The sequence below is a fragment of the Phocoena phocoena genome, chromosome 12 (genome assembly GCF_963924675.1).
Source record: "Phocoena phocoena chromosome 12, mPhoPho1.1, whole genome shotgun sequence".
NCBI classification, from domain to species: domain Eukaryota; kingdom Metazoa; phylum Chordata; class Mammalia; order Artiodactyla; family Phocoenidae; genus Phocoena; species Phocoena phocoena.
In genome coordinates this window covers 78,647,822-78,910,163 of record NC_089230.1, presented here as the reverse complement: position 1 = coordinate 78,910,163, position 262,342 = coordinate 78,647,822, and the positions used below count along the sequence as shown (strand labels likewise).

The following is a 262,342-nucleotide window of genomic DNA, read 5'->3' as shown; positions in this document are numbered from 1 at the left end:
TTTGGTTATGCTACATGTCCAAAAGAGGAGGGCAAGTGAGTTCTGTTCCCCAGTTACTCAGCCGGCCAGACTGATAAAGCTCTAGGTTGATACAAACTTCCACAGCCGCTACAGGGTAGGAAGGAAGCCTGGTGAGCAGCACGTGGACCCAAAGCTTCCCCCAAGAAGGGGCACATCACTTCCACTCACAGTGCCCTGGCTCAAACCAGCTAGGAGACACTTCTAGTTTCAATAGGAACAAAGTTCACTCTTAACCATATTTCTAGAAAGGAATATTTTTAGCAGCTTATGTGACTACCACACTACTAATGGGCATTCCCTTTGTTTCCATGAGCATGCAACCAATATATTTCCCTGTTTTTATTTTTAATACACTGGTAGTTTTAGCTCTTTGGAATAGATTCCCAGGGATTGCTGGATCAAAGAGCCCAGGTATTTTTATAAATATTATCTACTTATTTCCTAAAAGAATGTAAGAATTTATATTTCCTCCAGCAATTTATTAAAATACAGTTTTTTTCCTGCATCCCCAGCAGCAATAGGTATTATTGCTCTTTTTAATTTTGCAAGTCTTGTGCATATAAATCTGCTTTCATTATTACTTTGATTTGCATTTCCCTGAGCTCTAGTTTAAATGTGAGCATTTATTTTCATGAAAGCTGTGCTTATCATTTGTCCATTTTTCCATTGGATTAGTAGTTGTCTTTTTTCTATTAATGTTTAAACCTTCTGCATATTACATTGTCATCTGTGTTATAAGTGTATCTTTTCATAACCTATTATTTGTAGACCTTGCTCACATATTTTTCATATCAACATTTGTATGTATTTTCTGAGTTTTCAATCTTAGTTAAGAAGCTCCTTCTCGACTCATGATAGTACATACAGTCACATGTTTCTCGCAAGATTTTTTGAACATTTAAGTAATGAAACTGAAACATTTCTGTGTATGGCAAAAGATATGAATGTTATATTCTTAAATGCATATTCTTCAAAATAGCCATTTGTGCCAACATCATTTATTAATCTTTTTTGGCATTAAAATGAATTTCCGGGCTTCCCTGGTGGCGCAGTGGTTGAGAGTCCGCCTGCCGATGCAGGGGACGCGGGTTCGTGCCCCGGTCCGGGAGGATCCCTACATGCCGCGGAGCGGCTGGGCCCGTGACCCATGGCCGCTGGGCCTGCGCGTCCGGAGCCTGTGCTCCGCAACGGGAGAGGCCACAACAGTGAGAGGCCCGCGTACCACAAAAAAAAAAAAAAAAAAAGAATTTCCATCTTTGTCATAGATTAAATTGCTATAACACTAATATTTATTTCTGAAATTTCAATTCTTTTCTTTAAGTGTTCTCATTACTTCATTAATACCTAATAACTATAAGACACAGTGAAAGCTGTACCCAAAGAAAGTTTATAGACTTAAACACTTTCATTATGAAACAAACCATGAAAAATAAGGATATTAAAACATGTTAGAAATTAGGAACCGAACAATAAAATGACATTTTTTCAAAAAACTAAGGAAGAGGAAATTAAGGAAAATGAAAATTAATGGACTAGAGCTTCCTCCATCACACTACTGTACCCTGGCACACGGATCTGGATTTTTTGAAAAGATAATAAATTAGGTAAACTCTGAGCCTGATCAAGGTAAAAGGAGAAAATGAAAAAAGGAAAAAGGAGCCATGTCGCAGATACAGAAAGAGACTTTAACGTGTAATTCTATGACCACAATTTGAAAGCTTGAAGGAAACGGGTGAAATCTTAACGAGTTAGAAGATATCAGAACGGGTTCAAGAAATAGACAACTTGGGGCTTCCCTGGTGGCGCAGTGGTTGAGAGTCCACCTGCTGATGCAGAGGACACGGGTTCGTGCCCCGGTCCGGGAGGATCTCACGTGCCGCAGAGCGGCTGGGCCCGTGAGCCATGGCCGCTGAGCCTGCGCGTCTGGAGCCTGTGCTCCGCAATGGGAGAGGCCACAACGGTGAGAGGCCCGCGTACCATAAAAAAAAAAGAAAAAGAAATAGACAACTTGATTATGTTATGTACACATAGAAGACATCGGCAAGGCATTACAGAGCTACCGTTATAATGCACAAATACCTTATCAATTCTTGGATTTGAACATTTAAACAGGTAAACCTGGGTTATTTAAACTATTCCAGGCCATTACAATGGGTGAAAATCTCCCAACTCATTTATGAAGCCAGCATACCTTTAATAAAAAATTCTAGTGAAGATAGTGTTAAAAAGGAAAACTAAGGAAGTATGTAATTTGTGGTTCAAGACTGACAAAATCTGAATAAAATATTGGTCATCAGAATCCATTGATAACAAGCGATGCCCTGTGACCAAGTTCAAGGATGTTCAATATTAGAAAATATATCTTTTTTTTTTTTTTTGCGGTACGCGGGCCTCTCACTGCTGGGGCCTCTCCCGTTGCAGAGCATAGGCTCCGGACGCGCAGGCTCAGCGGCCATGGCTCACGGGCCCAGCCGCTCCGTGACATGTGGGATCCTCCCGGATCGAGGCACGAACCCGTGTCCCCTGCATCGGCAGGTGGACTCTCAACCACTGCGCCACCAGGGAAGCCCCAACTTAATTGTTATGTCAAAGATTAAAGGGGGAAATTTATATGATTATATTAAAAATTCAGTCATTCGTAACACAATCTTTACATGAGAATAGAGAAATCTGTTAAAATATAGGCTATAAATTCCTAGTAACAAATGATATATTAAATGGTGAAACACTTAAAACCAATTAAATTGATATTGAGACCTAGATAGTCTCTTATACTTTTCAACGTTATTTTTGCACTTAAAACAGATATACGAAGACAAGAAAATGAAATAAACGGTATAAATCTTGGAAATAAGAGACGAATATTTTTTGTTGAGTAGGTGATTATATAACTGGCAAATTTAGGAAACCTATTTTAAAAAAGAAAATCTGGTACATTGCCTGGATAAATACACAATGAGAACCTAGAAAAGAAATTTGGGGGAAAATTATTCACAGTTATGACCAAGAACTAGAAAATACTTAGGAATAAATTTAAGAAGAAAAGCATATAACCTGAATGAGAAAACTGCACGATTCCATCAATGGCCATCGAATAAGAGCTGCAGGAATGGAAAACACAGATAAGCATGTTCTCAGACGGGAAGGTATTACACTGTAAAAACGTCAGTTCTCTCCTAATAGTGTATAACTATAATTCAATTTTATATAATACCAGTAGTGTTGTTTTAGACTTAAAATCTCAAAGCTTCTATAAAAAGAAAAATGCCTGAGAGAAGCCAGGAAAAGAGGTTTCAGACTGTATGACAATATCACTATAAAAAAGTTAACATGGAATCTGGGGAGGAAGATAGAATAAAATGAGTTGTGTTCAGAGAAACAGACTGAAGCAGAGGAAGACAGAAGAGACTACCTGCAAAACAGATTGTCGTACTGAGTGAAGTAAGTCAGACAGAGAAAGACAAACATCTTACGATATTGCTTATATGTAGAATCTAAAAAAAGGGTACAAATGAACTTACCTGCAAAACAGAAATAGGCTCACAGATATAGGAAACAAACTTATGGTTACCAGTGGGGAAAGAGGGAAGGGACAAATTGGGAGATTGGGACTGACATATACACACTGCAATATATAAAATAAGTAAGTAATAAGGGCCTACTATACAGCATACTCTAATGGTCTATATGGGAAAAGAATCTAAAGAGAAGGTGGACCTATGTATATGTAATGTAACTGATTCACTTTGCTGTACCCACCTGAAAGTAACACAACATTGTAAATCAACTATACTCCAATAAAAATTTTAAAAATACATATATGTGTTTCAAATCATCACCTTGTACACTTTAAACTTACACAATGTTAAAAAAAAAAAAAAAAGAAGAGAGAAACACCAACAATACACAAAGGGTTGCAAATACTGAAGTGAGCCAGTCATCCAATTGTTCATTGTTGTCACCCCTCCACCTGCTGTTCATTTAGGTTGTGGCCTGCTGCTGTCACCAGCAGTGTTTGAAGTGCTAATTAGCATATTATAATAACAGTCCTTTAGTTGTTTTTACCCTTAAATCAATAGAGGCTTGTCTATAAATAGGATAACCACAGGACTCCTGGGAGAAATTGTTCTCTAGACACAGCACTACTCATGATTTCTTCCAGTTGCCAAGTAACCTACAAAGCCCAGGGTAAGACTAGATTCATGAACTAGAGACTCCATCCCTTATGGGACAGGCAATGGCTGTCAGACTTTTCCTTTCTTTGCCAGGCTTTTTGACAGTGCAGTGCCATCACTGATAAATGTATTCTAGATTTTGCCCAGTTCCGTATACACTCCCTCTGCTCTCCCCTTTGCCTGCCGCCTGCCTTTCTCACACATACACAACTGAAAAGTTTCAGGAGGAAATCATTCTTTCTTTTTATTTATCTATTTGTTTATTTTTGGCTGCGTTGGGTCTTCGTTGCTATGCGCGGGCTTTCTCTAGTTGTGGTGTGCGGGCTTCTCATTGCGGTGGCTTCCCTTATTATGGAGCACAGGCTCTAGGCACGTGGGCTCAGTAGCTGTGGCTCGCAGGCTCTAGAGAGAAGGCTCAGCAGTTGTGGCGCACGGGCTTAGCTGCTCCGCGGCATGTGGAATCTTCCCGGACCAGGGATCAAACCCGTGTGCCCTGCATTGGCAGACGGATTCTTAACCACTGCGCCACCAGGAAAGTCCTAGAAACAATTCTTATACTTTGTAAAGAGATGCATTCTGATATTTTCTGTTTTATTCTTTTTGAAAATGCTCCTTAAAAGCCACTACATTGATATTATCATCAACAGTTTGAATAACACCAAGGTTTTAACCTTATGTGCTTCAAAAGATTTAAATACACAAGAGTAAAATTTTGTCTAGTGACAACTACATATATCCTCGTTGCATAAATTATGAAAACTAATTTTAAATTCTCAAATTTTGGTTTAAAAAATGTATCACTTATTTGAAGATGATATTGAACTTTGGAATTTGGGGAGTATATATTGAGGCAGACTGTTTTCTAATTCTTTTTATTATAATTGTTATTGGCATGATCATATTATTTTGGTATGACCAATACATTTCTCTACAGACTTTTTATTTTTTGAATGGGCAAAATATGCAAGGAATTTAATAAAATGTGAATGACAGGGACTTCTCTGGTGGTGCAGTGGTTAGGAGTCCGCCTGTCAATGCAGGGGACACGGGTTTGATCCCACATGCCGCAGAGCAACTAAGCCTGTGCGCCACAACTACTGAGCCCGTGTGCTGCAACTACTGAAGCCCATGTGCCTAGAGCCCGTGCTCCACAACAAGAGAAGCCACCGCAGGAAGAAGTCCTCACACTGCAACGAAGAGTAGCCCCCACTCACCACAACTAGAGAAAGCCCGCGTGCAGCAAGGAAAACCCAACGCAGCCAAAATAAATAACAAACAAATAAATAAATGAATCTTTAAAAAAATGTGAATGACAAACATGAAAAGATTTTCAACCTTATTAGTAATCAGAGAATACAAATTTAAACCACAATGATATTGGCAGATCAGTCTGACATATTTCTGGCAGTAATATAGAAAAAAGGGATCCTTATGTCTTTCTTGTATGAGTATATATTAAAACAACCACTTGGGTAAACAATTTTGCATTTTCTAGGAAACCTGAATATTTACCTAATCTAGGAAGCAGCAATTCTGCTCCCAGATTTACACTCTAGAAAAAATTTTATATAGAAATGGACTTGGAAACATGTAAACCATATTTGTAACAGCAATATTCATAATAGCACAGACAGGGAAAAGCCCAAATGTCCATTGAGAGTGGAATGGATAAATAAATTATGGTTCATTCATACAAAGTTATTTTACACAACAGTGAAAATGAATTCCATCCACATGTAACAACATGGGTGAATCTTGAAAACAATATTGTGAGCTGAAAACAAGTATCAGAAGAATTTATAGTGTAAGATACTATTGAGTTCATGTTCAAGAACACTCAAGCTAAAAATTATATTGTGTAGAGATGCATCCATATGAAAACATAAAAAATCACAGAAGTCAGAAAATAGTAAACTAGAAATCCAGGTTAGTAGAAGTCTCTTGGGGGGAAAGTGGAAGTTGTGATTGCAGAGGGATACACAAGGTACAGACATTTATTTTAAAATATCTGAAAGCAAAATTTAAAATTTTGATTGTACCCAGAAACGACCTTAGACATTTTTCATGAATTTGCTTGAGTTAATTAACTTAGCCTGGTTACCTTCACATTATTAATAAATACGCAAATATAATATATATTTCATCTCAGGAATACATACTATTTCTTTGGAAAGACATAAGTTTTCTCACAGCAATTTTTAAAAAAAGACTCCTCCTATTCAAGAATCATGCCATTTATTTCAGTCTGACTCTTCTAAGAGAAGGTAAAAATTCAGAAAACTAAAATAATACTGAAAATGTCTCAGAGTATTTTTTCTTTTTTAAAAGATATAAGCTCTATTTTAAATATTACAAACTTACAGAAAAAGTACACAGATCATGAATGAATGAATGAATGAATGTATAACTCAAAGAATTATCACCCAGTGAAGCCACCTGTGCAACCACCACCCACCCAGGTAAAAAACAGAACATTACCAGCATCGCAGAAGCATTCCACACGCCTCTTCTTAAACTACCAACCCTTTTTAATGTATCATTTTGAATAACTAATAAGTACAATAGATTAGGTTATTTAGGTTATTAGATTATTGTTCAGCAAACATTCACTACCTACACATCCATGTTAAGACCATTCATCCTACCCCACTGATGCTAGACTTGGTCATCTGATCTTCTTCATCTAATGGAACGGGGGCAGAAGTAGCAGTGTGCCAATTCTGAACCTAGGCTTTAGGAAATATAGCAGGTTTCTGACTTCTGACACAAGGAGAACGTCCCTCCAGGTAGCCACTGTCCTTTCATCTTGACCCCCAGAATGAGACACATAGAACAGACCTGAATATACTAGCAGCCTGAATTAGAATTGTCCCAGGGGACCTACACACTTGCCAGAGAGAAAAATGAATGCTTTTTGTTATATGCCATTAAGATTTTATCGGTTACGCAGCAAAGGCTGACTGATATAATAATCATTTGTTAAACTCAAAAAAGCATAAGTGAATGAACACAGGTTATTACTCTGTGAATCCATTTAAGGCTGTGTTCACTTCCAACGTACGTTTATTATTAACTGTAGGATAATATTTAACTCTGACACATATTTAATTAGATACTTCCTGGTCAGAGATTACTTGATACTTCTTTGATCTGTTTCAAGATACTACTATTTTTAAGGCAAGAAAACCAGCCACTACCAATCTTTTCATTTCTTTAACAAACATTGTGGGCTTCCCTGGTGGCTCAGCGAAGAGAATCGGCCTGCCAATGCAGGGGACACGGGTTCGAGCCCTGGTCTGGGAAGATCCCACATGCCGCGGAGTAACTAGGCCCGTGAGCCACAACTACTGAGCCTGCGCGTCTGGAGCTTGTGCTCCGCAACAAGAGAGGCCGCGATAGTGAGAGGCCCGCGCACCGCGATGAAGAGTGGCCCCCCCGCTCACCGCAACTAGAAAAAGCCCTCGCACAGAAACGAAGACGCAACACAGCCAAAAAGAAGCTTTCATTTAAAACAAACAAACATTGTTTTCCAAATAATACTGTGTGTCACTGATTTGTCTAAATAGCACTCCCACACCCAGTCTTTTAAAAAAATATTATATACGTAGCAATTTTTGTATTACATAGTATCAACTTTGAATATTTTATTTGTAACCTTGAAAGAAGATACAATTTATTTTCATTTTTATATTTTTTTGTAAGATAGCAGCAACACGATGTGTAATCATCTGAATTTGAAGGAGAGTTGGTAAAAATAAAAATAAGTATTGTAACAACTCAATAAATATTGAATTATGTGTGGAATAGTGCTTTAAGTTTCAAGTACTAGAACGCTTCTCTTCTATAACACAGTTCTAAAATGTTTTTAAAATATTCATTTCTGAGGGATTTCTACTGTCAAAAGACTATGGACCAAAGCTCAAGGGCATTCAGCTCAGTTCCATTCCACAAACATTTCCTCAGTGCATGCCTCTTATGTCCCAGCCAGCTCTAGATGTCCAAAGACAGGTAGGAGCTCTGTGATCTCACAGACTTGTAAATAAAACATCCTATATTATTAGGAAGTGTGCTAATGTGGAGACCCGCACAGCATATTCCAGTGGACATTAAATTCAACCTGAGGGCTGAAACATATTTATGAGATTAACATCCAAATAAGGATCAATAAGGCACTGAAAATGATTAACTTGTAATCAAATTGGGATTAATATGTAAAAATACAATCTTGAAGATTTTAAACTACATTACTTTTTTGGTGTATTTTTCTGGACTATTTATGTAGGCTGTGGGGAACTGACCTTTCTGAATTGTGTCACTGAATACTTTAACAAATGTATATTTACGGTTTCCTTTTGCAAAATTTAATTCAAGGCTTGCTTTTATATTTTCTCACACCTTCTTTAATCTGTACATTTTGTTTTTATAATTAAATAATATCCATAAATCCAACTGTAATCATTTATTCATAATATGCAACAGAAATAGATAAATCAACTACTTTTCTCATTATATTCCTGGAAGTTGTATAGCTCTAGCAGGAAGACTTCTCTAGAATGGGAAAATTTTTAGAAGTCATCTGTTTTATATACATTTTTATGGATTTTTTTAACATTTAGATTTCAGCAAAACTGTACCTAAAAGAAATTCCATAACTGACTTATACTAATTTCTAAATTTAATACAAAGCTAATTTCAAATAAATTTTAGCATTGGTTTTATTTTTAAAGATTTACGTTTTTCTTGCTCAAATATATTTCAAACTTTTCTAGCATGTAACAAGTTCAAGATTATATGGGAATGTATTCTTACATTTATTACTGTTTACATGATCTATAATTTGGATTGGTATTATGCTGTTTGCAAACCTTTTAGTTTGCAAAATGCTTTCATTTTTGTATTATCTTATTTCATCCTTTCGCTGAGGAGGAGGTATCATTATCATTGCTAGTTTATTGATAAGTAAATTGAGTCTCAGTAAGATTAACTGTCTTTACAGGTCACAGGCCTGGACCCTGGCTCCTCTTCATGTTATTCACCTCGTGTTACGTAAGTTTTAATATAAAACTGCACCTCCAGAATGGCCTTCACTCATTAAAAAAAAAAATTTCTACAAGTTGGTTAGGTTACATTTGACCCAATGAAGTCTGGAAAAAAACAAAAATCAACTCTCCTCTGTCTTTCTTCAAATGACCCGACTCGAGCTGGAGATCACAGGATATGGGAAATTAGATGACATATTATTTTTAAGACGTTTGACAGTTCATTAAAGTGTTTGAGGTGATGATCTTTGGTTAGACTTACGCTATGGTTTCAGTTTTAATTATAATGCCACTATGACAATTCAGGAAAAACTAGCTGGAAGTTTCAATGAGAGAAAAACTATAGTTACAGAAATTTCTGGGAGCTAGAATGATGAAATGTGTGTTGATCTGGTTAAGGAACTTTTTTTTTAAAGCATCTATTAATAGATGACACTTCAGCTTTACTTCTTGCCCTTTATATAGAAACTATTTCTAAAATATATTAGCCTACTTTCTTTCTAGAGAGTAAGTTCAGGAATGATGTTTAAAACATCATTTAATTTTTTTAAACAAATGGTCTATGCTTTGGTAGTGATTACATTAAGTATTAGTTTTTCCTGATAAAGTATGGGAGATACGGATGTTGGCAGTGTCTGAGGATGGGCTAAAATATACCCTAAGGAAAAAAATCATAAGACTATCTTTTCAGAGACCTGCTTATTCTTTGTACTTTATTTCCCTATAAATTCCAGATGATTACCATTAGTGCAAACTTGCTAATAACTAAAGAAATGATCAAAACTTCTTTTAGAAGCTATAATGTAAATATCTCATTTATTCATTAAATAAACACTTGAACACCTACTCATTCCTCTTTTGTAAGATGGGGATAATGACAGAATTTTCTGTATCAATTTCTTGTTGGGTTCTTTGTTGAAGGCAATAGAAATAAACTCTGGCTAACTTATCCAGAAAAAGAATGTACTGGAAGAAAATCACATAGCTCACAGAATCCCCAGGGATGGTGAACTCAGTGCGTAAAATGGGCAGGACTATCACTGTTGGCACTGTCACAACCAGAACCTGGTCACCACAATGATCCACACCACTGGGGATTATCTCTGCATCTTTGCATCGCCTTATGCAGATTCCAAGTTTCAGGTGAGGGCATCCAATTGACTTAACCTGGGTCCCATGCCATGACTACACCCTAGTTGCCAGAGAGTAGGGAGAAGGACTTTGGCCAAACTGTGAAGTGGGCCCTGTTCCCACCAAGACTCAAAATTAAGGATTCTCCACAAATAGGATGGGAGTTCAGAAATTAGGCAGGCAAAAAGCTGGTGCTCATTGTAATGACCTCACAGGGCTGTGAAGGTTTAGTGGGATGACCTGCGGCACAGTGCTGGCACGCAGGAGGCACTCGATCAGTTTCGGCATTATTATTATTAATCCAATGAGGTGGGCAATGTGCTAATCTCTAGGGATAGAAAAGCAATAGGGCACAATTTCTCATCAAAAAGCTCAACATTCTGGAGAGCTGTTTCAGTGAGAAACAAATATAAAAACATAATTATAATACCAGTTAATAAGTGCTACTGTATAGGTACCTATGGAGTGGGTGCTCTGGAAAACAGGGAAAAGAAAAACCAATTCTGCCAGAGTCAGGACAGAGAAAATAGTCAGACTGAGTTCTCAATATTGAGAGGAGCATCATGAAAGGGCTTGGCATGTTTGAATTCCTAGGAGGAGGGTGGGCTCAGGATTGTGAAGGATTCTGTACACCATCTAAATGAGTTTTAACTGATCTGAAAGTCACCAGGGCTTGGTGAAGGGGATGACATAGTCAGATCTGGGGGTGGGGTAACACTTTAAAGGACGAGAGTGAGCAAAGGCAATGTCAAGAGTTCAGATAAGGGAAGATGATGGCCTGTTCTCAGGGAAGATGGAGAGTAAGACAACAGCTTTAGAAATAATGAATGACCTAGAATGAACTGCATTCAGTACCTCCACCACTAGGGGTGAGAAAGGGAAGGAGTCCTGGGTAACTTAAAAGACCACAACTTTTTGAGATGAGTGGATGGTAATGCCACGATTGTAATAGACTCGCTTGTCAAGGGAATCATTTGAAGCAGCTGGGAGAGGAAAGAGAATGAGTTCCTGTGTGGGTTTCAGCCTGCCTTACTTTAGGAGTTGGCAACAAAGATGCAAGCTGAAGCTATTAAAATGGGTATCAGCCAGGGAAGGTGGAGAGAGACTTTAAATACCCACGATATTGACCCCTGTAAAAATGAAGGAACCAGATCACGAAATTTTTCATATGATTTCTGAGGGAGCTCTTGGAGCCCCCATCTATGATAGGAGGTCCGTGGATCTCAGTTTAGGAATCCATGGGCTAGTACAAGGAGACTGGGGGAAGAGTCTTACAAATATTTAGTGGGTGAGAGCAAAGTTGAAAAGCTTACAAACATAAATACGGAATAAATTGTTAAGATGAGTTTCGGCAGCAGATATGATACAGTTATATCCACCATGCTTAATGACATGTATGCAGTTTCCTAGAGTTGTCTATTCTCTTGCTGTTTGTTCATCCATTGATACCACTTATTCGATAATAACAATAATGGTAGGCACTGTTCAAATGAGATGTGAAAGCCACCATGCTTGGCACTAGGGACACAAAGACAAACAAGTCCCCTACCCTGCCCTCAGGGAGCTTACAGTCCAGGTGGGAGGTACCTGTAAGTACACTAAAATAGAGATAGTGAGATAAGTGTTGGAAGACATACGTGCAATGGGTGCTAAGAGAGAGATGGGAAAGCGCACCAAATTGCACCTAAGGTTTGGAATAAGGGGGTTAGGGAAAACTTCTTGGAGGGGACCAATAGGCTTTGTTCTGAAGGATTAATTGGACTTAGCCTGGCAACACTCCAATGTAATAAATAGCACAGCTGTCTGTTCTGGAGAGCAAGCACTTCAGAATGGCTTGAAGGTAAAGTACAAGAAATGGAAAACGGCAGTGGGTGGAAGTGAAACTGGACAGGTAAGCAGGGCTAAGACCAGTGGTCTAAAATGCCAGTGATTCCTGAGAGGTAACACTGTGTGAGGAAGCCTGGTTTAGGACAGCTTTATGGAGTTTAGAATGGTGATGAACTGGGGAACAATGAAAAGGCATTCAAATTCAATGAAAAGAAAAAAACAAAAGAGATCTCCACGTGCTAGCCAAACAAAAACAGCTGAAGGATCATATAAGACATCTTCAGGAGTTTGGACTTTATACTAAAGATAGTGGAGTGCCACTGTAAGAGTTTAAAGAGAGGAGTACATAATCAGGCTTTCATTTTATAAAATATAAATCTGATGGTATTGTAGACACTGGATTAGGAGGGGACAAGATTGCAGCCTGGGAAATTGGCTAGGCGGCTATAGCGGTATGCGAGACATGAAATGATGATGGCCTGAAGCAAGACAGTAGTTGCTATGAAGAACTGGATACATCAGACAGATGGGGAGCTAGAAGCAGAGTCTCAGTAATGAATTGGAAGTGGAGGAAGAAGGAGAGAGAGAGAAAAAAATCACAGGTCGTTGCTCACAATAAGCTGTATGGGCTTCTATTGGTCTGACCAAGCCGTTTAATCTTAAATCCAAAATGAAGTCAAAGCAGTGAATTGAAATCCTCTCCTCGTTCTTATAATATTTTTCCGATCCGGTTTGAAATCTAGTTTTATATACTTAAGATTTACCTCCCGGTAATCTGGAATTACGTTTCTGAGATTGCTGTAAATTATTTCCTTTCTTGGTTTCTCTTCCTCTTTTTTACTTCCCTACTTTATTCTTAATATTTTGTTTTAACTGTCTGATAAAATACTTCATCATAACTTAGCTTTTCCTCCGAGAGAACTGTGGAACATCTGAATAACTGAAACTTGTCCCCTATCAGAATCTTGTAGATTTCCTGAAGTTTTCCCGTTGCTGCTTGGAATGTTTCCGGGGTAATGTTCTCAGGGTAATTTTCCTGTGTAGGTGCGCCTAGCTTTTTTCAGCGGAGACTTTTAGCATTTCTAGTCAATCACCATTTCATTTTCTTAAGAGAAGCTTCTTTTTGTCGTAAAGGCAGTATATGTTTTCATATTTCATTTTCAAATATGACTCACAGGTATGTCCCTTATAAAAACAGTAAAACTTAAATGACAGAAGATCTGAGCTCTAATCAGTATACACGGCGGCGGCGTGACGGCCGAAGAAATGCCAAATTTCCCGCTCAGACCCGCCCACCCCCCCTCCCACCCCCCCACCCCCCCACCCCCCTCCCACCCCCCCACCCCCCGCTCCCACAGGCGGAACAGCAAGTTTGCTTCACAGGGAGGTTACTACCCTCCTAAGGCAGCCCAACGCGGGGCGACCGGGGCTGCAGGCGAAGTCGCCTACTCCCTCCCTCCGCAACGACGCCTCCTCGTCCCGCCCGCCCTCCCCACCTCTCGGGGTCGTCGCCCCCTGCCCGAACAACACTCCCCCTCCCGGAACGGATTCCCGTGGCGGCCGGACTGCACGCTGCCCGCACGCAGTCCACGGGGGTGCGCTGCAGGCGCCTGGAGCAATAACCCCCGCGAAGGAGGCCGTTTCGCGGGGGGCCAGGAACGAGGGCTGTGGGCCAGGCCCGGGACGGCCCCTCCCCGCGCCGCCGCTCGCCCTCCAGGTCCCGGAGGCTGGGCGCCGCGGGTCGGCGCAAGGACTGACGGAGCGGCCCCGCGCCGAGCGCCCCCTCCCGGCGCGCCCGCGCCCGCGCCCCGCCCGCCGGCCCGCGGCGCCCCCGCCCCTTCGGGCGCTCCGTAGCCGTGACGTGCGCGCGGCGGGGCTCGGGACTCGGCGGGTTGCCGGCCGGCGGGCGGAGACGGATCCGGGATCTGTCCGAGCAGGAAGCGAGCCGGAGACCGGTCACCGCCGCCGCCCCGTCCCGGTGCCGGTCCGTGTCGTCGCCCTCTCTCCTCGCCCTCCACATCCCTCCCTCATCCCCCCCCCCACCCCGCCTAACCGGCGACAGGTAGCCCCGCCGCCGCGCACCTGCCCTCGCGTTCGCACCGGTGAGTGCCCCGGGACGCCCGCGGTGGGGCGTCGGCGCCGGGGCCCCGCTTCCCGGAGCCTCGCTCCCCCAGCCTGGCCTTGCTTCGGGGCCTCCTCTCGCCGCCCGGGGCAGACGAGCCGGCTCGGTTCATCTCCCGGGGACGCCGGGGGTGAAGCAGATGATGAGTGGGCCCGGCCGGCGGCGGCTCCCGGTAGCGCAGGGGTGGGTCTCATTTCCACAGGACAATGAGAGTCTTCTTTCAAGAGTCTGTTACCACCAGGATGCCTTCGGGTATCTTCTCTGGCTTCCAGGTAGAAGCTGAGCCCTCAGGTGTCCAGCTCTGACCTGGACGCCCCGTGATAGTTTTCTCTTTCGTAAACAGGCTTAAAATTCAGTGCAGGAATAGTGCTTTTTGTTCTGGGATGTGAGGATCAGCTGCTGTCCCAATTAGTTTAATCTTGTAGGAGCCCAGGTTGGGACTGTATAAAGCTGTATTTTTAGTCTTTAGTTGGTCAAGTATTTTGAGTACGTTAATTTATATATCTGCTACCGAACAAGAGATTTTTACATTTTTTAATTCCCAAAACTCTTTAAAACGATTAAAATGCTCAAACTCTGGGGTAAGAAAATAATTTGATAGGGTTATTACTAGAACATCCGTGTCAGAATTATTTCCATACAGGTTTAGAAAACGTGTTACATTTTATCTGGGGTGAAGTTTGTAGTGGAGGAATGCTTAAATCCTAATCTACAGATCTAAGGAGCTAGGAACACTGCCCCAATTTAATAGGCTGCTGTACGTGGTAGATAAAAGTTTTCCTTGTTATGCTCTGGCGGTGTAGATGCAGTATAGCTAAATGTCGTCAGGGTTTGAGAGTTTAAAAGATTAATATTCTTAAGATTTAGCTGAGCACTGTTCACACCATAAAATGTGAATCTTGAACTTGGGCTGGTAATATGGTACAAAGGTTGACAGCAAAAGGACATTTCTGTACAAATTAACTAAGATGTCTTGGGTTGTGGTTTGCATTGGAAATTGTTTAGTGAAAAAATTACCTTGGTGTCTTTTACTATTAATTTTAGAAACACCACAAATTGGTCTATAGCCAGAGCTTGAAACAAAGCAGCCTTTTAAAATAACTCATTGACTTTTAAATATCCACCTCATTTAGAGTATTTTCAGTTGTGCAGAATTACTTGCATAGCAGTAAACAGAAGTTACTTTAGTCTTATTCAGGTTTGCCTGTTGCATTTGTATGTTCTGTGTGACATGCTATTTAATTGTTGGCTTTTTAAGTTACATTTTAGTTTTCAAAAACTAATTTTAAAAGGGAGTAATGGAAGTGATAAGCAACTTTAAGAAAAGATTATGATTAAAAACTCACTATGTATGTAATATTTAAAAGTATATATAATATACATGTATTCTTCATTAGTGCCTGGAAACATGGACAAGAAAAATATAATAAGCTATTGCAATATTTAATGTACATTCATGCAAGGTCTTAAAAATATCATAAATCATAACCCATGGAACTCATCTGAAATGGATTTTTTTCTCTGTTTACGTTTGTGTGATCAGGTTTTAAAATAACAGTGGCCAGGAAATCTGAGAGGAGCGGAAGGCTCTTTTTTCATCCTGATGTGACTTTGCCTGGAGACTGTGGTGTGTTATGTAGCCCATTGTTTAGACAACGGGCTGTCTCAGGGTTCTAAAAATACAACTAAAATTTTTTAAAAAATTTGACTCTGTGAGGTTTGAATAAATATAAGCACCCCAGACATAAAAAAAAAAAACAACTGATTTTCAGTCTGCTGATAATTGAATCCCCGTGTCTGTTATGTAAAATGTCAGTTTTATGAAGATGTTTAACCTTTGTGAATTTTTTAGTTTCTATATATTAAAACATTTTAAGTAAAAGATTGAAAAATGTATGACAAGTGTAATAAATCTCATACAGTTTAATTTTGATCCTTACAATGAGACATTTGGTAGTAATGTGACTGGCCCTTTAGTAGGATAAGATCGTCACCCATTTATTAGGCATCTGCCATAATCAGAACACTAACTGAGGAACTTGATCTGCAAAATAATTTTCAAGGTTGCTGGTCTTGTCCTTTTTACACATGAGGAAATTTAGGCTCAGAGAATTGAATATTTGCTCAAGGTCATGACGTCATGTAGCTCCAGGGAGAGTCTGGATTCACACCCAAGTCTTCTGACCATAAAACCTCAGTCCTTTCCACCAGAGCAGGTTGCCTTAATCTCAGTGCAATTGGTAGACTATTCTGGTAAACCTGCAGAACTGGTATTGTGTTAAAGAATGTAACTGGAGGTTTGAACAAGGTACAGAGGAGTGACATTAAGAAAGGCCAGGAATGGGGCTCAGAACTAATTTTGAATTCTGTGTCTGTTTCTTCATTCTTAAGTAGACAGCCTTGAACAGTGATATGATGTTGCTTTATCATTTCTGGGGTAAATTCCGGAATATTATACATACTGTGCACTTTTAATTTTGATGGGCTGTAGGAACTAGAATTAGGCTGTAATGTAACACTGGTTTTCATTGTAGCTAAAGTGAATAATATAATGTACCTGGTTAGGGTAGAACTTAAAAATGAGATAGGTTATTGCCTGTAAATGCAGTAGCTGCCTTTTAAATGTTACGTAATTAACTGTGTAACACTAAGGGGAAAAATGGTTTTCAGATTATGATTAAATTGTGACCTGTTAGGTCAGGACAGTTTTTTTTTTTTAATGTCCTGTGTTTATTTCAGGAATGTCCCTTGAGCTGTAATAGACACAAAGTACAGAGTGAGCACACAAAGTCCATCTTTTGTAGCAAATGAGGAGTCATTTCAGCGGTAGAATGTAGTTGGGTAAATGAACAGAAAATTGGTAGGAAGGCTGAGTTGGGTGACTTCTGTTACGGGTGTGTCTTTGTTTTGAACTATTAGGAAGGATACTCATATTCAACTGTAAATACAAAACCATCATCCAAGGGCTTAATGTAAATTATTAATGGATGATCTGTAACACATCTGCTTTCTTGTGTGTGTGTGTGTGTGTGTGTAGATAATCAAGAACTAACTAAAGTTAAATAAGCTTAATTCTGTTTTTGAGGCATTATATAATGTTCAGAGGAACCAGGATGTTCTACATTTAAAACAGTTATGCTTTTATTTGACAGATTTAGTGGACTGTTAATAATCTTAAAATATAAGTATATCGTCCTACTTATGGTTTTCAAAAATAAGCTTTCTTTTCTCATTGAGTAGTGTAAGAATGACATAGTGGTTTGAGAAATGACCACAAGTCCAGCAAAAGTTCTCCCTGTGAGTACTGAAGTATGGGAAGTAAAACCAGAAGAACAGATCTAGCATCTTTAGAAACCTTGCTAGTGTTGAAGAGAGGGGAAGTCCTTTTCTATGTATAAAACCTGTCTCTTCCAGTGAAACCAAAATACTGAAGCGCATTCCTTAGGTGATATTCACATGCCTGCTGAGTAATGTGGACAAAGCAAGGTGGTGCTCCTGGCAAAACCACAGGCATCTTTTATGCACCTTACATCACTTGGCATTTTATTTGAAGGTAACCTGCTGCTTAAGCTTTACAAGTTAAGGTATTACGTATCACAGAATTTAAAAAATTTCTGTTATATGTGGATGAGCATCTTTTTCAACAAATATTTATCGATGGTTCATTGTGTTTAAAGTATAGCTGCTGATGGGAACTGGTTCTTCCCTGTTGTGGCAGATCTTTGGATCTAGGAAATAGGAGGAGTGGGACAGATGTGAAAAGAAAGATAAACAGAAGCATCCATTTAAAACCTGAAGCTGTTTATGGCAGAAGTTAACACCCTACGTGAATGACGCTTTGCTCTTTTGGAAATCGTTTTATGTACATTTGGTCCTAGAACAACTTGATGAAGTAGATGTGGTAAATCTGTTCTTAATCTGCACAATGAGAAAATGGAGACAAAAAAATAAGTACTTTGTTCAAGGTCACATGTGAGGCTGCTTAGAAGCATCACTGAGAATGGAACTGCTATCTGTGTGTTCCCATAGAGTCCTCCCTCCCCCAGGTCTCTAACTCCTAGATTTAATAAGGGTTAACCTCTCAGCAGTGACTTATTTTATGGATTTAATTCAGATGGTTCAGGCAATTCTGAATAGTCAGGATAGCTAAAGTGATAATTATTAAATACGTAGTTACACTTTTTTCTTCTTTTTTTTTTACCGTAAGGTAGAAGATGAGCATGATGTAGTATTATGGAACTACTTTAACATTTTTAATAGATTAATGGAGTCGAGGTTGGTAATTAACTTTTCTAGTAGCAGTGTTTTTAAGGGAAAGCCAACAATTAGTTTTAAAAAAGGAGAAAAATATTCTGGAGGAATTTTGAAAATAAGTTTTATTATTTGGCACATTGATATTGATCTGATTATTCTTGGTTTTGTAAAGACTCGCTAATGAGCTAAGGTGTGTCTCTGTTGGTACCTTTATGCCTTCATTCATTTCACAGATATTTGAGTGTCTGTCATGGGCCAGGCACTGTTCTGAGTGCCGACGATAAGGTGATAAAACCAATCCTTGTACTGAGTGACATTTTGTTGTTGTTTTGAATTAAGTTAATTATAGACTCATCATTCTAGTATGTGATTAACAGGGCTGACCCTAAAGTTGGGAAATAGTTGTCAAAGTGGTACAATTTGAGGGCTACTAAAAGCCTCATTTGCTCTAAAATATTCTACTCCTGGCCTTTAGTCCACTGAGTTACAGCACTGTTACCAGTTGCTTCCTGATAAATAAGAATATGTTCCACCTTTTATCACAGTTTCAGGAAATAAGGCTGAGAGAAAGTAAATGGGACCCAGGACTGATATGTTGGCTTTCGTAAGAGAGTGGGTTGGCAAAGTATAATTTTAGTAGCTGCTGTTGTTTATTGAGCTCTTGCTGTGTGTCAGGTACTATGTCAAGCAAGTACTTTATGTACATTAGTTGTTAATCACTATGTCGGACTTCCCTGGTGGCACAGTGGTTAAGAATCCGCCTGCCAGTGCAGGGGACACGGGTTCGAGCCCTGGTCAGGGAAGATCCCACATGCCGCGGAGCAACTGAGCCTGTGCGCCACAACTACTGAGCCTGCGCTCTAGAGCCCGCAAGCCACAACTACTGAACCTGCAAGCCACAACTACTGAGCCCACGCACCTAGAGCCCGTGCTCCGCAACAAGAGAAGCCACCACAATGAGAAGCCCGTGCACCGCAACGAAGAGTAGCCCGCGTGCAGCAACGAAGACCCAACGCAGCCAAAAATAAATAAATAGAAGACATTAAAAAAAAATCACTAAGTCACTTCAGTGCACTTGGCATTAAGACTCTCGTGTCTTAGGAGAGAGAGGCACAGGGATGTTAAACTCGCTCAAGCTCCCAGCCAGTACTCGGTGGAGCTGGGATTGGATCCCTTGTCGTCCTTAGCATGTGGTTGTAGATACTCATGTGGAAAGAGTGCGGGTAGACTTGCGACGTGCCACCAGTATGTCATGGCACACCATGTAGGTGGAAGGGCTTGGTGAGCGAGGGATGGGTGCAGTGGGAGTTGGGGGAGTGGGGCGTTATTGCTTGCCCAACTGCTGGCCCCTCAGGCTTAGCCTCTGTATTCCAGCCCCCAGGTTCCAGAGTTGCATTTGTGCGTAAGTGCTTGCTTGTCCGCCTCCAGGGTAAGAGGACAGGCAGAGGTGAGGGGATCCTGGTTTTGCCACTTATTACCTGGGTCAGATTACTTAGCTTCTCTGGGCTTCAGTTAGTAAAATGGGGGCTACAATATTACTTACCTGGTGTGGTTCTTGAGAGGACTGGATTAGACACTAATACATGGAAAGCACATATCACACTGGCACATAGCTAGTGTCCATTATTATTGTTACTGTTTTGGCTGTTTTTTCTTTTCCATGTTTAATGTGGAATGTTCATCCAAAAGGAAAAAAGCTGTGTATTGGAGATTTGGGTGAAATCTTGAAGTTGACCAGTTTCAAGTAGTTCTGAAATTTAGGTGCGTACCAAGAATTATCTGGGGAACTAGTAAAAACACGTCAGAGAGGTGTGGGTGGGGCATGGGCAGTAGCATTTTAACAAGTTTCTCAGTTGATTTATTTGTGTACCAACATTTGAGAACCACTGGTTGAAAGCTTTTCTTCATCCTCTGCTTTGGGAGGGTGTCGGCAATAACAGCAAAAAAGTTGCTCGGATTAACCAGGCAGTATATGGTAAAAGGAAGTGAAATATCGGTTACCAGAATCTCTTCATTGATTTTCTTTCTTCTTTTGAGCTTATTTGGAGCTCATAGCATTTATCTTGAGATGACAATGCAGTGTTAAATTTCACACCTAAATTTAATTGTAGTGAGTATTTCAGCTTATTAGCCAGCTTCATTTGAAAGTGAGCTACTTATATTTAATTTTTAAACGACTATACAAATAGCAGTAACATATAAGTAATGCTCGTTTAGATCTTAAGACCTTTTTGAACTATTTGGTTGCACTGGGTCTTAGTTGTGGCAGGCGGGCTCCTTAGTTGTGGCACGCAGGCTCCTTAGTTGTGGCATGCGAACTCTTGGTTGTGGCATGCATGGGGGATCTAGTTCCCCGACCAGAGATAGAACCCGGGCCCCCTGCATTGGGAGTGCAGAGTCTTATCCACTGTGCCACCAGGGAAGTCCCCTTTTTAATTGGATTTCTTTAGATAATGTTACTGTTTTGAATAACTAGACTTGGTCTTGTTAGCCACAGCAGGCGAGGTCCCAGCAGGAAAGAGATTTCATCCCGGATGGTGCAGATGAAGAGACTGCAGGGGCAGGGAGCAAGCACGGGGTGGTGAAGCACCCAGGGAATAGCAATGGTGAGAAGCCCTTAACTCTCCGGAGGTCGCGGGAGCAGAGAGCTGGCCTTGAGGAGGCTGGGTGGGGCTGAGGCTTTGAGGCGGCCCAGCGGGGAGGGGGGAAGTTCCCTGGCTGGTGACTTTGCTAGAAGGCAGCTGGGGAGCCTAGGTTAGCCTAGCTCTGGGCCGGCTCATCCTCCCAGGGCAGGGGCAGAGCAGAACAGGGGTGGAGGTGCCGTGGAGCAAGTGGAGGATAACTCGGGCATCGATTGGAACCTCTTTGGGAATTTGTAGCATTGCCTTGGTGCATTTTAAATCGCTTGTAGCATTGTGATGTATCTGCAAAGTGCTTGAGACTACCTTTTTTTTTTTTGTGGTATGCGGGCCTCTCACTGTTGTGGCCTCTCCCGTTGCGGAGCACAGGCTCCGGACGCGCAGGCTCAGCGGCCATGGCTCACGGGCCCAGCCGCTCCGCGGCATGTGGGATCTTCCCGGACCGAGGCACGAACCCGTGTCCGCTGCATCGGCAGGCGGACTCTCAACCACTGCGCCACCAGGGAAGCCCTCACTTTCTCATTTAATCAAACAGTTATTTCAGGAAATTTGATGATCCATGTAACCCGATGAAAAACATAATCTAGGTCGGTTAACATAAAGCACTTTTGTTAATATGTTGTTATGCCTTAATGAGGTTTTCTGAAATTTTCTTCATCAGGTAGTCTTGTTTTGATAGAATAAATATTTTTCATTAAAAATAGCTTTTAATAGTTAAGTTTAAAATATTTTGGCAAGAAAAGTCCCTTGCCCCTTGCCTTCTGGAAATTATACTTCCCGTTCACCTGGACTCGAGCACAAGAACACCAGGACACAGTTCATAGAAGTTGGACTCTTATGACATAATTGTTCTTCCTCCCCAAGTCCTTTTAAAGACGCATTAAATTCCTGTATAAATCTGTCGCAGTTTGCTGTTATTCAGCTGTCTTCTGCTAATGCCAGTTTTACCTAGTTAATCTGATATCTGGCTAAAAGTCTAAGTCCATGCTCTTCAGTTTGGATAGATTCCTGAGGATTACTAAAGAAAAACATTTCTCTCCTTAAAGAGATGGTATGAAGGTCCCTAGTGTCTGAGCATTACTCCCCCCAAAACAAGTAGAATAGTTGATATGTCTTCTCTTGAGGGTTCCGGGGGAAAAAGAGTCCAAGATTAAGCAGCAGCTAGACTGGGTCTTGTTCACAGTTTCCAGAAAAGGAGAGCAAATTAATCAATAGCCAGCACCTGGCTATGAGACTTGACCATACAAGTAAAGGCTACATGTAAATGTTATATTTGGGTTTTGTTTTGTTTTGTTTTGTTTTGTTTTTTGGAACAAATAAGTTTCTCAGCTTGTCTTTTAGAGTATGGTGGAAAACAGAAAAAGGTTTGGAATAAGCAAAATAGCTCCTATGCTTGGAAATCATACATTTAGATTTTATTTTTCTGTAAGTGGGCCTTTTTCTTTCTTTAAAAGGGGAGAGTTCAAACTTTTGTGGAATCTTCTGAAAACATATCGTTTATTTCGATTTGATGCTGATAGAATTAGTATCCCGCAGGAAAGAATTGAGGCTGTCGGTTTTTCCTTGTTATGCTCTTTGAATTTCCCTGATTTGAGGATTGAGTTCTTCCAGAGAGAACTTTTCTCTGGTTCCTTGTTATTTTTTTTCTAAAATTAGATGAAACAGCTGTGTTTTGGTTTGTGGGCAAGATCTGCTGTCTGTTATCCTTTTGGTATTTTGCAGAAGAACTAAGTATACATGTGTATGTGTTTTGAAGAGGAATGAATTAGTTTCTCTGCTTTTCTGGTCTATCATTATTGAGTTGAAGATGAGAACAGCAAGACGGTTTATGTATCTGTTGTGCTTGAGGGGAGGGGAGGAGAACTGAATGAATTTGAACATATGACCAGATTCACTTCAGATGTTTTAGAAGCCAGAGAAAAAAAGCTCAGTCAGAATTTTGTATTTTCTAGAGACAGATTCTACTGATAAGTTTGTTTTTTTGAAGGGGGATGCAGCATAAATTAGGAATTTATAAACTAGTTTAATTTGGTGATTTTAATGAGTTATTAGCAAAAATGGAGATAGTCTTACGGCTGCACACAAGAATGCTAGTGTGTCAGAAGGTGGTCTATTATTTATTAAAAGTGTGCTTCTGGAACTGGTCCAGAATCTCATGCACTTTGGTCCTATTCTGTACGATTCTGTTTGGCAGCAACATTGACCTAGATTATTTTCGGGACGTACAGACACCTGAGTACATCAGCAAGCTTGAACAGTGGAAGGTGGCCATATATTATGACGATGTTTTGAAGGAGTGACCCCAAGTGACCCTAGAACAGTACAGTTCTAATAGTTCTTGAGGGCCAGTGATAGGCCACCACTTTGGGTACTCTACAGTCCTGGTCTCAATTCTAATGGTGACCCGTGTGGTGGCTTTTCTTACCCCATTTTGCAGCTGAGAGAACTGAGGTCTAAGTAACTCGCTGAGGTGACACAAGTAGTGAGAGGCAGGGCTGAGAGGACATTCAGGTGGCCTGGATCCAGAGCTTTTGCCCGATTTAGAATTTTAGGTTACCTTTTTCTGTGTGTTCTTTTAAAGAGTCAACAGACCCTTCAGGATTAAGCTGTTCTTCCTTCTCTGTCTAAATAAGGGTGGCAACACCTTGACGCTCGGGCAGTAGTTGCCTGATTTCAAGTTCAGGGCGCATAGGTCCTCTGCAACACCCTTGGGTGTTCCCACCCGCTGGTTCTTGCTGTTCAGAGGGCTCCAGCCTCTCCTAGGACTGATGAGAGGGGGACTTTGTGGACAGGTGGAGTCTAAACCATTCTGGATGCGTTTTAAACCCCTGAACAACTACCCCTTTTACTTACATCATCAATTTGCTTTAAACAAATGTATTGCTGTAAAGTTTTGTGTAAATTAAATAAATAACTAAATTATATATGTATTTATTATCCTTGGAAAGCTGCTTGTTTAAAGGATCCCGACAGTGACTTCTTTTGTAAAGGGAAGAATCTTTTTGTAAGACAAATGATTGTTTTCTAGATTATACTAACAAGTATGGCTCTTTCCCATATTACCTTTGCATACACATGGGTTTGGCTAAACACACATTTCATATAAATATGCCTAAATTAAGTGTGACTTCATATTGTGCTTGGTACTGTTAATAAACAGGGATTGGATAATGGTTTTCTTTTTTTAAAACATGCTGTTTGTTGAATTTGTACGAAAATGTACTATAGTAGGCTTATCTCGACTGAGAATAATGTTCCTTTAAGAGGTAGATTGAGGTTCTATATATAGCACAACAGTAAATTCTTTTTGTGTCATAAAATTTATCAGGTAAATGTTAATGTTCTGTTTAAATGCTAAAATTGGTGTTTTACGAGTCTGAAATACATTCTCTGAAAATAACAGGCAAAGTTTAGAGTGAGAGTTTTTTAAAAAAATTGTTATGGTTGAAAGGCAGACAAGCTGTTGTTTGGAAAACATAATTTTCATGTAGCCCTGGGTGAAATATTTATTTCCTGTACCTAATACCTTGCTAATGAGGCTGTGAACCCAGTTCCATTGTAATCTGTGTTCTGTCCCTGAACACTCAACAGAGACTACTCTGTAACCTCCTGATTAATAGATCCAGTGGCCTCATTTAGATCATTATGCTTTTCCAACCTCTTCGGCTACTGAGCAACTAATCTTCCTTGAATTCTTTCTTCTGAGTGCCTGTGGTCATACACTTCGCAGGTCTCCAGTTTTTCCTGTTTGGTTTTTACTGCGTGATTTTGTCGGCCCGTGTCTTTACTGTTCATGTCTCATAAAATCCTGTGCGTGGCACTTTGCTCTACTTGCTCTGTTCTTATTTCTGATAATTATATCAGCTCCATGCTTCTGACTCTTATGCAGAATTCCCCCCAGATTTCTTTTTTTTTTTTTTAAAATTAATTTATTTTCGGCTGCGTTGGGTCTTCGTGGCTGCGTGTGGGCTTTCTCTAGTTGCGGTGAGCAGGGGCTACTGTTTGTCGTGGTGCGTGGGCTTCTCATTGCGGTGGCTTTTTTTGTTGCGGAGCATGGGCTCTAGGCACGTGGGCTTCAGTAGTTGTGGTGCATGGGCTCAGTAGTTGTGGCACGCGGGCTCTAGAACGCAGGCTCAGTAGTTGTGGTGCAGGGGCTCAGTAGTTGTGGCTCGTGGGCTTCGTTGCTCCGCGGCATGTGGGATCTTCCCGGACCAGGGCTCGAACCCGTGTCCCCTGCATTGGCAGGCGGATTCTTAATCACTGTGCCATCAAGGAAGCCCAATTCCCCCCAAATTTCTTTCTGTATAATCTTGACCAGCATTTCCAAATTGATGCTCCATAGACATCTTAAAATTTCACATACTTCCTTCAGAGCCCTCCTCGCAGAAACTGCCTCTCCTCCTGTTTCCCTTATGATGCCCTCATTACCCTAATTGTTCATGCTCAGAACTTTTACTCACGTTTTCCCGTTTCACTTGTCATATTCTGTCAGTTGCCAAACCCTGTTCCGCTTCCGGAAGGTTGGCCGTCACTTTCCTCCCCCTCTGACCGAGTGCTGGCCTCACTCCTTTTTCTCTCATACGTAGTTCCCTATGTTTGGCCCTTTCCCTCAGTGTACAGTCTGTCCTTTGCATTGCCGTTAGAGTTCTATTTCAAAGTAGAAATCTGATTGTAATAATCCCTTGCTCAGTAAGAATCCCTGTTAGCCCTTTATTAATACATTGGATGGTCCAGACTTTCACTGTGGGATCTGAAACCCTTTGAGGCCTGATCTCTTGCCCCACATTTCCACCTCAGTACTCGTCACACTTCTGCCATTGTCCTGTGCTCTGGCCCCATCGACCTGTTCTGCAGACATGTCCCCGTTCTCCCACCTCCTTACTCTCGTTCAAACAGGCCTTTGTCTGGAATACTCTCCTTTAGTCAGGCTTACCCATCTCTCAGGACCTGCTTGAATTAAATCTTTCAGAGTCGCTTTCCCCAGTTTACCGTTTGGAGGTACACCTGTATTATAGTATTCATCACCAGTTATGTAATATATGTGTATCTTCTTTCATTCCCCACTACTCATCCTAGATCATGAATGACTGGAGAGTATATGCACTGCCAGCAAATGATTTGGTGAAGTTTTATGTAGATCAGCAGATGTCAGAGGTCTTCGGACTTCTTTACACTCTTAATTATTGAGGACTCTGTAAAGATTTTGCTTATCTGCTTGGTTATACCTATTGATATTTACTGTATTAGACACTTTAAAAATATTTAGTCTATTTAAAGATAATAATATATGCATTTTAACAGAAATGACATATTTTATGGAACATAGTTACTTTCCAAAACAACGAGTGAAAAGAGTGCCACTATTTTACGCTTGTGTAAAACTCCTTCATGTCTGACTTAATAGAAGATAGCTGGGTCGTCATATCTGCTCATGAATTCCGTTTGTTGCATTATTTTTTTTTGGTTGAACTGTGTATGAAGAAAATCTTCCCTCACGTGGATATCTCATTGGGAAAGGAGATACTAACTTGACCTTTTCAGTTAATTGTGTGTATATTCTTCAATCCTTCACCACCACTAACCAAGTGGTGATTTCTTAAAGTTCCAAAGTGGAATTTTAAGCCATATCAGTGAATTTTCTATACCCTGTTACATTAAAATCCATTGTCCAGTTTTGCACTTTGAATGGATCTTTTACCCACGTGTGATTTTATAATATGGTGTAATGGTCACTGGGAACATACTGTTCCACTGAGTTATGCACATCTTCGAAATATATGTAACATATTTTGAGCTCATCAGAAAAGTCTTTTAAGTATTTAAGCTTAAACAGTATAAGCTGTTGTACGTTCAAGGTGGCAGATGTGGGTTTTCCCAGATTCTGCTTTCACTTGAATCTTATCATTGTCAACAAGTACTGTCAGTTGCTTTCCTTGATGTGACAGCCTTCACTCAAAAAACAAACAAGGGGGGTGGGAGGGAGGGAGACTCGCAAGAGGGAAGAGATATGGGAACATATGTATATGTATAACTGATTCACTTGGTTATAAAGCAGAAACTAACACACCATTGTAAAGCAATTATACCCCAATAAAGATGTTAAAAAAAAAAACAAAACCAAAAAACAAACAAAACCTTGTTTGCCAAAAACTCAAGCTTGAATAACCAAGGTTTGTTAGTCATTCTTTGCAGTGAAAATAGTGTTTCATGAAAAAGAGTCAGTTCCTGAAGGTTACAGCTCGAACACTCCCGGAAATGTTTTCCTTGGGGCAACATCATACCTTGTTTTACAGTGGAAGTAGTTTATGCACAATCCCCTTTTTGTCATATAGAGTATTAAAAAGATGTGTATTTGAGGATCAAAATGTAATAAAACCAATACATTTTACTGCTTCATCAGAGGTATTCTTTTTCTTATTGAAGTATAGTTGACTTACAATGTTGTGTTAATTACTGCTGTACAGCAAAGAGATGCAGTTACACACATACACACACACACACACACACACACATATATATATATATATATATATATATACACACACACACACACACACACACAGTCTTTTTTTAATACTCTTTTCCAGTACGGTTTATCACAGGATATTGAATAGAGTTCCCTGCGCTCTACAATAGGACCTTGTTGTTTATCCATCCCATATATAATCATTTGCATCTGCTCATCGCACACTCCCAATCCATCCCTCCCCCACCCCCCCTTCCCCTTGGCAACCACCAGTCTGTTCTCTGTGTACATGATTCTGTTTCATCGATAAGTTCATTTGCGTCATATTTTAGATTCCACATATAAGTGATATCATATGGTGTTTGTCTTTCTCTGTCTGACTTACTTCACTAAGTATGATCATCTCTAGTTGCACATCAGAGGTATTCTTACGTGAGGCAGCATCCTTTTGACTGTGACAGCAGCGACCACTGCTACAATTTGGTGCCCCTGCCTTGATCTTAGCTAAAGTGGTAGAAGTTTTACCCATCATTGGTTCTGCATTATTAGGGCAAATGTCTTAGTATTACTTTCAAAACAGTTTTGACCTTGTTGACTCTCTGCAGGGGTCTCAGGGATCTCCGGAGGCTCATTGGCCACACTTGGAGAACTTCTGGTCTAGATCATCGTCCACTGGAGTTGTGTGTTCAGGTTTTCTGTAGACCAGACCTAGAGCCTGGACAGTTAGAATTAGACATTACCCCCCAGTTAATTTAATTCCAATTCCTTATCAAGAAGTTGAGGAAGCCGAGGTTTTGAGAGGTTAAGAGACTTGCTAAGGTCATACAGCCAAATTAGTGGCAGAACTAAAAAGATAATTCCTCTTAATTCAGGAACACCTCTTAATTCAGAATTCATGTTTTCTCTCAGTATTGTGCAGTTTGAAAATTTAGAGGTAATTTCAGAGCTATTTTGTATAAAGCTATGGCTAGAAAATAAGCATTTCTTTTTAAGCTACAGTATGGGTACTGTCCGATAGAATTCTTAGGGGATAGATTTTTGAACTTTGTGACCCAGAACTCTGGGATCAGATTGCATCTATTTTTTTCACCTCTTTTTTTTCATCTAGTTGACTATGAAATTGCTTGCTGTGATCAGACGGAAGATTACGTGAGAAATTGAGATAATTCAGCAATTAGTGTATAATCGTTTCTAAGAAAAAACTCAGTTATTTACCGTGGTAAAAATCAATATCATCAGTTTGACATTTGAGAGAGCAGGATATGATTATATAGAAAATTGAAAAGTAATTGAGCATCTTTTGGAGAATATTTTATTTTTTAATAAATCTTTATTGGAGGATAATTGAATACTGTGTTAGTTTCTGTTGCACGACAAAGCGAATCAGCCATATGCATACACGTGTCCCCATATCCCCTCCCTCTTGCGTCTCCCTCCCACCCTCCCTATCCCACCCTTCTGGGTGGACACAAAGCACCGAGCTGATCTCCCTGTGCTATGCGGCTGCTTCCCACCAGCTATCTGTTTTACATTCGGTGGTGTATATATGTCGATGCTACACTGGAGTTCCTAGGCTATTGGGTAGAGCTGGGTCTCGGTGCTGAGACGAGTAACTGCGTGAGACCTCGCTCTGATGAATATTCCCTGGAGTCTGAGGTTCTCTGTTAGTCCAGTGGTTCAGACTCAGAGCTCACACTGCAGGAGCTTCAGGCCCGACCCCGGGCTCGTGAACCAAGTTCCTGTAAGCCACCGGTTCACTTTGGGGTTCCTCCCGTCTCCTTGGGCATCAGAGTCCCCTACCAGCGGCTGGCAGGCGCCCTAGTTGTGGGGAGAGGCTAACTCCGCATCTTTTCACACCGCCATCTTGACTCTGCCTCCTTGGAGAGTATTTCTTTTAAAAATCATTTTATTGTGGAAAGTTTTAAGCGTATTCAGAAAAGAAGAGCATGTGAACCCCTATGTACCATCACCCAGATTCAGCAGTTAACAACTCATGGCTAATCTTATTTTACTTAAAAAAAAAAAAAAAAGTCTAATTATTCCCCCTCCCCCTGCATTATTTTGAATCAAATTCCAGATATCATTTAATTCATCATCTATAAGCATTTCAGTTTGTAGGAGAGAGTACTTCCTAAAACTTGTAATTAGGGGGCTTGGTATCTAAAATAAGTTTGAATTAACCTCTCAGAGGTCTTTTCTAGCCTAACCAACAAAGCCGGAAACACACAAAGACCTCCTCTTTATACCCTGTCATCATCTCCTTGTTCTTTTGCCTTATTTCTCTTTCCCTTACTATACAAATTTCTACTAGCTGTTTCTGTTTTTCCTCTGTTCACTCTTTTATTCACTGCAGTATCATTTCTGCTTCAACTACTGCACACTGAAACTGCTCCGACAGTGCCAGTGCCCTTCCCATTTTCACATCCATTAGCTTATTTTCAGTTATCAGCCTCTTCTGAACCACTTGACGATGCTGACAGCCTCCTCTCGTTCAGACTTCTTTCTCCTTTGGTAAAGTCCTCTCTCCCAGGGTGCTTGCTACCTTTCTGTCTACTTTCCCACATCGTTCCTTTCTCCCCTATTCTTCCTTTAAAATGTCAGGTTTCTGGCCTCAGTCTTGTTTCTCTTTTACTTATGTTAGTGATTCTCTATTCTGTCAGACTTGGGACCCCTTTTTCAAAACAATTGTTTTGTAATACCCCATTTACTACACTGAAATTAAACAATCTACACATACATGTGTATGCATACCTATATACATGTATAATTAAGAATATAGTGATGTAACATGAAAGAAGTAATTATTATTTGTATCTATCACAAATGTAATATATTAATAAACAATATAATATACATAGAACTTAAATATATATTTTTATATTAATTAGGTATTGATGCACGTATTTCAGTATGTGAAAGCTTAGGTGCTCTTATACTGTAAGGCAGAACAAAGTAAGCGGTCTTTAGCCTCCGTATGTAAAATAGTCATGAATGCGACTACTGTAGAGGTATGTTATATTGGAGACTCAAATACCACGATCAGCATTGCTCTGTAACATGGTTTTCTCTGAACTAATAAACATCTTTTGATAAGGACCCAAATAAAAGTCTTCTCTCAATTTATGTGATATTTTATTTCTGGAAAACTCAGTATATATTAAAACAGTGCAAAAATATTTTAGATTTGATTCTGGGCTCTACTATCTTCTCTAAGTTTGCTATGTATTTTGCCTTCTATATATCATTAATGGCATCAGAATAATTTGAAGTAAAATGTAAAAAGCTCTTTATACCCTTTCCACAGGAGCCATATCAGTTTGAACTGTCCTTTTAGACACTTGTTTTGGCTGCATTAATTTTATTGGCTCATCTTCTTTAATTCATTCTTGAATGATATATAACTGTCTTCAAGTGAGACACTGAGACTTTTAAATTGAGTAGAAAATACAAATAGTGAAATTATAAAAACATTCTGATGTAAATTAGAAAATATGAGAGTTGTAAATAGTATATATGTAGTCCTTCCTTCCTTCCTTCCTTCCTTGAGCCTGCTTCTTCCATCATTCAGATTTACAATTAAAAAAAAATTTTTTTTTTATTTAGCTGCGTCGGGTCTTAGTTGTGGCACGTGGGATCTTCGCTGTGGCACGCGGGCTCTTCATTGCTGCATGCGGGCTTTTCTAGTTGCAGTGTGCGGGCTTCTTTCTAGTTGTAGTGCGTGGGCTCCGGAGAGCACGGGCTCTTCGTTGCAGCATGTGGGCTCTCTAGTTGTGGTGCATGGGCTTACTTCCCCTGCGGCACGTGGGATCTTAGTTCCCTGACCAGGGATCGAACCTGCATCCCCTGCGTTGGAAGGCGGATTCTTAACCACTGGACCACCAGGGAAGTCTCTGTGGTTCTTTTTAAAAATAGCACATGATTCACAGATTCCACTCAAATTAATAGCAGTTCATTGCACTTAATAATGAATTTATTGAGGACTTTTTAAAAGGCCTTATCTGTTGCAAAATAACTTTTTATATATACTTTTAGAATATTAAGGTGCCAATAATCTGCCCTATTTTGGATCTGAATTTAAATACAAGAATTTTTCTTTGTTTTACAAGAGAGATTTGCCCCAGATGTAGATAATCTTTTTTTTTTTTTTTTTTACCTTCATGGGGATTGGGAGTCTGAGAATGCAGAAAGGTTAGAAGTAAATTATTGCCATAAAATATGTTGTTTTGCCATAAAGAGATACTAGAGAGAGAGATTGTCTTAAAGATACATAAAGAGATTCCTATTTGAAAAGATGGCCAGAAATAATGTTATCATGTTTATTATTATAGAGTTAAGTATCTGTTGTGCTCTATTTAGTATTTGAACTTCTAAACTACTCCTTTTTATATACGCTTAGTTTTATAGACATTTTCCCATGATTTTATTTGTGTAATTGAAAGCTAGATGTGTTTTAATTGATTTATCTTTCCTGATTTTTTTGATGTCAAATTGACAGTTTAGCTGAACCTTGACAGATAAAAATATAAAGAATCTTAGTGTTGTAAACAACGGTAGTGTAGATGGCTTTGCCCAAGAAATGTATAGAAATATAGACTTACAAGATACGCATATAAGTTAGCAATGCTTTTCCTTACAAAAGGTTTCTTTGAAAAAGGATTCTGCAAAGTGCCCTTTTACTGGCTTCTGCTAAGGTGTGTATATATATTCCAAGAAATTGATTAATGAACAAAAGGGAAAGAAATGAATGAATGTATGTTTTAATTTGATACGTTTATCTGTAACTGTTCCTCATCAAAGCTCCAGTATTTACATTTGGACACCAGATGCTAAATGTTTTCTCTGTGAATAAAATTTAAGGGGAAAAAAAAAGCAATCAGAGGTACAACCTGAACATTAAAAATTCCCCTGAACTTGTATAAGACAGTATGAAAATTTCCCCTTATTCCTCTCTGCAATATAAATGAGAATTGGGGGTGAATTTCCAAATAATTATTGTATCAACATGAAAGTGATTGAATTTCCATTTGTTTCTGTTAGAAATGAAAGAATAAATTGTATGGTTGTTCTCAAAATCCTGATGCCTGAGCCACAGCCTCGCCCCATTAAATCCCAGATCCCGGAGGGTGAGACCTAGGTGTCAGTACTTTTCCAAAGGTCCCCAGGTGACTACAATGTGCTGTTCAATTGTTTCTCTTTTTTATGTTGAATCTGTGTAAATAAAACTTCCTGTCAAAGACTGAAGAAACTCTTGGTGACCAAAGTGTTTTAAAAATTCAGTTTTTATACACTAATTAATAAAATGTTCAGTGTCTCGTGGAGGACTTAAAAAATGGAGCACATTCTATGTTGAGACTTAAGAATTGTTGAAAATTATTAAAATGGTGTACTTGTTAGTCATTACAAAATTTGGAAGTAGATGTTAATTCTTTCGAATCTAGTATTGTGTTTCCTGGCAGACCATATTTAAACCACTCTAAACAGGTCATTCACGGTTTTATCTTTAAGAGCTCCTGAGACAAAGTTTCCGTCACCTCTTTTTGTCTCTGATTCTTCGTGAAGATTCTTCATGTCTAACCTAAATCACTCTATTTTTATATTTTACCTTCTGGAGATGTAGGCCATTTGATCGTTGGTGTGTGTGTGTGTGTGTGTGTGTGTGTGTGTGTGTGTGTGTGTGTGTGTACAGACACATACAGCTACATAAACACATTTTTAATCCTTATCATTCATATACTTGAAGACTGATATTACTATTTTTTTAGTCTAAATAGCCTAAGTTAGGTAAAGTTTCTTCATACCAATTAGAAAATTCTCCATTTTGACTACTATTTTAGGTTTTAATGTAAAGGAAACATTTTACACTAGAAATCATTGTTTTTACTAATCTTGCTGATAAAGAGAAGGCAATAGTGAGGAAATGACTAAAACCAGTTCCGAAACAGTGTGGAGCCCCCAGATTCTGGAAGGGCTGGGAGCACACAGTATCACGAGCACATGTGGAGGAATCAGCTCTGAGAAGAGTGGGGACGTGTTCAGGTGTGGATGAAGTTACAGATGTATTTTCGGCTGGAGAGGCAGAGTATTGAGGGATTTTATGCCTTATTGCATAAAACAGGGAGACATTAGGTCATCACAGGTTTTCACAGGGTGGAGGTACTATTGGGGCCTTATTGAAACGCTTAAGTTTGGAGATGGTATGTGAACTGTGTCAGTGATCTTGTAATTTTAGTAAACATACAGATAACTAAAGCAGGTTGTTCAATTGCCTTGTTCAGAGATTTGGATTTTAATTATATTTACTTGACTTTGCAGAAAACATTTAAATTGATTCTGTGAGGTTAGAAAGTGACTATACATTTATGTATATGTGTCTCTTAAAAACAGACTAAATAGTTGTCATAATTATGACATAGAATCTGTAAAAAGTAAAATAATACCGTTGGTGCAAATACTGTGCTAGTGATGGTGGTGAAAGGGGAGAGTGAAAGAGAGTCTTAGCAACTTGAAATTTCATATTCTGGGAGAGGAGGATGTTTACGTATGGAGGGTCTTATAAACACTTGATCGAATTTGCCCAAATTTATATAAAGTTATGCCTAGTCCTCCAGTTATAATAAGTAGTAAATAAGAATTGAAATGTTTTGCTTATTATTAACCCTAAACTTCACAACTGAACCATTGTGGAGAACTAGGGTTCAGAATAAGAGCCACATATGTGGAGAAAATTTTAGGGGACTGGAATTGATTAAGTTGAAAAAAAGACTGAGGTGATTCAGGTATGTCTTCAAAGACAGAAGACAGTGATCACTCATCAATCAGCATTTTTTAGTGAAGACAGAGGAAAGCTTGATCTTCAGTTGCATTATGAGGGATTTAGACCAGCTTGTTCATTGATTCATGTAAAGTCACCTGTCTGCCTACTATGTAGAGGCACTATGCCAAGTTCTAGAGATGCGTTTCTGATCAACATAGGCACGATCTTACCATCGTTAAGCTTGTGTTTTGGCAGGGAGACAGACGTTAAACACCTGTTTATCCTATGGCTGGCTGGGCTTGAATGGACCAGCTCTGTGGGTGCTGTGAGAGCACTTGATGGGGAGGAAGAACGGTGCAAGGTGGTGCTGAAACATTAGGATGGTTGTAGAATACCTTGTGGACTAATCAGTCCTCTTTTAAGCTCCCCTCCTCCTATGAAATTAACTCATCATTGGTTCATTGTGCAGAATCCACATAACCAAAATGAAGTGAAGAAGAATCTTTGATCTTTCTACCATGTAGAGACAATCACTATTGTTGGCATTTTGGTGGATGATATTTTAGTTTTTTTTTTGTGTGTGTGTATGTGTGTGCCTATATATATATATATATATTTTGGCTGCGTTGGGTCTTCATTGCTGCGCGTGGGCTTTCTCTAGTTGCAGCAAGCGGGGGCTATTTGTTGCAGCATGCGGGCTTGTCCTTGTGGTGGCTTCTCTCGTTGTGGAGCACGGGATCTAGGCACGCGGGCTTCAGTAGTTGTGGCGCATGGACTCAGTAGTTGTGACTCGTGGGCTCTAGAGCGCAGGCTCAGTAGTTGCGGCGCACAGGCTTAGTTGCTCCGCGGCATGTGGGATCTTCCCAGACCAGGGTTCGAACCCGTGTCCCCTGCATTGGCAGGCGGATTCTTAACCACTGCTCCGCCAGGAAGCCCAGTTCTTTACAAAAATGAAATTAAAGTAACCCCTACACCCTTTTCGGAAGGACTTAAAAGTTAAATGCATTTTCATTTCCATAAGGTGATTTGGGAAACTTCATTTCTATACCTGGAATTTATAATTCTTGGGTTCTCTGACTCCTGTTGCTGTATAAAGAAAAGTAACTACCCTTAGATACCAAAGTGCCGTAATACTTTGCTATGGCCCCACTTAATAACTACTTGATAACTTAAGTGGATGAGTGTCCATTTATAGCCCAAGGCAAGTATGTTCTTATTGAGGTGTTGTATGTTTGTTTGTATGTTTGGTGTTTTAATTTTTATATAACAAAATGGTTGTGAATTTTGTATTTATTTTTCTAAGAATATTATTTAAAAGCATGATAATGCCATATTTTTGTACCAACTAGGATTAATGAATTTATATTAATTATAGCCCTGTACAAAGTTAAAGAATTGTTAATTTCCTTCCTGTAATCCAATAGTTTGAATAAACTTACCTTTTATTTTTGACATATTCTTTTTATATATTTGTGTGACTTTCTGCTACCAAATTGCTGATATACCTTTACACTTTATGGATCTTTTTTTGCCAGTAGTAGAAAATGAATGTAATGTTTTATGTTGCTGTTGAGATCTTTAAATATTGAAATATACTGAAGCAGCATGGGTGTTTTTAGTTTTCTCCCTTTTAAAAAATGGCTTCTTAAGTAATGATTAGAATTTTACAGTGTATTTTAGAGAGTTTTCCACTTAGCTTTTTTTTTTTTTTTGGCCGCGCCTCAGGGCTTGCAGGATCTTAGTTCCCGGACCAGGGACTGAACTGGCGCCCTTGGCAGTGAAAGCGTGGAGCCCTAACCACTGGACCACCAGGGAATTCCCTCCCCTTAGCTTTCAATGTCACCCCTTCCCTGATTTTTGTGAGGTGGCGCTTAAAACCTTGGGGGATGATTTAGCTGTAAAGTGTGCAAGATTATGCTTTGATATTATCACTTATGCATTGTAAAAAAGATGCTGTTTTTGCAATCCTTAGTTCTGTCCCAAGAGACCAGTGTGCTCTTTCCAGTAAATATGATCCTTCTAGGACTTGGAGTTCGTGGTTGCTGGGTTGCCAGTGGTCAGGCTAGAGGCTGCACAGTTACTGGACTGAGCAAATTCCTGTCTGGCTATTAGCAGGCACGGAAGAATGCCTGCAGGTCAGCTCCGGGTTGGGAGTGCGAACAGAAGGTGCTGCCTTGGCTCCTGGCCTGGGGGGGCTGGGCTGGCGTCTGTCCCTGGATACTTTGAATGAGACACGTTGGCAACTGTCCAGATTGGAAATATACCTTCTCAGGTTCCAGGCCTACCTTGGCTCATCTGCGGGCAGTATGGGGATGGCAGCAGCCAGTGGACGCCTGGCTCTGCCCGAGCTCAGTCTCCTGCCTTGAGAGCTGTGTTGCTTATCTGCGGACAGTCTGGGAGCAGCTTGCCAAATACAGGTCAGGGGGTGCATGTGACCTGAAAAAGCGTCCTCTCCTCTTCCAGTTAGGCCGTTCAAGGCTTCAGCCTTATTTGGTTGTTATTTGTTAATGTTATTTTGTTACTGGTTAACAGTTTTGATGTTTAGCTATACGTTTGTTTGAGGGAATGTGGCTTGTGTCAGAAATTCGTAGTGCCACCCTTATAGACCTGTGGAAAGTGGCTTTTTGGTTTTTGTTTTTTTTGCGGTATGCGGGCCTCTCACTGCTGTGGCCTCTCTCGTTGCGTAGCACAGGCCTCCAGACGCGCAGGCTCAGCGGCCATGGCTCACGGTCCCAGCCGCTCCGCGGCACGTGGAATCTTCCCGGACCAGGGCACGAACCCGGTGTCCCCTGCATTGGCAGGCGGACTCTCAACCACTGCGCCATTAGGGAAGACCGAAAGTGGCTTTTTAATGGAGTTAACTCATGCGTTCCTGGGAACAGTAATTAGTGATACTTACAAGTAGTTTGAATCCTGACATGTAGAGCACATTGGAGTTTTGTTTTATTTTCCTGGAATGTGTAGCGCATCACTGCTTTAAGATTTCATTCTGCTCATCTTTTAATACTCTGTTCAAGATGGGTCTCCTTTGTCCTGGTCCTTGTCCTTCACTGTCCCTATACCCCTGGCAATTCTTTGAGCACTTTGTGTTGCTCTACAACACAGTTTGCCTGTCTTTCTTCTTCGGTAGGTTGTGAACACGCTGATTTTATTCTTGTGTGTTTAGGGCCTAGTACTTGGCCCCGTTGTAATATAGATGCTCAATAACTGTTATTCAGTGAATAAGTGAATCACAAACTTGAACTGTGAATATACTGTCTACTTCTTTTAAAAAGTTTTTTCTCCAAATATAAATTCTAGGTCATCTCATCAACATAAAACCTCTCAGAGGAGTTAGATTAGGATAGTCAAGGGGTTAATGAGCCCAGGTACCTAGAATATTGCTTACAAAGAAGCCCTGAAACTGGTAGCAATGGTAATAAAGGACTTTTTAAGGAAGATGAAACTAGAGCTGAAAGAACCCTTTCTTTAATAATTAGGGAGGATGATGTGATACGGGATACACTGGGGAGACAAGATCTGCTTGTTTGCATAACTGTTAGGGTTCGACCAATCATTTTGAAAAATTAGAAAGCTAAATTTCTTTATTTGTGTATTCCCCTTTTTGACCTCCATCCTGAAGTTTTGTGTACTACTCTTCCCAGCCTGAACAAGTCGAGCCGTGGAAGAAAGACTGTTAAACTTGTTAACCCATACACACTTGTAGCACCAATTAGAGTTTTCATATAATTTATGATGTTTTTCGATGAAAGTTACTTTAAAGATAACTTTTTTTCTGATTATAAAAGTGGTAGCTATCCAGAAAATTTGAAAACTGTGAAATGTCTAAAGGAAAAAAGAAAAATCATTTATAATGCCATCACCTAGAAACAATAGGTATTCCTATTTTAATATATATTTAAAAAACATTATTAATTAAATTCTTATTGTGAAATCAGAGAAGTGTTATGCTCTACTTTCTTTTTTCCTAATTAACTGTAATTTATCTGGAATTTATTTTGGAGCATGGTTGAAAACTTATTTTAAAATTACAATATTTAATCATCTTTCTTTTATCACTAAGAAAAATCTGATCTTTTGGATCGTTATTGGGGAAATTTTATTTTTTAATTCCTCCACATTCCTTTTTTTTTGCCACACCACGCGGCATGCGGGATCTTAGTTCCCCAACCAGGGATTGAACCCGTGCCCTCCAGAGTGCAAGCTTGGAGTCTTAACCACTGGACCATCAGGGAAGTCCCACTTCCTCCATATTCTTTATTAAAGCCCCATAAAAATTTTTTGAGTAATATCTTTTACACTGTGTTCATTTTAATCAACTAATAAGTGATCTACCACAACAGATCAAAACAGTACAGTTGGAGTCCATATTCCCCTGGCCACTACCTGGTCTCCATCTGGAAACTAAGCATTGTTTTCATTTTGGTGTGTATACATTTGTATCTTTTACTGTTATTTACGGCTTTAGGCTTGTAGAGGTATGTCATTTCGTATGTGTGTCTTGACCTAGGAATACTCTGCGAAATGTTCTGCAGCTTCGTTTTTTCATGTAAGGACAGGCCTTAGGTGGCCATGTTGAAAGGTTAAGATCTACTTTACTGCTTTTGATTGTACATGGTTTTCCGTAGTCCAGGTATTGCATAGCTGTTCAACCATTTTCTTTCTTGCTAGACACTTAGATTGTTTGCAGTTTTTCCCTCTTATTTACTGGTGCTACAATAAATAGCCTTGGGGTGTCCTAGGAAGTGCTGGTTCAGAGAATTTACCACTCTGTGGTCTCACTAACAGAACAACTCGATGTTATTGGATTTTAATTTTTAATCACTGGGATGAGTGACAAAAGTATCTCGTTGTTTAATTATATATTATAATATTTTTCTTAAGGGGAAATATCAGAATGTAATGGTAAAGATGGAAAAAAATATGGTTTTCTGGTACAAGTCTTTACAGAGGCATGGCTGGCTGTTTGAAATAGAGACTTTGTGTTTAAAAAGTAAAAAAAAATTGTTTTGAATTTGTGTATAAAGAAGCACTTAATCCCTCCCCCCAATTCATTTTAGTTAACTCTGTTTTCATTTCACTCAAGCTGTAACACAGGGAGAAAAGTATTCTTTGCTTTTCAATTTCTAGAATCAGATTTTTTAAAGTCTAAGACCTTGGAAAACATTCGCAAACTTGACAAAATGCAGCTTGTTTAATAAAATATGGAACCAAGGTACCATATCATATTCTGATTTAGAGGAATGGAGAAATAAGAATACATTTTAGTAGTTTGGAAAAGTGGCAAGTAATGGATTATTATTAGAATTCAGATATTGTACTCAAGAGTGTAGCATTTGCAGCGTTAAATTTATTTAAGTATTTTGTACGTGTTTCAGTGATTTTTGGTTAGTACTGGCATGATCTATATGATAAGTTAACTGAAACAAATATGAGTATGGTATTAAAAGGACCTGATCATAAACTACGCAGCTAAGTTTGTAAATAGTTCCCTCTGACGTAAATTTCACTTTTGTTAGTGCTTTTCTATCTCCATTTCGATTAAGTTACTTATTGTGGTCAAAGTCTAAAGCACCTTACAAATACTGTACAATATATTTTCTTCTGTATCTTATGGTTTCTTGAGAATTGAGCAGAAATGAATTGTTTTGTTTAATTCTTTTTAAGGTAGTTTTATATGTCTTATATTGATTTAATGAAAATAAGTAACAGGAAATCTCTGCCTACACTTTTCTTATTTCCGGGTGTGAAAAAAAATGCTTTAAAAGTGAATCAGAATATAAGGTAATCACTCCCCTAACTGTTTTTACAGCTGTTTAGCTTTGTTAATTAAATCCTTTTTTTAAATTTAATTTTTATTTTATATTGGAGTATAGTTGATTTAGTTGTGTTAGTTTCAGGTGTACAGCAGTAACTTTGTTAAATTCTTATCAAAAATGCTTTTTAAAAAAGATAAACACTTTTAAAGACAGTATGTTTAAATGTTTTAATTCACAAAGTTGCCTTCCATTTGTGATACTTTATTGTAATGTGTCACTTTTACTTCAGGAACTATATGTTGAGTTTGTCAACGTTTCTGGGTAATGGCAAAAATCACTTTTAAAGTAGGACACTTCAAATATGTGATGTTAAAATTCTCCTTAAGCATACTACCACTTTTTTTCTCTTTACAGAGACAAGGTAGGGTATGTGCTAGATTTGCAGTTCTGTAGAAATGAACTAGTAATGGTACACATCTGCTTCCTTGGAAACTTTAATCTTAGCATCTGACACTATTGTTTGTACAGATTCTAACCTAACATACAGCCTTGTTGAGTCATTTGGATTGAAGAGGGCATTGGCTACATATCTCTTTGATCAACAAATATTTAATAATTTCCTATACACGGTATACTGTATTAAGGGCTGGCAGTATATGAATAGGCAGGACGTGGAGAGAGAACTCTAAAGAGAGATTAAAATTTAACAGCAAAGTACAAAGCAAAACAGAAACTAATGTTATTCTCTGTAAAGTTGAAAGCAGGTATAGAAGAAGGAATACCAAATTCTGAGGATTATGGTGCAAGCCTTCAGGGAGGAGAGATTTGCTTGATTTTTTTTTTTTTTTTTTTTTTTTTTGCGGTACACGGGCCTCTCACTGTTGTGGCCTCTCCCGTTGCGGAGCACAGGCTCTGGACGTGCAGGCTCAGCGCCATGGCTCACGGGCCCAGCCGCTCCGCGGCATGTGGGATCTTCCCGGACCGGGGCACGAACCCGTGTCCCCTGCATTGACAGGCGGACTCTCAATCACTGCGCCACCAGGGAAGCGCGATTTGCTTGATTTTTGAAGCAGTGAGTAGAAATGCAGTACGTGAAGGATAGGGGAGAGGCCTTTCTGGCAGGAGGGAGTGCAAATTGTGTGCCTGGAAGGGTGACTTTTTCAGGGTGTTTGGGGCACAGAATATATGCGACGTGCAGAAGCTGCCCGGGGAGAAATTGACCCGGTCTGGCTGGTGAGAGGGAGGCCACCCGGGCGCCTTCGTCTCCAGAATGGAGTCAACACATCTAGCTGTGCTGGGCGATAACTCAGCTTCCCAGGTTTGCAGGTCTGCATGTGCTTCTTCTTGTGTCACTTGGAGAAACTGTTTCTCTTCGAGATAAGATAAGACAAAGGCTTGGGAGGGTGGGGACGTCACCGAAACCGCACAGGAACAGGTGACCAGCTGTGCTGGAGTTCAGAGCGAGACTAATTATTCTGAGTAACCTTACTCCAAATATTAAAGGGAGGCGAGCCTTACAAAGTGCAGGGCGGATGATGGAGATCACTTCACAGTGGGTTTCACAGTTCTCCGGCTTTAAGGGAATTTTCATAAGCACATTTCCTTTGCCTTTAGAGCTGAGTTTGTGCTGGGCATTTTGCTGGAAGTTAGAGACAGGTTGAAATACAATTAATATTCATTAATTACCTTAATTCGTATCAGTTTAAAATAGCTTTATGTTGTGGTTTTATTTTGGTTTCTGTCTCTTCCTTGCCCTTTTGTTCAAGATGATGGTATCTTACTGCTGCTTCTTGCACAAAATCTTGTTGTTGATCTTTTCTCTATAGCTGGTTAAAAAGAAAAGTGGAAAGATGACTTGTGATTTATCATTTATATATGGTGATGATTCCAAATCTCTAACGTCCCCTTGCCTGCCGTTCATTGAGTTTGGCGTGCTGAGTTGCTGTTTTCCTAACCAGCGTGTCGCCCTGGTTGTTCACCTTTCATCCTTGCTCTGATACCCCATCCCTAGATTCATGTTTCCTTTCTCTTCTTTCCTTTTTCCCTTTTCAGCCTGTTTTCCATCTGTCCTTGTTTCCTTGCCCTATATCTATTATTTCTGTGCTATCTCTTAAGCTGAAAACAGATTCTCTATTTGTCTGATCAGGGGTTCTGGCTGTCTTCATGAAACTCTCCCAAAGTGTACTTGCTGCAAATTTAGCTTTTCACAAAAAGACGAGCCATTCTTCTGAGGGCTTTTTAGTCTCTCTTTCCTCAAAGTGCCTCTAGTTTTCCCCCAAAGCTTTAGTTTTGCCTGCTGTCATAAGGTCTTGTTTTGATTTCAGATGAGAAATACTGCATGGATTACATGATTGGGTGCACTGAACCGGTAACCCCACTTGTGAAATTAGGACATCTAAATAGCCTTGGTAAACTGGGCTTTCAGCACTCCTCCCTCTGTCTCTTCCTGTATTTTGGTGGAGCTCTTTGTTTTTTTTTTCTTTAACATCTTTATTGGAGTATAATTGCTTTACAATGTTGTGTTAGTTTTTGCTGTATAACAAAGTGAATCAACCCCTCCCTCTTGCGTCTCCCTCCCACCCTCCCTATCCCACCCCTCTAGGTGGTCACAAAGCACCGAGCTGATCTCCCTGTGCTATGCGGCTGCTTCCCACTAGCTATCTATTTTACATTTGGTAGTGTATATATGTCCATGCCACTCTCTCACTTCGTCCCAGCTCACCCTTCCCCATCCCCGTGTCCTCAAGTCCACTCTCTACATCTGTTTCTTTATTCCAGTCCTGCCCCTAGGTTCCTGAGAACCTTTTTTTTTTTTTTTTTTCAGATTCCATATATATGTTAGCATACGGTATTTGTTTTTCTCTTTCTGACTTACTTCACTCTGTATGACCGACTATAGGTCCATCCACCTCACTACAAATAACTCAATTTCGTTTCTTTTTATGGTGGAGTAATAATCCACTGTTTATATGTGCCACATCTTCTTTATCCATTCATCTGTTGATGGACACTTAGGTTGCTTCCATGTCCTGGCTCTTGTAAATAGTGCTGCAATGAACATTGTGGTACATGACTCTTTTTGAATTATGGTTTTCTCAGGGTATATGCCCAGTAGTGAGATTGCTGGGTCATATGGTAATTCTATTTTTAGTTTTTTAAGGAACCTCCATACTGTTCTCCATAGTGGCTGTACCAATTTTACATTCCCACCAACAGTGCAAAAGGGTTTCCTTTTCTCCACACCCTCTCCAGCATTTATTGTTTCTAGATTTTTTGATGATGGCCATGCTGACTGGTGTGAGATGATACCTCATTGTAGTTTTGATTTGCATTTCTCTAATGATTAGTGATGTTGAGCATCCTTTCATGTGTTTGATGGCAATCTGTATATCTTCTTTGGAGAAATGTCTATTTAGGTCTTCTGCCCATTTCTGGATTGGGTTGTTTGTTTTTTGGTTATTGAGCTGCATGAGCTGCTTGTATATTTTGGAGATTAATCTTTTGTCAGTTGCTTCATTTGCAAATATTTTCTCCCCTTCTGAGGGTTGTCTTTTCCTCTTGTTTATGGTTTCCTTTGCTGTGCAAAAGCTTTGAAGTTTCATTAGGTCCCCATTTGTTTATTTTTGTTTTTATTTCCATTTCTCTAGGAGGTGGGTCAAAAGGGATCTTGCAGTGATTTGTGTCATAGAGTGTTCTGCCTAGGTCTTTGTTTTAATAATGAAAGATTTTACAGAGGGGGTAGTTTCCACCTCTGAGATGGCATTTGATATCTCTTTTGCTATTGCCATTGTAGCCATCGTCTTTGCCTCAGTAGTACTGGCACGTGCTGTAATCAGAAGAGGCTTTGGGCTGTGTCAAGAGGTCAGTAAAATCAATTATTTTGACGACAACAGCAAGGCTCCTCTACCAACGTCTAGGATCCACCCATCTGTGGTCATTTTTATTATCATTTAGTGTTCGCTAGCAGTTTTGAGAGAGTTAGAAATTTATCATCTAGATTGGAACACAGTTTCATGAACTTTACTTACATTTGTGAATCTTCTAAGTGGGGGAGAGCAAAAAGGCGGGCTGTGTTTAAGGGCGGAGTCAGATTTCTGCCGTAAGGTGAAGGGCTGGGCGGGAGAAGTTCAAATATGGTTCCTGTTCATCACAGTTTGCCTTCAGTAGGACCGTGGTGGAAGGACCTTTTGTACGATGGATTAAGAGATCCTGAAGGGGCGAAGGGGCGACTTTATCTGAACGGTTGGGAGGGAAGTTTGAAATAACTAGTATTGGGCACAGAGAATGTAGGTGAAGTTGAAAGCCAGAATTAGGAGTGTAATAAAATCGGGCTGGGGAAAACCAACAGACCACAGGGTGTGGCAGTAAGGAACAGAGCAGAGTGAAAGAGAAGTTTGTTCTTTTAAGGAGGCAAAGAAAAAGAAGAGGATGGAGCAGAGGAATAAAGTACCAGCCTGCTTGAGATGGAAGAGTGCTTCTGTGGTTTGAAACCATTATAGAAAAAGGGAAAGCCACTTGCTGTTTAATTTGTTAATCCTTGGAACTGGTAGAAGAGGCACAAGTGTAACTATGTAGGAGTCCCTTTGTAATTCGTTATGTATGAGTACTCAGTGCATACTTCTCCAAATATGCGTTTGTCGTACGTATAACATTTTTCATTAAGTAAATGTAAATTTTCGTTTATTTATCTAGTAGTTTACCCAGTGGCTATCTTTTTCAGGGCCAACCATGTGGTTTTCCCAAGTTGGAACCCAAGGTTTGGAACCTTTCTCATATTGAAGAAGAAGGAACCTTTCTCATATTGAAGAAGGTTCCAAACCTTTCCCAAGGTTTGGAACCTTTCTCATATTGAAGAAGAAAGTCATAGCAGCATATACTGCCATAAGAAATACTGGAAGTTCTGCTAAAGTGCCTTCTTTGGGGGAAAATAGTATTGTGTAGTCATTAAGATCACAAATTCTTAATTTGTCAGATTTACACATCTGTTTCTTCGTGGTTAATTTTTCCCCCTATTTAAAGTTCTTCCCTATTGTGGGGTCATGAAGATAATCTCCCGTAGAAACTTCCAGAAGCCTTATTGTTTGCTTTGCACATGTAGATTTTATAATTCACCTGTGTATAATTTTTGTGTGTGATGTAAGTCTCAAATTTCATTTTTTCCCAAACGTATTCCAGTTTTTCTAGTAGCATTTATTGAAAAGTTAGTCTTTCCCCTGCATTGCTACTATTACTCTGTATTGCTACTTTTGTCGTTAAGTACGTGTTCATTATATTTCATGTGTGTATGAGTCTTTGTTGTGTTCCATTGGTCAATTTGTCTGTTCATGCACCATTATCACACTGTCTCATTGTAGCTTTGTAGTAAATCTCACCTTTCCATCTAGTTCTTCCTTGAGGATATCTTGGCTGTTCTTGGCCTTCACATTTCTGTATAAATTCTAGAATCAGCTTGTGGAGTTTTTTTAAATAAATAAATAATTTGTGTTTGGCTGCATTGGGTCTTTGTTGCTGCATGTGGGCTTTTCTCTAGTTGCGGCGAGTGGGGGATACTCTTCGTTGCGGTGCGTGGGCTTCTCATTGAGGTGTCTTCTCTTGTTGCGGAGCACGGCGTCTAGGCATGTGGGCTCTAGAGCAAAGGCTCAGTAGTTGTGGTGCACAGGCTTAGTTGCTCTGCAAGCATGTGGGATCTTCCCGGACCAGGGCTCGAACCCGTGTCTCCTGCATTGGCAGGTGGATTCTTAACCACTGCGCCACCAGGGCAGTCCCTCAGCTTGTAGAGTTCTAAAAAAAAAAGATCTGTTGGAATTGTAATTCGGATGCATTGAACCTACAGGTCACTTTGAAGAGAACTGACGTCTAGTGTATTGAGTCTTCTCATCTAAGATCATAGTGGGTTGCTTAATTTATTTAGGTCTTTGTTAATTTCTCGTAATGATATTTTAGAGTTTTCTATGTAGTAGTCTTACTTATATGTTTTTTTTTTTAGCTTTAACTTTGCTCTTATCTCAGACTTTCAGAAAAGTTTTAAGAACAGTACTCTACAAAAACTCCTGCATACCCTCTACCGAGATTCCCTACATGAACACATTAGCACATTTTCCTTATTGCCCTCATCATGCTTACAGACTTAAACCTGTTCCTTTACCCCTAAACACTCCAGTGTGTGTTTCCTAATAACCAAATGTTATTTAAAATTTTCAGATCATAATCAGAGCTCATGCACAGCAAAAGTAAATCCCAGATCATGCATTATGTTTGGTTGTCAAGCTGCTTTAGTTTCCTGTCACCTGTGACAGTTTCTCATCTTTCTTTGTTTCATGACCTTGAAATTTTTGAACAATTCAAGCTAGTTATTTTGTATAAAGGTTCTCAGTTTGAGTTTGTCTAATGTTTCCTCATGGTGAGATTTAAGCTGTATGTAGATTTTCGGCAGAAGTACCACAGAAGGGGTATGATGTACTGAGCAGAACTTTGATCATTTGGTTAAGGTGGTGTCTGCCACTTTACATGTAAAGATATTGTGTTCTGCTTTGTAATTAAGTGTCTTTGGGGAGATGCATGTATTTTTAAATTAGATTTATTCTTAGGTATTTGATATTGTTTGGTGCTATGGTAAATGATATCTTTAAAAATTTTTATTTTTAAACTATTACAGTGTATAAAAACGTAATTCATTCAGTACATTGATCTTATATTCCACACGTTTACTAAACTCACTTATTGTAATTTATCTGTAGATTTGAAAAATATTTTCTTTGTATACAATCAGGTCTGTAAATAAGAGTTTTATTGCTTCCTTTCCAATCCTGCTATCTTTTGCTTTTCCTTGCCTTACTGAACCTACTAAGACCTCAGCTGAAATGTTGAACAGAAGTGCTGGTAGCAGGTTTCCTTACATAATGTCTGTTTTTAAAGGAGAAGCTTTCTGTGCTTAACTCGTAAATATCATTTTTCTTTTTTCATAGATTGTTAGATCAAATTAAGGAATTTACCTTTTTTTCTGAGGGTCTTTTTAAAAAAAATGACAACTGGCTGTTGAATTTTACTGAATGTTTGTAGTGTTAATGAATCCTAATAATTGATTTTAAGAAAAAATTCAAGTTTATGGAGGTATAGTTTACATACAATAAAATTCACTCTTTTTAAGAGTACAGTTTGAGGTTTAAAATAGTTCCGTTTCCCACCGAAGGTCCTTCATTCCCCGTTTTTGTCAGTCCCGTTGCCCCTCGTCAGCTCCTGATCCCCTCCCCAATCTGATTTCTGTTACTTTAGATTAGTTTTGCCTGTTCTGGCATTTCAGGTAAGTGGAATCTTACACTATATATTCCTGGTGTCTTGTGTCTTTCACTTAGCATAATTCATGTTGTTGTGTCTATCAGCACCTCAGTCCTATTTACTGCTGAGTAGTTTTCCATTATATGGATTTTTGTTTATGTGCTCATCTGTTGATGGAAGTTGTAATTGTTTCCCGTTTGGGGCAGTTACAAAAAAAAAAAAAAAGCTGCTGTAAATATTTGGATATAATTTTTTGTGTGGATCTCTCTTTTGGGTAAATTTCTAGGGTAGTAGGATTTCAGATTGTATGGTAAACAATATATGAGAGTGTCAATTGTTCTGCATCCTTGGTAACACTTGGTAGTGTCAGTTTTTAAAATTTTAGCCTTTCTAGTGGATGTGTAGTATTATCTTATTGGGGTTTTAAGGTGCATTTCTGTGATGATTACATTGTTGAACATTATTTCCTGTGCTTCTTTGCCATCCATTATAATTTTGAGTATCTTTTCATAGATTGATTTTTTAAATGTTAAAACAAAGTTGCATTCTTGGAATAAACTAAGTATGGTTGTGGTATATTGTACCTTTTACTTATTACTAGATTTGGTTGGCTGGTATTTGTTTAGGATTTTTGTATCTATGTTTTGTAAATTTTATTACCAAGGTTACTCTACCCTCAGGATGAATTGTGGAATTCTTTGCAGGATGGCTGTATAAAATATGCGTCAGTTTAATTCCTTGACTATTTTCTTTTGAGAAAATATTGGGTAAATAAAGTATATAAGAAAAGTTGAACTATGTTCATGTTTTGTCACATAAACATGTAGGACTAAAAATTTGCTTCTGATGCCAATTTAAATATTTCTGGAGTATCCAGGGTACAGTTAGTTCTTCAAGTTATGTATGGTGCACTCTAAACTCCTCTGTGTATGCAACATTTATAGAAGGTTTATTGTGTCCTTGGGTTGAGGGCTTGAGGGCTTGAGGATACACAGTCAAACGCCCCCATCGTCAGTTACTTCAGTTTAGGGGGAAGAGCTTAAGCACACACTAGTAATAACATTTTCTCATGCTCTATTTGGAAAATTGCATGCGGGGTGAAGTGGGACCAAAGACGAGAAAGAGTGGTGGGAGGAGATTGGACTGAGGCAGGAGAAGCTTCAGAGAAAGGTGATGCCAGAGCTTTGGTTGTGAAATGATTTTGTCAGAGGAAGCCATTTGAGCAAAGGCTTGGGGATCGGCTCAACCTGGAGTACTTGGGTTGAAAATGGCTGGAGGAAGGAGATGAGAGAAAGTAGTTACCCAAAGAAATAAGCATTTGCCATGCTATTAAACAAATGAAAACAATTAAGGTAATGTGATAGTCCTTCATATGCAGTGTATACTTCAACTAAAAACAATAACGAGAGTTCATCTGTACGTTATGCGAGGTACAGCTGGTGAGCTGAGGGAAGATGCAGGAATGTCTGCAGGCTCACTTGCTATCCAGATGACTGGTTCAGGTCGCCAGTCTCACTGTGCGCTATGCCTTTCAAATTTGTGCCAGGCTCTGCAGTCCATTGCCAGGTTTCACTGAATCTAAATTCTGTCCTAATAGCCATCAATTCTAAGGCGCACAATTATTTTATGTACTTCTGAAAGAGAAAAAATAACACTGCCAATTAAGTCATGACACACCATTGATTGCTAAATGCATCTTAGTTCTAAACGTGTTAGCACGTGTAAAAGGTACATATTAGAATTGTGGAGATATGTGGTGTTTTGTTTAATCCTCACAATAACAGTATTGGTAGGTATCACCCCCTTATAAATCACTATGTCATGTTTTTTCAGAGTAGCTGTTATTGGGTATTCAAACCTGTGGTTTTGACTCCTCAAATGCTGAATTACACAGTACTATAATTTAGTTAATTGCCCTTTATTATTAAACATTTAGCTTATTTCTAAGAGTTTTCTTTTTCTCTTCCTTGTCATTTTTCCTTGTTTTTTTTTTTTAAGTACCACTTCAGAGAATATCTCTGTAGCTAAGCTTCTGATTATTTTAAGTATAGATGGCTAGAAGTAAGAAAAGTCTAAACATTCTTAAGACTCAATATACGCATATAGCCATGTTACTTTTCAAAACTGTAATACCAGTTTATATTTTTCACAACAATGCTTGAAGATGTAAGTTCCACCATAACTCCTTTGGCGTTGGTTATTACAATAAACTTTTTTTCTAATTCTGTAGGCAAGAACGTTACCTCATTTTCATTTGCATTCTTTGGATTATTAGATTGAAGACTTGTTCACGTTAATTTTTATAGGAGTTTATCATTGATGTGTAAGTTTCTGGAATTTTTTTGTTGTTATAAGTAAATTATAAAGTACAGATGTAATTATGCAGCCATCATGACATTTTTAATTACTAGATTTATTTTTCCCCTACAGTAGCATAATAGCCAGATTTTTAACTTTAAAAACTAATTGGTGTAGTTAGAAAAATTTTGGAGTCCTGTTGAATTTCTTATTTTGATCTGTGGCTCAATTGTGAATTTTTCTAGGTAAGATTTCATATTTAGAAGAATTAATGAACTTAATATGTATAATGTTTATGATCCTGTTAATGGTGGGATAAAATTGCTGTGAAACCTGATTAAGTCTCTGAAAAAATTTTAAATTGTAATGGTATATGTTTAAAATGTAAGAAGATGTGCTGTACTAGGTGGTAAAAAAAATTTTGGCCACTTAAGTAATAACACAAAGATTCTGTTAAAATCTTTCCCTCTTGATTTTATTTCATTAGTAAAAGTACTTCATCAAGGAGACTGATTTTTCAGCTGATATAAGAATGAAAAAAAATATTTTTCACCTTGATCTTTTATAAGGATCTGTTTGAATACTTGTGAAGTAGAAGCATTTGGGTTGAACGTTTAAAAAGATTTCTCTTGAGCCACACTACCTGCTATTTCTAAATGGCTTTCAGCAGTATATATTGAAGTGCATACTTGAATCCTTTTTAGGGAACAAAAAATTGATTATTAAGTAATATATATTAAATTGCAGACTTTTCTTGTGGCATAATATTTCTATCAGTGGGCTCTGATAGAAATCGATTATTGAAAGAAAGTTGAAGGGTTGGCACAGTTTAATGGGAAGCAAATGGATGGACAAAGGGGAGCCTTGTCCAGTGCTCTTTGTTAGGCGGCTATGGATGAGTCACTTAACTTTGCTCTGTCTTTGTTTTTGTATTTGGAAATTAACACAGTAACACAGGTCATTGATTGTTCATATTGTAGAAACAGTTAAATTCTGATATTCTGCTGAAGAGTTGGTCCACCAGTCACTATGGTTATTTGGTTCTTAGTTTTGGGTTAAGATGAATTTATTTCATGGCTTGATCCAATCTAGCATGTTTTAAATGATTTTGCTCTCTTGATGTTAATGGGGTACCTTGGATGATGATATGGGCTATCAGTATCTTGTTAACAAGGTAAGAGTAGATTATTCTCTAGAAGGTAGGTTGGACTGTATAATTATTTTTACAGAGTTAAAAAAGGAGAATTTGTGCCAGAGAAATTAAGATCCCAAACGTGTATTTTTGTCATGCCAAAAAATAACTACAGTGTTTTCTCTCAAGCTTTTTCAGAGTGGTAGAGCTTCTCTGAAGCTTCCTGAATCTTTCTACATCTGTTTCATCCAGCTGTTGAATCTTAGAATGTAGCATTTGAGAATACTGAAATAAAGCAAAAATGCAAAAGTTGTAGGACTTTTATGGGACTGGTACCATGTGGTGGGTCCAGTAAGTGAAGAATGATGGGCGGGAGTTCTGCTAGCTTTGGGTACTTACATTTTTCCTTTATTGTGCTTTTTCATTTATTGTATACATTTGAGTATTTCTGTTAACATTTCTGTGAAACTTATTTTCTTTTCATGATTTTAAAATTGAAAAGATACTGTATGATTTTACTCTACCCTGGAATTAAGCCTCTTTCCCCTTAGGGAACACATTCCCAGTTTTACAATGACAGTGAGAATACAAGTCAGCAAGACCACAATTCACTTACCTGAAATGCATTTAATGGCAGACTTTAAAAAATTAAGTTAAAAAACTCTTAAATAATGAATAATTGTGTTAATAAAGTATTGGGGCTTTTTAAAAAAACAATGATTAACATTTCAGATGTTGTGAAATTGTCAGATTAATAGGCTTTGCTTTGTGAAACATTCCCGATTGCAATGATGAAAATCATTAGCAGTGAGTTATTCTATAAAAATATTTTGTTTGTTAAACATGAATTTCTTGTTTGCATACATTTATCTCTTCTTTCTCTCCTGAGACTTCATTAAAATGATAGCACAGGAATAAAAAAAAAAGGTAGAAGTCTGTGGCAAAGAGATCAGAAGGAGGTAGTAGCAGATGAGGAATTTCAGCAAATTGGGATAAAGGAATATTATCTGACTTAGTTAACTAGAGGGATCTGTATTCTAAGTTCTTTCAGAGAAGAAAACCAACACGAGCAGATCAGACCAAACTGAAGGCTCCCTGCAAGGCTTCGGGTTTGGGGGTTTCAGTTAGTACAGAAGCTGAGGCTGAAGACTTGGCAGAAAACCGGGGGGCTTGACTGAAAGGCTGTGTGTGAAGAGGTGAGGCCCCCGGTTCCGTGACTGTTTTGCCAGAGACCAGAGGCCTTGTTTTCTGGAAAATGGCCCTTTACCAGAGTAAGATGAACAGATACTACCAGTGGGAACACGCCCACAGAAAGGCTGAGTGCTGCCCGGGTACTTGAGAATGAAGACTGCCTGCCGGGTGATGGTCTCGCTCTACAGAACTCCTGGTCAGCTTTTACATGCCTTGTAAATGTGAATGGAAAACGAATGTGTTGAGGAAAGCCTTCCCATGAAAGAGAAAGAGCAGAAACAATAGGAAAAAAAAAACCAACAAGAAGGAAACAAAAACAGTGGAGGGAAATTAGAAATGTGATTGTAGAAGTAGAAATTTCAACAGTAGGATTAGAAAGTCGAGTGGGGACATTTCCAAGCAGGTGGAATAAGGAGGTAAAGGAACGCATGATAGAAACGAGGAGTATTTGAGCAAACTCGGGAGCAGCATCAAGGTACAGAGCTGGCAGGATGAGGACAAGTTTAGATCCTTGATGCTTGCAGTTCAGAGGGGAGAAGAAAGAGGAGATAAGGGGATGGGGCATCTGAAAGGCAGAACAGTTGTGGATGCTAATTGTTACACCTTTAAAATCCTGAAGAAAAATGACTTTCATCCTGGAATTCAGTGTGTGCGTGTGTGTGTGTGTGTGTGTGCGAGCACACATTGTCTATCACTAGGTATGAAGGTGGACGTGAAAGGACTCCAGCGTGTACCCAGGAGGGAGGGTGAAGGGAGCCCGGGATGATGCTGGGTAGCGGGTCCAGCGGGCAGCTGGGCACGGGGGAGACGGGAGGGCAGGGCCCTGTGATGGTTATATAAGCCTTTTAAAATAGTATATTCGGCTTAAAAAAAAACCCCGTTCTTTTATCACTTTAATAAAAAAGTTAACATAAAGTGCATCTTCCTGAAGTGCTGTCAGTATTGAATAGGACTGTGAGACTGTAATTCACACCACTTTAAGTGAACAACTAAACGGAAGGAAAAAAAGCAGAGTGAAATCAGGGTGAGAAGCAGTTCTTTTCCTCATGAAGAGTACTCAGTAGTTCTATTGGATTCTATTCTAGGACAGTAATTCTTGTGAACTGAGACTAAATTGTAGCTGAGTTGAATTTTAATTGTTGAATAATTACTGTGTAATTATGTCCACAAGATGCATGCGATTATAAAAATAGTAACTGAATTCAAGAACTACTCTGACTTAAAGTTTTTGGACTCAGTTGACCGCAGTAACTAGGGACTTGACAAATCAAGTTGATACTGTAAAAACTCAAGATTGAATTTTGGTGTAGGTGGAAAGCAGCAGCTTTAAAGGAAACCATTCATAGCTATGTTGGAGTAAAGGCAAAATGCCCAAAGTGCAGTGGAGGAGAGGGTTTTCACTGGGAGATCTAATGAAGAAACAAAACAGCTTGCTTACTTTTAACTCTGTTTAGGAAAACTGAAGCCCTTTAACCCTGTAAGTAGCATTTCTTTGAGATGATGTCATGTTTTATGAGCTGGGAAGCTGCACGAATCTTTGGATCATATAATCACTATTTTACATTTTAGAGTGATTATTTTTGTTTGTGAAAAGTTAACTATCACATGCCTTGACAAAACCACTGTAGTTTCGTAACACACTTTGTATAAGGGATCACAGTAACATATAAATTGTGTTTGTCTCAAGTCATGCTCTGAAAAATCAAAAATCCAGGTAGATTTTTCCACTCAGAGAAATCCCAGTTATAGTGTTTGATTTATTTGGCCATGTATACTTTTTTTAAGTCAAAATCTACCTTTTAAAAAAATACTAACTTTCACCTAAACTCTGCCAACTGGTAAATCTTTGTGTTTTTATCCATGTTTTGAGAATCTATTGTGTTACCCTATTTCCTTAATTTTATTTATCCAGAACATTTGTGGGAAATGCTAAGTTGGATGGCCAGCAACGAATATATCTGATTGGAGGGGTATGTACAGTCCAACAGATTGTAACAATCAGTTTTCATTTAATTTTGTTTGAAACACCTAGTTGGTTACTAACCCTGTTCCCTCTGTCTGTTCATGCATTCACTAATTATTTACTGCTATCTGGTTTCTGTCCCGTTTTGTCATTCTCTCTGACACTGCCCTAATTGGATGTTTTTTTCCTCATTGTGTTGGATTCTCACACACAGTCTTTTCTACCAGAACACCGTGATCTTTCTAATATGCAAATCTAATTAGATGGCTCTCCGTTGCCTGTGGAATAAAGAATCAGAGTTAAGGCCCTTTATGCTTTGGCATGGATCTGCCTTTCTATCTTCTTTTTCCTTCTTCTCCTTTTCTATACACCCTCCAGCTTCAGTTTTGCATTTTTGAATTTCTCCTTTTGTTCTTTCATTGGTCTGGAATGCTCTTCCCTGATTCTCTATTTGTTGAAATCTTTGGACCTTCGAGACCCAGCTTACATCACTCTCTCTCTCCAAAGTCGAGGCCCCCTTGGTTTGACATCAGTCAGGTAGCCAGAGTCATCCTGTCTTAATGTTCCCATAAAAGAGTATTTTACTTTGGTCTCTTATTTGTGTAGGACAGCATGGCCAGGGAAGGACAAAGGTGTTTGTAGATGGGAGAGGGACAAAGATGATAGATCCAGGAGAAGCAACGTGAACATCATGAATGTCATCAGTGTTTGAAATGTTCAAATTAAGATTTCAGAAGAGTCTGAGCCCTAGGCAGTTACTAAGGCAGGCAAATGTAGACTTGTTTATAAAGCAAGAAAATCCTTGCTTTGGTTTATTCCCCTAATTTACTTACTAACACGTAAGGTCTGTGTAGCTTGGGGTTAGAATCTTCATCTCGAGGAATTAAGGTAGCCACTGTGTTTTGATTTTTGCCTGTTTTGGGGGCCTACGTTAGTGTCCTCGGATGGGGAAAAGGTGAGGAAAGAGAAGGTGGTGTAGACTAACCGTACCTACTTTAGGGCACTTAAGGGCAGTGTTGCGGGGCTGGATTTCTGACCACCCTTCCCCGCCTCCGCATTTGGATACCTGGGATGTTATCACTTTAGTTACTTTCCCCTGACCCTGCCGTGAAATAATTAGTTTGAATTCTTTACATGGCAATGGGAGATAACTTTGTAATTTGGGGAGTTGTTATTTGTACCCGTGTTTCGTTTTTAAGAAAAAAATGAGCTTTTGTTTATTGTTCAGGATGAGAACTACTCGTTTTCTTTTTTCTGGTGCTATGCCTGACACATAATAGGAGTTCAGTAAATTCAGTAGAATGTGTTTGTAATCAGGCCACTTCACGATTCGAAGGCCCCTTCAGACTCACTCGGGAGCTGTGTGATGTTAAGCGCTGAAGAGATGACATTTTGTAGGAAGCCATGTTTTTAACGTCTTTATACAGCCTCATCATCCGGTGGCTACCTCGCATAGTTAACGTTTAGGATAAGCATGGTTCCGCGCGTTATGAAAGTGAGACGAAGTGGAACTAGCTGAGTCACTCCGTGTTTTCTCTGGGCGCGGTTTCGGCATGGATTTGTCAGAGACTTAACATCTCAGTGCTCTGATGGTTGCCTGTCCTACTAGTGGTTGGTAGTCGAGAAAGAGAAATGGTTCCTGAAGTCCGTAAATAGTTTCCAGTTTGTCCTTCCAAAGCTGGTGAGATTCCTGTTAGGAGATATTATCGAACAGCATGGTTGACTCGTAGGCTCACACCTAGAAATCCTCGGATACTTGGTTGAGGACTAATTTTGTGAAAAAGATTTACTGATTCTCTTACACTTGCTGGCTTGCTTTTTTTTTTTTTTTTTTTTTAAACTCAAGTGTCTAAGGCATATTTACTCTATGACTTTAATTAAAAGTTAGAAACAGAATTCCTGCCCTGTTGAAAAACTGCTTTCTGTAAGCCTTTGTGGTCGTTAGGAACATTCTGTCGTGACCCAGCTCGGTCAGTAACGAGCTCACCTGCGTCAAAGGATGCTTCCTATTCCCATGGCCTGTGGAGCGGTGGGAGTGCCTTGCTCACAGTGACATTAACCACCTTCTTCCTGGATTCTTGTTTGCTTCCTGTTGAGTCACGTGAGACGTGTGACATCAGCCCTTAACTTTAACCAAAGAAAATTGAGAATGAGCGTGAGGCCGAACAAGATGTGAACGGGTCAACACACAATTCAGAAACACATCTCATGAGGTGTGTTCCCTGATGAATCAGGAGGGGCAGGGACCTGGGAGCTGCTGAAAAGGTGCTGAGGCTCCCGTCTCAAGGGCCCTCAGGCACAAGTGGATCTCCTTAGTCTGTCTTCAGTACTTCAGGAAGCCTGGTGGCAGGTTTATATTTGCTGTGATGGAACTGGTCACTGAAGTGTCCCGTTTCTTTGTTTTTGGTTTCTCATCTCACCGCAGTAACACTAGCTATTTTTATAGGTGGCAGGACCGTAGAATTAGTCCGTTTAACAGATACCTGTTTTGTGCCAAGCATTGTTCTGGGCATCTGGGTTCATAGCAGTGAATAAAATGAAGTCCCTGGACTGAAGAAGCTTATATTCTAAATAACTAAAACACATAGTAAGTTTGCCAGATGTTAGTAGCAAGGCTGGGGAGAGCGTTAAGTTGTGCTGGTTTCGGGGGGATGGGCGGGCTTTCTGTTTTCGGGAAGCTGATGCAGGAAGCCTCCCTGAGAAGGTGACAGTGGAGCCAGGTCCCGAAGAAGGTACGGAGAAAACTGTCTTGCAGGCAGAGGGATTGCATCGGTAAATACCAGAGGCCTGAAACACAGGCGTGCCTAGCGCGTTTAAAGAACAGCACGGAGACCATCGCGAATGAAGTAAAGTGAGGGGGCGCTGGCGGGGCGGCATCAGAGGGGTTGGGCCGGGGAGAGCGTCTGTGAAGGGTCTGCGGGCCCCCGGGAAGCCGTGGGCTTTTATGTGAGTGAGGAGGGCGGCAGTGGCTTAGGTTGTGCCAGGGTCAGATTGACGGCTGTACCGGCCCTGACTGCGCGGACCAAGGCGGAGCAAGGGAGGGCAGCCAGAAGCCGCTGTGGGATCTTGGTGAGGGACGGGCAGTGCGGCCGACGGTTGGGTTCCCTGGTCGGGCCTCTTCAGGTTCTGGAGAGAATTTGAAGGTGGCGCCAAGAGGATTTGCTGAAGGACTGGATGCAGCCCGGGAGAGGGAGAGGAGGCTGGAGGATGACTTCACAGGTGTTGACGCGTACAAGCGTGAGGATGAAGTTGTCGTTGGATGAGAAGGGGGGAACCAAGCGAGGAAGGCGCAGGAAGGGGAGCTTGGGGGCCGTCGCCGCCTCCTGAAGAGTGGAGCGGAGCATTCCCTGAGCTCGAGGCAGCTGCAGTTCAGGCCAGGGGAGTCAGCTGTGGGCAGCACCCGCATGTGGGTCGCGCTTAAAGCCGTAGGACTGGATGCGACAAGACCAGGTGGAGAGAAGGCCCGGGGATTGATCCCCCAAGAGTTTCTGATGGTGAAAAGATCAGGGGAATGCAGCCAGGGGAGCTGAGGCGATCCAGGGAACAGACCGGAAGAGTGAGGGATCCTGAGGTCCCTGGAGGAGCTGCTTCAGGGCAGAGCCCTCAGCTCTTGTCAGCTGAGGCTGCTTACTTGAGGAAGCCGGGGACTGAGACCCGCTCACATGACTTAGCAGTGGGGAGGAGGTCGCCGGAGGCCCTGAAGGGTGGGGATGCAGGCCCCGTAGGCGTGGGTTCAAGAGAGGACAAGAAGGGAGGAAATGGAGGCAGTGAGTGGGAAAGTAGTCCACCGGTGAGGAGGGGAAGTGGGTGACGAGAGGAAGGGGGAGGGAAAGAAGCAGAGATGGATGTTGCTGGAGCGCTGTCTTTGCGTGGCCCGAGGGGGTAGGATCTGGGGGGTAAATACAGGGATTGGTCTTAGGTATGAGGAAGGCCCGCTTGGCCTCAGAAATAAACAGGGGAGCAGAATACATGGACACACGTACAGACTGGTAAGTTGTGGTGATGAAAGCTCGAGGAGTACTTGGTTACTTTAAAAAGTGAGAAAATTTGAATTTTTACGGATAGTTTGGTAGACAGTTCGGTAGATACAGATAGTTTGGTCGACACTGTCATCAAAGCACGTTGTAGAGTGGGGTTAAATAAATTAAATTTGAAAAGAAATTTGAAAAGACAGTTTGTTTCTCATTTTGTAGACTATCTGAACATTCTTATTGCATATTTTTATTGATAGGTCAGTTCAGAAAGAAACAACAATGTAAAAATATCTCATAACTGCATCAATAAAGTGAGAAATTCCAACAACAGCCTCCAATCCCTTTCGTTATCCCCGATTCTCAGCTGGTCATTTAAATGCAGTATTAACTGGGAGACAGAATTACCCCCACGTATCATCAGGTTTACCTTGCAGCACAGAGCACCCAAGCCAAAAACTTCTAGTTTGTGCTTGCCTGTAATCTACCCATGAAAGAATTTAAATCCAAGTCAAGACTTTACACATAAGAAATAATAAACATTTTAATGTTTATGAAAGAAGTGGTAAGAGGGCTTTCATAAAGCCTTTACAGATCTTTTAACCTTCATTGATTTCTTATGCCATTAAAGCATAGGTTAGGACAGCAGAGCATTATACAGCTGGGGTTTTTTCCAGATCTGGTGACAAATACAAACCGCTGTGTGCACAGGAAGCTTGAAGCAAAGCTGTGCAGGGCAGTGCAGTGCGGTGATGATGAGTTTGGACTCGGGGTCACACAGGATTCATATCTCGCCTCTACACTCATTTCTCAGTTGTCTCTATATGGGCAACTTGCCCAAACTTCCAAACCTCACTTTCAAAACGGGGACGGTAGCTGCCTCCCAGAGCTGTAAACATGAAGCGAGGTAACATGTCGGAGTGTTTTAGTGTGACGCCTGTACATAGCGAAGATCTGTGAAATGTTGTGAATCTGTGGTTTCCTTTGACCACTTGAATGAACTCCATCCCAGCTGTGAGAAGAAAAGTCACTGTGCCTTCAGTCCCTGTTCTGAGTGATATATGTGTGCACATACCCGCACACACAACCCAAGTTAGTACAGTTAAAAACAAAACAAAACCTTAGTCTTATAAATGACGTGAGAACTTCATTGAATATCCTGGATTATATTGGCTCATTTATGAAAGAATGATAGAAATGACAGTGGAGCAGCGCCTTCCACCCTTCCTTTTTAATTAGTGTCTCTCCTGGTTTATTCCTCCTAATCGTAGCATTTGAGAAGTTTGTTGGTTGGTTTGTTTAACGAGTTCCTACCTCAGGAGAACTCTGTGGCCTGAATTGGATTGGACTTGGGACCACCTCTTAAAACGGACCCTGCCGCTCAGAGGTGAAAATATTCACCTCCTGTTTTGGGACATCTTAGGAGAGTTCAAATGCCAGAGATGTCACAGATGTGTTTAAAGGCCCAAGGATTGTTCAAACTTCTTATCACCTTGATTGATGATAGTGTACAGTCTAGACTGGTTTTGATCACACACAGACCTTTGGTTCCTGACAAATTTGAATAACATTGAACTGGGGCCTGCAGTTTGAGCTGCAGAATGTTTCGGTTTGAGCAGAGTAGGGCCATTTTACACAGGCGGGGTCATCCCGGAGAAGAGGCCTTTCTTTGGCTTGAAGACCAACGTGGTTTCTTGAAATCTGATTGCTCTTTTCATTAGCCCCTTATTGGGAGGTTAACATGGTCCCTTGGTGGAGAAAATGAAGAAGTCTTCAGTCTTTTACAAACTCCTCTTTTGAAAGACCAGCAAACTTTTAGATCTAGCACTAATTATCCAGGGAAGGTCTGGATGTAATCATTGGATGATAAATAAAATCTTATCATTAGTCACAGGATGTGGAAAATTTAAATCACCGGGCATAAATTAATATCTTGCTGTGATATTCTGGTATTTTAACATCTGTAAAGGAAATTTTGAGCTTCTGAAGTAAACTGGGATGTTTAGTCTCTGAATAATACAGAACTTTGTTTAGGATGATCTAAGCTGTGGCCAGGTTATCTTGGTATATAGGTTGTCTGCATGTATTATTTGAATTATGTCTAAATTCAAATCTGTTTTGTGATAGTAATTTATGTAGGAGCTTATAGCTTAAATATAGTTATGATTTCTGTAAAACCTATAAGAAAATCATATAACCAGTTCTCATAATTCAGATTATATGTATTTGGAGTAATTGGCCTGATTGTATCAGTTTTCAGATCATCTTATAAAATACCTTAAATATTTAATAACCATATAATAAACTTATTAATGAAATATTTGCCTTATTTTTTATCCTCTTTTTTTGTTAGCTAGTTCATCTTAGCTATACCAGTTAAGCTAGTTAACCGTGGTGTTCTGAGGCTGTTTCGGAAGAGTCAGGTTGTGATGGGCTTAGCTTGAAACACCAGTGGATACATTGGGCTTTCTGAAGTTACATTTGGAAGTACAACATAACCTTTGTAAAAACGGTCACTCATTAGGATCGCTCACTAGGCTGTGATTAGGTCACTCGTTACGCTCTGATGAACTGGACCTAGTACTACCGAAATCTGAAGGAATGTCGTAGCTGGTCTAGACATTGCTCCTTTTGTATGTCTTCCACTAAAAAACATTAGAGCTCTGTATTTTCTTGTCGATATCTAAGCCTAAAAAACAGTAGCTAGCACTTAGTAGGTACTCAGTGAATACACGTTGAAAAAGTGAGTGAATACCAAAATTACTTCTTAATTGAATTCAGGTAGTCAGGTTTTAGAACTTATCTTTAGATGCCTTCTTATTTTATTTCTTTGTCAGGAGTTTGTATTTAGTGGTAGGTATTTCCTCCCCGTTGTTAATGAATATTTATTGCCGATAATATCAAGACGTTCACAATCAATTTTAATATGAATGTGTTGCAGTGAATGTGTAATACCGTATTATGGCAGTTATGTAATTCCCATACTTTATTACTAGCTGAACAAGGTTAACTGGGAAATGTTTTCTAGGAAGGCCTTTTACAAGGTAATTTAGTGACTAAAGGGAAACCTGCTGAAATATTTTTGAGAATTTTGGTGTACAAGTAAGTTCTTAGGGAACTGAAACACTCAATGAAAGATTGTGCTAGGTACACACAAAATGCACCAGCCACTGGCCAACGGTTACCTGGTGCCCAGTTTTCTCACAGCGTCTGGACACCTGGGAAGCTAATAGCCTTCAGGATACACTGATACAGATGAGAGAAGTTGCCAGTTTCAAGCTTGCGTGCCAAAGGTGCACATAACATTCTTTTGATCAACAGGGCCGGGGCCTGGCCAGATGAAAGAGTAGTCCTTTTAAAAGGCAAATTTGATACATCTACACAGCTCCCTTACCCCCAGTTAGAATTTAAGATCCTGGAGGGCAGGGATTTTTGCCAGTTTGGTTTACTGCTCTATTCCAAGTGATTGTTTTCCTGTTGGAAGGCTCCGTGAGGCCAACCCATGTCTTTTTTTTTTTTTTTTTTTTTTCCGGCCTATCATTGTATCTTTAGCAGCTAGCAGTATGTGTTATATACTAGGTGGTCAAATAAATACTAGTTTACAGAATGAATGACTGTGGAAGGCAAGTCTTATAAGGGTTCTTCCTTCCCTGTTTAATGCTTTTTCCTTGCTTTCTTGGTATCTTATGCCAGCTCTTTCAGCTCAATTCTAAATTAACTTTAGCTAGTACTCAATTTCTAATACCCTAGCTAATAAAAACAAGGCATTGTCATCTATCACAATCACAAGTTTCAAAGGGTAATCTTCGAAGGTGATGGCGGCATGGCGGGTGATGGTTCCTATTTGGTGGGCTGTGTCTACACGTTCAGCTCCGGGTACACGGTCCCTTTTGGGATCATCTCTGGAGTTGCCGAGAAAAAAGGACACGGATGTGTATGTATTTGTCACCCTGGCCTCCAGTACGTTTGCCCTCCAGGGAGCCTCTTGGTGATCAGCTTTTCGCTTTTCAACAAAGCCTAAATGAAAGTTCGCATCGTACCTCTGACAGGCTACAGATTGCGTTTCTATCGACTGCTATAGTGCTTACTTTAAAAATATCAGCTGTCAGTTAAATGCTAAAAATGAGATAATTTTCAGTTGATGATAGCGTATTATAGAGCATTCCCTCTCTTCCTGAATAACTTAAGGAATTTCCAGAATTTTAAATTTGCTTAGCCAGCCCCAGAGCTTATCATTTTTTTCTTTTTATTGCTGCAGTGCATATGTAGTCAGCTCTTAATGTGTTTATGGTTTCTAGTACAGTAGCACCTGTTTAACTGCTCTTCCTGTGCAGACCTGCTTCATATGTATGAGTGTTGCTTGTATGGGTTTTCTGAATGCTTTTATGGGGACAAATAGTAATATGTCAAAAGAATTTTCTTTTGTGGAATGAATAAATCAGACTTCATTAATGAAGGGTAATTTATGTTATAAATAATTAGGATTCCAAAACTAATTAAATGAAGCCTTATTTTAAAAGAGGTTTTATTTTCGTGAAAGCCTTGCACTCAGTAGAAGATAATCTTTAATTTAATAGAGGGGGGAGTGAGTGTCTACCAGCTCCTCCAGGTACAAGTTACATCATCGACTCAGAGTTACAGAAAGATAAGTTCAGATCAGAATCTGGGCCAGACTGGCCTAGTCCAGAGGCAGTGGGTGTGTTTGATAGTGGTGTTCACAGTGGCTCTTCTGGGGTCATACTGCTCCAGTTTGAACTGGTAATTTGCCTAAGTGCCGAGTTCTAGATTGGAGATCATTTTCCGTCAGAATTTTAAAGGCATTGCTTTATCGATTTCCTGCTTTCAGTGTTGCTGAAGCCATTTTGATTCATGATCCTTTGGATATGACGCATGTTTTTTCCCCCCTTTTTCTCTCATTTCTCTGAAAATGTGCAGCATCTTCTATTTCTGGTGTTCTGACATGTGACATGTTGTCCTTTTGTCTGTCCTTTTCCAGTTATTGTGTTGAGGACTTAATGGGCATCTTGGCTAGACTCTAGAGAATCATGCCTTTCAGTTCTGGTGAATTGTCTTTGGATATTGGAAAGCTTTCTCCCCTCTGTGTTTTGAAGGGAACAGGATGTCTGTTTTACCTGGTATTTTGATGCTGAATCTTTTTACTTGTCTCATTTTTATATCTGTTTTTCTTCTACTTTTTCTTTTTTTGCCCTCCACTTTCTAACTCTTTTTTTTTTTTTTCTTTCTTGGCTTTCTGAAAAAGATAGTCTCAAATTTATTTTCTGTACCTTCTAGTGAATATTTCATTTCCGCTATCACGTTCTTAGAGAAAAATTATTCTGACACTTGTTAAAATGACAAAGACGCCTTTATTCATGACTATTGCAGTAGGAGTGTATTAGCCTGCTTGGGCTGCCGTAATAAAATACCATAGACTGGGTGGCTTAAACAGCAGACATTTATTTTCTCACAGTTCTGTGGGCTGGAAGTCTGAGATCAGGTGCCAGCATGGTCAGATTCCGGTGAGGACTCTCGTTCTGGGTTTCAGATGGCTGCCGCTCTGTGGGCCGCTCTCGTGGCCTTTCCCTATAGTGTGTGCATTGAGGTAGAGAGATGTCTCTCTTCCTCTTTTGGTAAGGCTACCAATCCTATTGGATTAGGACCCCACCCTTATGATGTCAGTAGCCGTGATTACCTCCTGTCTCCAAATACAGTCACGTGGGCGATTACAGCTTCAACATATGAATGTCTGGGGGGGACACAATTCAGTCCATAGCAGACACATACACTCAGCCTATAACAAAGGGGTGTTACAATAGGGAGAACGAGTGGGCTCCACTTTGAATGCAGCAAAGACAGCTGGGGATTTATAGCCAGTGAGCAGAGTGCAGGGGTCAGCGGATGAAAAAGACTAAGTGGAAACAGCACAGGTAGGGGATGCTTGCTCAACTGACTTAAAGAGATTCTTTTTGAAGGCAGATTAAGGATTTATATACCGAAGGTAGGGGATGAGGAACTTGATAAGATATCAAGGGTGAGAGAATTTCTCTAAACCGGCTTAGCAGGATCCTTGCTGAAACTGGCCTCTGTAGGCCGAACAAGGACAGCACAGACTCGAGGGCCTAGCGGAGGCCTCGTCAAGAAGAGGGCTCAGAGGAGCCTAACTGAAGCTCGGTCAGGAACGGAGTTCTGCCAGCACGTGGCAGTTTCGGTATGCACAGCCTCAGTCGTTCCTGGTGTCTCTCTTTCCGGAGACCCTCAGTCTCCTTCAGAGAATAACCTCTAGGTTTCTGTTGGGGTGATGGTGGGAGGGAGGTGGCGTTTGCCCAGCTGTGTGCCGTGTGTGCGGCTGGCGTTGGGAAGTCTTTTCCTCAGACAGCTTTCCCCTAGTCTCCCTGATGCCAGACTCCTCTTTTCACCCTTGCTTCGGTGGTGTAACGGTGGGTTATCGTTCCTCTTTCCCCATCCCAGATTTGGGGTTTGTCTCTTAGGTTTGCTAAGTCAGTTAGCACACCGGCCGCTCGCTTCCCAGCTTCCAGAATGTCGTTGCTGTCGTCTCCTCTTGGGCTCTCCCCCTCCTTGTGCAATGATGTCTTTAATTTAAAGACTCTTTTTACTGTAGATTTAGGGGTTTGAGGAAGGAGCAGCGTTGGATGTGTAGCTTTAAATCTGGTATCTTAACTGGGGAGCTGCAGCAAGTGTTTCACAATGGGAAAACAATTTAAATAGTTCAAGGAAATTTGATGTTCTTTTCTGACTTTGTGGGTTTTGCTTCACTGTGATTTTTTTCTTCAGATACCTCATGATTTCTAAACGATCCCTCATGACTATTCCATAATTTCCCTTTGTATTTAGAACTATCACAAGACCGTTTACTTGAAATTTAGTGGTGGCTTCGAACAAGGGATATGGGGGACTGTAAGGGAAGAGGTGTCGCTAGCATCTGTTGGGTGCCATTAGAATGGGGATCTCAGTTTTACGTCACTTAATCCTCATAGCAATTCTGTAAGGTAAGTGATATTGTCACTTATGGGTAAGGATAAAGATAATGATCAGGGAGATTAAGTAACTTACTTAAGAGCTAGTCAGACAGTGGTGGAGCTTAATTTCAAGCCTAGGTTTTAAGACCTTTCAAGTCTTTCTAGGAGAGCATCTCCTTTTACTCCTCGCAAGCTGTGTGAACAGTTCATTCAGTCACTCGGTGAAGGTTGGGTAGCCTGCTCCGTGCTGGGCCTTGGCGACACGCGAGGGCTAGGCCATGCCCTGACACAACAGGAATGTCACGATCAGACTTACCTTCAGTAGGATTTCTGGTGATCTGTGCATACTGGCAAGAGTGGGCAGGTGGCTAAGTTAATGACAGGAGTCCTGGTAAAAGGCCATGTTGGTTTTGACCAGGAAGGCAGAGCAGATCCAGGGAAGTGGGTGGATTTGAGATACCCTGTTGGAGGTTAGGGGGCCAACAGGATTAGGGGGTGAGAGGGGTTTGGAAGGAGCGGGAAGAATTGAGCATGACTCTGGGTTTGATTTGAAATGAACGGTGTTGGTGCCTTTAGTGATGCAATGAATGTGGTGGAGCAGAGTAATGATATAATGACAATGTTGCATCTGTTAGATGTCTCCATGAGGAGGTGTCCAGTATGCAGGTTAAACACCTGGGAGCTCAGTGGTGCTGTATAGGCCGGAGGGATCAATTTGGGCATCACTTATATATAGATTCTATTTAAAGCATGGGACAAGATACGATTATTTAGGGAAGGTGTGATATATAGATTCTATTTAAAGCATGGGACTAGATACGATTATTTAGGGAAGGTGTGATATATAGATTCTATTTAAAGCATGGGACTAGATACGATTATTTAGGGAAGGTGTGTGGATGTAGGTGTGTGAAGGTGTGGTAATGCAGCTCTGAAGCAGTGTTACTCATTCACTTCTGTGGAGAACCCTCAGTTAATTTCTCAACCCTGAATGGCACTGAAACCTAGTCGCATTTACTGCGTGGGGACAGCAGAAGCCATCCTGTAGCCATGGCATGGAAGACATTAACTAGCAAGCACGTTGCAGACTTGCCAATAGTTAGCAGTGTTTAGATTGAACTATATACCAGACATCCTTGTCTAACGTGAGAGACTAGGCCTGATGGAACGTCCATGTGGGAAATCCCAGAGCTGAGGACGCCACACAAGAGGCGAGTTACGGCACATGTGTCTTCTTCAAGTGTAGATAAGTAAGGAAAAGTAAGTTCCCGCTGAGGTGCCGAAACTAGGACATCTGGGATCACTGACTGGGTGATTCATTATAACACGTTAGTCTCACAGAATCCAAGCTCATTAAAATTAAATATTTTATATGTTACGGACCCTTTGGGATACTCTCAAAAGACAGAATGGTAAATGTTAGGTCTGAGAATGCCAAGCACGAAAGCAGCTTTCTAGGAATGCTTGAAAAACTAGCCTAGAGTTCAAAATAGGCAAAACCTGGAAACAATATAAACGTTCATGTCCAGGACAGCAGGTAGACACCTGTGCATGTGATTCAGTGGGTTAGTGTACCCAGCAGCTTGGCTGAACGTCAGAACATTTTGTTGAATGAGAGAAGCCATACACAGAAGCATGCGTACTTAATGGTGGGTGCCTCTGGAGGTAGGGATTGACCAGAAGGAGGCACAAGGGAACTTTCTGGTGAGATGGAAATGTTCTGTCTGTTGATTGGGGTGTGTGTTTGAACGGGTATGTCCAGGTATGGAAACTCATCAACTTGTAACCTTAGAATTTGTACATTTCATGGTATGTAAGTTTTATTACCTCAGTAAAAAAATAAGAAGACGACAAAGCAGTATGCCCAGTGGTTCTGTGGGTCTCCCTCTAGGGAGCACAGGGGTGGGGCATCCGTGTAGTCTCAGCTTGTCAGGGAAAGGCTTCCAGAGGAAGTAACCTCTCCTGTGTCTCATTTTTATCCCTCAGGGTCTAAGATAGACTTATTGTTCAAGTCTTAGCCAACTCCACACAATAACGTCTCCTCTTCGGATGACTGTTTAATTTATTGTGCAATCGGGAATACTTCAGGCAGCAAAAAGGAGTGCTAGTATAAGTTACAGTGGGCAAGAGGTAAAAACTGTGACCATTGGCTCTCTCTTTCTGCGCTGCTCAAAGTGTAGCTGGTTCTGACTGCAGTCACCACCGAAGGAAGACGGTGGCAAAGCAGGTGTTCCCGGCGGGTAGAGCAGCCTCTGCTTGGTCCCCCTGTACAGGTGGTACAGGGGTGGGTGCAGCGGGATGGCAGGGGGTGGGGATTACCCCTGCAGGGGTGCTCGTGTGTTTCTAAGAATCGCGATTTACATGTTAACTGAAAAAAAGATTGTTATCTTTTTTCATTTCCAGAGTTACTCACGTTGCTTTGTTCGTTCCTTTGAAACAGGAGATAGTGGATAGCTCCCTTCAGAAATGGAGGACGGGAAGCCCGTTTGGGCGCCGCACCCTACGGATGGATTTCAGATGGGCAATATCGTGGATATTGGCCCTGACAGCTTAACGATTGAACCCTTGAACCAAAAAGGCAAGGTAAGAAGTTTCTCAGAAAGATTTCAGAATTTGATTTGTGTCTTTAGGTATCTCCCTTTTTCAATGAGGTAAGTATTTTTTTAGCACAGTATAGGGGAAAGCAGTTTTCTGGTCAGTGAATCCTACTTTTCTCCTGAGTTGTGTGATTAAATCAGAATGCATACCCTACGGGGAAAATGGTGTCCCATCGTAAAATCAGACAGTAATTTAGTGGGCCTTTCATTAGCATATTCTTAAGAATAAATAGCTATATGACAAAATATAAACAATAACATTTTTAATTCCTTAAGCCATATAACAAAAGTTATGAATATATCTGTGATGTATTCAACATGTTACCAAGTAAAAATATAAAAAGTGAATGGGATTATGTTATGAAATTTTGCTTTTTGTTTTTTAGCTTCCGGATAATTCTTTTTTTAATCTTTTTTAATTGAAGTATAGTTGATTTACAATGTTGTGTTAATTTCTGCTGTACAGCAAAGTGATTCAGGTATACACATATACACACTTTTTAAAATATTCTTTTCCATTATGGTTTATCACAGGATATTGACTGTGGTTCTCTGTGCTGTACAGTAGGACCTTGTTTATTTATTTATTTATTTTAAAGTTTATTTATTTTATTTTTGGCTGCGTTGGGCCTTCGTTGCTGTGCATGGGCTTTCTCTAGTTGCGGCGAGCGGGGGCTACTCTTCATCGTGGTGCGTGGGCTTCTCATTGCAGTGGCTTCTCTTGTTGCGGAGCACGGGCTCTAGGTGCACGGGCTTCAGTAGTTGTGGCTTGCGGGCTCTAGAGAGCGGGCTCAGTAGTTGTGGCGCACGGGCTCAGTTGCTCTGTGGCATTTGGGATCTTCGCGGACCAGGGATCGAACCCATGTCCCCTGCATTGGCAGGCGGATTCTTAACCACTACGCCACCAGGGAAGCCCGGACCTTGTTGTTTATCCATTCTATATATAATAGCTTACATCTGCTGTTAATTATTTTTTAAAAAGCTTTTATATTTACTTAAATTTATTATCATGTGATTGTAGTAAAAATATTTCTATTAAATAAAGATATTTAAGTCTTAAGCATAACCGTCTGTTATTATTTTTGTTGTAATGGTACTTTTTAAAACATAAAAGCATACTTTAATTTTGTACACATGGTGTCTATTTCCTTTTAGGCTTAGACATAGACTAGACAATGTAACAAAATGAAAAGTATGGGGGAAAAGTGACCTGGAGTCTTTTCAGCCTTCATGGGGACTGTAGGGCCTACCTATTTTGTGGGAGAGCTTAACACTTTTCAGTTTAATCAGTGTTCCCCTTAAGCAGGACTTCTGACTAAATTAAATTTGTTGATGTCATTTCTGTTTACTTTAGACTCTGCCAGGGTTCATGAATAATTTATGTTCTACTGATACATGGTTAACTAATGCCATATGACTGCCATCCTTCTGGGAACCTTAGAAAAACAAGGTGGATCTCTCATGAGGTCTGTTCACAGAGAAAACTATTCTGTTACTGTAAACAACCCAGGAACCTAAATGCATAATATATAATGTGCCATGTTAGCGGCGGCCAATTAAAGATACCCTCAGGAAAGAAAAGACAAAGTGTTTCTAGTTTTTCCTCTTATTAACAAGTACCTATTTGTACTTACAATGCAGTACATGTTCTAAAAAAAGAAAGAATTTAAAAAAAGAAACTCAATTATTTTTATTTATTTGAAGCTGTAGGGGAGGAAAAATTTTCCTCTACCCTTTTGGGTCTCTGGCTGGGCCTGAAAATTAAATCGACATAAGACACATCCACAGTAGGAAAGCATACGACTCTTATCAGATTTTTACATGTACACAGCAGCCTTCACAACAGAATGAAGAATTGAAGAAGTGACCAGAGCAGGAAGCTTTTAGACAAAGAAACAATCCATTTGTGAAGAATTGATAAGGCACGGGGGTCTGGGCTAGGGGTGGTAAATTGTAGAGAAGTGGTTAGGAAGGTAAGGGTTACTCTGGCAAGACTAGGTTTGTTTGCACAGATTTCTCTTGGTCTCCATTCCCTCCGCTGGTGATAAGAATGTCTTCTTTCCTCCTGGTAGAGCGAGGGCACCTTGCACGCGGGAGTTTTATCTCCTGCTCTCAGGAATAAAAAGGGTCAGAGTGCCCTTCTTACATCTGTTGTTTCTCAAGGGCCTTTAACTCAAGATAATCAGTATGCCAAAGTAGCATGTTCTGGGGTGACAGAAATTTAGTGAGCCTTTCATTATCTTTCGAAGTCTCCTTTCATTTTTGTTTAACGTATCTTATAAGCACAGTAAATCAAAAGCCCCAAATGAAATGAAAAGTGTATTTCCTAGTTATATTTCGTTATATGTATTCTCTTATATCCATAAGTAACAAAATAATTCAGTTCAGGGATAGAAGAAACTTTATTTACGGGTGTACGCTTTTTTATAGTTTTAAGTATTTTGTGCTTTCAGCTGTGCCTTATTCGTATTAATCAGGTGCCCACACAGAACCAATAAAAACACTTAAAATTCAAATTGTGGCGTCATGAAAACTTTATGGATCGTAGATTATTTATAAACTAAAGTTGAAGCTTCTTTTCACAAAATCTTTTTGAAAGTTAACCAATTCTCAGGGATTTCTTTTCATCTTAATCCCCTCCCTGCCCCCACTTTCTGATCAGGGTCTTAGTAAATTGTGAAGTGTCATAACAGCCGTGTGGTTAAAAAGATCCGTAAGAGAAGCAGTCTTTTGTGTAGATGATTCATGGAGTAGAGATCATCAGTGTTTAAAAATGAAGGAAGTGCGTGAAGCAACGGACAAGTCAAGTGGATCTGTTTGCTGATACAGTAGAAGCATAGAAGAGGGAGTGATGAGCTCTAGTGGGGAACCTGTCTTTGTTGATGGCAGTGCCTTTTAAAGTTTGTCAGCCATGGGCCCGTCATAAGAAATAGATTTGAAATCACATTAGGTATACGTATTATTCATGTGTGTGTACTGACAACAAATAGACTTTACGTGTCAACAAGTATGTGCATCGTGTGTGTGTGTGTGTGTGTATTCAAATGCAACATCCTTACCGTCTGTGATGCATTCTGATATTTTCTAATATCTTTTATTCTGCTAAAAATGCCATCTTGAACCTCTCAGTTGATTTCATGTTCCATATTCGCAGCTGACTGGCCTGCAGGCTAAAGCCCTAAACCCATGGCATTTAAGGGTCTACCTTTCCTTTTCCCTGTCTGTGTTGCTCGTCTTGTCTTTTGTCGACCAGCAGTCTCCCCCTCATTCTCTTGCCCTTATGCTGAGTCTTATGTGTCTTTCTCCTCCTCTTCCAGCCTTCCTCCCAGGGTTTATCAGGTCCTCAGGGAGCCAGGTGGTGCTGGGCTCTGTGTGTCGCCACTCACAGTACTCCTTTTGCCTGGAATGCCGCTCTCCGCAGCTCTGTGCCTATTTAGCAAATATTCATCTCTCAGGAGCGACTGAGGTCACCTCCTTTATGAAAGTTTTCCACAGATGCCCTGTGTCTTCTTCCTCCTCCCATGCAGCAGAGTTTACCGTTGATTACTCTTTGCTTTGAGGAGTGGTATACCTTCTTCGCCTCCCATAACGCTATTGGAGACATTCGTTTACATTTCTCCCCTCCCTGCTAGACTGTAATCTTCTCAAGTGCAGGCGCTATTTTCTTTGTCCATGTTGTCACGGAGCTGGGTGCACTGTGTTTGCTGGGTGGTAGGTGTTTACTGTGATCTCTTGATAGGAGAAAAAGCCTCCTTCCTCTAAGAGAAAACAGTTGCCTTAATGAAACAGATTTCCTCCTTCTCACTGAGTAGGTAGTAGAGGGGAGAAGAAGATGGGGGCTGGTGATCATTTGGGGGGGTGAAAAAGGATCTAGAGAAACAATTTTTTAGACTCATTACAGGCCTTTCAGCCCCAAGATTATTAACCTTCCCATTCTAGGAACTCTGTGTTCTGCACCCCATTTATGGAGCTAACACCTGGGGTCTGGGGAGGCTTTAGCCCCATTGCTGAGGCTGTGAAAGTGGCACGTAGATCTGTGACATTAGCGGTGATTTCTGAACGTGTTTTTCCTGTAGAATCATTGTTATAAATTGTGGATTGTTTTATAGTACCATAATACACTTAATGTACGTTATGGACTAGTTCTGAACTTGTGATTTATCCTTTAAACCTTTCCTCGTTTATTAACGTTAAGAACGTGTGTAGTGGGTTCCAACTAATTAACTTCTAGAGTTTTCAGGGCATAACAGTTTTCTAATTTGGGTGTGACTTTGAATTGAGGTACAGCAGTAGTAGCCTGGATTTTCCTCTGTAAACTATAGCAGTAGCCTTGCCTTATACTCTTGCATATATATACATATACAGACCTGCAAGTATTCTAAAATAATTGAACAGGTTTTCCTTAGAGATTGGTTTGCTATGGATGGAAGCTTCAACCACAGGAGTAATTGTAATTGTTTGAGAAACAGAAATGTATAGGTAACTATTAGAATGGCATGGAGAAAATTTAATTCTCTTTCGATGTAATTTGAGATCATTTCTTCTCTCTTACAAGATACTATCTTAATTCTAGAGTTTCTACCATAGTATTCAAATGATATAATAAACACCAGCTTATTCATGGATATCTGTATTGTTATGGACCTAATAGTTTCGGATACTGTTTATATTTTTGACACATTCCTGTACAGGAATTTGTGTCTAATGTGTTTTACTCAGACAAGAGCATTAATGAAATTATGGTCTGTTGGTATATCTGATTGATTGATTGGATGTTACTTTTTTCCTTTTTTAAAACAATAAAACTGCTGTATACATAAACATTAACATTTTTATTTTTTTTAAAAGTTGTTCAACAGCATACCTGTGTAGACGTAATATACTTCTTGTTTTGTCCCACTCTAGGTGTTCCAGCACAGGTTTTGTTTTTGTTTTATTGACTTCCATTATTGATTCCATGTTCATAGTAATAATGGATAATATGTTTGAGTAATGACTTGTTAAGTAGTAGGATCTTGTATTACATTTTAATGAAGAGCATATCGTTGCCATTATTTTCAATGTATGCAGTCAGTTAAGCTCCTTTACCTTCCTTATTATTTGTAAGCTTCTAGTTTAATGAGCTCTTGTTTTGTTTTTCAGACATTTCTGGCTCTCATAAACCAAGTGTTCCCTGCAGAAGAGGACAGTAAAAAAGATGTGGAAGATAACTGTAAGTGTCAATTTCAAAAGTAGTTCTCATCATAGAAAAGGAAACTGTTCCTTCAAAAAATATATGAGTGATTATATTACAGGGCACACTGTCCTTGTTCAGAAGAAATGTTGCCTTTTGACCTGAAGGTTCCTGTGAATGGAGGAGCCCCACAGTCCTAGATGCGTTGTTCTCTCACATTTGCACTTTGGTGAAGGGGTCTCTCCTGAATATCTTTTTGGTGTTATCTCAGTTGTGTAAATACAGGGAATGGTAATCATTTACTGACTATGAAGCCTGAACTAAAGATCTCTTGGTTTTATGGGGTTTTGTTTTTTGTTTTTTGAACCTCTGAATCATCTGGAATCAGAAGATTTTTATTGCTGTATATGTGGTTCAATAATTTGGAAGTTGAGTCAGGAGGACCCATTTAGGGTCACCCTTTGAAGGAAACAAACATTAAAAAGAATACTACGTAATAAGTACCAATTGGAAATTGATTTCAGAACATTGGACTAAAGTGCAGCATTAATTTGACTTATCTAGAATAATCTAGAATAACTATCTTAGAATTTTTGGTGAAAAAATACTGTATCCAGAGCAATAGGCCATGTTTATTCTTAACATTTTCAAGGTAAAGCGGTAATCGTGTTTCATTTTTTATGTGGCGATATTTAAGAATCACGTCCAGCTGTCATGGGTTTCGTTAAATGTATCTGGCATTCAAAACTCTGCAATTAAAGAAGAGAGGTAGGAGAAAGGAATATATTTTGTCCTTATTGGTTTTCTCTGGAGTTCGCATTTAAGTAAGCCTGTAAGATCCGCCCCCCATGTGACGTGGAATACAGGAGTAATGGGGGAGCCCCGAGTTCAGATTCTCACTGTGCCATTAGGAAGCTGTGTGCCCGCAGGCAGTTTCTCTCTCCCCTTTGAGCTTCTCGTCTGGAAAACAGGAGTAATGATTTTTATGTTTCATGCTTAGAGATGATACATTTAAAATGCTTGGTGCAGTGCCTGACCTCTAACAGCCTCTCAATAGATGGTATCTGTTGTTATTAGGTGTAAGAGACTGGGAGAAAAAATGTGGCGCTCCCTTCCTTTCCAAAACTGCTAAAGAGTTTGTCTGATGGGATCATATTTTTCTGAACAGCAATCAGAACAACAACAAAAAGGAACGAGATTCTGTCGTATCTAAAATAAGAGAAAATTCTTTTCTGTTAAAACTTGCTAGGGTATGCAGAATTGGAATCAGTCCTTTTCATATATCAAAATAATGTTTTCTGGTTTTTATATCCACGTAGAGCTAAACATAATAAATGATGTTGAATTACTTTTAATCCATTTCTTGAATATTTTAAGCAGTCTCCCTCTGATTGTTTCATGGTGGTGGACTCGTCTGACCGTTTAGTTTTCCCGATCTTAGTGGAGACTTGCCGCTTCTTGTAGGTGTTGACTCTGGTGATGCCAGACGGCAGGAATGTTGCTGAGGATGTCACCTGTCCTCACCACACAGTAGTCCAGCCCTACTTGATGTCCCCTTTCTGAAACCACATCATGAATGCAGCTCTAACTGTTGAGTTTAGAATGCAGGTTTTCCAGCGAAAGTGGTTCCATCACTTATTAGTTTAGTCCTTTTGCCTGAGGCTTGGCTGCCCACTACACCACTGTCCTCCGCCAAGTGACACATGACGTTGTTTGCTTGGGTCTCACTTGCGTATTTCTAAAATCCTTTCCTCTTCTCTGTATCACGGTAATAATGTGATGATTAAGAGCTTGATGTCGGGGGCTTCCCTGGTGGCGCAGTGGTTGAGAATCTGCCTGCTAATGCAGGGGACACGGGTTCGAGCCCTGGTCTGGGAAGATCCCACATGCCGTGGAGCAACTAGGCCCACGAGCCACAACTACTGAGCCTGCGCTCCACAACAAGAGAGGCCGCGATAGTGAAAGGCCCGTGCACCGCAATGAAGAGTGGCCCCCACTTGCCGCAACCAGAGAAAGCCCTCGCACAGGAACGAAGACCCAACACAGCAAAAAAAAAAATAATAATAATAATAATAAACTCCTACCCCCAACATCTTAAAAAAAAAAAAGAGCTTGATGTCTATAGAGCATCCTGAACTATGTGATAAAGGTTCTGTTGAAACAGACACACGAGTGGACTTCTGATAGTGCCCTCATAATATAGCAAAATTTATTACCTAGTTTCAGCTCCAGGTTTTCTATGTGAAGGGTTGTATGTGTGGAGTTTAGTCTGTTAACTTTGCCTTCTTACTTGACTCTTGAGGATTAATGCCAGAATAGGAAAATAGTTCAGGGATGTGAGGTTGGTAATTAAAATAAGCATTTTTTTGGTGCTAATTTTTAAGCTACTGTTACTTACATGGCATATGATAATCTTCATGAATGATCACCGTTAGAAGTCGAGAATAATAAAGTGTAAACTATAATATTGGAAAGAATCCCCATAGTTGCCCGGTTCACTCTCTTTTTCAGTAATGGAATGACTTCTACAACAATGTAACGATAGAAGTGATTGACTTCTATTGCCTTGAAGTTGTTTGTGGGTTCTTTTTCTTTTTCTCTCAGTGAGCCAGGACTGTAACAAATAAGCAGAATCTTAAATGCTTAGATAACTCCCTAGTCAGATTCCTAAATTTAAGGATTGAGTGATATCTAGTCTTCATTAGAAACTTTTGGTGTCTTCAGTATATATTAATTATACCAGAATTCTTCTTACAGAGTTTATAAAGAAACAAAGACGTTCATTCTTTTATTATGTCTTATTAAAAAGTTTTTAATATCGAGTGTATAGTCAAATCTATGAATAATTAGGCATAAAAGGGGAACAGTTCACCTAAACTATTGCATGTCAGTAGCCAAACCAAGTAGTCCTGGGGTGGCCACTAGGAGAGGAGGGGAGGGGAGGAGGGAATTTGGTGGAGCAGGAAGTGATGTCCAAGACCCTCTGAGCATCCCTAGGTCGTGCCTTCAGGGATGCAGAGGCCACTGAGACTTAACCATTTCCCATTCTGGCAAGCTGAGGGTCATACGTGTTCCCTTCTGTCTTTCCTTTTCTGTGTCTTTATTTAAATGGAGTAGTCTGAGTAGCATAATTTGAGAGGAAGACCCTCTCATCCAAATTTTTATTGTCATTGGCAGGTATTTCAGCAGTGAGGGATTTTTTTCTTTAACATCTTTATTGGAGTATAATTGCTTTACAGTGGTGTGTTAGTTTCTGCTTTATAACAAAGTGAATCAGCTATACATATACATATGTTCCCATATCCCTTCCCTCTTGTGTCTCCCTCCCTCCCACCCTCCCTATCCCACCCCGCTAGGTGGTCACAAAGCACCGAGCTGATCTCCCTGTGCTATGCGGCTGCTTCCCACTAGCTGTCTGTTTTACGTTTGGTAGTGTCTATATGTCCATGCTACTCTCACACTTCGTCCCAGCTTACCTTTCCCCCTCCCCGTGTCCTCAAGTCCATTCTCTACGTCTGCATCTTTATTCTTGTCCTGCCCCTAGGTTCATCAGAACCTTTTTTTTTTTTTTTTAGGTTCCATATATATGTGTTAGCATATGGTATTAGTTTTTCTCTTTCTGAATTACTTCACTCTGTATGACAGACTCTTAAGTCCATCCACCTCACTACGAATAACTCAATTTCGTTTCTTTCTATGGCTGAGTAATATTCCATTGTATATATGTGCCACATCTTTTTTATCCATTCATCTGTCTGTGGACAACAGTGAGGGATTTATTTAGTTGAATTACCAGATGTCCCTGAGAAGGCTGGTGGTAAGTATGGGAGGAGGTAAAGGAAGAAGCGCAAGCAGCCATCCACATGCCATGTAGATGTATGTGATTAGCTTTTCTAGGGGAGCCGTATCGTGGGATTAGGCATTCTTACTTACAGGAAGCAGAGAGAGTAGAGTATCATGCAGCCAGGCAGTTTCAGAGGAAGCTGAGTGATGGGCGAGTGGTTCGATGTTGTGCTTTGCATAGGGAAAGGCAGCCTGTAGATCAAGCTCCTGGGGACGGGGGTGGAAGAAGTGCAGGGGTATGGAAAGTAGGGGACCGAACCCACACGAGATGCCCTCTGCTGCCTGCCTTCTCCACATCTTTCCTCAACTGAAAGGAGGGCTGCCGTTCGACCGTTAGGGGCCTCCCCCCCACTTCTTACTCTGTATTTTTCTGCTGTAAGTGGCATTAGAAAACAGTGAGGCCCGTGTCCTTGCAGTGTGAACTGGCTGCATCGTGTGAGTGTAGGAGCATGGGCGGTCTGTTGAGACAGGTAGAGCAACGGGCTCTTGTTTGACAGAATTGGTCAGGTGTTGAATTGTAGGTTATATATACATACAGTGTAGGCATATATACAACTTCAGTGAGGGATCAAGCAAGCAAGCAAATGAATCAGGCAGGGCCCTGCCCTCAGGGATAGAAGCCAAAACCAGATATACAAAATTGTCATCACAAGACTGGCATTCTGGGGTACGCACCATAATGCAAGTACAAAGGAGCAAGTAGTCCTAGTGGTGGTGGCGTAGTGAGAATGGGGAGGTGTCATTTGAGGGATAGTCTTTGAACCGACCTTAAAGGATAGGTGGATTGTTGATACCTAGAAATAGAGAGGTGCTGCCCAATGCGTGCGTGATAGTTGAGTTTGGTAAATGGTTTAGTCTGCCTGCAGGTTAGACCATATTAAAGGGAGTTATGGAAAATTCTATGAAAAGGTCAGTTGAATGCAGGTTTACTAAGGGCCTTGAATATCAGACTTGAACATGGATTTGGTAGTTGACGGAGACCCACTGATGAGTTTTGAGGAAGAGAGAGATTTAGTCAGGGCTCTAGTGTGTTAAGAGCAATCTGGGTCAGAGAGGAGAGAGACTGCGGCAGTAGACAAGTGAGAGGCTGCTGTGATTACAGAAGAGGTGACGACGCCTAAACTGGGATTGGGGCTGTGGAAATGGAAAGAAAGGAGAGACATTTCAGAGACTCAGATTGTGCTAATTTTGAGTGCCTACCATGCAGCTGGTGCTGTGCTATACTTTATTACATGTATAAAGACTTGGAAATGGGCTTAGAGCAAGGGGGGCGGGTAAGAGAGGATGGTCCTAGTATTGACTAAGGCTTGCAGAATAGATGAGTGGGAAATGGTGGTGCTGATAATGGAAACAGAGTGGTTGGGGGAAGAGTGGGCTTGTCTGCTCAAGTGCGTGGTGGAAACGTGGAAATGGAGCTCAGGGGACTGAGGGCCGGGGCAGTAGATCAGGCTGAGAGAACAGGATGTGTCAGAGCGTTGGGAGAACAGGATGTGTCAGAGCGTTAGGAGAACAGACGTTAGGAAAACAAGATTTCTACCCTGATGCTGCTGTCCGTTAGCTGCATATCCTGGTTTAAGACGTACAGATTTCTTCAGGATTCTTCTTTAGTCTATCAGTTGTGAGGCACTGCCTGAATGACACGACCTTCCCATTCTAAAATTTTATCTTTTGTGTTTTTCCTGTAAAATTCTGAGCATCAGATGGGATTAGTGTCGTCTACTAATCTTTTTTGTGTCAAAATGTATTAAAATCAGCACTGTCTAAAGTAGTTCTTTTTTTCCACTTGAATTATACTCGGTTTTTTGTACTCACCTGGTACGAACTAGAGGTACTCACCTCACTGGAAATTTATTGTTTAAAAATACCACTGTAACACATATGTAAACTAGATACAGTTTACATCAGCCTCTGGGGTTTACATGTACCAGGAAAAAGATGGAATTAAATCTAACGTAACAGGTGAATTTTAGCTTTGGATCAGAGCGATTCAAATTAAGATGGTATTGTTTTATTTTACTTTCTTTCTTCAAATAGCTAATGATTTACAAATTTTCCATCTCAGGTTCATTAATGTATTTGAATGAAGCCACACTGCTCCATAATATCAAGGTTCGATACAGTAAAGACAGAATTTACGTAAGTATTTTACCTGTAGGTTAAGTTTTGTGGGCATAATTATTTTACGTGCTACTGTTTGATTTTGTTGAGATTGAAATTTTCTAACAGGAAATCATACTGAACGGAGTGTGAGCTCCACGAGGATAAGGATTCTTTTCTGATTTATTGCTCCAACACCAGGGCTTAGACCACACATGGTACCTAGTAGACACTTAATATATATTTGCAGAATGAAATAATGAATGCAGAGCATCATCTAATATCATTCAGACTTAAAACTATCCAATTTGGATATTTAAAAAAAAAGAACACTGATTATTTTGAGTTTTGATTTTTTTAACTTTTGGCATATATCTGTAGATCTGTTTAATTGATGCAGTTTCCACATTGTTCTGCAAAACATTTACGGCAGACTATAAGGCATACGTATTGAAATTAAAAACTTGGAAGACAAAACGGTGTGAATTAGAATAGAAGGCAGTACGTGAGGAAATATCGAGCACACTGAAGTGCTGATAATAGAGCCTGAATGGTTGCAGTATTTCATTCCAAATAGATAACTTACCCTAAAAACCCAGGATACTTAAAAATGAAAGACAGTGCTTTTAATGGAAATAGGGTTTGTACCACACCATTCAGATGGATACTTAACTAGTCTGTTTTTTAATTATAATGATTCATTGGGCACGTATGAGTTCTATATATCCCTTTGTTGGCTGGAGGTAAATTACCGCACTGTAGCCCTCCTGTTATAAAGATGGGACTCTTCATTATTTTTGAACGAAGAAAACACATGGCTTCTTTGACACTTCCTAGATCAAATGACATTCTTAATCTTTTATTTCACTATCAATTTGCCTAATTGTACTTACTTAATTCTGACTAAATTACCTTTAGTCTTTGCCATCTGTCCAAGTAATGACAGCTGGGAAATAGAACTAATCTAGTCTTTTCCAAAAGAGTTTACTTGCTGTCTTACAGTTATACATAGTTATTAAGTCTTTACTTTCCTCCTTGATTTTTCTCAAAATCAACTAAATAATGTATTTCGGTTAATATATATATATACACACACATATATATATATGGCTATTCTTATTTAAAAATATATTTAGAAGCAAAATTCATTTAATCAGCATACTAATATTGAGTATCTAATGTGTGCTAAATGTTGTTTTAGGTACTAAAATAATACAGATTTTAAAAATTTGTTTGTTAAAGCAGCTTAACTTGTAATAAGTCAGTAAAAGTTGATTTAGATGTAACCATCTTTCAAGAAGAACTGGCTACTATTTTTTCTTTACATGTCTAACATCACTTGGTGGTAGTGGAACAGTCTTATTTATTTGAGCAAGTTTTAATTGTTTTAATATCTTTTTCTTGAAGTTTACAAATTTCAAATTACCTTTACAGAATGATCTTATTCAGAGAAATTGAGATACTTTGTTTTTATTTGGGATGTTTATAGGAAAGCTTCACACCCATGGGATTTTCGTTGGTCTTTTAAGGCTCCCTGTGCTGCAGTGGTGCTACATTTGCCGACTGTGACCATTGATAGCTGAAGGTTTACGTGCAGAATTCATTGTACTTTCAAAAAAATCAGTTGTCCTTTTTTCACATTATGTTTAGTTGACCTAAGATGTGTAGGCAGTTGGGCATATGACCTATGTGTTAAGATAGTGGCTGTTTAGCGTCATCAGCTCCTGTTTGGAAAACCAGTATTTTCAAAGTTAATGAAAGCCGTGACTTGCCTAGCCAGTTATGCCTTTTAGTTATAAAACCATTAAATATCAGCAATACACAAATAGAGTTATTATTATCATAATATATGTAAGAGAAGGGAGCAGTTCAGAATAGTTTAAATTGGATATTTTTATATGTCTCACCAACCAGAATTGCCACCATTCTCCCTTAGATTTGAGTAGAACAATAGCTAATTCACATTTAACATTTCCCTTGGTTACTAAAGTCTCTGTTACTTTCCTTTTGTTTCCCATAGAAACATTATTATCGGGAATTTCTTATTTTTTACCCAACTCCAGGAAACATCTTTGGGAACATTCACAGAATTTTAGTTGAATAGGCTGAGAGTTCGGGTTTTCTGCATCATTTCCCTTCCACAACTAGAAGCAGAAAAGAGAAAAACATGGTCTTGTGTGCCCTAGTTTGGCCAGTAAACCACAACTAATTGCTAAACCACAACTCTCTTTCTACCCACAAGGAATTTTATAAATCCTATTGGTGGCATTTTTCTGGTCTTTTGAAGCCACAGTGAAATTTCAGATTTAAAAGCAAGCTTCACTTGCTCGTTAAACATGTAGCCCGTCAGTATTCTAGGCAATGGTTAGCGCATATGCTGTTTTGCAAAAATCTGGGACCAAGTGGTCACCACCGAGCTAAATCAGTCCTTGGCTTTCAGTGATGGGCATAGGCCTAGAGGGTCCTGTGAGCTATGTTAAACTCTTCAGGGCCTAGAGGGTCCTGTGAGCTATGTTAAACTGTTTAGTAGCAGGGTGAGGAAAGTAGTCTAGGCGAGGAATACAAATAAGCAAAACTCAGGCTGTAGGCATAGAGTAGATGTCATAAGTGGAGTCAACAGGAGGTGTCTGAGATGGAGGTGTAGACTCAGCTCTGCCCAGGCAGACCTGGTAGTGGTGAACCTGGGAGGGGGTGTGTGGGAGGAGCATGTTTCCTTTGAGGCAAAGGGACGTCAAGAGAGATGATTTTGATTTTGGATGTGCTGAGTTTTAGATGGCTATAGGTTAAGAAGATGTAAATATTAAGAGTTAGAGAAATATGGGTCCTATAGAGATCAGGGAATATTTAGGTCTAGAAATGCAGATTTAGGAGTTCTACTTATAGAGAGAACTGGGGGTGTCTATTTGCTGTGTGTTCTTTCTCCTGTGACCCTTGTTTGGTTTTAAATGAAAACAGTAATTGGAAAATTTTATGTTTATGTCTTTCCCACTTAGACATATGTGGCCAACATTCTGATTGCAGTGAACCCATACTTTGACATACCTAAAATATATTCTTCAGAAACAATAAAGTCGTACCAAGGAAAATCTCTTGGGACGATGCCACCTCATGTCTTCGCAATTGGTAAGTAATTTAATTGTATCTTAATATTTATTTTTCTTTAAATTGTACAGATTTACTCAGTTTTTCTTTTGGATTAATAAGAGATACCATGAATCGAATACGTATTTTGGAGGGCTTGTGTGCATTCTGAATGTATCACCATGTCAGGAGCATGTATTCACACAGGGTGGGGAAGATACTTTTGTGGCCAACTCATGGGGAGGTTGTACCTCATTACCTTTGTTAAAGTCCTGTGTCATCTTAAGCGTGTCCACCCAGTTGAAAGTAGGTCATAATAAAAGCTGACCTATTGTTTTCTTCTGACTCCACCTGAAAAGTGTCCTCCTTCCACAACTAGGAAGGAGGCCTGGGCTGTCTGCTGTTACCCAGGTCATCACTAGTGAGCGCGTTAACCTGGGCTAGAAAGGAGCTGTGAGAGCAGACGTCTTCCATGCTTTGTCCCGCATCAGGGCTCTGTAAAATGTAAAGGATCGACAGTGATACATGCTTCATATCTCTGGGGTATCCGTGTGGGAAGGCAGCAACATCTGTCTTTGTCTTTCTCAGGCGCTCTCTCATCTCAAAGCACTTTAGCTCTGGGGAGCAGAGAGGGAGTTATTTGACAGGCGTCCCCCATAGCTGGTGACTGCAGGTACAGAGATGTTAGCTAAGTCTTGGGATTCAGAAATAGCTGGCAGTTAAATGATGACACGTTTTGGTTCTGGTTCTTAGTGCAATTAGTTTCTCTCTGGGCTTTCTCTTTGTACCTGTATTATGGCCTAACCGGGCTTCACCTCTAGATTTGGCTGACCGTGTACTGTGTGCTACTAGGCAAGAGTGAGTGTGTACACCAAGTCCGGTGCAGCTGCTCACTGACTTCTGGTTCTGTGATGCTCTGATGGGCATGGGTATGTGTTCTGTCAGCTGGCTAAATGGTGCAAAATCCTTAGAACCTCAATGGGAGCAAGTTACATGTTTAAAATGTAAATAAACCGGCTCTTATTTTTAGTTGTTTACTGCTAAAAAAGTTTTTACAAGGATTCCACGGAAGTGGGTGGAATAGATTGCTGATAAATTGGTCAAAGGGATGTGTGAATACCCTTGTGTGTAGTTTGCATTTGGCCCTTAGAGTAAAAGCCATTAGTAGGGCTTTCTTCGCTGGTATGGGTAGCACATGCCTGAGGTAAGAAATAGTTGCCTTATAGGGCTAAGTTTGTCAGGGCCTAATTTTTAATCAAAATTGTTTTCATTTGAGCCCACTTTAATAGAACTGAATTGTGCTCATCTTGTCCGTGGAGTCTTAAAGACATCTTATAGTCTAAATTGTTGGAGTATAATGAAGATAGTTAAAAATTGCATATATAAATAATCACAAATCTAAAAAATTTAAAGCAATTAATTTTGCCTATTTTTGAAATGCTGAAAAATCCTACACGATGTTTAAATTTAATAGTAGTATTACAGAAAAAACCCCACAGATTTATTGTGCAGTTATGTATTTTTTTTTCTCCAGCAGAAATTTTGGCTGCCAGATTTCTTAATTGGTAGCTCGTTACTTCTTGCTTTTTCCTCCGGGGATGTCATTAGTTTATGCATAGTGAGCATTTTTCATCTCTCTGCAGGTCTGCTCTAGTATGAGGAAAAGCTGAGCCACAGCTCATAATATGGAGACATTCTAGTACAAACATAAGAGTTGTTTATTTGATTTCATATTACCTAGCTGTCAGGATAACTAGAGAAAACATTTAACGTATATACCTTTAGAGGTGTTTTGAACACTTTTCAATGAGTTTATTTAAAAATTTTGGTAACTGTAAACACACATTATAATTTCTTTAGGAGCAAGTGCTTTTTGATAGTAAATGGACTTTCTATGATTTGGAAAATTTTGTATTGAATACACTGTTCATCGTTAATGTATTATTTTGACCCCAGCTGATAAGGCTTTTCGAGACATGAAGGTGCTCAAGATGAGTCAGTCTGTCATTGTATCTGGAGAATCAGGAGCTGGCAAAACGGAAAATACAAAATTTGTTCTAAGGTGAGGAGTATTTAGCTGACCTAGAATACTTTGAGCAGGTTGATTTTTCTTAATTGTGGTAAAAAATATATATATATAACATAAAATTTACCATCTTAACCACTTCTAAGTGTACAGTTCAGTAGTGCTAAGTATATTCACATTGTTGTTCAGCCAGTCTCCAGAACCTTTCACCTTACAAGACTAAAACTCTGTACCCGTTAAACAACTCCCCGTTTCCCCTGACCCCAGCCCCTGGCAACCACCATTCTACTTCCTGCCTCTATGATTTTGACTACTCTAGATACCTTATATATGTATAAGTGGATCATATACTTTTTGTTTTTCTGTGGTTGGCTTATCCCCCCAGAGCATGATGTCCTTGAGGTTCATCCACGTTGTGGCATGTGTCAGAATTTTCCTCCTTTTCAAGGCTGAGTAATATTCCCGCGTGTGTTATGTATCACATTTCGTTTACCCATTCATTCCTCAGTGGGCACTTGGGCACTTGGGTTGCTTCCATCTCTTGGCTCTTGTGAATAGTGTTGCCATGAACATGTTATGAGCAAAGAGTTTCAAAGATCTCCTTGAGATTTGAACCCGTTGACTTTGAATACTCTTGCATGACATAGTTTGAAATGGTGGGCTCTGTCCCTTTTACAAGAACAGACACGTGGAAGCTAAGCTGCAGATTGTTGAAATCTGGTTCTGACATGCTATTCTCATGAGGATCATGGAGAAGACCAGTGCTGGTCAGGCAAAGGGAAATCTTGGAATGTTCCTTCACAATCCAGCCTTTGTGTTCTTTTTTCAATAGTGCTGCCATTAGAGTGGTTGAAACCATTTTTCACCTTAAGTTTATGATGATTGGCCTTCTTATTTCTACCTCCCCACAACCCTCCTCCCAGTGTCAAAGATGAATATTTCTGTGTGCTATGTGTGGCATATTTACAACTAAATAGTTGGTTAAAATCAGAATATTCCCAAAAAGTTTTAAAAAATAATGCTGATTTAGATGTTAAAGGCCATCCAGATAGAATTTTAAACATTTAAAAAGCTATAACAGAATAGTAGTTGCATTTAAATATAAATTTGTAGTTTTTAAATAAGCCATTCCAGTGCATGATCCAGGTTTAAATTTTAGATGTATTAAATAATATTAAAATTAGAAAGATAATGCATGCAATATCATTCTCATCCAGCATTTTTTTAATCCTGTATTTTAAACAGATATCTGACTGAATCATATGGAACCGGTCAAGACATTGATGATAGAATTGTCGAAGGTATGGTTAATTTTTAAAATTCTTATTTTCCATTGCTAGATATGTCCTGAAATTAACTTAGAAGAATCCTCTAAGTGGTCTGGAGTGTTCTCCAAGAGATCCAAAAGACTCTGCCATCTCCTACAAATCGTTGCTCAGATGTTATCTTCTCATTTACTTATTGTCTGTTGTCTTCCCCGCCCCGCCCGACCCCATGTCCGTGCTAAGAGGGCAGGGATTTTATATATTCCAAACTCCTGGAATAGTGCCTGATACAATAGTATATGCTCCATAAATAGCTGTCGGATGAATGAGAGGAATATAGGAAGCCCTCCTGCCTCCTGTTTATTTTGTTGACCTTGTTTTTGTAAAGGAGAAAGGGAGAGGGTTATTTGGAAATGAGGTGCTGGGGGAAATCATTTCAATGAAAGAGTACACTTGGAAAGAGTACACAGGAGTCTGTAAGTTGACTTCCCCGGGCTGTCAGTACTTGCTCACCCCTTAGAGACCTCTCGGATCCTGTTTGGTCCCCGCTGCCGTCACGCTGAGTCTGCAGCAGCCTCCTGCAGCACAGGTTCCTGACTGGTCCCCCCTCTTATGGTCTGGCTGCCCTTTAACCTGTTCTCTGTGTGGAAGTCGGAGTGACCTCTTTTGCTCTGAGCCCTTTATTGGCTTCGTATTTCTCTCAAGCTAAAACCCCAAATTCACATCATCACCTCCAGTGCGCTGTGTGGCCTGCCCCACCTCCTCTGGTCTGATTGAGTCGTTGTTCCTCTGCAGCCTTATGCTTTAGTCTCCTTTTAGTTCTCATTGGTCTCATTTAGTTCTCATTTAGTTCACATTGGTCTCCTTTTAGTTCTCTGAGGTGTTTCAGGCCTCTTTGGACACTCTTCTCACCCCTTCAGTAAGTATTTAATAATGATGATGATACTGACATGTGTGGGATGTGTTAGGCCTTGTCTGATTTGCTTAAAATCTGTTACCTAACTTAAATCTCCATAGAATATGAGGTAAGTACTATTTTATCCCTGCTTCACAGATGAGAAGCTAAGGTAGAAGGAGCTTCAGTAACTTTCTGAAGAGTAAATAAGCTCATCAGTTGTGGAAATGGGACATAAACCCAGGCGTCTTAACTATATGCTCTACTAAGTGCATATTTTAATATTCTTGACATTTTAAAGAAAAATTCCAGTTGAACAAAAATTTGTCAGGGGCCTATTATGTTCATACATTTTGCTATATCATGGCAGGCAAATGTTACATACATTTTTTTCACACTTACGTAAAATATGCATGTAGATGAATCTAAATTTGACTCTAATAAACATTTTTAAAGTTTGCATCCATAAGCTTTTTCATATTTCTTGATATAAATAATTTTCTAATTTTTATCCACAGTTCTCACTGTGGTACTGTGCCACACACCTAGGTAGAATCACAGTAGAGCGCCTTTAGTGAGGGAATTGCCCTCTAAAATTGAATAATTAAATAAAAAACAAATAATGGGTTAATTGAATAAAATACTAATTAATATTCGGACTTGTTTACTTGAGGTACAGATTTGCTTTGAAACCAGATAAGCCTGGTTTCTTCCATGAGAACGTACTGTGCCACGTGTAACGTGCTGTAGTTGAGGACAGTTGGAAAGTGTTATTCCAAATGTCTCTACAGCCCCTTACTGGAGAATAGTTTATGTTAACTGGCAGGGCCATAGAAATCTTTAGGTGGGAATACATGCTAATATTTCTTTTAGTTTTAATACTTTCTTATTTTAGCAAGTGAAACAACCTGGGAGTGATCTTTCAAAGGGTTTAGTGACTAGTTAAGCTTTCTACTGTGGATAGAATAAGAGAAATGGACTTTAAAAGATTTCATAAGAGATACTCTAGCAGTAAACATATGAAGCAATTTATGAGGTTATTGAAGGAATATGTGAGTAAGATTGACACTAATCTGGTATGCTTACAGTTAAGACTGGTGAGTACCAGAATAGACTCTCGGAGCTCTTTTCCAGTCAGGTAGAGAGAGAGAGAGGGAGAGAGGGGGAGAGAGAGAGAGAGAGAGAGGGAGAGAGGGGGAGAGAGAGAGAGAGAGAGAGAGAGAGAGGGAAAGAATGTGTGAAATTATAAAATGAAGACAGTTAAAATTTTACATTTGTTCATTGGGATTTCAAGAACTATTGTTCTGAGACGCTTTCGTAGGTAATTCTGTAAACGCTTATTTGTTAGATTTTGTTGGATGTGCATGTAAAAATGTTAAATCTGGAGGTTTTATTAATATATATTTTTAAATGTAAGTCAGCTAATAACTTCTTGCCTGTATTTCGTCACAGGAAGCTTGCTGCTTTCTTTACTATCATCACTGCTCTTGTAGGGCTGATGTGAAAACCATAAAATTTTTAGGGAGTAATTTTTAAAAGTTGAGTCATAAGTTTTGTAACCTAGTGACTTTTGAAAATTTAGTCTTTCGCATACACTTACTTTTTCTTTTTTTTTTTTTAATAAATTTTGAGTAACTTTTCCATCTCTTGTACTTTAATAGGGCCCAAACATAGTGGTAGTCAATAAATATTTGTGGGATTTGACATTACAAGTGAATTCATTCATGTTAATGTTTCTGAGAATATTTTTCTAGTTATTTATGTTTATTAATAAATGGAAACATACTATGCATATTGCTTTGTAATTTTCCTCCATGCAGACTTTCTGATGGCGTATTTTCATTTCTTTTTCAATAGCTAACCCACTCTTAGAAGCCTTTGGAAATGCAAAGACTGTTCGCAACAATAATAGCAGTCGATTTGGGAAATTTGTAGAAATACATTTCAATGAAAAGGTAAGTGAGAGTGAGTTTCGGGGTAATACGTTTGGGGAGTGTTTTTGGAAAATACAGGGTCTTGATAGAACTGGTGCTGTACTTGAACTCATGGCAAATATATTTAAATTTTCCTCTTTTACTTTTAAACAGTTGGGATAATATATATGTTCACTGTGATCTCTATAAATACTATAAACTTACATTTAGTTACCTGTTTTTTCCCCTTTATTTCATAAATTACAACCTCTTTGATAGACAAATGATTATTAGAGAAGATAATTTAACATTGCTAGGTTATACTTTAAGACTTTAAATGCAAAAATGTAATTTCTCTGTTTTGTTTTTTAGAGTTCAGTTGTTGGAGGATTTGTTTCACATTATCTTCTAGAGAAATCTAGGATCTGTGTTCAAGGCAAAGAGGAAAGGAATTATCATATCTTTTATAGGTTGTGTGCCGGTGCTTCTGAAGATACTAGGGAAAGACTTCACTTGAGCTCCCCAGATAATTTTCGGGTAGGTTGGATGAAAAGAAATTTCATACAATTTTTGCAAATTGAGTTGCCTTCTATTCTAAAACTTATTTCAGTGGATTTTGATGTCTAGTTCCATATAACTTACGTTAAATTCAGTGTAATATGATAGAATGACTTTCGTACTAAGTAGATCTGTATTGAGATTTACTGCTGAGTTTATAACACTATATGAGGAGGTACATAATGGGATAGGTAAAAGGATAGATGCTAAACCCCTTAAACTCAATAAGAAAGTTTATAATAGTTCTGTAATGCTAGCTTTAATGTTATCTTTCACTTATTTGTAAGAAAGAGTTTGACCACTGAATTAATAAAGGACCCCTACTTGTCTTCCTTAATTCAGTTCAACAAATATTTATTCCTTACCCATTGGGTACCAGGCATTGTGCCAGAGTTAAAAAGATCAATGAGACACAGTTCCTGCTTCTGAGTAACTTAAATTGGTGGGAAACACACACACACACACACACACACACACACACACACATAGTCTGACTGATACGTCAAATGATAAGTGAGAGAGTTGCATAGGGTGCTGGTGATTTTGGAAAAACTTTACTGGAACAGTTGATGCTTGATCAGGATCCTGAAGGATTTTCAAGTGTTAACTATAACTAGAGGAAGAAACATGCGGAGGTATTCCTGGTAGATGCAAAAAGATGAACAAAGAAAGGCAGGAAATAGCTTAAATGGTAGGACAGGAAGAGGTGGGAGGTGAGGCTAGAGAGCTTAAATGGTAGGACAGGAAGGGGTGGGAGGTGAGGCTAGAGAGTTTGGTCTTACTTCTGTGGTGAGTAGGGAGCTGATCGAAGGGTGTTAAGTAGAAAGTCAGATATCAGGTCTGTACTTACCTCTGGGTTTAATATGGAAGATAGCTTTAAGAGGGTAGGGCAGGGGATGGATAGAAATTGCAGCCGTGGGTAAATGGGTTGGGAACCTGTGGCTTTAGGTGATGGAGCAGTTACTCAGTGCCTGAATTTGTTTTAGCGATGGCAGGGTTACTGAGGGAGGGGATGTGTGAAATAGGAGGAGGTAAAATTGACAGGACTTGGAGACTGAATTAGGTAAGGAGAAGGGGGAGTCTGGAATGATTTTCCAAAGCATGATTAGGGTAACTGGGTGACTGTAAATATCACGCTGAGGCCAGGTGGGAGATGGATGGCGTGTAGGATGAGTCCAGTTGTGGAGCCTGTGGGTCATCTGAGTGGAGCTGTTTGGAAGATGGCGTGTAGGATGAGTCCAGTTTGGGAGGCTGTGGGTCATCTGAGTGGAGCTGTTTGGAAGATGGCGTGTAGGATGAGTCCAGTTGTGGAGCCTGTGGGTCATCTGAGTGGAGCTGTTTGGAAGATGGCGTGTAGGATGAGTCCAGTTTGGGAGGCTGTGGGTCATCTGAGTGGAGCTGTTTGGAAGATGGCGTGTAGGATGAGTCCAGTTGTGGAGCCTGTGGGTCATCTGAGTGGAGCTGTTTGGAAGATGGCGTGTAGGATGAGTCCAGTTTCGGAGGCTGTGGGTCATCTGAGCGGAGCTGTTTGGAAGACTCTTGGGTAGACTAAGATCAGGTCAGTGCTGCAGGGACAGGTTTGGGAGATGTCAGTACCCTGGTGGTAGTTAGAACTGTGACAGTGAGTAGTGGAGGTTGTCCAGAGAGATTGCATAACGTAGAAAAGCATGTGCCAGGATCCACACTCTTGGAGTTGAAGAGGCTGAGCAGATGAAGAGTTGCCCCAGAAAGAAAGCACAAGTGGAGTGGTGAGAGAAGTACAAGGAAATCACGAGTGCCAAGGATCACAAGTCAGTATTGAGTTTCAGGAAGTGGTGACTGCGGGGTGGCTAGCGTAATGACAGATTCTCAGCTAGAAAGTAGTGTCCCTGTGTGGGCTATGGGGATCACGGGGTGCGGGTAGGGAATGCAGTTTGGATGAAGTTCTCCAGGCGATTCTCATACTCCTCTTTGGCCAGAAGTCCTCCATTTGAGAATCATGACACACATTTATACGTAATAATTGTTCTGTGTGTGAGTGTGTGTGTGTGTTTGCGACCTGGCTTCTTCTTTATTAAGTCAATCAATTTCTTTTATGTATATTTGGAAATTTAAAAGCTCTGTTGTTTTAAAATGCTTTATAACTGCATCTATTTATATAATTCTGAAATGTTTAACCTTCTCTAGAACTCACCAGATTAATTGGAATTTGAAGTTAGTTGCCCACATTATCTTCATGACAGTAGAAGAGGCATTTCTCTACAATGATTTTTAGAAAAGGAATATAAATTAATCTGAATCATATAAAATTTAATAATGATGATGTGGCTTTGTCAGCACTGAGTTAATGATAAAGTGATGTGACTATTCTTGTCTTAATATAGCATTTCTTTCTACTTGGGGGCTTGGGAACAAAGTTTCTGTGTCTCAGAATGTACAGTCTTTCCTGGCACAAGGACAGCCATCCTAAGGGGGCAGCCACTGAAATGCTTTATCAGGTCAGAGAGTTTCTTGTCTCTGTGGCATGAACTGGAAGAGTCCTTTTGGTGGTAAGAGGAAACTCATGGAACAGCATTACCTTTCACCCCAAAACGCCTGCCATCTTGGATATTCGTCTCAGGCAGGTGTACACATACCTCTGTATTCCTTCCCCCAAATGATTCTGCCTTAGAGTGACTTAAAAGTGTGTTGGTCATTTCAACAGGTTTTTCTCGGGTTTAGTTTAGACCTCCAGTCATAACTCAGGGGTAAAGTTGTAAAGACAAAGGAGAAACTCTACAAGCAGGGTGAACGCTTTCCCCCCCACATTTTTTGGGTCACTATTCTATCCAAATTAGTATGTAAAGAATTGTAGAGATACATCTGTTTGAAAGCACCCATATTAGCTCCACATGTACTTTAGAAAATAAAAGGTTTAAAATGCTTGTATTTTTCAAAAATTTGTAATATTTTTGCACATGTTCCATGGAAGCATTCGTTATAGTCATGCAAGAATCCTTGAATATAAATAAAGCTTGGATAGAATGAGAATGGGTGACAAGAATAGTTATAGCTTTCTAGTTACAGAAAAGTTAGAAGAAACAAGTATTTTTCTTAGGTTTTAATATTAAGTGCATCTGTCCAAAAGCCGAGTATTTGATAAAACAGTTGGGGCGGGTGGATAAAACTCTTGGTAGCAAAGAAAACATTTGTTTTGGCTCTATATAGTTAAGCTACTGTTATCCTACTAAATAAAAGAACTCTGATTTGAAATAGTCAATTGAAAATGCTAATCAGTATTATCCCCTCTCCCTTCTATTTTATTCTTTCCCCCAAGATTCTAGGCTACAAAGAAAAATTCACTGCATATTATTTTCTGGTTTTAACTGTATTTTAATATTTCACTGTAATGGGGGGAGATAAATGTATTGATCATCTAAAGTATTAATTTATCCCTAAATCATTCAAATTTTACTGTAAATTTTTTCTTGGTATATAATATGTTATCGATATATTTAACCTTGGAATTCATGCCATGGGACAGTGGAATCCTAGTGACCTGATTTAAGAAAAGCTGAGATGTTTAAAAAATTTTCTCATCCTGTTCCCTGTGCATGTCCTTCCTGAATGACCCCCACCCCTTAAGTGTGGGTAAAAGATTCTCTTCAAGACCAGTATATTATTTTCTTCTCAGCTGCTTCCCTTATTCTGTGTTTGCAAAGCACTTAGCCTTTAAAGGCTTCTGGGCAGGAAAGTAAATCATTGAGATAAAAGCTGAAATGGTTATTTGAATACCTGTGAAGGTTCATAAAGCAAGTGTTGTGATTTATGTACAATTAGTGTTAACTGTCAGTCAGTATGAAAGGCATGTTTTGAAGGACTGATTGGAAAAATCAAAAATTAAGAAACTCAAGAATATTATTTGTTAATTATTCAGAATTTAAAATATTACTCAAAATATTAAACCACAGTGTGGGGCCTTCTGTGAGACTTTTCACATATTTAGTTCATATCTTATGAACTGTATCTTCAATAAGATTTAACCCTGAGAAGATTTAAAATTGCTGCGTTTGAGATGTAAATTCGGGGCCTCAGACCTGAAACCGCAGTCACTGACATAAATCTGGGGCTCGGACATGAATCCGGGGTGCAGATGCCTGTCAAGCCCAGGCGGAGTCCCTGGTGCACTGGGTGGCATGGGCGGCGTACATGGCCCAGTTCTGACCCTGAGGACACCAAGCCGCCCTGTGTGCCTCAGGCCACCACCCTGCCCCTCCGGTGACTCCAGGTCCCCACCACCCTGCCCCAGCCAAGCAGTTCCAGGGATGTGGATGTCCGTGTCCGTGTCTTTGGAGGACCATGACTTCGCCTACCACGTGCTTGCAGGATCTTGGTTCCCAGGCCACAGGTTGGGCCTGAGCTTCTGGGGTGGGAACTCCGAGTCCAAACCGCTGGACTAACAGAGAACCTCAGACACCAGGGAATATCAATTGGAGTGTGGCCTCCTGGAGGTCCTCATCTCAGCGTCAAGACCCAGCTGTATCCAACTGCCTGCAAACTCCAGTGCTGGACGTCTCAGGCCAAGCAACCAGTAAGACAAGGATACAGCAGCACCCATCAAAAAAAAAGTGAGGGGGCTTCCCTGGTGGTGCAGTGGTTGAGAGTCTGCCTGCCAATGCAGGGAATGCGGGTTCGTGCCCCGGTCCCACATGCTGCGGAGCGGCTGGGCCTGTAAGCCATGGCCGCTGAGCCTGCGCGTCCGGGGCCTGTGCTCCACAGTGGGAGAGGCCACAGCGGTGAGAGGCCCGCGTACTGCAAAAAAAAAAAAAAAAAGTGAAACGCCATAAACATGTTACAGACGAAGGAGCAAGGTAAAAACCTACAAGACCAAATAAATGAAGACGAAATAGGCAACCTACCTGAAAAAGGATTCAGAGTAATGATAGTAAAGATGATCCAAAATCTTGGAAATAGAATGGAGAAAACACAAAAAACATTTCACAAGGATCTAGAAGAACTAAAGATGAAACAAACAGGTATGAACAACACAATTACTGAAATTAAAAATACTCTAGAAGGAACCAATAACGGAGTAACTGAGGCAGAAGAACGGATAAGTGAGCTGGAAGATAAAATGGTGGAAATAACAGCCAGGGAGCAGAATAAAGAAAAAAGAATGAAAAGCATTGAGGACAGTCTCAGAGACCTCTGGGACAGCAGTAAACACACCAACATTAGAATTATAGGGATCCCAGAAGAAGAAGAGAAAAACAAAGGGTCTGAGAAAATATTTGAAGAGATTATAGTCAAAAACTTCCCTAACATGGGAAACGAAACAGTCAATCAAGTCCAGGAAGCACAGACAGTCCCATACAGGATAAATCCAAGGAGAAACACACCAAGACACATATTAATCAAACTATCAAAAATTAAATATAAAGAAAAAATATTAAAAGCAGCAAGGGAAAAACAACAAGTAACATACAAGGGAATCCCCATAAGGTTAACACCTGATCTTTCAGTAGAAACTCTGCAAGCCAGAAGGGAGTGGCAGGATATATTAGAAGTGATGAAAGGGAAAAACCTACAACCAAGATTACTCTACCTGGCAAGGATCTCATTCAGATTCGATGAAGAAATTAAAACCTTTACAGGTAAGCAAAAGTTAAGAGAATTCAGCACCACCAAACCAGCTTTACAAAAAATGCTAAAGGAACTTCTCTAGGCAGGAAAGAAAAGAGAAGGAAAAGACCTATAAAAACAAACCCAGCCATGGAAGTTAATTTACAACTGTATAGATATTGAAAACTCTATAGAGATTTACCTAACTACAGAGGTACATTTTCACACTTGAAGAGAAAATAAGTCATCTTTGGATTGTAAAGCTTTAGGCAATGGTCTTATATTTTCCCTGGAGAGGATTATTTAAATTCCAACATATTAGAGTGAAATTTTCAAAAAGACTATGATGAGTACAGAGAGTTGACTGCTTATTTTTTCTGTATGTAAGTCCAGAAAATTCATTTTCTATATCCCTTGTCTACAAGACAGACTTTGTATTTGTAGGATATTTGACCTGGCTCTCATTATGTTGGTGTAAGTGTAAGAACTTAGACACAAGGGCACAACACACTTGTTATTAGCTATAAGGTAAATAAAAAAAAAAAAATCTGCTCTGACTCAGAAACCTCATGTGTACATTCAGGACAAAATAATAAAGACAAATAGGGCTTCCCTGGTGGCGCAGTGGTTGAGAGTCCACCTGCCGATGCAAGGGACACGGGTTCATGCCCCGGTCCGGGAAGATCCCACATGCCGCGGAGCAGCTGGGCCCGTGAGCCATGGCCGCTGAGCCTGCGCGTCCAGAGCCTCTGTTCCACAATGGGAGAGGCCACAACAGTGAGAGGCCCGCGTACCGCAAAAAAATAAATAAATAAAGACAAAAAATAAAACTTCACATTCTGTCAAAAAATTTCTTGTGGAAATTTTCATTAAAATTTTATTATCCTGTAAAACAAACAAAAAACCTCAAAATGATTAATAAAATGGTAATAGGAACATACATATTGATAATTACCTTAAATATAAATGGATTAAATGCTCCAACCAAAAAACATAGACTGGCTGAATGGATACAAAAACAAGACCCGTACATATGCTGTCTACAAGAGACCCACTTCAGACCTAGGGACACATACAGACTGAAAGTGAGGGATTGGAAAAAGATATTCCATGCAAATGGAAATCACAAGAAAGCTGGAGTAGCAATAGTCATATCAGACAAAATAGACTTTAAAGAATGTTACAAGAGACAAGGAAGGACACTGAAATGATCAAGGGATCAATGCAAGAAAAAGAAATAACAATTATAAATATTTATGCACCCAACATAGGAACACCTCAATACATAAGGCAAATGCTAACAGCCATAAAAGGGGAAATCAAAAGAAACACAATCATAGTAGGGGACATTAACACCCCACTTTCACCAATGGACAGATCATCCAAAATGAAAATAAATAAGGAAACACAAGCTTTAAATGATACATTCAACAAGATGGACTTAATTGATATTTATAGGACATTCCATCCAAAAACAACAGAATACACTTTCTTCTCAGGTGTTCATGGAACATTCTCCAGGATAGACCATATCTTCGGTCACAAATCAAGCCTTGGTAAATTTAAGAAAACTGAAATCATATCAAGTATCTTTTCCTACCACAACACTATGAGACTAGATATCAATTACAGGAAAATACTGTAAAAAATACAAACACAGGGAGACTAAAAAATACGCTACTAAATAACCAAGAGGTCACTGAAGAAATCAAAGAGGAAATCAAAAAATACCTAGAAACAAATGACAATGAAAACACGACGACCCAAAACCTGTGGGATGCAGCAAAAGCAGTTCTAAGAGGGACGTTTATAGCAATACAGTCCTACCTCAAGAAACAGAAAAATCTCAAATAAACACCTAACCTTACACCTAAAGCAATTAGAGCAAGAAGAACAAAAAAACCCCAAAGTTAGCAGAAGGAAAGAAATCATAAAGATCAGATCAGAAATAAATGAAAAAGAAATGAAGGAAACGATAGCAAAGATCAGTAAAACTAAAAGCTGCTTCTTTGAGAAGATAAAATTGATAAACGATTAGTCAGACTCATCAAGAAAAAAAGGGAGAAGACTCAAATCAACAGAATTAGAAATGAAAAAGAAGTAACATCTGACACTGCAGAAATACAAAGGATCATGAGAGATTACTACAAGCAACTCTATGCCAATAAAATGGACAACCTGGAAGAAATGGACGAATTCTTACAGAAGCGCAACCTTCCGAGACTGAACTAGGAAGAAATAGAAAATATGAACAGACCAATCACAAGCACTGAAATTGAAACTGTGATTAAAAACCTTCCAACAAACAAAAGTCCAGGACCAGATGGCTTTACAGGTGAATTCTATCAAACATTTAGAGACGAGCTAACACCTATCCTTCTCAAACTCTTCCAAAATATAGCAGAGGGAGAAACACTCCCAAACTCATTCTATGAGGCCACCATCACCCTGATACCAAAACCAGACAAAGATGTTACAAAAAAAGGAAACTACAGGCCAGAATCTCTGATGAACTTAGATGCAAAAATCCTCAACAAAATACTAGCAAACAGAATCCAACAGCACATTAAAAGGATCATACACCGTGATCAAGTGGGGTTTATCCCAGGAGTGCAAGGATTCTTCAATATATGCAAATCGGGCTTCCCTGGTGGCGCAGTGGTTGAGAATCTGCCTGCTAGTGCAGGGGACACGGGTTCGAGCCCTGGTCTGGGAGGATCCCACATGCCACGGAGCAAGTGGGCCTGTGAGCCACAACTACCGAGCCTGCGCATCTGGAGCCTGCGCTCCACAACAGGAGAGGCCGCGATAGTGAGATGCCCACGCACCGCAATGAGTGGCCCCCGCTTGCCACAACTAGAGAAAGCCCTTGCACAGAAACAAAGACCCAACACAGCAAAAATAATTAATTAATAAACTCCTACCCCCAACATCTTTTAAACAAACAAACAAACAACAACAACAAAAAACTTCTTTCTCTTTCAAGGAGCATACTAAAAATCACCCAGTTTTGTAAAATACACCCTAGGGAACAATTACAAGATGGAATAGAGCTCTCATTACCCATTAAAAAAATATATATATATATATATATATATGCAAATCAATCAATGTGATACCCCATATTAAGAAATTGAAGAATAAAAACCATATGATCATCTCAATAGATGCAGAAAAAGCTTTTGACAAAATTCGACACCCATTTATGATAAAAACTCTCCAGAAAGTAGGCATAGAGGGCACCTAACAACATAATAAAGGCCATATATGACCCACAGTCAACATCATTCTCAATGGTGAAAAACTGTAACCATTTCCTCTAAGATCAGCAAGAAGACAAGGTTGCCCACTCTCACCACCATTATTCAACATAGTTTTGGAGGCTTTAGCCACGGCAATCAGAGAAGAAAAAGAAATAAAAAGGAATCCAAATCGGAAAAGAAGAAGTAAAACTGTCACTGTTTGCAGATGACATGATACTGTATATAGCGAATCCTAAAGATGCTACCAGAAAACTACTAGAGCTAATCAATGAATTTGGTAACGTAGCAGAATAAAAACTTAATGCACAGAAATCTCTTGCATTCCTGTACACTAATGATGAAATATCTGAAAGAGAAATTAAGGAAACACTCCCATTTACCATTGCAACAAAAAGAATAAAATACCTAGGAATAAACCTACCTAAGGAGACAAAAGACCTGTATGCAGAAAACTATCAGACACTGTTGAAAGAAATTAAAGAGTATACAAACAGATGGAGAGATATACTATGTTCTTGGATTGGAAGAATCCACATTGTGAAAATGATATACTACCCAAAGCAATCTACAGATTCACTGCAATCCCCATCAAACTACCAATGGCATTTTTCACAAAAAATTGCACAGTTTGTTTGGAAACACAAAAGACCCTGAATAGCCAAAGCAATGTTGAGAAGGAAAAACGGAGCTGGAGGAATCAGGCTCCTGGACTTCAGACTGTACTACAAAGCTACAGTAATGAAGACAGTATGGTACTGGCACAAAAACAGAAATATAGATCAATGGAACAGGATTGAAAGCCCAGAGATAAACTCATGCACATATGGTCACCTTATTTTTGATAAAGGAGGCAAGAATATACAATGGAGAAAAGCCAGCCTGTTCAATAAGTGGTGCTGGGAAAACTGGACAGCTACATGTAAAAGAATGAAATTAGAACACTTCTTAACACCATACACAAAAATAAGCTCCAAATGGATTAAAGACCTAAATGTAAGCCCAGACACTATAAAACTCTTAGAGGAAAACATAGGCAGAACGCTCTATGACATAAATAACAGCAAGATCCTTTTTGACCCACCTCCTACGGAAATGGAAATAAAAACGAAAATAAACAAATGGGACCTAATGAAACTTAAAAGCTTTTTTACAGCAAAGGAAACCATAAAGAAGATGAAAAGACAATCCTCAGAATGGGAGAAAATATTTGCAAACGAAGCAACTGACAAAGGATTAATCTCCAAAATACACAAGCAGCTAATGCAGCTCAATATCAAAAAAACAACCCAATCCAAAAATGGGTAGAAGACCCAAATAGACATTTCTCCAAAGAAGATACTGCAGATTGCCAACAAACACATGAAAGGATGCTCAACATCACTAATCATTAGAGAAATGCAAATCAAAACTACAATGAGGTATCACCTCACATTGGTCAGGATGGCCATCATCAAAAAGTCTAGAAACAATAAATGCTGGAGAGGGTGTGGAGAAAAGGGAACCCTTTTGCACTGTTGGTGGGAATGTAAATTGATACAGCCACTATGGAGAACAGTATGGAGGTTCCTTAAAAAACTAAAAATAGAACTATCGTATGACCCAGCAATCCGACTACTGGGCATGTACCCTGATAAAGCTGCAATTCAAAAAGAGTCGTGTACCACGATGTTCATTGCAGCAGTATTTACAATAGCCAGGAGATGGAAGCGACCTAAGTGTACATCTACAGATGAACGGATAAAGATGTGGCACATATATACAATGGAATGTTACTCAGCCATAAAAAGAAACAAAACTGAGTTATTTGTAGTGAGTTGGATGGACCTAGAGTCTGTCATACAGAGTGAAGTAAGTCAGAAAGAGAAACACAAATACCGTATGCTAAAACATATATATGGAATCTAAAAAAAAAATGGTTCTGATGAACCTAAGGGCAGGACAGGAATAAAGACGCAGACATAGAGAATGGACTTGAGGACACGGGGAGGGGGAAGGGTTAACTGGGACGAAGTGAGGGAGTGGCATGGACATATATCCGCTACCAAATGTAAAATAGATAGCTAGTGGGACGCAGCCGAATAGCACAGGGAGATCCACTCGGTGCTTTGTGACCGAGGGGTGGGATAGGGCGGGTGGGAGGGAGACACAAGAGGGATGGGATATGGGGATACACGTATGCATATAGCTGATTCACTTTGTTATACAGCAGAAACTGACACAACACTGTAAAGCAATTATACTCCAATAAAGATGTTAAAAATGAATAAATAAACTGGAGATACATATTTTTAAAAAATTGCTACCTTAGAAAAATAGGAAAGCTTTATGGTATTGGTTTTTATGTTAATCATGTAATTTAATCTATTTTCAGGTTAGGATTTTCACCATCCCTGCTGTGATTAGTAGGAATGAAATGTTTATGGTATATAGAAGTATTGATTTTAATTGAGAGATTAAATGATAGGTTATGTTTAGAAATTCTTTAGAGTTAGCACTATTTGATAAGTTGTGTTTTCCTTGTATCATTTTCCTGTGGATCATATTTGTTAATTATATTTTAAATTTCTTTGTCCTAGTATTTAAACCGAGGCTGCACTAGATACTTTGCTAACAGAGAAACTGACAAACACATTTTACAGAACCGAAAAAGTCCTGAGGTAAAGTAACCTTTAAAAAATATATATAATCTTTAATACAAAAAAATTGTGCTGAAAGATGTATTCTATTTTTTTATTTTGGAAACCAAGTAAGATCTCTTACTTTTGTTTTGTTTTTTTTTGCCGTACGCGGGCCTCTCACTGCTGTGGCCTCTCCCACCGAGGAGCACAGGCTCCGGACGCGCAGGCCCAGCGGCCATGGCTTACAGGCCCAGCCGCTCCGCGGCACGTGGGATCTTCCCAGACCGGGGCACGAACCCGTGTCCCCTGCATCGGCAGGTGGACTCCCAACCACTGTGCCACCAGGGAAGCCCAGGATCTCTTACTTTTAGGCTTATGCTTAAAAAACCTAAATACTCACCCACACCTCTCGCCGAGAAGTACTTTACACCTCTTTTGGTATCTGCAGAAGCCACAGGTTCTGGGTCTTGGTGGGACCTCAGTGCACTGCTCTTCTCTTGTTATTTTCCCGGCATGAGGACATCAGATTGCCTAAGAATCATCCTTTGCTGACATTTTTGAAACTTACTCTCATATTACCCATTTGTGATTAAGTATAAAATATGTCCTTTCTAATTTGTTGTCTGTGTCAAGGCTGAAGTAAGCTTTGATGTAGACAATAAGTAGAGTGACTAATGCTTATGTATTATTTAATATTTCTCTTTAAAACATCATGTTTCTGTAATATATTATGAAAAGTTTTATGTATAGGTCTTACTAAATCATTGTATTTCTAAAAGTAAGTAGATATAATTGTACCATTAAGTATTATTTTAAAAACATTAAGTCCTTAATCTAAAATATCTACTGCAACTTTTATAAATTTTAATATGCAGTGTTTAAGTAGTAAGTGGGATTAAGTTGTATCTACTCAGGGAGCTTAAATTATGAAACACTAAGTCAGGATTAATGATAGGGGCTAGTTCATATTGTCTTTATTTTATTAAAAGATTTATATTTAAGTGAACAAGGTTTTATTATACTCGGTTTTTAATGCCCCTGCATTTGTGAGTCAGATGTTTTTGACTACTTTCAGAATGGTGAGGTGAATTATATCTTTAGTATATTCATAGAAAAGAACAGAAAGCAACTAAAAATTCCCATTAATTTGAATTCTAAGCAGATGAGTCTACAGTTAATTTTTGTTTAAGTTGACATTTTATTTATCATTTTAGACACAGATGTCTGTAAACTTTATATTCCATCCATGGTTGGAACTTTAAGAAGTGACATTAATATTTATTATGGTATCTTCCTTTGTTATGGTAACCTATATTTTTATAAGGCATCATTGAAATATGGAAATTGTATTATTTCCACTAAGATAATGGGGACATTTCCTGGTGGGATACCGCAGCTATCCCAAAGGAAAAAATATATACATATATAAATTTGATCTTTTACCATGGAAAAAACTGAGTGGAGAGGAAAGAAAACTGGATTTTACTCTGCAAAGAGTAGCAGTCTTTGTGCTATCTTAGGAAGAAAATGTACAGTTTCTGATTCTAGAGTCAACATAGTTTGTTAGGAATCGTACTCGTATTACTGGGTTTATATATAAAAATATACAAGTGAATAATGGATTTAATATGTTTAAATTACTTTTTATTGTCTTCTTTATCAGGAGGATGAGGTGATCATTTTGACTATTTAGAATCCTTTGCCTAGTTCCATTGGCATGTCTTTAAGCCGTGTGTTATTTTTAGGAGAATGCAGTATTTTTAGTCTGCCGTGATAGCAATATATTCATTGACATTTGATCAGAAACAGTTTTTAAATGAAGTAACCTTTCAATCGCAAGACTAAAAATTCTGCACGATACGTGCTTTGTTTTAAATGTGGCTGCATGTGATTGTTTTCTTTAAGAATAAAATTAAATTTCTTTGTCTAGACATTTTCCAGAAATTTTACACATGCATAATTAAACATTTTAAAGACTTGTGTGGAAAGGCAATTACAAATTCAGCTGGGAAGCAGTTGGCAACCTGGAGGGAAAAAAAACATCTCCTAGGGGCGTCTTTAATGGCCAGTTAATTCTGATGCTGTTACCTAATGTTTAATTTTACGTATTCATTCTCAAGTTCTGGAAAATTGCTAGTCCTGTCTTTCTGTGTCCAGTAATTTCTTTTTCCTCCTTCTAGTTTCTGCAGGGCTGACTTTTCTTCTTCCTTTTTCTGAGTTCGTTATAGGTTCTAGTAAATGAATACTTTAGATGCACGTTCTTTTAGGAGAGAAAGCGAATTTTCTCTTCATTTCTTCGGAAATGTTTTCAGTCATTGCATAAATTCTTAGCATAAGCATAATGCTTACTAATACACTTTACCTCATATATACTAATACAGAAAGGTTTAAAAATTAATTCCCGGGCCATGAACGTTGTTGTTAGCCTGTCCACTGGTTACTGCTGTTGAATATTGGTGTAGCTGATGGCAGTTAACCCGAAGGAGTGTAATGCTAAGTGTCAGATTTAAATTTTTATTACAGTTTTTTAAATAAAACCTCAGTTCTTTTTGACCTATGGTTTCACGTTGATTCATTTCAACCGCTGATACTCCCTTCATTTTCACTCAATTTATATTTTTATATAATGTCCTAGTTTTAGAATTAAAGTTGTAATTAAATTGGAAAACATCTCATTCCATTTTTGACTGAAATAGTTGTAGATTCACATGTCATTGAAAGAAATAATACATAAATCCTGGGTACACTTTGCCCAGTCATTCAGTTTTTGAATGTGTTGGAACACTAAAGTTTTATGATTGACACATTTTATTTTTGCATGTTATATAGTGAGTAGACGTTGTGTAGTTGTGTTAGTACACTTAAATAATGTAAACCACAATTAATTGATGTCTTCTTGTTTTGTAGTATCTTAAGGGAGGTTCCTTGAAAGATCCTTTGTTAGATGACCATGGAGATTTTATTAGAATGTGCACAGCCATGAAAAAGATTGGTTTGGATGATGAAGAAAAGCTTGATCTGTTCCGGGTAGTAGCTGGTGTTCTGCACCTTGGAAATATTGATTTTGAGGAAGCCGGCAGCACTTCAGGTTTTTTTTGTTTTGTTTTCTTGTGATCTTTTTGTTTTGCTTTATTTTAAAAAGGAGTAAAATGAGAAGTTTGTCACTTAATTGTCATATGAAAATTTACTCTGTGTGCAGGCTTGTTAATACCCTACATTTCTAGAATATACTGTATTATGTGATGAATCTTGCAACTACGGGATGCTGCATTATTAGTTCTTATGAGCTCTTTTTGAATAAATCAGTGATACTGATGAGGAAGAAACTCGTCCTGTGAAGGATAAATAATCCTGACTACCAGGGTCATATTTGGTTAAATTTTTCAACTGATACTAATCTTTTCCAATAAGTGAACATAATAATTCTCTCTACCATCTTTTAAGGTATTGTGACATTTTTCTGGTTCATTGATCTAAACTTGGAATGGTTAATTAGGATAATGGAATACATGAAAGCCCATATACATTGTTACTGGGAAATGAAAACAGGTTAAACTTGATGCAGATTGAACAGATCATTTAAATGCCTGCACTATAGTAACTTTTCAACTGTATTGTTTCAGTCTCTACATAAATAGTAAGGCTTTTTATGTGATCTTCAGTTTGATCCATGAATGCGGGAGTTGGCAGGCTATGGCTCGCGGTCAGATCTGACTAGCTGCCTGTTTTTGTAAATAAAGTATTGTTAGAACACAGCCACACACATTTATTTATGTTTTGCCTATGCCAGCTTTTGTAGTGGCAGAGTTGGGCTTGTGACAGAGACTGGATGGCCAGCAAAGCCTAAAACCTCACTCTTTAGAGAAAGAGATTGTTGACTCCTGCATAAATACATTGTTTAAAAGAGTTTTTTAAAAAATCGGAAGCACCATTTAACATAGTAGTCAATAACATGGGCTTTAGTGTCAGACCCCAGAAGCTCTCTAAGCCTTGGATTTTTCATTCGTAAAATAATGAAGAAATAATCCATGAGAAGTGTTTTTTCCTAGCAGTAGTTTGCATATAAGGAAAAGGGCACAAGAGGAAGGAGAAAGAACATTAAAAAAAATGTCTGCTACGTGCAAGACCCTTCATAAACTGTATTTCATCATAAACATCATAATCATAATCTGAACTTAACAAAGATAATGAGGTAGAGCCTATTATCTCCATTTTACAGAAGTAGGACCTGTGCAGGAGTTTAAGTAATATGGTCATTAGTGAAGTTGTAGGTGTGAGAGCCGGTTCTACCCATGTCTGACTAACTCCAGTACGTGTGATAACTGCCCCTCATTGCCCCCTGTCACTGAACCTGCTGAGCAGATGGAAGTCAACAGTCTGAGTGGCTTTCAGACTGAGTGTCCGTGGTGCTGTGACATCAGAGTGTGGTGTGTAAGAGCACGTGGTCTTGGGCCAGGCTTTTCACTGTGTGTTACCTGCCTGTGTGACCTTGGGCCAGGAACTTAACCTCTGTGTCTCGGTTTCCTCACCTGTAAACTAGGAATAATAAACAACAGGCCTTACCTCATGTTGTAAAGAGGAATAAATGAGTTAACTATTTGTAGAATGATGTGAATACTTAAGTCTGGCATGTAGTAATCACTCTAAGTGTTTTTTAATGAATAAGAAAAATAAAAGTGCAGATTACTCCCAGATTAAAATAAAAGAAACAAAAAGAAAAACCAAGCAAAATCAGGTATGTTCTTAGTATGCATTAAAATTGTTACTCGTTTTTTTTGAGGGATTTGAAAATGTAACGAGTGTTAGAATACACTTCCGTTTGCTCCGTAGCATCGTTATACCAAGGGAGCATGTAGGAGTTCTAAGTAATATCCAAAAAGTTTAGAAAAATTAATGCACAGTTTGGACATGTCATTAGAAGTGATAGGTGGCATTTTCACACACGTCATGTTATTACCGTGTGGTAAACACGCAGAAGTACACAGAGGATCATAAATGTGGCATGATCTAGTTAGTTGAAAAGCACTTTAAATGGTCAAAAGGCACATAGCAGATATTCACATTATCTTTTATTTTTCTTCTCAAACTTCCTTCTGTTGAAGGGAAAATGAGCAGAAAGCAGAGCAGATTGGAATGAGGCAATGAATCCAGAGAATTAATAAGCTAGGCTATTTTTATTTTAACAGCTAAGATTTTATTATATTAATCTTCATCCTTCCTATGATCCTTCGTATAGATTCAGATGGTTTCTTGCTAATCAGAATTGATTTTTCCTGCCCTAGAGAGCTCAATTTTGGCAATTTGAGAAAGCTCTGGATATTCGTAATTATTTTATCAGAAAATTTATTCTTCAGTAAATGTTCAGACAGCTCCCACTGCTATTTAAAAGTTTTTTCATGATGGAAATGCAAAGAATGCCTCTAGGGACTTCCTATGTTTTAAAAATTCCACATAACAAAAACATACATTATTATAACAACTAATGTAAAAAGTGTTCAGAGAAGTTCTTTTTTGGAAGGAGAGTGACACGAAAAGCCTTGCGTTATTTCCCAGTATTTTGCCCTTTTGAAACTTCTAAAATAAATTTTTTCTATGCTAGCCTTACATAATTCCTGGAAGTGTGTAAGAAACTTTGCAGAATAGTAAAAAAAAAAAAAAAGAGAAGTATTTAAATGAATTAATTATTGTTGATCAACTTCTTGAGATATAATTTTAGATAATGTGTGTGTGTATAAACTAGAAATTAGTAGTAATCTTACTTTCATAGAATTAAAGGTTTAATATATCTTCTAAGTATTCCTCTCCCCGTATTCTTTTTTTCAGCTTTATTGAAATATAATTCACATTGAGTTGTGCAAGAATCACTATATTCAGTTTTAGAATATTTTCGTCACTCCAGACACAGACGCCATACCCTTACCCCCCGCCCCCCCCCCCCCCCCCCGCCCCATCTCCTCCCAAATCCCTAGCCTTTAGGCAACCACTGTTCTACTTTGTCTCTATCAATTTGCCTGTCATGGGCATTTCATATCAATGGAATCATACAGTATGTGCTCTTTGTGACTGGCTTCTTTCAGTTAGCATAATGTTTTCAAGGTTCATCCATGTTTTAACGTGTGTCAGTACATCATTTCTTTTTATTGCTGAGTAATATTCCATTGTATGGATATACGACATTTTGTTGATCCATTTGTTATTTGGTGAACTTTTAGGTCGCTTCCACCTTTGGCTCTTGTGAATTATGCTGCTATAAACATTTGTGTGCAAGTTTTTGTGTGGACATATGTTTTCATTTCTCTTGGGTGTATGCCTAGGAGTAGAATTGCTGAGTCATATGGTAATTCTATATTTAACCTTAAGAGGAATTGACTTTCAAAGTAACTGAAGGGTTTTACATTCTTACCACCCTAGTGCCTGCCAAGTGCTACCTCATTGTGGTTTTTATTTGCATTTTCCCGATGGCTCATGATGTTGAGCATCTTTTCAACTGTATTGGCCATTTGTATATCTTTTGAGGAAGGACTACTTATGTTCTTTACTCACCTATTAATTGGGTCACCTTTTTATTACTGAGTGGTAAGGGTTTTTTAATATGTTCTAAATACAAGTTCCTTATCCGATGTATAATTTGCAAACATCTTCTCTCATTCTGCGGGTTGTGTTTTTCATTTCTGGATTCTGTTCTTTGAAGCACAAAAGTTTTTCATTTTGATGAAATCCAGTTTGTCTGTTTTTTCTTTTGTTGCTTATGGTGCCATATCTAGGAAGCCATTATCTGGTCCAAGGTCACAAGGATTTAATAGTGTTACTATTTTTACGACTATTACTAAATAGTAACTATTACGACTGTTACTATTTTAAGTTTAATAGTGTTACTCTTACCTTTAGGTCTTTGATTGATGTTGAGTTAATTTCTGTGTAGGGTGTGAAGTAGGGGTCCAACTTCATTCTTTTGCATGTGGATGTCCAGTTGCCCACTGCACTTTGTTTGAAAAGCTGTTCTTTTCCCCAATGAATTGTCTTGACAAGCCCTTATTCATATAAGATCTCACGGTTTCTTTCTCCTGAGAGCAGTCTGTTAAATAGTTTATTAATTTGTCATGATAAAATTCTCATTGTGATTTCATACGTTCTTTGTAATTTTGAAATTAGTCTTAAAATGAATCATTTATAAGCACGAAACCATAAAAATGTTAATAAAATGTTTATTATTTTTAATATTAGTAGTAATAGGATAATAATTATCGGTACCTTCATAGAGTGCTTATTATGGACCAGCCACTCTTCCAGGCACGTCACGTATATAGCCTTTTTAATCTTCATAACAACCTTATTAGGCTGGTACAGTTAATTATCATCTTTATATGGGTGAGGAAACTGAGTACAGAAAGAATAAGTAACTCGTTCAAGGTCACACAGCTAGTAAGTTGTAGAGCCATCACAGCCCCGAGTCTAAGGACTGTCGTATTCTGTCTTTCTAGAAAAAACTTTTTGAAACCAGCTCCATAAATAGAAATCTATAGATATGATGTACAGGAAATAGCCGTGGCCGCCTCACCCTCTTCCTTTGTCCCCGAGCCTCACAAGCACATGCGTGTGCACACACACACCCCCACACACATAGACAGACGTCCACGCCCACACTGACCTACTACAGTGCCTCACAACATCTACCACTGAAATTACTCCTTGATATTTTCTGCGGTCGTATGATTTTAGTGATAAGGCACCCTGTTATTCCAGAGATTTATTTTAATATATTAACAAGGATTATAATCTATCTTTAGTATATTTTGCTTGCTGGGTCATTAAAAAATGAAACCGTGACAGGCTAAAATTGATGGGCTGAAAGGATTGTATCATGGGCTGCCCTGAGTGAGGGTCTCCCACTGACCTTGGCAGTGTGAGTGTCTGACAAGGGCGGGGAACAAGTGAGGTGAAATTAAAAGTCACAACTAAGCCTTATCTAGTCCATAGTTTTATGTGAGTGAAGTGTACTTCTAAGAAATGCATCTTGAAAATCTGGTTTACATAATGTTTATTAATTTCAAATTGAAATACGTGTTCGTTAGGTGGCTGTAATCTGAAGAATAAATCTACTCAGTCATTGGAGTATTGTGCTGAATTACTGGGTTTAGATCAAGATGATCTTCGTGTAAGTTTAACTACAAGAGTCATGCTAACAACAGCAGGGGGCACCAAAGGAACAGTGATAAAGTAAGTTCCCTAACTCATTGCTCGGTAAAAATCCTGCCTTGTGGGGGAAAAGGCCAGGTCCTCTGTCGCTTGCTGAATAAGGCAGGCAGTGAGTTCTGGTTGACATATTTCGAAAAATTTTCAACAAATTAAAAAAAAAAAAGGTTAAAAAAATCGTTTAGCCGCTCAGAAAATTCGGTAACTCTTACTTTGGGAAATATTAGCAAGGTATGCTTAGCCTGATTCTTTGCTAAGCCAACTCCAAATTATTATTATGAAGAAAATCTCAGCGAGGAAGATGTATAGTAGTGCCCTACAGTTGCGTGGCTCCTTGGAGAGATTTCTGGCACCCAAGGGAAGGCTGGTAAAAGCACAGGAGGGTGGTCCTCAGCAATCATGTCCTCCATTTCCCCTGTGTTCCAAAGCAGTTCTTTTTTGTGTCTTAAGTATGGCGTGTCCACATAAGAGTCTCTTTAGGAAAGGGTTCTATTACAAGAAATGTAAGTTGGAAAATCACTGTTTAGAAGGGATTCAAGTATTGGTCTGACCTGAATGACTTTTAAGGTTACTTCCAAATTTTGATAATTCTTTTCTGGTATTCCCACAGGGCCTCATGCTTTATGGCAGCATTTAGCACAGTGTTTGGAAATTCTTTCCTGTGGCAGCCTCTCTTCATCGGGCTGTGTACCTGTATCTGCAGCGTCTAACACTGTTGTACCATGTAGTTATTTATGTGAAAGAGTAGAGTTGGACAGTTGGGATTTTAAGATGGAAACATTTTTTTTCCTAAACAGTGTTAACCCAGTTTCTGACCTTTAAAGTGGTCTTGAATTAAACGCAATTTCTTTTGCATTTAAGAAAGTCACATGGAAGATTATTCCTCTGAATGGTTTTTTTATATATTCAGCATGTACAATGAGGTATAAATTAAGGTTAAAAAGAGTTTTTGAGCCTAATGTTCTTTTACTCAGTGATGACTTTTAATCTAATTATCTTGTAGATAATTCTCTTGTAGTATTCTACTTAGCCCCGTTTATCTGTCTCTATTCACGAATGACATTTTGTAACTATTTATTTTGTTCTTCACAGTGAATATGTACTTAGTTCTTGGGAATATGGCATTATTTCCACAACATATTACTATGAAGAATTTCTGTTGGTACGGTCTTCTTTCACAGGGTACCCCTGAAAGTGGAGCAAGCAAACAACGCCCGGGATGCCTTGGCAAAGACTGTCTATAGCCATCTTTTCGATCACGTGGTCAACAGAGTGAATCAGTGTTTTCCTTTTGAAACATCATCCTATTTTATTGGAGTCCTAGATATTGCTGGATTTGGTAAGTATAGTTTTGTTTGTGAGTTTGTATCTGTTTGGTACTTTCACACATATTTAAAATAAAATTTTAAAACCTTTTTTTCCCTTGTAATACCTTTCACTTGATGTATTTCCAGTTATATGTCCATACCACCATTTTGTTTCATAAACGATTTAAGTAGGAAGCTAATGCTTCCAAAAAAAAAAAAAGGAAAGGAAAGACTCATGGATTTTGGTCATACTAATGCTTAAATTAAAACATGTTGATTGAAACTGCTATAGGTAGAGATGTCTGTGTACTCTTAAATGAGTACAGCTGATAAAGGTCACGTCTTGAGTACTGCTGATACAGAGAATTAAGTCATTAAAACCATTGGCTCCAGCCAATGGACCTGGGTACAGGTTGACCTCGCACACAGGCCAAACTCATTACTATGTGTAAAAATTCATCATTAGTGTTAGTTGTCAACAGATAGCTATTTCCAATCATTTCCACCAAGTGAGTAAGCTATCAACATAAATGTTTGAGAACAACTATGGAGGTGTATAACCAGAAATGAAATGAGTCACTGACATCGGAATGCTGCTTTGTTCGGACTTACCGTGTTGTAAAAATCTCAAAGTAAGTCTGACCGTTTTTTACATTGGGCTTTATCAGTGTGGGCGTTCCCTCTGTGCAGAAGTGGTGTCCTTCGTAATTTGTTTGTATTTGTCAAGGGAAGATATGAGCGTTTACATTTGGGAGGGGCAGAGTTTTGTTTTTGCTGTAATACATGTTTTAAAATTTACAATAAAGCATTACCTGATGATCAAAGGTAGAGAAACACACATTTGTTTCCTAGTCTGCACTGTTTTAGCATAACACTCACGTACTCAGAGTCATAACATTTTAGAGCTACAGGGATCTTAGAAATAATGTAATACAATCCCTTAATTTTAGAAATGCATTAGTATCCATAATATTTTTTCTAACTATAATTTTACAGATTATATAGAAAAATATAAAGTACTTACATTTTAAGTCATTTTTCTTCTTTGATTTAGATTGCTTTAACACCTGTGCTTTAAAAATCTTTACAAGTGACTTATATTTTACATCTTTTACTATATGACATTTATCTTATCTGACAAACACCTTTTTGTCAAGCGAAGGTATTTTTAATACTTAATTTTAATGCATATAAAAATTTAAGTCTTGAAATAAGAGCATTTGGGGAGTATGGAACAATGATATGTATATTTTTTAACCTAATGTTAAATTAAACATTGATACAATAAAACTTTATCCTTAGTTAAATTTATTAATGTGACGTTGATCTGATGATGACTCTTGATTCTGGTTTTGTTTTCAGAGTACTTTGAACGTAACAGTTTTGAACAATTTTGCATCAACTATTGCAATGAAAAACTTCAACAGTTTTTTAATGAAAGGATTCTGAAGGAGGTAATTGCCATACAATTTAGATTTGAGAACCGCATTAAGCTATTTTAAATTTCAAGGTACACAGGCATACTGCAGTTAGCCCGATGGATGGGGTGTGACGTAAGGTGGCCCAGGGAATCAGAGGTGCCCAGTGTGGGCCCCAGCGGCACATCGGAAGTGTTAATGGTACAGCTGAGGCTTAGGGACCCAGTAAAAACTCTAATAGGCACCTCCTCAGAAGTGAATGTCTCTTGCTTCTTACTGGTGACTTTTACTAGACTTGAAATTCTGCCTGTTTCTTTTCCTCATTCTGTTGTCTTCAGTCTTGCCACAGCCAAACAGTAGTCTGCTCCCAGCCCTGACCTGGGGCATCTCCCTCTATTCCTCTGTGTCTCCGCTTCTGTCCACTCTGCTACCTGCTCGCCCTCTCTCCGTATGGCAGGAAAGCCACCAGGCCAGGAGATTCCTTGGGGCCGCTGGCCTGGCCCACCTCCAGACAGCAATTTCCCTGCCAGGATACCCTGTGCACTGCCAGTGGCCTGTCAGTGGGGTGCTTTTGTCTGGACACCATCTCCGGTCCAGTAAGGACTTCCTGCCCCTTCCTGCTTGTAGTAGATGACTGGTGGCCTACACTCACGCTCTCAAGTCTAGGAAAGTTCCTTTGTAACACCTCAGAGTGCACAGTGAGTAAAAGTAGCTTTGGATCAGTGGATTTGTGATTAGGCTAACCATTTTTTACCTTGTATTTTGAATTCTCCACCTACTGATACCCTCGTCTTTCCTTCCTTTGAGCCGTTTGAGATATGTCTTACTGAATGAAGAAAGTAGAGTTAAAGGGAACTCAGAATTAATCTGTTAATCTAGTGCAGACCTTTGTTTTACAGATGAAGAAACTGTAGAAGTTCAGTGACTTCTGCAGGTGTGAGCCCTCCTTCCAGGTTGCTGGCTCACAGCACCGTTCCCTTCGTATTAGCACCGCTGTGTTCTGAGTTCCCCACTGTCTCTGGACTTGAAATGTGAAATATTTTTCCTGTTCCCATCCCATTCATCTTTCCCCCATTTTTATTGTGTTTTGTCTTTATGGGTTTCCTAGTACATTCCAACTTTTATACCTTATCTTATAATATCTTATATATTATACCAATTCTGGCATAAATAAAACAGCTTAAAACAAGTACCTATCAGTTAAGATCGTTTCTCTGAAAAGTTTCATCTGGCAGCCATAGTCCTTTCATTACTGTGTGAAGTTTTGCATGTATGCTTCTCACTTAATCAGCCTTAAATCTTCCCTTCCACACCAACCCAGCAAGCTTTATGTAGAAACTGCATGAAGAGGAGACAGCGCCTTGATTCATGTTTACTTTCATAATAATTCTTTAAAGTAAATGTGTGAATTTCAAATTCAGATTGAGTTCAAGTAGACAGTGCCTTCTAGAATGACGGAAACCTTTTCTAAGTAGTACGTCTCGTGGGAGGAAATATTTAAACATTCAGGGGGAAAAAAGTTTGAAATATACATCACCCTAAGCGCATTGCGTTCCCCACCCACCTGTGATAAAATCCCTCCCTCCTCCTTTTTCTTTTTAATTTTAAGAAGATACCAGAATTACATCCAGGAACTTAACTTTGATTTGTAAATTATTCTTCTAAATTATGTTTATTTTCCCCAATGATATACTCCTCATATATATCACTGTGTAGATATTAGAGCCCATTTGCAGTTAATTGCTCTTTCCTTAACGTTAGTGCTTGTCTATAAATGTTATAAATCTGCTCTACCTCTCTTTAGACGATGATTAAGGGCTATTGAGGATATATAATAGGAGAGACAAATTTCATGTCAGCAGGGAGCTTGTTGGTTCAGCTGTTTTTTAAGCTTTTTAAAATTATCAAAGTAAGTTATGTTCCTCTGTGTATTCCAGGGGTAAACTGTGGCCTTCAGGACAAACCCAGCATGCCGCCTAATTTTACAAATGAAATTTTATTGGAAGACAGCCATGCTTCTTCATTTACTGTTATCTGTGGCTGCTTTCGCCCTGCAGTGGCATAATTGTACAGTTGTGACAAAGACAGTATGGCCCACAGCTGAAAATATGTACTGTCTGGCCCTTCCAGAAAAGTTTGCGGATCCCTGGTCTATTCTACTGGGAAGTTTGACTTTAGAATCGCTAAAAATGTTTCAAAGCCCTGGTCTTGTCTTGGGTTTGAGTGGTTACAAACAGATCCCTGTGTTTGTGCCTGGCTGCCCGGCGTATTTCGGGAAAAGCGTGCTTATCTGCAGGGGGGAACACTTCCACATAATGTGAACCATGTTATGTTGGCCATGTAAGTTTTTATTTCGCCTTGCTTTAGGGGCAAGGGTTTTTCTTCCCTCATGTTTGTCAAGACTTCTCGGTCCCCGAATCAGCTGGTGTGAGCCTTGTACACTGACTAATCAATAAACGTTCTGGTCGGATATGGCACAGTGAACCCATTTCCTGTCACACAGTAGCTCCATATCTATGATTATGATTATTTCATTTTAGGAGCAAGAACTCTATCAAAAGGAAGGTTTAGGTGTGAATGAAGTGCATTACGTGGATAACCAGGACTGTATAGGTATGTATTTTTTTTTGCTCTACTTTTGGGAAATATGGGAAGATACAGTGAATGATTTCACTAGTAATTTTTCTGTGCTCTGCTGGTTACGGGACTTGAAATTGTGGTACTTGAGAGAGGTTTTACTTCTCTAGTACTGCTAGGAAGTTATTTTTCCTGTGAAGGCATCGAATTCAGCTATATTGAAAGTTTTCGTAAAATTCCTTCTATCTACTGTGAGGGGTATTTTCTTTCTTAAGCAGTTAACGTGAATAAGTTAAGGAGGAAACAAAATTACTTAAGCAGTGAAGGGATTTCTTATCTCGTGTGAGGAAGCCCGAGGCGTCTGCCAGGATTTGGCTTTGCGCGTCTGCAGTTCTTTGTTTCTATTCTCTGCACCCGCACCCTTTGGCAAGTTGGCATCACAAGTTCCAGTGTCCCATCCAGATAGCACCCTGCAGCAGGAGAACAGGGTCTCTGTTTTCCTTGTCTCTTTTTATCGGTAAAGGAGCCTTTCCCTGTCCCACCCAGGGAGTGTTCAGTCTGCCTTTTCTTTCCCACGCATCTCTGATATCAGCTGTGCGGCAAGCCTTGCTTTGAAAATGGAATCTGACAGTTGAGTCAGTGACTCATGTGCTAGATTTGGACACGATAGTGTAATAGTAATAACGATAACAATAATAACAGTACTTTACATTCGTGTTACTTCTCAAAGCACTTTCACATCCTACCTGGTCCACTCAGCATATCCCCTCACACACCATATCCTTTCACAGAGATATCTTGGCTGGAACTCCTCCCCTTCCATTTCCCCTTCAGCCCACTTGGGTCGTGCATCTATCAGAGCACTCTCAGTTATAGCTCAGTTAGCGCGTCCCCCTCCACCTCCATTAATTGCCCCAGAAGCATCATTCTCTGACCAGTGCAGTCAGAACCTGGATTTCTCTTCCTATGTCCTGCGGCTTTTGGAGTCTGTCCCAATTAGCACTTCTGGATTTCTCTTCCTGTGTCCTGCGGCTTTTAGAGTCTGTCCCATCTAGCACTGCCTATGTATTTAAGCAGCTTACATTTTCTAGTTATTTTGGACAGGCAGGAAATTCAGAAACATGAATGGAAGGAGCATAAATTTGTGCTGCAAAAACGTCTGTAGTTTTACTTCAATTTGAATATAGATGTCATGTGGGAGAGGAGGTATTTCTGGCTTACAGATGGAATGGTTATTATGTTAGTCGCTTTCTTTATGGAGTGGTTTTTCTAAAACCTATATTAAATATATGATGTTATTTTCTAATAAATTGCAGATGTGAAACAAAATTCATCTGCTCGCTGTTGCTTGTGAGAGAATACAATACTTACAGGATCATGTTACATTGTTTCTGATCAGTCCTCAAAATTTGTGATCAGTAAGTTTAAAATGTTGTTTTTTATCCTGTCATGTTCTGATTTTTTGAAATAGATTTAATTGAAGCAAAATTAGCGGGAATACTGGATATTTTGGATGAGGAAAATCGCCTTCCCCAGCCAAGTGATCAACACTTTACATCTGAAGTTCACCAGAAGCACAAAGACCATTTCCGACTCTGTGTGAGTTTGCTAGTTCAAAATTGAGCCTCTGGTGGGAAGAAAAACTTTTAGAAACATGTACTAGACATTAGATATTAGGTAATTAGAATCATAAGTTATGTAAGGCTTTGAACAGCTATAAACATCTTCTTAATCCAGCACAGTATCTTCTATAGATAACCATTTAATTTGTATCTATATATTTCTGCTGCTGCTGATCTATCTAATCAAGGCGATTTTAGCTGGATATAAAGTACATTTCACCTATCTAAAACGTATAAAAAGGTTTACCTGTTTCTTCTTTTTTTTAAAGAAGATGTTGCGGGTAGCAGTTTATTAATTAATTTATTTTTTTTTTGCTGTGTTGCGTCTTTGTTTCTGTGCGAGGGCTTTCTCTAGTTTGGCAAGCGGGGGCCACTCTTCATCGTGGTGTGCGGGCCTCTCACTATGGCGGCCTCTCTTGCTGCGGAGCACAGGCTCCAGACGCGCAGGCTCAGTAGTTGTGGCTCACGGGCCCAGTTGCTCCGTGCCATGTGGGATCTTCCCAGACCAGGGCTCGAACCCATGTCCCCTGTATTAGCAGGCAGATTCTCAACCACTGTGCCACCAGGGAAGTCCGGTTTACCTGTTTTCATGTTCTCCCTTCTTAGTTAAGTGGCCATGAGTTGCTCTGTTTTGTATCATGTGACCTTGATCACTTTCCAGGGGTTAGCACCTCGAATCACAAGCGGCTACCTGTCTGCAAATTTGTAAGACCAGCAAAGCTTGTAGCTAAGAGTCTGACTGGTGGAAGCAATTCATTTAGTGATCAGTAAATTGATTTTGATACTCTTGGGAGTTTTGAATGGAAAAATGTACTCAGAGAGGGTCATAGAAGCTGCAGCAATAGAAGAATTAGCTAAAGGGAAAAATAGACACAGAAGGCAGTAGAAATAAATGAGAAGTACACTTCTGAAAGGGTCAGAAGACCTGGTTCCCTAAACTGCTGTGCTTGACGACCTGCTTGCGGCAGTGAACGGTAGGGCCGTTCTCCTTAAGGCTGGAGTGTGCAGCTGTTGAGGTGTTTTCCGTGTTCACCTAGCTCTGGGTTTATCTTTATACTCAACCACCATCACCTGAGGTAATGCAAGCACAGCTCCATCCTTGCACCCAGAAAGAGCTGACTAGCACAGAGAAATGTGGATGTTAATTTTACCCACGAAGATAGGTGCTGCCTCATCTTAGAACAACAAGGAAAGGAAGGAAGGAAGAAGAGAAAAGCTGCTTAGAGTGGCAGCTGCCTCCTGTACTGTTTATTGTTTTGAGACTGTAGCATAGTATAACATTCGCTGCTTTGATGGGTCCAGGAGTTCAAGTGAATGAAAGCAAATATTCTTGTTTCCATACATCACTAACTAAATCAAGAACGTGAATAGGCTGAAGGCATTAAAAAGCTGATATAATTATGATAACCTTCTCTGGGGACTGCATCTCACAACTACCTGCTCTGTTGACTTGGAGTTCTTCTGTATCCTTAAATAAGTCTGATGTGGAGGCTGCCTCTCTCACTTCAGTGGAGATAGAAAAAAGCAGTCTGCGTCCCCAACAAAACTTGCTGCTAAGATTAAAGACGTACATCTAGTCCTGTTTATTCACTGCTCTCTGTGAAGACCAGTCTGTGGATGCATGGTTACCTTTACCAAGAGTACTCACTGCTAGTCAACAAATTATGACCAGGGTTTCAGAGACGTATAGCTCCAAGGACAGCAAACTAAAGCATCAGGAATGGACTATGGCCACTTTCCTCAAAAGAGAACAAGAGCAAGACAGTAAATTCTGAGTTGTACAGATCATTACTTTTATTGTATGTCTTTGAAAACAAAATTATTAATAACCATTTATTGAACCTTTAGCATGTGCCAGGCACATTCTAAGAGTTTTGCTTGAATTACTTTATTTGGTCCTCACGAGAATCCTTTGGGGTAGCTCCTGCTTGCATCCGCCGTGCTAGAGGTGAGGGGATGGGCATGGAGAGCTCAGGTGACCTCCCTGTTCAGCGTAGAGAGAAAGTGTTGGATTTGGGCATCCGGCCGGCGTCTTGACCACAGGGTCGCCCCCTGACTCGTGCCGGCCTGCTGCCATGCAGAGTGTGGGTGGGGGGTGCTCTGTGATCTGCTAGCTCTCTCACCCAGCAAAAGCCTGGGAAGGTTCTGATGTCTTAGCTTGTTCATTTTTGAATGAGATTGTCTTTCTTAACCTTAGGCTATTTTGAGGGTCAGGAGTGATCTGTTATTCTGGAAACTTTCAAACATGATACCAACATGAGATACTACAATTAGATAGTACAACCGGAAAAGGATTTTGTTTCCTTCATATAGATTCAGGCTCATTGTGTAAACGTGTTAGGGTGTATGGTTTAAGTCAGTAGGCGAGTCCCTGTGCTGATTTTGGGTGTTTCTGTAGAACAGTGCTTCTCGACCTTGGCAGCACCTAGGAATCACCTGATGTAAATGGGGTGAGAGGCTTAAAAGTTCTCCAGCTGATTCTAGTCCAGCAGCCCAGCTCAGGAGCCACCACGTTAGACACAGGCATTTAACTTTATAAACCTTTGGTCCTTTTTTCTTTCCTAAGAGATTATAACCAAAAATATATGCTAGATTTTACTGGTACTTTAAGGCTTATTTAAAAAGCAGTATAATTATATAAAGTATGACAACTCCCTTTATATAATTTTAAGTATTTCACGTGCCAGATGTTTTCTAAAGGAAGTTGTGTAATTTATATATATATATATATATATATTTTTTTTTTTTTTTTTTTTTTTTTTTTTGCGGTACGCGGGCCTCTCCCATTGTGGAGCACAGGCTCCGGACGCGCAGGCTCAGCGGCCATGGCTCACGGGCCCAGCCGCTCCGCGGCATGTGGGATCTTCCGGGACCGGGGCACGAACCCGTGTCCCCTGCATCGGCAGGCGGACTCAACCGCTGCACCACCAGGGAAGCCCTGTGTAGTATATTTTTGATAATTTAATAACTGGTGTGTGTCTCATTTTTCAGATTCCTAGAAAGTCTAAGCTGGCAGTTCACAGGAACATCAGAGATGACGAAGGCTTCATCATCAGGCATTTCGCAGGGGCGGTGTGCTATGAAACAGTGAGTATAACTTTCACCGGGAGAAAACCATTTGATGTTGAAGCTGCGCTGTGCAGTGTGGTAACATCTAGCCACATCTGGCTATTTAAAGTTAAGTAAAATTTAAAATTCAGTTCCTCAGTACGCCGGCCACATTTCACGTGCTTGCTGTCCCCACTGCCTGGTGGTGGCGATACTGGGCAGTACAGCTACAGAACATTTCCGCAACCTCAAAACAGTTCTATTGGACAACACCATGGTAAGGAATATTATCACAAGATGGACCGAATCATTCCTGTTTGCTTTATTTTTCAGACTCAATTTGTGGAAAAAAATAATGACGCTTTACATATGTCTCTTGAGTCCTTAATATGTGAATCCAGGGATAAATTTATCCGGGAGTTATTTGAATCATCCACAAATAACAACAAAGACACTAAACAAAAAGCAGGAAAACTTAGCTTCATCAGTGTGGGAAACAAGTTTAAGGTATTTGTGCTAAATGTATTACTTGAATTTTTTTCTTACTGCATTAAAATTGTAATTGTTTTATACTCTACAGTGGATAGTGTAGATCACTCTGAGAAATCTCATGAGTGAGATTCAAGAGCAGTCCCTGAACTGTTGCTGTTTGTATGCAGAATAACATAAGATAGGCATAGTCATTGACCATACGGAAACCTGGTAATTTTACGAACGTGCTCTTTCTTGGTTCTTTAACATGTCTGATTGCTTCTCCTCATGTTCTTGCTTCTGTTTACTGTCTGGTTGACCTTCAAACCTTCTCTTTCCCATGTGTTTTCTGTTTCCTTCCTCATTCAGCAGTTTTGTTTTAGCTGGAGTAGTCCAGCTCCAGATGGCTAGAGGGGACTAGTTGAGTTGAGAGAGGAAAAGCAGGCACTGCCAGGGGCTTCAGGTAAATGATCACCTTCGTGGACTCCTACTTACAGAGTGGCTGCCGTGTTAAAAAGAGCCCAGCTCGAGTTAATGATTTCATTTTGTAATTCATTTTTAACGTGTTTTCTCTCATAGTGCATTTTGGGTGTGCATATTACACTAAAATTTGATTAAAGCTTCTAAGAACTTCTGTAAAAGATAAATGCTTTGTGTGGCAAACCCTTCAAATTGCTTATTTGACGTTGAAGAACACTTCATTTGTTTCATTAATTTCGGATCAGGAATTTATTCTTTGGGGTCTAATAAGGAATTGTCACACGATGTGCCTTAGAAATGCAACACCGCTATTTGGTTCTAATTGCTGAGTATTTTGCATAGAAAAAGATAATTTAAAAACTTTGTGCCATGTTTAATGAATAAAAAATTATAATAAATAGATCAAAGAAATAGAATTAGTTTCTCTCTTATACATTTCCACAAAGTCTTTTTGTTCTGTTTACAAGAAAACTACATATGCCTTTCATTATGTGTACTTCAAATATTAAAAATGATGTAATTAGGAACAATATTTAAGACTCAGAATACTAGGATACTAACAGTGTAAGCTTCCTGAAATCCCTTGTGGATTGAAATGGGCTCTAAATAACTAACTTGATAAAATCATGTTTATAAAACAAAAGCTGAAACATAGATATAGGAGAATTCCGCTTATAACACATTTTTTCAAGGAACTGAATAAAAAGTTTTAAACTTTATTGTAAGTTATATTCATTAATTATGAGTTTCTTCTTCTCTTTACAGTACTCTTTCTCTTATTTGGATATTCTTAGATTCTTAAATAGACATAATGGTAACAGATTGGTTTAAAATAGTACATTAGCCTGAATGAAACGGATATCATTTATTAAGTATTTTCCTAGTGTGATATAGTAGTATTGCTGGCAAGAACATACTTGAAATTTTAGACGATATAAATAAAATAAAAAACATTCTTAAAATTCTTTGGACTAAGGTATTTTATGTTGAGACTTTAAGGGCCTTCAAATTGCTTATATGCAATACAATGTATTTTGCCCATCGAACTGCTTGAAAACTGTAACTAAAAGATGTAACATTGTTAATAATAAAATTTCAAAATGTTTTTATTGAGATACTTTGAAATGAAATATTAGTAGTAATTCTTATTTTTAAATATAGTAGAATAGCTCCTTAAATTCAAGTTCAAGTTATGGGAGGCAATAAAACAACACAGGCTAGCACTTACAGTAATACTTCAGTTATCGAACATGACCGAGAATCAGAAGTTTTCCACTGAAAAGTGACATTTTCAGGTTATTGAAGTTAGAACTCTTTTACTATTAGTGTTTTAGAAAAAGTAATTCTTTTTGATGAAAATCATATTCTTTTATTATATACATGAATAATTGTACGCTTTGAAATAAAAATAAAATACAAGTAAAGCATGCGTTGCATCAGGCTATTATGCCTTCTGGTCTTTGACCGCTGTTTTTTGGTAATTGACGTTCTTCCCTCTTCTCTCAGATGCTATAGTTTATTTCTGCTGCTTCTACTGACTTAACTTTTTGTCCATTTTTTGGGGCGAATACTGTGCTATGGATTAGGAAGCATGGGCTTTGTCACAGTTGTTTTCTTTCCAATTTGGTGGCTCTTACACTTGCTTTTCATTTGTGTGCTGGTCTAGACTGGTTGAGGTTGTCAGAACTCTGTCAAGCAGATCGGTGGGGTATGACTGTATTTTTCTAATCCAGTGAGAAATTCACTCCGTTTTTATAACTTAAGCCTATAATGTCTGAAGTGTACTGTAGCATCGCGAATAAGAGAATGAGCCTTGGTGTTAGGTCCTTGTTGGAGTCTTGGTTTTGCCATTACTAGCTCCCTGATCTTGGCAAGTGATTTATCTCTCTGGGCCTCAATGTTCTCACCTGTAAAATGAGTCTACTAATATATCCTTAATTAGAGCTGTGGTGCGGATTAAACATGATAATGCCCGTGAAAAGCTTTGAGCAGTGTCTGACTCATAGAAAGCATTCAGTAAAGTATACCTATTATTATTATTAAGTATAGCTGTGATTGAATAAATGTTAATTGAAGAATTAATTAGTTAATTTCTCTTTTGTTAAGTAGTACAATAAGCATCCCAGTATAAAATCAGTATAACAATTTAAATAATTTACTTTGCAGAGACGTAAAGCAAATGCATGATTTTAATGTACTGAACCAGAGTACATTAAAATCACTTAATATTATTAAGCAAAGGAAAGGTCCGTAACTACTTGTACTGTCCATTGTGAAACTTTTTCTTGAGAAAATTGTCCTAGCCTTTAAAAATAATTGAAATGTGAAGTTTTAAAATAGTTGAGAGGGTTTCTACAGGTAGGCAGGTCAGTTTCATTTATGAAAGGTGTTATATAAAACAATCCTAATACATAGCATTAGTGTATATTTTAAACACGTTTTCATTCTTAATGGAGCGTGACACAAGCTACACCCAGCTTGCCACGAGTTCACATACTGCTCCGTTGATCCCTTATTGAATGCATCCCCATCATTTTCATTTACTTCTTGCATTGCCTGTATACTTTTTCCTTATTCACCCCACCTGCAAGTGTGCATGTATGTTTTCTAGTATTGCTAATTTTCAGTCTTTTAATTGTGTAAGTTCTGTATAAGTAAAATAAGTTATTGTCCTTGGCATCATATATCAGCCATACATTTCTGCATGTTACTATCTGTTAAAGAGATTGTGTACCAGAAGCTGTTAAATTGTAATGTGTTATATATATCAGTGTTATTGCATGTTATTTTATTCTAATGTTGAAAAGCTAATATTTACTTATGGTATTACGTACTTTTGCTCTTTGAAATAATGAAGTGATTTCCTTTCTTCTACAGACACAGTTAAATTTGCTTCTGGATAAACTTCGAAGTACTGTGAGTATACTTAAAAAAAAAACCCACAGGGTTTTTTGTTTGCTTGTTGTTGTTGTTTTTTCCGGCTGTGCCGCAAGGCACGTGGGATCTCAGTTCCCCGACCAGGGATTGAACCTGTGCCCCCTGCACTGGAAGTTCCGAGTCTTAACCACGGGACTGCCAGGGAAGTCTTCAAAAACAGGGTTTTTAAATGGTCCTCTTAAACTATTATTAGTAATTACTCAAATAAGCACAGTAAACCTGGAATAATTAGAAATTCATTTTAAACCAAATTTCATCATTTAAAAAAATCAGTTTTTAAAATGGTTGTCATTTCGGTTAGTTTTTTTCTGAAGAAGGATCAAATATATATGTGCGGTCAAATTGTTTTATAAATATATAGAATTCTCTGGATGTTATTAAGATTATCCTGTAGCTTCAGGAAAGTGAAAATAATTGGTTATCATAGGGAAGGAAAATGTATTTTTTAGGATTAAAGATAACACATGTAATTCATTTTCATTTTATTACTCTGGTGGTAACATTCTCTAACATGACAGTGCTGATATGGAAAAATATGGACATAATATTTTTATGCCCTATTATAGTGGCAATATTTCCTAGGAGCCTTTTTATTAACCAGACATTTTAATTCTCTCTGTTTGTTAAAGAAAAATTCACCATAGAAAGAAATTTGATACATCGGTTATATAAATGAGGCATGATTTCAAAAGAAGACTTATTTTTTTTTTTTATTTCTTTTCATTTTTTTTGGTACGTGGGCCTCTCACTGTTGTGGCCTCACCGGTTGCAGAGCACAGGCTCCGGACTCGCAGGCTCAGCAGCCATGGCTCACGGGCCTAGTCGCTCCGCGGCATGTGGGATCTTCCCAGGCCAGGGCACGAACCCATGTTCCCTGCATCGCAAGGCAGACTCTCAACCACTGCGCCACCAGGGAAGCCCGAGAAGACTTATTTTTTAAGCAAATCCACAGAACTTAACTGATTACTCTTTTCATGTAGTCATTTGAAAGCCAAATATTTATTGTCTCTGTGCTATTATTGCTTAACTTATTGTTAGATTTGTTTTGAAGCCGTTAAGAAATTCTTTTAACTATCCTCATTGTTTGCAAATATTTCTCTCTTAAGGACAGACCTTTAAAAACCAAGTCTGATGAGGAGGTATTTTATTTTTATCACCCAAATATAATGCTACTGTAAAATGATTAGATTATATTTGTGATTTTTAAAAAAGGCATTTCTAAAAAGTGTTCTAAAAGTGTTTGCAGTGAGCATCATTGTTGACATTAACTGTTCAGTTTTGCAAGGTGGCTACTTGGAAGCGAAGCTGTTATTTGGATGTCTAGTGTATTAGCTTCAGTTCCCAACAGTTTCACTGGGTACATAGCAGTATTGTCTCAGTCTCATTCAGCAAAAATCTGATAACGGGTTGTTAATGAATGCCTTTAAGCTTTTTAAAATACATATCGTTTAACAAACAAAACTTTAAAATGTGCAGTGGTACAGCTCAGGGACCTGCTGTATGTCTTTAAAATAGAATGGTGAGAAAGGTTGACTTTTTTTTTTTTTTTTTAGCACTTTGGCCTAAATTTTAAGAGGCATAATTTTATACCATCTTATCATAGGGCAATTTTCTTATCACAGAAACACAGCATATAAATATATTTAAATGTAGAATAAAATCACATGTATGTCATGCTGTGAAATGTATTGTTTAAATATGTTGAAATATTTTACTAGGAGAGACTTTTCTTTTTACAATAACGGTTTTTTGGCACTCTAAAATGTATCTTTCTAATATTAGTATATAAATGCTTTACATTATAAAAGTATGCTAATGGTCTTAAGTTCCTTAGTGATTATTTTAAAAGAGGTTCAGGGCTTCCCTGGTGGCACAGTGGTTGAGAATCTGCCTGCCAATGCAGGGGACACGGGTTCGAGCCCTGCTCTGGGAAGATCCCACATGCCGCGGAGCAACTGGGCCCGTGAGCCACAACTACTGAGCCTGCGCATCTGGAACCTGTGCTCTGCAACAAGAGAGGCCACGATAGTGAGAGGCCCGCACACCGCGATGAAGAGTGGCCCCCGCTCGCCGCAACTAGAGAAAGCCCTCGCACAGAAACGAAGACCCAACACAGCCAAGGATAAATAAATTAATTAATTAATTAATTTAAAAAAAAGAGGTTCAGAAGTTAATGATAATATGCTCTGAAAGTAGCTGGTATTCATAGAAATAGAAAAATAAGAATGCTATATGGATCATTTTTAAAAGTACCTTTATTATTCTAGGGAGCAAGCTTTATTCGTTGTATCAAGCCTAATTTAAAGATGACAAGCCACGACTTTGAAGGAGCTCAAATTTTGTCTCAACTTCAATGTTCAGGTATTTCTCTATTTTTGTAATCTATATCGGGGTGTGTCGAGAGTCTTAGTTCAAATAAAATTTAATATATGCAGTGTTTTCAAATAATTCACAACTATCTTGATTATTTTAAGTGTGGTAAGACTTTTATATTTCCTTTATTTATGAGAAAAGAAGGGCTAACAAATTATTTGAGCAGTATTGGCGTAGATGTTTTACATCATTGAGGTAAAATTTATAAAAACTCTTCAGCTGCGAACCCAGGTCTCCCTTCGTGGATGCTTTCCATGGCCTTCTCAGTCCTGCAGCGGTTCGTTCCCACGTAACTGGGTCAGGCGGCGGGTTTTGGTGTCCTTTTTTTTTTTTTTAATTAATTAAATTTATTTTTACTTTTGTCTGTGTTGGGTCTTCGTTGCTTTGCACAGGCTTTCTTTAGTTGTCGCGGTGAGCGGGGGCTACTCTTCGTTGCAGTGCGTGGGCCTCTCATTGCAGGGGCTTCTCTTGTCGCGGAGCACTGGCTCTAGGCATGCGGGCTTCAGTAGTTGCAGCACTGGGGCTCAGTAGTTGTGACTCGCGAGCTCTAGAGTGCAGGCTCAGTAGTTGTGGCGCACAGGCTTAGTTGCTCTGTGGCATGTGGGATCTTCCTGGACCAGGGCTTGAACCCGTGTCCCCTACATTGGCAGGCGGATTCTTAACCGCTGTGCCACCAGGGAAGTCCGGTTTTGATGTCCGTGCTTCCCACTCCACTACTTGTAAAACAAAAGAAAAAAAAATCAACACAATACCCTCGGCTTCTGTGGAACTTTTCTGCACTTGGTTAAACTATCACTTTCTACCCCTCGCCCGGCCACATTCTGCCTGTGCTTAGTCATCCAAGTCTTGGGCCCTGGACTCCCTGTTTTCCTTCCCCGTGCCCATCGTCCATCCCTCCCACACCACCCCTGCCTGTCCCGCTGATTCAGGCCTGGGACACTTCCGGAAACTCTCTTGCCTCCCCGACTCCTTATCTTGCTTCCCTTAGAGGCAGATTTATTAGAAAGCTACTGGTCGCTTTAGCTTCAGGGTGCCTTATTTAAATGAGTTCCTCGCAAAACCCTGAACCTGATTTTGTACGCTTTTGTAATAATTTCATACTTTTTTTTCTTAAAGTGCCCTCCCCTAATTATATAAGCTTTGGGCTCCCCACAGCTACATCTACCCTTGACCCTTCTCACAAAACCTTAGCAGTTTGTGAATCTAGTTTTGTCCTTTGTCCTCATCTGCACAGAGAAAGTGGGCAAGATAGATTGGCACTGTTACAAATTCATGATTACTAACCTTCAAAGGGCTCGCATTACCCGCCCCACCAAGTTTCCCTGGCCAGCAGGTTCTGTTTCTCCCTGGACCCGTCAGACCCACCTTGCTCTGCTCAAGTCTCTGAGCTTCTGCTAACAGGCAGCCTCACCTCTTTTTACTAAAAAGCTGAAAGCCTTACCTGTGTGCTACCAAACACTTCTTCTACCTGCACAACTGCCCTCCTGGTAGAAAGGAGGAAGTGCCTCTCTTCCTCATTGAGACTGTAGTTCTTTGGATCTATCCCTTCCTGCCTTTTCATTAATCCCATTGTATTGAAGCTCTGAGACGGTTTCAATCCCATCAAAACTTCATCTTCGGGCTTCCCCGGTGGCGCAGTGGTTGAGAGTCCGCCTGCCGATGCAGGGGACGCGGGTTCGTGCCCCGGTCCGGGAAGATCCCACATGCCACGGAGCATCTGGGCCCGTGAGCCATGGCTACTGAGCCTGCGCGTCTGGAGCCTGTGCCCCGCAGCGGGAGAGGCCACAGCAGTGAGAGGCCTGTGTACCGCAAAAAACAAAAACAAAAACAAACAAAAAAACACCTCATCTTCACTCCCTCTCACGGACATTCCCGTCCAGCTGCCTCCCTATCTCTGGCCTCACTTTCTTTTCTCCAGTTTTTGCTTTTCTCTCCAAGAATATTCTCTTCTTGCTTTCACAGTGTCCTGCCTTCCACTTGCTCTTTAACCTGAGTGAATTCAGTTTCCAACAAAATAATTCTTGATAAGGTTTCCAGTGATTCCCTTGACCCTGAATCACACGTTTCCTCAGACCCTCATCTCAGTGGAGTCCAGCAGCATTTGCCTCTACCCCATCCCCATAACATAGCCTTTCCTCAGCGCCTAAAACAGCGTGTGTCCCTGCCTCTCCTTTGAATTCTCTGGCCATTCCTGCCTCCTCTGCAGGGTCATCTTCTACCTAGATATTATTTGTTAGAGTTTTTTAAGCTCTGGGTTAGGCCTGTTCTCCTTCTCGCTCTTGATCAGTGCTGTTCGGTATAACTTTCCATGGAGGTGGACATATTCTAGGCCTGTGTTGTCCAGTATGGTAGCCACTAGATACTTGTGGCTACTGAGCTCTTGAAATGTGACTAGTATGACTTAGGTACTGAATTTTTAATTTGTATTTAATTTTAATTTTTTAAAATTTAAATATAAATAGTCACATGTGGCTAGTGCAGCTACAGAGCCTGTGCCTAGCAACGGTCACACTGGACAACCTAGCTACATATTCTCAATCTAAGTCTCCCCAAGGACCTTTTATATGACCTAAAGAGTGTGTCTTTTACTCCTCCAGATTTACTGAGGTATGATTGACATATAACATTGTGCAGGTCCAAGTTGTGCAATGTGTTGACTTGATACGCTAACGTATTGTAAAAGGATTGCCACCATAGTGTTAGCTCAGAGTCCCGTGAGGTAATATAATTACCATTGCTTGCTTGTTGGGAGAACGTTTAAGGTCTACTCTCCTAGTAGACAGTGAGCCTTAGTGCTCCCTAATCCAAGCTGTCACCGTCTTTCACCTGGCTTTTTGCTGAAGTTTCCTAAGTATTCTCCTCACATCTGCTCGGTCTGTTCTTCACATACATCCAGAACTAGTGCTTTACAGCTCAAATCTGAGCATGTCTTTTTACTGCTTAAAATGCTGCAGTGGCTTCTGATTATGATTAGGGTAAAGAGCAGAGTCCTCGTAGCTTGTGAGGCCCCGTATGGTCTGGCCCGTGTGTCTGTAACCTCCTCTGTTTTCTCTCTCTCCTCTCCATTCTCCAGTCACTCCGGCCTTTGCGTTAGTTCCTTAAATGCTCCGTATTCCCTCTGTTCCCGGGGCCTGTGCACATGCTGCTTCCCATATGAGAAGCTCTTATCTCCCCTTTGTCTTATTTTTCACATTTGCGCTCGGTTGTCGTTTCTTTATGGAAGCCCCCAACTAGGAAGGGGGCCTGAGTAAAGGGTGCCTAGCACCATCATTTCACAGTCATAAATTTTATTTATTTTCTCCTTTCTCTAATCTGTAAACCTCTCGAGGGCAGAAACTGTGTCTGTTTTGGCTTGTATGCATGTTCCCGCTTCCTGGCAACGCAAAGCATGTACTAGACTTAGTAAATATTTGTTGAATGAAATGCACAGTCTAGGAAATAAAAAGATTTATTTGTGACTAACTTTAACAAATACTAGAAAGTTAAATAAGTGATGTCTGTTTTATTCCTACATATGTATAGATGTATTTTTGTAATATTTTCTTCAGATCATTTTTACTTTGACTATTTTTCTCATTTGAATTTCTCTTTACGATTTGTTTAGCCTAATATAATGTCATTTATTTCCTAAGTGAGCATCCAGTGTCCTGGCAAGTCAAGTGTGTTTAGATTTAGCTATATATACCATTAGATTAGCAGAGTGTGGGCTCACTGATGCTTTAGCTGGGATTCCTCTTTCAGTAAGCAGTGTATTTTAACATGTTAAGATCTGTTGGCAGTTTAATAGATGCCACCAATTCATAATAGTCTGATTTTTTTTATAGTACTTATAATAGTAAAATGGCATAGAATTGGTTCCAGTTATGTGGCTAGGTAATGAGAAAAAGCAAAAAATACCAATAACTGGTGGAAAGAAAAATAATTATGAAGTTTTCTAAAAAAAAAATGACATTTAAGATTTGATTTCTGTAATACTTTGCCTTTCCATTTCTGTTTTTTTCCAATTTAAGGAGAATTAATTAATTGAGGACAGCTTTTACTAAAGTGTCTATCTTCTGATCAGCCAACCCCAGGGCAAAGTGGGGGAAAGTGAGAGAAGGCGGGTCTTCTTTCTTTAACCTCCCCCCGTCTGTGGTAGCAAAGAGGGGTTCTGAGGATGACCAGCCGGGACTGCAAACCTGGCTCTTCACCAGACTCCCTGAGGAAGCTCTTCACCAAACTCCCCGAGGAAGAGCCAGGCCATGGGAATCTCTAGAAGGGAGAGTACTTGGTTTGGTGATTTTTACTTTTTTTAAGCATCAAAAGATCTTTAGTGTAAATTAGCTTTAAGTGTGGAGAAAGCAGCCTTAGACTTGGTAATTTGTTAAGCTCCATGAAATTCTTAATGTACTTCTGTGAGCCTAGTTGTCTGCAGCTACAGGGCAAGCCAAGGGACTCAGAGGTTGGGATGCACACATTTCTAAGGGTACTTGTTTTTTTGATATAAATAAAATGGGCAACAATTGTGACAATATCAACCAAACCTTACTTTTATTTCTCCAAGCAGAACCAAAAACTAAATCTAGATCTGAACTCTCCATAGGAATAATTGCGTTTATATGTTCCATTATATTGTATTAAATTTAATTTAATATTATGTTTAATTTAATACTAAACTTTGTTTAATTATAATACATATGTTATACATTATAGTATTATATATAAATTATCTATTGCATATAATATATATTTATTATATTTAAGTTATAATAGCTATATATGTTCACTGTAATAAAAATGAAATGGTACAGAATAATATAAGTAAAAAGAAGTCTCACTTCTCAGGGGTGACCATTTAACTCTGTGTCTTGGACATATTTTTCATACTTGTTAAACCTCTGCCCAGTTATTTTTAATAAATCTATCATATTCTATCATATGGTTATAACATAATTTAATTGTTATTAAATTATTGGAATAACATAATTAATATTTAAGTGATTTCTGTGTTTTCTGTTACCAACAGTGACCCAGTGAACATGTAGAGACCTTCTCTGTGCATATCTTTGCCCACATACGTGACAAGTTGTAGGATAGATTCATCAAAGTGGAAAATAGTCAAAGGGATAGATATCTGTTATTAACACTTAATATTAATTTAGTAATATAAATAAATATTCCAAACTGCCATCTGAAATGGTTGCACTGGTTTACTCTCCCACTAAGAATGTGTTCTCCGTTTGCTTGAAGCACTGGTGAGAATCGGGGAATGTGTTTGACTTTGTGTTGGAGACTCTTACCGGGAATCTTGTTCCAAAAGCAACCTCAGGACTTGGAAAATAGCCTAATGCAGGTCTTTGCCTTGTATACCGCGATTGTGACACAAAGGGTTCCAGCAGAAAAAAAAGATACAAACTACATTTGAATTTTTTAGAGACCAGTCGTTTGTCTCTAGAGAATAGTTGGTCAAGCTAGTTTTCGATGAAATTTGGCTACAGTAGTTTTTAGGTGGTGGGTAAGCTGGGACATATTGAGTATAAGTATGATATTTTCTATGTAATATTTCATTGCTGATAATTTCTGTAAATTACCCCTTTTAATTTATAAAATTCTTTGATCATTTTCAAGTTATCCTTGGACTTGTGCACAGTGATTGGCAGTAAAACTTCTGTTTGTTTATGAATGTAGGTATGGTGTCTGTTTTGGACTTGATGCAGGGCGGTTTCCCATCGCGAGCTTCATTTCACGAACTCTACAACATGTATAAAAAGTATATGCCAGATAAACTCGCAAGATTAGATCCAAGACTATTTTGTAAGGTACAAACGCTACCTAAATTGAGATATCTTAGCTATAAACTGTCTTTCTTATTAATTCCTAATTGGCATTTAAATTTCATTTTTCAGGCTCTTTTTAAAGCTTTGGGCTTAAATGAAATCGACTACAAGTTTGGGTTAACAAAAGTATTTTTTAGACCTGGCAAGGTAAGTACCTTTTTATTTTAAACTTTAACATAATTAATATGGATAGTCGGAGTCAGTGAATATTTTTAAGTGTTCAGTGATTTATGTTATTCTTAAAGAGCATGCATATGTGTGTGATACACATACACACAATTTTCCCACTGGTGAGAAGTTTACACTGTATAGTACTCTGTACAGGGTTCTGTTTTTTTTTTTTCAGCTTTGGAAGTATTGGAATCTGAGGATTGTTTAGTTGAATTTTTTACTTAAATTCAAAATTACTTAAATAAGGGTTAACCTGAGATGCTTCTGTTTTAAACAAGTTGAAAGCTTTTCTAAAACATATTCAGTCTTCAATAATTAAAAAATTCACAATACTTTTGAGTCTTCATTGTGAGAATGAGATCTATTAGAGCTTGATAGATGTGTAACATACAGAAAATTGGACAGGAGTCTGTGCTGACTTCTATCAAATCGTAGAAGGAATGACTGTATAAATACTTCTGTATGTAACATAATTTTCTTCGGCTACCCATAGTTTTAGTATTTACAGATTCTTGTACTAGTCCTGTACTAGGATACAAAATGGAGTTATAGAATATTTCATAACTAAATATATACAATACAGAAATACTTAAATGCTCTTCACAATCTGTTCATAATATTTTCACCATTCCTGACTCCTTTAATATTGATTGAACATTGCATTCTCATAATTTTAAACACAATTGTTATTATATAATAGACAACTATACTTGTTTGACTTAGCAAAATCGTTAATAAATATCTCTGGTTCCTTGAAGGCTAAATTAATCATAATAAATAAATCTGATTTCACATCTTGGGGCATGAAATGAAATCTGTGTAATGCATTACCAAATGTATGCACTTTCCTGTGAATATTTTTACTGCAGAGAACTTATATGATCTCCTATAAAAGAAAAAAAGTTAAGAATATAAGTATTCATAGTTGGCTTAGCTGTAATCACACGTATTTATCATAAACTCAACATTTCTCCTTTCAGGACTGTAGTAATTATTTTAGAATTAAGAGCTTGGTAGAGAAAGCACTTGGTCTTATTTGCCTCTAGAAAAATTAATCAGTCAGAAGGATACAGTGAAAGCGCAAGGCAGATTTTCAAAGATCTTTAATCTCATTATATTACCTTTAATTTAATTTCGATTATAAGAAGCTGTTATTTTGATAGATGTGTGACATCTTCAATATACTGTAGTGGGATATTTGGTAAAGGATAGAAATCAATATGTAATTCGGTGGTAAATTGTGGAAATAATGCATTTTCTTATTTAATAACCTTGTAGATGTTTTATTTGTGTTGTGTGTCTCTTAGTAGCAGTTTCTTATCTCTGACCAAAATAAAGGTGGGGATTGGGCGAGACACAGTAGTTTTGGTGGTACCTGATTTTATAGAGCTGACCTTCACTTCTCCAGTGATCTCAGAATATGGATGAGCCAGTTCAGAGAGACAGTAGACCTTTTTTTCATTATTTTTTCCATAAAACCTTTTGGCTAACCATCTGCAGTGGTCATTTAAGATTCTTTTTCTCCTTTTCCTATTGAGTCTGCTAACTAGCAGCGAGTAACCCCCGCAGCCCAACCACTGCAAAAAAGATCCTGGAGGAAGGAGGAGAAAGACAGCAAAATTCAGCCAAGTGTGCTTGGGTTTGCTGTGTACCCCACTGAGACATGTCTGTGTAATAGGCTTGTGACCACTTCCAGAAAGCTAGATTTTGGATTTGAGTTACAGTTATTTTGTATCTCTCTGTGTGTTTAAACACATCTATCTGTCTTTTGATACTGTTAGCCAATGACTTTATCTCCTAGTTTGCAGAATTTGACCAGATTATGAAGTCCGACCCTGACCACTTAGCAGAGCTGGTCAAGAGGGTCAATCACTGGCTCATCTGCAGTCGCTGGAAGAAGGTTCAGTGGTGCTCACTGTCTGTCATCAAACGTAGGTGTTTCCTTCCACTCCGAGATACGCAATTATTTTGGAAATGAACTGGTTTGTGGAATGTTATACATTTGTCTCAGTGGTGAGCGCTAGACAACAGGGACCGTGTCGCTTATTCAGGCTGTGTCCCTGGTTCCTCCCCTAACGCCTTACATGTAGTATGTAATAAATTAGTACCTGTGGACTTTTCTTTATTAAGTTTTTTGAGTGTATGATACTTACCTTCTTTAATTGAATGCATTATATGATAATTAACTTCATCACGACCTTAAAAAAAACCCAGAACTCACTATCTTGATTCTTCCCCCCTCCCCTCCTTTCCTCTCCCTTTCTCCCCTGCTCCCCACACCGTACCCCAGTCTCTCAGACTAAAACCAGAACTTTTCTTTCCGCCCCCATGGCATCACCAGAATACACACGCTAAAAGTGTCCCAGTCGTAATTGTTTCTTCTTGTCCCTGGAATCATGCCAGTCAGCAAGCTCTGTCGATTCCCCCTCCAGACACTGTACATTCTTTACTCTTTATTGCCACTGCCTTACTGGAGCCCCTCTCCCCAGCCTGCATGGTAACTTCAGTGGCTCCCAGACTGGTTTTCCTGGCTTCCCAGACTTATCTTCCCAGAGTCTCTAACTAAAAGCCTTTGATTACAGCTTCCTTTCATAAAGGGCAAAGTCTAAAGTCTTAAAATATTGTAGCAACTACTTATCTCTGACCCAAAACAAGGACGAGGGACAGAATAATTTTGGGTTACCTGATGGTCTGTAGCAAACCTTTAGTTGTAGGGAGTATCGTTAGTAACTTGGTTAAATTTATAATCCCCCGCCCCAGCCATACCCTCCACGGTACCTGGAACAGTGCTAGGCACGTGAAGAGGGTTCAGTACACTGCTGCTTATTAATAAAAAAACATTCCTTTGACCTAATGAAAAGGAATCGTGCAAGCAACGTGCATGCTATCATGAGGTCTTTTGTTAGTCAATTGTGATATAAATAAAAACAAAACTATAATAATAATACAAAGACAACAGAAGGTCTTTTCCCATCACTTTCCAAGTGAAATATGAACATTCTTGTCACTATAGTTAAATGCCTTCAGCTTTAAACATTGCATTGTGATGGAAAACATATTATATTAAAATTATTTCTACTGTACTATTCGTTTGTGGACTGTGTTGTGCAGTGGTCAAGTCAGTAAGTAGACAGGATCTTTGCAGCGTGTTAATGGGGAACCTCTGAAAAAAATATCTCCGGGTCAGATCAGTCTCGGATATCGACTAACTGAAGTTAAGCAGAGTCCTTTATTGTAGGATTCTTAGAGGCCTCGCTCAGTATGTTCATTGTGAATCTCCAGAAGGAGGTGTAGCGCATAGCTTTTCCTGAGTTCATTTGACAGGTGAATCCTTTTTTCAAGACACGCCTGTTAACATTTCCTAGACCAGTATTACCTAAGACAATTTGGGACGCATTCATGTAGCGTAACGAGGAGATAATATATTTAAAATGTACACCTAGCCATATACATGATATGCTTTTTATTTTAAGAAGTATAAAGAACTAAAGAAATGTTAAACTTGCCAGTTTTGATGTCTGATATAATATGTTCATCAAGATTTTGTGTTCTTGAGAATTGCTTTGTGGAAATGAATGGTTTTTAAAAATCCTGTATGTCTGATTTAAAGTAAATAATTTTCTGTCATTATATTTTCCTCTTACACATAGTGAAAAACAAAATAAAATATCGAGCTGAAGCTTGCATTAAAATGCAGAAAACTGTTCGAATGTGGCTTTGCAAAAGACGACACAAACCTCGGTAAGATGAATAGAGCCTAAAGAATCCAAAAAACCTATTTACCCTAATATAACATGGCATAAAGTCATAATGAAGAGCAGTTTGCATACTCACAGAGTTTCCTTTTTTCTCATGTTCTTTGTAAAAGATGTATTAGTCTGTTATTCATGTTATTTATTGGACATTAGTTAATTAATTGCTTCATTAATTCATTACTTGCCTCATTCTATAAAAGGATTTGAAGTAGCTTAGAAAAATGTAAACGCTGTAAAAGGTTGAAAGAAGCTGTTTTATTCTGATTATTTTAGTGACTTCAGTTTATTGATAAATGTCAAATTGACATTGTTTTTAAAAACATCTCATTAATATTTTGACCATAATTTTCAAGATTACCTGTAGGAATTATATTGTCTCACTGTCAGTTTAGTCTCTACTTCTTACTTGATTCTCCTCTTTTAAGTTTTTCTGTAATTTGAATTCTCAAATTTTTCAGTGCAAGTATAGAAGGCTTAAGTCTTGCTGACACATATTAATGTCATTCACATCCATATTGGATGATTCCTTTTACCCTCAACAAAAGATCTAAAAAAAGAGACTATTGAATGACATGAAAACAGAAGTGAAATACTCTGTTTAACAATATGTTTGGTATTTTATTAAAATGAAAAATCTGTCTGCAGCATTCAGTGGTGAAATTAAACTCTGATGAAGTGTTGTTATCTTTACAGCATTGATGGCCTGGTTAAGGTGGGCACACTGAAGAAACGGCTTGATAAATTTAACGAAGTAGTAAGTGCATTGAAAGATGGAAAACCAGAGATGAATAAACAGGTCGAGGACCTTGAAATTTCTATTGATGCTTTAATGGCCAAAATTAAGGTATGTAATTTTAATCCAAATGACTTGGACCTTTGAAAATCATTTTTAATACCTTTTGTTATTGGTATTGTCCTTTTTTTAAAGATACAAAACGTTACAGATGTTGAGTCTCAGAGATAAGTGATGCTCAACATATTATTTACTCTATATTTGAAAATTTTCATAGTAAAAAAAAAAGAAGACAATTTTTTTGCAGTTCATCTGTTGCTAGGAAAGATTTTTCCAAAATACTAACTAAAATACTATACTCTGTTGGTAAGCTTTTGCAGAATCATTACTGAGAGAGGATTAATGCATATTAATTTTGTTTCATCTTTTTCTACTTTCAGAAACGAATTTTTAAACTATAAAAGTAATGTAATATTATTGAAAATCTGGAGAAAATCACCCCCAAATCCTTACCCCACACACACGAACACATTCAACTATTACACTGTTGCATATTCCTCTCAAGCTTAGTTTATATGTACATATTTTTGCAGAGTTCTTATCATGTACATTTAATTTTGTATCCCTCTCCTTATGTTAGTGCCTCATTCCTGTTATTCCGTTAGCTTCATATAGGCTATATCATAAATTACTTAACTGTTATGAAGTAACAGTTTTCCTCCATATTTTGTAGCCAAAAAAAGGGGGCCTCTTTTTTTCGGTTTTGATTTCCATTTGATTACTAGTGGGACTGAAAATTTTTTCTATGTGCTTGTTTGTTAGTTATGTTCCATCTGTCTCTTCATATCTTTTTCTGTTGTACTTTAGGATCTTAATGTTTTTCTCATCTACTTTCATGATTCAGTGCAATTATGTGGGATATAATACCTCAAAGCGAGACTTTTACGATGTTTTCTACAGACATTTTATGTAGACAATGATGAATCTTGGAGGAAGAATGGAGAAAGAAGTCAAGAGAAAAATGAAAATGCTTTGGATAGCCTTAGCTGATTTTGCAAATCTGTCAAGAGCCATCCCCATTTATGTGGTATTAAATCAATTAAAATCAACCCAGCCACATTTAAGAAAATCATCCATCAGTTTTGGGTGTAGTTGATAATTTTTTAAATATTCCTGAGGTATTATTTGAACACTGTTGTTAAAGAGTAGTAAACTCTGGCAGAATTAGCTAATCATTCCTTCAAAAATAACTTTGAATTACAGTGTATTAGGCTGTGCACAGTATACCCTTAGATATTTGATTACTTGATTGATAGGAAATAGACGCAAATATTTTTGCATAGAGAGAACTTTAAAAATTTTTTTGAATATTTAATATTTAAACAGTATGAAAAGATAATGGGCTTACTGCTTACCAGCTTTTCCAGTCTTTGTATATGTGCATGTTGGGTTTTTTTTCATTGTGGTGAAAACACAAACCATTAAACTTACCATCTTAACCATTTGTTAAATGTACAGTTCAGTAGTGTTGAGTATATTCACATCGTTGTGCAACAGAAGAGATAACTTTTTAAGTACATGTCCATTGTTTTGTTTCTTTAAGTCCACCATGATGACAAGGGAACAAATACAGAACGAATATGATGCGCTAGTTAAAAGCTCAGAGGTCCTCCTCAGTGCATTACAGAAAAAAAAGCAGCAGGAAGAGGAAGCAGAAAGGCTGAGGCGTATCCAAGAAGAAATGGAAAAAGAAAGGAAAAGACGTGAAGAAGATGAACAACGTCGAAGAAAGGAGGAGGAGGAAAGGCGGATGTAAGGGTTTATGTTGTCGCCTTGAGTTAGAAGCCGACAGGACAGTGAATTCTTTGTGTTGATGGTGGTCAATGAATATTCTTATTTTTAAAAGTCATATTCGTATTCTTAAATACTAGTTTTAGAATAAGTTTGAAAATGGAGAAAGTAAGCTCATTTTACAATCATAACATAAAATGATTCTAACTATAATCTGAATTTTGGTTAAACTCTTACACCTGAGGATTACTTGAGTTCTTTTTAAAACTATGACTTTCATATTATTTTATAATCTAGGAAGAAGGTACTTCTTTTCTGCAGTTTAAAAACTGATGGCATTTTGGAAGATTGCCATAGTAGGGCAGACGGAAGGAATCTAAGATTGTCTAATTGGAGAAGGAGTAGAGAGAAGCAGTGTGATCAGGACCTTACAAGTAGCTTGGTAACCAAGTTAATCCAAAGATGTTAAAGGTTATGGAATATAATTGTATTTGTTTTGTTTCTGAAGAACTGCTGTCAGTAGAGTTAGATTTTATTTTATTTTTCAAAATAAGTTGATAATGTATATAGCCAGGAGGTTATTTGACTTCCCATTTTGTAACCTTTATTAATAGTTAAATTTTCTTCTGAAGGATTTCTTGTTTTATATTAAATTTCTGAAGAGCATTCTGCTTTTTGTTAGGAAACTTGACATGGAAGCAAAGAGAAAGCAAGAAGAGGAAGAGAGAAAGAAAAGGGAAGATGATGAAAAACGTATTCAGGTCTGTACTCAGTAGGCAATCAGACTGAATTTCTATCAAAATGAAATCTACAAAATTACAAAACAGAAGATCTTGATTTACTAGGTATAAATTGTCATTGTTTTATTCTAGAGACAGAAGGCAGTTTCTCAAGTGGTTATGGGACGGGACTTTGGAGCTAGGGAAGTGAGTTCAAATCCAGCCCCTCACTGACAGAAATTGTGACATTGCACAAGTCACGATGTGGGCCACAGTTTTCTCTCTCTGGAATGGAGATAAATAGTGATTGTGAGCATTAAATGAGTTAACACGTGTTAAGGCATTTAGAACAGTGCCTTGTTCAATAAGTATTAGGTGGTTATTATTCACAGGGGGAAAGTCAGATCAATATTCAGTTACATTATATAATGTTTTAAAAATGTTATTTTATAACTTTGTAGATACTGATATTAATAGGTTAGGATTAAGATAGTCTCCCTACCCCCATCTTTTAAAAAGTCCATGTCTGAGAATAATTGATTCCCTATTTGAGTGTCTGTCTGTCTCAGCTTTCTGATTCATCCTGAGCACAACCAACACTTTAAATTCCTGACCTCTGCTGTGTAGGTGTTGGTGTTAAGGTGACACCAAGGATACGATATTTGGGAGACTCATACTCTAGTGATAGAATGGTGCACTCTTGGTTTGGGGAACGAGGTAGCATTAATCATAATACAGAAGAGACTTCTGGTTAAACAGTAGGTATTTCTTAGAAAAAAAAAAAAAGTGTATGGAACGATTTTACGTGGGGAGGGGAATGATCAGGTAAACAAGTGGGGAGGCCCGGGCGCCATGGCCTTCTGTGCTGGCAGGCGGAGGTGGAGGCGCAGCTGGCCCGGCAGCGGGAGGAGGAGTCCCAGCAGCAGGCGGTCCTGGAGCAGGAGCGCCGAGACCGGGAGCTGGCGCTGCGGATCGCGCAGAGCGAGGCGGAGCTCATCAGCGACGAGGCGCAGGTGGACCCGGCGCTGCGCAGGTACCGCGCCCGCGGGGCGAGGTGGGGGCGGAGGGGGTGGGGCTTTTCCGCTTGACCTCCCTGCCTGCCTCTTTGCAGCGTTAGGGTAGGCGAGAGTCATCATATTCCTTAGGCCCTGGTATATTTGCCATTTAAAAATGATTTATATTCACTTTTACACCACCCAAGTGAATGAAGCTATTGATTTCATCAAACTGTTAAACTATTGAAAGTTAAAGTTGATATTTCAGTTCTTGAGTAGTTTAAGAAAATATCTTAAGTTTTACGCAGAAATTATCAGAGTATTGTATAAAGGGTAGACAAGTAATTTCTAAGTATCTGCTGTTCAACACTGGCATAAAAATCAGTGAATATGTTATAATCCAGTTTAATATTTTTGAGGTTGGAATTCATTACTTTCCTAATGCAAATTTTAAAAATATGTCATATACCCTAACACTTCAGAAATTTTACGCGTACACACACGCTCCCCCCAGCTTCCCCGTGATTTAGAATAAACAGATTTCCCTTTCCAAGAAGGAAGCTTAATCACATTGAAATATTTTGACTCCTCACGTTTCTGAATTATCTCTAAATAGTATGGAGTGTGGAGGAACACGGAAGTTCTTACTAAAAGTTGCAGGAAGGTTTTACCATAACAGATGCATTCTCTAAAAATACAGAATGTAGAAACAGTAGTTACTATTATTATTTATTTGTAAAAACAAAGCAAACTAGTTTGTAGAGTTCCTTTATGTGTAGGTGTATTGTGTATATATGGAGAGGCACATAGATGGGTGTAACCATGCTTTTCAGAATGTCAGAGCACTGTTCATGACAAAAAAAATACTAGATGTTGCTATTATGAAAGAAAAGAAACTTGGTCCACCACATTGCAAGGTGGTGATTAGGTTTCATTTAGCTGAAAACAGAGATAGGGAAGGGAAAGAGTACGTTAACTTGCCTTCACACTTTTTCTAGTAAATGATTGTATCGGGGAGCTCTGGAGTCTGAATTGCATGTGAAAGTTACATTTAAATAAACTGAGTATGCCTATGTGTTATAATAATCGTTAAGCTCTTTGGTTTGGGTTCACTGTGTGGGTTCTTTATTAACATTTCACTATAATTAAGATATTTTTGCTCGTCTGTGGCTTTTGTAACTGCAGACTTCGCTCAGCTGCTGTTCGGTTCCTTCCACCTGTGTTCCGGCGGCTTGGCGGAGCCTTTGTGGATAACTGACTAGTGGCCTAGGCCAGGCTCCTAATGGACCGAGCAGTGGCCCTGATGTGTGTGAGGAAGTCCTGCACTTGACCGAGCTGACTTTATTATGGTTGAAGCTTGTTAGGGAGAGACTCATTAATGGAGTCATTCTTGGTGTTTATGGCTTAACTCTATGTTTAAGCATTTGAAATATGTAGCTCTATCCAGTGTCATTCCAGGTAATATGAGTAAGATATTGGCTCATACGTGGTCTCCTTCTCATCCTCAAAAAGATGCACTTCTTCCAATGTGAGTCATCTCAGAGAAAGAGTGGACCATTTAGGACCTTTAACTTAAGGGAGGAGTTACCTATGATTTAAGTTAAACAGAATTAACTAGGTAATGGGACCACTACCAAATAATTAGGAGGTACTCAAGCAGTTATGACTTGAACCGCAGAAGAGTTAGTTTAGTTCTCCTGTGGGACAGCCTTAGGAATGGTGTCCCTCCCTGGACTGTCCCTTCAGGTCCCGTCTGCCAGCTGTCTTCCGGGAAGAGAGCTGACCCTCAGGTCCCCATAAACTCCTTCCCTTCTGAACTGCCAGGTTAATTTTTAAACACTGTACTAAAAGCATTAGCACTTCATTGTAGATATGATGTTCTCTATAGATTTTCTGTGTTTGATAATTTTATCTTACTCCATGGGCTACATCTAAATGTTTTTGAATGTTTATGTTACCTTTGTTAGCACTGAATTCTTTCTAACACATTTATGAGTGAGAACCTCTCTAAGTAACTCTGTTCTTAATATATGGCATGAAAATGTTCTTGGATTCTGTGATACATTACAAAACAATTTCAAGTTACTTTTCCAGCTTGGATTCCCATCCAGTAACTTCTAAGTAAGAATTGTTTCCTGCATACGTAATATATTTTAAAATATCTCAATCAATTACACATATGATCCTGATGCACAGTAATGATTTCACACTACCTTAAATTATAAAGTAATATCTAGATTCTATTAAAAACAAACACACAAACCTCACATGAATAGTTTTTTAATCTAGATGTAATATAGTCACTCTTTCGTTTTCACAGAATGCCTTTATTTTTTTCTAATCGTTTGTAATGAAGATTTAAAAACATTAAAATTCTGAGTGTTCTCATACATAGATTAAATAGAGATAATAAAGTTTTTAAAATCAATTTGCAAAGTCACTGAAATACAAATTTGGCACAATCCAGATTTTCACAGTTCAGAATTGGTTATGGTATTGACTAAAATATACGTATTCTTTTCACAGGATTAATGGAGCAGGACCCAGAATGACACCGTATGTCATTTCCCTTTTAAAACTGATTTAATCATATAACCTTTTTTTCTTCTTCTTCTTTATTAGGTTGTGTATACTTTTTAGGAGGAACATTTTCCTCATTGAAGTAAATTTTACATCATTATCATCATCATCATTATTATTTTGCCCAGGAAAAATGTTTACTGCTCCTAGGAGTTGGGTGCTCAATCACAGTAGTTTATGATTTGGTTTCTTTCTTTCTGTCTGCTCACTTTGTTTAAACTTTAATACCCATCTTGTTTTATGTGTTTTTAATTATCCCTTACTTATGTCATTATAAAAGTAGATGTAGAGATATAAATAAGAATAAATAAAATATTTAAAGTATTTGAGTCATGGCAGATAGCTTAGTTTTCCGTATATGTAATAGTTCATTCTGCTAATATCTAAAATAGCTCATAATCTAAAGTTATATACGCAATGCTAACATTGGTGCTCGTGTATCTTTTTGTTATGAAAATCTCCCCACAGAGAGAGAATCTAAGTAGCAATAGGGATATACATATAAATTATACTTCATATGCATAAATATATTTTTGCATATATTTTTACATATGTGCTATATGTATATAACTTTGAAATATATTTAAAATCTGAATTTTAATAGCTTTTAGGACTCCAACTGTACCCCTTATAATGATGGTTCTTAACTCTGTCAGACCCCAGTACCAAATAACAAATGCTTTATGAATGATGCAACCTACATTAATAATTCTCTCTAAACAATACACGTAAAAGAGAAATAAAAGGACAGTAATTTATAATTATTTATTTTATTATATTTAATATGAAAGTGCTTGCTCACAACTACAGGGAAATGTAGTCAGGTACTCAGATGTTTTCACATATACATAGAATCACCATGAGTGCAGCAGCTACAAATGCAAATTGATATAAGACAGTTGTATCAGTCAGTTAAATGCCACGAAATTGTGAACAGTCCTTTGTAAAGTTCTGAACAGAGTTAAACACAGTGTCCTCTCCATTATACAACAGTGGAGAAACTCCTAGAGAAATTCTGTGAATATTAAAACCATGCAAAAAAAGGGTTGTTTTACCTGTAAAACTTATGTATAACTATGTGTATATAGTTTACATGTAACTATATGTATATGTGCGTTTCACCTCTATATGTCTGGTGGCTATGTTAAAGTCATATGGGACGTGGGGCAGTTCTTCTTGTGCAGGACATTTGGCATCCCTGACTCCTCACCTCATCCGATGCCAGCAGTGGACTCTCATAGCATCATTGCTCCCACAATGCACCACAAATTTTGAAACCTATCTCTGAGTGGGTGCCGTTGCATCCACTGCTTCATAGTTAACCATTTGAGCTCGAATTAAATAAGCCTAGCAACCAGCTTATGTCTGAGGTGAAACTGTGAGCATTTGCATATAGGTTGGAAAAATCAGAAGGAAAAAAAACACCTGGATGCAGGAGCCTTTTCTATTCAGTATATATGGTGCAGCTCCTAGAGCAGTAACATGCTCAGGTGGGATGTTGAATCAGTAGAGATTGCCCGTCCAGCTGGGTGGTGTGAGGGCATCTGCGTATGAAATCTCCATATGATGAACAGACTATGGAGTAGAGAGCTTTGCAAGGCTGTGCATTCCCTTGAAATCTGCTGTGGGAAAAGAAACGTGAAGTTAGAAAATTCTTATTAGTTTGATTTTATTTGATGATATTTGTGTTTTTTTACTTTGTGTTTGTTGCCCTTGATCATCAGTTTTGAAAGATTACTTTTTCTCTAACTGTGCTTGCTTGGCTAGACCTCTGTCAGCATTGAACCTTAGCCAGTGTTCCTCACAAGGACGGAGAGAGTCCTTTGCTCCTTTATAATCAGGGTGCCAGCTCTTGGCCGGCATCCGGAAAACTGAGCCCTGAGGCAAACATAGCCATCTTCTTTTCTTCTGGTTTTTGCTGACTTATAAGATTTTGAGGTTACCAGAGTCTGATGAATAGAATGAATGGGAAAATGATTAATTATGAAGGAAGAGCACAAAGGTCAGGAAAATAAAATACTAATGAAGTTGATGAGCATGATGACATGCACATTCCACTTCACAGAACTAAGCAAATTTTGAGAAAAGTTAACACTCTTCTGGGTAATAAAAGAAAAGCAAGTTTTTGCCATTGGGAAGTGTTTATCCTTGAAAGGTCAGAACACCTCAGATCTTTAACAAGTGCTTGAGGCATTTGAATTTTCTTAGGCATGCTTTGATTCAGAATTTTAGAGCTTTGAGTATATCAGACTCTTATTTAAACTCTGGCACTGTAAAATAGATCCGTTTGGTTTACCACTATTACACCTTGTCTAATTAATGTTTATTAAGCAACCCTGGTGCAAAAATCCTTGAATAGAATCTGTATCCTGCCAAGTTACCTGTATGCATTTAGAACATGCTGATTATATTCTATCCATAAAAATATCACAGAAGCACGGCTCTCATGAGATTTTATCTAAAAGTTTCTACTGCAGAAATGAAGTGCAAGTAACTTTAACTGGGTTTAAACAAAAATTTTGCTGTGTTGTATGGCTATATATACTGAAAGGTATATTATCGACTTTTACGAAGTAAAATAATAGTGTATGGTTAATAAAGCAACAATCCTGTTGAAAATATAAATTTTAATTATACTTTTAGATCTTTTAAGTAATTTGTATGGTTGTCTTTCATCTAATTATGTTGTATTATCATTTTTCTTATAGGGAACAAATGGCGAAAGAAATGTCAGAAATTTTGAGTAGGTTAGTGCAGTGTAATTTGTGGAAATGAGCGTCACCTCAAAATCATATGTTTTAAATTACTTTAAATTAATATTTTTAATTAATTTTTTAAATTAAATTACATATTTGGACCAGAACCTGTTATATGAGTACGCTGTCCTTTCCATGTAAATTTTTGGTACAAGAAATGTGACTCTGCCTTCAGGCAGTGACTGTGCCCTCAAGGCCACACTAACATAGAAAAAGGTAAAAAAAAAAAAAAAACAGTGTTTCCTCTAAATTGGCATTTTTCAATGGGGATACCATTGGCATTTTGGTTGAGGCTATTCCTTGTTGGTAGTACTGTCGGGCTTACCATGAGCCCCTACCAGTTCAGTCTCAGTAGGGGAGCCCTTCCTGCCCTTGGGCCCGCTGCACCTGGTTGCAGGGGACGTGAGGAAGGGTGGGGCTCCAGGCAGCCCCTGTCCACCACAGCACAGGGGCAGAACACCACCGGTGTAGAAGTCGAGCCACCAAGGAATATATCTTCCCAGCAGGATCTGGTCCATTATCAAGTGGATATGAATCAATAACATTTTAACTTTCAACTCTGAAGTTCCAGAGTTAATTGAAAGTGTTAAAATTAATATATTTTTAAAAATCAAAAGTCAGTTTTGCTACTCTGTATTTCACATGATTGTCTTTATCACAAGTCTAAATAATCAGTAAATGAAGGTGTACCTTCATTTTACTATTTTAATAACGCCAAAGATTCGGGGGGGGGAGCATTTAAATGAATTGGATTTGTATACTTCTTACGATGCTGAATATGCTTTTTTTAGCAGGTGTATTTTTGTTTGACGTAATATGAATGAAAAGTTAGTAATAGTAAAAACATATTTTAAGCAAAAATAGTTTGAATTCAGTGTGATTTTTAAACGTATCAGAACACCTTATGTATATCAACATCTCATATATATTCTGAGAGTCTATAAAACCATATTGTGTAGATTCACTTTCTCTTTCAGGAGGAAAGAAAACAATAACAAAACCCCATAATTTCAGCTACTCTTCTAGAAAAGACTGGTAGAAGAGCTAGGAAGGAAAAAAATTTTTTCTGTTAGTTTACTGAATGGTGGTTTCAGGATGTAGGCAAAAAAGAGAATATTTGAATAATGTTAAAAGCATAACTTGTTGTTAAGGGTAGTAGAGAAACCTTGCTGACACACAGCTGGCTCTTTCTGAGCAAAGCAATTAAGAAAAAGCTCCATGGAGAATGGCCAGTCACACAGCTTATGAAAAGAAGAGGTTTTGCAGTAAACTTGAAACAGATTTTAACCATGAAAACGCAGGAAGGACTAAATGGGCGCACGTTATTCTTTAGCCAGGCTTGTAAGTGACTAGGAGTCATCATGTCTAACAGTTTTTAAGTATGTAGGGTGAAGTATGTTATTATTATTCTCTAAAAGGAAAGCATAAATAGGCCTTTTAAAGAGGCAAAAGTACCTTATTTGTTTCATCGTTAAGCGTAACGCTGAAGGAATAATTTCCCTTATTTGAGGAGGGAGCGCACATATTTTCAAGCATCACTTTTAAATAACATCAGTCTCATTGAGTGTCTGTGTCTTGCCAAGATCGCTGTTGTCTTTCAAAATGTAGAATGCTGAGAAAAATACGAGCTCATTTTCAGTATTATACTATGATCACCCCTCTTTAAGAGGAAGGCTTTCCAGGTGGTAGATCACAAAGGGGAAATGCTTTGTGTGATACCCGAGAAGCAATATTTTAGTCCTTTAATATTTAGTTCTTTTAATATTGTGCCGTCTTCTTTTCATGGCTTGAAATATGATGTATTTAAATTCCTTCTTGGTTACATTGAGCTTAAAAGTTCACTTGCAGCTTATTCTGAGTGTCTGCTATGTGGCAAGTGTAATCCTTTGCTGAAAAATAATGTTCATTTTTACAGAAAAGAAATTTTCCCTGTATTTTTAGAATAATTATTTCAACTTATGTGTATAGAAACAAATCTTAAGTGCTCAGTAGCACTGCTACGAAAAAGCTTACCCCATTTAACTTTTAAATTATTTATTTTATATATTTTAAATATATGTATTTATTTCTTATTTCTTTCCTCTTTTCCCACTCAGGTGTTCCTCCTACATGGGGCAAGATAAAGCACTTGTGCCCTTTGAAATCTCTGTTATCTGTCTCATGACCTGCAGCCTTTTCCTTTAATTTACTAGTTGTCATATTATTACTCACTAAATACGAGGGTGTGGTTTTTATCTGCTTACAGAACTTTTCTAAGTATTTTTTAACACAGAAGCTCAAAGGTCACGGGAGTTTCCAGGCTCCAGCAGCTCTTTTAGGATGTCTCTAAAGACTCGGGCAGAGGGTGGTAGTTTGGCTACTCCCCTGGGAACCTCTAGACATCCAGATGCCCAGGGAGAGTCTGTGGGCCATTATGAGTGGTGGGGCTTGGCCGTCTGCAGGTTCCAGCAGTCTGCAGGTGATTGGCTCATAAACCCTTCATGTACCTCTAATGATCTTAAAGTATGTTGAGGAGTTCTCTTTTGATTTAAAAAAAATTTTCAATTGAAGTATAGTTGATTTACGGTATCATGTAAGTTTCAGGTGTACAGCATGGCGATTCAGTTATATATACACACACGTACACACACATACACACACACACATACATACACACGCACATACTTTTTCTCATTCTTTTCCCTTATTACATAATATTGAGTTTAGTTCCTGTGCTACATAGTAGGTCATTGTTGGTTATCTAGTCTATACATAGTACTGTGTATATGTTAATTCCACCCTCCCAATTTATCCCTCCCCACCCCCTTTCCCCTTTGGTAACCATAAATTTGTTTTCTGTGTCTGTGATCTCTTTCTGTTTTGGAAATAAGTTCATTTGTGTCTTTTTATTTCTTTTAGATTCCACATATAAGCAGTATCGTATGCTATTTGTCTTTCTCTGTCTGACTTACTTCACTTCGTATGATAATCTTTAGGTCCATCCATGTTGCTGCAAATGGCATTATTACCTTCTTTTTTTATGGCCGAGTAATATTCCATTGTATATATGGACCACATCTTCTTTATCCATTCGTCTGTTGATGGACACTTAGGTTGCTTCCTTGTCTTGGCTATTGTAAATAGTGCTGCTATGAACATTGGGGTGCATGTATCTTTTTAAATTATGGTTTTCTCTGAATATATGCCCAGGGGTGGGATTGCAGGATCATACGGTAGCTCTATTTTTAGTTTTTTAAGGAACCTCCATACTGTTCTCCATAGTGGCTGTACCAACTTACATTCCCACCAACAGTGCAAGAGGGTTCCCTTTTCTCCACACCCTCTCCAGCATTTATTATTTGTAGACTTTTTGATGATGACCATTCTGACTTGCGTGAGGTAATACCTCATTGTAGTTTTGATTTTGAGAAATATGTGTAAATGTATTGTCTTGATGTTCATATATCCGTGAGTTAGAAGATTTAAACTGAAGCCTGGGGGAGGTCCACGTCTCTAGAATATTGGAATCAGAATTTCTGATTGAAAATCTAATATGGCTGTTGAATGATGCACTGGAAAATTTTAATCCACCTGGGCATCCCGTAGTGCACCATTCTTAATCTCGTCTGTCAAAGGTACAAAAATTATGATATGTTTTTCCAGTAATTATTTCCAGTTCTCAAGCTTATGTTCACTTTCTTGCCTGTTTAGTCAACATTTCATTCGTGTTTCTAAGTTTAAATATGCAAAAATGTGTAATAATTACAGAGGCCCTGCTGTACAGGCCACCAAGGCAGCTGCTGGTACCAAGAAACATGATCTTAGTAAATGGAAATATGCAGAACTACGTGATACCATCAATACTTCTTGCGGTAAGTGTATGGGGAGGATGAAAAGTGGGAAGACTCTATCGCTGTCAGGTAATATAAAGTAAATACCTAGATTGGGATGGGCATTTTTTCCATATAAATTAGTTTAAGTCGTTCTCTTTGTTACTCTCACCTTGAAATGAAGACCTAGTTTGTTCACAAAGCTAAAAGAAAGACATGCTTATTAAGTTAAATTCATTTTGCCCGTCTCTTGCATAGACCAGAGAGGAAAAGCATAGAGGAATTATGGTTTGGGCTATATTAATGACTGACCCTCTTAACGTTATTCATAATAGTTAAATACCTATACATCAGACTGTTTTGGTCTATGAATACAAAGTAAAAAAATGGCAGTGGAGTCCGTCCCTTTTAAAGCAATTTTTCTTCCAACAGAACAGAGTAAAAGGCTGTATCCAGAGAATCCCACACAGTTGTGTTCACGTATAAATCATAGTGTTTGAATTCAGGACACTGTAACTGGGACTTCAAGTGTCATAATCGTATGGGACGCCTCACTATGTTCTTTCCCTCTTCACTGAGTTTATCTGCATAAGTACAAATGTAAAAAATGTGGTACATGTAAATCTAGCTTGTGTTTGAACACAGTGACTTCTTATTCTATTGTCGTGGTCTGTAACCTTGGACAAGTGACTTAACCTTCCTTTTTCAAGTTCTTCATCTACAGAAGACCTATTTAGTCCAGGGTTCTTGCGTGGAGGAAAGATATAACGTAGTAATAATGTTTAAGAAAATGCTCTGTAAGTGTAAAAGATAGTATTACAATGAAGTGCTCGTCTTTATCAATAATTAGTTTACTTTTGATTTTGTACTGTTAATTTAAGAATGAAATCTTCATTTAAAAATATATATATGTTAAAAAGAAAGGGAATTGAGTTATTTGTAGTGAGGTGGATGGACCTAGAGTCTGTCATACAGAGTGAAGTAAGTCAGAAAGAGAAAAACAAATACCGTATGCTAACACATATATATGGAACCTAAAAAAAAAAAAAAAAGGTTCTGACGAACCTAGGGGCAGGACAAGAATAAAGATGCGGACGTAGAGAATGGACTTGAGGACACGGGGAGGGGGAAGGGTAAGCTGGGACGAAGCGTGAGAGTGGCATGGACATATATACACTACCGAACGTAAAATAGATAGCTAGTGGGAAGCAGCCGCTTAGCACAGGGAGATCGGCTCGGTGCTTTGTGACCACTAGAGAGGTGGGATAGGGAGGGTGGGAGGGAGGGAGACGCAAGAGGGAAGAGATATGGGGATGTATGTATATGTATAGCTGATTCACTTTGTCGTACAGCAGCAACTAACACAACATTGTAAAGCAGTTATACTCCAATAAAGATGTTAAAAAATATATATATTTAGGCCACAGGATAATTATGCTAGACAACTAAATTACGATGTTAGTTGCTGTTTTTGTTTTTTTTTTAACTCTCTCTGTGTAATTGATAGATATTGAGCTCCTGGCAGCTTGCAGAGAAGAATTTCATAGGAGACTAAAAGTGTATCATGCTTGGAAATCCAAGAACAAGAAGAGAAATACTGAAACAGAGCAACGTGCTCCAAAGTCTGTTACTGATTATGGTAAAAACAAATCTGTACTTTTGAATGTTCCAAAGTACATGTATATAAAAAGTATATGTATATAACTACATGTAACTATACATAAGGCATTTGAGTAAAATTGTCCAATATAAATTTTCTCTTACTTTAGAACTGTGGGTCCACTGAATCTAACACAACCATAATGGCTTATCTTTCAAAGTATTATTTCTGTTAGATACATCTTTAAAGTCATATTTGTTTAAAAGTATTGAATTTACTTGTTAAGGTAAATTCTGGAGGTAAGAATAATCTTGTCCATATTGAGGAAGTTGTATGATAATGCTGTAAATACGTATTCTTTCCACATACACATATATACATATATGTAAAGATTATGTGTGTAAATGTAAAGATTACTATGAAAAAAAGAATATTTACTGCAAATATTATAAAACTGTGAAAATACGAGTGAGAAATAATACCTTGGTTTAGACCAGAGTTTAACCTAGACCAAAATTTGCTTTTTTGACTGAGATCCTAAAAATGAATTTTGTTACTTTGTTATACAAAAGACAAAGCTGTATACCTGAAATTGGAAAATAGAGCAGAAAGGACATAACCTAGTAAAAGCAAGTACTAGCTTTAACATTAATTAAGAATACCTGTGACATGAGTTGTAATTTCAGTCTTAAAAGCAATCATTGGAATTTCATTTATTCAACTTGCTACTGGCACAATTTGTTAGGTTAATTCTGGCTAATGTCAAGGTGACAGCATATGTAATATCTTTTTTTAGAACGAGGTATATTCCCGACACTTGGTGGTATAGCTTAGCCATGTGTGACCCCAGCTGACTTAGAAAAGGAGCTCACAGTTATATTTTGCCTCTGTTACCGCCTTCCTAGCAAATAAAGCAGAGTTTGATGAAAGTCAATTAAATGGTGAAATTTTAGTGTTTCGAAGGTGTTGCAAAGATTAGATTGAGGAAGGGAAGTATCATTAGTAGAACGAGAGATGTGAATGCTAATGACTGCTCACCCATGTCCTCAGTCAGAATATAACTCTTGCAAGAGCAGTGAGCTTGCCTGCAGCTAAGAAATGGCAGGAGGAAGGCCCTCTCAACACTGATCTTCTGTGACCACCACTCTCTTCTCCAGTTTAAAAATTTGTCTCTGGGAAATGAAGATGACAGCATGATTCCATTATCTGTTCACTGTCTGTACCAAGTTTCTACCACAGTTGCTTTGTTTTGTAAAAATGACAAAGGGCTATTCTCACTGTTGCGGCCCTTCCCACTGCGGAGCACAGGCTCCCGACGCACAGGCTCAGAGGCCATGGCTCACGGGCCCAGCCGCTCCGCTGCATGTGGGATCTTCCCGGACCGGGGCGTGAACCCGTGTCCCCTGCATCGGCAGGTGGATTCTCAACCACTGCGCCACCAGGGAAGCCCAGGGCTATTCTTTTTAGCTATAATCTTTAGCTGTAATGTTCTAATCATGACCTTGAACTGACTGGGTTTCATTATGTTCTATTTCAGAATTTATATATCTGCATGATTGCACTTCTTAAAACAAAAAGAAGACTTCCCTGGTGGTGCCGTGGTTGAGAATCCGTCTGCCAGTGCAGGGGACACGGGTTTGATCCCTGGTCCGGGAAGATCCCACATGCCGCGGAGCAACTAAACCCTTGTGCCACAACTACTGAGCCTGCGCTCTAGAGCCTGGGAGCCACAACTCCTGAAGCCCGCATACCTAGAGCCCGTGCTCCACAAGAGAAGCTACCGCAATGAGAAGCCCGCACGCTGCTACTAGGGAAAGCCCACACACAGCAGCGAAGTCAAAAATAAATTAATTAATTAAAAATAATGTTGTAATATTTGGCACACACATTTTTTTTTAATTAATTAATTAATTTATTTTTGGCTGTGTCAGGTCTTAGTTGCGACACGTGGGATCTTTCGTTGCAGTGCGTGGGCTTCTCTCTAGTTATGGTGTGCGGGCTCCAGAGCACGTGGGCTCTGGTAGTTGCAGCACGCAGGCTTGGGCTTAGTTGCCCCGTGGCATGTGGGATCTTAGTTCCTTCACCAGGGATTGAACCCATGTCCCCTGCATTGGAAGGTGGATTCTTAACCACTGGACCACCAGGGAAGTCCCCGGTCCACACATTTTTAATGAATATATAAATATTTCATGTATTATTGTAGCAAACCAAACTTTGGTACCTTACTCATCCATCTTTGCCCCAAAAGGAGCAAATAACATGCGGCTTACCTTACTGGTTCCTATACTGTTTCCATTCATAAAGTACCTTTTGGAAGAACAACAGAGTAGATTAAGAAAATTTCTCAAGGGTCCCATCCAGGTAGAGGAACAAAATTAGGAATTGTGTAGGAACACACTCCCGCATGTCTGTAGCCTTCAGAGAATTTGAATGTAGGTCATTTTCAGCATAAAATGTAACTTCTGCCCTGAAGAGTACTTTTTTTTCTCTTTATTTTCCTGTCACGTAAAATTCACTCTGACACAGGAGTACGGTTAACAGGAAAGGTGAAGGGCACCAAGATACTTAACAGCTCACCTGAGAAAATGCTGTGCTTTAGGTGGTTTCCTCCTAATGGTGCAGCTGCTTGACCCTTAAAAGGAGCTGCTCTGTAGTTTAAAATTTAGAAGGATTAGAATTCATTAATTTGAGAAAATAAAATGATGACAGCTTATGATTGACAAAAATATAACCTGGTATTATTGCCTTTAAGAGTAAGACCTTGACAGATTATGGTAAATTCTTAAGAGTTAGGAGTTGGGAGGCTCAGATCCCTCTCCTGTGTGCCATACTGGGTGAGCACACTCTCATCACATTTATCCCGGAAAGAGGCTTTCGGAAATAATTTTTGGGGGCAGTGGCAAATTACCCAGTAAAAGATTTACATTTACTTGCTTAAAACGGTGACTTTGGAGAGTAGTTTTATTTCATAGCTCCTAAATAAAAATGTTGTGAGTTTAAGATTTAAGACAATGTGGAGAAATTAAAACATGCTGAGTATATGTAAGTGTGGCAGTGCTTCTTCTCTATATAAAAAGCATTTTTTTAAATGAATTTATGAGTTATTCTCTTTTTTTTCCCTACAAAAATTCTAGTAGTGCTTTAAAGGTACTTTCATCTTGATTATTAAGTCACTGTTGTGGATTTTTGTTTGGATATTACTGTGTTCGAAAATTAAAATTTTGGTCCTCTTTGTATGTCCATCAAGCAGGATGTCCTAAAAACACAATCAAAATAGCTTTAAAAAAAATTGGCAAGCAGCATCTACTTGTAGGTAGTTCTGGGAGTATTTGGCTATGGATAGGGTATTTATTTGCTAGTCACCACCTCCATTGATGGGAAGGCATTATAAATTAGAAGAATGCTCATTTAACAGTTTTGGCATTTTTATCTTTTCTTCAACATAAAATATTTGTTCACAGATTTTGCACCATTTTTGAACAATTCACGTAAGTCAATGGGTGGTAACTCATGAGCTAACTGGAAGATGGGTTAAAAATACTTTATAAAGTACTAACTTCTTCTAAACATTGTTTTGCTACAATTTTAAGGTGAATTGTAATACATTAATGTTGGTTTATCTGGACTAAGATACCTCATCTGAGATGGTACTTTCATTTGGATCACTCCAAAATATACATGCAGAACAAAATGTAATTAATCTGTTATTTCATCAAATTACTTCCTTTTCAAAAATAACTAGCATTTTAAACTGAGTATACCCAGTTCTTATTGTAGCAAAACTCTATCTTAATAAGCAGCTGATCTTTTAGAGTAAAGACTAACTTTAGGTGCTGGTTTCAAATACTGTGATGGTGTAAGCATTTCTGTCCGAAGAGATTTGAGTTTCGTATGACAATGTACACAAGCTTAATAGAATGAATACCTCTTAATAGGAAGAGGAGGGTATTCTGTTACTTTTACAGCTTCTTATGATGCACATTTTTTGATCATATAAAAGCTCTGAGTCGTCTTAGTGTACAGTAAATTTCTTCTAGAATCAGTTCAGCAGTAATGATTTGAATATAATGCCATATTTATTTGCCAACTGGTTGGACATGATTTTTTTTAGCGCTTCCAGTAATTTACAGACTTACAAATTTGAAATTTATTCACACTTTCGAAGATAACAATTGGATGTGAAAGAAATAGTTGTTTAGAAGATTAGTCTCAAGCTTTTAACATCTATATCTTTGTACTTTTCCAGATGAATATTCATTTCCAGGCTTCCCAAATACAATTTCATTTCTCACATTAGTAGAAAAAGCCATCCAAGACTTTCCATTGGGTTTCTGAATTTTACCCAATATATTAAGTTACAGGGGATAGTTATTTTGAAAGAAAAAAAGTAGGTTATACTAATGGGTGGCCATCAGTATCATAGTAAGTTTCTGTCAACAGGACACTGAGTTGTAATTCACTGCTGAAGATGGAGGGAAGGGGTTTTTTTAATTTTTCAATCCTTTTACAAAATGTCTTAGTTTTGAGTTAGTGTATTTTCTGCAGAGTAGGTAGTTTTTAAAACTCGAAATGGAAACACTGAACTGTAAGTTGTTTTGAGGGAACAGGAACGAGAGAATAAATAAGCTCATCTCTGGTAACATGCTAAAGGTGATACGGCTTTTTAAAGTCACTAACAAAACTGGGTCTCTTTCTTTCATAGGCATATACGGCTTTGCTAACTGCTTTTTGCTTTCTGTTGTTTGCACGAAAATAAATTGAGCTGCTATAAAGCTTTTTGCTATTGGTGCAAAAAGTAGAATAAGAGTAATTTCATCCTTTCAGTACTTGGAAAGTCTCACAAAAGCCATGTGACTGTCCTTGACTTGTACATGTTATATAATTTTCCATTGACATACTTAGCTTTTCAGTGAGATTCTTAATTGAGCTGCAGTTAAAGTTGTGAGTATAGAGCATATTAAACAGATTTACCAGAATTATGCTCCTGAAGATGTAAAGTCATTGCCTCAGAGAACTGAATATTTTCAGAAAAAAAAAAACCCAAAACTCAACCGTTTAGTAATGGAAATTGAGTGAGGGAAAAGAGATGATAATGAGCTCAATGCCCAGTGTTAGCAGAAAAGCAAGGATTTCTCTTTTCTATTGGCAAAGGAAACCAAATATTATACACGTTCCACTTATTGCAGTGGATTTTATTCCAAGAGAAGTCTGGTTTCAGAGTAAGTAAATCTCTCTGAGTGAAAGTTCATGCCGACTGTTACAGTTTTGTTGTTGCTGTCACAAAGTTGTCTAAATCTTATTAGTAAAACATCTGTGTTATCTTGGCCATTTTAAATCCCAGGATCAGTTGGCAGAGGAGAAAACTTGTATGTCTTTCACTCTTTTGAGAATCTGTGATTAAATCGACAAATATCTGGAATCGCTCAGATTTGTGAAATTACTTTTTATTGGTTTCATCATAAATAGTCCTGCAAAAGTTGTCCTGCAGCCTTCGTTTGAACTCTTTGGAGGAAAAAATACAAATCTAGTAAATGCTACTAGTTTGCTTTCTCGCTGAGTGAGTTCGTTTTGTGTGCAGACGCAGTCATTTGTGGGAATCTGCTGGGGGCTGGTTGTTGTTATTGCTGCTGCAGCTGTTGGTGTGTGTGTGTGTGTGTGTCTGTGTGTTTACAATGCCCAGGAACATCTTCGGGGGGAAGAAACTTCTAAGAAATCACCCTTTGAATTGTATTCATCTGTAGGCAGTTCCAATTTACATTTTGTTTTAAATTCACTGTTAGGAGGAATCCCTCTTTTTGCTTTTGTAAACATTGGTGGTGCATTTTAGGATTAAAGGCTGCTCTCCTTATCCCTCGGGCTGCTGGCGTGACTCTGCTTGTTCTCTGTGACAGCTCAGCAGAACCCGGCAGCTCAGCTCCCTGCCAGGCAGCAGGGGATCGAGATGAACCGACAACAGCGCTTCTTCCGCATCCCGTTCATCCGCCCTGCGGACCAGTACAAAGACCCGCAGAATAAGAAAAAAGGCTGGTGGTATGCGCATTTTGATGGACCCTGGATTGCCCGGCAGATGGAGCTTCATCCTGACAAGCCACCCATCCTCCTGGTGGCTGGTGTGTACGATTCACATGAAAAAAAATTTATGAAGCAGAAAAGGATTGAGTACCCTCTGAATGAAATGGTGTGATGTACAGTGTAATAATTGATTAAATTTCAGGGTTGAGGCGTGGAGCTTTGCAGTTAAGTCACATCAGTTGAGGGTAACTTCTTTACAATATGGAATTGCTTGGATTAATTATGTCCTTGTAGAGCACACAGAAACTTGTCTGTGTCCTAGGAACCTTTTCATTGGTGTCTGATTATATCATTTGCTTTGTAATGGTTACTTAAGGAAATGTAGCATTTTTATTAACCCTGGTAACTTGTTTTTTTCAACTGCATCCTTAGTACCTTTTGAAATGGAACTTGGTGGAGGACACATTTGTTTCTGGTGAATTTATGAAGCAGATTTCAATCTTAGAGGAAGGAAATGGTTTTAAAAGTCCTCAAATCTATGAGAATTGGTAGACATTTCAGGAATAAAGTTTACAATAAATGGTTCTGAAAGGAGGTATAGTAATTCTCTGACGTCTCATCTGTGCAGGTAAGGATGACATGGAGATGTGTGAGCTGAATCTTGAAGAGACAGGCCTGACTCGAAAGCGTGGTGCTGAGATTTTGCCAAGACAGTTCGAAGAAATTTGGGAACGCTGTGGAGGCATCCAGTATCTTCAGAAAGCAATTGAGAGCAGACAGGCCAGGCCCACCTATGCCACGGCCATGCTGCAGAATCTGTTAAAGTAGAAATTGCACTAGCCTTGCAGCTGGGAGCCCTTGCCATGGCACTAGGTAGGGAGTGTGTCCCAGAGATTTAACCATTCCAAGATCAAGTTAGAATTACTTATACAAAGTGAACAGATTTTATTAATCATGGCTTTTTGTTAATTTAAGGTTAATTATGGTAGTGAATTTGGGACCTAAAATTTACTTTCCTGTATCCACCTGTAACTGTTAGACCTCTCATTATTGTAATACTTGTTACACTTGGACAGACTCTGGACATTTCTCCTTCTTTGCCAACAGACTACCTTAAATCCATCTTAATTGTTCTTTAGGAAAAGAAGTTTTTAAAAAATGCAGAATTCATGCTTTTTAAGGATGGCACAGTACCGTATAACTGGAATAAAGAAAACTTAGCTTCAATTTTCATACAAAAATTAAGGCACTTAAAATGATCAAGGCACTGATATTTTGATCTGAAAGCTGTGTACTCTCTATACTAACTTTTTCAGAAATTCATGGAAATTTCCGTCAAAGGTGGAAATTTTTATTTTTTCCCCCCTCTTTTGCAGTGCAGTGTCTTAGTTTGAGTAAAGCAATTTACCTGAAGCTCTAGAATTCTGGAGAGAGCCTTGATGTATTTGATGCAATCTGTGATAAAGAAGGTACATAGTATCCTGCACAGATTAGTTTTGCTTTTCTATCACATTGTGTTGCTATAAGAATATGTTCTTATATTCCATGGACAAATAAAGGAAATTCAGATCGTTTAAATGCTTGAAAGTTTTGAGATAACTTTGTTTCGTTTAGAAAAGGAAATAGGTTTTAGGTGGCAGTTTGGCTTAACTGGACTGAATTCAAATATTCTTTCAGTTTCATCTCGGTTGTGATTTTGTGTCAGAATCTTGTCCAAGTTGTTTCATGTGATTTAAACTAGTGTTCTGCTTCAAAACACCTTTGTTTTTTAAAAAAATTCCTATTGTCTTTTTTGGCCTTCGAGATTTTGGTAATTGTAGAGCTCTTTTATAAGCCTTGTAATGCAAAAACCCTGCACTGAGGAATTGCTTGTTTCATGTAACTGATAATTTAAAAAAAAGTTTTGTGTGCTGTTTAGTTTTGATCAAATGTCAGCAGTTTCAAGCCTAATATTTATGATTTTCATATTAGGAACTTGGAAACAAACATACATCAAGGAGTTATGTTGACATAATCCTAAGGAGTCTTGTTTGTATTTTAGAATAAAATTAGAAAATAAAATTACTCTCTGTACTTTTTTTTTTCCCTTGATGTTTAAAGACCCTAACCTTTGAAATGAATTTCTAGTGATTTTTTTTTTTTTTTTTCCTAGAAAGAGTACCTCACTTAGGAAAATATTTCCCAGCTGATTGGATTAGTGCTTGTGAGCTGGACACTGTTTTCAGAATTGCTTCTCTCATTATATGTTTTAGTATAGAGATATTTATTTATTATGATAGTGTGCGAACGATCGTCTTCTGTTAAGGAAAGTAAATGGTCCTGTCTTTACTGTTGAGAATGTGAATGTGATTATCTTTTTAAGGCTGTATTACTGCATAGACTCACCCACCCTTGGGTCATTTGGTCCCTGTGATTTGGTGACAGAAGGTCTGGTTACTGAAAATAAATGTCCTGTTCTCCCTCTTCTTATCACTCGCCTTTAACTGGTGTTTTTATTTGTACAGGATAGTGAATGATAAGCTTTTTTCTTAACTGGTAACAAGTAGAGTCCTGGAAGAAAATTTAGTAACCAAATAGATTTTTAATGACTTGTGCCCTTAGCGCTGTTTCCAGAAACAGTCTTACGTGTGTCCTAGATACATGCAGGTACTTGATGGAAAACTAATCACACAGGTTAAATTGTCGTAATGAGAGAACTTAAAGTTTTGAAGAATTTGTGAGAAATATATCACAGCAAGGCATTGTTACAGGTCCTTAATTTTTCACTTTAATAGCTGATAAAATTATAGTCATTCTTAAGCCATTTTGTTGCTAATTATGTCACACAGCTGTCCTAGAACATGTCCTAGAGCATATCTGTTTTAAGTAAGTCTCCTGAGTTAATTGTGGCTCCGGGAGGCTTGCCCTAATTCAGATAGACTTACAGTCACCTGCATACCACAGCTCTGCACACACAGAAGCCCCTTTGCTGGAGAAGCTTAGGACCTCCATCATCCTCTAAGGGAAATAGCAGAGAGAGTGTTGCGAAAAATGTAGATGCAGCTTCTTGACAGTGTTCGCAATCAAACCCAGAAACACTAGGTTGAAAACGGTATGAATCAAACGTCAATTTATATTTTAATCAGTCATTCTGAGATGTAAAATTAGAAGCTAAAACGAGCACACTGTACATTAAGAACTAATTCTTCTCAATGCCTGTCTCACTCAATACCCGTTCCTCCCTTAGTGTATATGCTTTGCAAAGGTAGATGTACGTAAAATATTAAAACTGAGAAAACAACATGTGTTCACATTCAATGATGGTGTAATTCCCAATCTCATTAACACACTTGAGGTACGTACTGTGAGCTACGGGTAGGCACTGAGAGAAAATTTCTCTAATACATACGTATGTTAAGAGAACAGTGGGTTTTCCTGGTTGTAAGGTTGAGTAGATGGCACCTTCTTAAAGGACTATGTGAGGAAGAAGTAAATAGTACACTTAGGAGCACAAGCCCACACAAAAGACATTCTACTGTAACTCACATTCTGCTTCCTATAGTGACTTTCTGTAGGTCATTCTTTCCAGTAACATAGTGAACCCTTTCGATTTGCAAACAACAAAACAAAAGATCATATCAGATCACAAAAGAAAAGATCATCTTAAGTGGAACACAGGTGGTATTTGTGGAAACGTAGAGAGTAGAAACTCACAGGCACAAGGAATAATGAGGATTTTGTAGTTTTATTAATTGGATTTTTAAAAAGATCATTTTCACTCACAGGTTATTACAGTGGTTCTCAGGGGATCCAGACAGGTAGATCTTTGGTTTCTTCACCTAAACTACCTTAAGAGTGCCCGAATCAGTAGAATAAATATTATTGAATGAATCAGTGAATTAGCTACAGTGTTAGTGGTAGACCTGACCCCTTTTACAGAAGAGGTAAACAGAGATCCAGAGAGCTCAGGTAATGTAATTCTAGGCCATGAAAGAGATGGAAATGCCTTTGCTCCACGCGAGTGCGGCACAAAGAAAACAGGCAGACTCCTCTGAGTAGCCCCTGGGGGTTCGTGAAGGGTTGCTCTCCTGTCACTCTCCACCTTCAGATGTCATGGCCTTTGTCTGTTTGACTTTACCAGCAGTAACAATTATTGAGCATTTTTATTTCTTCCAGAATATAAACTAATAAGGGAGGGGAGGACAGAGGATATCTAAAAATTAGAATTAAGGACAGGTAAGGGCGAAGGTTGTCACAATAAGGAAAGAGAAGAGTGAATGGAAGAGAAAGGAAAGGGGTGCACCCCTGAAGACGCTACACCCCAGGCTGGAAACAGTGCAGCGTTTTAGGTGACCAAGCGCTCCTAGATCTTTGCTAAGTTGTAGAATGAGTTGTACGTAACGTAAGAGCAAAACCCATGGACCTATTAAACTTGGACCAAGATAGGCCCGGTGTATCGATTCTTAGCATACAGAAACGACACTGCCACGCTGGAGAAGGCCAGTAGACATTCTGTGCGTAGGCCCTGTGGAGGGAGGAAGTGGTGATACTTGATGAGGTCGAGCCTACCCGTGCCGGGACCAGATCTTTGAGTACAGTAAAGTTCAGGTCAAATAAATGTCTTCTTCCTTCCCCATGACTAACCTAATACGTGAAGTAAGTTTGGTTGTCATATACTTTTCAAAAAAGTTTTTCAAGAGATAATCAGGGGAAAGTGCACACCGAAAAGAAAATCTTTAATCCTAATTTGTACCTGTGCAGACTCTTACCTTCAAACCCCAAATAGGTTTATGAGTTGGCCATTTTCTTTTCACTTTTGAAAATTCATCTAATTGCATCTGTTACTTAATGTTTCCTCATTCCCTAAAAATGTGTATCTGATACTTTCCTAAAATACTGATGTACTGGAAATACAAATAATAAATGCTTCTATGTAGAACTTGCTTCTTGCGCTTTTACTACAGTTACAGGGTGTTATAAACAAAAAAGTTGTAAATGTTACACTTGTTGTCTCCTGTTTCCAATGGAATAAATTGGAGGAGCTGGGATTCTGAAGTTCGTCCAGTCACCAGACCTGGAAACCCTGTGCCTGGTGGCGGAGGAACAGGCAAGGAACCTGGGTGATTGAAGCATCCTTGAGCTTTGACCCCAAACTCCTACAGGTTTTCCATCCAGGGAAAAAGCAGGAGCCACTTTGCCTAGATGAGAGAAAATCCAAATCGTGGCTGCCTTTCCTCAGGCCCGTACCAGTTTGTTTGTGAGGTGACAAAGGATGTGAAAACGGGGGACCCAAAGAAGAGTCCTTGTACCTAGGACTTCAAACACCGCTGGTGTATATAGGCTACTTCGTGTGGAACCTACCCTGATCCAGATGGGTCTTCTGGGTGCAGGCAGATGCGGGCCATCTTAACCTCAACAGCTCTTCTCTGGTTGGTTGGAAAAGACCAATCCAAAAAGTGGGTGATCCGAAGAGTGAGAGACACTTGCTTCCGAAGGGGACCTTCCCCACAGGAGATGAAGTGTTTGCCTCCTTCTCTTTCCTCATCAAAAGCTACGTTCTCTGCAGCAGTTAGAGCACAACTGAAATGTAGGTGACAGAGGGCACATTCTGGGGAGGTGATAGCATTAGATTTTCATTTTCTCTCCATGGAATTTTTCTCATATGCTACTGGCTGGCCTGTCATGCCTCTAACAAGAGTGTCTTCCTCTGGGGAGTCCCGAGGATACGGAAGTGAGCAGGTACACCTCTTGCCACCATTCTTTGCTTTGTGGCACTTTATCACCATACACAAAGTCCTTATATCATAGCTTCTCACTCTGGGGACAGCTGGGCTGGGAATAGGGATGAAAGCTATGCATTTGGGAGGCCAACATAAGTGATTTTTTTCATTTAAAATCATCATAACTCTAGTAAACACACACATTACGAATCTATAGATACAGTGATTATCATATTGAAATTAAGGTATATTTGATAGTCGAGCATTTGAAAGAGATATGGAGGAATTTGTTTTTCATTAAATAGCACATTTAAAACTGGATGAACTGGAATACCTTGATGCCAGTCTGCCTATGTACACACCACAGTGAGTGTCAAGGAGTATTCAATGAAGCTATCACATTGGAAGAAGACATAGTTCATCCGTGGTGGGAAACAGGAATTGGTTATGTCACAAAGTACAACCTCACTTTTTTCCCCCCAATATAGTATCTTTCTTTAAAATAGCTTTATGCAGTAACAAGAAAAGTAAGATTTTCTATGGTATGGATATCCCAGTTCTTTTCTTTAAAGGAGCAACTTAGAAATTATTGGCAACAAAATTATCCACCATGTAAGCAGGAATTTTGTATAAAACTAGTGGGCCTAAGAACTGAAGGGGCATGTGAGTTACAGACACTGAAGTGTGGAGCGTCTATAAACTCACCACAATTTACATACTATATGCATTCATCCTGCACCTCCCTGCATACGTAATCATCTTTTATGTACATTCTAACACATGAAGAGCTTTATTTCCCAGTATATCCCACCCCCCTGCCCCCAAATAATAATTTGCACTTGTTGTAAATGACCTGTGAACAATATTTTAAGGGCAGCTGTACACAAAGCTATCACCTTGATTATCACTGAGGAATAACAAAAATACATTTTACTGCTGGTGTTTTTGATTTTGATAATAAGCTGCTTTTTTTCCAGAATTTATTGGTCTTCAAGTACATGACTCTTCTGTACTTGAAATGTGATGTGTCCTGGATCTCAGTGTTGACTACATGCCTGGATATCGATGACCAGTGGATATGCCTGCCTATGTTTTCAGAATTTTGACAGAGTGGATATAATTTTCCTTGAGAAACAAGCCATCTCTCTTGCGATAGATTAAATGATAATTTGTACATTTTCAGTTTTTAATTTCCTTCCCAATCTTGATGGTTAAATTCTTCATATCCTACAGTCAGTAATTCAGAATTTCTTTTCCTGGTTAACTGGAAGAGAAATAGTTTTAAGAGATTAAAAAATGTCACCCAAGGTCACACCAATGGTTCATTCCAATATTACCTCTGCTGGTAGATGAGATAATATGCTTGCCATTTAGGATATATTCTTTGAAAGATGGGAAAGATTCCTAACTTTACAACCTACTAAGAATTCTTAAACCTACTATTCTTCTTAAATCTTCTCAGACTGAATCAATCTCTTGAAGCAGGGATGGCAAATAATTTGTGAATCAAAGTCAACATGTTCCCTTCCAACCATAGCAGACAACATTACTCTAAGCTGCTTCCTCATTTGAAATATGGTTCCTAATTCTACCTGGTACTTCCAGATTCAGTTGGTGTACACTTCATCCTGGGCATTTTATTAATATCAGTTCCTGTGTCCTATTGTCATTTTATGGCCCAAGTCTGAACCTTTTCTGTCTTCTCAATTTTCTTTGTTTCAGGAAGTCAAAATGGCACACATTATTCCTGTGTGCACTTGGACACATGAACGTATGATTAGTGTTTGGTGTAATGGCCTCAGTATCCTTCTGGAGTGTATGTTGACCGTAATGACTAGTTTCAACTGCAAACTTCGCCATGTTTGTTTCCATCTAGCACTATATATAGAGAGAGACCTCAGGTAGAGTGGACACTGGCTGATTACCGCTCAATTTTACCATCAAAGACTAGTTATAATTTTTGGAACTAGGTAATTTTAGGCTAAAGATTATCAAAGGTATTTTTCCAAAAGTTATTTAAAAAGCTCTATGTAGGCTATATTTAACCTGCTTATTGGATAAGTTATTTCCCTTTGTAAAATAAAATTTAGTCAAAAAAGTTGATTGAATGGACGAATATTTTGAAAGAGACATCTAGGACACTGGAAGGAACACTTCTCTGAGGATGAACTTTTAGGAATCTTGGAGGTTACTCATTGTTCACAAATCATGTTTCTTCATATTTTTCCTTTAGCTGATTATTTGAAATAAAAATACTTTATATAAGAATATATACATACATAATATACATATACATGTATATATATAATATATATACCTGTATATAGATAATTACATATACATATATTATATATACATATATATGTCTATATATATAATTACTCAGTTCCAGGAATATAAATCATTATGAGAAATTCAGTGTTGTTGAAATGCATTTGATAAATTGCATGTATATTTTTAAAGAAGAGGTTAGGAATATTATAAAATACTTGGATTTTTTCTGTCATTTTATTGTTTTGTCTACACATTTCAGTTAATGCCAGCCCCTGTCTCTATACTTTTTGTACCAGGAAATGCCTTTTTCCCTCTGAAAATACTAAATAAAAAAGCTTGGCAAATAAAGGAAAACTGCTTTTTCTTATCTCTATTTAAGAGTCAGGCCCAGAAATGTTTTTAATTTCCTTCAAAATTTATATTCAGTAATTAAAACCAACATATAAAAATGGGATTTTTACCTTGTTATTTTGCTGATTTTGGAACTCTTTAACACTAGTTTCATACACTTGGTTTTTAGATTGATCTGGTGACCTGCAAAAGAAAGCAAAAACAAGATATCCTGTTTCCTGGGCTTACCAACATTAAGCACAACTATGGCTTTCTACTATTTTAGTTCTAAAGTTATTAGGACAAATGAAAATAGCATATTTTTGCAGGTGCCTTCCATTAGAGTTGGAGGAGATATGCTTTGTGCACCAGCCCACCTCTGCCCCGAGTTTTGCCTTCCAGTTGGCTTTACTGTTTCATAGGCAGTGGTCTCAGAAGGATTGGACAAAGCTCACGGGAAAGATGAGTGATATCTTATCTCGCAAGAAGTGGAGTTATTTTTAAAGTCAAATTCTGAGTTATGGTTACTGGAAAACAACTCTGCAGTAATATTTTGTTCATACAGTTTAAAAAAAACTTTTTAAAAAGTTTATTTTAAAATTTGATGTATACAATTCCAGACTTTTCTATGTACATATGATTTCTGACGATACTGTATAAACATTTTGCACCTTGCTTTTTCACTCTTTACATTATAAAATGGGTGTAATATTTGTGAGATATTTTATGATATATGTTCCCTTATCAGTAAACTCAGTAAACTCTTTTCTTTCTCTCAACATTCTGTCCATTATACTATCAAGGAAAGGGGGAAGGAGCGTATCATTGTAGGAAGGAGGGAAACCCTGTGCGGCCCTAGTGCTTGATAGGAAGAAGGCAGAAGAGTGAGGAGAGACACGTGGTTTGAAGAGGTTGCGTAACAAGTTCCTTGTTCCTCCTACCAACAGCTACGGTAGCATTTTGGGTTCCTACTTGCCCTGATTGGGCAATTGGAGGCTCCAAGAATACCAGGGGCCAGGACTTCCCTGGTGGCGCAGTGGTTAAAAATCCACCTGCCAATGCAGGGGACACGGTTCAATTCCTGGTCCGGGAAGATCTCACATGCCGAGGAGCAACTAAGCCACTGAGCCACAACTACTGAGCCCACGTGCCTAGAGCCCGTGCTCCGCAACAAGAGAAGCCACCGCAATGAGAAACCCGCGCACCGCAACGGAGAAGTAGCCCCCGCTCGCCACAACTAGAGAAAGCCCGCGCAGCAACGAAGGAAGACGCAATGCAGCCAAAAAAACAAAAAACAGAAAAACCTGGAGTCAGGACTAAGAGATCGCAGGTGAGGGGACAATGGAAATGGAAACTTTTCAAAGGATCTTGTAAGACAAAGAGGGCCAACCCCGCTCTACCATACATCCAGATACCACCTTGGAGAAGAGAGGGGAATGGGAGAGGACCTTTGAGCCTAAATATACCAAGGGAATTGAGTTGCCTAAAGTGATTGCTTGAACTGTTAATCACATGAAGTTCTTAAAAACTGGATTGGATTATATTATACTCCAAGCTCTCCCTCTCTTATTTGCCCCCCTCCCTACTATCCAGTGGAGAAAGGGCTCAAAAAGGGAAATAGGAATAGATTCTAGAGGCAAAAAAAAATGGACCTCCCGCTACCCTGCCCCATCTGAGGTGTACAATGAGAGCAAACTTGTGATCTTGCTGTAGTTAAAACAAGTACTTCCATATTATTAAAACCTCCTTATACATGTCACTTTTATCATCATTTACTCAATCTGGCCCCTATGTTTGAAATGATTTTCATTATTATAAATAGTGTCACAGAGAATACATTAGCCCTATTAAAATTTTGGACCCCAAATCTGCTCCTTTCCATTGTTAACTGGAATGATAGCTAATGATACTTATTATTCCATATATTTGCTATGCTTTTACTTACATATTAGATTGAATCATACAACATTGTCAATATTTGATGATTTCTAACTGGCAACATGGCAATGCCATACGGTTGAAACTAATATACTTATAAGTACATATTTTTGTTATTGATATATTATGTAAATTGATATATTATGAAATGTCCTGGTCTTTTCCTATGGCAGTTCCAGTAGACTATATTACCGCTTTTAACTGCCATGTTCCACAGTGAATAATACACCACACTATGGACTTAACTGTTCCCCTATTGATGGGCTGTGCAATTATTTCATAATTCAAAGCAATGATACTGTGAACATTGCAAAGTGCAATGATTTTTGTAGGAATAATTGTCTAAACAATTATTTACACAGTAGAGTATCTGAGTCAAATTTAAAATTTTATAGATATTGACAAATTTCTCTTGAAAACATGTTTTTCCAATTAATACACCCAACAGCAATGCCTGATAGAACTAGTTTTCCCTGATGTTGCCCACACTGGATATTTTTGACCTCTTGCCATACTCATGAGTAGCTAATGATATATCCTCATTGTTTTTAGATTTCCCTAATTACTGTGAGATTGAATACCTTTTCCTATGTTTCACGGGCCACTTGGATTTCTTCTATGAACTTGCCTCTATATTCTTTACTCATTTTAATATTAGTATGTTCGCCTTTTATTGATGTGCAGGAGTGCTTGTTAGTATGGAGGTTCATTCTTTGTCCATAAGTTGTAAATATTTTTCTCTCACCTTGTTGTTTATCTGTTAATTTTATTTATGGTGTCTTTTCCCCTATGGGGAAAATGTCTTCTTGGATTGAGGTCTTATTAGGGAAGCCTTTTTTTAGCCTAATTTATAGAAATATAAAAGAAATTCTTCATATTTTCATAGTTTCAATCTTAGGTTTGAATCTTTGAATTGATTTGTGTGTGGTAAGAAACTAATATTTTATTTTTCTAAATGGAAGGCCAGGTGTACTCTAATCATTACTGACAAGTCTATACTTTCCCTACTGATGTGAAATGCTTGTTAAAATAAATTCTTGGATATATAGGGCTTTGTTCGGGGCTTACATATGTTCTGTCGATCTATCGTCTAGGTCTGTGTCTATCTTAGTGCTTTAAATATTATTATTTCATGTATTTCTATCTTATAGAGCAGCCTCCCCACCATCGTACTTTAAGATTTTCTCTTGTACATTTTTATTTCCAGAGGAACTTTAGAAGCAGAATGTCAAATTCCATAAAGAATTCTGTCAGGATTGAGATTAACTCAGAGAAAACTGACAGCATCATCATAATCTTCCCTTACCTGAACGGATACTCTGTGTTTTACGCTATTCGTTAAGAAGCTTTGTAAATGTAATCTCGTATACCCGCTGCAGCAACCCAACGGGGGTTTTTTATTGGTCTCACTATCCGATGAAAAAAATGGAGGTTTAGAGAAGTTAGGAAATTTGTTGAAAGTCACCTGATTAGTAAATTGATAAGCCAACATTTTAATCACAATTTGTCTGACTCCAGAATATTGCTTCTTAACTCTTATTGGATAATGGTCTTTAAAATATTAATACTTTAAAGGAACAGGGTATGTTTCATCAAGAAAAGGGCTCAGTCTCTCTTGTTTCTTGTCGACTGTGGAAGCAGCTGGCCACAAGTGCCCCTGGTGGGAAATTAGGGACAGCGGCCACGAGAATGAATAAGAGGACAGTGACAAAAACAGGATGATCTAATAAAGACATGCGTCAAGGTGATCCTCGCGGAGGAAATGTTCAAGAGTGTGTGATTGGAAGCTCGGGACTGGGGAAGCTCGGGACAGGCTCGGGAGAAGACTTCTGAGGACAGAGGCCCCCCAGGCAGAGCTTCACTGGGTGACACGGGACTTGGAGAAGAATTAGGACCCACTGGGCTCCCTGTTTGTTCATGAGGCAACCTACGCCCTAAAGTTTAGTTTGTGAATAGAAAGCCAATTATATCTTACTTCCTTTTCCTCCTTCTAAAGAGCTTCAGAAATGAAGGACTGATTCAACGTATAACATATCCAGAGAATGGCTTACCATGTAAACATTAAAAATGATGCTACAGGGACTTCCCTGGAGGCGCAGTGGTTGAGAATCCGCCTGCCAATGCAGGGGAGACGGGTTTGAGCCCCGGTCTGGGAAGACCCCACATGCTGCGGAGCAACTAAACCCGTGAGCCACAACTACTGAGCCTGTGTGCCACAACTACTGAAGCCTGCGTGCCTAGAGCCTGTGCTCTGCAACAAGAGAAGCCACCGGGATGCGAAGCCCACGCACCGCAACAAAGAGTAGTCCCCGCTCGCCGTAACTAGCTAGAGAAAGCCCGTGCACAGGAACGAAGACCCAACACAGCCAAAAATAAATAAAAAAAAAAAAATGATGCTACAGAAAATATTTAATGACATGGGACAATGTTCTAAGTAAAAAAAGCTGACTCTAAAATAAGAAGCCAGTCTAATTCCATTTTGCTTTGGAAAATTCTATGTAAAGTAGTACATCAATTAACGTGATGAATTACACAGGCTTTTAATCTTCCTTCTCATCACTTTCTATATTTTTCAGCTTTCTTATGATGACAGCTAATGTGTTTGCAACCAGGGAAAAACTCAAATATTAGACACATAGACACCGATTAAGGTAGTAGGTCACGTGGTGTTCTGTCTTAAAGCTGATGCAGCCTCTTTTTTCTTCCCTTACTGGCTTTAATGAAATCCTGCAGAAAGGCTTAGGGCCAGTGGTTCTCAAAGTGTGGTCCTGGGACCAGCAGCAGCTGTACCTGGGCCCTGCACAGACCTACCGAATCACAAACAGCCTCGCAGGGCCCAGCCACGTGTGCTTTCACGGGTTCTCTGAGAGATTCCGGTGTTCACTGAAGTTTGAGAACCATGGGTTTACGGGACTGCATGAATTCATGCTAATGATGGGTGTCTCAGAAGCCTGAGTGGCTAATTCTTGGGTCTGAGTGTCGCAGTGCTAGACCCACCTGCACGGCGCTCCCTTCCCTGGGGTGTCGTCACAGTCTTCTCCGGGGGCACAGGGCTCAGGGTACCCCGCTCGGCAGCGACACTCGGCTTCCTCGGTCCACTCATTCCTCACACACTGGGCGAACTCGCCACAGGCCAGGAATTTGCAGGGGTCTGCTTGATCAGCTGTAAAAAACAGGGCAGATTTTATTGGTGCAGGGACCCCTAAGCAGTGGATCCTGCAGAAGTCAGAGATGAGGGACCACATAGATTTGCCATCACCCCACTTTGTTTTTGTTTTTGCGGTACGCGGGCCTCTCACCGTTGTGGCCTCTCCCGTTGCGGAGCACAGGCTCCGGACGCGCAGGCTCAGCGGCCATGGCTCACGGGCCCAGCCGCTCCGCGGCATGCGGGATCTTCCTGGACCGGGGCGCGAACCCGTGTCCCCTGCATCGGCAGGCGGACTCTCAACCACTGCGCCACCAGGGAAGCCCCATCACCCCACTTTGGAGTGAGTTGTACAAGAGTGAGAAAAGAGTGGAGAGAAAAGGGAGCCACACATTTCTGTATCTTTGATAAATGAGTTTATAGACACACGTGATAACATATTTAGCTCCAAACATAATTATGCACAAACTGGTGTGGATCAGAATCATCTAGAGGCCTTGTTAAAACAGACTCCTGCCCCCCGCACCCCGCACCACAGTTTCTGATGCAGGAAGTTTGAGGACAGAGAATTTGTATTTCTAAGGCAGTAGCAAAGGGAACATTAAAAAAATTCTCTAATGCAGATGATGTTGATGTATCTGACCTGGGAAGCACATTTTGATAACCACTGTATCAGAGAATTAAATTTTTTTCCTGGGCATACATCTGGAAAAGACAAAAACTCTAATGCAAAAAGATACTTGAGGGCTTCCCTGGTGGCACAGTGGTTGAGAGTCCGCCTGCCGATGCAGGGGACACGGGTTCCTGCCCTGGTCCAGGAAGATCCCACATGCCGTGGAGCGGCTGGGCCTGTGAGCCATGGCCGCTGAGCCTGCGCGTCTGGAACCTGTGCTCCGCAATGGAAGAGGCCACAGCAGTGAGAGGCCCGCGTACCGCAAAAAAAAAAGAAAAAAAAAGATACATGCACCCCTATGTTCATAGCAGCACTATTTACAATAGCCAAGACATGGAAGCAACCTAAGTGTCCATCGACAGATGAATGGATAAAGAAGATGTGGTATGTATATACAATGGAATATTACTCAGCCATAAAAAGAATGAAATAATTCCATTTGCAGCAACACGGATGGACCTAGAGATTATCATACTAAGTGAAGTAAGTGAGACAGAGAAAGACAAATATCATATGATATCACTTATATGTGGAATCTAAAACAGAAAATGATACAAATGAACTTATTTACAAAACAGAAATAGACTCACAGCCATAGAAAATAAACTACGGTTACCAAAGGGGAAAGGAGTGGGTAGGGATGAACGGGAAATTGGGATTAATAGATACACACTACTATATATAAAACAGATAAACAACAAGGTCCTACTATATAGCACAGGGAATTATATTCAGTATCTTGTAATAACCTGTAATGGAAAAGAATCTGAAAACAATATATATATAACTGAATCACTTTGCTGTACAGCTGAAAACATGGTAAATCAAATATACTTCAAAAAAATTTTTTTTGTTCATTAGGTTTTTTTAAAGGCAAGCATTTTCTGCAGAGATGAATTGGTGATCTTATATATTTAAGATGAGGGATACCTTAGAAGTAATAAAATAGTCAGTCATTTTTATGGACAGTTTTGAGAACTCAGGATGATTTCCTGATTTTAAAAAATCTCTTTTTCTCAGTCTCTTGTGATCCCTAAGGCCCTATTGTTAGAGGTTCTTTCCTTTGGAAAATTCAAATAGACCTCAGGTCTCTTCTTTTTTTGTCATCAATTGTTCTCTTTCACTCTATTCTTAATTCTGTAAGATTGCCTCAAGTTCTTTGTAAGGTGGAGTATATAAATCAAGAGAATCTCAGGCAATTTAGCTCTGGAAGGCCTGTGGCTCCTGCCAGCCCCTTCCCTGTCTTTCTAGAACTGAGCATACCGAGCTCTCGGGCAGAGTAGCAAAAGGCCCACGTCCCCACGTGCTGATGGCAGAACCAGAACAGGCCTCTGGTCCCCAGACCACTATTCCTTTCTGCCCAGAAGGTTTCCTGTTGAATCACATCAGCCATTTACCCTTCAGATTATTTCAATAAGCACCTATTATGTGTTAGGAACTAGAGGACAGGCAGTCGGGTATGAAGCCACTCTTTCAAGAACCCTAGGGGACAATAAGACATATACACAGATGTTTCTACACAAGAAGCCCAGTATCTTGTCTAGAATAAGGGCTCTAACTATGAGGGTATGTTAGAGAAGAGCTATCTGGGAGGGGACTGTTGAACTGTGTGTCTAAAGTGGGTTGCATTTGATGTGCAACGACTAGGAAAGGCACTCCGACCGGACCCAGGATGAACAGAGGCACAGAGGTGGGAAAGCAACGGCCATGTGAAGAGGGGGCAGGGGAAGCCCAGCATGGAGGAGAGCAGAGACTCGTGCACACGGAGGAAGGGAATTGAGACTGGAGAGTTACGTTCAGGCCAAGCTCCGGTGGGTCTTGAATGTCATGCTAAGGAATTTGGACCTTACAGGCAGGTGGGAGCCATGGAGGATTTGGGGGCAGGGGAGGGCTGTGCTCAGACTTGTGCTTTAGAAAATATGTAAACAGATCTTAGAAGTTTCAGAATTAGGATTGCTTCCGTGATCATCTGGTATAGTATTTCCCAAGCGGGAACATTTGCAGAACTCCAACTGAGCAGGATTTAGGAAGTTTTATGTTAAAAATAGGTTTGGTGGCTAAATAAGTTTTTTTTTTTTTTTTTTTTTTTTTTTTTGCAGTACGCGGGCCTCTCACTGTTGTGGCCTCTCCCGTCGCGAAGCACAGGCTCCGGACGCACAGGCCCCGGACGCACAGGCCCAGCGGCCATGGCTCACGGGCCCAGCCGCTCCGCGGCATGTGGGATCTTCCCGGACCGGGGCACGAACCCGCGTCCCCTGCATCGGCAGGCAGACTCTCAACCACCGCGCCACCAGGGAAGCCCTAAATAAGTTTTTTTTTTAATGCTGCATGAAATAAACATAACGGGTTTCTCTCTCTTTCCCTTGGACTCTCTCTCCCTCCAACTGTAACCCCTTCTCTTTTTACTTTTAAACCTCTTAGAGTCACTAATAAGTGCATATCTATTGCGCATCTCCGAGTGAAGGCTGGAGTCAGCCGCTCTGCCAAGTTTACTGACCACAGAAGCCCTGCAGGTGGGTGGGGTGCGGCTTGTGGGGCGAGAATTCCGCGGACCCTCCTGTTCACTGTCCCGATCTAGCGCCCCCTCGTGGTGGAAAAGGAGAGTGAGGGGGTTAGCTAGACCAGCCCACGCGGAGGGAGGGCGAGAGCAGGTCCTTGAAAACATACTTTGGGGTCTCCCAGCAAAGTAGACCTGCTACGTTTTTACGTAAAGTTGTATTTCTCTGCAACTTGAGGGTCCATATGGACAGCCAGGCCTGGCTAAGGTGAACGGGTTTCCCTGCCTCACAGTTCCTAAAGCTGGCCGTGCAAAGGGGTCCTTGTCACTGTTTAGAAAATGACTCAGATTTACCCTGACAACCCAGGTGTTTCATGTCCAGGGCCTGGTTTAATAAATAACAGCTGTCAGCAACTTGACAGCCAGGCCTGCAGTCCTGAAAGCGGAGGCCAGGAGGGGAGAGTCAGCGCCTCCACTGCCCTCTTTCTGCAGTGGAGAAATAGATTTACCTGGGAAAGCAGACTGAATGCACCGAGTCTACCCCTCTGAAGAGTAATAGGAAATGTGTGATAACCAGGTGAGTTCCCTGTTTAAAAAAGTGTTTCTGGTTTTTTTTTGCGATACGCGGGCCTCTCACTGTTGCGGCCTCTCCCGTTGCGGAGCACAGGCTCCGGACGCGCAGGCTCAGCGGCCATGGCTCACGGGCCCAGCCGCTCCGAGGCACGTGGGATCTTCCCAGACCGGGGCGCGAACCCGTCTCCCCTGCATCGGCAGGCAGACGCTCAACCACTGCGCCACCAGGGAAGCCCAATGTGTCTGTTTTACCAATATTTCCTTCAGCCCAGCCAGGCGTAGTCTATGTCTATGTACCAGTAAAGCTGAACGGAACACAGTAAGGCAACACTGGAGAAATGAATTTATCCAAATCTGGGGGCCATCAATCGGCTATATTTGACAAACAAATGCACCTAGTTTATAGATTACTTGCTTCTCCCATGTCATTTATTTGGGACCAGCCTACAGAACAGTACAAGACTTCACGTCACCTAGTTCAGTTTCAGTTTGCTGTGTACATCTTCCTGGGTCCTAAGACACTGAGTCATTCAACAAATACCAAATTGGCCCTTCCAACTCTTTAGTATTAAGAATTCCAGTCCAGCTAATTGCTTTAGATTTTTATTTTATCCATATTTAAAACCTTACATTTGAGGCAGAATTTTAGAGCTAGAAGGTATTTTGGAGACCTTCTCCACTAATTTGCTCACTTTGCAGATGAGGAAGCCAAGACTCAGTGAGGTTGAATGTTGCCAAGATCAAGGCTGTTTGCGCTCAAGTCCTCCCCCTTCTCCCTGGCCCCCCCATCTTGTGGACTGTGTGAGGACAGTTTCCAGGGAAGGAAAGAGTCCCAGGGGGAGCTGTTGGCCATGGCTTGTAAAGGCAATCTCAGTTAATTAGAATCGTAACAGAAGAGACGAATATTTACATTAATTTGTGAGGCAACTCTTACTGCGTCCCCTCCTATTACCTTAAAAATTTATGAAAAAGTTTTTTCATAAGTAAAAATGACCCTCTTTACTTACATATCATTCTTTGAGGGACGCCTACAACTTTGGGCTTCAGGCTGATTCTGCAGAGGGAGGGCCATAGAAGAGGAGAGATGGTTCTACGATGGATGAAAGTTTAACTAGTAGAAGTTTCTTAAGCAAAGCTTTCCCTACGTTGTTATTTCCTTTCTTTTTCATTCTTCATTCTCCTTAGAATGATGGACTCATTCACGAGTGGACCACACAACTATTTGCCTCTTCCTTAACATAACTCCCCGGGACATGCGCAGAACAAATTGGTCTGAACTTCCTGCACTTTGCTCTTGATTTGGTCAAGATTAATAGTCTACACATTATGCAGCAACAACCTGAAATGCTCTGTTCTGAATGTGGTGAGTGGCATGGAAAAAGGGAGGACAAGACTTGAGCTCAACAGCCGGTCAGGAAGAGAACAAATAGCTGCCATTTTCTAGAAGAATCTTTCCAAGTCACTATCAGGTTGTGTGTGGATTTGAGGAAGTGAGAGCCTCGTGATGGCTTAGTTTCCTGGGTTTACTTAAATCCCCTTTAAATAGATTGTTTTGATGGTGTGCACTCCCAAGAGGCTTCTGTACCACACCCAGCAAACACCTAGTATGATTTGGGACACCCTCTGGGCTTATCATAACTGCTTGCTAGCAAAATGACTTAATATTCTATCCTTAATCCATGTGGATAGCTCTTCTGCAGAGCAAATTGGACAATCTCTCTGTAGAGGCAGCCCAGGGCACTCACTGAGTTGACTGTGTTAGTAGCTCCTCGTCTGCAGCAGGTGGGAAAGGTCCAGGTTCATCCTGGCACTTGGTCCTCGGCTTCCCACGTGGTTTCCAAACATAGAGCACTGGTGTCATTTCATTTCAGGCCTTGTCCCTGACTTGGCCTCAGAAATCATGATCCTGAACCTCCAGCTTCGCCAGGAGAACAATGGCAATTCTCTATATGAACTGGGAGCGCACATGTAATGAGGGTTACTGTTTGTTTAGCACTGTGCTGGGCACTTTAAACATGTGTCTTCATTAAAATTCACAATAATCTTCCAAAGTAGACAGTGCTGACCTCATTTTCCCAGGTAAGGAAATTGAAGCCCATTTCAGGTAGTATGACCCAAGATTAACATCCGTATGTTACGATGTTCAGCTTTTGACATCATTTTAGTGGCTTCAAATATGGGGTTTCCAGAAGGCCCTTCAGGGCTTGGAGGGGTGAATAGGGACGAGGGAGACAGCGGTGGGGAGGCGAAACTCGCCAGCATCTCCGGTCTCGGTTTACAAATCAGATGTCCAGGAATGCTTTCCTCTGAACCGTAATCTCCTAACTAAAGCAAACTCAAAACGCTCATCTACCACTGCTCCTTCATGAGGCAGAAAGCTTCCCTTATAGAAAGCACAGTCTGATAGACGGTAGCTCCACATTTCTTTCTGTTGTTCAAATGTGACAGCAATGAACATGACTTGCGGTATTGGAGCCGCCATGTGGGGCTTGGATCATTTTGAGATTTCCAGTGCATGCACATTTTATGTATCAGTTTCTCCCCTGGATTTGCTTCTATCATGTCTTTGGTGTGCATTTCAAAGGTCTTGAAAAGTATTCCCGGCTGCTGACTGAGGGAGGTGGTCTCTCAGTCCTACATCATGTGATCAAAACGCATTTAAATGAATACCCCCTGCCTGCAGAGGACACTTGAAAGCACTTTACAGTTATAGTTAAAAAAGATTACGATCCAGGTCATCAAGCAGCTTATAAATCCATAGGTTCCTGATGGTCCAAGACTGTCTTTTTTCCAACCCTCTGTTTCTGGTCCCAAGTGCACTCATGCCTGAAAATAGACTCTCGTTTCCCGCCAGCGCTCTGAGGGTCTCAGGCCCACCTGTCACTAACTCCGGTTCATTGCACCCACCCCTCCCCGCAGATCGTCCTGTCACTTGTACCGCATCCTTGGGGCTGAGTATTGATTGCCTTTCTGCCCTTTTCTTCATCATTCTTTACCATTTCACCATCCCCTTCCCTTGCGCGGTCCTAACACTCACGTGCTAGACCGGAAGTGAGGCATCTCCTTCAATCGGGTCCCGTCCTAGGGCAGGATTTCAGTTCAGTATGGCTGGAACTCAGGCTTGGTTTGGTCTGGCCGGGGCTGAGGGCCTGTTAGGACTTTTCTGTGGACTTTTTTTTTTTTTCTGTTTGTTTTTTAACATTTTAATGCGATGAAACCTAGTGATCGCTAGATGGCGCTCAATAGCAAAAGAAGTAGGAATAGATTCAGGCGATGAAATGATAAGAGCCCGAACTGATTTTTGTCTGCTTAAAAGCCGCTGTGCGGAGCGCACCGGTGGAGGGAGGCGAGGTCCGCCTGGAATTGGCGCGGTGGCAGAATCAGCTTCGGGGGACCCCTGATAGAGCCCTCAGGACGCCGTGATCACCGCGGCAGATCGGGCCTGGCCGGCTGGGGCATATGGTGCAAACTCCTGGATCATCTTTTCCCATTTCAAAAAGGCAGAGACAGGGCCCCGGAGTTCCAAGGAAGCCGTGACCCAGCCTCACGTCTGAGGGAAGTGGGGAGCTGGGGCCCCCTAACCCCCGAACAACCTAGGCTTTGCGGTGCCGGCTTTGTTGGTGGGGAGGAGGGCGTGTCATTCCTTTCCTTGGGGCATCACGGAATGACAACCCCACACATCCGGATCAATGGTAATCTGCAGGGCACAGGACGCACTAGCCCACCGACCGTACTTTTAGGGGCTCGCGAACGTGTTTTAAATTCTTTAAAATCAGAAGAAAAAATTAATATAATCCAATCTGCATTATATCTGTCTCTATACCACCAAAGACATAAAATCTAATTTTAAAGATTTCTATTAATATTAATGTTTAAAATTAATATTCATGAAGGCAAAGGGTCTAGAGCCCAGGAAATCCTAATGCAGCGCTGGTCGTCTGACTGCTCCCTTCTTTTTTTGTTTATTTATTTATTTATTTATTTATTTTATTTAGTTATTTTTGGCTGTGTTGGGTCTTCGTTTCTGTGTGAGGGCTTTCTCCAATTGCGGCGAGCGGGGGCCACTCCTCATCGTGGTGCGCGGGCCTCTCACTGTCGCGGCCTCTCTTGTTCCGGAGCACAAGCTCCAGACACGCAGGCTCAGTAGTTGTGGCTCACGGGTCTAGTTGCTCCGTGGCATGTGGGATCTTCCCAGACCAGGGTTCGAACCCGTGTCCCCTGCATCGGCAGGCAGATTCTCAACCACTGCGCCACCAGGGAAGCCCATGACTGCTCCCTTCTTAAGGCGTGAATGTCATTTTAATTCAGTGCTTGGTGCTGAGTACTTAGTCATTTAATAAATGTGGCGCCCTTCTGGGGGTTTGTGCGGGGAACCTCACCTTCCACACAGGCCCATCGGGCTTGTTTTCCCAAGTCCTGAGAACATTCTGGGCTTGGCCGCACCTGCTGCGGAGTGAACCTGCTCATCTCTGCTGTCAATGCTGAAGCCTACAGGAAGGCACCCTGGGCGAGAAGAGCTGGTTCTCAGCAATTATCTGTGGCCTTGGGAATGCAGTAAGTTAGCATCTTTGTGTCTCATTTCTCCCTTCTATAAAAAGGGGTAATGAAAGCAGGTGATCACTAACATTCCTCCAACTCAAATAGAAATCTCCCATTCTAGGTGTCCTCCTGGAACAAAGGCATCCGGAGCTTTAGCCGGGCTCCAGAACTGTTGTACAATTGAGTGATTAAAAGAACTTTTAAAAAATCTACATTAAAAAGTTCATGTTTATTGTTTTATTGTTATTTTATTACTGGCCAAAAATATTTTGCTTCTGACTTATTGCCAAAGGGTAGGATTAGAGTGAGAATAGCTATTCAATGATACTAACGCACAGCATAGTACTATGCACGGGGTTGCATCTAAATACACGTTTGTGGAATGGAGTAAGTTATTAATGGGGCTTCCGTCTGGCTTGAAGGGGCATGCAATGAAGAAACTTAGGGTTTCATTTCAGTTCTCCACCATTCTCAAGAAAACCACCACAAACTCTTTATAGGAGGCTCTCAGTAACATTTCCAGGGCAAACACACATGTCTTACCCTGGACAGAGGGTTGAAGAATTCTCGCTCAGTCATTTTTGTATCAGCTAAACTGAGGTGTTCTGGGTGCACTGATCTTCGGGCCTGAGTGTCCCAGGATGGGGAGGGGGACGGCTGACAGCAGGGGCTGTGGGAAGTGACCCTGCAGCTGGGCTGAGTCCCAGGCTTGTGTGGAGGGTTTGCATTAAGGGGTTGGATGAAGGGCTCTGGGAGTGTCTTAAGGAAGCTCCATCGGGTGGTTCGGGTGTGAGATGAGGGCACAGGTGGAAACTCTGGAGAGGGGTGAAAGGTATGTAGCAGTCCAGCTGGTAACAGAAAATCCCTGTGATGGTACCCCAGGAGGCACGGGGCAGCAGCAGTGTAACCCTAGGAGACTGACCAGAGACCTAGGAGATGGGATGGGGGAGCTGGGGAGAGTCTCCTGGAGAGAGGATTCGTGTGGCTGCCCCAGCTCGGAAGGGGCACTCCTAGCAGAGCCAATCACCAGTACATTTGCAAGTTTGGGACTTTTGTTTCTGAGAGAATGAGCTTTTGTTTTTTTGGCATTCTAGAATATGACAAAATATTGTAGGAAATTTCACTTGGTGAAATGTAGAACCTAACAGTTCATCGAGGATTAATTAGACTGAAGTGTGTTGTCACTTTTTCTAAGTAGATTGAACAGCCTCTGTATACCCAGTAGGAGGGCTGATAAGACTCCTTTTTATAAAGAGGCAGTAGGTAGAGTTGAAGGAAACACACAAAGCTGCCTTTGAATTCCAGCTCCAGCCCTTGGTGACTCTGTGACAAGTAAAAGGTAAGTTACAATTTTAGGAAACAGTTTCTCCAACTGTGTAATAGGGGGAAAATAATAACTTTGTGTAGTTTCTTATTAAAATTAAAAAAGTGTCAATCAACAGTAGCTATTATCATTTTTATTGTCATTATCGTGATGAGTGACATCTACCATCTTCTCAGAGCTGGTGACTAAGTGCGAATCTTACAAATTATGCACTTTCCAGAGAAAATGAGTTTGTTGATCCACATTCTGGCTGGAAGCATCTAGGATGCCAGACTGTAGTTAATTTCAATGTTTACCATTTACCAGCCTTGAGTCTGCCTGTTTTTGAGGAGGAATTTTAGGAATTCAAGGAGAGAATAAGTCAGAATAAGTTGTACGTAGTTTTGCATGTTTGAAATCTTCAACCTGCACACCTAACTGGCATAAAAGCTCTACATGCTTCTGAAGAATTTTCACAGCAGCTTAAATGAAAGACACCTCTAGTTGCTACGGGTGCCGGTAGAATACTGAGCAAGCCGTGATTTATTGTTTTTTGGTTGATAAATCAGATAGTTCTAACGTTGGTTTATACTTTTTATATCAGAGATGCATTTATTCAGGGAGTTTCAAAAGGTGAAAGGCAAACCGCACAGAGTACCAACACCGTGTGTGGCTTCTCCTACCTGTCTGTGCCTCTGCAGATGCCATCTGGCCTGACAAAGTGCTGACCCTCCTTTAGAGGACACAGCCAGACGGCTGGATGCTGATCTGAATATGGGGGTGAAATTCACCTGGAAATCTCAGGAGGGTTTTCAGATTCTATCTTCTTTCTTCTCTTTAGTCCCAAAGTAGTAAAGGAATAATAACCCCCCCTCCCGGCATTGCTAGCATAAACCACTCTTCCACCCTGACATTAGGCCAAAAGAAAAGAAAAGTACTTGATTGGGTTTTGTTTCAAATTTTGCAAATGGAACTAAATAATTGGTCTGCCCGGGCATTGCCTATAAAATATAATAAAACTGGGGCAAAGAAAAGAAATGCTACATCCTCTGACCAAGTGGGCTTTAACAGTCCCCTCAGCTCAACTAAACTTTACACTGGCTTCTTTCTTCAACCTCCCTTTCCTTAGAGTGAAACTGAGTGGGACCCTTGTGGCTCCTGGGCATGGAAATATTTCTGTGTCCCCCATTTCTTGTAGCTAAGACTCTAGCCTCCATGACCTTCCCTGAGTTCCAAAGGGCAGAGTCGAACAGTTGCTAGTCAGGGAAGGGAGGGAATGCAGAGACAGGGGAGGAGCTGTCAAGAAACAATAGCACAGCCTTGGGGCAGGGTCCTGGTTCCCCCTCAAGGGATACACATGACAATATCTTTGAGATCTTCACAGAACTTAAACCCCCAGCAAATGGAAGATGTTAGCATTCTTCATTCCAGAGAAGGCCACCTGAGGCCAGATTAAAGGCACAAGAGAAGCTTATCAAGAGACCACAGGGGGGCTTCCCTGGTGGTGCAGTGGTTGAGCGTCTGCCTGCCAATGCAGGGGACACAGGTTCGAACCTCGATCCAGTCAGGTAAGAGCTGTTAGGCCCTTGAGCCATGTGCCGCTGAACTTGCATGTCTGGAGGCCACAACAGTGAGAGGCCGTGACTATATGAGACCAGATTAAAGGAATGCAGGCCCTGAACACACCCTAATCTTATCAGCAACCCTGCCCTTGAACTATTGCTAATAAAACTCCTCACCAAATCCTCGCGGGTTGGGACACAGTTTTGAGGGGCATGAACCCACTGTGACCCCCTTTTCCTGGCGAAGCAATAAAGCTCTTCTTTTCTTCTTCACCCAAAACTCTGTCTCGGAGATTTGATTCGGCACCGGTGCACAGAGGCTGAGTTTTCAGCATCCAGAGCAGCCAGTTTAGAAAACGTGTAAATTCTTCCTCTGCCCCTTTGAGATGTAAATCTCTTTAGAGCTTCTTGCCAGAATTATGACTCCTCACTTCCAAATTTCTCCAGGACCTGGGAGACACGTCTTTAAAATGTAATCATCGGGGAAGGTAGCGCCTCCTCCCTCCCAGGCTCTGTGGGAGGGTTGGAGCCTTGCTCCAAGTTGTAAGACAGGAGGTGGACAGGGCATGTTGACGTTCTCATTTTCAGTATCATCCCAAACTCATGGAAATGTGGCCTGGCTCTTGCTGTTCTACTAGATTGCATCTGCAAAGGGTTCTAATGACCTCTGAACTGTCAACTTAAATGACTTCCATCTCCTGTTTACTCACCCAAATACATCCTTTCAGCACTGGCCTTTCTCCGGGCCTCCAGACACCTACTTCATAGGCTAGAAGTCAATTCACCTAATATCCATTTCCATAAAACTGGTTTCCCCAAAAATATTTTTTGGAGTGTTTTTATATCCTGAAGATATTTTATTAATTTTTGCCCTTAAACCTTTTAAAATGACTTAATTCATGTGCCCTTTGTAACTATGTATATATTTTTACTAAGTATTTTCTAAACTTTCAGTATTTTATGAATGATAAACTCTGTTTTTATTTTATAATCTTGGGGATGCTTTAAGTACTTAGTCTGAAGACTTTGTGAGTTTTATAAAATTTTATTAAAGTTTAACTTTAAAAAAATCATAAGTCATGAAAAAGAAAAAAAAGAAAGGAAGAAAAGTAGGACCCTAAAGCAGAAGCAAATAGATTTTGAACAGGGGCTCTTAGACAACCTGGCTTTAAATGAGCAACAGTTAATTAAGCGGCTTTATGTGAGTGAACAGGTAGGATGGGGGTCCCTGGAGAAAGAGAACCAGGCATGGTTTTCTTGACATAAGAGAAGCCATTTTTGGCCTCAGCCATTTTGTGATCTAAGCCTGGCCACAATGCTTGCCCTTGAACAGGTCTCAGTAATTAACGATCTTAAGGGAACAAAAGAATGCAGGAACAAAGGACTGTTATCAGGCAAGAGAAGTAACAGCGGCAAAGATAACATTGTTGTAAAGACTCCCAGTTCTGCTTCAGTGGTAAAGATTTGCCTGAAGGCTCAACCACCAGATCAACTGGAACCTAAGGGAGGATAACGTTGACCTTTTCTGACCCTTGTGTGCCCATCAACTAAAGCTTGGACTCTGTCCACCACCCGAGCCCCTTCATGAATGTGCATGTGCCCTTAACTTAAAACTTCCCCAATTTTGCTGTTCAGGGAGACCCTGCTTTGGGCAAGACCCCTGGGGTTCTCCTTACCTACTGCAAGTAATAAATCCTTCCTTCTCCAGCTCTTTGGCCTGCTTGTGTCTTTTGGTTCGACACCCATCAAGAGGGGAACCCAGTTTTCGGGTAACACTGCCTCAGCCTGGCTTTCCCTTCCCTCCATTCTGAGCATCTTTACTCCTTGCTTAGTACCCAAAGCTGCTCTCACAGTGGAAGAAGTACCCCGCCACTCCCAGAAATGTCTGCGTTTTCCTCCTGCCCTTTCTGGAATAGCCCCTCCTTACCCTCCCTTGCCTGGGCCCACCACCATTCTACAAGGCCCAGCCCCTATGGCTGTCTGTCTAGGAAGGCTGCGGTGACATTCTCTCACCTGGGGAGAGGGAATTGCTCCCTGCTCTGTGCTTCCTATAACATTTCTGTTCATATCCTGACTATAGTGTTTAGAGAGTCTCTGACTTTTTTGGTACATACTTCTGTCTCTCTTGTTAGACCTTTTGCTCCTTGGGGCAGAGATGGGCTCCATCCACCTTTGGGCCCGGTGTCTAGAATAGCGCCTGGCTCTAGGCAGACGGTCCTAAGTGCTTCCCGAAGGGATGAACAGAGTCCCACATCGTTTTTGCATTGTCATTTACTTGTCTGACTTTTCTGTAACAGCAAGAGAAGGGCTGGAGAGAGCAAGAGGCTGGGAAACCTTTGATGGTTTAAGAAAAATCCCCCAACATTTGGAAATAAGGAGAAAACTGGATGACAAGTTGCCTGGTAAACAGGGATCATTGTGGGCCAACCCCGCTATCTGTCTGCATTTTTACAGCCGGCCAGCTGGATTTTTACATTTTCAAGTGGTTATATATGCACAAACATAATATCCTCAATTTTGCCTTTTGTCTCGTAAGACCTAAAATATTCACCGTCTGGCCTTTCAAGAAACACTTTGCTGACTCCTAGAAGGAGGTAACTTGGTTTGACCTACCATTTACTATTGATTATGGCATTTTACAACTCTATAAAGTTAGAAGCTATCATAGAGAAAGTGGATAAGATACAATGATTGTATTTTCTGTTTTGTATTTAGATTTCATCATTTGCTTTTGTTCTCTGTTTATATAAGATCCCTGTTTCCATATCCTCTTTAAACCAGATTTGTCATCTAACAATTTCCTTATTAATGAGTCAAATAAGACTGTGGCATATGCTCACTATCTATTCGTATGACATTCATGCTTTTCACATTTTGGGGTTTGGTGGAGGCAGGCTGGCGGCTCCCGGGCTGGGGGACAGTGCACCTGAGGCGGGAGACCCTCCAGTGCTGTGTAGCCCTAGTTTTAGTCTGTTTCTTCCAAGATAGTGGTAAGAAAAGTGCAAAGAGGTAAGACACCCCGTAACTTAGTGTTGCTGTATTTGGCCATCCTGGTTGGGAAAAGGTTGAAATGATAGGACACATTCCCCATTTTCCAAGGAAAGATTCTTGGGCTTCTCTCCCGTAGACAAGCTAGGTATTTATTCCGGATGTACAGTATTTCCCTTTCTGATCCTCTTTCAAGGAGAGTTTTCTCCAGTAAGTTCAAGCCAATACTTACATGAACAAACCCGAATCAGCGAGGCTTCTTGTATTGGCTAAAATGGGCTTCGGGTGTTATCTGGGATTTTGATGGTCGGTGCCCTGACCCTGTGACCTCTCTTACTACATGCTGGGGGATGGGCACTGCTGAGCATCCGCTGAGCCTTAGACACTAGAAAAGACCATGCCGGCAACAGAGCCAGAGGCCGCGTGTATTGGGGTTTGAGTCCTTGTTCTCTAGGACGCTGAAGTGCTTGGGGTCCAGGGACCTGAGAGGCAGCGTGAGCAGTTGGGTGCACTGGTTGGATGTACTAGAAGGATGTTTTAATCAGCTTGCCTGTCAATCACCATGACAGCTTACACTCAAATACACCACCATGAGGAGAAAATCTGGACCAGCCACTCATGCTGAAAATCTAGAAGCAAAGTAGCTGTCGTCTTCTAGATCAAAGGAATAAGAAGAAAACTACTGAAAATCATATGCATATTTTCCCTTAATTTGTTTTAAAATCCAGACACCCATTTCTTCTATAATCAAAATACTAATTTTGTACATATTTCCCCAAACTAAAATTGTACAGGAGAACTGAGGCTAGAAACACTTTACTATAGTCTAAGTATACAGGTGGTTTATTTTATGATCGGCATTTTACGTTTCAAGAAGCTTTATAAGATGTGCAGATTCATAGAAGTAAGAAATTAATGAACTCTGTGCAGAAGCAATGGTTGTAGGCTGTGAACAGGGAAGGGCTGTGAAAAGTGGGAGAACGAAAGTGGGAGCATTCGTGAGTCTGCGTCTGGGTGGGTCCCCGAGTACCTCTCTGTCTTGGGTGGCTACTTCCCTCTCTTCGGCAGCCACCACCCTCCAAAGGTAGCTCGGGCCACTGCCACCAAAACTTTTGTGGCTGGTGTCCTGCCTCTCCAGCTCTAGTGCTGACAAAGCTTTTCTCCTTGACCAGACCCTAACTCAGGCTCCCCTAAAATTTCCAACTCGGCCTCAACTCTTGGGCTTCTGTGTTTGTCTCTTCACTGTCCAATTTTAGCACGAAAGCTGTTAAGTAGGTTTGGCCAGAACCTCCCATCCTCCATATATCTGATCATCAGGTTCCTCGTCCTCTGCTCTCTCCCAGGTGGTGTCTGATCACCTGGCCTTGCTTCTGCAAGAATCCTTTTAGGTCATTTTAGCCAGAATCCCCTCTCACCCCTGATGTTCCTTCTTAGTAATATTCCATCCACTGACCGATTCTGCTCCTTGGCTATAAATTCCCACTTGCGTGTGCTGTGCCCAGAGCTGAGTCCAATCTCTCCTGCACCGTGAGACTCCATTGCCGTGGTCCCTACATCCGTAGAGATGGGCCCCCGGAATAAAGTCTCCCTTGGCATCTTTAACAAATGTCACTGAGTCACTGTTTCTTTAACGACGCTGGTTGTCTTCATGGCGGCTGCAGCTGCCCAGCCCTCATACCACCAACAACCACAGGCCTCCTCACTGCCTGAGATCAGCCAGGGAGACCAGAATTCTCTACATGCATCTCTATCCCCATATTTTCTCTGTACTAATCAGGCCTCAGGCTTCAATGAAATGGGATTTAAAGGAAAACTCAGTGCTTTCTTTTTTATGGGATCCCTCCCTGGTGATTCCCAAACTCACAGAAATTTGCAACTAAGAGTAGCATATCAGAAAGCGCTCATTAGAAGGTCTTTGAAGGGAAAAGGCATAGCTTTGATTCCAGCATCATTGTAAAGTGACCACCCTTGGCCACAGGGCAAGTTCCTTTGGGCAGGGACTTTCATATGTTCGCTGGTTATCACCGTGGTGGCTGAATGCTGACTCTTTTGGGTTACCCGTGTAGAAGATGGTAAGGTTCAATCCATCATCAGCTGCTTGCTGGCTACATGGGTGAATCTTCCCTGTGCCTTTTGTGAAGTAACTAAACCAGCTGCGAGGGAGGAAGCCCTGCCTCCTCCCACCTTCTCCAGCTCCCTGTCCGTTGGAAGATGGCACAGTGGCTTCCCACTATAACTAGGAGCGCTTTTGGATATTAGATTTATCCATTTTGATTTATATAGAGGAATCCATAAAGTTCTTTGCTATTTATTTTTAACTTTTATGAAATCCATATTTGGCTTTCTAATTCTGCTGTCCTCCAACCCTTTCGTTTAGGCATTACTATGTCCTGGCTGGCTCACGACAGCCATTCTTGGTAGACCTCGTCCATCTATCCATCCATCCATCCATCCAGTCATTCAATAATTCTATGAGTTCCAATGTATTAAAAATTCAGATTTTTCTGAATTCTCCAAGTATCAAGAAATAAGTAGAGTAAGGTAATGTCCCAGGTGGCCCAGCGCTCTCTGGCCCCCCCTCTTGCTCTACCATTAATCAGTGTAAATTTGGCTCCAGTAGGGACTGGAACCCACGTTAGCACCATCTCATTTCTATTGCTATTGGCTTCTTAGAGGAAAAGCTACATAGCCACAACTGGTTGTGAGAAATTAGTGAAATAATTTCAGTTGAACCTCCACACAAATACCTTGTCATGGTACTGTCATTGTTCCCACTGGTACCCTCCTCAGATCACAGATTATTAGTCAAGTTGCTAATGACGATGTTACAATATTAATCACTAACTTTTATTAGTCAACTACAGTGTGTTGAATGTTATGCTAAGTGTTGGTTAATCCTCACAGCTCTTACTACCTCCATTTTCCAGTTGTGGAGATGCAGTCCTGCTGTTAGTGAAACTTAACAGGACCCTGTAAGGCTCCTGGGCACGGAAGCCTTTCTGTGCCCCTCTCTCTTGTTTGTAGGGAATACACTCCAGCCTCCATGACTTTCCCTGAGTTCCAAAGGGCAGGTTCAAACAGACACTAATCAGGGAAGTGAGGGGATGGTGGGATAAGGGAGGAATAGTCAAGAAACAATAGTGCAGCCTTGGGGCAGGTCCTGGTTCCGCCTCAAGGGATACACATAACAATTTCTTTCAGCTCTTCTGCAGAACTGAAACCCCCAACAAATGGAAGACGTTAGCATTCTTCCTTCTGGGAAAGATCATAGTTGATAACCTTGAGAAACTCATCAAGAGACCACCTGAGGCCAGATTAAAGGAATGCAGCCCCTGTACACACCGTGATCTTTATCAGCAACCCTGCCCTTGAACCAGTGCTATAAAACTCCTCACCAAATCCACCCCCCCCCAACCAGCTTGGGCCACACAGTTTTGAGGGCATGAGCCAGCTGTGTCCCCCTTTGCCTGGCAAAGCAATAAAACTATTCTTTTCTACTTCACCCAATTCCACACTGGTGCACAGAGGCAGAGTTTCTGGCATCATTAGAACACAGGATTCATGTTCGGGACCATAGCCCTCCAAGGTCATGGTTTTCTGCTGTGCTTCCTTCCAGCGTCCCCAGGGTCCCTTACACATCCCTGGCAAATACATTACCAGCTTCCTGCCCTCTATCTAAGAGGCACCCCAGCTCCCCGGGGAGGAAAAAAAGGAGGGAGTCGGGCCCTTGTCTCTCTTATGCTAAGTTCTCGTTTTCAATTGACTGAAAAGAATTGGTCTTCTGATCTTAACTGGCAGGGATCCCCTGGTAGTTTTCAGGGGAAGAGGCGGTATCTTACTAGCATTTAGGAGGTCTTTGATTTCTTAGGGGTCGGGAGGGCTTGCTTAGCTGCTTGTGTTCAAAGGTAAGCATTCCCAGGCTCAGTGCATTCAGGCTGTCTGTCTTTTTAATAATCCTGTTTACTGAGGTAGGAGGCAATTTTCTTAAAGTTGCTCAAGGCTCTGCTCCATCAAAGAGAAGTGTCTCCCAACTGAGCCTTTTTGTTTGCATTTTGCCTGAGGCCTTTCCCTATGCCTTCATTGTTAGTCCCCAGGAAGCCAGGGAGGATGTTAACTATCCACCTCACTAATTCACAGCCAATTAGGAAGTTTGTTCTGAACATGACCGGTCGCTTTTCCAGTAGATTTGGAGCATTGCCCCCTTGCCATGCAGAGAATTAAAAAATTTTCTTCAGTTGGTTAGAAAACAGAATTTTGAAGCTAATGGTGGAAACAGTTCCCAATTTGGGCATAGCTGGTTATATTGGTACATACACTATGCTTTATTATCAGAACAAATGTTTGCTTTCTATTTTGTAGCTTCGGGCTCAGCCCCTGTATCTTTAAGTTTTTTTTCACATCTAACTGCTTTGTTTTAAGCCGCACAAGTGGAAGCTGATCTAGGGTATACAAATGGGAAGGGACATGATTTTCTCTTGGGTGATGGTGAAGTGGCTTTCTTCCAAGTTTGAGTTTCGGCCTAATGATTATTTTTCTTTCCTCGGGAAACTGTCTCAGTTTCATCCCGAATTGTGCTAGGAAGAGGACTGGAAGGTTTCTTAGGTGGTTGCAGTTCACTGAGAAAGTGCTTTTGACCTCCGGCAAGATATAAATTAGCTTGGCTGTGGGTTATGTTAAAAAAAAAATCTCTTAAGCACAGCAAAAGTTTTGTTCTGTGGGGAAACTATAGAGCCCAGATTGTGAAGCAAGAGGTATACTTGCTCTTTGCTCTTTTGATGTAGGAAAACTTTAACCTGCATGTCTTAGGACCCTACCTTTCTACTACGTTGATTCATAGCTTCTGAAAAGTTATTCTGTCAAGTGCAGTTTTAAACTGATTCTTGTGGCCTCAACGTTGAACTGCATGCTTAAGCAAACAAAACCAAAACACCCCCACAGTTTTCTGGGTTGGATTCTTTTACCTGCTTCCACATCGAGAGAGTAGCTATCTATTTCCAGATCAAGCTGCTGTGCGGCCGCAGAACGAAAATCCTCCAAGACCCCTCGCACAGCCTTGGTGAGGTTATATGGCACTGATTTGGCAAACTTCATTTTGCTATTCACGATCACACTCCCATTTCTGAAGTTAAGTATTTCAAGTTGCTTAAAACCTGTGAGATTGGATCGTAGATATGGAACCAGCTGAAAAAATAAAAGAGGGTTTACTCTTAACGGTGTTCTAAGTGCTCAGATACCGCTCACTCCCTTTGTACTCACATTTCATTATCTGAGGCATAAATTTCAGTTCCTTTTTTGACACTGATTTTTTTTTTTTTTTTTTTTTTTGCCGTACGTGGGCCTCTCCCTGTTGTGGCCTCTCCCGCTGCGGAGCACAGGCTCCGGACGCGCAGGCTCAGCGGCCACGGCTCACGGGCCCAGCAGCTCCGCGGCATGTGGGATCCTCCCGGACCGGGGCACGAACCCGCGTCCCCTGCATCGGCAGGCGGACTCTCAACCACTGCGCCACCAGGGAAGCCCTCAATTCTTTTTTTGTGTTTGTGTTTGGATTGAACGTGAGACCAGAACACCACTATTTAATGATCTATTTGCAGTGATTATGTCTCATATTTCCACTTTCCTGAGTACTGAGATGGATGGGCAGTGATTTTCTTCATGATGAATTGTGAGAACAGAGGATTGACCAAAAAACCCAGGTCAATGCTATCAGCCAAGAAGGGATGCCAGGGTCAGTTATTTAAAAAAAAAAATCCAAGTAAATAAAAACGTGTTCCAAACTGAGCCCAGGAGCAGACTGACCTATGCCTGGTCAATAGGACATCCATTTGGAAGCAACCAATTTGAAATGACGTATTGAAATAAACAACAGCTGAAACATCGGCTCGTCTGTCTGTTCAGGACGCTTCCTATCAACACAAATGTGGTGAAGTGGAAAGAGTAGAGAACTTGGCTCTCAGAAGACTAGGTGTCAGTCCCGTGACTGTTGCTAGCCAGCGATGTGACCTCATCAAGCCACTTAACTACTGTAGTACCTCAGTGCTCTCACCTGAATTGTGAGGGAGAAGAAAAGTTGTTCCCTAAGGACCTTTCCCAAGTTATAATTTAATAATCTCAAAATGATGCCCCAGAGGATTGTGCTTTATGTTCCCACACCTGTCTCTTGTAAGCCACAGCCATCCTTTTTTTTTTTTTGGCTGTGCTGCATGGTATGTGGGATCTTAGTTCCCCGACCAGGGAACCTGTGCCCCCTGAAGTGGAAGCGCACAGTCTTAACCACTGGGCCACCAGGGAGGTCCCCACGACCATCTTTGAGATCACTTTTCAGAAATGTCTGAAACTCAGCGATGTCTACTTTGTTTCCGGCCTTGAAAGTGAGCCCTCTCCTTCATGAACCAACACCCACGAACCCAGAGAGGGCACAGATGCAAACTACAATCTCCCAGGCTTGGCCCAGACCTGCTTTTCCTTTGCCCCTGTCCCCACCCCACCAGAATTTTGACACTGACCCAGACCCACATGTTGGTACCCCTTCCAGTAACCGCCCCCCCCCCCGCACAAGGTCATTGTGAAAATAAAATGAAATTTTATACAAAGTGTGGAACCGCTCTCTCCTGTTTTCTCCCACCTACTTTGACTAGGCTCATTCTCTATGTCTTAGCATTGCTTTGGCCCCTGGTGGGAATTCCCTGTCCTCAGCTAGTGTGCAGACAACTAGCTGCTCCTTTCTCCCAAATCATTCTCCTCTTCTTCAGGGGAAAGAGGCTGCCCAGCTAGAGACCACATTTCCCAGCCTCCCTTGCAGCAAGCTGTGGTCACGTGACCAGTTCCCACCAATGGAATATGAGTGTAAGAGATGTGGGCAACTTTGGCATCACTTGCTTAGGAAATTGCTTGCCCTGGGCTTCCTCTCTTTCCCCTTCTCACAGTGGAAACAGGGATGTACTGGTGACCCAGCTTTGGCTGCATGAGTGAGGAAACACCCTTGGGGTTGGCAGAGTTATAAGATGAAGGGATTGTGAGTCCCTGAATGACGTCATAGAGCAGAGCTGTTGCACCCACCCAGTGAAAGAGAAATACGCTTGTACTCTACTTAAGTTACTGTATTCTTGATCTTTTCATTATGGCAGCCCAGCATGTACCCTAGTTAATACACCTGGGTTTGGTACCCTGGGACTCTGTTCCTTGAGATTGTCCCAATATCTACTCACCTCATTTGGGGGAGGGGGGAATAGCACAAAGTCTTACTTTAGAGTTCACCTGAAGCATTGGTGTTTATGTGGTTTTAATTTGCTAATGATTTAACTTATATGTAGCTTACAAATATTTTCCCTCTTATTTTCAAAAATTCTGTAATCTTTGTGCTGTGCATTGTGTACTTGAATTTCATTAGCCGTGACTGTGTAGAGGTTCATAGTTCAGCAGTTTTCACTGTGTATGTATTTCTAGTACATGTGAGTTTGGGGGGTGTTTCATAAATCAGGGTTATATGCCACCATGATTGTCTTCTCACTTTCTGTGTTAGGGCTTGGGATGCTAAGCCATTTAGTCAGTTTTTTTTTTTTTTTTTTTTTAGTTTTATGAGAATTTAAGGGGAACTAAAAAAAAAAGATTTCTTACACTTGAACTCTCGGCCTCACTTGTGCTGGACTTTTCTAGCCTTGAACCCTTTATTCAGATGGCTGGAAAACAGCATGTGGCATTATAACTTAGGGAAAGTCCACTCATATTGTTTATAAATTCCAAGTTCAGTCCGTGAGTGGCTATGTATTATTCCTGGGAAAACTAAATCGGGAGGAACTATAATGAAAAGGTCTTAAAAATAAGTTTGTTCCCAGGACTCTGGGCGGCAGTGGCCCATTGGATCTGAATCCATCTCAATGCTCTAGCTGAATGCCATCGGCAACAGCTATCTCAGAGGCTTGTCTCTTCCACCTAGCATTGCTCAAGACAACCAGGGATTATAGTATAAAATAATAGCAAAAAAAAAAAAAAAAAGAAAGGAGACACACAGATAGCTGTATGTGGTGTCCACTCACCAGCTGTGTGAATCGCTGCTCCAGAGCTTGGTACTCCAGCGAGCTCTTGTTGAACAGGTCAGTGGAGAAGGGCATGTTGGCCACACGCAGACTGAAGAACACCACCAGCTCTCGGCCCCTGGTGGCGACGGTCATGGCGCTGGTGGTGATGTACTGCAAAGCTGGGCCAGGAGTGATGTTCTCCAAGAAATGATCCAGGGTGGAAACATACCCACTGAATCCCAGTACCTCAGAGGATGCGTGAGTACTGGCGAGATCCGTCCCGTCTAAGTCTCCGACTGTATCCTGACTGCTGATACTCAACCTGCTGTCTTCTGAAGATGCAGGTAAACGTGAAATTTCCTGAGCCAATTGGCTGATGGCAGAATAATCATCAGTGGGGATGGTTAGCCGTGGGATTAGTACTGTCTGGTCAAGGGAAATTATGTCTGTGGCACTTTGATCAGTCTGAGAAAAGATGCTCGATGCAGTAAAAAAAGGTCGAGTTTCTGATAGGGAGGTAGAGGCCACAGCAGGTGGAGACCAAGAACTGTCCATGGAGGAAACTCCTGAGACCAATTCATTATGTCCAAGCATCCCCGCAAAGAATAGAAAGCAAAAAAGAAAATCCAAAGTTAAAATTACTTTTGGAAAAACAGCATTTGACAATCTTAATGTCATATTTTATTTTATTTATTTTTAAATTTCTTCGATTTTATTCCAGTTTTATTGAGATATAATTAAAGACAAATTGGTACAGAAAGGGTAGGCAGCCCTGTGTCCACACCTAGGGAGACAGAGGGTGGGTCTCTATAGCCATTTTATTCAGGCCCAATACTTCTGGATATGTGAGACTGAAAGAGCACCAATTGCCTAGAATTACAGGAATTACTTACTGCCCAGTGAGACACAGCACATCTAGGGACCAGGTGGTCAAAAAGGACTAGGTCAGCAGGTGATGGCACACCACAGATGGCTTTGGGGTAGACTTGGATCCCGCATCCCCATCTGGACCTCCCAGACAATTAGCTGTGCTCTTTTGGCCTGGAGTTTTATTCACCTTCCAATCATGCAAACCTGAATTTTATGTAATTGGATTTTTGGGGGGATCTCAGTTATCACATTTTGGTAGTTTCATCAATTAAAATTTAAATTATGCTTTTCCAAAATTGGATAATCTGACTGAATAACTTGCCTATTTGCAAAATGATATGGAGAGCGTGAAGATGTGGGTTACACATATAATTTGAACTTTGTATTGGCCGTACAACTAAATATTGGGTAATATTTAAAGGTTTTTTTCATTCCTACATGATTATACCTTGATAATACCACCACTTTGCATTGCTTTCTTGAGTAAGTACATATTGAACTACTGAAGTCCATTCCCTTTTTGGTGCAAAATTAAAATCAATAAGTATTTATGAACTAAGAAAGTGGTTATATGAAGCTTTCAGATATTTCAATAAACCTAAACCTAGAGCCACTGATAATATTTAAGGCATTAGGTAGATCAAAACAGGGAGCTTTCTGTGAATACTTCGGTGGCATTTTGGCAAATATGTGGGAAAGCTGTGTTAAAGTCCAAATGCTAAGCATGATGAATGGACTGTCTGGATGCAGATATAATCTTTGGACTCTCAGTCAGCTAATTTACTAGAGTGCAATCACCCGAACTGAAAATCCAAGTAATAAACAGCTCTGAAAGGTAGAATCATATTACTTTTATTAGTTTCTTAAAATAAAACCTGTCTGTGGAGAATTTAACCAGATTTCAGAGAAGCACGCCCTTTTCTTCCACCTGGGGAGGATGCCTGGGTGTGTCTACCCATAATTCACTCAACTATCAGAAATGATGTTTTGTAACATCCAAGATCTTTCTAGATATACACTCGTAGTTTTATTCAAATCTCTATTGCAATGGACTGAATGTTTGCATTCTCCCAAGATTTATATGTTGAAATCCTCATCTCCAATGTGACAGTATTTGGAGGTAGGGTCTTTGGGAGGTAATTAGGTCAAGAGGGTGGAGCCCTCATGAATGGGATTAGTGCCTTTATAAATACAAAGAGACATAAGAGAGATGATCTCTCTCTCTCTCTCTGTCATGTGAGGATACAGAAAGAAGGCATCTGTGTGCTAACCAGAAAAAGCCCCTCACCAGGAATTGAATCATCCAGCAATTTGACCTTGGACTTCCCAGCCTCCAGAACTGTGAGGAAGAAGTTTCTGTCATTTAAGCCACCCAGTCTATGATGTTCTGTTATAGCAGCCCAGGCTGACTAAGACATCCTTGGAAAGATCTGGGATAAATAAATTGAAGGCTTCAAGTACTAACAGTGGTTTGATTTGACTTTGTGCTGGGGGGAAATGCATTTGAATCTGAGCTCCTCAGCGCTCTTCCAGATGGTCAGGGTCAGGGAAGAAGCACACTGACAGGTGTCTTCTTTCTGCTCCAGGCCAGCATCTCATTACTCATACCTTTCTCAGTACAGAGATTTTAGTCAGATTAAAACAGTCTGTTACATTATGTCATCAACCAGCAAACAAGAATTTCTAACTCTTAACCTTTGTGGCATCTTTTTAAAAAAATTTTTTATTTTTTGGCTGTGTCGGGTCTTAGTTGCAGCACGCGAGATCTCTTGTTCAGGCTCACGAGCTCAGTAGTTGTGGTGTGTGGGCTTAGTTGCCCTGCAGCATGTGGGGGGCACTTAGCTCCCCGATCAGGGATCGAACCTGCGTCCCCTGCATTGGAAGGCATATTCTTTACCACTGGACCACCAGGGAAGTCCCTGTGGCATCTTAACATTAATCATTCACAATAAACCCAACCAAGTTATTTCACTGATAGAACCGTTGGCTATTTAAATGTACATTGTTAGATAAAATACAGGATTCCCACTGGAACGTACTTATACTAAAACGTTATTTGTTGTTTATCTGAAATTCAAATTTAACTGGTTATCTTGTATTTTTCTTTGCTGAATCTAGCAGCCCTATTTAAGTGTGATTTTAACAGACCCCTCACAGTCTCTCAGCTTGATATTGAAACTACTAAGGCTATAGTCAATTCTTTTGAAACAAAATATCATCCAGACATTACCACCACTTATAAATGTCTTTAAAATAATTATTCATCAGATTCTTAGGCAAAAGCCATGCCAGCAACAAAGGCCATCCTGACCCTAAGTTTTTACACTGCCATTTATTTCACCATGAGGTATGCAAAACAGACTCCAGATAACTTGACTTTTTAGCTGTCACGTTAGAGCATGCGTAGAGTTCTCATGAGGGCATGAGGTATGTTTATATGTATGTGTGCCCCGGGGGGGGGCCGCTGGTAGAAGCCCAGCTGCTGGGTATAAAGGAAAAGGCTATTTTGGTCACTTTCTGGGCAGGTGATCTTCCCGCAAACAAAGGCCACAGATGAAATGCTCCAAACCAGAGTGGTTGAACTCAGGTCCAGCTGAAGCCCAAAGTGAGATAAGCCGGTAACAGGTGAGGATGGGCTCAGTGGGGGCAGCCAGGAGCCCCACTAATAGCCAGAGGAAGGCACAGAGACGTGTGAGGCAAGTGCAGATTAAAGATCGTTCTAAATGCCGCTGGAAAGGGTCACACATCTACATGTACCCACTAATCATAAACATCCGGTGGTCACCTGGTTTATGTTTAAAAACCTAAAAACAAAGATTCCACAGTCTCCTCTAGATCTTCAAGTGACGTGACCAGCAAGTTCTTAATTCTCTATCAAACAAATCCATTCTTATTTATCACAACAAAAAAGTCATCTTCTTTTTCGGCATATTATAGAGATAGAACATATGTGTTTACTATTCATTCATTCAGCAAATAGATATTGATGGCCTACTATGTGCCAGACACTGTTCCAGGTGCAGGGGTACATCAGTGAACAAAACAGATAAAAGTTTCTGGCCCCAAGAAGGTTACTATCTAGTGGAGGAAGACAGAAAATAAACAAAATAAGCAAAGGGAAATATATTCTATACCAGGTGGTGATAAGAGCTAATGAAGTAGCATGAAGCAGGAAAGAAGGTGGGAATGCTGGGTTTGCAATTTTATACGGTGGTCATTGAGAATGCAATATTTGAGCAGGACCTGAAGGAGGTGAGAGAGTTTAGCCATGCAGCAAATGCAAATGAGAAAGCCAGAGAAAGAAGGGTGTCTGTATTGCTCCAGGAACAGCTAGCTGTGAGGGCAGCATGGTCAGAATAAAGTTCTATACTCTCAGTTGAGAGTGAGGGTGACTGAAGGTATTTTTAAACACATAAATTCTCCAAAAATTCCTCCTGGGCACCTTTTCTTAGGATGTGTTTACCTAAAATGATAGGGTAAACCAAGAAATAGGAAGACATGGGGTACTGAAGAAAAGTGAGGGAAATCTCCAGGAAGAAGGTGAAGGGAAATCCCCATCTCAGAGAGATGGGTACTCGAGGTGTAAAAGGAAACTAAGTACATGCGATGCTTGTATCACCAAGCCCTCTGCCATTGTACCAATTTTTTTTTTCTAACTTGAGAAAACTACTAATGGATGTGCTGCTAAGAGAGTGAACTCGGAGGGGCCTGAGATCTAGGGATCAGGGAGTCCAACTCAGGAGAAAGGCCAAGGAAATTTTAAGGATGACAGAAAATGGAAATCCCAGGTGACAGCTGTTCAAAAGGCCTGGAGAGTAGTAGTCCAGGAGAAAGAGAAGGTCTTTGAAAATTGGAAGTGATAAGTTACCTGATGTGGAAAATTCTACTGGAAATTTCAATGCAAAATTTGAAAAGAATTGGCAATAAGTACAAAGAACGTTAAGCAAATAAAAAAATCAAAGAAAACATTAATTCCGGGAAAACAGAAAGTAAACATATTTAGAGCAAATAGGCCAGCTGTAAATAAGTAATGGAAACATCGAATATTGATTCAATAATAGTTATTATCATATTGATAGGGAAGGGTGTTGTAAGAAGCTTAAATCCTTATTTGAAATAATAGGAAGTCAGTAAATAATGTATAAAACAGATGAGTCAAAAGATGTATATTATTTAAAAATATGGCAAGAATAAATGCCAGAAGAAATAGCTGAGTTAAAAGGGAGTACTTTTGGTAAGTGGGACTGCACAGTGGGGAAGTGTGAGATAGCAAAATGCTGTATTTGTCAGAATACTTCAATGATTTGGCTTTAGAAGTATTAAACGTTTTATTTTGAGACAACTGAATATTCAAATTCAGTTCTAAGAATAGTAGAGAAGGGCATCAGTGAAAATGGCAGAAGAAGAAACTCCAAAAGTCAAGTTGTCCTTCACATTTGAAAGTTACAGGTAGTAAGTAGCTGGGATACAATAAGAAATATATATTTGCCTCAGCCTCCAGTTCCTGACCCAGAGCTCCTAAATTTCTGAAACTTGAGCAACAGCTGGAAAAGTATGCCATCAAACCCATTCCAGGGAGAAATTGGGAGCTGTGTGTGTTTGCCGGCTCCCTCTGTGCTGAAGCCCAGGGGAAGGCCACAGGAAGTGCTTGGTACCCATTTAAAATTGCCTCTTTTGTCTTCTGTGGTTCTGGGGGACTGTGAATGCTGAGCTCCATTGGCTGCCAGAGCTGGGTGATTTGGGAACCAGTCCCTCTGATGGCAGCCATAAAAGTTGGGAAGCCAGTTTTTAGCTGGTTGATCAGAAGTACCAGTGACAGCCTGGGACTTTGGTATCTACAGTAGGGACCAGTCTTGTGGATCTGAGCTCTTTATCTGTGGGCTCTGCATCAACTTGTGTGTGTGTGTGTGTGTGTGTGTGTGTGTTTGTGTGTGTGTGTGTATAATATCAGTATTCTAATCTGCAATGGGGACATTAGATGCCAGTCTCTTTACAGGGAAGCTTTTAGAAAGGGTGTGTGTTTGTGTTTATGGTGGGAAGAAGGGGAGGAGTGAGTAGAAGGAAGGACTGAGAGACAGACATAGCTTGTGCATTTAGGAACATGGTTTCTATCCTCAGCGTTGCCGCTCTGAATTGTATTTACCTAACCTAGGTTGCCGTAGGCAACTTCCATGCTAGGTGTCCCCAACCCAACCAATTCAGTACCGCTTTTTCTAACAAATACTTGGTAATGCCCCCTTATGATCCTGAATGAGTTTCATCAAGAATATAACCAAGCAAATACAAACTTTCAAAAAAGTCAATGCATTGTTCAAACTGTAACATAAACGGGGGAAGGGTGGGGGGAAGGGATAGATTGGGAGGTTGGGATTGACATGTACACACTGCTATATTTAAAATGGATAACCAACAAGGACCTACTGTACAGCACAGGGAACTCTGCTCAATATTATGTAACAACCTAAACGGGAAAAGAATTTGAAAAAGAATAGATACATGTATATGTAAAACTGAATCACTTTGCTGTACACCTGAAACTAACACAACATTGTTAATTAACTATACTCCAATATAAAATAAAAAGTTAAAAAAACTGTAACATAAATGAGAAATAAAAGGAAAATAATGTATAATAGCACAATATGTAACTCAAAAGGCATAGCACCATAAGACATAATAAAGCAGTTAGATTCCTATATGTACTTATATGTAAACGTCTATAAACATGATTGTGGATTCCACAGCTACAATGGCAGACAGATTCAGATGTTGTATTGGCCACATAAACACAATGATCACTACTGTCATAAGAGAAGTAGTGATTTCCTGAATTGGTGGCTAACACTTCATAAAGTTCATTATACACATTGGTTGAATTTGCAGAAAGCTCAGGTTAAATTAAATTTTGCAAAATACATTTTGCAAATTATACTTATATAAAAAAAGAAGTGTCAGGAAAGAATGTAAAGGACTTAAGTTTCTTATCTAGTGCACTTTCTGGGTTTTCTGATCTATACAGGTCTGTGCCTTTTATCATTTTTGCAATCTTTTAGTTGTAGTATACTTAGAGTAATGCAAATTATTCTTGTCCATGAAAGACAAAGGGTTTTCATCAGGTGGGATATAATTGACTATTTCCGTGTGGCTACTGGCCAGTTTTGCATAAACTTGTAAATTTATTTCCTCATTTTTAATTGCTGATTGTGTTGTTTAAATTCTCCTTCAAACTGGTCATAACGTCTTACTTGTTTCCTCATTAGTAATTTGCTAAATATAATCTTTGACTTATGTTCATTTTATATTTATATGAGAGTAATGATTTTACCTTTTAATAAAGTTTTACTTTAACAGGAGTTAGGTCCAGGCTTAGAAATTTACAGTTTTCTGCCCCCCCCATATACATGAATATCTAGCAAGATATACAAAAGTATTAGTGGGTATACAGACTGCCAACAAACACATGAAAGAATGCTCAACATCATTAATCATTAGAGAAATGCAAATCAAAACTACAATGAGATATCATCTCACACCAGTCAGAATGGCCATCATCAAAAAATCTAGAAACAATAAATGCTGGAGAGGGTGTGGAAAAAAGGGAACCCCCTTGCAGTGTTGGTGGGAATGTAAATTGATACAGCCACTGTGGAGAGCAGTATGGAGGTTCCTTAAAAAACTACAAATAGAACTACCATATGACCCAGCAATCCCACTACTGGGCATATACCCTGAGAAAACCATAATTCAAAAAGCGTCATGTACCAAAATGTTCATTGCAGCTCTATTTACAATAGCCCAGAGATGGAAACAACCTAAGTATCCATCATCGGATGAATGGGTAAAGAAGATGTGGCACATATATACAATGGAATATTACTCAGCCATAAAAGAAACGAAATTGAGCTATTTTTTGAGGTGGATGGACCTAGAGTCTGTCATACAGAGTGAAGTAAGTCAGAAAGAGAAAGACAAATACCGTATGCTAACACATATATATGGAATTTAAGAAAAAAAATGTCATGAAGAACCTAGGGGTAAGACAGGAATAAAGACACAGACCTACTAGAGAATGGGCTTGAGGATATGGGGAGGCGGAAGGGTAAGCTGTGACAAAGCAAGAGAGTGGCATGGACATATATACACTACCAAACGTAAAATAGATAGCTAGTGGGAAGCAGCTGCATAGCACAGGGAGATCAGCTCAGTGCTTTGTGACCTCCTAGAGGGGTGGGATAGGGAGGGTGGGAGGGAGGGAGACGCAAGAGGGAAGAGATATGGGAACATATGTATACGTATAACTGATTCACTTTGTTATAAAGCAGCAACTATCACACCATTGTAAAGCAATTATACTCCAATAAAGATGTAAAAAAAAAAAAAGAAAAGAAAAAGTATTAGTGGAAGCAGATAAATCCTTTGTTGTGTGGTATTGTCCTGCATATTAGAGAATTTCTCTTCCCACGAAGGATTAGCAGTGCCTTCCCATTACTGAGGCAACTAAGAAGTGTCTCTGTCACTCACATTCTCAAGACATATCCTGCAGGGCAGTATTGCCCCATTGAAAATTACTCTTGACAATGTTGAACTTGACCTTTTCCAAAAAATAGCTATGGTTAAGAACTCTCACTCACCTCAACCCTTTTGCTTTCTGAAATCTCCCCACCCTTTTTTGTTCTGGGGAAGGGTTAACTGCAAAGAATCCCCCTTCCTCATGTGACTTGGGTGAGACTCACTGTGCACTTTCTCCGGACTCCCGTAAGACTCAGCCTCTATGAAACCTCAGCCCACTTTTTCTGTTTGACACATTCCTCATTAATGAATGTTCCCCCTATTGTAATAGTCTGAATGAAAGTGTGTCCTTAATTGTCTGGTATATTTTGTATTACACACTGCTCTAAACTCTAATTTTACCAAATTATATGTACATATGAATCCTTCATCCATTCCTTAAAACAATCATCCCTCACGTTTATTGAACACATACTAGGTACCAGTATAAAATGGTAATTTAAATCAATTGCTAGAGATGAATTTATGGCTGTTTTTAAAGCATGTTGGCTTAAAGTCAAGGACTAGAACAGCAAACCCAGAGAAAAGTAATTTTTCAGTTAATCCAATGATCATTTTTATGGAGAGAACCAGTGGAATTATTGTTTAAAAGTTTGCTGGAATCCTGCTTTTTTCCTAAAATTAAGCTTTCTGTATATTCAAGAAAGCATGGAAGAAGAGTGAAAAAGCACTAGACTTATTTGAATATTTGATTCAATTCTGCTTTCACTTCAATCATTCGTTCATTTAATGAATATTTATTGCATATTGAGCTGTGCCAGGCATGCTGTTATTGTTTGGTTACATTGTATGTACCAGGCACAATTCTTTTTTTTTTTTTTTTTTAGATTTTTTAAACTTTTTTTTTTTTAAATTGAAGTATGGTTGATTTACAATGTTGTGGTAATTGCTGCTGTACAGAAAAGTGACTTATTCATACGCATGTATACATTCCTTTTTTTTTTTTTTTTTTTTTTTTTTTTGCGGTACGCGGGCCTCTCACTGTTGTGGCCTCTCCCGTTGCGGAGCCCAGGTTCCGGACGCGCAGGCTCAGCGGTCATGGCTCACGGGCCCAGCCGCTCCGCGGCATGTGGGATCTTCCCCGACTGGGTCACGAACCCATGTCCCCTGCATCGGCAGGTGGACTCTCAACCACTGCGCCACCAGGGAAGCCCTACATTCTTTTTTATATTCTTTTTCGTTATGGTTATCCCAGGAGATTGAGTATAGTTCCCTGTGCTGTACAGTAGGACCTATTGTTTATCCATTCTATATGTAATAGTTTGCATCTACTAACCCCAAACTCCCAGTCCATTCCTCTCCCCAGGCACAATTCTAAGCATTGAACATACTAACTAAACCTTCACGAGAACCCCATGAAATAAGTACTGTTATGACCATTTCACAGATGGAAAACTGAGGCACAGAGAGAGGTTAAATAACTCGCCCAAGGCTGCAAGTAGTTAGCTGGGGTTTGGATGCACACAGTCAGACTCCAGAACCCTCCTCACGGCACTGCTGACACTAGAGTGGTGAATATGGCAGACCCAGCGCTTGTCTTCAGGGAACTTTCCATCTTCAAGCAGTAACTATACAATCACAAGTGTGCCAAGTGCTGTGAAAGAGGACAACTGGCGTGCTTTGGGAGACATAAAAGGGAGGCCTAACTCTCATTAGCTGGAGCGTCTGTGTTTGTGAAAGAAGACTGATAAGCCCTGCTGGCTTTAGGGATGTGGTGACAGCACAGCCAGACACAAGAAAGCAAAATTCAGCAAGTGCGATTCTTTGAGCCACAAACGGTTATCGTTTGTAGAAACCGAGCTGGGGTACCCTGGAGATGAAAGTCTGGCTTTAGGAGAGAGTGTCTTCAGAGAATGGCCTTAAGCAATTTTGACTGTGTACTAATAAAATCAAAGCAAGAGATATTTTTAAAAAATAATACAAAGATTTTAGTGCAGATTTGGAAAATTGTTTACTTCACAAAAAGTTTTCATCAAAACACCGAAGGTATGTTTAATGAGGATTTTCTTAATTGCAATAAATATTCAACAGCTTAAATGAAAATAAAGTTGATTGAAAAGTCAAACATGCATTTTAAGGGTGATCAGAGAATATTGATTTTTATGCAGATATTTTTCTACCAGTAAATGGAAGAAATGCAGTCTGGATAAGAATTTTAGAGGAATGCTGCCTTTTCTTTGGGGAAAGTGGGAAGCTATAAAATCACAGGGAAATCAGATCTAAAATGGATCATCTCTATTGGCTTGGAAATGTGTGTGCCAGGAACACATGCTCCCTCAGGGCAGAGCCCAGGCCTTCGTTTAAGGGAGCTCCTTGCCCAGAGGACTCTGCACAAGCCAAATAAGGACTAATGTTTGGTCTGTGAATGAGAAGATGACAATTAGGGCTCAGTTAGTGGTGGTCAGTCACTGGCGTGCACCCAGCTCCTAGAGCAGGCAGAGAATATGGGTTATAAAATGGGGTCTGGCCATATCCTAAGCACATCTGAAATACGAGTTCTCTTCAGAGGCTAACTCTGATGTCTTGAAAAAGCACATGAAAACATGCTCAACATCACTAATTATTAGAGAAATGCAAATCAAAACTACAGTCAGGTATCACCTCACACTGGTCAGAGTGGCCATCATCAAAAAGTCTACAAACAATAAATGCTGGAGAGGGTGTGGAGAAAAGGAAACCCTCCTCCACTCTTGGTGGGAATGTAAATTGGTACAACCATTACAGAGAACAGTATGGAGATTCCTTAAAAACTAAACATAGAACTACCATATGATCCAGCAATACCACTACTGGGCATATATCCGGAGAAAACCATAATTCGTAAAGACACACGCACCCCAATGTTCTCTGCAGCGCTATTCACAATAGCCAAGACATGGAAGCAACCTAAATGTCCATCAACAGAGGAATGGTTAAAGAAGATGTGGTACATATATACAATGGAATATTAGCCATAAAAAGAAGGAGATAACGTCATTTGCAGTAACATGGATGGACCTAGAGATTGTCATGTTGAGTGAAGTGAAATCAGTCAGAGAAAGACAAATACATATGATATTGCTTATATGTGGAATCTAAAAAAATGGTACAAATGAACTTATCTACAAAACAGAATAGAGTTACAGATATAGAAAACAAACCTGGTTACCGGGCATAAGGTAGGGGGGGGTAAATTGGGATATTGGGATTGACATATCTACACTATCATAAATACAATAGATACCTGCTGTATAGCACAGGGAACTCTCCTCGGTACTCTGTAATGGCCTCTATGGGAAAAGAATCTAAAAAAGAGTGGATGTATGTATGTGTATAACTGATTCACTTTGCTGTACACCTGAAACTAACACATTGTAAATCAACTCTACTTCAATAAATATTTTTTAAAAAATGAATGTAGTTTAGTTTGTGTTAGAAAAAATTGTGAAAGACTGTGATATGGGTGTAAAAGATTACTGGGTGTCTTTTCAAAGGAATTATGAGCACCAGTGGGCAGATTGTGGGAGGTTATCTAATTTTAGAGAGTTGTGTGCTTTTCATTGTCTTTGGGCTATTTTATAACTCCATAAGCTATGGAACTAAAGGTTCCTACTAAAGGTAGGGAACTAAAGGTAACGCAATAATTGTAGTCCACAGAGACGCAAGTGAAGTTCGTCTGATGGGGAGGCCATTGATATCCCCCCTCTGGAAGAGATGATTTCAAACATTATATTTTACTGCTGGGTAGATTTTGACCAGTTTTGCATCAATTTGCAAATTTGTGCCAGTATTCTTGACTGCCTATATCAGGGGTTGGCAAACTTCTCCTGAGAAGGGCCAAATGGTAAACATTGATGTTTTAGGCTGTATAGCTCATCTGGTCTCTATTGGAACCACCCAGCTATGCTATTGTAGCTCTAAAATAGCCATAGCAGGTCAAGGGGCTTGACTGTGTTGCAGTAAAACTTATTTATCGGTGTTGAAATGGAATTTCATGTTATTTTCACACGTCATAAAACATTATAATTCTTTTGATTTTTTTCAGCCATTTAGAGATGTAAAAACCATACTTGACCTGCAGGCTGTTGGGAAACCAGTGGTGGGCTGGGTTTGGGCCACAGGGCTTTCAGTTGTTGATCCCTGGCTTATATTTTGCCTGTCTTTGAATTCTCTTTTTTTTTTGCGGTACGCGGGCCTCTCACTGTTGTGGCCTCTCCCGTTGCGGAGCACAGGCTCCGGACGCACAGGCTCAGCGGCCACGGCTCACGGGCCCAGCCGCTGCGCGGCATGTGGGATCTTCCCGGACCGGGGCACGAACCCGCGTCCCCTGCATCGGCAGGCGGACTCTCAACCACTGCGCCACCAGGGAAGCCCTGTCCCTTCCTTCTTTGAGATGAGATTTTCCCTATGGACCTCTGAACTGTTTTTATTAGTGGCATATTCCTGCTGGGAAAATTTACTGTTTGGTCCTCGATGTAGAAATACAAGGAAGAAGAGGCAAACATGTTGACCTTAGTGGTGTAAAGTTCAGCTGAGTTTTCCTTACAAATCTTTCCAAGTCTTAATTATTATCTTTTCGTCTTGAAGTGGAGCAAATTAAATAACACCTTGGCCAGGCTCTTGTGGTTGAGAGTTAGGAAGTAAAATGTTTTGGCTGGGAGAGTGGCTTATTGCATATTTCCTCCACTTCATGCCTCCACATGAATCCTTGTGGTATTAATACATCCCACGCGGTGGAGCTAATTAAAGCTGTTCAGCACTCTCATTTTGACAAAAGTATTTACCAATGAGGAATGCCACCTTTCATGTGAGGCTGTCTCTGGAGATGCATGAGGACCGATACACAGAGAGGTATATCCTCCGGGAGTTTACCGTCTGACACCAGAAACACTGATGGACCCAGTAAGGTTGACAACAGTAACAAATAGTTATGAACCCCCAAGCATGTGCCAGACACTGTGCTCAGTGCAGCAGTTTTTTTAAAAAAGGGATAAGAACACGTTCTTTCACTTCAGGAAGTCAGTCTTGGAGGGACCCCAGAGATGCATACCAATTATTTCAATACCGAGTGGTAAATGCCTGATGGAGGTATATATACTTTTTTGTTTTAGAGTCAGGGAAAAATGGTAATTATGAGTCTTTTCAGGTAGCAGTTGGGAAAAGCTTCACAGAGGAGGTAGCATGTTGGCTGGAACTTAAAGTATGAGTAGGAGGTCATCAGGCTAGAAGGATGGATGGGTATTATAAGCACAAGAGAGAATAATTTGTGCAAAGCCACAAAGGCATGACTATGGATGACATATTATGGCAATGGTGAGCACAATGGCCAGAATAGATAGCTGACCACTGTTTCTGTACCACTTAATTGGCTCTCTCTGAGCTGCATTTTTAGGTAGCGCAAAAAGGGAAATAATCAAATTAACCCATCAACTCTGACTTTCATGGAGGTATTATGCTATAAATGTGTTCATTTACTCCTTTAACTCATTTAATATATATTAATTGTCTCTCTAGATGTGCCACACATCTGGCTTGACACTGAAGGTGATGCAATGAGTAGAGACAGACCGAGTCCTTGACCTCATGGAATATAAGCGCCCGGGTTCCCTAATGGGTTCATTCAGTTTAGCTCATATCACTGATTCCTCTCAATGGAGTCAAAGGCTGAGGCCAGATTAAGGAAAGTCAGAAACGTGTGGTGTTTTAACCTATTACCTAGATGGGGGATGTGATGGCTAATTGGACTGGGCCATGGGGTGCCCAGATATTTGGGTAAACACTATTCTGCGTGTGTCTGTGAGGGTGTCTCAGGATGAGATTAAGATCTGAGTTGGTAGACTGAGTAAAGCAGGCTCCTCCCTAACGTGGGTGGCCTCATCCAATCTGCTGGAAGCCTGAATAAGACAAAAGGCGAAGTAAGGTGGAATCCACTCTCTCTGCCTGTCTTTAGCTGGAACACTGATCTTCTTTTGCTTTTGGACTTGGACTCAGACTGGGACTTACACCACTGATGCTCCTGGGTCCCCAGCTCGCTGACTGCAGCTCTGTGATGTCTCAGCCTCCATAAGCATGGGAGCCAATTCCTTATAGTGAATCTATCTCTATGTCTATATCTCTAACTCTATCATCTCTATCTCTATCATCTCTATCTCTATCTCTATCATCTCTATCATCTCTATCTCTATTATCTCTATCTCTATCTCTATCATCTCTATCATCTCTATCTCTATTATCTCTATCTCTATCTCTATCATCTCTATCTCTATCTCTATCTCTCTATCTCTATCATCTCTATCTCTATCTCTATCATCTCTATCTCTATCATCTCTATCTCTATCTCTAATCTCTATCTCTAATCTCCTGCTGGTTCTGTTTCTCTGGAGAATCCAGATTAATGCAGGGAATTAAAGGCAAGACAATGTCCAATAGCAGAATAGCTCTGCCTAAAGTTTGCTTTTTCACCGTTTCAGATATTGCAATTTATTGAGAGATCTGGCTTACATCTTAAATGGAATGTCTAGCAAGTGAGAAACTAATCTGGGAGGGAGAACAGTAAAGAGCTTCTTTTTTGACAGGTCAGATCGTCATTCTAATGGACGAAAAGGAAACTGTATTGCTGCCTACGCACATGTGAACCAAACCAAACCAAACCACACGAAATTTCTATCCTAATGATATGATACCACTTTTGAATGAGTTGGATGCATGTTACGTGGAGAACAGAATGTTGAGTTTGTCCTATAGGTTTATGACTCATTTCTATGAAATAGGAATAATCTTAACAGATAACTGGCTCTGCAAGAAAGAATGGGATCAACTAACCTAAAAAAATAAACATAGAAGACCTCAGAATTCGAGACCAGACAGACACCAATTCATTTAGTGTTCTAGAGGCACCTTTTGCAAGTACTTTATCTCAGGGGATTAACCACTACATTAGACTACTTACGCTAAGAGATTTCTATGAGTACTTGACTGAGATTTTAATGGCTTAGTGGGCTTTTGGTGACACTAACCTTAAAATTTTTCCAGGCTAGAATTATCTCAGTGATGCCGAGGTGCAGAGCTTTGGAGTCCTGGGTGTCATCTACCTGTGCTGTGGAGAGACCCAGAAATTTTTGAGGGAGGGAAGCCTTGATCCTGCCTAGAGCTGCTTTCTGTTTTCCTTCCCCTTTCTACATATGTGAGTGGGATGCCTTTTTATCAGGGATGTTTCCTAGTGGGGGTCTTCATTGGTCATCGAGATATGTCCTTTCTATCCCTGGTTGGGCTGATAACGAAAACGTATGGATCTTTCATTGGCAACATAGCGTATTTGCTGTCTAAGCCCAGGCCAACAAATATAATGCTTCTTGGTCAATACTAATCAAAAGCTCAGTTATGAGGGTAATTTTTATTTATGGGGCGTTGACTGAAGGTTATACCGCATGGTCATGCCTCTGGATACCCTAAAATCAATCCTTGAGTTAAGGCAGATGGTCAGCACCTCTCCCTCATGGAACCACTGTAATGAACTGGGTTCAGGCATTCGTTATGTGTCTCCAGGGAGGGCCTTCTAGGAAACACCTGACACCGAGTTTATGCTGGAGGAGAGGCTGAGGCAGACAGAACGTGGTTCACCGTAACCCAGATGCTCCTTCTTAGGAGGACTCATAGGAGAAATATTTTTCTCCGAAGCAATTACCATGCTCTAAGCATGCAGGTTCCAAATTGCATTGTCCTCACTGCACAGTCTGCTGAGAAGCTCAAAGCCAAATTCATGAACCACCGAAGCAAAGAAAGAACGTTCTGATATTTACTTTCTAAACAATTTTCCCTATGGAGTCATTTGATTTTTTAAAAAATATTATTATGGTGAAACATAACATAATATTAGACGTTTTAAAGTAAATGGTTTAAATCGTGAAATGCTAAATATAAAAAAGGAGTGATGGCAATATTCAGTTCAATATTGCCTTAATTCTGTTATTCTAAAATTATTTATTAGTTATAAACATCTGATGACCTCAAAAAAAGTGAATGATTCAGTAATTGTGTTAGGAAAATTCACAACGTTGTGTAACCACCACCTCTATCTAGTTCCCAAACATTTTCATTACCCCAAGAGTCATCTGACCTCTCTTTGTTTCATCTTTTCTTCCACTTTTCTTTCAGTTCTTTAAAATAAAATCTTATTGTATTTCACACAAGTCTGTAAACCATCATCACCTTTTTGGGGGAATGAGGCAGGATTTTAATAAACAAATTATTAAGAAAAACCTAAGAACCAAGGATGACTCATCTTGCGGAAGCTACATGAAGGAGTGTAAAGAAGGGAGCGTCAATAAGAGCCCTGTACCAGCGGTGTAGTAAAATAAAGATGGACGTGAGGCTGCTAAATTGAAAAAAGATCTGCGATTTTTATGAAAATTGTGTCCCTGTAACGTGTGAAACTGTGTGAAAACTGTGGTGATTAGAAGGCGAGATTGTGAAGACTCAGAATGCTAGACTATTAAAAAAAATGACGAGGTAGTGAAATAGAGAAAGAAGAGGCTGTGGGTTGAGAGAAAACAAGTTTGGGGCACTATATATTCTTTAAAATGATGGGGCTACTAAGCCAAACATAGTGTAATAGGTGGAAGAAACTTGAACGATGGTCTTGGCTTTGCCACCAGCTACACGGTGTGACCTTGAGCAAGGAACTTCCCACCTCTAGCGTTGGTTTTCTTACCTGTGAAACATACAGCTTAACTAGAGTATGTCTAAGAGGCCTTCCAGCTTTAGTGTTCTATGGTATATTCATGAATGGAAGGAATGTATACAAAAAATGAAAACAGTAAAGCAATTTTGAAAACAATAATACTTTCATCATAGATATACTATCATTTTTATTAATATACCCAAAATACTGATCTTGTAATAAGGCTTTTTGATATCATAATGAAGGAAAGGAATCCAGTGAGCATTTCATATCATTCATGTCACGAAAAGGTGGTCTGTTTTATCCAACCAACTTTTAAGTGATTTAAAAGTCAAAAGAGTGGTTGTTGTGAATTGTGGTTGATTATCAATGGCCATAAATGCTTTGCTACTTCCTCCATCAAGAGTTAAGGTCTATGTTCCCTCCTCTTTAATCAAGATGGATGCTATGGCTGCCTAACCATTAGTATGTGAGGAAGTGACACTGTTTCTGGGCCCTGAGGAGATTGGAGCCTTCCACTTTTTTCTTTTGTGACAATGACTCCTTGAACCCAGCTGCCATGCTGACAGGGAGCTCAAGCAGCCCCTCAGAGAGGCTACACAGTGGAGAAATGAGGCCTCCAGCCAACAGCTCTGGCTGACCACTGATTTGTCAGCTGTGTGAGTGAACCCTCTTGAAAAAAGATCTTCAACGGCAGTTGAGACACTCTAGCTGTCACAACATGGGGCAGAAAACAGCTATCCCTACTGATCCCTGTCCAAATTTTCAGATTTATGGGCAAAATAAGCAATTGTTGTTTTAAGGCACTAGCTTGAAGGGTGATTTGTAATGCAGAAATAGATAACTGTATCATGCAGTTAATATTTAGTCACTGGTAATCATATAAACCAAATATAATCTGTATAGGTGGTTCTGCTATCATGCCATACATGTTTTTGTGAAAAAACTTGTACTCAGTAAAGTTGCCTACTGACTTCACACGAGGAAAATAGGAATGAGGTAGACCACCAAAACCCACAGAATTTTGTAAAGAGCCCTAACTAAAACGGAAACAGCTCTATTAAAAATATCAGCCACAAAAAATCTTCCCTGACATTTCCACTTAGAATCACAGAGCATCCTTATCAGCCCTATATCCTGGGGTTATTGCTTCCTTAAAGAGATTTTTACTTATAGTTTCACCGGGGAGCTGTATAAAGAGGGAAGCACAGAGTTTCCTAAAGCTACTATATCCACTACTTCTTGCACTAAAAAAAGATTCTTCTGCAGAATATTCGCTTTTTTTTTCATAAGGTCTTCATATATTGATAAAGATTTCCTCTTTAACTGTGAGAAAGTTTGACCCTATTGCCTCAAAAGTAAACATTCTTGAAAATTCAGAAGTGAACCAGGAACCTCAGAAAACTAAAAATAGAATTACCAAATGATCCAGCAATCCCACTCCTGGATATATATCCAGACAAAGCTATAATTTGAAAACATACATCTACCCCTATGTTCATAGCAGTACTGTTCACAATAGCCAAGACATGGAAACAACCTAAATGTCCATTGACATATGAATGGATAAAGAAAATGTGGTATATATACACAATGGAATACAACTCAGTCATAAAAAAGAATGAAGTAATGCCATTTGCAGCAACATGGATGGACTTAGAGATTATCATATTAAGTGAAGTAAGTCAGATAGAGGAAGACAAATATATGATATCACTTATATGTGGTATCTAAAATATGACACAAATGAAACTATCTATGAAACAGAAATGGACTCACAGATAGAGAGAACAGACTTGTGGTTGCCAAGGGAGAGGAGGGTCAGGGAGGGATGGATCGGGAGTTCGGGGTTAGCAGATGCAAAGTAGTACATATAGAATGGATAAACAACAAGGTCCTACTGTATAGCACAGGGAGCTATATTCAATATCCTGTGATAAACCACAATGGAAAAGAATATGAGAAAGAAAGTATATATATGTATAACTGAATCACTTTGCTGTACAGCAGAAATTAACACAACATTGTAAATCAACTATACATCAATTAAAAAAAATAAGTTACTTAATTAAAAAGTAAAACAAAAAATTAAAAAGTGAACTAGGAGGATTTCGATGTTTACTGACATCCTTATTGACCAATTACACGTGTGCTAATTGGCACTAAAGAGACACACGTAGCAGAACAGACAGTATCCGGGGTCAGCCTGTATATGGTGAATAGGAATACAAAGGCTGATTGTAAGAGCCCAATCCTCTGTCACCATAGCCCCTTGTCATGGACGTGGGCCTTAGGACCCACCTTGTCCTGACAGACTCTCAGGTTTGAAGCTCAGTTGAGATGGCTGTTCTGAGTGGGCAGCGGTTGGTACTGCTTTGGTTTCAGCTTCTTTCACCAGATCCGTCAGGAAAGGGCTATCAGTGCTCTCTGTGGGACTGGGGATGAGAGCTGAGGGAAAGATGCTGAGGGTGACCACCTCTTTAGAAGAAGGTGGTTCAGTGGACAGCTCTTCCGTTGGAAACAGTGGTGGGACCCAACCTTCTCCTGGGTGGAGGATGACTTTATCACTGGTCTTTGAGATAGTGTCATAGATGGATTCCTCAAAGAGGATGTCATCATCCAACACAGACCCTGTGGGAAGTAACTCACCAGGTAGACTCTGTCCTGCTCTGTCCACTGTCTCCAGCATGGGTTGACCAAGAGGAAGTTCTGGACTCAGAGTAGCAACCTGAAGGAGGAATTTAGGACAGATGTTGACAAGGGACATTTCTCTGTATATGAGAAGGGTTATACTCTGTATTTTTCTTTTCATTTAAATTTAAGCAAATCATTTCGTAGTTGACTTGAATCTATTGTGGATTCTGTTGTAGGTTCTGATACAGAAACATGTTGTGAAAGGAAAACATGCATTGATACAGTAGTAAAATACGATCTCGTGGCTGAGTCTGCCTGTATAGGGTTAACTGATACCCAAAATACTTTGCAACGTGTGTCAATCATATTCGAACTTATGAACCTTTTTATTTAAAAAGGGAATAAAGCTTAGCGCTTCCACTTATGAACACCGTAGTGACAACTTTTGGCATAAATTAAATGAACATAGCTTTAAATGAAATACAAAAGTTATTACTGAATTCATATTTTTTACTTCCTAAGTTATTAATTTATCCTTAAAAACCCCCATAAAATATATAGATAAGACCTTAAGACTTAAGGACAAACTTATAAAGTATCTTTATGTTATATTTATTTCAGAAAGTCAAATAATATATTCTGCTTTAAGTATTTTTTCAGTTCACGAACATGTATTTGTTTTATCAAAAATGGCAATTCCTGACTCTAATTGAAACAGAGCTCTAACTATGTTGAAGGAAACTTTGAATTTAAGGATATTTGAAATGCAAGTTGTATTATATTTTATTAATACAGATAGTGGAAGTGGGTAAGCAAGTACTGCCTGTAAAAAACAGAAAAGAATTTTATTTATTTATTTCTTGAGTGTAGTTGCTTTACAGTGTTGTGTTAGTTTCAGGTGTACAGCAAAGTGAATCGGTTCTACATATATTCATTCTTTTTTAGATTCAGAAAAGAATTCTATTTAGCAGTGCAGAGGGGATCTTGCTCTGTTCAGTCCTTAAGCTGACTTCTTCTGATGGAAGATTTCAAGGCTTTGTTCCTATTTGAAGGACAGAAGAACAACAAACTCACCTTTGTGATATCAGCGAGGAGAGTGGGCAGCACCGATTGGGTGTCAGGATCAAGACCTGGCAAAGACCCAACAATTTCTGTGGGTAAAAAATCACAAGGTTTGAGTGTTTCTTTTTCTTTTTTTCTTTTGTGGTTGGAGCAGTAAAACAGTGAAGGCTGGGAAATGTGGCGATAATCGGTTCTTAAGGAGTGGTACAACAAATCATCAAGAAATCAGATGCGCTAGTGGTCATTGATCTGAGTAATCTGCTGAAGGATACATGCAAGGGGTGCATCTTGCAAGTCTCTGGGATAAGAACAGTTATTAAGGTGGATTTTTAGGGTGTTTAGCTTTGTTGTACGCATTTGGACCAAGCAGGCCAACTGATTGGCTAGGCCCGTGGGGACAAAAATATAGCTAAGTTGACAAAGAAAGAAATGGCTAAAATAAATACTGGAACCAAGGACCGAATGTGAGTCCTTGCGAGTCCTACTTATACCCTGAAGCCCAATTCTCAGATTACCCCAAAGGGTTCAACCAAGAGACCAGCCCAGAGTACCAGATGCTCTCAGAGGTGAGTCTGAAGTTCTCACTGAACTTTCCTTGTCTAGAAATTCAAAAGTGAACCAAGAGGATTTTAATGTTTGCTGACAACTTTAGTGGCACACCCTACATCTCATCCCAAGGGATCTTTGTAAAGTTTTCCAGAGTTGAGTTTGACTCTCTAAACTACAGAAACAGAACTGACAGAGAATGCCAGTTTCATGCCATGTCACATTAAAATGGCATTTCTAGTGCCCATCTATTATGCCAAGAGTACTGGGTGAAGAGTTCCAGGCTCCTGGGTCCCTCCAGGGCCCCCTCTGAGGACCCTGAGTGAGCCTGATTAGCTGTTGATTTCTTTAGATCCATGCTCTTCTCTCCCCACTACTCCCTGCCATGCGAGGTTGACTTATATGGACCATATCAGTGGTTCCTTGCTCCCTGTCTTTGGGATGGCTTAGATCATTAAGCAGTCCTTCAGGCCTGGAGGTAGTAGTGGGGCCTTGGTGCTTCTAGCCCCGGGGAACTGTCCTAGTCCTCCGGGCATTAGGGAAACCTTTATAAATAGTCCCTTTATGAAACTCTTTTCAAATTATCCGAATTCAAATGTGCCATCTGGAACCTGACCCATTTACTAGATGAGGGAATCTGGGCTGTGCCAGGGGAACAGAACTCTCCGCGGGTTCTTCTCTCCACCTGGGTTCCACTGGTTGACTGTGGTCGAGCTGGGCTGAGCTGAGCCTCTTGGCTTCCCTAGAGCTGTTTTTGGTGTGAAGTGGTCAGGAAAGGCTCATCGAATGAGACCCGGGGGCAGTGAGGAAAGACAGAAATGATAACCATCTGTGATTGGCCTGTCACCGAAATGACTGACTCTACAGGACCCAAGTTAAAGTGACAGGGACCAGGAGACAGTCACACCTCCTCATCTCTCTGTCAGGATGAGGATAAACTCAGAACTATGAAATCACCCACTGACCGTCAGTGAACTGAATTGACCCCATATCCAAGGACTGGTCTTCCTCCAGTGCTTTGCTGATCAGCTTTCTGAGGTCTGAAGCTGTGGGGTAGATTTCCATTTGCTTGTTTTCCTCCATCATTCCATGAAGGTCTCCTTCACTTTCAATTTTGTTGGAATCAAAAGACAGGAGGTCACCTGCAGGGCTTTTTGCTTCTGCTTTGTCTCTCTGAAAGATGGCTGTAAGTTGCATCTCTGTAGAGCTTGACCTGTCGATCGCAGAGGACACATCACATCCAAAGCCATTGTTACATGCCTTATAAAGAGAATCACTATGTTGCTACAAAGCTTCAGGACAGCTTCAACCTCTTTCCTGAGGGACTTTTAATGAATATCACACACTTGGAACTAATTTCAGTGTTTGTCAGAAATCTGAAAGGTAGAAAAAGAATTGACATATATTTCAGCTCTGAAATAGAATGTATGATGGGACTGAAATCCAGCTTGAAGAGAGACTATTAACTGGATCAAGTGACCATAAATTTTCACTTCAGGTCTTTGTGAAAAAGTTAATTGTCAAGAGCTGCTGGTATTGATCAGTGTTTTCGTGGTCTTATAAGTGCCAATCAGCAAGAAGGATGAATTATCTTTTTTCTTTTCCTACAAGTAGCCTCTTGTAGGATATAGCAGGTGGACAAAAATATGTATGTGTTTTAGCCAAGTCAAAGCTTCAGTTCTCAAGGCTATTTCTTATCTACTTTTTTGAAGAAGTATTTTTTTAATTAAAAAATACAGCACTATATTAAACATAATCTCTTGTTCCCTCAAGTTGCTTTTAAAATAACATCTTAGAAGGAAGATGTGAGAAAAGAGAAAGGGAAGTAGTTCATGATTAACTGTATTTGTTATCATATTTATTGAATCAGCGCCTTTACTCATGTAAACATGAAATAGGATCCTCTCTAGCTCTGTCCTCTAGGACCAGGTTTTACCTCTTAGTTTATGCCATAAATCCACACAGAGGGATACAAAAATGTTTTAAAGGCCACAGGAACCGATAATGTGTATTCTCGGCAGTTCTTCGGGTCACATGATCAATCAGAGTCTACAGTCGGTTATTTCCCCAATTACAGGAGCCAAGCTAGGTACAGTGTGCCCTTTCCCCATTCACACTGACCTGGGAACCAAGTGGCGAATTAGTTCCTCTGCTTTATTACAGACTTAGGCGGCTTGCATGCACAAGTGTGCATCCAGACCGACAACTTCCCATCACAAATGACATTTAAGAAATTGTTGAAACACAACTTCCCATCACAAATGACATTTAAGAAATTGTTGAAACACACTTGCATCACAGATAGGTGTTTTTATGTTTTTCTTTTGAAAAGCTTTTGAGTTGTACAGAACACACTTTCGCTGATCAGGTAGGTCACTGTTTACCTGCTTCTCCACATAGTGACTTTGATTTGAGGGTTCTTTTCTACTACTGAGCAATTGGTCAAATACTCCCATTTAAATAAGACACCAATAAAAAGACACTGGCTTATCCCAGACTATATACGTAAAAATAATCTGCAAGAGTTTTAGCACAAACGTGTGTGTGGGGGGGGAAATGTACTATATTTCAAAACATTAAAAAAAAAAGTTCAAATTACCCATCTCTTTCTTTCTTTGGTCTTCATGTCATCATACACAACGGGAACATGCAAGGGAGAAAGAATTTTCATGAAATTTATTGAGACATTTGATGAATCAATCACATACAAAAAAAAAGTTTCATTGTCTCCCATGTTGGTTCAGAGCCATCAGACTTTGGATAGAAGTTTGGGGAACCATATGGATCTCAGGAAGTAAACATTATTCTATGATGTTTCTTATTAGGATTTGAGCCTTAGTTCAAAGATTTCAGGTACTTAAACTCTTTGATTTCCTTATATTCCTTTTACAGAGGCTTCAAATATATCCTATACATCTTAGATTTTCAGTGGGGTGCTGGTGCCAGGAAGTTGTTTTAAAAAGTATTTTATAAATGGGTTTCTCATCCCCTTAGTTTATTTCCTGAAGGTAATTTTTCTGAGACCAGACGCTGGAACTGGAGTTTTGCTGACTGTTTTTTGAATTGCTTTAATCAGTAAGCCTTAAGGGGATGGAACAATTCACCACGCAGGAAAAGCAAACCCCTCTTTACCGAGTGGGTGGTCTGTTGCACGCAGTTTACATGCTTCTTCATTTAATCTTTTCAACTACACGATCACCATTTTATAGATAAGGGAAGATGCAGAGAGAGGGAAAGCTGTCAGTGGAAAAGTAGCAGAGCCGAGATTCCAACCCTGGCCTGGAAGACCATAGCCTGGGCTCATTTTGTCACACCACCACCTGTTTGTGCCAGAAAAAAAGGCCATTTGGTCACCAGACTGGCGACAATGTTTTGGACTTCCCTGGGCACATAACGTGAATTTAGTCTAGAAGCTCATTTGTCTTCACTCACTGTAGACTAGTTTGCATTATCGAGAGTTAAATGCAAATGGAATTATATCATACTCCTTTTTGGGGGCATCTTTCACTCCACGTGATTGTTCTGAGATGAATCTATGTTGTTGTGTATTCCAGTAGTTCATTCTTTTGCGGAGTAGCAGTCTGTGGTAAGAATATACCACAATTTGTTTATCTACGACCCTGCTGATGGCTATTCGGGTTGTTTCCAGTTCTTGGCTAATACAAATGAAGCTGCTGTGGATAGCTGTGTACACGTTTGTGAAGAAATATACCCTCCAGCTAGATTGAATGATTGTTAATAGTTTCTCATATTTCCTTTAAGAGATAAAGCAATATTTAAAGTGGAACCTTTAATGTTCCTCCTTATAACCGTGTTAATAATAGATGTTCTAACTTCTTCCCAGTTGTGTTACAGGAATCAAATGAGGTCACTGATATAAAAGTATTTGTTTAATTGTAGATCAGGTTTTATAAGAGTGAGCTCATAGAAGGAGGGTACCTTGAGACTCCTGGGAGTTTAGGTCTTCTGTGGGAGGATCTGGCTCCATGAGAAAGCAATTTCCTTCATAACAAGTTTACTTTACAATATTCTGAGCATTGTTTTTCATGATTAAAAGTTTGCCACACTCATAAGCATATTATTTATTGTATTTATTTATATGTGTGTATTCGGGGGTCAAAATGTTTTCTGGGAGACTAAGTCTACATAACATAATGGAAATCATAATGCAAATCATATGATCAAATATACTTTATAAGCATCCTTGACAGAAAGAAGGATAAACTCTTACAGAGAAAAGCACATGGGAAAGATGCAGTTTCAGAGGATCTAATAACTTTAAAATATTTACCTTGCAAAATTTCATCCCCTAACATTTTGGTTTTCTTCTGAAACAGATTTTTAAAATTATTATTAGTTTTTCATTTATTTGAAGAGAGGAGATAATGAGCATTTGAACATTCACCGAGAGAACTGTTCCTATCCTTTCCTTCAGGTTTAAATTAAAAATTTATTCTTTAACTGCAGTGGTCTATCCAGAAGACCTTGCATCTATGCAGAGTATTCTCCTATCACCTTTTATTTCTCTCTAATCCATCTGATTTCACATGGAGTACTGTGGAGCAGCATCTTGAAATAAAGAAAAATGAGTCTGCTTTGGTAAATGTTAAGGGTTTCATCTGTTGTTACTTTCATGGTTCAACATGTCCTTCCTCTGAAATTACACAAATCAGAGGGGCCTGATAGCTTCGAGAGAAATAAATGGGTGGAGCCCCCCACCTACACAACTGTTCTTTGTGATTATGTGGGACCCACCCTGTGGACCTTCTTGCTTTAAGACAACAGATGGTGACAGGCCAGGAGGAACTTCGAGAGAGGCCTGTCCTCCCGTTTTACAAATCCCCCTCAGTGCAGGGGATCTCATTCTGCTCACACCAGGGCTGATATATGCCCTGTGGCACAGTTAAAAAAAATACATTATGATCCCCCTTGTAGATGTTTTGAATGGTGAGAACTTAAAAGAAAGATGCAGAAGTCTTGCCAAAACTCCTGAACCCACATTGGAATATTGAGATGCTACTGGATGTAGGCCTGCTTATGGGAAAGCTGTGGGAACACGACGGAACCCTGCTTTAGCGTGGCACTATTTTATTTCATGTCTTCTATTTAAATATTCAATTTTATAAATTTTGCATGGTAATACGTTACTATGGACCAGACATCAGAACGGTATAAAAGTACAGTCAGGCATCAAAGTGATAAAACAGGTATTAATAGTTCCATCCCCATCCCTGTCTACCCAATTCTCTTACCCCTATAGGTACCACTTTTGATTAGTTTCCCCTGTCTCCCTAGGATCAACTTGATTTGCTTAAACAATGACGGCACTTAGCACTGGATAGGAAACCAGGCAATTGACATCAAGGTAACTAATTGCTACTTTTCTGGATCTGTCTCTGCTGAGGGATTTTCCTAAGAGGTTTGGTAAATGACATTGTCCTTGCGGTGTTTCTGAATCCGGAGGAAGGAAGGAGGTCGGCTCCTGTGTTACTCCTTAAAAATCACCTAGAGTCATGTTTTAATTAGACAACTCCTTCATCTGAAATGTATTCAGATTTCAGGACTTGGCGGAGCTAAACAATTGGGGTAAAAGTGACCTTAAAATCCTCATGACATTGCTTTTAAAAGGGGATAGCGAGAAAGAAAGTTAAAAATTGAGAAGAGTCCGATTCTCTTACCTAAATCCTGACACATGGATTTCTTTGAATCCTGGAAGTTTCTTAAATACCTTTTGCATCTGCAGAGAGAAAGAAATTTATGAAATACTCTTTGGTTCTACTGGGTCATATCTTATCTAACTGAGAAAGCCTAAACACTTTTGATGAGTTAGGGGAAAAAAGTGAATATGGAAAATTGAAGTAACGATTGAGGCCAAACTTTTTGTTCTCATTTATTTCTAAAACCCAGAGGAAAGTGTTTTGCTATTTATTTAAAAGCTGTAATTGGGTAGTGCTGACCTGCTTTACTGGTTACTTTACATAAAATATGAAATAATTTTAAGGTGGTATTTGGAAGAAACTTTTTTGGCTACAGTATTTTTATTTATACACACAGAGTAATGATCATATTTTCTGAATTGAATTATATGATTCGGAAAACATCTGTAATGTTAAAGGGATTATTAAAGTCAAACTGGCTGCTGTACCTAAATAAAATGGTAGAAGCATACATCAAACTAGTGAATACAACAAACAAGAAGCAGACTCACAGATAGAACAAACTAGCGGCTACCAGAGGGGAGAGGGAAGGGGGAGGGGCAATGCAGGGGTAAGGGGTTAAGTACAAGCTATTAGGTATAAAATAAGCTACAAGGATCCATTGTACAACACAGGGAATATAGCCAATATTTTATAACACTATAAATAGAGTAAAACCTTTAAAAATTGTGAATCCCTGTATCGTACACCTGTAACATACCATATTGTACGGCAACCATCTTTCAATTGAAAAAAAAAGAATGAGTAAAAAAAAATGGTAGAAGCAAACTCTAATCTTATTAGTTTTGCTCTTAGATTTATGTGGACTTTACACTTTCTTGATTTCATATTGCTCATGAGGTGTGTGATCAGAACAGTTTACTATTGCAGTACTCAATGGCTCCCAGATCCATGGCAGCCTGGCTTCTGCCTCTGGGTTCCCCCAGCAAGGATGGTCCTCTCCAAACCCAGGGGCACTTTCCACTCCTTTTCCACAGAGGGCCTGCTTTCCTCGGGTTCTTTTTCTATCTCTCTGGCCACTTTCTCAGTCTCCTTCCCTCCATCCTATATCTGACTTCACCCTCTCCCTCAGCTGTAAGGATTCTGCAGGTCTGCATTCTCAGCCCCTCATTGCACACACGCTCCCATGTACGCAGGAAGCTCTGCTGTGGGTTCTGTGCTAGGCTCTCAGGACACATCACCATGGAAAGGGGCTCTGCCCCATCCAGTTCACTCGTGGGAGGCAGGGAGGCAAGAGAGACCATGAGGAAGTGATAGCAGTTAGTAGTAAAGCACTGAAGGGAGGGCCCACCCTGTCCCCCTTTCCCTGCACCCACTCCCCTCTGCCTCTCGTTGGGGGATCTTCCACAATCACCTGAGATGCAGCTTGGAGTTCTTCACATGGAAATCCCAACTTTGCCACCAACTAAATACGCCCAAACCACAGTGAATCTCTTCCTTCCAGATCTGCCTTTCCTCCCAGGCTCCCTATCTCGGTCAGGGTCACGAACACCCTTGGTCTTCCATCCAGAGACTCCAGCAACCCTACACGCCTTCCCTCTGTGCTCCTGCTGTCCAGTCACCAATGCCTGCGAGTCTGAATCCCACATGACTTTTGTTTCTACCACGTTCTTCATATTCCCATGGCAGGCACATCCTCCCTGTCTCCCCTCTGACACTGCTGAATGGTTTTCTGGATGTGTGTAGGGGGAGGGAAGGGAAATGGGTTCTGGGGGTGTGCTGGGGTGGGCGAAGGAAGATGTCCCCTTGACTACACTTTCTTCCCAAGTTAATCATTCCCTATCTGTTGCCCTTCACTAAAAATCCTGTGATGGGCTGCAGTGCCTACTGAATAAGGTCCAATTCTTTAGAATGATATTTAAGACCCTCCACAATCTGCCCCTCCAAGTACCTTTCCATTTGCACTTCCTGCCATCCTGACCCCTTCGGCCAATATCGTGTCCTCTGGTCACACTAGACTAACTCCTGTGTCTCCCCAAATATGACACGTACTTCCTCCAGGCTTCTGTGACCTTTTCTCCCCTTTAGCCCCCAATGCAACTTCTCCTACCTTCTGCTCATTGACTGCCTCCCCCACGCCATCATTCAAAGACAGCTCAACATCTTCTCTATTGAAAAGCATTTGTAGCTCCCCCAAGTCAGGCTCCATTATTTCTTCTCCCTACTGTTCTAGAACTTATTGCCATACGTCCTGTAAAACAGTCCATGAGGGGCATGCTGTCTCCTCATTAAGATTATGCTTCCTGGGCTCAGGGATTGTGTCCTATTTATTCATCTTTATCTCCTTTCCTCCCAGTCTGTAGCAGACCGTCATCCGTGTAGTAGGGACTCAGCAAACTTTGCTTAATCGAGTTGAGAGCATCTTTTCTTTCTCTAAACGCATCCATATGCCACTGCATTGTCACTGTATCTAAAATTACTGCTGAGTCTACATTATCTATGCCAAGGACTAGAGCAGTGTCGCACAGATAATCCCCAAATCACTTACATTGGGCTTTGGAGTGCATCGTGGATTTTTTTTTTTTTCCCAGCAGACTGATTTACCACCTAAATTATATTTTATTGTACCAGTATTAAAAGTGGTTTTGCTCCCTGAGTGTGTAACAACTGTAGTGATAAAGGTAGCTCAGCTTTTGTGTGACGAGGAGATGGCTGTGTACACCTGACTTTAAATATCGGTTCTGCCGGGTTTCCCTGGTGGCGCAGTGGTTGGGGGTCCGCCTGCCGATGCAGGGGACGCGGGTTCGTGCCCCGGTCCGGGAGGATCCCACATGCCACGGAGCGGCTGGGCCCGTGAGCCATGGCCGCTGGGCCTGCGCGTCCGGAGCCTGTGCTCCGCAACGGGAGAGGCCACAACGGTGAGAGGCCCGCGTACCGCAAAAAAAAAAAAAAAAAAATCGGTTCTGCTACTTTCTAGCTGCAAGACCTTGAGTTTATTGCTTAATCTCTCTGAATCTTGGTCTTCTCACCCAAAATAGGATAACAATACGTATATTGTAAGGTTGTCATAAGGAATAACTAGTAAGTGCCTGACACGGTGAGCAGAGAGCTGGTAATATTGTTTTATTTATTTACTTAGTCTTTGGCACCTCTACTGGATTCCCAGCTCCTTAAAGCTCGATTTACTTTTACTTCCTCAGTGGGCACATGGCATGGAGGCTGGCAAGGCAGAGCAAGCCTTAAGTCAGTTTTTTTTTTTTTTTGCGGTACGCGGGCCTCTCGCTGTTGTGGCCTCTCCCGTTGCGGAGCACAGGCTCCGGACGCGCAGGCCCAGCGGCCATGGCTCACGGGCCCAGCCGCTCCGCGGCATGTGGGATCCTCCCGGACCGGGGCACGAACCCGCGTCGCCTGCATCGGCAGGCGGACTCTCAACCACTGCGCCACCAGGGAAGCCCCAGTCAGTTGTTTTTGACAGACTTCAGCGGGGAAGGACAAGATGAAGGTCCTCAGAGAGGTCAAGGGCAGGGGGCCTGGGTAATAAGTTTCCGTGCCTCCACTCCCACTTCACGGTGGGTTTAATAGAGGTGAGAGAGGAGGCCAGTTTCCGCAGAGCTGATCTTTGTTACAGGGGCAGGTGGGAAAGCTCAGTGGAGGCCTTGTGACAAATGGCTTTGGGGCCACAAGGCATCTGTGCCCCCAAATGCCATTCCAGTGACAGCACCTGGCATGGTGCAGGTTCTGGAGCTCAAGGTTCAGACCCTTGACTTGTCCATCTTTCTGGTCCAGGATACCAGTGATGCCGTTACACATCTGAAAACAATCCATCACACACAGAACTGCAACGTGCGCAGCAGGGAGCCTCGCGGGGAGAGCAGCCCCTAAGCCCCGGCTCCTGCGGACGGGATTGACTGCTGGTCCCGTGTCCTCTCTGTGAACCTGGCTGTGACTGATTAAGAATCAGCTTTGATTAGGAGGGTGCAGAAGGCGTCTAAGGAGGCGATGACAAAGGCCTTCAGCTAATTCTGCTCACCTATCTTCCGGAGACCTTCTGATTATGGAGCGGCTAACCACTGAATTGCCAATTAAGTGCCCAGTTAACCTTATTAATAATGTGAAATGCGCAGAGGCCTTCCTGATTCTGCTGGCATGTCCGTTAAAAAAAAGGCAGCCGTGTTGAGTTCTCCTGGATGTTTGCACAGGAGAAAGCATTCGGACAACAACTAAGCATTCCTTTTGCCATTTGTATTAAATTGGTCATTAACTTTATTGTGGAAATTAAATTACTGCAAAGCACTAGCCATTAATTCCTGATTAGGCCTGAATGGCTGAGCTAATGCGAGTGTTGGGCTGTGGTGAGGCTGGCTGGTTGTCTCATGGCAGCTGCTGGGTGGTCGGACTGCTCAGGTGCCTGGAAGGGGAACAGATGTGCTGAGAAGAGGGGCTCCAGTGACCATGTAAATGGAGCCAGCAAGACTGATGTGATGGTCTCTGGAACAAGATCCAGCAAGACATGCTCTTCTTTGGTTGATAAATTTTTCAGAGGCTAGAAGAGGCATGTTCATTTGCTGATCCAAAAATCCTTTCTCCATGCATATTTATTTGGGAAAAATAGAAAGTATAGCCTAGTGGTTAAGAGCAGGGGTTCTGATGCCAGGCTGCCTGGGTCTGAATCTTGGCTCTGCTAGTTAATAGGTGTGACATTGTTGGGTGTATTAATTAATCTCCCTGCACCTCAGTATCTTCACTTGTCAAAAAGAGAAGTGATTTTACTTTAAGTATAGAATCCCGTAAAAAATCCCGTTAATATATATAAAACGTTAAGAACAGTGCTACTATTTCGATACAGAGCATTTTAGATTTGGAAAAGCACTTCGAGGTCCTCTTTAGTTTCCAAATGAGGAATCAAGGTCAGGGACGTGACCCCCAAATTCTCATGGCTAATTCTTGGGCAGAAACAAGACTAAAACTCAGATTTTAAAAAGTTACGATTTCTTTGCATTATTTTACATCAGGTTGTTTTAGGTGCTTGGAAAATTAACAACAGGTCAGTGAAGACAGTCCATGGTCAATTATCCAATTTTAAGATATTCTGACTAGCCTAAGGATTTGTTGAAAAGAATATTTCAAAGAACAGATAGAAAAGTTAACAGACAATTCTTTAATTCATTCTATCTACTAATCCATGTCTAAGTACTTCTCTGGTTCATAAATATCCCACCTGATGCCTTCTCTTTGAAGTTCATAGAAAAGGTTCTTTACATTTTATTGACTGAATACTGATGCAGGGAGAGGTTGGAGGTTGAGAACGTTTTTGTTATTCATCTCCTCTCCAGCTGAGAGGAGGAAAGCATTGAATTTTCCAAGTATGAGAACCAGATGCCTGTTTTTCCCTGGCCACGCTAAGACGCTTGGGCACCCAGGCTGTTCATAAATGTAGCTCATGGTTGCATAATCTCATGGATGCTTCTAATTTCAATTGCATTTCTACGAACAGTTACTGAGTAGTTAACTGCATCCCAAGCTCTGCATTAGGAGGTAAGCAACAGAGATGAAAGAAGCAGTTCCTGCCCTCAAGGGGAAGCTCATGCCCTCATGGCAGTGAGTGTGGCCGGAGAGCAGAGAGGAGTGGAGACCATGAAAGCCATAGACGTGTAAACAAACAATCTCAAGACAAGGTGACAAGTGCTGTGACAACAGTGGGCACCGGGTGTTAGCCCAGAGGAGAGGCACTGAACCCAGGATGCGTAGAGAGAACATTTCATGACGAAGTTTGTGAAATGCAACTCAGGGAAGGGCATTCCAGACAGAGAAGGCAGCACATGTAAAGACTAAAGGTAGGAAGAGATTCGCAAGCAGTTCGCATTCTGGGAAGTAGAGTGTAAAGAGGGGGATGGTAAAGAACTGGTGTGAAGACGAGGCTGGAAAGGAAGGCAGGAGTCTGATCGTGGCATATAAATGCCAAGTTCAGCATGACAGTTTGGATTTATCCTGCAGGGAATGAAGAGCTTTTTAAATTAACCAGGAACAAGCAGCTGCGATGATGGTCAGATATGGAAGAGCCATCTTGGGGTAGTGCCTTGATTTAGTGACGGATGATGTGGACCATATAAGTTCTTCCACTTATCACCCACGAAGAATGCCATGCCTTTTAAAAATAACAAGTGCGGGCTTCCCTGGTGGCGCAGTGGTTGAGAGTCCGCCTGCCGATGCAGGGGACGCGGGTTCGTGCCCCGGTCCGGGAAGATCCCACATGCCGTGGAGCGGCTGGACCTGTGGGTCATGGCCGCTGGGCCTGCGCGTCCGGGGCCTGTGCTCCGCAACGGGAGAGGCCACAACAGTGAGAGGCCCGCGTACCGCAAAAAAAAAAAAAAAAAAAAAAAATAACAAGTGCTGGAGAGGGTGTGGAGGGAAGGGAGCCCTTGTGCACTGTTGGCAGGAATGTAAATGGTGCAGCTACTATCGAAACAGTGCAGAGATTCTGCAAAAAATTAAAAATAGAACTATCATATCATCCAGCAATTCGACTTCATTCCAGTTCTGGGGGTTTATCTGAAGAAAATGAAAACACTAATTTGAAAAGATTCACGGTCCTTGCAGCATTCTTTACAATAACCAGGATATGGAGACAACCTGAATGTCCACCAATGGATGAACTGATAAAGAAGGTGGAATACATCACACACAATGCAACATTATTCAGCCATAAAAAGAATGAAATCTTGCCGTTTCCGACAACATGGATGGATCTCGAGGGCATTATGCTAGGTGAATTAAGTTAGAGAGAGAAAGACAAATACTGAATGATCTCACATATACGTGGAACCTAAAAACAAACCAAAAGACCCCCCGAAACCAAGCTCATAGATACAAAAAATAGACTGGTGACTGTCAGAGGTAGAGATGGGTGGAAGGTAGGAGAAATGGGTGAAGGGGGTCAAAAGGTTAAAAAAAATAAAAATAAATAAAAAAATGAAAAGAACGCCTGGTCACAGGAAGATGAGTCAAGAGGACTTCTGTGCTGTTGACTCCCAGATCCGAGTCCTGCCTTGGGCTCTGGTTGTGTGAGGGGGGTTCACTCCTCACCTGAAGCTGAGACTTGGCTGCAACCTCCTGGTAATACGGGGACTGCGAGTCGGTGAGCTCTTCCTTGAACTTCTGCTTTGCCAGAGAGATGCTTAGCTCCACCTTCTGCTCTAGTACATGCTCAGTAGCATCAGTGAATTCTACTTCCCTCTCCTGGGTTAGAGTTAAGAAAAAAAAGAAGGGATTCTGTTAATATAAATCACAAGCACATGGTTCCATTGTATAAAATATGTTGATGCTGTCTCAGGAAGTGGGTTATGAAGCCTTAAGTGCTTCTAGAATAAAAGTCCTATTAACTAGCAGTGGCCTTTGCATTTCGCGGAGTATCAAAGCTCCGATGAGTTAATTATGTAGAATCCTTGAGAACTCCATCATTTTATGACTGTGTGCTCTTCATGAAAGCATTTACACACACACACACACACATACACGCTTGTTTACTTTTTACCAATATCCTTTGGTTCATTTAAAAAAACATCTCCTCTGCCATCTAGGGTAGAAATCTTTGCCTTCTCTGAACCTTTGCACTAGCAAATTACATCTGAATCGCTCATTTGGTACCTCTGATACACTCACCTAGAAGTTTTTTTTTAATATGGTAATCTTGTCACCCCATACAAAATCTCCTTGAATCCAGTGTGATTCTCACACTTCATTGAGTCCCTCAAAGCAAAAAACGTGAGACCATTTCTGCACAAAACTCTCAGTGAATATCCATGACAAGGAGGGTCACATCCTCAGCAACCTGTCCTAGCCTGTTATTTTGTCTGTACATCGGCCGTCTTCAATCATAGCACTTAGGCTATTTTGTTGCCCTTATTTGCACTATAAATTCCTTGAAGGACCGGACTGAGTCTTGTTTACCTTAGTATCTTTAGTGCATGGCCCGATGTTTGCTGAATGAAAGAATAAATACAGATGTGGGTGGTGAAAAGGATGTTAACGGGAGGATATGGTGAATGTGAACTAAAATATTCAGGGGATATTTACAGGAGAAGGAGGGACCTATAGCAGACTTTGAAGGAGACGGGGCACAGGTAATGTGAGAAAAGAGAGAAGGCAGACTGGAGTTGTCTTAGATATTTTGCAGTGAATATGTTTCTCAATAACTTTTTGCAACAGCAGTTTTCACTGTTGAGGAAACAGTATTTTTGAGAAAGACAAAACGTTCAGATTCTTTGTTCATAGCAACAGTTCCATCAAGTCTACAGTCACGCAGCCTAAAGCCCGGAGAGAATGGCCAGCAGGGTTCTCATCTCTGAATTTCCATGTAGAGGTGGTGAGACTGAACTTCCTGCCTTCACCTTCTGGCTTTGATCTGTGCCTTGGAAGGAGGCTCACAGGAAGCGGAAAGGGCCAGAGAAGCCTCACAGACGACAGGGAATGGTAGACCTGTGGCAGTGACAGCATAAGGATAAGATCCAGCTTCTGATTTGGGGTCCCTTCCTTACATGACTGCCCTCTTCTGGGTCTGCTGCCTGACTTGTGCTGTCACAACTCTATCACTGGAGCAAAGGGAGTGGTGTTTGTCTGCTTCTGCACTGAGGGTCTGCGCTCAAAGCTTCTGGAGAGGTTAAGCACGTCTCCCTTTTGATTAGGAGATACAAACTACCACGTATCAAATAAATAAACAACAAGGACCTATTCTACAGCACGGGGAATATAGCCATTATTTTGTCAGAACTTTACATGGAGTATATAAAACCATCGAACCACTTTGCTGTACACCTAAAACTAACAAAATATTGTAAATCAACTGTACTTCAATTAAGAAGTCCCCCTTTCGTGATAACCAACTTTCAAGTCCCTAACAATCCTGCGTGCCCTTTCACTCAGAGCGGTGGCCAGTGCTGCTTTTTGCCAGAAAACACTGTTTTCATTTTTCCCCAGCTTGACAGGCAGGATTTCGGTCATTTATCTGGTCTATTCGAGCTGGACATGACTGGGAAGAAGACCTCTGCCCTTGCTGTCAGTGTGTGATTACACTTCAGTGGAGAAAGGACTTCACTGATGGGCTGACTGGTGTATTCATTCATTCATCCACCCATCATCTATTCACTCTAACGCTTGGTGAGCACCTGCTGTACATATGGTTCTGTTAGGCACTGAGGGAAGAAGGGCCCCTGCCCTCCTGGAGTTAATAATTAAGTTGCAACTTCTCTCACTTTATCCTACTTTCCAATCTATTTTTTTTTTTTCCTTTCAGTCCCTCCCTTGGAGGAAGTGAGAACAGTGAAAGAAGGAAATCACTGACTCTTACTTGGGGTGATAAAAATGCAGCACTGATAACAGTGAATGGCCAGTCCATCCCTTGTCTTTCCCTGTTTTACTAATGAAACCAAACAGACATTTGAAGGGCTAGATTGAGAACTTCTTACTATTGTAGGCATCTTGGTGTCCGGGAGGGTGTTGTTGAGGATATCGTCGAGGAGTGTGTCATCAGGAGGGGGAGGCAGGGACCCGGGTGAGACACTGGCAACGTCTGTGGAAATTTGAAAAGGTACAGGCACGAAAATGAGACTGGAGGAGTTTAAATTAGAATGAGGTCACCATGTCACATGCTTTTCCTGTCACTCTGGAAATTACAGATGTTAGGTGCATTCTGAACTCATTTCCTCTTAAGATCACACGAACATGTTCTCGAGCAAAATATAACTCATACTCGAGATCCCACTTCAACTCCTCATTGTTCCTTTCCAGAACGCAAGTTTGGAGCTCCCCTAGACGTGTTACAGTTAAATGGTTTTGCCTAATGAGATCTGGTTACTTTTTTCTTTTTGCGACTAGGTAGAGGACACCTGAATACATTATCTTGAATTTGTTTCTTGGAAAACATTGATGATTGCCTCCAAGTTGTAGGATAATGGGTGATTCGGTTTTGTTTTTATTCTTTTCTGTATTTTCCGAGGCGTATGCTATGAATTTAACTTATTGTGTAAGGTAGTAATACAAGTTAGTTTTGAGAAGGTGCGTTATAAACTGTGTCAACTTCAATTAACCGTTGCTTTTCAAATAACATGCTTTCATGATGGTTTGAATTAAGGTTCAGTTGCAGATGAAACGAGGAGTTCTAAGCTTACCTGTTGAAAACTCAGGGGTTTCACCAGGCTCTCCTAATGTCTCCTTTGTGGGTATTTCATCTTTTCTATTACCACAATAGGAAATAAAAAAGAGATGGTGAAAAGGAGCTTGATGACAACAGAGGAAATGCATTTAAATTTGCTTATACCGAATAGACCTAAAAATTAGAGAGAAAGTATATTTTAAAACTAGGTTTACCTATATTTTCATTACTGAAGTAATCTTCTAATATATTTTCTTTGAAGAAAAATTCAAACAACCCGAAAACAAGTATGTTTGACTCCAGGGTTTTTCATAAGCATCTTGGCTTTTTGCCATTCTGGGGAGCATTTTCATAGTAGGCAAAGATGGTTCCGGGGGTCCAATGTTTTATAGCCCCCATTGTGCTTCAACCGTGTCCTTGACATCAAAGATAATTGATCACATGATCTATGACTGAAATATTCTTGCTAAACTCTCAGACCCTCAAACCTGTAAATTCAGAGAGTCATTAAGTTTATCTGATAAAGCAACTCTTGTGGTTACGATAATGAGAGAGAGAGATTTCTGGATAATGAAGGTGTCTTGAATCCCTATTCCGGACATAATCGTTGCCTGCAATGGTAACCTGCCAGGGAGTTGTGGGTAGGTTTGCAGTGCCAGGGAGTGTCATCCGAGGCCATGGTTATAGAGTTGTCTGCATATCACACTAGCCCATTCTAGCAAGCTTTATTTAGAAAGGGGTAGCCGTAGTGATAGCTATTGAAGCTCCCTGAAAGATTTCTTACTATAAGCTATTAGGTCTCAAAGGATTGTGTCTGTGCTCGTACAATATAGTCATGGTTGACTGTTTGATCTAAACAGTGGCTCACATTGATGGAAGACCAGAGGGAATGGCTAGGTCCTCTGTTGTTGTAGGGGACTAGGGAGCTTGAAAGGACAGCAGGATTTCGGTGGGTGGGGTGGAGAAGACAGGTTCTTCAGGCAGAGGGGAAGGCTGTGGTCAGAGCCCAGGATGAGCAGGGTGTGGTCTGGATGGGGTGGGGAAGTGTCATGGTGGCAGTGTTGGGATCCTGGCTCATGGAGGGCAAAGTTGGAAAGGTCAGGGGGTGAAGCCCTTGATGAATTAGTTTGGCCTCTGCCTCAGTGGAGGTCCTGAGAGGGAACAGATGGCTCACTCAGAGTTGGGTGATTTGAGCAAAGCCTAATAAAGGCCTTACTTACTAAGTCATGGGAAGAGTATACGAGCAGCCACAAGCGCGAGTGCAGAACCCGTGGGTGGTAACAGCGAGGTACTAAAAGCTCCCCTCTCCGGGAGGGGTGAGATGACGCAGCACTTACCGCCCATCAGAGACAGAGAAGGCTCTGTGGAAAGAGAGGGCTGCCTGACAGGAGCTGAGCTGCTGCTGAAAGAGGTCCGTAGCCCTGGAAGACTTTGCAGGTTGGGGGCGCGGGGAGGTGATAAATTCGCTCACCTCACTCTGCTCCTCCCTCTGATTTCCTGATCCACACTGGCTGGTCCTTCCCAGAAGTCAGAGGCCAAGGGAGGCCAGTGAGTCAGTCTCTCCCGCTCAACCCTCTGCACACAGAGCGTGTGGAGAAGGGTGGCAGTGGATATTCAGAAGGGCGAGGGGAAGATGCGGGAGTATTTTTGAAAAGCCTTTGAACAAGGCTTAGTGTAAAAAAAGGAATATCTCAGATGTATTAACCCAGGAGCAGTTATGCAAGTTAAGGAGGGTAAGAGGTTAGAGGCAAGGATTTGACGTTTTGCACAGTATAAATGAATAAGGTCCTGGGCCAGGTGGCGACAAAGGGAACAGAAACCAAGGAACAAATGTGAAAAGCATTATAAAGAATTGTAATTCATACAGCCCAATGTGTGGCTCTCTCTGCAGTATTATTATCTTCAGATTTAGATTCCTAGCTGTCATGAGTGTAATTTGTGAGTTTAGAGTTTGCCAACAGCACCTCTCTTCTTTAATCATTTCTATCGGATGTACTTTGCTTTTTCTTTGCATTTTGATTTCCTGATTTGATATTTGGTTCTTGTAGAAGACACAGCTCAGTGCTTCAGTGTAGTTGGAGAGATACTAACACTTTACAGAATACCAAATGAGAGTTCAAAATTCAGGTTGCTCTCTGATTGCATTCAACCTGTTCCTGGTGTAAGTAATATTTGTCATCAGTTCTAAAAATTAAACTATTTTAATTGCTCTGTATCTAATAAGTAAAAAACATGTGAGACAATTATCCAAGAGTATTGCATTCATTTCATCTGCAAATATAGTGCAAACATCTATCTCAATCTATAAGGTCTATCCACTTCCCTTTTATATACTCATTTATCTTCAGCAAAATATGTGCATAAAGGGTCCGTCAGAATAACCTACTCTGATCTCAGTAGCTGAAATAATATAAAGGCACAACAGCTCAGTCTCACTCCTCGTGTGATCTTTCAAAAGTGAAGAGTATGCTGCATTGTATTTTGGGTACTCACCTCTCAAGGAAGTTTCTCTCTTTTATCCTCTGTAGGAAGATAAAAAGTAATTTTATCAAGAGACAATGCCAACTGAAGAGCCAGTCTATTTTCATTCCCTTTTCCCTTTAACTCCACTTCAATCAGCCTGTAAAATGTTATTTTGCAGGAATAAAATTCCTGTCGGCCTTCTCAGATCTCTCCGAGCATTTCTTCAGCCAACCCTTACGCTGGGGGAACCATTTCAAAAGGGGCAGGGTCTGGAGGCCTGGGAGCTATTTGGACCGGGTTCCCAACGCTCCGTGTTTAAACTCACCTGCTGAAGAAGATCCAGGTGTTCCTGGGAGTTGCTGAAATTTCTCCCGATGTCAAAGAGGCAGAAAGTCTCCTCCTGGCAGATGCTGACCCAGTCCTGGTATTCCCCTGGGTCAGGGATGCGATCCAGGAAGATCCGATACGCTTCCCACACTGCTTCCTGGCACACTGCAAGGCAGCGCCATGAGGAGTGAAAAACGGCCACAGCCTGAGAAGATGCCCTTCTCCCAACCCAAGCCCAATCTTAAACATGGCAAGCTCTGTCATGGCTTATGCTGATACAATAGCCTACAGCCCATAGAGATGAATTCATTTAACAAATATTTATTGAGCCCTTGTATGCACCACGGAGAAAAATACAAGAAGGGAGATAGAAATACAGGTGTGTGTGTGTGTGTGTGTGTGTGTGTGAGACTGCTATTTATAATAGGGTGGTTGAGGAAGGTCTCATGATCAAGGTGACTTTTGAACAGTTGGGGAAGAGGCCCCAAGGCTGGAGAACGCTGGGCACATTGAAGAAACGGTAAAAAGGTCGCTGTGGCCAGGGCAAGGCTGAGAGTCATAGAGGATGAACCTGGAAGTATGTGGTGAGAGGCACAGAGATGGTGCAGGTCTTGCGGCCCAGTCATTTTCAACTGGGGCACAGGTACCCCGCTGTATCTGCAGACTTTCCAAGGGGTAAACAGGCACACAGACCTTTAAAGAGACTCAATTTCTCGATCTCAACTTCTCTAGCGCGCTTTCCTAAACTGGTTTGCCTAACAACGCATCTTTCTCTCCTCACTTTCCCTTTGGCCGTCATCCTTCCCCCATTTCCCCATCCATAGTCTTCCTGTGATGGCCCAGTGCCCCTAGGTTGCCACACAAAGGGTATTTGAAATAACTGTGTTTGAGATTAAGACGGAGTGAACTTAGTCAAGGGCAAACACACAGTTTTTGCAAGTAGGGCAGTTTCTGATGCTTTGCCTTCAATACCTTAGAAGAAGTCCTAATGAAGTCGACAGCTGATACATCATTAAAAATAATGATGGCAGATCACGATGTGATTGTTAGCATAAGATGCCGGAGGAACTTAAGAATAAGGATGCTACTGTAACAAAACTCCATCTGTTCCCGTCTACTTATTTATGTAACACGTTTTCTCAGCATTTAAGTGAAACTAAGGAAAAGAATAGGGATAAAGTGGATGTTAAATCCTGTCTAGTGTTAGCAATACATAATAGGAATAATAAATAATGGCACATGAACTAATAGAGGGACGGCACCAAAGTGACCCCATCTATCCAGAGGCAGAAGCTAGTGGAGCTTAAGCTATAGGCCTTTCATTTAAATTGGCCCCTTCCAAAGCTTTGTTCCTAATTTTGTATCTATAAACATTAGTTACCCCAAACCCATATCTGAGCTTATATCCATCAATAAAAAATTAAAAACTTTTGTCAAACTTATATCTACTTCCTTTAGTCAATTATATATTAAAAATAATTATAAATGCAACTGAATCCAGAAGAAATTTCTGGAAATAAGTAAAATAAATTATTTACTTAGGAAATAAGTAAAAAATGTAATTTCAATGTACGTACATTTTTGTTACTGAGAAGTATTTTAGAGCAACCCATAACAGACTTTCAAGTATGACCTAAATTACATTAAGATAAGACTCTGCAGTGAGACGTGGGATGGAAACGTGGGTGTGTGGAGGAAAAGGGACCACGTGACATTGCCTCCTGTTTGGAAGGGTTTGTTCATGCATTTGTAGAGTACTTGAGTATCTATGACAGATTCCACTGTATATACGAGAATGCTTTAATTCCTATCTTATTTTCAATATCAATACTTATTTACAGCTCACCAAAAGTTACATCTTATCCAATTATTTAAGCTTATGATGAAAAACTTCAGATGTCAACAGAAAAGCTCTCAAGAGGGCACCTAATTTAAAAATTATTTTAGGGGATTAAGTTAGAAAAAGATAGAAGACTTTGGTCATAAGCAATTGTAATATGTTGATCTTTAACTCTGGAGGGATGAGGGGGAAAGGGGTGATTTGGAGCAGAAGCTGACATCATCTGACTTTCTAAAGAAACCCTCTGACTGCCATGCAGAGAAAAGGGGTTATGGGTTATGGGGAGGAATAAAGTATGAGAAGCCCAGTCTGGAGACTCTTACTCTAGTGCTTTACCTTCCCTCACTCCTCACTTGGTCCACATCTGGATTTCTCTTAGCTTTCTGTTTTAAGAGGCAAAGAGAATTCCAGACCAACAGAAGCTCAGGTCATTTACTAGCAGCAACCTGACCACAGACCCGGGGTGGGGGTGGTTTGCAGCACCCACCACCTCAAAAGTGCCATTGAGTTTTCCACATTTGAGGTGTGTGTTGCCTGGGGTTTTTCCTACATCATCAAACAGCCTAGGCTGAGACATTAAGCAGAAAGACTGAGGTTCTGTGGTCAGATCTCAAGCAACTGTGGGGATACTGGAGAGGCAAGGCTCTGGCTTTCTCCAAAATCCTTGTGGCAATCCTCCCCAATAGAGTCAGACAAAGACGGTGCAGAAAGGTAAACCTAGAGGTTAGAAAAATCCAACTTTTCAGAGGTTTTCAGACTCCTCCCAGCCCTGAGGTCCTTTGATGCCTCAACTTTCAAGGTTTTTATTTGAGGCTCCCTTAGCAAGGATGGATGGCTCTGCCCGTGAGTCATGGGCTGGTGCTTCTGTTCTCTTGATCACAGAAGGATTCTGTGTCTCCTGATTTGTGATGAGCTTCCAGGATGCCAGAAAAACGCCATCGGAGGAGTCACCAAAATCCTGCCCCTCAAAAATAGTCTAAAGAAAAGATACTGGTTCCTGTTTCATCCCGACATTTTGATCACTGTAGACGACAGTGCCCCAGAGAAATAATTCTTCAAGCAACTCCAGGCATTTGTGCTTCAGGGAGAACGTTCTCTCAGAGCCTTTGGGAAAAGTAGGTTTTAATAGGGAAGAGGGCTTTCTGTGTCCCTGAGATGGGAGAAAGGGCCGCAGGTGGGGGAACGGGATTACCTGGGCATCTTATCAATATGAGAATATGCAGATTATGAAGTCGGTCTGATGAGCCACCTGGACATCTGCGTTTCTTACAAGCTCCCAGGTGACGTGATGCTGCTGGTTTGTGGACAGCAGTTTGAGTAGCAAAAACTAGGATTCCCTTCACTTTTAACTTTCTCCGAGTCACACATTAACGTGAAAGAAAGATCTAGCTTTTAATATTGGGGTTGGGAGAAAGAGAGAGTGGAGAGAGATAGAGGAAGGGAGGGAGGGAGAGAGAGGGAGAGACATGGGGAGGGGTGAAATCACAAAGGACTCACAGAGGTCTTTGAAGGGAGGCAGTCACAGAGAAGAGAGTTTGCGTGGTGGGAGCAGAGGTTCTGCCTAGGAAACTACCAGAAACGACCTTGACCCTTGTGTCTGAGCTTTCTGAGGAAATCTTTGCGATTCTATCAGGAAGCTCAGAACATTTTCCCTTGTGTTGCTTTAAGCATTGGGAGGAGAAATAGCTCAGTATTTCATTTGATTTGAGGAATGTGGGAGCTGTCTCCTCTAAGTTTGAAAAATGTCAACAGATAATTTTGTAAAAGCAGCTGACAACAACATGACAACAATAACTGGGTTACTCTGTCAAAGAAACACTGCTTTATAGCTGGGTCTTATTTCTAGTTTCTTTGTGAACCAATTTGTTAGACTTAAGAAACCCATGCTGGTGAACAGTAAAATTTCACATCACCCAGGGGCAGCCATAAAGATAATAGGCTGTCACTGCTGTGGGGAGAAAAACAGTGGTTTGTTTCATCCAGGGAAGCAAGAATGACGCAAACCTAATCAAGAATAAAGAGCTAAGAATAAAATTCAGAGCTAAAGATTTGGTTGCAGCAATATAAAAACACCCAGACTAATTCAACTTTTGCACATCTTATAGATGTAAATACTTGAGAACTTGGTGGGATGTTCGTTGATGGCATAGTTTTCAGTTGTCAGAATGTGCAACACGTCACAGGCTAGAATTGAACCAGCTTGCTCTAGTCAATAGGCTTGAAATAGAGCAGGGTGACTGTGCTTTTTGGTGTGGGAGCAAACATCTATTATGATCAAGGTGGAAATCGGTAAACGTCCTCAATTTTCACATGTAAGGTGACTTGCGTTTAGGATGCAGCCAGACAAGCTACCTGGGGAGTTTAATAGCAGTTACCAAAGATGCTTTTCTTTACTTTAAAGAAGAAGCCATGGGATTGTTTTTTCATCCATGGTAAGTGAATGACAAGGACAGCTACTGATGGCTGTGGTGTGATTGAACTCCATCATGATTTCTGGGAATGCTGTAAGAGTCCTGTAATGCTGTCTTGGGGTAAAAACTGCACTGTAGGGCTTCCCTGGTGGCGCAGTGGTTGAGAGTCCGCCTGCCGAGGCAGGGGACACGGGTTCGTGCCCCGGTCCGGGAAGATCCCACATGCCGCGGAGCGGCTGGGCCCGTGAGCCATGGCCGCTGAGCCTGCGCGTCCGGAGCCTGTGCCCCGCAACGGGAGAGGCCACAGCAGTGAGAGGCCCGCGTACCGCAAAAAAAAAAAAAAAAAACAAAAAACCTGCACTGTAACTCTGATGAAAACCACAGTAATTGTGCTGTAAATCCCGTTAACACCCCTGTTTATTATACCTTGGTAACCACTGCTAATTTGTGCCTCCAGTTTTCCCAGCTTCAGACATTTTTACTGGATCAGCAATAAACAACTGATACTTACCAAGAAGGGAGGGAGGATTGGGATTGTAATGTGGTGTTTGAAAAGTGAAATCTTAGGTCATAAATCAACTTGCACAGATTCCTGACATTGAAATCATTCTGTGCTTCTTACAACATTAGGATTCAATAGTGGGCTTTGGCAAAAATAAAACAAGGAGGTAAAACCCAGAGGCCAGGGCTTCCCTGGTGGCGCAAGTGGTTGAGAGTCCGCCTGCCGATGCAGGGGACACGGGTTCGTGCCCCGGTCCGGGAAGATCCCACGTGCCGCGGAGCGGCTGGGCCCGCGAGCCATGACCGCTGAGCCTGCGCGTCCGGAGCCTGTGCTCCGCAACGGGAGAGGCCGCAACAGTGAGAGGCCCGCGTACCGCAAAAAACAAACAAACGAAAACAATAAAACCCAGAGGCCAAGGCTTTCTGGTGGCTTGTTAAATGCTCTCATGGTTCCCTGTTGCACAGGACATGGTTTTAAAACATACAAGCACAGATCTACCATAGTTTGGAAGGCTTATTATTCATAACTCTCAAATCGGTAGGCTGATGTCTATAACCCCCGTGACTGAATGAGAGACTGGAAGTTCTGGGCTGAACACGACCTTGGGATGGATGAAAGGGAAGGGATGAAGAGAGGGAAAGTCTGAACAGGCTGCGCCTCTTTCCTTACCTCTCAGTCTATAATAAGCTTGAAGACTTGCTAAAATCTGTTTCATGGATTCCTGTGGACAGACTTTAAGCCCAGTTGGGAAAAATGATGATCTTTTGGTTCGAGGCTTTGCCAAATCGAATATTCGTCTCATTGTTGACACTTTGTAAATTTTTCCGGTACTTTCGGTTGTTTCAATTCTTGCGGCATTGTCTATGTCTTTAATTTCAGAACTGTATACTTTAATGGAGAGATCTGTAAAAGAAAGATTGATTTCCTGGTAATACTACTCAGCCATAAAAGAGAATGAAATAATGCCGTTTGCAGCAACATGGATGGACCTAGAGATTATCAGACTAAGTGAAGTAAGTCAGACAGAGAAAGCCAAATATCATGATAGCGCTTATGTGTGGAAGCTAAAAACATGATACAAGTGAACCTATTTACAAAACAGAAACTGACTCACAGACATAGAAAATAAACTTATGGTTAGCAAAGGGGAAAGGAGCGGGGAAGGATAGATTAGACATTTGGGATTAACAGATACACAGTTCTGTATAGAAAATAACAAGGACCTACTGTATAGCACAGGGAGTTATATTCAATATCTTGTAATAACCTATAGTGGAGAAAATCTGAAAAAGAATATACACATGTACAACTGAATCACTTTGTTGTACACCTAAAACATGGTAAATCAGCTATATTTCAATTAAAAAAGATTGATTTCCTGATGAGTATATACATGTATGTGCTGTAAGTGAAGCATATAATAAATGGATGGAAAAAAACTAAAAAGTTGATCCTGAGGGTTATGGAGGTTCTATTTTGCTGGAACTTCCAAATGTGATATTTCAATACAAGACATTTCCAGAAATCAGGGAGTAGCATAATGGGCTGATCAAGCGTATTGAAAAAAAAGAAAAACAAAAACAACGTTTCGAATCATCTTGCCTTTAGGAACTGCCAAATATTGAAACCGTTTCCCACACATCTCTCTAAAAATCACTCCCCACTTAGCACTCAAGCCTCCAGAGAGATGCCTCTTTAGATAGACACGATGATTCAAGTGGGGAATGATATAGCATGGTGGGACCCAGAGGTGTACTCTTGATGAGGAAGTAGAGTGCTTCTCAAAACCTAGGGGAAAAAATGCAACAAAACAACCTCCCTGCCTGTGAGCAGCAGCCCTAAGATTTCTCTGAGGGCAGGGCTCTGGGGGTGGCAATCTGGTTGAAAGTGATTTGGGGCCTTAGAGTTTCATTGACAGAGCAAGCTTGATATTTTATGCGAGATGATGAGAGAAGGGATGGAGGAGAGGTCAAAGAGAGGGTGTTGGCAGAGGACTAAACTCCCGGAGCCATTCATCCTATTGGCACTGAGGTCAGGTCTGGATTTCATTTTTAGCTTTGTAGACCTCTCAGAAAAATAACTTACATTCACTGAGTACTATTTTATTTTGAATTTTTTCCCATCGGTATTATTTCATATCATTCTCAGAAAAGCTCTAGTGTATAGATGAAACAGATACCATTTTTCTCAGTTTGCCACTCAGTCAGGTACCGAGGCCTAGAGGTGACAGAGCATGTTAACAGTGTGGTCAGATCTCCACTCTTCCTCTCTCACTCCATCTCTTCTTTCCTTTCAGCCATTCTACCGTTTAAGAAAGGAATTACTGATGACCAGCTGGGACCACTCACTCTGGCCCCTGGAGACCACCAGCATGTAGCTTACAGAGATTTAGGTTCCCATTTTGTTAAAGAAGGCTCTCCAAATCCCTTTGTGAATGAAAACCAAAAGAACAGAGAGGAGACGGTTTATACACAAAGTATAATTTAGTAAAATCAGCATCCCCAGGATCTTTCAATTTATCCAAGAGTAAACCGATGAAAAAATACTAAATGGAGCCAATTACAAACATAGGTATCAATAGGAACGAGTATTAATATTGCCTGGTTCTTTAGGAGGAAGAGTCCTCCACTCTCTTGCCCCCATTATTGTACCTGACAGGCAAAACCATAACCAGGGTTAAATACCATTCTTTGCCTTCTCCTCACGGGCACCCTAGTAGCTGAACATGGTGGAGAAAATCAACCATTAGGACTCACTTTAAATTTATGATCCTTCAACAATATCACACTACATTTCTCTGGTCCATTGAATTTCTCTCTCTCTCGGAGAACTACACACAACAATTCTCACTCTCAGCCGATGACCTTGCTTCACGTTTTATTGAGAGCGAGGGGAACCAGAAGATAACTTTTCGGATTCCCAGCACTGCATCCACTCACTGGCTGCATCTGTGCTCAAATACTCTGCTTTCCCTCCTGTGACTATTTGATGACTGGTCTGTGCTCCTGTCTAAGCCCAGTTCCTTTACTTATGCACTGGATCTCAGCCTTTTCACCTCGCAAGGATGTTCATCCAGAAATCCTCCTTTCATTCACCTACTGAATCATTTTTCTCTCTTTCTACTGGATCGTTCCTATCGGCCTGCAAACATTCTATTATTTTCTCCTTCTTCCTAAAAGATTCTTTCTTGATATCACTTTCCCTCCAGCCACTGAACCATTCTTCAATTTGCACTTAGAGCAAAACTCTTTGAAAGATGTTTTTACTTCCTTTCCTGAAACAAAGCAAGGTCCTATATGAGTGAGGGAGGATTCCCCTGACACCACATGCAAAGCTACCAACATTTCCTCTCTTCATTCCCTTCTCTTTTTGCCTTCCTTCTTTTCATTTATTTATTTTTATTTATTTATTTTTATTTTTAATTTTGATGTTTGCAGTGTGCTCGTAGAGCCCGGTGTATTCAACATGCTGTTGTGACACTTCACCAGAAGGTGTCGCTATCGAACACATAATATAATGAGAGCTGAAGGTTGGAAAACGGAACCCCAATTATCAGTTCTTTGACTTTGGGATTGTGCGTGTTCAGTACTGACATTTGTTGATGAGGGTGGTGGTGAAGGTTGTGATTTTGCAGCAAAACAGACCATTTGAGGAAGGGCTGAGACGTAGCATGGTGGGATGGACTCCCATTGAGCTGGGAGGTTCTCCTGAAAGGCCTGGCAGATGGGAAATACCAGTATTTAGGTGGCGGGAAGAGGATCGCAGGTCCACAGGCAGGCAACGTCCAGCAGACTGAGGAAGGTGGTCAACACCGAAGGTTTAAACTGGGATTTTAATTAAATTTCTTTAACCGCTCAATCCTGGAGCTGACCTGGCTCCCGCCACCCAGGGTAGCTGTGACAAGTTTGGAAATGTCCAAATGTACAGAAAGGGAAATTAATGAACAACATTTGATTCAAACACTGAATTCAAACATTACATTATCCTAAGAAAAAGTCAGATCTCGCTGGGGTGGAGAGGCAGCTCTGAAATACTGGGCTTTGTCCCCTTCATTTATTGTGTTAAAATTAGATGGTCTAAGCATTGCCTAAACGTGTCCACTAGTTCACGTGAAGGTCAGCCCTTCAGTCAAAAGTATCTGTTCCACTCTAGGTTCTAGGCTGGTAGGGCTCAATGTTGACAGGCAACCTGGAAACCTCCCTATTACCTCCTTATTACATCACTGAAGAGTTTCTTTTTTTCCTTCCTGTACCAATGTTGGCCTCCAATCATAGATTGCTTACAAAGTTTCCATTTCAGGGCTCAACCGTGCCCACCAGGCAGCCTCTTTCTTGGTTATGTATTCAAGGGGATCCTTACCAGCCTGTCTGGACGAATTCTCACCAGACTCTCTCCTCTAGAGGAATGTTTTCTCGCCATCTAACCCTGCAGGCTTACAACCTAGGATTACTGTACACATATAGTGACAGTAACGGACAACAGAAAAAGGAGAATGGGGCGTCTGCCGCACCATTGTGATGAGAGTGACAGCCACTGGTAAGAGCACTTAGTGAACCCATTATGTTTTCCTAAGGGAAAAAGGCTGTGATGTCCTAATGAATGAATCAACAGGAGTGGAGACAAAAGCTACTGGAATCCCTCCAGAATAAAAATCTCCATCTGAAGAACAGAACTCCACAGAGAGAAAGTGGGTAACACTCCAGGACCAAGTCAATACCTGGAAGGCTTAAAAAATAAAAATTTCACCTTACATATGCTTTCCAGACCTTACCAAAAAAGAGTAAGCAGTTCTGGCCTTTTTGCAAACGCTCAGCTTTGCAAAACATCCCAGTCCCGGCCCCTCCGTTAGCGGAAGTGCTCAATTACCCACCTGAAATTTTTTTCTTCCAAAGAGCAAGGGAACTAAATGTACATTGTGCTTAACATACCTGAACACACCTCAAAAATTATGCAGTTGTACTGAACACTTGCTTAATGCTCTTCCAGAAAATTGCATGGATTTTAAGCACACTGTCTTCTGCATGATCAAGTGGAGATGACAAGAGCTCCTACGTCTTGCTTTCTCCTCTATCTTCCTACGTGTAGCTCCCAGTGAAATTCCATCCTGACAAGCCCGCTGCAAGCGAGTACGTGGTGGAAAAGAGGACCATAGAAATTAGGGAAACTTTCAGTGATTTTCTGTAATGAGATACGAAGCCAACGCAGTCTCACGATAGTCAGCCTACAGACTGATTATTGGTGATGCGAGGTGGATGCCACACCGTTGCCCTCCCTGAAGCTTTGGAAACTTGGGTGCCATGGCAGGCTTCCTTGTCTCCACAGCACTACCCCCTGCTGAGGGTGAAAATCAGTGCCCCCTTCTCTCAAAGCATTAGAGCGGTTGCACTGTTTTTCTTCACATTGCAAAAATAGGTTTGGCCATTGCATTTCTATGTCAGAAGGAAAGGGTTAGGACCCTGGCAAACCATTGTAAGAAGTAAAACTTGCTATCTTCTATTCTATTATGTATTTGCATGGATACATATGTATTGGTAAGTCCATCTCACTGCACTAAAAAAAAAGAGGAAGAACTAAATCTATAGGTGAGATGCCGAGAAATTTTGCTGAGGGCGTATGCGTCATGGTGAGAGGGCAGGGACCGAATGGAAGTTGAAGGGAGAAGTAGAAAAGAGAAAGGGGAACAATAGGGTCCTGCTGTAGAGCACAGAGAACTATGTTCAATATCCTGGGATAAACCACAATGGAAAAGAATATGAAAAAGAATGTATATATACGTGTAACTGAATCACTTTGCTGTACAGCAGAAATTAACACAACATTGTAAATCAACTATACTTCAATGAAAAATAAATAAACAACAACAACAAAAAATACCTACCAAGTTAAAAAAAAAGAGTTCATTAGAATTCTGGACAAGCATTAAAGATAATGGCATGAAAATATATTTCGTTGATCCAATTTTTATAAAATAATTATCTGTTCATATACATGGAAAAATCTAAAAAGATCTATAAAAATGTTAATTATAGATTTCCAATAAAGGAAAGAGAAAGGGGGTGGTTAGAAGAGTAGGATATTTCTATAAGCTGTGACTAACTGTAAAGTATATTTCTTTGGAAAACAGTGAGTGGAGTTGGTTTAGTGCTGAGGTCAGGTTGAAGTAAACAGGCATGTGAAACCGAGGTGAGAACAATTATGTTGAAGTTGCCGGCTAGCCTAGCTAAGGCTTGTTTTCAGGAGTTGACGGAGAGAAACAGTGTTTTCTCCAGCAGCTGGATGTTTTAGTACCCCTCAAATCACCCTGGGTAGGCAGATACCTTCGTATCTGTGTAGGACCAACCCTGCTAAGTCACTTTTAATCATCTCTTCCTTACATTAACCTAACTTCTACCAACCTTTTTCTGCTTCCCAATTTTTAACCCACCATGTAAATTTTGGGGGCACCATCTCCATTGGTTTCAGAATGTGGAGTTTAAATAAACACACAGGTTACGAATAAGAGAATCAGAGTGGAATTTTACAAGTTAACCTGAGATCTGCGGATGATGAGTTGTATCTCACAAATGTATGGGATGTGATAGTTTTCAGAGCATTTTTCTAGCCTGGCTTGACAGAAAGTTTGAATGATATGCAAACCAAAGGGTTTCGCTGGAACAACAGTACCAGGTCATTCACAAGCTGGAGGCAGAGTCTGTCCACCATCTGCTTGGAAGTGGGTGGGGAAGATAAGTAGCAGGAAATCACAAAGACCTACCAAGAGCCTGTAAAAAAAATCCCCCAAATTAGAAGGAAGCTAACTTCAGAAGCTGGGAGTACACTGAGGAAGTAGCAGGAGGCAGGAAGATAGATTTGCTTGTGGGACACATTGACCACTTTCCTCTGGTTCCAGCTGTGCTGCTGTCTTTCTCCCTGTGATTCCTAGGGGTGCTACGTATTTGGGGCACACTTATCTCATTAGATTCTAACATGTCTGAAGTACTCATATCAGAATCAGCTAATTTAGCCCAGCGTCTTTATTTTCTGAACCTCTTTGTTGCTGACGATTCTAATATTACAAACTATGAAACAGCTACTCTTAAGTTTTAGTGCTCTCATGTGAACCTGGTCTTGGAGTGTACTGGGAATTCTGAGTAAAGAGAATTGCATGTACAGCGTTCTTGCATATATTGCCACAAAAGAATGATACTGTAGCTGCTCAAGGACAGCAGAATTGGAACAGATTAAACAGGTTAGACAGCTATACATCTCTGCCTTTCTTATGCATGGGAAACTATCACAGTTCTTGCAGAGAAGAAAGATGAACTTCATCTTGAGTACCTGTGGGGCTGAAGTTACAGTAAGATAGCTCTGCCTTCCTGAGCCACTTCCTGAACTTGGGCAAATAATCTCGATGTGCTTCAACTTTCTAACCTACAAAGGGTATAACAATAATTCCAACACCATAGATATGGATTAATGTTTGCGTGTTATATAGTTCTGTTTTGTTTTGAAGATTAAATGAGAAAATAGGGGTCACGATTTTGCAGAAGGCCTGGCACATTGTTAGCTCTTATTATGATGTGGTACCGTTTTACTTTGAGGTTTAGGGCTAGGAATAAGATAGGAATAGGATTGCCTGATTTAGCAAATAAAATATAGGACACCCAGTCAAACTTGAATTTCCAATAAACAACTATGTAAATTTAAAAATTTTTAGTATAAGTATGTCCCATGCAATATTTGGGACACATTAAATATAAATGGGCAAAATGTTTCTGTTGAAAGAGAAAGATTGTCAGACTACATTTAAAAAATTCTACTATATGCTGTTTTAACAGACACATTTAATGAAAAGACATAGGGAAGTTGAAATTAAAAGGATGGAAAAAAGTTAAATTATGCAAACACTAATCAAAGGAAAGTTGGTATAGCTATATTAATATCTAATGAGGTCAGAGGTCTTCTGTTAAATGTTCCATAACCAGCTTTTAGTGTTGGATGAGAAGGCCTGATTTGCAATGTTTGCCAATTTTTCTGTGTTATAACTCTCCCATGGCTGATTTCAAGCCATCGATGTGCTATTACTGAACACAGAGTTGGGAAGAGATGTGAGCAACTGGCTCCTGTAAGTCAGTATGGGCCAGTTCCAGCACATCAGTGGACAAATTTCCTTATTTGGCTGAAAGCATTACGAAGATGATGATAGTCACATCATAATGGTAAAAATTTAAAAGTCATCAGAAAGATGTAACAAGTTATAATTTTACGTACTTAATAATATTACCTTAAAATATATAAAGCAAACTTTGAGAGAACAATAAAGAAAGTAAAATCAACAATAATAGCAGGTGGATTTTAAGAGATCTTTCTTGGTAACTGATAGAACAAGCAGAAAAAAATCGATAAAGATACAGAGGATTGAAAACATAACTAAAATTGACTTAATGAACATATATAGAACATTATAAAACAAAAATATAATATAGTATATATTTATATTATATATAAAATATACTTTATTTTCAAGCACAGGGAGAACATACAAATATTGACTGTATATTGGACTATAATGCACATACATTATGTTCTCAGACCAGCAAAGAAGTAAGCTAAAAATCCGTTTTAAAAAACAACTGGAAAATTCCCTATATGTTTGGAAATCGAAAAAAAAACTTACAAATAACCCATAAGTCAGTGAAGAAATCATGCTGGTTTTTAGAAATATCTTTATCAAATGATAAACTTTTACATAATAAAACTTGTGGGATATAGCTAAATCAGCACTTGAAAGGTAAATTTATCTCATTAAAATGCCTATTTTAGAAAAAGAAAAAAGCTAAATATTAATGAGCTAAGCATCTATCTCAAGAGGTTAACAAAAGAAAAAAAATAAAAGAAAATACAAGGAAAGAAGATGAGTAGAGATTAATAAGATATAAAAGAGAAGATAACATAAAAGAGAAGAAAAAGACATATAAAAGCCAAAAACTTTTCCTTTGAAAATACTAATAACAGAAACAAAAAACATAAGAAGGAGGAGATACACTTAATTACTATCAGGATTGAAAAGGGGGACATCATTATATTTTCTATAGACATGAAAAACTTAACAAGAGGGTATGAATAATGTTTTGTCAATAAATTTGAAATTTTATATGAAATGGATACATTCTAGAAATATACAACTTACCAAAATGGATATAAGAAGAGATAGGAAACCTAATTATTATCACCTTTAAAAAATTGACTCAGTAGTCAAATATCCTTTCATAAATATAACTCTTTAGCTTCATCAGAGAGTTCTATCAAATATTCATAGAAAAAATAACTTTATTTTCATACAAACTCGTACAAAACCTGAGAAGGAAACTATGTGAAAAAAATCATAGTCCAATCTTGCTTATGAATATTAATGTAACAATTTGAAATAAAATATTAGCAAATGGAATCCAGCAGCGTGTGAAAAAAGGTCATGACCAAGTTGGAGTTATCTCAGGAATGTAGGGTTAGTTTAATATTTGAAAATTTGTAAAGATAATTTTTCACATTAATGAATTAAAAGAGAAAAACCATTTGGTAATCTTAATGGAAATAGAAGAAATACACTATACATTTCTATATTTATCCATGATTAAAACTCTTAGGAATAGCAAGGAACTTTTTTTCACAAACTAATATAGGGAATTTTCAAAAACAAAACAAACACAAAATCTAAAACAAACATCATACTTAACGGTGAACTATGAAAGAATTCTCTTCAAGATCGGTAACAAGGAAAGGATGCATGCAATCAGCATTTCTCTTTAACATCATACTGGCTGGCCTATGAAGGGCAGTAAGAAAATATAGAGAAAGAAAAAATACAAAGACTGAATAGAAAGAACTCAAATTTTCTTTATACACAAATGATAATGGAGAAAACTCCAAAGAATTGCTAGTGAATTTTCAGAATAAAGATTGTTCAGCAAAGCTCTGGAATATAAAACCAATTACTTTTTTACATAGAAATGTAATAAGGTAAGGCCAGACACTATAAAACTCTTAGAGGAAAACATAGGCAGAACACTCTATGACATAAATCACAACAAGATCCTTTTTGACCCACCTCCGAGAGAAATGGAAATAAAAACAAAAATAAACAAATGGGACCTAATAAAACTTAAAATCTTTTGTACGGCAAGGAAACCATAAACGAGACCAAAAGACAACCCTCAGAATGGGAGAAGATATTTGCAAATGAAGCAACTGACAAAGGATTGTTCTCCAAAATTTACAAGCAGCTTATGCAGCTCAATATCAAAAAATTAAATAACTCAGTGCAAAAATGGGCCGAAGACTTAAACAGACATTTCTCCATAGAAGATATACAGATTGCCAACAAACACATGAAAGGATGCTCAACATCGCTAATCATTAGAGAAATGCAAATCAAAACTGCAATGAGGTAGCACCTCACACCAGTCAGAATGGCCATCATCAAAAAATTTACAAACAATAAATGTTGGAGAGGGTGTGGAGAAAAGAGAACCCCCTTGCACTGTTGGTGGGAATGTAAATTGATACAGCCACTATGGAGAACAGTATGGAGGTTCCTTAAAAAACTAAAAATAGAACTGCCATGCAACCCAGCAATCCCACTACTGGGCATATACCCTGAGAAATCCATAATTCAAAAAGAGTCATGTACCACAATGTTCATTGCGGCTGTATTTACAATAGCCAGGACATGGAAGCAACCTAAGTGTCCATTGACAGATGAATGGATAAAGAAGATGCGGCACGTATATACAATGGAATATAACTCAGCCATAAAAAGAAACGAAATTGAGTTATTTGTAGTGAGGTGAATGGACCTAGTGTCTGTCATACAGAGTGAAGTAAGTCAGAAAGAGAAGAACAAATTCCATATGCTAACACATATATATGGAATCTAAGAAAAAAGAAAAAAATGGTTCTGATGAACCTAATGGCAGGACAGGAAGAAAGACACAGATGTAGAGATTGGACTTGAGGACACAGGGAGGTGGAAGGGTAAGCTGAGATGAAGTGAGAGAGTAGCATTGACATATATACACTACCAAATGTAAAATAGATAGCTAGTGGAAAGCAGCCACATTGCACGGGGAGATCAGCTCAGTGCTTTGTGACCACTTAGAGGGGTGGGATAGGGAGGGTGGGAGGGAGACGCAAGAGGGAGGAGATATGGTGATATATGTAATGTATAGCGGATTCACTTTGTTATACAGCAGAAACTAACACAACATTGTAAAGCAACTATACTCCAATAAAGATGTTTAAAGAATGTAATAAGGATGCCATTTACATGATCACAATTAATATCAAGTGGCTAGGGATAAGTCCATGATGTGGAGCCCTTTAAAAAGTCATTATGCAACTTAATTGTAAGGTACTAATAAAAGGAGAGACAATCCATGTTCTTGGTAGAAAGACTTAATGCTCTAAAGGTGTCAATTTCCCCCAAATTCATCAATGGATCCAACACAATTCCAGTTCAACCTCCATAGGGTTTTTGTGGAACTTGGTGAGCTAATTTTAGAATGTATTAGGGAAGAGTGGAGAGTCAAGAATAGCTTAGACACTCCTGTAGAAAGAGAACTAAGCCAGGGAAACATGGGTACAAGATTTCAAGATTATTATAAATTTGAAATAATTGAAGCAATGTGGTGTTAGCTCAGGGATAAAAAAAATGAACAACCCCATGTCCACGGCAGAAGAGGCATCACAGAGCAGAGAGAAAAGGAGAAACTATTCATTGAGTGGTGCTAAAACAATTGATTATCAGTATTTAAAAAAAAAAGAAATTGTTTTCCTGCTTCACACACACATACACACAATAAATTGTCGTGAATTAAGTATGAAAAACAAAACGTCTTTTATAAGATAATATAGGAGAATATGAAGTTACTAAGGCTAATTCAACAACACTGAAATTAAGAATGTGTGCTCATCAAAGGCTATACCATTAAGACAGTAAGAAGGCAAGGCTACAAACTGACAGAAGGTTTTTGAACATAATTGCAAAAGGGCTGGTGTCTGTAACGTAAAAGGAACAGCTCCAAATCAGTGAGAAAAGACATATATCTCAATGAAAAAATTGGTCAAAATACTTGTTCAAGGATTTTCTAGAAGAAGCACACAAGACCCAAAAGTACAGGAAAAGATACTTAACTTCGTTAGTAATCAGAGAAATGCAAATTAAAACCACATTGAGACACTATTTCACCCCCAATGCAGAGTGACAAAACACAAAAAGTCAGGCAATAACAAGTGTACATGAGGGTTTGGAACAAAAGGGATTCTCACTCTGAATGGCACAGACACTTAGGGAGACAGTTCGGTTCACCTGGTAAAACTGAAAACATGCATTCCTCGTGACACAGTGATTTCTCTCCTATTCAGAAGAGAGAGAGAGAAAGAGAGAGCTAGATGCTGGAGAGATTCCTGGAGAGCACCGGGGAACAATTGGGAATGTCTGTACCAGTGTTGTATGTAATGCAGTCCATCAACAGAAGAATGAATACACGGTGTATCCATACCAGGCAGCGGTATGTCCCAGACGTCTCTCAAGCATCATCTCAGGCCCACTTAGCCTCACCTGTCTCTCAGACCAGCTCTTCATAAGCTCTGACTCATTATGGGAGACACAAGCCCACAGTTCCTTGCCTCTTGCTGTGTCACGGTGTCTGTTTCTCCTGCCCCAAGATTTTCTGTTGCTGCAGAGGTGTGAGAAGCACCAAGACCCACCTGTGGTCCATGGACGGGTGCACTGGCAGGGAAGTTAATGTCCTTTGAGGTGAACTTTTATTTATTTTTTTTATTTTTATTTTTTTGCGGTACGCGGGCCTCTCACTGTTGTGGCCTCTCCCGTTGCGGAGCAACAGGCTCCGGACGCGCAGGCTCAGCGGCCATGGCTCACGGGCCCAGCCGCTCCGCGGCACGTGGGATCCTCCCGGACCGGGGTACGAACCCGTGTCCCCTGCATCGGCAGGCGGACTCTCAACCACTGCGCTACCAGGGAAGCCCAAGGTGAACTTTTGAGGAGATCTCTTATGAATTTTTCTCCACTTACCCCTAGGCTCCCAACCTCACGGACAATCTGGAGATCCTGTAGTCTCTAAAGATGGTCCCTTAATATCAGCAGTTGGTTGACTTGACACCAAGTGCCAGCCAGTTTGGTGAGGCATCTTTATGTTGGTTTTCCCTCTTTCACTGCTTCATCCCTCATTTTCTTCTCCTCCTGTTTCCCTGAAAATGCACTCCCTAATGAAGAGTAGCAGGTAAGCTCTTGCCTCAGGGTCTGGTGTATGCAACAGTGTGGGTGACTCTTAAAAATATAATGTTGACCCAAAGGACTAAGTCGTAGGAGAACACATACAACATGAGATTACTTACATAAATACACAAGCAAAATGAAGAAATATTAATATACTATTTAGAGAATACATCTATAGTTGGAAACACTAATGTTAAGCAATGACATGATTAACACAAGATTCATGACGGTAAAGGGGACGAGATCCTGGCAGAGCAGACAGGGGACTTCTAAGATACTATTAATGTTTTATTATTTAACCCGGGAAGCGAGCATGTTATTATTATTCTCTAAATACCACATATATGTTTTGTACACTCTTGGTGTATATTTCCCAAGTAAGGAGATCTGCAGAAAGCAATGTGTCTAGCCATGGCATGGACTCATGTAGGCTCTACAAGTAAGGCTGGAAAGGAAGGTAGGGGCAGATTGTAAGGACACTCAAATGAAATGATTGGACTTGATTCTGAAGGCATCGGGGAGACTTTGGAAGTTCTTCTCTTTCCTTGGCTTTTGGCTTAGTTTCCTTTAATCCTTTTCCTAGGGGAGCAGTTATGAAAATAGATGTGGGCCATGGTGAGTGAGGGGTCTAAAGGTGGCTGGATGGAGAAACCCAAGTTGGAATGAAAGAAGATGCCTTTATAAAGGTACGCAGAAAGACACAGTTTCCTCAAGAATGGCTGAATGTAAATGGGAGAATATTTATCTACTGAATACAACCGTATGCTTAGAAGTATTTATCATGGTTCTGTAGCTCTTTCATATTCTTCCCACATTCACTGTGGCCAGAACAGAGGGACAGCAGTGGGAGTACATTCTCAATAAATAATCATAATGATGCACGCTGTAGGTCAGATCTGACAGTGGCATTTCCATATATGAATTCTCATTATCACGGTATCAACTCTCTGTAGGATAAGCTTCAGCATGCAGATTGCCTTGGATCCAGAGCAAAAAGTACACTCCCTCCCTTATTAAAATGGTTCCATCTGACATGGTGCTCTTGATTAGTGAGGCTAAAATCCCAGTGAAACTGTTTCTCAGTCTCAAAACAGGGAACTCAGACCCAATGGTTGCTGAAAACCAGACTTTTACTATGGTCATTTCCAAATACCTACTGAATTATATATAATATAAACCTAGAGACTATTATGAAAAACAAACTGGTTTTTTGGTTTGCCTCAAACGGATTATTTTAAAACGGCATAAGATCTGTGAACGTGGCTGAGGCACCAGAGGTATACAGGATCTGAATATGCATACGGGATTAGCATGCAAATCTGGTTGATATTTAAAGTGGTGGCTCGCTCATGATTGATGGAAATGGCCACGAAAGCAATAGGTCCTGTCAACGCTGCCTAATTAGCTCACACATATAATAGTCCTTCAGTGTGATCAGCAAAATAAGCCTGAAAGGGTCACAAGGCAGCAATCCTTTTTTCTTTTTAAAGCATATAATCTAATAAATGGTCTGAGCGAGGTGTGCTGCCGTGGTTTGTTCAATTGGACATAAAGTGTCTTCAATTTACATGACTGATTTTAAGGACATCTTTTCAGGTATAATTGAAGAAAAATATCTGCCTTCAACCTTTTGAATTACACCGTTCTGAGACCGTAGCAGAGATGATAAAATATAGGAGCTGCAAAGTTAATGTGACTGTCATTGGGCGGCTATCTCAGGTATATAAATGAAGGCTTTGTTCTCTGTTCATGGAGCCGCAATGAGGAAAAATAACTTCCTGGGTAATTTTATGAAACGAGAACATATCTCAGTAGTAAAGAATTAGCAAGAACTGGAGTGTCTTCAAATGCAAATTTCCTGACATTTCACAGTTACTAAAATAAATTACCCTACCTTGGTGAGCTAATAATAACTTAGTTAAGGTTTCATTTAGTATAACCAAATATAATGCAAAAAGCCCATACTCTGATAAACACCATTTCCATTTTAGGGTTTGCTAAGGGTGGCTTTTCTCTCTTCTCTTTCTCCCACACCTCAGAATGTCACAAAGCAATTAGATGAACTTGTTTATGCGAAATGGAAAGGTAAGCGAATAAAGCAGTGCAGTACACGTAGGATATAACTGGCATCCGCATTATGAAAACCGAAGAGAGGTGCTTGTATATTGATGAAGTAATTGTTCTTTGAAACTATTGAACTGTCCTTTGTTGCACTAAACAATTTATTTAATGAATGCTTTGAAATCGAAACCATTTCATTTTTATGTATCAATGGAAAAATTACATTTGAAATCTGCAAAGCTTAAAGGAAACCTTTTGAAATATCGGCATATCTCTGAATCTGTTAATATTCTGTGTTGGGTACAGCAAACACTCCACTTGTGGAATCAAATTGGGAAAAATTACCTACCGGCATAGGAAAACTTTTGAGAAGAAATTTGGCAATATGAATCAAATACCATGCATAAACTGTTTATATTGCTTTGACCCAATAATTTTACTTTAGTGAATTCATCCTAGGAATCTTAAATACTGAGAGAGCTTATGTGCAAAGATATTCATTGCAATGAATATTTTAATATCATAATAACAAAACAATTAGAAATGATTCTTTCTCTTTCGTTGAGTATTTAGATAAAGCAAATCATGATATCAACTGAAAGGAACATTATGCAGCCAATAAAATGATGCTTGTCAAAGCAAGATAGCAATGTAGACCATTCATCTGATGCAAAAGATGTGCAAAAAGCCTCATATAAAATTGTGTGTGCAGTAGAACTGCAATCATGGAAAGATTGAATAAGCATAGAAAAAAGACTGAGGGAACACATGAAGGTGTCAGCATAGGTTGTGTTTGGATAGGTGTACTATGGGTAATTTTCCATATCTTTCGATTTTTCAAATAATCTATAACTTTTTAAAAAGAAATTCTTGACTTTAAATACCCAGTTTTTATGCTCAACAGCTAGTTGTATTGAGTTGAACTCTTCTGTCTTCCAAAAGCATTTTCTATGTAAATACACTCGTAATGGTTAATTAGTCACAAATGGGAAGCCAGTCTGGCTGAAGTACATAAACTCTAATTACCCGTGGACCTCACTAATTAAAGATTAACAGAAATTCACAGATCTGAGGTTCTTATGGAATAAAAAGCCCCAAACAAGTAACCATGTAAAGGTTTTTTATTATGCAGTTATAATAGTTTGTTTCATAGATATTGGCATATAGCAAATTGTAGTTTTTTGGTGAGCTTCTTTCATTTAACTTTCTGTATGTAATTATGCTATTTGTAATTGTAATAGCTGATACATAATATATGAAAATAGCTAAATTAGTTAACATAATTAATTAAACAAAACCAAAGCTGATTTGACCGGTCAAGTTTCGGAGACTGACAAATTGGTGTGCTTCCGCAGATTAAGCTCAGAATATACCGGAATCCCATCATTTGTTTATAATTAAAATGTTTTTATAAATGTAAACATTTATATATAATTGACAAATTGAAAGGCAAGTAAGTAAACTTTTTCTCCATCCATTATCATTTATAGGTAGCAAAACATAAAGGGAATTTTCATATAATCTTTTCCAGAAATTTTCTTCTCTCTCCAGATGCAACCACTAAAATGTTACATATAAAATAACTGACAGGTCTGTTATTTTTGTGACTTAACAAATGCAATCAACAATGTGTTCTACTTTTCTATGGGCACTTTAAAACCAATGCTTCAATTAAAAGGTCGATTGTCCAAAGCTACGTCATCCTTAAAGAAGAACTGAACATTATTGATTTCGAATGTCTTAAAACATTATGTTATAATGGTCAGCCTTATACTTAAAAAAAAGTGAAGCTTTCTTCAACAAGTTATTTTTAGTACATTATTTTTCTTAAATATTCCTGTTTTGTGGCTTGCTTTAATTTTAGATTCACTTGAAGATTTGCTGTAAAAACTTGCAGTGCTTGTTCTTTTATGCATACAACTTTACAAGCAACCGAGTTTCTGATTTGGTCCCCATCATGGACTCTGAAGATGAAGAACACTTGCTATTTTCTAAGGGAAAATAACTAATGATTTAACTATGAGAGGGTATGGAATACATTTTTTGTTTGATCATAATTGACAAAGTATTTCATTTTTTTCATGGACCTACTAATTTTATTGACATTAATGTTATGAATGTGTATTCAATGTTTTATAAGAGTAAATAGGATGCATTCATCTCTCCTATTTTATTAACATAAATTGCACTTAAGATGCAAATATAAAATATATATAAAAACACATATATTATGCAAATATAAAATAAATATTCAGCAAGTGAAAACCATTTCTGACAATCATTCAATCATCAATCAATATTTATTCAAGGCCTACCATATACGGGCCCTCTGAGATACAGGGGTGACTTTCTTGATTTTGAATGTTCAACTCTGTAAATAGATTTTATATATAAGCAATTAAAAAATAAACAAATATTTAAATAACTTACCTTTGATTCCTTGAACTTGGAGAAAAATCCAAAGAACAAAAATAACCCTTCTAGTTTCCAAATACATTCTGGCTTTTGTGCATTGGTACTTCTGGTAACAATCACAGAACAGTCCCAAGTCTCATTAAAAAAATAAAATGACAGAAATATGAAAAATAGTGAAATATTGATATTAGCTGAGTGAGGATAACCTTCCTGGTTTACCTTTATGAGGGCTAATTTATGAAGAACATGAGGCAGTGCCTGCTTCTGGAATAATCTCCTTATCTTTCCCTTAGGTGTAATCTCTGCTTAAGGACCAGCTGGAGGAAACTTTATCTCATTAACCTTCTGGAGGAGCATTTGTCAGCCCAGCTAGGGGACCCTGAATGCCATTATAAACAAGTGTCTACAGACAGAAGGAATGCTTTTCTTCCTTAGTTATTCACCTGTTACAGGGACACAGAGAACCAGGGGAAGTCCGGCCAAATGCAGAAGGCTGACAGTCAGGGTCAAATATTTTCCAAAATGACATGTGCAAGGAACGTCCACTGAAAGAACTTAATTGCCACCCCTGGAAGTCTGTGGTTAGTCGATGTGTCTGTCTCCAGAGGTAGCAAAGCTGTCTCCATTCTCATAGAGATGGCCTGCTTTGTATATTGCTTTCTTTCTGGCATTACACACAGATGACCTTTCTGGTTTAAGTCTGGTTTACATTTGTAAAATTTGTTATTCATGCATAGAGTGTATAGAGTCAAACAGTTCTACAAGGTTTGTGAAAGATAATGGTGCCATACCTCCCTCCGTTCAAAGGCAACCACTTTTAATTCCTTAAGCTAACTCTTCTAGTAGCCTCATTTGCACCTCTAAACAGTATGCTTCTATTACTATTTTTTTGTTTTTCACTTTCAGGCGTTATCAAATGATGAATATTAAGAATATCTTCTCCCCCTACCCCACACAAACCCTCCCCACACCCGTGAACGTGTACTAGTCCCATCCTTCCATCTGCCTCAGTTTTATTGTATTTTCAGTTTATCGAAAGTTCAATCTTATATTATTGTGACTGTATACATGCTACATATAGCTGAGTGTGGAATATACTGTCATTACTAACATGCATTGAACTCTTATGTTGTGATAGACACTGTTCTAGAGATTTCTGTAGATTACCCATATATTCCTCAGTATACCATTATGAGGTAAGTACTCTTGTCTCTGTTTTATATTTGAGGAAACTAAGGTATATGTGGCAGAGCCAGGTTTTGAACCCAGGAGCCTATGCTCTTAACCAGTAACCTCTAATGACTTTTGCAATTATCTCATTTTTTCCCCTAAGTTTCCTACATACAAAACAATCAGTTAATCCCAAATGTTACCCCAGATGTGTCAATTTCCTCCGCATATGGTCAGTCACCTCAGATTGTCCATGTTTCCTAGAGCTTTCTAACCTCCTCCAGGCTGTAGTGTTCCATTTCTTGTTATCGTTCACAGCAGTAATCTGGGGATCTCCTTTCACAAGCATCCTGGGGATTCCTTCACCTCTCTCGTTTTCCGAACCCCAGGTTGCCTTCTTTCTTAACCTAATCTCTTGTTTTTGCAGAGCACATGCTCTGGTAGATTATTGAAAGAAAGTTCACAGTAGATAAATTTGAGGTCTTATATGTTTGAACATGGCTTCCACCTATCCTGATACTTGACTGATAGTTTGGCCAGTGCTACAGACGAAATGTTTCTGTCCTCCCAAAATTCATGTGCTGAAAACTAACCCTAATGTGATAGTATTTGGAAGTGGGGTCTTTGGGAGATGATTGGGTCAGAAGGTGAAGCCCTCATGAATGGGATTAGTGCCCTAGAAAAGAGACCCCCTCTTGCTCCTTATGCCACATGAGGACACAGCAGCAAGACTGCTTTCGGTGCACCAGCAAGCAGGCTCTCATCAGACACTGAATATGTCTGCCCCTTGACCTTGAACTTCCCAGCCTCCAGAACCGTCAGAAATAAATTTCTGTTGTTTATAAGACACTCAGTCTATCTACTCTGTTATAGCAGCCCCAAAGAACTAAGACAACTGGATACAGAATTCTAGGTTGGAAATAACATCTACTTAGAATATTGAAGACATTAATTAATCCATCCATCATCTTCTAGCTTCCTGTGCTACTAAAATCTGAATTGTTCTTGATTCTATTTTTGTTTTGTTTTTTGCGGTATGCGGGTCTCTTACTGCTGTGGCCTCTCCCATTGCGGAGCACAGGCTCCGGACACGCAGGCCCAGCGGCCATGGCTCACGGGCCCAGCCGCTCCGCGGCACATGGGATCCTCCCGGACCGGGGCACGAACCTGCATCCCCTGCATTGGCAGGCGGACTCTCAACCACTGCGCCACCAGGGAAGCCCTGTTCTTGATTCTTTGCATGGGATCTTTTACTCTCCCGAAACTTCTAGAATCTTTTCTTTGTCTGCAGTGTTCTGATATTGCATGATAATCTGTCTGGTTGTGGGTCTCTTTTAATCCATTGTGTGGGGCACTTAGAGGACCTTTAATCTAGGTATTCATGTCGTTTAGTTATTGAAAACCTCTTTTAGGGATCTGATTTCCATATTTTAATTTCTATATTTTCTCTTTCTAGAATCCATATTATTTGGGTGGCAGCATTCTTGAACTGGTTCTTTTTTTTTTTCACTTTGCAAATGTTTATTGACAGAATGATTGAGTTAGTAAGTTGTGGTATAGTCACACAGTGGAATATATTATTCTTTTCGTTTTAGGGCAAGGAAATATTTAGGATAAAAATTCAGCAAAGTTATTTCTTCTGCAGGTAGGGAAGGGAAGAGGGTTGGGATAAGGAAGAATATATGAGTATCTTTAGTTTAGGTAATTCTCATTCTTACGATGGGTAATGCGTTTGTGTGTAATTTAACATACTTCATAACATATAGGTATATATTTATATTTGAAATATATTTAAAACACCTGGAGGCAGATTTACTTCTGTTTAATTTGCATTGCTGGTACATGAGTGCTTATTATATACTTTACATGTTTCCTATTGTTTGAATATGAATAATAAAAATGCCTAGAAAAAAACCTTCCCTGTACTTACATATCTATCTTCATTGAGAAAGCATTTTTCCTATGTTTTACTTTAAATTTATTCCTAATTTTATAATTGTGAAATTAGAACCACCTTTCTCTAGAAGTTTATTTGTGTATTTTGAAACAATGTCTGATGCAGATGTAGAGTCTCATTTGATAAAGCCCAGCTGTTCATTTGATTAAAATTTCCTACAGAGTCTGGCAAATGGATTTATTCAGCTTATGATCGGATATGTCCAATTAAGATGAATGAATGGCTTGGACAGTTTTGACCCTCTTTCCTTGAACCAGAATTTGGCTACTTTTGATATTTGCTGGTTAAGATTAACTTGGGTCGTATTGAACAAGTGTAACCCTCCTTCAGCGAGATGACTTTTTAGATATTGGGAGCCTATACTTGACAGCCCCCAAATCTTATTTTCCTCAGTGAAATATTGCTGTTCCTCCCATTGTTCTTACTTGCCCTGATTAATTTTTCTGATGGCAGTTGTTTTTCTACACTCCTTTTTCCTCCATACTTGTACTCTTTGGAATTTTGAATCTAGTTGCAAGAGAGATGATTAGAAGGTGATTAATGTTCTGTTCTTGGCCGTCCCTGAACTGTGGTATTGGGAAAACTCATTAACCCTCAGTTTCCTCATCTGTAAACAGGGTATGATAGTTACTTCGGGTTTTTTATTTTTAACATCTTTATTGGAGTATAATTGCTTTACAATGGTGTGTTAGTTTCTGCTTTATAACAAAGTGAATCAGTTATACATATACATATGTTCCCATATCTCTTCCCTCTTGCGTCTCCCTCCCTCCCACCCTCCCTATCCCACCCCTCCAGGCGGTCACAAAGCACCGAGCTGATCTCCCTGTGCTATGCGGCTGCTTCCCACTAGCTATCTACCTGACGTTTGGTAGTGTATGTATGTCCATGCCTCTCTCTCGCTTTGTCACAGCTTACCCTTCCCCCTCCCCATATCCTCAAGTCCATGCTCTAGTAGGTCTGTGTCTTTATTCCTGTCTTACCCCTAGGTTCTTCATGACATCTTTTTTTCTTAAATTCCATATATATGTGTTAGCGTACGGTATTTGTCTTTCTCTTTCTGACTTACTTCACTCTGTATGACAGACTCTAGGTCCATCCACCTCAAAAAATAGCTCAATTTCGTTTCTTTTTATGGCTGAGTAATATTCCATTGTATATATGTGCCACATCTTCTTTACTCATTCATCCGATGATGGATACTTAGGTTGTTTCCATCTCTGGGCTATTGTAAATAGAGCTGCAATGAACATTTTGGTACATGACTCTTTTTGAATTATGGTTTTCTCAGGGTATATGCCCAGTAGTGGGATTGCTGGGTCATATGGTAGTTCTATTTGTAGTTTTTTAAGGAACCTCCATACTGCTCTCCACAGTGGCTGTATCATTTTACATTCCCACCAACACTGCAAGAGGGTTCCCTTTTTTCCACACGCTCTCCAGCATTTACTGTTTCTAGATTTTTTGATGATGGCCATTCTGACTGGTGTGAGATGATATCTCATTGTAGTTTTGATTTGCATTTCTCTAATGATTAATGAAGTTGAGCATTCTTCCATGTGTTTGTTGGCCGTCTGTATATCTTCTTTGGAGAAATGTCTATTTAGGTCTTCTGCCCATTTTTGGATTGGGTTGTTTGTTTTTTTGTTATTGAGCTGCATGAGCTGCTTATAAATTTTGGAGAATAATCCTTTGTCAGTTGCTTCATTTGCAAATATTTTCTCCCATTCTGAGGGTTGTCTTTTGGTCTTGTTTATGGTTTCCTTTGCAGTGCAAAAGCTTTGAAGTTTTATTAGGTCCCATTTGTTTATTTTTGTTTTTATTTCCATTTGTCTAGGAGGTAGGTCAAAAAGGATCTTGCTGTGATTTATGTCATAGAGTGTTCTGCCTATGTTTTCCTCTAGGAGTTTGATAGTTTCTGGCCTTACATTTAGGTCTTTAATCCATTTTGAGCTTATTTTTGTGTATGGTGTTAGGCAGTGATCTAATCTCATACTTTTATATGTACCTGTCCAGTTTTCCCAGCACCACTTATTGAAGAGGCTGTCCTTTCTCCACTGTACATTCCTGCCTCCTTTATCAAAGATAAGGTGACCATATGTGCGTGGATTTATCTCTGGGCTTTCTATCCTGTACCTTTGTAATATAGTCTGAAGTCAGGGAGCCTGATTCCTCCAGCTCCGTTTTTCGTTCTCAAGATTGCTTTGGCTATTCGGGGTCTTTTGTGTTTCCATACAAATTGTGAAATTTTTTGTTCTAGTTCTGTGAGAAATGCCAGTGGTAGTTTGATAGGGATTGCATTGAATCTGTAGATTGTTTTGGGTAGTAGAGTCATTTTCACAATGCTGATTCTTCCAATCCAAGAACATGGTATATCTCTCCATCTATTTGTATCATCTTTAATTTCTTTCATCAGTGTCTTATAATTTTCTGCATACAGGTCTTTTGTCTCCTTAGGTAGGTTTATTCCGAGATATTTTATTCTTTTTGTTGCAGTGGTAAATGGGAGTGTTTTCTTGATTTCACTTTCAGATTTTTCATCATTAGTGTATAGGAATGCCAGAGATTTCTGTGCATTAATTTTGTATCCTGCTACTTTACCAAATTCGTTGATTAGCTCTAGTAGTTTTCTGGTAGCATCTTTAGGATTCTCTATGTAGAGTATCATGTCATCTACAAACAGTGACAGCTTTACTTCTTTTCCAATTTGGATTCCTTTTACTTCCTTTTCTTCTCTGATTGCTGTGGCTACAACTTCCAAAACTATGTTGAATAAGAGTGGTGAGAGTGGGCAACCTTGTCTTGTTCCTGATCTTAGTGGAAATGCTTTCAATTTTTCACCATTGAGGATGATGTTGGCTGTGGGTTTGTCATATATGGCCTTTAATATGTTGAGGAAAGTTCCCTCTATGCCTACTTTCTGGAGGGTTTTTGTCATAAATGGGTGTTGAATTTTGTCAAAAGCTTTCGTTGCATCTATGGAAATGACCATATGGTTTTTCTCCTTCAATTTGTTAATACGGTTTATCATATTAATTGTTTTGCACATATTGAAGAATCCTTGCATTCCTGGAATAAACAAACCCCACTTGATCATGGTGCATGATCCTTTTAATGTGCTGTTGGATTCTGTTGGCTAGTGTTTTGTTGAGGATTTTTGCATCTATGTTCATCAGTGATATTGGCCTGTAGTTTTCTTTCTTTGAGACATCCTTGTCTGGTTTTTGTATCAAGGTGATGGTGGCCTCATAGAATGAGTTTGGGAGTGTTCCTCCCTCTGCTATATTTTGGAAGACTTTGAGAAGGATATGTGTTAGCTCTTCTCTAAATGTTTGATAGTATTCGCCTGTGAAGCCATCTGGTCCTGGGCTTTTGTTTGTTATAAGATTTTTAATCACAGTTTCAATTTCAGTGCATGTGACTGGTCTGTTCATATTTTCTATTTCTTCCTGATTCAGTCTTGGCAGGTTGTGCATTTCTAAGAATTTGTCCATTTCTTCCAGGTGGTCCATTTTATTGGCATATATTTGCTTGTAGTAATCTCTCATGATCCTTTGTATTTCTGCCGTGTCAGTTGTTACTTCTCCTTTTTCATTTCTAATTCTATTGATTTGAGTCTTCTCCCTTTTTTTCTTGATGAGTCTCGCTAATGGTTTATCAATTTTGTTTATCTTCTCAAACAACCAGCTTTTAGTTTTATTGGTCTTTGCTATCGTTTCCTTCAGTTCTTCTTCATTTATTTCTGATCTGATTTTTATGATTTCTTTCCTTCTGCTAACTTTGGGGTATTTTTGTTCTTCTTTCTCTAATTGCTTTAGGTGCAAGGTTAGGTTGTTTATTTGAGATGTTTCCTGTTTCTTCAGGTAGGATTGTATTGCTATAAACTTTCCTCTTAGAACTGCTTTTGCTGCATCCCATAGATTTTGGGTCATCGTGTCTCCATTGTCATTTGTTTCTAGGTATTTTTTTATTTCCCCTTTGATTTCTTCAGTGATCACTTCGTTATTAAGTAGTGTATTGTTTAGGCTCCATGTGTTTGTAATTTTTACAGATATTTTCCTGTAATTGATATCTAGTCTCGTAGCGTTGTGGTCAGAAAAGATACTTGATATGATTTCAGTTTTCTTAAATTTACCAAGGCTTGACTTGTGACCCAAGATATGATCTATCCTGGAGAATATTCCATAAGCACTTGAGAAAAAGTGTGTATTGTGTTGTTTTTGGATGGAATGTCCTATAAATATCAATTAAGTCCATCTTGTGGAATGTATCATTTAAACTTGTGTTTCCTTATTTATTTTCATTTTTGAAGATCTGTCCATTGGTGAAAGTGGGGTGTTAAGGTCCCCTACTATGAATGTGTTACTGTCAATTTCCCCTTTTATGGCTGTTAGTATTTGCCTTATGTATTGAGGTGCTCCTATATTGGATGCATAAATATTTACAATTGTTAAATCTTCTTCTTGGATCGATCCCTTAATCATTATGTAGTGTCCTTCTTTGTCTCTTCTTATAGTCTTTATTTTAAAGTCTATTTTGTCTGATATGAGAATTGCTACTCCAGCTTTCTTTTGGTTTCCATTTGCATGAAATATCTTTTTCCAACTCCTTACTTCCATCTGTATGTGTCCCTAGGTCTGAAGTGGGTCTCTTGTAGACAGCAAATATATGGGTCTTGTTTTGGTATCCATTCAGCCAATCTGTGTCTTTTGGTGGGAGCATTTAGTCCATTTACATTTAAGGTAATTATCGATATGTATGTTCCTATTCCCATTTTCTTAATTGTTTTGGGTTCGTTATTGTAGATCTTTCCCTTCTCTTGTGTTTCTTGCCTAGAGAAGTTCCTTTAACATTTGTGGAAAAGCTGGTTTGGTGGTGCTGAACTCTCTCAGCTTTGGCTTGTTTGTAAAGTTTTTAATTTCTCCATCAAATCTGAATGAGATCCTTGCTGGGTAGAGTATTCTTGGTTGCAGGTTTTTCACCTTCATTACTTTAAATATGTCCTGCCACTCCCTTCTGGCTTGCAGAGTTTCTGCTGAGAGATCAGCTGTTAAACTTATGGGCATTCCCTTGGGTGTTATTTGTTGTTTTTCCTTTGCTGCTTTTAATATGCTTTCTTTGTATTTAATTTTTGACAGTTTGATTAATATGTGTCTTGGTGTGTTTCTTCTTGGATTTATCCTGTATGGGACTTTCTGTGGTTCCTGGACTTGATTAACTATTTCCTTTCCTACATTAGGGAAGTTTTCAACTATAATCTCTTCAAATATTTTCTCAGTCCCTTTCTTTTTCTCTTCTTCTTCTGGAACCCCTATAATTCGAATGTTGGTGTGTTTAATGTTGTTCCAGAGGTCTCTGAGACTGTCCTCAGTTCTTTTCATTCTTTTTTCTTTATTCTGCTCTGCAGTAGTTATTCCCACTATTTTATCTTCCAGGTTACTTATCTGTTCTTCTGCCTCAGTTATTCTGCTATTGATCCCTTATAGAGTATGTTTAATTTCATTTATTGTGTTGTTCATTTTTGCTTGTTTCATCTTTAGTTCTTCTAGGTCCTTGTTAAATGTTTCTTGCATTTTGTCTATTCTATTTCCAAGATTTTGGATCATTTTTACTATCATTATTCTGAATTCTTTTTCAGGTAGACTGCCTATTTCCTGTTCATTTGTTAGGTCTGGTGGGTTTTTATCTTGCTCCTTCATCTGGTGTGTGATTTTCTGTCTTCTCATTTTTCTTATATTACTGTGTTTGGGGTCTCCTTTTTCAGGCTGTGGATTCCTACTTCCCATTGTTTTTGGTGTCTGTCCCCAGTGGTTAAAGTTGGTTCAGTGGGTTGTGTAGGCTTCCTTGTGGAGGGTACTAGTGCCTATGTTTTGGTGGATGAGGCTGGATCTTGTCTTTCTGGTGGGCAGGTCCACGTCTGGTGGAGTGTTTTGGGGTGTCTCTGGACTTATTATGACTTTAGGAAGCCTCTGTGCTAATGGGTGGGGTTGTATTCCTGTCTTGTTAGTTGTTTGGCATAGGGTGTCCAGCACTGTAGCTTGCTGGTCACTGAGTGTAGCTGGGTGTTGGTGTTGAGATGGAGATCTCTGGGAGATTTTCGCCGTTTGATATTATGTGGAGCTGGGAGGTCTCTTGTGGACCAGTGTCTTAAAGTTGGCTCTCCCACCTCAGAGGCAC

At 39.9% G+C, this 262,342-nt stretch overlaps 2 protein-coding genes across 9 annotated transcripts; one reads left to right on the top strand and one right to left on the bottom strand.

The window, feature by feature from the left end:
- The first annotated feature begins 42,061 nt into the window (after positions 1 to 42,061).
- Positions 42,062 to 157,118, top strand: MYO6 (myosin VI). Of its 7 annotated transcripts, XM_065889160.1 has the most exons (35): positions 67,461 to 67,577; positions 72,734 to 72,803; positions 78,670 to 78,743; positions 81,698 to 81,827; positions 83,742 to 83,847; positions 85,057 to 85,112; positions 87,829 to 87,926; positions 88,257 to 88,421; positions 99,862 to 99,942; positions 102,811 to 102,991; positions 107,976 to 108,120; positions 109,278 to 109,435; positions 110,766 to 110,857; positions 113,362 to 113,434; positions 114,870 to 114,997; positions 118,012 to 118,107; positions 118,402 to 118,575; positions 121,897 to 121,935; positions 124,224 to 124,317; positions 129,997 to 130,127; positions 130,215 to 130,292; positions 132,118 to 132,247; positions 133,967 to 134,057; positions 134,765 to 134,915; positions 136,408 to 136,616; positions 137,278 to 137,356; positions 138,187 to 138,347; positions 140,404 to 140,430; positions 140,836 to 140,865; positions 143,598 to 143,636; positions 147,393 to 147,496; positions 148,962 to 149,093; positions 152,516 to 152,542; positions 154,946 to 155,164; positions 155,695 to 157,118. In XM_065889160.1, exons 1-35 carry the CDS (start codon positions 67,461 to 67,463, stop codon positions 155,892 to 155,894), a joined length of 3,885 nt encoding a protein of 1,294 aa, XP_065745232.1. In that variant the 3' UTR covers positions 155,895 to 157,118. The 7 variants fall into 7 exon arrangements, with proteins under 7 accessions (XP_065745239.1, XP_065745232.1, XP_065745233.1 ...); XM_065889161.1 differs by lacking the exon at positions 140,404 to 140,430; XM_065889162.1 differs by lacking the exon at positions 152,516 to 152,542.
- A 4,833-nt stretch (positions 157,119 to 161,951) lies between these two features.
- On the bottom strand, positions 161,952 to 253,120 carry IMPG1 (interphotoreceptor matrix proteoglycan 1). Of its 2 annotated transcripts, XM_065889032.1 has the most exons (17): positions 253,054 to 253,120; positions 235,959 to 236,192; positions 230,535 to 230,701; positions 230,240 to 230,268; positions 227,763 to 227,827; positions 227,061 to 227,164; positions 224,683 to 224,835; positions 217,621 to 217,679; positions 214,542 to 214,562; positions 212,908 to 213,155; positions 211,409 to 211,485; positions 210,346 to 210,428; positions 190,621 to 191,149; positions 187,549 to 187,768; positions 168,305 to 168,470; positions 163,501 to 163,573; positions 161,952 to 162,029 (listed from the first exon to the last, which is right to left on the bottom strand). In XM_065889032.1, the coding sequence occupies exons 1-17, from the start codon at positions 253,118 to 253,120 to the stop codon at positions 161,952 to 161,954; spliced, it is 2,373 nt and encodes a 790-aa protein (XP_065745104.1). The 2 variants fall into 2 exon arrangements, with proteins under 2 accessions (XP_065745104.1, XP_065745105.1); XM_065889033.1 differs by lacking the exon at positions 235,959 to 236,192.
- Between the last annotated feature and the right edge of the window lie 9,222 nt (positions 253,121 to 262,342).

What these genes read in the sequence shown, in the direction of transcription:
- IMPG1 (XM_065889032.1), bottom strand. Translation starts at nt 253,120, where the DNA reads ATGTATTTGGAAACTAGAAGGGTTATTTTTGTTCTTTGGATTTTTCTC. An exon ending in AGCTTATTATAGACTGAGAG is followed by an intron (nt 230,702 to 235,958) that starts GTAAGGAAAGAG and finishes GCTGCCTTGCAG; the next exon opens with TGTGCCAGGAAGCAGTGTGG. An exon ending in GGACAGAGTCTACCTGGTGA is followed by an intron (nt 191,150 to 210,345) that starts GTTACTTCCCAC and finishes CTCCATGGACAG; the next exon opens with TTCTTGGTCTCCACCTGCTG.
- MYO6 (XM_065889160.1), top strand. Translation starts at nt 67,461, where the DNA reads ATGGAGGACGGGAAGCCCGTTTGGGCGCCGCACCCTACGGATGGATTT. An exon ending in ATCCAAGACTATTTTGTAAG is followed by an intron (nt 130,128 to 130,214) that starts GTACAAACGCTA and finishes TTCATTTTTCAG; the next exon opens with GCTCTTTTTAAAGCTTTGGG. An exon ending in AAAGTCTGTTACTGATTATG is followed by an intron (nt 149,094 to 152,515) that starts GTAAAAACAAAT and finishes ATTTGTTCACAG; the next exon opens with ATTTTGCACCATTTTTGAAC.